Source organism: Gopherus evgoodei, chromosome 3, assembly GCF_007399415.2.
Source record: "Gopherus evgoodei ecotype Sinaloan lineage chromosome 3, rGopEvg1_v1.p, whole genome shotgun sequence".
NCBI lineage: Eukaryota > Metazoa > Chordata > Testudines > Testudinidae > Gopherus > Gopherus evgoodei.
The window spans coordinates 191,078,876-191,367,233 of record NC_044324.1 but is presented as its reverse complement, the minus strand read 5'-3'; the positions used below and the strand labels follow the sequence as shown (position 1 = coordinate 191,367,233).

Below are 288,358 nucleotides of genomic sequence, written 5' to 3'. Positions count from 1 at the left end.
TCAAGAAAAGAGAGGTAAAAATAATCTCTGTAAAATCTAGCCTTAGGTTCAAAGTTGCAGCAAAACAGAGGTAAAATCCTCTCAGCAAGAAGGGACATTTACAAGTTGAGAAAACAAAAATAAAACTACTCCGCCTTGCCTGGCTGTTACTTACCATTTTGAAACATGAGAGACTGATTCAGAAAGATTTGGAGAGCCCGGATTGACGTCTGGTCCCTCTTAGTCCCAAGAGTGAACAACCCCCAAAACAAAGAGCACAAACAAAGACTTCCCTCCACCAAGGTTTGAAAGTATCTTGTCCCCCCAATTGGTCCTCTGGTCAGGTGTCAGCCAGGTTTACTGAGCTTCTTAACCCTTTACAGGTAAAGGAGACATTAACCCTTAACTATCTGTTTATGACAGGAGCCATTCTTTTGTTACAGTTCTCCTGTGTGCACTCTCTTGATGCTTCATCTAAACCTGTGTTCTACACTGAGGTCCCCAAGTTTGTACCCACAGCAAGCATCTCACCTTGTCAGCTCTCTCATACTCTTCCAGCCTCCCCTCCACCCCCCTCTCATTCAGTCACTCACAGAATATCAGGGTTAGAAGGGACCTCAGGAGGTCATCTAGGCCAATCCCCCGCTCAGGGCCAGACCAATCCCCAGACAGTTTTTTGCCCCAGATCCCTAAATGGCCTCCTCAAGGACTGAGCTCACAACCCTGGGCTTAGCAGGCAAATGCTCAAACCACTGAGCTATCCCTCCCTCCCAGGGGAGATGCTGTGGGAGGGATAGCTGGAAACTCCTCCTGGTTTCCATCCTTCTGAATCCAAGTAGGCTGTTTTCTGTATCCTGATGAAGTCCTAACTTGACCCCATGCCTCCCTTTATTGTCCCAATACATTTTTCCCCCTTTATCCCCAAGTTCTTTGAATAGGCTGGATATGCTCAAGGCTCCAATTTCCTCTCCTTCAACTCCTTCCTAGATCCACTCCACTCTGGATTCCACCATCTCTCTGCCACTGCAACTGCGCTCACAAACTCACTAATGACACCTTCCTTCATAACTCTAAGGCTGTCTGTTCCATAGTCCTCCTCATTAATCTGTCTCCTTTTGACACTGTCAGATGATGTCTGATTCTTTTTTAAATGAGATGCCTCATGAGGAGCCATAGACTCCAAAATATGAAGAAAATTCTTTATAGTACGTGCTGACATGTTGGGAGATACGCACAATGAATACTAAACCACAGAAGTTCCTAGTGCTGCTGCCCAGAATCTGCACTTGAGTCTCCAATATGTGCAGTGACTTTTGGAGGCTTTGTAAGGCGCTCTAGCATGAGGAATTACCACAGAAGCTCTTGTTACAATCTATCTGGGTCACTGAGCAGTGAACTAAAAATTCTTCCAGGCAGCAGAGAGAAGACAAAAGGAGCCACAATGTTCTCACAGGTCAACAGCACAAGCTTGAATTAATTGAATCACCCATGCTGGTGTAGTGGAGGGTCGGATGCAAATTACCCCTTATGTTAGCAGGAAAGGCTGCATCTGGGGTGGGGGCAGGATTGACTCAGGAATCAGGTAGTGTTTACATCCCCACCTCTTCACGGCTCAAACAGAGTAAGGCAGCATTAGACTGAGTCTGGCCTTGATTCATGCTGCTTTAGCAAGAGAGAACAAATTTAAAAAAACACAAATGAACAAGTGTCAGCTCATGACTCCAATTTTAACTGTACTAATCTCTAATTTTGTGTTTTCCAGGTCTCTGCTGTCACCTTAAGGGTCTGTGTGCAGAGTTCTTGAAGCTGTGTTAGTCCCAGGATATTCGAGAGACAAGCTTGTCTCTTTCACCAACAGAAGTTGGTCCAATAAAAGAGATTACCTCAGGAGGGGCTGCTTGTTTATGCAATTAAATAAATCTCTTTGTGTCAGGTAAAGTGTGACTTTGTAACCTGCTGGGACTCTCTGGAGACTTTTAAAATACTGGATATAAGAGAATCAAGGACTGTTTTTGAGGTCCAGTTACTGCCTCCAGACTTCTCCCTGCCTGAGTCCCAGCAGAAGCTTCTTCAATAGGCCACTGGGGATGCAGGTAGATTCACTCTTCCTGGTGCAGAAAGGTGCAAATTCCAATTCCCAGTGTCAGGTGGGCCTGCTCTTCTCTGGAGGATTAACCCTTAGAGAGGAAAGCAAGTGATGTGTCCAGTGGCCCTGTTACTGGAGCTACAGTGTTGCTGCACTGAATGAGTACTCACTGTTAGGGTTGCACTCACAGCCTGCAGGACCCAGCTAGAAGGACAGTGCACTGACACCAACCTCTCCCAGGGCAGAGTTCTAGCAGCAGGAGCCCTGTGCCTTGGTTTAGTTGGTGGAAGATTGCATAAACTTGCAGAGAACTTAGCCTGCAATAAGTATGGTCCAGCCTCAAAATGGGAGGGATGGAGACTTGGCTATGGCTTTTTTAAGTGTCTGGCTGCCATGAACATTCACTGGAAAATTCAGTGATGATTCTGTAGGCTCACTTGCTTTCTTTCCTCTTCCACTCCCAGAAGGCAAAAAGAGGCAGTTACCAACTAGGTTTTTAATTTTTGGGGAAGAGGGGTTGCACACTTTTTGTAATCTTCAATTTTTAGAAGAGTGTTGCAGGAGACAGGATGACACAGGGATATGGGAGCCTTTCACTTGTACATCTCTGGTTCAAACGTGTTTAGGGCTTGTCTACATCACAAAGTTGCAGCGCTGGTGAGGGGGTTACAGCGCTGCAACTTAGGAGGTGTACACATCTGCAGGGCATCACCAGCGCTGCAACTCCCTGTTTGCAGCGCTGGCCGTACTCCCGTTTTGTCTCGGGTGTAGAGGATCCAGTGCTGGTGATCCAGCGCTGGTAATCAAGTGTAGACACTTACCAGCGCTTTTCTTGACCTCCGTGGAATAAGCAGGTATCCCAGCATACCTGAGGAAGCCTCGGGTAATCAAGCTGGTCTCCTTCCCCGGTTTGCTCTCGCGTTCCCCGAACAAGCAGGTCTCCTTCCCTGCGGTTTGCAGGGTGGTTCGGGGAACGCGAGAGCAAACCGCGGCGAAGCTGGTCTCCTTCCCCGGTTTGCTCTCGCGTTCCCCGAACAAGCAGGTCTCCTTCCCTGCGGTTTGCAGGGTGGTTCGGGGAACGCGAGAGCAACCCGCGGCAAAGCTGGTCTCCTTCCCCGGTTTGCTCTCGCGTTCCCCAAACCTCCGTGCAAGCAGGTCTCCTTCCCTGCGGTTTGCAGGGGGGTTCGGGGAACGCGAGAGCAAACCGCGGCGAAGCTGGTCTCCTTCCCCGGTTTGCTCTCGCGTTCCCCGAACCCCCCTTGAAGCCGCCCAACAGCGCTGCAGTATGGCCACATCTAACACCACTTGCAGCGCTGGTTGCTGTAAGTGTGGCCACTCTGCAGCGCTGGCCCTATACAGCTGTACTAATACAGCTGTAACAACCAGCGCGGCAAAATTTTAGATGTAGACATACCCTAAGGATGATAGTTAGTGGAGTCATTGCCATCTGAAGAGTGTGTTTGCATCTCTGTGAAATGTAAATGGCTTAATCTAGTTCCTGATGGACAAGCATCCACACATTAAGAGCCCTGCTCTTGTTGGCATTTTCAGCAGGGAGGCAGAGGAATGGATGAGCTGTAGAAATTGAAATACCACCTCAGGGTGTGAGGTCATCCCTGCACGAGGTAAGGAAAATATCAAACCATCTCAGTGCCTTGTTAATGTTTAACAGAGTGTGTGACATTAAATATATTTTCTTGAACTACTATAACTCAGGATTTCCCATTTTAATCAAAACCACGAATCTCAATAGACCAGAATATCACTGAACAGCTTAAAGTCTATTCTGCTGAACACAACTGAGAAGTCATTCATGGTGATGGCAGATGTTTTTTTCCTTCCCTAAACAAATGCCAAAACAGCCGAAACCCATAAACTTATGGCTTATTACCAAGAATCATGAGTTGATCCAGCTAATTAGCAGTGATGTGAATGGTACCCTGCCCCAGCCTTTGTTTTGCAAAGCCACTGCACTGGGCCAAGCAAGACCGGTCACTACACATATGGAGCAGGTAATGCTTTACCTCTCTCCCTAGGCATGGTCACTTGCGAAGAGCTATGAAGCAGCCCTTGATGTCAGTATCCAAGAGTTACATCTGGTAGTCATTTTGTGTGCTCACTTAAGCTGCAATATCCTTGTATTTCTGTAATATATGGAGTGGTGTTATCAGTGTGCGTTGGGTGATGGATGGTAGAAATTTTTAATAAAACCACAGTTATTAGTATGAACAGAAGACACTGGAGTAGAAGTCAAAATATTCTGTAATGAATCTTTTTCAATAGGTCTTTAATTATGAGCTAGCTCCAATTCCCATTAAAATCCATGGAGAGGCTCCCGTTTACTTTAGTGGGACTTGGCCCAGGCCCTATAACAGTATCACATGCTCTGACCACCCCTCAGGATTCTGGTTTTTATCTGATCTCATGTTAGCTTCATTGTGAAGTGAGTGGTTACGGTATAGGGAAAACCCTGAGGAATGTAGTCTCAGCTCAACACAGAGACGTAGCTCAATACAGAGATGTCAGGCTAAAACTCCAATCTTTGAATTAAGAATATAGCCCTGTAAGGATGTATGTTTGGTGCAGGGTGATGGCCCTGAAACAATGATCCATGGAGATTCCTAATATAGCTTTCCAATGTCTGTAATTGCTGCTGTTGTGAACTGGAGGGGAAGAGGTTTGTGAATAGGAGTGGGGAAATCTGAGACATCCTCTCTATTAAGCTCTGGTCTTGATTGTGGAAAAAGTTTGGGATGTTCTAATGTAGAGTACTGGAAATACATTAATTCACCTGTTAAAATATATTAGAGCCCAACTCTGCTACCCTTACTCAAGAAAATAGTTTCATTTAGTTCAAATCCTCTCAAAATCCTGCTTAATACATCTGGCTTCTGTTAAGCCACATTTATTTACCCTAATGCAGAATGTACCAGGATATTTTCCCATAATTCAGAAACCTGTTGCATCATTGTTGAAGATTGTGCCTAGTACAAGCAGAAGCAATATTATTTTTTAATCTTTATTGATTTACTAAAAAAATAAAGCAAATATACTTTAATCTCAGAATCGTTGAGGCAGTGCAGTCTAGAGTTTAGGGAACTGGACTGGGATGCAAGTGCCCTAGGCTCTATTCCTAGCTCTGGCACTGACCTTCACCTTCTCCTCTCTGTGCTTCCTTTTTCCTTCCCAGCCTTTGTCTGGGCCATCTGTTACAGCTCTGTGGCAGGGAGAGACTATATCTTCTTATGGGTGTGTCTAATACAGTGAGGCCCTGATCTCAGCTGGGGCCACTAAGCACTAACCTCATACAAAGCATAAATAATATTAGAAATCAGTAGAAGGATTGCTCAGTACAAAAGAGCTATAAGAGTCAATAAAATATTAGCTAAATAGCAACAACACAGGCAGTTCAAAAAATACGTATCCTATGGGCGAGTGAACCTCTGAATAACAAAAGTGTCTCAGTCTTTTCATTTCCTTAACTGCCAAAAACTCCTCAGAATTTGATGTGTGCCTCTGCAGAGTACTAGTAATGCACATAAATGCCCAGAAAGTGTCTCTCAGGATCATAGTTTCTCGCCATGATCAACAATGAATATTAAGCTGAGGTGAATAAATTTGGTCTGAGACACATGGATTAGTCCTGTCTAACTAATTGGCTGACATAACTATGTCTGTTGTTAGTGAAGTTGCTCGATTTGATCCTGTTTTGTATCCTATTCAGGAGTTTTATTGTGCAGACAGATAAGTTACTTTCAAAAGTTTATTCATGTGTTGTCTGGGTTTGTTAGCATCTTTGAAATAAATTCTACCTTATAGAACAAAATCTAATCTCTAAAAATAAAGGTCCAAATTTGCAATCTTTCCCATGATTTTACTTAAAGAAAACCCATTAAAAACCCAACACTTCCTAGACATTTCTATTCATGTGTGCTTGAATTGAAAACACAAATAATTTGTCCACTTCCCCATAGGGGTATAATATAGGAGCATTTGCCTAGGGCTCCTATGTATGTCAGAGTAAAATATAAGCATGAGTACATGGTGTGGCTTATTCTAAGGAGTGTGTGTGTGTGTGTGTGTGTGTGTGTGTGTGTGTGTGCTCAAGAGGAATTGGTTCATCACCTTGAATTTTATAAACAGCAGGGCACTCCTATTTTGTTAAAAAAACACTGAGGCTGAAAGCAAAAGCCCAGTATCCAGCCTGAATAGCTGGGCAATGTGCTGGATGAGATGGATCTCCCCAACTTCCTGTTTCTGGGAGGCTTCTCCAGTGCACATGAAGATACACCTGGCAGTGGATCTCCCTCCCCTGGTTCATCCTAATCCAGAACATTCCCCTATCCTCTCCCTCTCCTCTACCCCACATCCAGTCCCTCCCTTGAGCAATGGGGCCACGCTGGTGCTGCAGCTCAGGTGCCCTCTGTGTCCATGGAGGAGGAAATGAGATGTTCCCCAGGGTGCCCAAAATGGCAGAATAAAGGAGCATGGGCCCACCAAAGGCTGGAATCTGCCTACTTTGGTATTTAGCCAAGGGTTTTTCATGGCAGTCAAATGGAAATGATTTATGATCAGTTCCAGCCACTTGGATGCTGTTCCCCACTGCGCTATAAGAGCAAATACTTTACAGGACACCCAGTTGAGGTTAACATCAATCGTTGCCTATGATTTTGACTTCGCTTTCACTAAAGATGCAAACTCCCTGGCCTTTGAAATACCATTAAGAATTTGGCTATAGGAACAAATCTGTGGCCACAGAGGACTTAAAGGTGTTCTTTTATTGTGTATATCATGGTCATGTTGGTCTTAACTGCAGCAGGGGTGATCATAATATGCAGGTCCTCTGGCTCCAAAAGGAGAACGTTTTGGCTGAAGGAGAACCTCCACAGGGCGTAGGGCACATCATTGAGCCATTCTAATTCTATCCAATAGAGGGCAGTGGGATGCACACACACTAGCCAGTTCATTGGCCAGCACTTTATGGGATGATTTAATTGTTTCCACTTCTTCCTAGATCCTAACAAGAAATTTTCCAAAATGTCAGCCTCATTCTTCAGGGAGAGGACATTAAAAAAAACAAAACAGCATCTTCCTAGCAATGAGGTTTTCTTACCACTGGAGTTGCTTCCCCACTCAGTGATTAACAATAAGGACTCGATCACTCTGCTCCTATAGAAATCTAGGGCAGTCTTATTTCACTGAGAAGCTAGGCTCAAACACCTAGTTTTATCTTCAAAGATTTATAAATTCATACTTTATCCCTCAAGGCTCTCTTCAGGTATAGGCTGCTGTCACTCTGCCATAGAGAGACCTTCCTCCCTGGAGTGAGGATCACTAGGGTTCCTGACCATGTCGAATGAAATATGCAGGTGGGATCAAAGTGACCCACTACATATGCTATAGGTCACTGTGCATGGAAAGCAAGTCTTGGGCTCTAAGCAAAAGTCAATGTGCTTCTGAAGTGACCAGTCATTGCTGTTTTAAATATGCTGTGTGTGGTGCACTCTCTCGAAATGTCAGACTGATGGCCTTGGAGATTGCAGTCCCCAGTTCAGGAAGCTTTTACAGGCAGGGACTCTGCCTTCACTGACTATTGGAAGCACAATGTGGCCACAAGTGGAGAATAATAATAATGAGAACATCAGTTCCCATCCATTGAAGTCACTATGCAGTAATTGCAGTTAAGCAATCTGTGGGACAGGGTGGTTTGCCTGTTTTCTAGGAACTCTGTAATCAAAATAGCAACATATTGTAATAGCTATTTTCAAATCAATGAAGAAAAAAATCCTAGAAAGTAAGGCTTCTCTTTTCTCTTCCACAGAACAACTCTACCTTGTAGCACCATAGTGGTGTTGTCTTCTCAGGAGAACAGGAGCTCTTAGCACCCTGGCCTCTGGTTCACAGATCCTTGTCTGCATTCAACCTTGCTTTACTTTGGGCTTTCTACCAACAGAATCCACTGAAGGAAGATTCTGTTGGTGCAAGGCAGCCTCCACCAGGAGCTTTCAGGGGCCCCAGCAAAGCCTGACAAATGACCAGTAGGTAGTATAGCCAGGGATGTGCTGATTCAGCATGTTGCCACCACTGGCGAGTTATCTATAAACATCTCAGCATAGACAAAAACTGCTTCCTTCAGTGTAAGCCCAACTGTCCTTTGCATCCCGTTGGCTGAACCTATCCTTTCGCTCCCTAAACAAAGCAGACCCTACTAGGGCAGGGTATGGAATCTAGCACTGTTTATTGAAGAAAGGCTTGTGTTGAACTAGGAAAAGAGAAGAGTATGGACAGTAATATAAAGTAATGGCACTGTGTGGTAGAATATTTTGCTCAGCTGAAGTTTTTGTGAAACAAACGTACTACCATTTTTACTACAGATGTAGTGTTTGCTTTTTTTAACCCATTGTCAACATAGCTCCAGCCATACAGAATTACAGAAATAAACAGGAATTTTAATTAACTAAGTAAAATTAATTGATTAAATCATTCACTGTTATAATGGATATATATAATGCTGTTTGGAAACCTCTGAGTGCTTTACATAGTTATACACTATATGCATACAAATTTATACAACTGAAATTGTCAATAGTCTTTTCTTACATGATTTATTACATATTAATGTAGTGAAGTCAGGATGCCCTGACAACATCATCACAATAAGTTACCCCGGGTTCATTGCCCTCTCTGACCATTGGAGAAGAATAGTTTTGTGGAAATTTTGGTTTAACCGGAAGCCTGGTTGAACCAATCTTCTTTGCAGAGAGGAAGGCTGGTCTTCTGGCTGGGTAAGGCACTCAACTGGGACTCAAAAAATGTGGTTTAACACCTGGCTCTGAGCAGCAGCCTTCCTGTTTGACCTTGGGCCAGTCATTTTAATTTATCTGTGCCTCAGCAACCCATCTGTAAAACAGGGATAACACTTCCCTTGCTCACAGGTTGTCATGAGGATAAATTTATCTATGTTGTAAGGCACTCAGATACTATGGTAACGGGGGCAACATTAGTAATACATAGAAAGATTGTGCAAGATACATATCTAGCTTTTCACTGGTTATGCTGCAAATCTGCTGATATTTTAGTGTGTTAAATAGAGCCAATGGGTTAAAAAATGTCTCTGAATCTTCTAAAAAAGCTGCCTTCTGATCTCCTAGGTTACAGAATGAGCTTATGTCACTAATTGGTCAAACAGTGTGCAGCGCTACAAGTGACGTGAATGAGTCTGGAGCATATGCAATTATAGATTATGAGATTTGCAAAGACGGCAGCAAGAATGAAGGGGTGTTCATGCTGCTCCAGTCTATCAAGGATCACTGTGTCTAATCAAGATGTTGGTAGAAAGGGGAGACTTGGACCAGTTGTGGAATTGCTTTGGAGACTGTATAATGTAAATCATTGTTTTGATCAGGACTTTGCTATGACTAATACTGAAGAAAAATCCCCAGGAAAAAGCCAGTTTTGCTTCATAGACACATACTGCTGTATTCCTCCTTTGCCCTGAGGAGTTTTAGCAGACGTCCTTGGATCACTATTATGCTTTCTTGGTAATGAATAAAAATAAGGAGTCAGTCAATTAAGCCTGGATGACCTTGTAAATCCTATTGCAGCACATAAAGCAGCTTCACTATTCATTTTCCTTTCGACATCCCTGGCTCATGCACTGTTCACCAAAGCAAAGAAAAAGGTACATGTTTGTAAGCACCCTGAATAATAAATTTAAAGAATTATGGAGAACTGTTGATCACAATAGACAAACCAGTGCAGTGTGTTTTTTGCAGCTTCTGTAAGAGAAGTTTCCATTTTGTTTACTAGCAAAAAACCAAATGCTCGCACTTGGTCAAATACTCCATATAAAGCGCCTTTGGTATGTGTGTTTGTTCAAACAGCTGTTTGAATCTGAGCACATTTATGCCCCTTTTTTATTCAGCCTTTGCAAATATTTGCATATATGGGGTTATATCACCCAAATGATCAGGGAATGGCTGTTTTCCATATCCATACCTGTGTTTGAAAACACAGTGATATGGGAAAGATGCCTGTGATGGGGCTTATATACCCTCTCCTCCTTCACAAGGAGTGAGAAGGGTCATTGCGCTTCCTTTTGCAGGAGGAAAAACACTCGCCTCCCTGCAGAGGGACAGCATGGCAGTCGGAGCCATGAAGGAAACAGGTTTTTAGAACAAAGTGCCCAAATAATGGGAGAAGATCTTATCTTGCCTGAATCTAGTGGACCTCTGCCAATAGGCACAGAGGGTCTGCTTTGGACTGCCGGGACTATTGTTCTAGGGCCCCTGGAGAAACAAGGAGTTTGGGAGTTCATTGTAATAGGGGAACTTGCCCTGTGGGCTGCAGAGCCAGGGGGCTAAGCCAACCCTGATTACAAGATGAGCCCCACCTGAGATGTATCAGGTGGTCCCTGTATAAAAGGAGCCTTCAGGGAACAAGAAGGCACCTGGCTGAAGAGGCAGGAGGAGGCTGCTGGGCTACAGGACTAGGAGGGAAGATAAATAGAGATGGCAGATTTAATGGATGATACTGAAGCTAGTTTAGAAAATGATGATAGGGATAGCAGGTTAGGAAAAATAAAAGGGTGGATCTGCCTGACTCAGAAGAAGGAGTAACACGTAGGAGCACAGGAATGAGCAGTGGGGAAAACTTTATAATTGTGAAATCACTGGCAAAAGATATGAAGACAGGGGATATTAATCCCCTGGGAGTAGCAGAGTGGATCAGAAAATGTGCTGATGATACAGCAAGAGCTAGGAAATTACAAGGTGGCGATTTATTAGTGGAATGTACAAACAAAGAACAAATGGGGGAACTACTTATGGCCTAAGGTTGTAGGAAAACTGAAGGTAAGCTCTCAGCTGCCCAAATTTCTGATGGAAACAAGGGAAGTAGATGATGGAGTCCTGCCTGAAATGACTAAGGTGAAATAAAACAAGGCATAGGCGATAAAGTGACTTATGCTAAGTAGCTAACTGGCAGAAAGGAGGTGAAAGAAAGCCCTCAACAACAGTCCCAGTCACATGTAAAGGAGAGTGTGTGACAATCAGGTACCACACTTGCTGGATAAGCCTTATCTTCATCCCCCTTTGAGATGCTACAGATGCCAAAGGTTTGGACATGATTCAAGTAGTTGTAAAGGGAAAATTAGGTGCAGGAAGTGTGCAGACAGCATTCCTATGACAACTGTGTGGAAGAGGCAACATTCAAGTGTAGCAACTAGGGAAGACAACATAGTTCAGCATATGGGGGAATGTACCTTAGCAAAGTAGCCTAGGGAAATACAAAAGAACCCCTAACATCGCTACTGACATATGCAGATGCTGTTAGGGGACTTTAAATTAAAAAGGAGGAAGAAAGGAAGCCCAAAAAGAAATAACGTCCTTTCCATTATTTTGTTGCTTTATCAGTGATATGGATGATAAAGTGATAGCAGAGATGAAATGCTGCTTATGGAGAAAGAGGTTAATAGCATTTATGACTGAAGCAATAAAATGCACATCTCAGACAGAAAAGAGAAAGTTTCAATTACACCAGCTGAAAAATATTTCCATGTTAGCAGCCTATCAGTAGAATGATTCCATGCTTTCTTAAACAAAGGACATGTTGATGGGTAATTGAATAATGGTGACAATTTTAGGGTGGAATGTGCACAGCCTAATAGCTCATGGGCAGGAATCAAGGAAAAATATTGTTTATGAAAACTAATCCTGACATATGCATTCAAGAGACATGGCTAGACTATAGAATCCTTGGTGAATATGGTGGATATAGGCCGGATAGAGAAGTAGGAAGGAGTGTATCTTCATTAAGAAGACTCTAAATTATTTTGAAGTAGAGGTGAAAAGGTTTAATATTGAGTATAATATTATTGAGATGCCAATGCAAATAAAAACAATTAAGAATATATAACAACATGTACAATCCATGCAGAAAACTAGTGTCCAAGGAACTGAAAGAAATAATTGCAGGGACCACAAGCCGGCATATAATATGTGGGGCTCTAAACAGCCATAACAGATTGTGTGGTGGTAGGAAAATTAATAATAAGGAAAAATGTCCAGAACAAGTCATTGATTAAAAATAACTTAGTAATTCTGAATGATGGAGCACCTAACAGATTTAATGCAGCTGATGGAAGTTTCTCCTGTCTAGACCTGAGAATAGTAAGCAAATGTAGCGGGGAAATCTCTAAAGAGGAGGGAATGGGAAGTGATCACTTCCCAGTGCTCATTCTATGTCAAGGAAAGGGTAATACTGAAGAAGTCAATTGTCTCCCTACCTGGGATCTAAAAAAAACCTGTTTGAGAACTCTTTACAAACAAAAAGTTTGGAATATGTAAATGAGCGGTGTATAAGTGAGGACACTGAGGAGTTCAATAGTAATATCACAAAGGGAATTCTAAAGGCAGCAAGCCTAGCTATACCTAGAATACGGACTTAACCTAAAGATAGGAGATGTGTACCATGGTGGAATATGTGTGTAAAATGGCAGCTAAGGAAAGGAATAAAGCATATAAGCAAGCAAAAAATATGATGAATAATGAGGACTTAGTGGAATATAAAAGTAGTAAGGCAGTTGGCCAATGGACTATAAAAAGGGCAAAAATAAAAAGCTGGAGAAAATACTGTGGAAGAATTAATGCAGATTGGAGGTGTATAGGTGACTAGGAAAACGAATGACATATGGTGTAAGAGTTTCATCATGGAAGGCCATGGAGAAAGATGCTCCAATGTAAGAGAAGATGAAACCCTGGCAGAAATGTCTGAGAGTTAATAATGATGAGAATCAGAGTATAGAGATCTGTGAGAGGAAAAGAAAATTCAGTGAAGAAAAGTGAGATATGGAGAGGTGGGAGGATGATAGGGAAACTATTTTAAATGAAAACGTTGGTATGAGGGAACTTCACAAAGCTATAATAAAGAGTAAAAATTTGGCTCCAGGCAAGTGTGGTGTAAGCTTTGAAATGCTTTAATTCCTAGCCAAAGGGAGGCTGAGGGTGGTTCTAATATTGTACAACAGCATATAGTGAAAAAGGTAAGATGACAACGGACTGGAAGCATGTGGTTATTGTTCCAGTAAGGAATCCAAGCAAGCTGTGATCAACAATTGATGCATATAGGCCAATTGCCCTTATAATACGTGTGATAAATGAAGGGTGGAGGGATAGCTCCCTGGAAACCCAGTCAGACAGCTATAAAATTCCTCTTGGTAGCTGTTCTCTACTTGCTTTACTGGTAAAGGGTTAAAAAGTCTCACTGCTATGCATAGGTAAAAGGAAGTGAGTGGGCACCTGGCCAAAAGAGCCAATGGGAAGGCTAGAACTCTTTCAAATGGAAACAAGATTCCCCTTTTGTCTCTTTGTGGTGGTTCTCTCTGGAGAGGAAACAGAGCAGCAATGCTGCAAGAAGCTTGTGCCAGGTATCAAATCATACCTAGAAACTACTCATTTGAAACTCCAGATATATAAGTAGATCAGGAAATGTCTAAGAAGACCTGATTATGTTTATCTCTCTTATTTCTGTAAGGCTTGTGGACTCCTCTGTGCTAACCCTGGATGCTTTTGTTTTGCTTGTAACCTTTAAGCTGGACCTCAAGAAAGTTATTTTGATGCTTAATCCTTATAAGTGGTTCTTTTTTAAATCTAGCAATAGTCTGAGTTTTTGGATGTAATTTCTTTCTTTTTGTTTTTAATAAAATTTACCTTTTTTTTTAAGAACAGGATTGGATTTTTGTATCCTAAGAGGTTTGTGCACATATTGTTTAATTAGCTGGTGGCAACAGCTGATTTACTTTGTTTCTTTCTCAGCTCGGTGAAGGGGCTTGAGGGTACCCCACAGGAAGGAATTCCCCAAGTGCTCCTTCCTGGGTTCTCAAAGGGGAGTTTTTTGCACTTAGGTGGTGGCAGCATCTACGCATCCAAGGTCAGAGAAAAGCTCAGAGAAAAATCCTTGGAAGTTTAATACACGCCTGCAGTGGCCAGTATTAATTTTTAGAATCCTTGCGGGCCCCCACTTTCTGCACTCGAAGTACCAAAGTGGGGAATCAGCCTTGACAGCATGTGTGATAAAGTCATGGGAAAATGGTAACTGAGAGATGGGTTTCATACTTACAGAATTAGATTCAGCACACAGAGTAGGTTTGGAGGAGGAGGAGTGTGATCATATTATAAAGATAGAAATGGAAGCACAAAAAAAATATGAAAGTAACTTTTCTGGATATTCAAAAGCTTATGTATGATCTGAAGAGAGGGCTTGGGGATAAAAGGAAGAATGTGTAGGTGGATAAGGAATTCCTTAAGTAAAAGAATTATGCAGGTCAGAATAGGGAAAGCCTACAACAGTGTATATATACACTTTTATAAATGGCACTCCATAGGAGAGTGTCTTCAGTACTACCTTATTCAAAATCTTGATTGATGATTTTCCAAAGGATGATGAGTGCAGGAATGGGCATCACTTTATTTGCGGACGACTGTGTCATATGGGCCAAAACAAAAACGCTGAAATAGCTGCTAAAAGAGTATTATAGAATATTACGGTTGGAAGAGACCTCAGAAGGTCATCTAGTCCAATGACCTGCTCAAAGCAGGACCAGCACCAGCTAAATCATCCCAACTAGGGCTTTGTCAAGCCAGGCCTTAAAAACCTCCTAGCATGGAGATTCCACCACCTTCCTAGGTAACCCATTCCAGTGCTTCACCACCTTCCTAGTGAAGTAGTGTTTCCTAATATCCAACCTAGACCTCTCCCACTGCAACTTAAGACCATTGCTTCTTGTTCTGTCTTCTGCCACCACTGAGAACAGCCAAGTTCCATCCTCTTTGGAAGCTCCTTTCAGGTAATTGAAGGCTGCTATCAAATCCCCCCTCATTCTTCTTTTCTGCAGACTAAATAACCCCAGTTCACTCAGCCTTTCTTCGTAAGTCCTGTGCTCCAGCTCCCTAATCATTTTTGTTGCCCTGCACTGGACTCTCTCCAATTTTTCCACATCCCTTCTGTAGTGGGGGAACCAAAACTGGACCCAATACTCTAGGTGTGGTCTCCCCAGTGCCGAATAGAGGGGAATAATCACTTCCCTCGATCTGCTGGCAATGCTCCTACTAATACAGCCCAATATGCCATTGGCCGTCTTGGCAACAAGGGCACACCATTGACTCATATCCAGCTTCTTGTCCATTGTAATCCCCAGGTTCTTTTCTGCAGAACTGCTGCTTAGCCAGTTGGTCCCCAGTCTGTAGGAAGGGATTCTTCCTTCCTAAGTGCAGGACTCTGCACTTGTCCTTGTTGAACTTCATCAGATTTCTTTTGGGCCAATCCTCCAATTTGTCTAGGTCACTTTGGACCCTATCCCTACCCTCCAAAGTATCTACCTCTCCCCCCATCTTAGTGCCATCTGTGAACTTGCTGAGGGTGCAATCCATCCCATCATCCAGATCATAGGTGCCAACTTTCTCCAGCGCCGATGGGTGCTCGTGCCCCACCCCAACTCCACCCTTTACCCGTCCCTGGTCCCGCCCTTATTCCAATCCCTTCCCCAAATCCCCACCCCAGTCCCACCTCTTCCCCCAGCGCACCTCATTCCCCCTCCTCCCCACTCCCTCCCTGGCCTGCGAAACAGCTGTTTCGTGGCACAAGTGTTGGGAGGGATTGGAGAGAAGCAGGACGTGGTGGCAGGCTCACAGAGAAGGCAAAGGTGAGCTGGAGCGGGGGGCAGGGCAGGAGCGGCGCCAGAGTTTCTGGTGCCCTAGGCAGAATTCGGGGGGCGGCATTTTGTGTGCTCCCCAGGGGTCGCGCGGGAGCTTCCGGTTCCATTCCCATCACATCACTGAAGAAAGACCCTCTGCCAAAATGCTGCAGGCAACAGCGGCAGTCATTGAGCTGCTCAACTGCCTGCTGCTGTTTTCTGTGGTACATCAGCAGAAGGTCCTTCTTCGGTGGCGCAACAGAAGCGGAACCGGAAGCTCCCCCGCGCCCCGTGGGGAGCGCACAAAATGCTCCCCCCCCAATCCTGGCATCCTAAGCGACTGCCTAGGGTTGCCTAATGGAACCGCTGGCCTTGGGACAGGGTGGGGTCATGAGGAGCTGCCGGTGGGTGCTCAGCATCCACTAATTTTTCTCCATGCGTGCTTCAGCCCCGGAGCACCCACAGAGTTGGTGCCTATGATCCACATCATTAATAAAGATGTTGAACAAAACCAGCCCCAGAACCGACCCCAGGTGCATGTCGCTTGATACCAGCTGCCAACTAGACATGGAGCCATTGATCACTACCCATTAAGCCTGACAGTCTAGCCAGCTTTCTATATATCTTATAGTAGATAGATTCCTCCAGCCCATACTTCTTTAACTTGCTGGCAAGAATACTGTAAAGCTCTAAGGAACATGTGGAATAAGGAAAATCAGAGGCTTTAAAGTCTCAATTGACAAAACTAAGGGAATGATGTTCACAAAAAAGAAAATTTTAAAAAATTATATTGTGTCCAAATGGACAGCAAATAAGTATAGTTAAAAGCTTCAAATGTTTAGGAGTTTGATATTTGGAAGGATCATACTGAAAATTTTAGAGAAAAGAAAAGGCAAAATGAACTTACTTTAACAGTATTTCTAGAACTCCTTGGGGTATGGCTAAGACAGCAGTGATAATGCTATTCAGAACATTAATAAGACCAATTGTTGAGGATGGTTGCCAGGCTTTCAGTTTGCAATCAAAAACAAATTTGAGAAAGCTTGACTCAATCCACCCTCAGCTGTTGTGAACTGGATGTGGTGCCTTCATCATAATACTGCTGTGTGTACTACAGATAGCTGCAGGTTAAATGCCTATTACTTGTAGACTTAAACTTTTGGGCTAAAGACATTGGAAACAGTGAAGATAGAAATACGAAGCTAATATATGATGAATGCTGGGAATTGAGTTTTTGTGCTACATGTTGACCACTTAAAATGCCTCATGTAAGGAGGGTTAAACATGGACAAAGGATCTTTGTGGGGGGAAAAACCTAAGAGATTAAAACCCATACCTTTAGGAAAATGCATCATAATTGGAAAAATATACCTTCTGAGATAGATATGGAGTTATATAAAGAAATTAAAAGAGGAAAAGGAGTATTTAAAAATGCAAGATAAACATATTGATTTGCTATATGATAAGTGGGAATGCTACTGGCAAATGTATACTGACAGCTCCAAAGATGTAAGAACAGGAAGAGTGGGAACATCATTCTGTGTTCCTTCACCTGGAATCAAGACAGTTGTAAGGCTAACAAATGTTGTAGCCATTTTGATGGCTGAACTGGCAAGGATAATGTTGGCATTAAATTGAGTGACAGATGTGCACCCAGCCGCCGTGGTCATTCTGTTTGATTCCTCATCAGGACTACTTGCAATCAGAAATGGCACTTCAGATAAAAGACATGATATACTTAAGGAAATATTACCATTAACAGAATTGATGCAGCTGGTCATAATCATAGCAATAACATGGATCCCATTGTATGTAGGAGTAATAGGCAATGAGTTGGGAGATAAAGTGGCAAAAAAATGCTGTGAAAGCAAGTTGATCTAGAAACCCCTTTAAGTAAACTATCTTAAAAATCTAATTAAAAATGAGTTAAGAGGAATGGCAGGAACTATGGGCAAAAGAAATGAAGGGGAAAAGATTCCATGAAATTGCTGATATACTCCACACCCTCAGCGAGAGAGTGAAGTGGCTCTGTTTAGAATTTTAACTGCCCATGGTGGCTTAAATAGTAATTTGTTTCTAATAAACATAAAGGTGGGTTATGTGAGACATGCAAGGTCCAAGAAACAGTTAATCATCTCCTGTAGGAGTGTAAAAAGTGTACCCTTTAAAGGGGATATTTATGAAAAAAAAATTGTCCACTGCAACACCTAGTAAGAGCATCAGGACAATGGGATACTGGGGGAGGGAGGGGAAATACTGCAATTCTTTCAGAATACTGGGAGAGGGAAAAGACTTAATTCTTGAATTAGCTGTGGTGGCCAGTGCTTGGTGGGCATAGACTCATCAAGTGAGTCCGTTTCTCCATAAAACTCAAAAAGAAGACGGTAGCTCCTGCAGGGTTCCCAAGTCAGCAGGGAAGAATCTTAGAACAGGAAAAGAAGCTTCAGAGAACACAGTAAAAAAGAAAAGCTTTCCAGGTAGGAAGGCCTGGAAGAGACTCTGGCTATGTAGGGGAGGGTTGGGAGAGGAAGTTGAGAAGAGAGGTAGGAAGTGACCTGGCGCAAGGAAAGTCACAGCACAGGGAGAAGAGCAGACCTAGCTGTTCAGTACAGGGCCTTGGGCTGGAACCCAGAGTAGATGGTGGGACTGGGTTCCCCTACCATCCCCAGGGAAGGGGGATTATAAGCCCATTGTAAAGGTTGTCTAGCCCAGAAAGGAGGCAGCAGACTGACCCAAAGGCTGGCTGAGGAAGAGCCTCAGAGAGGACAGAAAGATTTTTGTTTCTTTCAAAGAAATTTTTGGACTTCTAGTTTGGGACACTGGGATTAAAGATGGTGATCCAGCCAGTGGGCTAGTTATCAAGCAGATAACTGCCACAGCGTCAGAGCAGCTGTCAGCATGGGGCGTTAGCCCATCGAAAGAGCTGCAATGCCACACCTGGCCATGAGGGAGCACCAAGCAGTTAGTGACCTCACACATAGTCTTCAATAAAATTCTTTAGTACCTACAACTGTTTCATGCCTTTGCTGTGTAAACCCTGGAGTTCACTGGACCCCAGTGATCCCACACTCTGCTTCTATGAGGCAACACTGAGCTTCAATATAACCTTAAAAACAGAATAGGCAAAGTTAGATTGTAGTATGGAATTAACAACTCATTCCACAGTATGAGGTTTCCTGGATGCTGTCACTCCAGCAACCTTACCGTTTGGACATCCCTAATGGCTCTCTAGCTATAATCCTCCAGCAGGGATGGTTCATAACAGCTGCATTAAAGCCCACAGTTTTCATTGCCATATCATTCTAGGGCATACTACTGAAATATAGAGTTAAACATGTCAATACCCTGTACAGCATTAGCAATTTTTCATGATTTGTATGTCATTATTTAGACTTACGGCTCACTTTCAATAAGTCTCTCCATACGTAGTTTATGTAATAACTTAATTTTAGATATCAAATTTGCCTTCATGAATTAGGGAACCCCTCATTTGTCAATATCTGTGTCATGAGGACACATGTTGGGATTTTTGAAAGCATCTAAATGACTTAGAAGCACCAATTCTATTGAAAGGCAATGGGACTTGTGCTCTCAAGTCATAGGTATTTTTGAAAAATCTCAGCCACAATCTAACACATGAAAACTGATGCTGTATTGAAAACTAGTCTGTGATGTTTCCTTAAGTCAAACTCCAATCCTATAGGGCAGATCCTCAACCCAGCTAAATCTGCTTTGTGGTGCTCCAATATCACAAGCAGACTTAATAGTGGCGTAAGGATCCAGCAGAGGATTTCCCCTTCAGCTGAGAGAAGAGATCTATGTCTAGGAACCCAACAATGATCCCTGCATGGCAATTCAACACTGCCACAATCAACATTATTATCATCACTGTATCCCAGAGTGTACTAGCTGCAAATATATGGAAGAGGCCAGTGCCATATAGAACTTACAATCTAAATAGACAACATATACCCAGAAGAGTAGGGGGAGATGGGAGGTAATGCAAGGTACATTTTTAGGCATGTCGACCTGTTTAATTTACTCTTCTTTGCTCTGCCTGTTCAGCCAACAATCGCACAGAAGCTCTTTTTGATCTCCCTTACTGCTCTTGACTGCTTGTCTGGTGTGAGTATTGCTGCAGCTTTCCTTTGCTTTTCATCTGCGGCCAAGCCATTTTGAACTTGCAGTCATTACTGCACTGGCTTTAACTTCTCATGTGTTGATTTTTTTCAATAACAAAGGAAAAGTTAAAAGTGCTGCAGTTGTGCTTAACATGGATTATTGCCAAGAGTTTCATGTTCTAGATGGCCATAAGAGTCCCTTTTGGCCTTAAAATCTATTAATCTAAAAGCACCTTTGATCAGGAAAACTGGTAACTCCATCCTTCCCCATCTATTTCTTTTTTCAAAGGTCAAAAGACAAGGAGCAATTGAAGGTGATTCCCTACTGTTGTTCTAACCATGTTAAAAATGAAGTGAAAGCTTCCAAGAATCACAGCCCTGCATTAGGCCACAAAAAACAGAGCAAAGTACAGCAGAAGATATAGTAGCAGGGAGTTCATTCAGACCACATAATTAAACCCAGAGATACAGGAGATCAAAGGAGAGTTGGGTAAATTAAAAAAAACAACAACACCGCACACATGGAATGGATTCATCTCTTGAGCCGCTTTCTGTGGATTAGAATGGCAGTTAGATTAAAGATGAATATGGTTTTGGGTGGCTCTGTGCAGGGGGTACAGGGCCTCTCACCTCTGGTTTGAATTCAGCCAATGTCAGTAAAGACTGGAAGTAGTTGCAATCTGACCTCTGGTTGGTGAAATGAGTTGGTGGCTTCAATCCTGTTTCTTTCCTAGGGCCTGATCCAATGCCCGTTGAAGTAAATTCACAAGTAGGCCACAGGTGCTGCCACTCACACAGCACCTCAGCCCCTAACTTCTAGGCACCCTGCTGCCTAGCAGAATTTGCAATGCTAAGTGTGGCACACAGGCTCCCTGCACAATGTATGGGGAAATTTAGGTGCCCAAAAATGAGATTCACCAAAGCCAGCATGCTGAGCAGGGAGCCACCTAAGCTAGCCAGTACAAAATGCTGAGGAGAGGGGTGTGACCTAAGCTCCCCCCACCAAGTAGTTAGATATCTAAATCCAGCCCAGAGGGAGTCACCTATCTCCACCTGGGATTCACAGCAGAGAACCCTCTCCTGGAGTTAGGTGCCTAAGACCCATCAGCCCTTTACTCCAGAAAAACCAAGGAGGAGGAACAGTCTCCCATATCCAGGGTGAATGCTCCAATTGCTGAGCCATTGGCTATAAAGGGGATGTTGGTACCACCACTATCAGTGTTTGGGCAGGGCCCAGTCTGGTAGGCATGCTGTTAGGCAGTCTCTGAGCAGGCCAACCAGCCCATGCCTTACAGGTGAGATGGGTGATAGAATGCAGAGTTTGTGAATCCACTGAGGCTTGGGTGTTGAGCTATGTACTAAGCTGGTCAGCACTGTTAGGACTTAGGTGGCCAAAACTGGCCTCATATTTAGAGTAAGATACATTGCAAGGCATGGTGAGAGCTGGTCTCCCCGAGAGCTTACATGCCACATCTAGAAGTCTCATATTCCAATGTTTGGGATTCCCCTAAAATGCTAATTCAGTTAGAGGCATTTCAGCAGCAGCCATAACACACCAATGTAGGAGATAACAACATGAGGCAAGTAAACAGAGTTCAGAGGAAAATGCATACTAAGCTAGGTTGCTGTAAATCTTTCTGCATCCTTACTCTGCAATACAAGTTGCTAAATCATCCAGATGAGTTCACAGGATAGCCATATGCCCATAGTAATTGCATGGTTATGCCTAGACTTGTTAAGCTCTGTGCCAGTTCAAAAGTCAGTGGTGGCAGCCATGGATCCTGTAGCAAAGTGAGATGATTATTTACATATCAATATCCCGGATGCCCTTCAGTTCACAGTTCTTTCATAGGCAGTGCTGATCAACAAAGGGAAAGATCTAAACATGTATGTCTATACACTGAGCTTTTTTTTGAGCCAATTAAAAAAAATCATAGCCCTTTGAATTACCCATAGCACTTGGAAGCCACATCGCCACAGCTGTAGAAGCTTCAGATGCACTGAACCCTCTGAAGCCCTTACTGCCTCACCACTTTCTTCCCAGCCTCTACATACAATGTGCCCCTTTTCTTCTTTAAAGCAAGAAAAGTAAAAACATAAATATGATCAACAATGGTACAAAGTTCTCTCAGCGATATGGCTTCTGTCTCCACACAAAGCTTTTCTGTCTCACTTGATCTGAGTACAATTACTCTGTGTGCTTAAAATTCAGGAGCATGCTGCATATCAAACTATATTAGTAGCTAGCAGAGACACCCATGTAAGTAATGAGAATGTTAAGAATGGGAAAATATTATGAAATAAGTATCATGGGTCAATTGCAAAACATTGCAGAACTAAGGAAATTAACTTCAAAATGACATTTGCCATGACCTTCAATTCCTAATGGTTTAGGAGGCCCTCCTATCTGACTGATCATACTAACATTCAGAGCCCTCAGATTATATAGGATAGTGTTATTCAGCCTTTAAAAGCTAGATAGGCACTTCACTTCACTAATGAACAGAGTTGCAGAGAGCCCCAAAATAATCATTCTGCAATGTCCTGAAACTATTTAGTAGGTCAGTGATGTGACATTGCATAAGCACGACTCACAGTCTTCACATATTGATGCAGTATCACAATGCAATAGCAGGACAGTTCAAAGGGATTATTTTGGAGAGCTCTACCACTTCTGTCTCCTTCCTGGCTGCTTGGAGCCACTATAATCCCCCTCAGTACCTCCACTCAGATTTCTTAGCACTTTCTACATGCTCATGGCTATGGGGTGTATGCTCCTGCACCATCTAGTCTGCCTAAGGCTAGGTAGAATGTAAAGAGCCTGGACCAGACCTATGAATTCCACAAGAGCAGCATACGGGGCCCTGAAGAACCACATACAACTCTACATCCATATTGAGAAGCTCACTCTTAAAGGATGTTCAACATTGCCTTTGCACACAAGACACTACTTCTAACTTGTGAATGGACTGCCCTACTCATAGACTCATAGACTCATAGGTCAGAAGGGACCAATATGATCATCTAGTCTGACCTCCTGCACAAGGCAGGCCACAGAACCCTACCCATCCACTTTTATACAACCCCTAATCCAGGACTGAGTTATTGAAATCCTCAAAACTGGTTTGAAGTCCTCAAACTGCAGAGAATCCACCAGCAAGCGACCCATGCCCCACGCTGCAGAGGAAGGCGAAAAACCTCCAGGGCCCCTGCCAATCCACCCTGGAGGAAAATTCCTTCCCGACCCCAAATATGGCGATCAGCTAAACCCTGAGCATGTGGGCAAGACTCACCAGCCAGCACCCAAGAAGGAATTCTCTGCAGTAACTCAGTTCCCATCCCATCCAACATCTCCCTGCAGACCATTGAGCAGACTTATCTGAATCTTTGGGTAATTCCTATAATAATGATGAAACCATATATATGTCAGTTCCTAGAGAGACCATAATTATCTCAGCTGGTGATCCTGGGTTATGTCATTTTACAGTCTTTTGTTTCTATTATAACTTAAAGAATAATTCACCCATTCCCATTAGATAACTCTTAACCGTAAACTGCTGGTTTATTAAATTGCTTAGAATTGTTCATTGTTTGCACAGCTGAGCTATGTATCTTAAGAGAAGAAAAATAAATACTCTTCCTAGGTAAAGTCAGTGACAGCCTTTTAGCCCTAGTGATCAGTTTGCTTTGGTTTGTATATTTTAACACTTTCAAGGTTGTTTTCACAAGAAGGGCTAGGCACTTGCTCTTTAAAAGGGAAGCTGAGGTTGTTCTTTATATTTCTAAGTTATTCAATTCAAGGGTGCCAGTGCTGTCTCTAAATGCCATGTAAGAGAAATGGAGATCAACAGAAATCAGGGGCTTGTTTTGTTTTTTGTACATAAAAATTTATGACACAAAGGATGCAGTAAACTAAAGCAGCTGGAAAACATTTAATCTACAGGAAGGGTATGTTAATGAATGAGACCCACAAACAGTTTCAGTTGCTAAAAAATTATATTCTAGGCAGTGCAGATAACTACACCTGTAGTTAAGGTTGCCCAATGTTTTCCATTATAAATCCCTCTTTTTAATTGCTTATAACATTCCCAAAGTTTTAACTGTTCACACTGAAATGTCCCATGCTGGCTTGCTGCCTGAGGCGGAATTATTTTTTATTTATTCTTAAATACGTTTGGCTAAACCAGTTCAGCCAATTTTCAGAACGAACACAGTGAAAAAATAAGTTTGTGTTAAAAAATCCTTACACACATTTCATTCAGAAGCTCCAGCCTCTCTATGCTTTGGAACAGAGACTTGGAATTTTCCAGGGGGGCTGACCTGATGTCATAGATGTGATTTTTGCCATCTCTCGGTAAATCCATCCAAATTTGGCCCTGATAAGCCTCCGAAAATTGCAGTTCAAACTTGCTCAATAGAGACTTGTTAGAGTTTGGCAACTAAATTCTCCAGAGATTCTTTGTGCCCTGAATGTGCTTCAGTCCAGGCTGCAGGGGCTAAGCAGAATCTTCCCTGCAATTGCTGCCAGAGCTGCTATGGAGATAAGCACAGGAACTCAGAGCAGGAAGACCATCTCTCTCATACTCTTAATGCTCCCTCTGCTGGCATCCAAGCAGTGAGGAGGAAAAGGAGAAAGCAGCCTAATTTGAAAGCACAAGGGTGATAAACTGGGCCTGAGGATGGAGATAATGAAGGGAATAGGGCCAGCCCTAGACCAAATTGCACCCAGGCGAGAAGCATCTTCGGTGCCCCCTCTATTTGTTAAACTTTTGAATACCTTATTTTTTATTGCATTTGGAGCCCATTTCACTAATTTCGTGCACGATTTTCAAGCATGATTTATCCCTGTCATATAAGACAATAAATTTTCATGCTAGGATATGTAAATCTGTATTTATTCATGCTATAGATAAACAAATACAATTTTTTTGTTTCTGCTAAGCTTATACAAACTTTTAAATTTTAAGAATAACTGAAATGTACTAACATAAAGAAATTGAACTGTGCACCAATTTATCCGATGAGCCCCAGAAAGCCAAATTATTCTTTGCAAGGAAGAGGGTAATTGAGATCAGATGCTCAAGCATGTTCCTCCAGTGCTAGTTTCTACATTAATAATGAGCTGGTTTTCTGCATCTATGTATTTATTCAGCTTGAGCCTGGACTTGACCTCCATCCATTTGGGTAGGCGTAAAATGGCTATGTGATTTTTTTTTTATGTTGCAGAGCATCAGCTAACTTATGCCAGTAACTGTACCCAGAAAGCGCAAGCAATGATTTGGCCTTCTTGTAAAATATTTTGCAACAAAACCAGAACACTTTATTGGTTGATTTCAAGTAAACTAGCCAAAGCCAATTCAGTTTCTCGCCATCCTCAAGCACTCTTTCACAGTGTGACTTTGAGAAGTATTGTTTCTGCTCATTTACAGGAAACGTGATATCCTCAATTTTGTCCAGCGAATTCAAAATTGTATGATCAATATTGGCAGAGTTTAGGATCACCAGCCATAAAGCAAGATCTGATGTATTGATTTGTGGTGTGCAATTTTTCTCACTGTTATTTCTGTCATCATGTGAGGCTGATTTTTCTTTATCATTTCTCTCCTTTTCACATAAACCAGATTTTTCTTTGTCAATACTCTCCTTTTCATGTGACTCACATTCTTCTTTATCATCACTCTCCTTTACACCACTAGGAAAACTGGACGATTCTCCATCACTTTCCTCACATTTCCATTCCTTGTCTTCAGGTAAATCTGCTAATTCCTTAGTAGTAGGATTTCCATCATTTACATGCTGATCCTCAATTTCTTCTGCACTGGGACAATCACTATTGCTGAAAGCCCGGTCTGTGTTATGCTGTTTCAGATATTTTCCCATCAAATTTTCCCCTTACTGAAAACTAGATTGCTATTGAGCTTTTTGCTTCCTATCCTGAGCTACTGAAAGCTTCTTTGGGGGTATCTTTTTATTTTCTATGGGGGAAAACAGACAGTATTAGGGTGAGAAAAAGTCTATGTTCTGCAGTTTTAGAAAGTCATCAAACATTACATGTTAAGCATGGCAAAAGAATTAACAGTATTTGTTTTATGTTGTGTAGATAGGGGTTCAATAGATATCTCTGGTGTCTCATTAAAGATGTCCTTTGTTAGTCGTTACTTACACTTTTCGGGTCTTAAAACACAAGTACACTTTCACAATCATACAATAAAACAAGGTTCATGATATCACAGCTGGGCTGTCACTTCATTTCACTTTGTTCTTATAGCTCATTGACTGACTGGCAATGCGCTGCCCCTTATATATCCATGAGGGTATGACTGGCAATATTCTAGGAGATTCAAGGAAAATGTAGTGCTCAGAAAAAATCTGAAAAGTTCCACAAGATTCTACAAAAGTCCAGAACATCCTAGGAGGTTAGTGAAAAAAGAATCCACGTACATAATACCTGAAACATTTTATTTTCCCTTTTGAAGCTAACAACAAAAACAGCTCCTCAAGCCTGGCACCGCAGGTGGTCGTCTGCCCCTAACTCAGCCCTGGAAGGGAAGACTGTGTCCAGGACCTGGGTAGGACTGGGGGATAGTGATGTGAGACCAAGCTGGGGATGAAGGTGGGGAATTGGGATGTGGATCCAAGGGGATGCTGGGCTGGGGAGCTGAAGGGGTGTGGATGGGAGAGCCTGTGACTGGGATGAGGACCCAAGTAAGGGTGAGGGGACAAGGCTGGGTAGAAGGATCAGGCTTGGCTGTGGCAGGAACAGAAGAGTTTGTAAGCACTAGATACACGGCCCTCAGAACCTGATATAGAATCCAGGATTCCTGAGTTTCAACATTGATCTGCTGGCATCAAACTACTGTGAAATCCATTGGAAAATGTGTGCCTCGTTCCCTTCCTTCCCATGCCCCCCCACTTCCCCCATCTAGTGGCTGATCCACACAGAGGATAACAGACCACTACTGCTATCAATTACTCTGTTACCACAGGTGGCCACTACTTGTATATTTCCATAAGTCCTGAGGACTCACAACTGCAACTGAAATCAATTGGAGCTGTGCTTTGAACATAAAACATGCTATCAAAGTGCTAAGTACTCTGAAAAATCAGGACTTGGGAATCTCAGGTTGGGCACTTGAGATTAATGGACATCTTTGACAATTTTGACCTTAATGGCTCTGGACCTCAGTTCTCATCTGTAAAATGGTGATAATACCATCACCTAATCTCACAGGGTTGTCATGAAGAGAAAGTAGCTAATGTCTGTGATGCACTCAGATACGATAAGAACACCAGAAACACCCAGGAGGAAATTAATAATATTGCTTTATTCAGTGCAGGGTTTGGATGGTATGCAATAAATTGACCTAGGGCTACACACTGAATGAGGACAATAAAAAGAAATATTGAATAACTACCAATTCACTGAATGAGGCTGGGATCCTGAATGAGGCTGGGGAAAAAACTAGTCCCCCTGCCCCAGCTGCTACCCAGCTCTCTCTCTTGTCCCCTCTGCAGTCAAATCTCCACACTGCCTGTGCCCAATAGGGGATCACAGAGAGCATAGGAGAAAGCAAATAAAAGCAGGCTCCTGAATGTAAATAGCAATATAACAAAAGGAGAAGCTCTTAGCAAGACAGGTGTGTGTCTGAGAGAGTTGGAGAAAAGCTTCTAAAGTGGAGCCATGAAATAGGAGAAAATGTAGATGAAATAATTTAAAATGAGATTGGGAAAGCCCTGGAAATATGCTGTAAGAGCCAATACATTGGCAGGGAGAGGAGCTGCACAATTGGACATATTAGACCAGGGGTCGGCAACCTTTCAGAAGTTCTGTGCCGAGTCTTCATTTATTCACTCTAACTTAAGGTTTCACGTGACAGCAATACATTTTAATGTTTGTAGAAGGTCTCTTTCTATAAGTCTATAATATATAACTAAACTATTGTTATATGCAAAGTAAATAAGGTTTTTAAAATGTTTAAGAAACTTCATTTAAAATTAAATTAAAATGCAGAGCCCTCTGGACTGGTGGCCAGGACCCAGGCAGTGTGAGTGCCGCTGAAAATCAGCTCGTGTGCCGCCTTTGGCACGCATGCCATAGGTTGCCTACCCCTTTATTAGACAAACATTTCAGCAGGCATCTCCAAATGCAGTGGCAAAATGTGTAAGTGCTTCCATTTGCCTATGCTTTGTGCTTGCAAATGTACGTTTTTGGATGTGCAGATTGTGGCAACTGTAATTTTGTGGCAAAAATAATTTCGCAGACATATTTGCTGACCTCTACTAAAAATTTCCTGTTCGGTTCTTGTCCAGTGCTTCTCCAGCATCTCTGGACTGCTGATGTTATTCTATAATCCTCATCAGATGCTTTCTAAAAAAGGTTTATATCATTCAGAGACACACAGGTCCCAGTTCTGCTCTCAGTTACATTGGTGTAGTTAAATCTTGTTATGCCAGTTTGACAGCAGTATAAAATGAGATCAGACTCTGTCCTGAACAGTAACCAACTTCTGCTCCCATCCCCACAAAATGAGCCGCCTCCCACTGCAGTCAGGCAACAGGGAGATCGTCCTGGGATTCTAATCCAGATGGTGATCTCTAACCTGACTCTTGATGTGTTGCGTGGAGGAAGAACTGTTCCATTTATAAAAACTGTAAATGCATTTTTCCAAAAGGAGCCCCTCCTTTTATCTTTTCATCTCTTTCTCAGTCAGTGCTACACCAAGACCTCCTCCCAATGAAGCAGAGAAACTGCTCCTGAGAAAAGAAAGGATCCTCCCCTCTGCTTACAGCTGCTGCCCCCTGAATGACATGCACCTTCTGTTCTGAAAGCTGCAAGAAGCCAGGGGCCCAGGCTAGTGCACAGAGGCGCCTGGCAGCTGAAAACCAAGTCCCTCCCTGTCTCCGTCGTCCTCCTTTTGGTTATGGCTTGTGGAGGGGGCAGGGAAGAGCGGGCAGGAGATGAGAGAAGGTACATTTCTTCCAGTTCACATCCTCTTCTGGGACTTTAGTTCATAAAACCAGATGATGTATTTGTTTTGGAAAAACGTCAGCTATTTACAGCTCATGTTCCATTTGGGGTGGAGGCCCAAAGCCCCACAGGAACTGCAGACATGCAGACAGACAGTGATCTGGAGGCAGATTTGGTGTCCCCTCGTTACAATCAAGCCTACTGTATTCTAGTGTCAGAGAGTCCTGTGAAAAAGCTGTGCGCCTGCAGTCACATTCAGCTATCATGCTCTGCTTACTCCCTGTGCACACAGGGACCTGCAGTCTCCTGTTTTGAAAACAGGCCTTGTAACACTTTCAGATCTATCCCATAAGAATCCCTGTAAAAATCAGGATCTCTTTTTGAGCCTTTGCCAACATAAACTGGAATATTTTTCTGGCCCCTAAAGCAAAATTTCAACAGGATTCTCCTCATAAAAATACATTGACTAGAACAGAGGCTTTACGATTACAAGTTAGGCTCAGGAAGTGGTGAATTTTATGAGCGGCATTAAAACAAAAAAGGCATATTAGCCACCTCTTGAACAAATGTTTTGACACCCAAGAAATATAACCTGGGGGGGTTGGTTTGCATAGATTAGAATAAAGATCCAATACAATTTTGTTTTGTTTTTAAAGTAAAACTCTACTAGTCTAAAAGGAATAGACAATATCACTATTTAAACAAAAACTGGATGGATATTCTCAATAGGCCTGAACCTCTACTGCCTGTCAAATGGGGTAGTCACATATGGGCCTGTCTAGCAGAGTAGTTACCCTGCTCCTGCCCGGAAGGACTTAAAACAGCCCTGGGGGAAGGTTGTGGCTGGGAGCTGCTAAACTGGGCTGACTGGGAAGTGGCTGCAGCTGGGCCATGCCCCAATCAGGCCACAGCTGGCCTGTATAAAGAGACTGGGAGCTAAACAGTCTCTCTCTTCCTGTAGATGGAGATGAGTTTAGCTGCAGGGAGCTGGAGACAGGGTACCTGAGTGAAGCAGGGCTGGGGAAAGGCAGAGGAGCTGGGGAGGCTCCAGCCTAGAAAGTCCAGGCTGTGGCCTAGCAGAAGGCCAAGGGGTACTGGGGGTTGTAGAGGGCAGCCCAGGGGTAGGTCAAGGCAGCAGATGCAAACCCAACCTTGCCAGTGATGAGTAGGCTGATACTGCAGTCTGCCCTAGGATGTGGGACTAGACAATGACTGGCAGTAGCCTGATACTGAGGTGAGGTAGGACTAGTGGGTGGGGGTTCCCAAGGGAGGGGAGACCCTAAGACTGAGTGGATTACTGCTAGGGAGCAACACCCCAGGTACAAGGGCACTGGGTCTGGGAGGGACATGGGGGGCCAGAGGACAGGTGGCTCACCAGCCTGCAGAGGGTGCTCCAGAACTGGAATGAGCTAATTCCCAGAAGTCACCAGCAGGAGGTGCCACAGGGGTGAGTCTGCTTGTCTACAGCCTCAGTATTCACTCATGTAAATCAGCATAACCTCACTGACTTCAATGGAGCTCTGCCAGTTTATACCAGCTGAGGATTTGGCCCTTATATATTTGCACATTGGTTATAAATGCCATTGTTCTGATTTGGTGGTGTACTATACCCACTTTGCATTGTGTATGGATGTAAGTAACTTTACAAGAAGCAAGGCAGTGGAGAATCAGGTCCTCTATGTTTATATAAATAAATAACAATTTTCTGGACATGCTTACAAGAGGTCAGCTAATGAAAAGTCACTGAAAGATGGAGGGCTCTCACCTGAGAATTCCTCTCCTTTTTAAGCTACTTCTGAACTCAGATCTATCAGTTATTTCTATGTATGTAGTTTTTTTTCTCTTTTACCCCAGTAAACTCAATGAATTTACTAGATTCAAGCTGTATGGACTGTGTTTTCAATTTGAAGTTGTAGTTCTTTGAGGATAATTTCTATGACATAAGTGCAAAGCTAACCAAGTACACAGTTCTTAAAAAAAAAAAAAAAAAATCTGTAATATCAACTTTCATCAACTCCCTATGGACCATACCTAGCACTACAGAAATAACATTCCTTTTCAATTATGAATAAAGTGTTAATATTCTTGGCTGAGTGGAAACCCAGCAAATACCTTTTGATATCTACATTGGCTGAGTTTCTTGTTGGATTTGCCAAGCATTCTTCATATGTCAAGATCCCGGATTTATATGCTGGGAAACTCACAATATTTTGAGGTTGTAGAATTAACCAGTTTTGCACAAAGTGCACTAGTTACATAATGGTAAATTTTCAGTGAATTTAGTGCTATGGAAAATGCTAATGACAGCACTGGAAATTGAATGCCTCTGTTTATCTGTAGAACTTGTACAGAGCAGTACATGGTGTGCAAGGCAAGCTTCCCCACCCTAATGTGATACTGTGCTTCAACCCTGACCTGGAGGGCTCAGCTGGAAGTTGAATGGCTAATTGGATTTTTGTGTCTACTTTGCTAACAAATGTGTCAAGCATTTGTGGTGGTGGATTTCTTTGGATTTTTTCCCCATATTAGATGCTTGGTTAAAAATGTGGTTTTTCAAAAGCATTAAACAATTAAATTGCACAAAACTTATACTAGAACACTCCCCACTTCTATTCCCTTGATCAACTCAAACAAAAATTCCATTTTAGTAACCTAACTCAGGGTGGGGACTTGTTGTGACATGGCCATGTGACTACTCAGAACTGCACTAACAGCACCAGTGCAATGTTGCCAACCCCAAATGTTAAATCCCCTAAAAAGAGACTGACCTAGATATGGGATTTTAAAAAAAAAAAAAACTTGCAGGGAGGGGCTGTCTTTAATTGCCTTTTAGTTTTTGAGTCTCCAGAGAGCACTTGGGACACATTTTCAAGCATTGCTCTGCAACCATGAAGGATAGAACCTAAAAACAAACACAAGCTGAGAGTCTTGCATAATCACAGTGCTCCTGTAGCTGGAGTTTTAAGAAAAATGTTAATCTCAAAACACAAGTAGTGCTGTCCGGGAAGGATGGGTAGATGGCCTTAACTGCCTCATTACCTGTTAGGTTCATTCCCTCTGGGGCACCTGGAATTGGCCACTGTCAGTAGATAGGATACTGGGCTGGATGGACCTTTGATCTGACCCAGTATGGCCGTTCTTATGTTACGTTCCTGGAAAATGACTGGGGGCTCATGCTTCACGCATAGCAAAATGTTCCCTGCTGGTGTGGAGGTAGTCAACACCAACCAGAGTGGCAGTTGGGGTTGGTTTGTCTTTCTTGGTTGGTTGGGGATTTTTTTGGGGGGGGGATTACTAATATAATCCCCCAAAGTGTTAGTGTGAATTTTTTAAAAATTAGACAGATGGAAAACTATGATAACAAGCTCAGGAAATTATATTTTGTTGGAAAACTACAGTGCAAGGCCAACAGCATATTGGGCTGCATTATAGGAGCATTGCCAGCAGATTGAGGGAAGTGATTATTCCCCTCTATTCAGCACTGGTGATACCACATCTGAAGTATTGTGTCCAGTTTTGGTCCCCTCACTACAAAAGGATGTGGACAAATTGAAGAGATCCCAGTGGAGGGCAATGAAAATGATTAGGGGCTGGGACACATGATTTATGAGCAGAGGCTGAGGGAACTGGAGTTATTTAGTCTGCAGAAGAGAAGGGTGAGGGGGAATTTGATAACAGCCTTCAACTACCTGAAGTGGGGGTTCCAAAAAGGATGGAAGTAGGCTGTTATTAGTGGTGGCAGATGACAGAACAAGGAGCAATGGTCTCAAGTTGCAGTAGGAGAGGTCTAGGTTGGATATTAGGAAACCCTACTTCACTAGGAGGGTGGTGAAGCACTAGAATGGGTTACCTAGGGATATGGTGGACAAAGCCCTGGCTGGGATGATTTAGTTGGTGTTTGGTCTAGATGACCTCCTGAGGTCTCTTCCAACCCTAATATTCTATGAGTCTTTGATATTGATAGGGTCCCATTCATTCTAGTATAATACCCTGTGGCAGGCTTCAGGAAACAGTCCACATGAAAGCGAGCAGTGCAGACCCAGTTGCAGATGCTGTGGCTTGAGGAAGATGTGAGCCTTTTCCAGGAATGTTTTCTGAAATAATTGCATCTTCCAAGAAGTCCAGAGATTTAGAGTTTTCAAAACATTGCTCATATCAGGGGAAAAAGACAGCATTTCTTCACCTGATGTTCCCCAGGGATCTTTTGTATCCTGCTGCAGTGGGGCTTTCATACAAAGTATGAAATTCATGAAAATACATATTTAGATCATAGAAAATAACACAAACATACACACCAGTCTTGTATCTGGAGAGGAGCCCTGAGGTTTATTCTGCTAATAGATATCCAGGCATTCTTTCAAACACTGCAGTCTTTACGCACACATAAATACTCATTTTGGAATGGGTGCCCTGTGCACAGTTACGTCTGACCTCTGAGAGCAAACGAATGTGGGAGGGCTTGAGAAGATTGCCTTCCTATTGTTCTTCCCTGTCACAAAGATAGCTCTCTACTAATAACAACACCCCCTGGGTCACAACCAGGGCTTTGAACTTGGGACCTTCTGCACCAAAAGCACAGGCCTCAACCAAAAGAGCTAAGGGAGTGACCACTACTAGCAGACAGCAGATCTGTGTTGCTCTCTGTAGACTAGCTACAAGAGGAAAACATGACATATTTTTGTCTAGTGTGTTGTAATAATGTCCTCTGGGCATTAGCCACCCTAAAGTGGGTAGGGAGTATGGGAGAAGAAAGAGGACCATAACCTTGTCCCTGTTCTGTACTGCTAGCATCCAACAGGGCGGTGTGCTTTCCCTGCCCTTTGGGGCACTCCAGATGTCACTGTGTCTCCCAGAGCACTCTGTGTCTCTAAATGTCTCTCAATATAGGTTGTGCCTTAAAAGGCATGCTAGCCCTTAATGTGCACAGGAGCTACTAATGCTGATCAACAATCATGCCATGCAGAGAGCTTCCAATGAAGCCAAGGAGAATTTGGCATTAGACAGGAATGAGTAGGAATAGCGTGTAAATAGCCTTAGGAAATTTTATATTTTTTGAGTGGTTGCTATGTGACTACTTTTCAAAGTGAACTGTCTCAGCTTTTTATAGTCCTCCCCTTCCCATCTAGCAAAGAACGCCATTGTGAGCTAATCTCTCATATCTGTAAGAAGAACATGATTCTTTTTTAATTTCTGGAAGAAAAAACCCCACTGAAAATATGCCAAGATTCAGACGAGTGGGATTTTTTTTAAATAGCTGTTATAAACCTCTTAAAATAGGGGTTTATGGTGGACCAGACAGACCCTTAGTGGCATTGCCAGTTGTCACTAAAGTGTATTTAAGACAAAGGGGAGAATTTTTCTGACCTTTTAATTTTTTTGTATTTATGAAGAACAGCTTATTCTCTGACAGCAGCTGGGGGAGTTGAAATGGAGAGAACCATTCTTGTCAAACACTTCTCTGAATTGGGCTGAAGATCTGACTGCAGTCATTGAAGTGGAATTTAAAAACACAATGTACTAATACATCCCTACCTTGAAAAAACAGAATTGAAATATTACTAGACAGTCTCCAAAGAGGAAAGTCTCCATTTTTAGCTGGATGTGGCCCCACCCTGTATGTATCATTGTTTATTTGTAAGCTTGTTTCCTTTTTTCTTATCAGAATCTTTCAGCTGTAAATTAAAATAAAGACCCAAGCTATGACGCAGTCACAGGGCTCTTGACTAAGTGATGTGAGGAGTTCTTCACACAGAGCTTTGAAGCAGGTTTCATCAGATTAATAGTGGATAATTTAGTGGGTGGGGGAGACAAAATATGTCTGTCTGGTTTTGTGGGATAGTTTAATCTCAGTGTAATTCCACTGTCTTCAGTGGAGTTAGACCAAGGATGAAGTAGGCCCAGTTTACAGTAAATTTTTATATATTGCATTGCTATAGCACCCTTTGTGCTGTGGACACAAAAGTGATGTAAAATGACGATCACTCCCATGCTCACCTTGAGCAGAGATGATTCTGTACTCATGGTTTGTGGCTGGGATGCAGGTAGGCATCAGGATTGCTTCCTTTCCCCTAACCCCATAGACCCCCTGGATTCACCAAAAGAGGATGTCTAAGATCTACAGATATGGAGGTAGCGAGGAGGGCCAAGACCACGGGCAGGAGGGTGCAAGCTGGGAGCTCGGCCAAGCTCTGCTAGATCTCACAGCCGAGCATATGGGCCTAAGAAGAGTCCATTATGCTGGTCTACAATTTTTGAGAAATCGTCTGCTTCAGAGATAAAATGTGATATTTATTATGTATTTTGATGTGCTGAATTCAAATATGACAATTAAAACTGGCTACTGTTTCTAAGATATTTAAGTTTTTACATTTTATGTCTAAGTATATTGTGTAGATAGTAGAGTTTTTTAATCATAAATTGTAAACCTAGGTCTTTTCATGTGTTTATGGTTGCTTTACATGATATTTCACCTGTCCTGTTTATGTAACACTTTAAAAATCAGCAAAAGAGTTATATAAATAAAATTTATTATGAAACAAAAGGCAAACTATTCTGTACATAGTTTAGTCCTATTCAGTGTCTACTCGGCGCTTCTTGGCTTGTCTCTTGTATTAATTAAATGGAGCATCTCTTGTCACTGTCCAGCAATAGTCTGCAAGCATTGATGGGCTCCATTTGCCCTGATAGCCTGCCAGGAGATTCCACTGCCGTAGTCTGGAGCCCAACAGCTTTACCTTACTCTTGGGTAGTTCCAAATCCCTGACGAGGTCATTCAGTTCACCTTGTGTTATGAGGTGTGGTTCAGAGGAGGAGGATGGGAGAAAATGTGGGTCCTGTGACATTGATGGTTCAGGACCAGAAGTTTCATCCTCTTCCTCTTCCTCGTCTGACTCAAGTGAGAATGATTCTGGTGCATCAGGAACTGGCAGTCCTTCTCCGTGGGGTACTGGGCGTATAGCTGATGGAATGTTTAGATAATGCACAGTCCGCTTTTTCTTTTTTGACACACCTTTCCCAACTGGAGGCACCATGCAGAAGTAACAATTGCTGGTATGATCTGTTGGCTCTCTCCAAATCATTGGCACTGCAAACCCCATAGGTTTCCTTTTCCTGTTCAACCACTGGCGAAGATTTGTTGCACAAGTGTTGCAGCATATGTGTGGGGTCCACCTCTTGTCCTGATCTCCAATTTTGCAGCCAAAATAAAGGTGAGAGGCTTTCTTAACCATAGTGGTTAGACTGCGCTTTTGTGATGCAAAAGACACTTCACCACAAACATAGCAGAAGTTATCTGCACTGTTCACACAAGTGCGAGGCATCTCTGCTCACTTTGGCTAAATAGAAATGTGTCCCTTTGCAAAATCAAACACTGACAAATAAGAGAGCAGGACATTGTATGATTTCTAGAGCTGATATAGGGCAATTTGTTCAGCAGAGTGATGCAAGCTTTGTTATGATTGCATCATCCATGACTTCGAGGAATAACATGATGCAATTCATATCATATATGATGCAATACCAGCTTCAGATTGCATCATTCATTGTTTTGCCTCAAAAGCAAGTACTGTCCAAACCCAGTCATAGATTTAGTCATAGATCCAGTCAAAGATGTATTTTAGTCATTTCTGGTTTAAATTGAGATCCCTTCCCTTTATAGCTCACTTATCCTCCACCATTCCCAAGTCAAGGGTCGTATATACTGACCCAATAGCATATCTTGAAAACTAGAGCCAATCAACAATTTTAAGCATCATTTTCATTCTCAGTGACCCAGAATTAGTAAAGTTGGACTATATTTATTTCAGAAGCATTTTGGCTGTAGAGCAGTGTTATTGAAGTCTACAGTTTGTGCCCTCTGGGGTTTGTAACTCTCCTACACCCTCCAAGCTAATCAATGGGTTGAGGAGGATTCTGAGGCTAACCAGCTCTGGGGAGACATAATCTGTCTGGCTCCAGCAGAATCTGTGCAGTGCAGGGTAGTACAAGTGAGCGTCTGGCTGGCAAAAGAGCTTCCACTGTGAAACCTGTCTTGCAGCTAGTCTCCTGGCATATGTATGGTTCTTGGGGCTCTGTACGTTTGAAGTTTGGAACCTTCAGCTTCTGTGAGTGGGATCAAACTCCTGCACCTGACAGGAGACTTTGCAGTCTACAGCTCAGTGAGTGCCCACTCCCCGATGTGGGCTGTGTAACAGGCTGACAGTGTTTGCCTGATACATTGCACTTTGGTAGCAGGTATTCAAAGGGATAAACAGCTTCTGCTTACTCACTGAAGCAGTAGCCTGATTACTCCACTTGGATATATGGTAAGTGGGCGTGACTTGTGTGGGAAGAGCAATTCTGAGCAAGGTACTCTATGAGCAGCCAAGTGTGGAAGAGAAGATTAGAGCTAAACTTTACCTTATTGTTGAATTCTTGATTAATAAAAGCAAACCCCAGTAAAGGGTCAAGTTTGTATTTTTCTAGTGCACAGAAATCTGCTTACAATATAGCACAATGGAAACACAACCACCTCTGTGGGGGAGGCTGGCAATCAACCTATGCCCAATAGTGCAGGAGAGGAAACTTGGACTGAAGACAGTGGGGTCAACCATTAGACCTACTGAAAATGCCATAATGGGATCTTCCAACCCTTCATTTTTGAAGAGTAACCTCGCTCAGACTCAGTGATCACAGATGAAGCTGGAATCGTTTGAAGGAATCATAGGACTGGAAGGGACCTCAAGATGTCATCTAGTCTAGTCTCCTGCACTCATGGCAGGACTAAGTATTATCTAGACCATCCCTGACAGGTGTTTGTCTAACCTACTCTTAAATATCTCCAATGATGGAGATTCCAAAACCTCCCTACGTAACTTATTCCAGTGCTTAACCACCCTGACAGTTAGGATGTTTTTCCTAATGTCCAACCAAAACTTCCCTTGCTGCAATTTATGCCCATTGCTTCTTGTCCTATCCTCAGAGGTTAAGAAGAACAATGTCTCTCCCTCCTCCTTGTAACCACCTTTTATGTACTTAAACTGTTATCATGTCCCCTCTGTCTTCTCTTTTCCAGACTAAATGGTAAGCATTCGCTCAAGATACCTGACAACTTGGCCAACACAAGCAAAGTGTTAGCAGATACACAAGTTGACAATAATTCACAAATTGACCCTGTTATTGACCATGAAATTAAAAACTCTGTTACAGACAACCCAGAGGGTTTGCAATATAGCAGATCAGGAAAATTGCTGAAATGCCCTAAGAGACTGATTGAGATGTATTATGGTTGTATTTGAGCAATGTGAAGGGTTGTTAGGTCAGTTATTGTATTTGTAATAGTTTTGTTTAATATGTTCTAGTTTAGTCAGGAAATTTAGAAAGGGATCTAGAAAAGGGAAGTTCTAACACAGACTAAGTCCTCCAGGAAGTATAGAGATGCCAAATTTCCTGAACACTCCAGGTGCAAACTCTGGTTTCAGGTGACACACTTCCTGCTGAGCCAGAAACAAAGAAGCCCAGGACAGTTGCAGGCTGCAGCTACACAGAGGAGTAGTAAGTTTTTGTTAACTCATTTCTGTGCATAGCTCCTGTTTGTGATAAAGGATTTATCATGGCACCTATTTGATCATCAGTAAGATACTGCAAGGGTCATCCTCACAGAGCTCTGTGCCTCCAGACTGGCTGCCAAAAATGTGCAGCCTCTTCTGGCCATCCATCAGCATAAGTCCTACACAGGCTGTACTATTGACCTCTCTTCATATGAGGTTAGTTGATAGCAATGAGATGATAAACTATTAATGTATCCCAAAAAATTCCAGGAGATTATTACATAGGACAATGCCACAGCTGCAGAATTTAAAGAAGCACTGCAGTCCTGTGACTAAGAGAATCTGGTGCACCATTAGAATCATGCATCAGAATATGTCAATAGTCACACAAAGCAAAGAGGACCTCAGCTTTGAAAGGATCATATAACGATCCAATTACAGTGAACAGCTTGGAATTCCATCGCTCTACTTGGAGAATATAAAGGGCTGAGTCAATCCAGTAAGGATGTGAATCTATGGTTCCTGGGACTCTAGACTGAATGACCATGAAGGTGTTTCATAGATTTTAAGGCAAGAAGAAACCATTATGATCATCTAGTCTGGACTCCTGCATAACATAGGCCATACAATCTCATCCAGTAATTTCTGCATCAACTCTGTAACTTCTGATTGAGCTATAGTGTATCTTTAAATCAAAACTGAATGTCTTTCTAAAAGACTTCAGGAGATGGAGCATCTACCACATCCTTAACTAGGTTGTTCTAATGGTTAATTACCTCACTATTAAAAATTTGCACCTTATTTCTAGTCTGAATTTATTGAACTTCAGCTCCCCAACACTGGATCTCATTAGGCCTTTTTGTGATAGATTTAAAATGTATTCTACTATCTTTCTTCTATAGACTGGAGCAAGTCACCTCTTTACCTTCCCTTAGATAAATGAAATAGATTGAGCTTCTTACGCCTCTCCCAGTAAGGCATGCTTTCCAGACCTCAAAATCACTTTTGTAAGCCTTTTCAGAACCTTTTGCAACATTCTTTTTGAAATGTGGACACCAGAACTGGATACAGTATTCCAATAATAGTCTCATTCGTGTCATATACAGAAATAACACCATCTCTTTATACTGAAAAAAATGTGGAGAGTGAGGGATGGAACTGACTCGAATTCTTTTCTTTGTTAAGCTGCAAGTGCTGATAAGGTAGGAAAATCAGTCTTTTCACAAACCTAAAATAATGGGGACAAATTCACTGCTGTATTAGGGCAGCACTGCTCCATTGATTCCACTGCTTATGGCCATGATTATTTAGGCCCGGGGCAGTGTTCCCTCTAATTTTTCTCACCCATGTGCAGAATGAATTTTGTTATGTACCAATATGGAGGTGACATGTGACACATCACCTCCATATTGGCAGACATAACAAAATTCATGTGGCGGGGTGGGGTCGAGAGGTTGAGTGTGGGAGGGGGCTCAGGGCTGGAACAGATGGTTGGGCTGCAGGGGTGAGGGCTCCAGCTGGAGGTCAGGCTCTGGGGTGGTGCTGGGGATGAATGGCTCACGAGTGGGGCAGAGGATTTGGGTGTGTGCAGGAGTGAGGGCTCTGGCTGGGGGTAAGGGGCTTGGGGTGCAGTGAGGCTCCCCCAGGGCTACAGTGGGGAGAGAGGACTCCCTGCAGCGCTCTCTCCTTACAGCAGCACCTGGGCTGGGGGGGAGAGGCACCTCTCCCCTGGCCACAGCAGGTCCCAGTTGGGCTGGGTCAGGGCTGGGGGAGGGGCACTGTCATGCTAAGGAATGGTTCATAGGCGGCCTTTGTTATGTGATAACATTCTGCAAGTCAGGCCTCATGTGTCAAAGACACAACAGTTTTTTCCCCTTGTTGATTTTATACCAATTAATACCCATCACATTTTGCACACTCACAGCTTTACATGCATGGATTCATGTTAGCCATCGTTTGCATACCAGGAAATGAATTGGATGCACCATAATTAGAGAAATCTGCTATCACTTCAAGAATATCACAGCTTCTGAAGTTTATTCCAATTGCTTTGCTAGCACTGGCTCTCATAAAACAGTTTATTCCAATCAGGGAAGCATCTAATGTGGCTTCATAAGCCAATTTGTTCAAGGTAGTGAGTGAATAATATCAGACGTACACTTTGCTCATCTTTGGGAAGAACAGGCAAGCTCATTGTAAACAGGGCACACACAGTCTGACCAAATCACAAACCATCATCTTCCCTGTGGGTAACTGAGGGATTTGAAGGGTTTGAGTTATCGACATCACTAGCACTGTCGTCCTAGCTTCCTAACAGTATAGCCTAGTGATGATGTGAATCATGAGCCATGGAAAATGGCAGCAGTGAGGCACTTCTAGCTACACAAAGGAAACTTTTATTATTATTCCAGCTGGATCTGGTCCTCACTATGGAATTGCTTTTCCTAGCAATCACTGGGCTAGCTTGTGGCTTGGCATGTGTGACCACAGGAAGGAGTTAAGGAGCTATAAAGCAACCCCTTACTCTGTTGTGCAAGCTATCCAGATTGCAGATAGCAGGGTCATGAGTAAAGCAGCTTCTGTGAGACTGCTGCATTCCCCCAGTGTTCAATAGGAAGGGAGAGGACAGGACAGGGTGAGTGGGCAGAGCCCTCTTTTCTTCATCTTCCCCCCTGCCACCCCTCCCCAAAAAAGTGTTAGCTAATGTAGCTCTGGGGGAAGTATGCTGCACCAGTGCAGACCAGGTATAAACCTGGTGCAGACTTCTTCCCCCTAGAAGGGGGACCTTGAAGAAAACAGAATCACAGTCTGCCTTCTGATGTGCTCCTGGTCACTACAACAATGTGCTGCCACTTGCTCAGGGCTCATGGCAAAACCATGATTGAGCCCATAGTGAGTGCAAAGGGATCTAATTCCAGATATCCAGGTTGCTGTTGAAAACTATCCATTTTGAGGAGCTAACCACTGTCTGGCATTGGTTAGAGCCGCACATTGCATTTGTTTTAGCATTTTGGCTAAAATATACCCTTTCTAACTGGACAGAGTGTTGCAGGTAGTTACTTCATTAGCAGAAGCACCAAGAGCCCCGAAAAATTGTAATGGTGGAGTGCAAACACATGAGGCTGAAACCTCTTTTGCCTGAGTTTTGATTATAAACCCCCATGTGCTCCATGCTAGTTTCCCCTCTCCTTTTTACGAAATGGAAATGAGTGATTATAATGCTGGTTAAAGATGCTGGCCTGACAGCTTTGGAGGCTGAAGTTCAGAATATGCTGTGGCAGTCCAAACTTCCCCTCTCCTTCGCCAACATGCCTCAGTCCTACTCTGAAGGGAGCACTCTAGGCAGGGGTGAAAGGAACTTAAAGGACTTACCGGTACGCTGGAGTCCTGAGTGGGGCATGGCCTCAACTGGAAGAGGCGAGGCCTTTAAAGATTTAAAAGTCCTAGGGCTCCGGCTGTGGCTGGGAGCCCCATGGCCTTTAAATCACCCTGGAGCTACCAGCTGCAGAGGCGGCTGGGAGCCCCCGGGCTGTGGGGCAAAGTAAAGGGCCTGGGGCTCCAGCCACCATGGAGCTCCGGGCCCTTTAAAGCGCTGCCTGAGCCTGGCAGCTGGGCTCCAGCGGTGATTTAAAGGGTCTGGGGCTCCCCGCAGCGGCAGAAGCCCCGGGCCTTTTAAATCTCCATCCGAGCCCGGCTGCTGGGCTCGGGTGGGGATTTAAAGGGCCAGAGGCTGTGGCTGCTGTGGGGAGCCCCGGGGCCTTTAAAGTGCTGCCCAAGCCCCGCTGCCGGAGCTCCGGCAGTGGCACTTTAAAGAGTCTGGGGCTTCCTGCAGTGGCTGGAGCTCTAGGCCCTTTAAATCCCCATCCAAGCCTGGCTGCCGGAGCTCCGGCAGTGATTTAAGGGCCAGGGCTTCCTGCAGCAGCTGAAGCCCTGGGCCCCTTAAATCACTGCCAGGGAAACTGGTCCAGTCCGGCATGGCGTACCAGCTCTTGCCGGTATGCCATACCATACCGGCTTACTTTCACCTCTGACTCTAGGAGCAAGAGACTAGCTCAGTCACTGGTCTCCCTGCTCAGACTGCCTATAATGCTACTAATTAATGCCAACAGTGATGGTGCGCATTGTGACATGTACACCTGGGTGCTAGGAATTGGTCTGTGGCCATCAGCCTAGTTTACACAAACCACCAACTAGTAACAGCTTCCACCTACTTCTCACTTAAGCCAGGTTACAATCTTTTTCCTAGAGGTGAAGGGCTTTGGAGCCCATTACCAATCTCCTGAGCCTTCTAATTGCTGAAACATAACAGTGATCTCAGTGTAAGGCCCTTGCAAGCAAAAGAAATACAGAATACACAATAGTACTTATCCTGAGCTTATTAAAGTATATTTTGATTGTTGGCTTACACTGCACTCATAAGAGTAACAAATATAAGGCATCTGCCTGCCCAAAAGCACAATGTACAGCTATGCATCAGGTAGTCACCATTCCTATTATTCACTAATTTACTTTTTCCTTTTGGGTCACATCTGGAATAAGGTAAGACTAGTACATTTTCAAGTGATAATAAATAAATACAGAAATATACAGAACAAAAAAGAACAACAAATCCTGAGGACAAATTCCACCAAACAACGTTCTCAAGGGACTTCCCTTTGTCACCTTTTTTGACATTTAGGATCTTGTACTGTTCCATTTTATACTGCAGTGCCTGTATGTATGTTTTCCTCTTGACTGTGCAGCTGTATATTCCAAAAAAGAAGACCATGCTGAATAAGATTCCTGAGATTTAACTGGAAAGACATAGATCACTTTCCCTATTATCACTGTGAGCCTGATCCAAAGCCCAGTGAAGTCAGTGGGAATCTTTTAATAGCTTTTAGATCAGGCCCTATGTGCCATACATATGAGAACTGATTTGCGTGTGGTGGGAACACAGAAAATTCTATTCCATTATTTTCCTCTTTTAAAAGAGGATACGGTCTGTACCAGGTTCCTTTTTTAAATTGTTTTTACAAAGTATATCCTAAGTACAATTTCCTCTGCTGTACACATAGCTGGTGTTTGTTTCCATATTCTTTTAACAATGTTTATAATGCTGGGGGCAGAGCCATAATATGTTCCTATTAACTCTTTCTTTTACTCTTTTCACCAATTTTGGGCCAGATTCTGATCTCAGATACTTTTGGAGTAACAACACTGAAGTGAAGTCGATAGATTTACTTCAGATTTGCATGGGTGTAACTGAGTTAAGAATCTGGCCCCTAAAAGTCACTAGTCTCCATCGAGAGGACAAGGTTGAAATGTCTACATGATCTTGTATTAGATTGTTATAAGGTGTGTTTGCATACATATAAATATTTAGTCATTCCTTTAATTCTAACTGCATATTTTACATTTCCCCACATTGGAAAACATCTTTTACTTAAGCCAGTCTTTTGGTTTTACTCAATATTGGATCAAACCCCTAGATTTAATCACCCCCAATCTATAGGAAACGTCTGTGAACAGAGCCCATCACAAAAGCAATATATATTTTAAATAACCATGTGAAATCTCCAATGAGTTTCAGACACTTGATGTACAAGTGAAATCCACAAATGCTCCCTCACCGTCCCGCACACCTGATTTCCCATCTTGAAATACTGGCGTCAGATTCTTTCATCACGTACAAATACCACTTTTCTATTCTAAGCTTCCATTTACTGGAGATAATTGAACCACTCTAATGCATTGATCTGTAAAGTGCTTTGCAATATCTTCAGTATGAAAGGAGGCAAAACCAAATTCTGGTCTATAACCTACTAAAAAGGTTCATCTCTTTGGCGAGAGAATCATTATTCTCTAATCTCAGTTTTCTTGCCAGTGTCTTCCATATAGTAACACATTGGGGCTGGAAGGATTTTTGGAACTGGAAAAAAACATCAGAGACTAAGCTGGCTGAGAACCCCCAATTGACAAGATATCCTTTCCCACCAATCATATCTCCTTTTAAATATTTCCTGATAAACATCTTGATCCATTCCTGAGAGCAGATGCCTTTAAAAAAATGGATTATATTGCCTGCAAAGTGAGGATGGCTTCTGTGGTTTATTATAAAACCCAAACTCTTGTGCATTGCTTTTACCAGAGATTTCCTGATGGCTTTGGAACTGATCCTTGCAGAGGCCTAGCATACAGCATAGTATTAGCCAGACAAATAAGGGCACAGATGCTGCTAGCTCTCCCACCAGCAGTTACGGGTTAGAGAAATTTCATAAGAAAACATGTAACATATGTCATGCAGGTGAGATGTCAGAATCTGGCTTGCTGGAGGATTTTCCATTGGCCATTGTTATTATGGACCTTGAGACGCAAGGTTATGGACCGATTCACTGCTTCATTACACAAGTAAGACACCACTGATTTCAACAGGTATAATGCAGGAGTGGGCAAACTACAGCCCAGGGGCCACATCTGGCCCTCCATACATTTTAATCCGGCCCTCGAGCTCCTGCTGGGAAGTGGGGTCCGGGGTTTGCCCCACTCTGACACTCCAGCCAGGGAGCGGGGTCAGGGTCTTGCCCCACTCTGCATGGCTCCCAGAAGCAGTGGCAGGTCCCTCCTGCAGCTCCTATGCATGAGCAGCCAGGGGGCTCTGTATGCTGCCCCTGTCCCAAGCGCCACCCCCGCAGCTCCCATTGGCCAGGAACCACAGCCAATGGGAGCTGCAGGGGCAGCGCCTGTGGACAGGGCAGCATGCAGAGCTGCCTGGCCGCACCTCCGGGTAGGAGCCGGAGGGGAGACATGACACTGTTTCTGGGAGCTGCTTCAGATAAGCGTTGGCTGGAGCCTGCCCCCTGATCCCCCTGCCGCCCTCCGAACCCCTCAGTCCGAGCCCAGAGCACCCTCTTGAACCCTCAACCCCTCATCCCTAACCCCACCCCAGGGCCCGCACCTCCAGCTAGAGCCCTCCTGCAACCCAACGCCCAATTTCATGAGCATTCATGGCCCACCATACAAATTCCATACTCATATGTGGCCCTTGGGCAAAAAAGTTTGCCCACCCCTGGTATAATGGAATGGTAAACCAGGCCTATAGCCTTCAAAACTGGGATGAATCCTCCAGTCATTCTGAATAAAACAGCCTTCCAGCAAGTGGATTCCTGGAGGGTCAATATGATCATCCACTGTGTGTGTCTTGCTTGGTTGTTGATGCTTTTTCTTTTTCAGAGGACAAGTGTATTGGGCTAGAGCTCTGAACTGAGCTACACTGTGGTGGGGCAGATCCCCAGCCATATCAGGAAGGTGTTAAAGGAGAACAATCAGCCCCAGCCCAGCTCATGGGCAGGTTCTTAGGAAGGAGGATCCCTGCTCAGTGCAGGGTAGCACTCTGAAGAAGCAGACTGTAACTGAGAGCTCTAGTTCCCAGCTCCTGGAAGAAGGTGTTGCTGATTGGTGATATAGCTTGAGAGCCTTGTCTGCCCACGCCCTCTCAGAGAGGAGGAGGGCTTGGTTTTTTTCTTTCTTTCTTGTGTGGCTTTCTGGCAGCATATTGATGCCCTCAACCCCAAGTCAAGAGTTTGGAGTAGTATCTGCAGAAGTGAACCCCACAATTAAGACTTAATTATGCAATACAACATCTCACTTAGCCTTGTAATGATGATATGTTATGATGAAAGAGTTCCTGACAGATGGCTTTAATTGTCCAAGCTCTGATGCATTGTTAATTTCAGACGGCTTTCAGAATTTAAAAGTGAATGTCTCCCTACCTTGGCAAGTCTGATAAAGCAGTACCAATCTGCCCTCACACTATGGCAGGCAGGATTTGTGACAAATCAATTTGTGTATTCCCATGCAAACACACCTATGCACAAAGTGCTGCCAAATGTACAAACTGCTAAAGTGTGACTTGGACTTTACCCCCCGGCCAGGGAGTAAGAACTGTTTACCCCTATTTGAGATACCCAGACCTGGGATCCAGACACACAGGAGTAAATTGGGCTATTGCCCACTTATGCCTTTCCCAGGAACAGGTGGATGGAGAGGATCAGCAAATGAGCAAATGTATACAGTAACTCCTCACTTAAAGTTGCATTTTTCAGGAACATAACTACAATGTTAAACGAATCCAATTGTCCCATAAGATTTAATGTAAATGTGGGAGGTTAGGTTCCAAGGAAATTTTTGGGGGGCAGACAAAAGGCATTACACTGTATAGTACTGTACTGTACTGTGGTTGGGAAGTGCCCCTGTCTTACCCCACACAGGCACAGCCCGCTGCAGGCAAGGATGCTAGGAAGCACCTTTGCAGCAGCGGCAGCAGCTTCCCCAGAGAACAGGCTTGGATTTTGCTGGGAATGCTCCAGGCCCACCTCTTCCTGTCCCCGCTCCATTCCAGGCCCACCTCTTCCCACCCCACTCCACCTCCTCTCCGGAGCATGCCACATCCCTCCCCTCGAAGTCCTAAGCACTGTCAAACAGCTGTTTAGTGGCACTTAGGATTTTCTGGGAGGGAGGGGGAGGAGTGGAGACACAAGGCTTCCCTGCTCCTCCCCCTCCCTCCAGGAACTTTGTGCTTAGGACTTTCTGGGAAGGAGGGGCAGGATTGGGGAAGCCCTGCATTTCTGCTCCTCCCACTCCCTCCCAGAAAGTCCTAAGTGCCGCCAAACAGCTGTTTGGTGGTGGGAGAAGCGCAGGGTCGGTGCAACCATTTAGGTGACCTAGACGGTTGCCTAGGGTGCTGGGATTTGGGGGGCTTCATTTTCTTCGGCAGCAACCGCGGCAGCCAGATCTTTGGCCGCCCCTGTCGCTGCCAGCATTTAGGCACAGGGAACTGGGGCAGGGGAGCACGGGGAGGGCCGCCTGCAGCAAGTAAGCGGGGGAGGCAGCACCAGGGGAACTCCCTGCCCCAGCTCACCCCTCTCCAGCACGCTGTGGCTGCTTCACTTCTCCCACCTCCCAGGCTTGCGGCGCCTAAGCTGATTGGTGCTGCAAGCCTGGGAGGCGGGAGAAGTGAAGCAGCAAGGGTATGCCCTGGGTGCTTGTGCACGGAGCAGGAGTGAGCTGGGGCGGGGTGCATGCCTCAGGGTGAAGGGTGGGGAGCTGCTGTGGGGGAGGGGGTGACTCAGGGCAGATAGAGGGAGTTGCCGTGGGGAGGGGCGCCTCAGGGCGGGGGCATGGGGGAGCAAGGTGGAAGTTTCGCCTAGGGCGCGGAACATCCTTGCACCGGCCCTGGGGAAGCGCTGGGAGGGAGGGGGAGGAGAAGCAGAACTTGTGCAATGCTCCCTTGTAAAATCACTGCTCTTCCACAGAATCTTACACATAGGCAGCCAAAAGATGTTATAAGGGAGCATTGCACAACTTTAAATGAGCATGTTCCCTAATTGAGCAGGGATGCAACATTGAAACGTTAAGTGGGACAACGTTAAATGAGGAGTTACTGTATTTGACAGTGTCTCTTTTAAGTACCATAAGAGAAATGCACCTTGAAGTGAGGCAAAAGAGACCAAATGGTACATTTTTTAAATCCTTTGTCCCCCTGACACCTTATCTGAGTTGCCTTAAGCTTTGCAGAAAAAATCTACCCTATGATGAGCTGGGATGTATGAATTTTCAGATCCACTAGCGTATGTGTCGGAGCTGGCATTTTAAAATGTATAGTGGGATGTTAGGGCCTCTCTAGATGGGGACATCCAGGAAAATTAATCTGAATTAACTAAGGTTGTGAATTTGAACCAGATTAGTTAAAACCACATTAAATTCCTGTGTGAACACCCTCATTTGGAATTAACATGGCCTTAATCAGGTTTATTTTAAATTCAAGGCTATGTTAATTCTGAATGAGGGTGTGTACACTGGGATTTAATGTGGTTTAAATAATCTGGTGCAAATTCACATATTTAGTTAATTTGGATTAATTTTCCTGGATGGCCCCGGGTATGTAAACTCTTAGTTTCAAGTGTCATTTGTGGAAGGACTAGCTTCTCTCCTTTATGCCAGAGTTTCTGAAATTGTGGTCCATGTGATGATGTGTGGAGCACTTTCTGGTGGTTTGCAAAACTAGCTGGACACAGGGTGCTGGAGCTCCCTCTTATTCCTGGTTGCTAAACTGTTTTCAAAGGAAGCTAAAAACAAATGGTGTACACTGGTAACATTATTTTTTCATGTTAGCAGATGCTGTATGTACAACAGTGATATTGGGTAAAACTTTCAAAAGCGTCAGTGACTTATGAACCCAAGTCCCATTTTCAAAAGTGACATAGGGATCAAAGTCCCATTCACTTGTATGTTGACCTAAGTGCTTATGTCACTTTTGAAAATGGATTCCTAAGCCACATAAGCACCTTTTTGAAAACTGTACTTGTTATGAGATTGCAAATGGGAGGGGAATTTGATCACTAGACAATCTTTGTATTAAAATATGGTTCTGTGGTGTATTGAAAACTATTAAAGCTACCAGTTTAAGGGCTTTCCTGGTCATGATGGCATGCTGTAGGGAAGCATGTGATTTGCATCTTCAGCCATCAGTCTGTAAACTCTGGAGCAAGATGGAGAGAGTTGTGCCTCAGATAGATGACTACTCTCTCTCTCTCTATTTGGCGATTGTGTGTTAGTTTTGGATTCTTAGAAATAAAGTAATTTACCTTACAACCTTTCAGGAAGCATGTTTTGTTTTGTTTGTACCTCTGTGTGTCTGCCATGAACATAACAGGTTCAACTATTTCATAAAAGCCTGTGAGGGATCTCTGCTAATTGAGGAGATGGGAATCTTCAGAAAGCCTCCCTCAGACTTTAAGGCTTTGATCTTGCAAACACCTAAGTATGTGAGTAACTTTACTCACATAAGAAGTCCTACTGAAGTGTGTCAGTATCTGCAGAAGGGCCTTAATGTGCTGACATTAGTGATAATGAGGAGCTTGCACGTTGCATCTCAAGTGAAAGCTCTGAAAAGCAGAGCAGCTCTTTTTTGTATGTGTCTTTTAAAAATCACTTAAATAATCCTTACCTGTGCTACTAATAAATAACACTCATTGGGCCCTGACTTTGCAATTGGTTCCATGCCTTGGCTCAAGGGTCCATACACAGAGCTCTACTGAAGTCAAGTGGGGCCCTGTACAGGCAAAAGGGTCCAGCTGTGTGACCTGAATGCAAGATCAGGGCCTATGATGATAAAAACTGATGGCATTTAAAAAAATGAATTTGCTTTTCTAAACTGCTTATGCTCTTTGTGCCAAATCCTGACATTGTTACTTGGCTCATACTCATCCACAACTTCCATGAAAGAAGCAGGAGTTTGCCTGGGTAAGGACAGAATAAAAGCTGACTAAGGTGCTGATGTTTTCATTCATTCTTTACTTCTTGTTTTTCACCTGATGAGGATGATTGAATCAGGTTGGTTAAAGTTTCATTCTTTAATTCGCCTGTACCAGCCTGGTGCCATAACTTTGTTTTTTCCAACACTGTCGTAGAAAGCTTAAAAAAAAACCCAAAACTTTTCACATTATTTTCATATCTCCACTTGCTTCTGCTCCCCTATCTGCTTGTATGAGTATGTTCATTTTTTTAAACAAAGCCTAAATTTGGGGCCAACAGCTATTTTTAGGTGTTAGTCCCACTACGTTTAGCTGATAGACATCTAGTATGGCCAAACACAAGAAGAGAGAGAAGTTGCTAGACAGCAAAGGAGGGCTGCACAAACAGAATCACAGGGACTTCACATGGAGTCAATGAAGTGCTAGCGTTAACTCACCTGACCCTTTCCTGCTTGGAGCATGAGAAAACCCTGCTACAGTGGCACTTCTTTGTGTTACTTTATCTTCCATCTTAGCAATGGAAAGGGAGGAATAGCTCAGTGGTTTGAGCATTAGCCTGCTAAACCCAGGGTTGTGAGTTCAATCCTTGAGGGGGCCACTTAAGGACCTGCTGCAAAAATCAGTACTTGGCCTAGTGAAGGAAGGGGGCAGGACTTGATGACCTTTCAGAGTCCCTTCCAGCTCTAAAAGATAGGTATATTTCCATTATGTGGTGTCTGAGCCAACCACAGTTGCACAAGGATGGATGTTTTGAAGGATAAACATTATAAGAAATCTAGCCAGAAGCATTTCTCATGAAATACATAAAATGTTAGACCCATTCATGGAAGTCTAAGCAAGGCTTCCTTACCACGTGGGGTCTGTATAACACCCAGGTGGGATCCAGAACGCTTGCATTACCTTTTAACTTACAACCTTGAAAACAAGTAAATGCAATGACTGCATGGGATTTTCCATTAGATTCTCCATATGTTTGTTCCAGCTCCAACTAAAGTGTCTCTCATCCATTCAGCAGGGCTTCAGGAACATCTCCTGGCACAGAGAACACAAAGGCTCCTGCACTCTCAGTGCTCCCCCAATGACTGCCAACCTGTGTGGTGCTGGAGGGAGAGAACAGGAAGAAGACGACTGAGTGCCTCTGTGTCTCCTTGCTGAAAGGAGGAGACGGGCATTTCCCTGAGAACAGGATGAGATGGAGAGAACAGACTCCCTTGAGCCCTTGTCCCACAAGCCTGTTCCCCAGAGTCCCTGTTCCCTTGTCTGGACTCACAGGCCTCTCACAAATGCCAGTCCAAGGCACTCTTTGTATATAAAATATAACTGTGGATACTTTAATAGTCTAGTCATGTGTATAGTCACGTGAATACTTCAGTAGTCTAATCATCTGCCAGTAGTTGATGTACTTGAACACTATCTCTAGCACATAGGCTGGTGGGCCCTTAGCTCAGTGGGGCCTTACTGTAGTAAGGCTGAAAACCACTGCACTAAGAGGCTGATTCCACTGTGTTCATTAGACCAACCTACATGAGGCACAAAGCTGGTGATAAAGTCCTGGGTAAGGGCTAGCTTTGGGAAAATAATGAGATTGACAATCCTTCCCTTTCCGTGAAACAAGCTGCTGTGAGGTCAGTGTGTGACAATTTGTGCCCTTATGTTCACCAGTTTTACAAGACTACGATAAATTCTGCACAAAGTATGCCTGGTGAGGTATCACTTGAAAACTCATAATCTGCTGAACATTCTTCTCCTGGTAAAATGCGTGGCAACACTGTATGTAAAGTTATAAGATTCTAGTGTATGACTTTACAGAGACATATTCCAAGTTTAGAAAAGCAGGTAAAGACCAGTTCCTCAGAGACAAAAGGCAAACTGACACCTCAGCCAAGCGTCGGCAGAATCAGATGGACTATCACTGGATTAAGTGGACATTCTTTGGCAGGAAGAAGGGTGACAGCATCTGGGGGTTCCCATTTAAACAGATTGGCTGTCACTTGAGCTGGAGCTTCTTAAAGAGGAGGAAAAGATATAAAAATGAGTTTCTCAAATCACCTCTCTCCCCTCATCTCTACTCATGGCATCAATGACATTTGGAAGACAAGGAACGCACCATTGAACTGGGGGAAGGATCCTGGCTGAACTGTAAGCATATGGGAAGAGAAATCTTTTTGCTTTGAATTCACTTAGCTTGATAAGTTAGGTTTTAGTTTGCATTTTGCCTTTTATTTCTTTGTAACCAATTCTGACTTTTATGCCTCATTACTTGTAATAATTTAAAATTTATTTTCTGCAGTTAATAAACTTGTATTGTTTTATCTAAACCAGTGTGCGTTTGGACTAAAGTGTTTTGGGAAGCTCCATTTGAGATAACAAGGTTGGTGCATATAATTTTCTATTAATGAAACGATGGACTTTCTATCAGCTTGTGTTGTCCAGGACGGTGCTGGGCAGTGCAAGATGCACGTTTCTGGAGACAAGTCTGGGACTACGAATCTGCTGGTGTTACTCTGCAATATAATTCAGGAGTGGCTGACCCTGAGCACTCCTATAACTCAACTGGGAGTAATTTACATGCTAGAGGGTGTGTGAGCAGGCCAGCCATGGTAGCTCTTACAGCAAAGCAGTGTAAAAGGCACCCAAGTTGGAGAACTGAGGGGACACAGCTGTTAATCAATCCAGATTGTACCCAGGGTAATGTCACAGTCTGTGGTCAAGAAATGCTCTCCTGACATTGTCTGTCACTTTGCCTCTAATCCAATCATTTCAGACAAGATAATAGACAATGGTAGCAAGGCAGCTCTGGCGTGATCTGGAATCTTTGGGTTTCTTGCTTGAAGAAAATATGGAGACAGTGTTAAACAACCACACAAACTATCTCCTAGAAATAGACAAGACTGATGTTTTTATTGATTTTTACATCTGCCAGCAGCCTTTCATATCACTGACTGCTAAGTTTTGGTGAGTCGACTCTGAAAGGTGTGGATAGGATTGCACTTTTCTTGTTAACAAAGGAAGGATGGCCCTGTAGCTAAGGCACTGCACTGGGACTCAGCAGTTTGGATTAAATTCCCTTTCTGTCAATCAATACCCATGGGTTTGACTTTGGATGATTAACCTAAACTATCTGGGTGAGATCCTCACCCCTGCTCCATATTCTTTGTACCATGTAAAAAAGTCAGAGTGGTATCAAGGGGCCTGAAAAGCCCAGTATCCACCAAGGGAGGATTTCTGTTGGTCAGGAACTGTGGAAGGTGGCTGTATGGCTGCCTTCCAGGAACCCTCTGACAAGCCCTAGTGGAGTGGGTGTGACAGGAGTGAGAACTGGACCTGCAGCCTGGAAGGACATGAGCCTACTGTAATTTAGCCTGGGGCAGTGCCATGGGACAAATGGCCCTTTGATGGGAACAAGGGCCTGGTTGCTCATAACAACCATTTGAACTTCATCTTGGAGCAACTGATACTCCAGGTCTAAGTTCCCTCTAAGCTACATGGCCACACAGCTGTCTATTAAGCCCCGCGCAGGGGCTCAGGGCTGCAGTGGGGAGAGATGCCTGTCCCCCAGCATGGACCTGCTGCGGCGGGGAGAGGTGCCCCTCCCTGCTGGCCCCAGCATGGACCTGCCCTGGACTTGCCATGGCCGGGGGAGAGGAGCCCCTCCCTCCGCCCAGCCCAGTCCAGCCAGAGCTGCTGCAGCTGGGGAGAGGAGCCTCTCCGCTGGCCTCGAGCTGCTGTGGTAAGAGAGAGGGCTGGGGGGAGTCCTCTCTCCCACTGCAGCCCCAGGGCAGCCTGTACCCCAAACCCCTCCATCCTTGGCCTCACCCCCTTGCCCAAACCCCCTCGCACCCCAACCCTCTGCCCCAGCCCTGAGCCCCCTCTCACATCCCAAACCCCTCGGTCCCACCCCCACCATATTAATTTTGGTAAGTGCACCAATATGGAGGTGATATGTCACACATCACCTCCATATTGGTGCACATACCAAAATTCATTCTGCACACGGATGTAAAAAATTAGAAGGAACTCTGCATCCAGGTGGTTGTTTAGTGGCCAGTTAGGAGTGGAGTGCCTGATCCCTCTAAGAAAGATATCTAAGCAGTCTGGGGACAGGGGAGTTCTCCAGGGAGGAAGTGCCTTTAGAGTAAGAATAGGCCTGTAATGGAAAAAGGTGGCTCCCAGAGTAGACTAGCTAACTGAGAGACAACTCTGAAAAAGAGACTGACAACCCTAGTTTACCAAAAGCTGCCTAGGAGGCAAAAGCTGGGCTTAGAAGGCAAAGGACTTGGGGTTGCTTTTGAGAAGGGAAGAACAAGCATTCAGAAAGAATGGACTAGAGACTAAGAATAGCTCTAAAATAAGATTTTACTTGTATTAATTTCCATTAAAGGGAGCCCCTGGGTCAAGGGGTTTCTTAATGGTAAAGGTAAAAGTTTGTTTGGACTAATTTATACAGGGTGAAAGAGAAACTGAGGCACGATCCCAGGATGGGCTCTTGGATAGGCAGGGACATAGCCAATATAGATATAACCAGGGCTGTCTCAGGATATCTACTCATGTTGCTCAAACCCGTGCTGCTGTATTTTCAGTGCTATCTGTAGCTATGTTAGCTCGGGTAAAGCTAGTGCAGGTATGCCTACCCGAACCGCAATCACACTAAATTATGCTGGGGGATGCTCCAGCCCCCAAAGCAGCCCAGGAGGGGGCAAGAGTGGCACAAAGCCACCATAGGCATGGCTTCCCCTGGTCTGAGTTTATTGAATAGCACCCTGTGTGCCTAAAATGCTCCCCTACCTGATGGGGTACTGGGTGGAATATTAATTAATTTACACTGGATTATCAAATGCTATGGTGTGGGGTCTGTGTAAGTACACAGAGGGAGATTCACATTGTAGGGGTATTCCTGGATCCCTGATTGATCCTGCAGTCCCAGGTGGCAACAGTGGCTAGAAATGTCCTTTTTCATTTGATTCCTGCTCAAAGACTATTTCTCTTTTATATGGACCTTGCCTATGTCATTCAGGCCAACTAGATTAAATTACTGAAATGTACTCTACATGGAGCTATGCTGGAACACCACTTTTTAGGTGATGCTGAATGCAGTGGTGTGTCAGCTTAATGGCCTTGCTTTAGGCAGATTGTTACACCAAAGACTGCACTGCTTCTTATTCACTTCTGGGTGTAATTTAATTCAAAAGTTTAAAAAACAATTTGTAAATAATGAGTGGGGAACTCATTGTCACAAGATACTATAGCAGGCATAAGTTTAATAGGTTTCAAAAAGAGATTACACATATATACATTATAAGAACATCTGCAACTACATTAGATGGGATAAAATATTTGAGAGATATAAACCCTTATGCTTGAAGGGATAAGTTAACCACTAACTGATGTGGTTTAAGAAGCAGCAAAGAGTCCTGTGGCACCTTATAGACTAACAGACGTATTAGAGCATGAGCTTTTGTGGGTGAATACCCACTTCGTCAGATGCACATGCAGGTGCATCCGACGAAGTGGGTTTTCACCCACGAAAGCTCATACTCCAATACATCTGTTAGTCTATAAGGTGCCACAGGACTCTTCTCTGCTTTTACAGATCCAGACTAACATGGCTACCCCTCTGAGGTTTAGGAAGAAATTTCTCCTTTGGGCAGACTATTCCATAATTGTCTAGAATGGATTTTACTCTGAAGCACTGGGTACAAGCCACTGTTGAAGACAGGGTACCAGCCCAGATGGATCACAAGTCTGATTTCTATCTTTCTGACTTGAAAATCTGGGGTGATGAGTCTACATACAAAACTAGACTCTGTGGTAGAGAAAGGAATCTTGTGAGAAGTATGAGCCACTCATTTGCAATGGTGACACAGACTGTATACTGAAAACCCAGTCAACAACTTTCCCAACAGTCATCAGGCACACTTGGTCAAATAAAGACTATGACTGGTCATTTTTTACTGTTGTTATTCTCTTAGTGCAGAGCACCATAAGGTCACAGTACCATGAACAGTAACCACAACCCATGCGAGTCATTGTCCAGCAATCTTCCTCCATGTCTTGTGATCTTTGCACAGCCTTGAGTTGTGTGCCATGCCACATCCCATCCAGTCAGCCACATTATCAAACCACACTTGTTGTGGGAACACCCTGCTGCTGGCCCCAGTCCCTACAAAACTATCTTCAGCAACCTTCCTCTGCTTATCCAGCCCACATATCCCACAAACTCAGGTTTTCTTTCTTTTGGTGATATTGGTTATCACTCCAGTTATGCTGTAAATTCCGGGGATTCCTATTTGTTAGTCATGTGAAAGGTATAGCTAATGCTCAGCAAGTGCCTGTAGCATTTTGATTTGGTAGACATGACATTCAGCTCTTTGTGAGTGCCTCCTGCTGGGTGGGTCTAGTGCTGCAGTCTTTCTTTCTCCTGACACTCCCTCTAGGTTGTCAGCCTCATTAGGCAAATCTTCAGTGGCTCAGTCCTCCAGCCAAGTGAAATCAGAAAGCCTCCTAATGTCCTGTTTCCTTAGTGTCCATGTCTTGCTTGCCTATAGCAAAATGCTGAAGAAAAGAGAGTGCATCAATTTCATTTTACACTTCTTAGTAATACCTTTGCTTCTGCAAATTTGGCTGACTGTTGCTGGAATAGCAGTCATGAGTCTAATTTATGTCAGATCTCTAAGTGATCTTTAGTGTCACTTGTAGTCCTGCTACCCACATATTTGAAGTGCTCAATGTGCTTCAGCGCCTCTTCAGATTTGGGTAGATATACTTTTGCCATTTCAACAGACTTAGATGTCACCATTGTAAATTTGTGTTTTTGTGTGATATCTTTAGACCTAACTTCTCTGCTTCCACTGCTACCCTTTGTCACAATTTTTGTACCTCTTCTTGCAACAGTCCAATCAGGTCAATATCAAAAGCACAGATGACTAATGTTTCATTCACCAAGGGGAACACTCTCCTGTAGGATTCCATCAGTGGCTGCTCTTAACATTTCTTCAAGAGTCAGTGATAGCATGCATCTCGGGCTGACTCCGATCCTCAGATGAAACCAATTATTCTGCTCACAAACACTGAAGCTGTAATGCTTCTGTAGATTTTGGCTCAGCCTTATTACATTTTCACCTGCTCTGACCAGCCATAAGATTGCCTAGACACATTTGTGCCATATGCTGTCAGATGTCTTAACAAAATCCACAAAGACATGCATCACCTTCTCATCATTCTCCAGCACTTTCTCACACAGTGCATGGAGAGTGAATATTTATTTGCTCCACCCATAGTTGAGCTATATGAGTTGAGAGAAACAGAATCTTGAAATATGCTGGATGCTCTTGCCCACTCTCTTTCATAGATTACACATTCATTTTTTTGCACTGCCTACTTGCTTGGGAGCTCCCATTAATTGGTTATTAACATTTTAATCTCTTATCCTTTAAACAGTAACAAGCATTATTACATCCCTCTGTTTGGCTTGTGATTTTTTATCACACAAATAATACTAACAACTTTCTGGCTAAAATCTATGCTTTATGAATTACTGAACAAAATCCAACTAATTGAGTTCACACTGATGCCTGGCAAAGGGATATTAATGAGCCCAGCAACTTGTATAAATACACTAAAAGTCAAAATCACAGGCTCTTGCTCCCAGATAGTACATGATGTTTATCATTATAACCCATACATTGTAATCATGCAATTAAAAAACTTAATCTTGATTAATTGTATGATTATTCACACTATTAAACAATAACAGAAAACCATTTATTTAAATATTTTTGGATGTTTTCTACCTATGCAAATATACTGATTTCAATTACAACACAGAATACAAAGTATACAGTGCTCTCTTAAAATTTATTTTTTGTTAAAAGTATTTGCACTGTAAAAAAACAAAAGAAATAGTGTTTTTCAATTTACCTAATACACCTCTACCTTGATATAACGTTGTCCTTGGGAGCCAAAAAATCTTACCGCATTATAGGTGAAAACGTGTTATATTGAACTTGCCGCCTAGAGCACTGCTTTACCTCGTTATAGCCAAATTGGTGTTATATCGGGTGGTGTTATATTGAGGTAGCAGTGTACAAGTACTGTAGTGCAAACCCTTTATCATGGAAGTTGAACTTACAAATGTAGAATTATGTACAAAAAAAAACCTGCATTCAAATATAAAACAAGGTAAACTTTTACAACCCGCAAGTCCACTCAGACGTTTTGGAGCATGAGCTTTCGTGGGTGAATACCCACTTCCTCAGATGCATGTAATGGAAATATCCAGGGGCAGGTATATATATGTGTGCTAGCAAGCAAGCTAGAGATAACGAGGTCAGTTCAATCAGGGGGGATGAGGCCCTGTTCTAGCAGTTGAGGTGTGAAAACCAAGAGAGGAGAAACTGGTTCTGTAATTGGCAAGCCATTCACAGTCTTTGTTCAATCCTGAGCTGATGGTGTCAAATTTGCAGATGAACTGAAGCTCAGCAGTTTCTCTTTGAAGTCTGGTCCTGAAGTTTTTTTGCTGCAGGATGGCCACCTTAAGGTCTGCTATAGTGTGGCCAGGGAGGTTGAAGTGCTCTCCTACAGGTTTTTGTATATTGCCATTCCTAATGTCTGATTTGTGTCCATTTATCCTTTTCCGTAGAGACTGTCCAGTTTGGCCGATGTACATAGCAGAGGGGCATTGCTGGCATATGATGGCGTATATTACATTGGTGGATGTGCAGGTGAATGAACCAGTGATGGTGTGGCTGATCTGGTTAGGTCCTGTGATGGTGTTGCTGGTGTAGATATGTGGGCAGAGTTGGCATCGAGGTTTGTTGCATGGATTGGTTCCTGAGCTAGAGTTATTATGGTGTGGTGTGCAGTTGCTGGTGAGAATATGTTTCAGGTTGGCAGGTTGTCTGTGGGCAAGGAAAGGATAAATGGACACAAATCAGACATTAGGAATGGCAATATACAAAAACCTGTAGGAGAGCACTTCAACCTCCCTGGCCACACTATAGCAGACCTTAAGGTGGCCATCCTGCAGCAAAAAAACTTCAGGACCAGACTTCAAAGAGAAACTGCTGAGCTTCAGTTCATCTGCAAATTTGACACCATCAGCTCAGGATTGAACAAAGACTGTGAATGGCTTGCCAATTACAGAACCAGTTTCTCCTCTCTTGGTTTTCACACCTCAACTGCTAGAACAGGGCCTCATCCCCCCTGATTGAACTGACCTCGTTATCTCTAGCTTGCTTGCTAGCACACATATATATACCTGCCCCTGGATATTTCCATTACATGCATCTGAGGAAGTGGGTATTCACCCACGAAAGCTCATGCTCCAAAACATCTGTTAGTCTATAAGGTGCCACAGGATTCTTTGCTGCTTTTACAGATCCAGACTAACACGGCTACCCCCTGATACAAGTCCACTCAGTACTCTTTCTTGTTCAGCCAATCTCTCAGACAAACAAGTTAGTTTACATTTGCAGGAGATAATGCTGCCCACTTCTTGTTTACAATGTCACCTGAAAATGAGAACAGGCATTCTCATGGCACTATTGTAGTCGGCGTCGCAAGATATTTAAGTGCCAGATGCACTAAAGATTCATATATCCCTTCAGGCTTCAACCATCATTCCAGAGGGCATCCGTCCATGCTGATGATGGGTGCTGATTGATAACAATCCAAAGCAGTGTAGATAGATGCATGTTCATTTTCATTATCTGAGACAGATGCTACCAGCAGAAGGTTGATTTTCTTTTTTGGTGGTTTGGGTTCTGTAGTTTCCGCATTGGAGAGTTGCTCTTTTAAGACTTCTGCAAGCACCTCGTCCCTCTCAGATTTTGGAAGGCACTTCAGATTCTTAAACCTTGGGTCGAGTGCTGTAGTTATCTTTAGAAATCTCGCATAGGTACCTTCTTTGCATTTTGTGAAATCTGCAGTGAAAGTGTTCTTAAAATGAACAACATGTGCTGGGACATCATCTGAGACTGCTATAAAATGAAATATATGGCAGAATGCAGGTAAAACAGAGGAGGAGGCATATCATTCTCCCCCAAGGAGTTCAGTCACAAATGTAATTAACAAGTTTTTTTTTAAATGAGCATCATCAGAATGGAAGCATGTCCTCTGGAATGGTGGCCGAAGCATAAAGGGGCATATGAACATGTAAATAAATACCCTGCAATGCCAGCTACAAAAGTGACATGCAAATACCTGTTCTCACTTTCTGGTGACACTGTAAACAAGAAGAGAGCAGCATTATCTCCTGTAAATGTAAACAAACTTGTTTGTCTTAGTGACTGGCTGAACAAGAAGTAGGACTGAGTGGACTTGTAAGCCCTGAAGTTTTACATTGTTTTGATTTTGAGTGCAGTTGTGTAACAGTACAAAATGTACATTTATAAGCTGCACTTTCATGATAAAGAGATTGCACTACAGTACTTGTATGAGGTGAATTGAAAAATACTTTTAAAAATCATTTTTACAGTGCAAATATTTGTAATAAAAAATTGACATCAAAGTGTATATTACAACACAGAATACAATATACATAAAATGTAGACAAACATCCAAAATATTTAATAAATTTCAACTGGTAGTCTATTGTTTAACAGTGCAATTAAAATTGTGAGTAATCCCAATTTTTTAAATCTTGATAAATTCTTTTGAGTTAATCATGTGAGTTAACTGATTAATTGACAGCCCTAAAATTTAGTCCTTATATTGAAGGAAATATGGATTGGGAAGCTCTCTCTTCTGTAGAACTTTTTACATTGAGTCAGATTCTGTCAACCTGACTCAGGCTGACTAGCATTTTACTCTGCAGGTACTTCATCTGACTTCAGTGGGCCTAGGTGGGGGATGAGGTTCTATTTGGCATGCAGAAAGGTAGCAAAACTCAGCTCTTAAATTGTACAGTTTATTTCACTTTATTTCCTTTCACTATATATGTAAACTTCTAAAATGCTCTTTGTTCCATGTGACCTATTCTTTTTCATAATGGTCAGCACGTTGTGAGCTAAGATTACTGTTTTTTACGCACAATAGGATCATTTTATTGTTACCTCATCTTCCCTTTTGCCTATTTTATACATCTGTTGTGTCTTGTCGCACAGTTGGCTTGCCAAATCTCTGGGACAGGGATGATCTTCTCACTACGTTTGTACACTTCATATCACACCAAGGCTCTAGGGTTGGCAACCTTCTGAATGCAGAAAACCAAACACCCCTGCCCCATGCCTTCCCTGAGTCCCTGCCACTACCCCGCCCCTTCTCCAAGTCCCCACCCCTGTGCACTCCATCCCCACCTCTCCATCGCTCGCTCTTCCCCACCCTTGCTCATTTTCACCTGTCTGGGGCAGGGATTTGGGTGCGGGCTCTGGGCCTGCACTTACCTCAGGCAGCTCCCAGAAGTGGCTGGCATGTCCCTCTGGCTCCTAGGCAGAGAGGTCCGCAGGTGCCACCCCTGCAGATCCCATTGGCTGCAGTTCCCGGCCAATGGGAGCTGCAGGGGTGGCACTTGGCGTGGTGCCTGTGCTGCAGGCAGGGGCAGTGCACGGAGCCCTCCTGGGTGAAGGGACATGTTGGCCTCTTCCAGGAGCTGTGTGGAGACAGCTGCTTTGGCCAACTAGATTTTCAGTGGCCCAGTCAATGGTGCTAAATGGTGTACAAAAAAAAACCTGCATTCAAATATAAAACAAGGTAAACTTTTTACAACTTTTACCAGATCGAGCCTTCTGGTAAAAAAGCAGATGCCTGGCAACCCTACAAGGTTCTCACCCCTGACATGCTACTGTGCTGTAAATAAAAATACTTAGTTCTTATACAGTACTCTAGTTGTTTTAAAATATTCCATCTCACCAGAGTTCCTTCCCCATGTTGTGTGTGGGGCAGGGCCCAGCACCCCCCAACTCTGCAGGGATGGCCAGGTATTTTTCCCACTCCACTTCCACTCCTAAGAGGCTCAGCCCTCCAGCTGGACCTGGATAGTCCACTCTTCTGCGGTTGGAAATGAACAGAATGAAAGAGTAATTAATACAAGTGAATCATCCTCAAACTGGGTAAAAGAAGCTCTCTTCCTTCAGCAGGTGTTCAGCAGGCTGCAGTCCTAAGCTGAGTTCACAAGTAAATAGAGGGGTTTAGTCCTCCCCCTGGAGAGTCAGTCTCAGGTCTTCCCTTCCTTCTGGAAGAGGCTATTGGGCAGTGGCCAGACCACGCACTCCCACCTTCAGCTGGCCCCCTCTCCAGGCACCGAGGACTGAATTCAACTCTCCTCTCATGTCTGCCTGAGCCCAGAACCTTTTCACGCTCCTCTCTCCATTTTTGACCTCCCTTACAGGTGTGATGGGGCAAGGCCAGCTGAGCTCCCAGTGGCTTGTTAACCCTGTGTTGCCCAGCGTGGAGTTTGCATGTCCCCTCACACACCTTTCAAGGAAAATGATGACCAGCTTGTCCCATGCCAGGGGGCCTAGTGGTTTAAGATAATGTAATTTCTGTTTGGTTCAGACAATTAAAACGCCTTCCAATTGTGGCAGAATCGTAAGATCTGAACACACGTCTCCAGAGATACAAGCTCTTGCACAAAGTCACTGTGCCTCCAGTCCCTCCACTAACCACTTGGTCAATACAAAAACAAATGCCCATAGGCTGATGGTCTGGCAGCAGGTAAGGAAATTCACCACCACAAACCTGGGTAAGGTGCATACCTACCATCAGCAATGAGGTCTGCAAAATTGCAGCTCTCCTTGCCTGAGTCCACAGAGTGTAAGCCCTACATGCCAAAGCATCTCACTGAAAATCAAAAAACAAAACAAAAAACCAGGAGCCCTTGGGGCACCTTAGAGACTAACAAATTTATTTGGGCTACAAGGACTCCTCGTTGTTTTTGGGATGGAGACTAACACAGCTACCACTCTGAAACTGTCACTGAAAAGCAGTGCCCCTATTGCAATGGCTCTAATTAATTACCTTAACATTCACGGTGACCTCAGCCATTTCGAGGGAGGCCGGTGCAGAGCCTGTGCCTCGGAGCAGCAGCCCCACACCTTCCCGCTCTGCCTCCACAGCAGGCGGTTGTGATATATGTTCGTGTGCCCTGTTCTGCTTGTATCACATCGCGGCTCCCAAGGGAGGAGAGGGAGGCCCGGACACGCGGGCGCGGTGCGTGTCACTCAGTCGGCGCTGCAGCAGCGGGGCTTGCGGATCCGTTTGGCCCAGTGCAGGGCGCTGGATTTGCTGGGGAGGGGCAGCGAGAGAGGCGGGCGCTTGCGTCCTATTCCCATTCCCCGCCCGCCCGAGGGAGCGCGGGGCCGTGGTGTGCGCGCGCTCTCCCGCCCCCTGGCTCAGCGCAGCTGTCGCTGTGCAGGCGGAGGGGGCCGGCAGGCTGCGGATTCCTCCAGTCACTCCCTTTCGCTCCGGCCACTGCTGCTGCATCTTCCCCCGCTCACCGCTGCGGAGCGGAGCCCTGAGCTTCCCGGGACAGGAGCGGCTCCCCAGCCAGGCGAGGTAGGGGCTCTCGGTGCATGCGGACAACATGGCACAGCCATGATCGACTCCCCCGGCCCCCTCCCCACAGGCAGCAGGGGGTCGGGGGAATGTCACCTCCCCATGGGGAAGAGCACAAGGAGGGGACAGGAAGGCTGGGAAGGGGGAAGTGTGTGTCTCTGAAGGGGTGGGGGACTGCAGAGAGGAGGCGGCGGCGGCCTCTGATGCACCCGGCTGAGTCTCCCTCTGCGGAGAGAGGGGAGTGAAAGGCTTTTCCCCTGCCGGGCGGGGGGACGAGGCCGTGGGCTTGCCAGCCCGGCTGGAGATGGTCGGTGTGGGTGCGGGCTGCGCGCTCCCATTGCTATAACAGGCTCCATCATTATATTGCAGTAGGATTATTGTGCTCCTCCTCGGGCACTAACGCTGTCTGGTTTGTGCGTGGACAAGGGGATGAATTGTCCAGCAGCAAAACTGGGCAACGACGGGGGGAAGCGAGTAACAGCAGGAGGCTTAACCCCCCCCCCCCCCACGCCCCAAATCCCCGACCGTGGGAGCTGACATAGGTGGCTGCCTGTAACGGTACTTGGGATGCAAACAGGCGTGGTCGGGAGCTAGCAGTGCTGCTGCCTCTCCCCCTCCCCCGCCGCCCTTCTGTCTTTCTGGACTGGGCGTACATCAGCTCTGGAGGAGACCGGTCCATTTCCCCTCGCTGTTTCCCTCCCCCCAGTACTTCAACAGGTTTGTCTTTTAGGGTTGGATGTGGATCTGCCAGGTTCCCTCTGTTGGTATAATTTGCATCTTCGTTACGTATTGGTTAGATTGCGGTAAAAGTGCCTTTCCAGACCATAAAATCTAATCAGATTTAAATGTATCTGTGTGAAATGATAGGGAAGCTTCGCCTCCCTGTTTGCTCTGTTGCAGTGTTTATATTTGGGAAGTATGTGTGTGTAAATCATGCCTGCGTTATTTATTGTTGTGGTTTTTCCTTTCCTTTATGCCTGAGGAGAAATGATGCAGCACAATGCAGTGATCTGACAACCTTTATTCGGGGCTTTCCGGCTGCATTTTGCATGATTCCCTTATGCACTGTCAAAACCCCACCCAACAGGAAATCGAGATTGTTTTTTCCCCGGGACAAACGCAATCACGGTCCTATCATTCTACCCTCATGCTTTTTATGTTGGTTGTTTGTGACTCCGATCCGTGTGTCGTGGAGGTGCAGATGGCAATTGTGTATTTAGGGTGTGTGTGTTTGCTTGCTCTTGGTCTCTGTAATGAAGGGGGAGTTATGCGATTGCAGTTCTGCAGCTCTAATGCGGTCTGATGGAGTCCAGCCTGCAGCTGTGGAACATTAATCTGATACTACAAAAGTAGCAGCATTAGGGAGGGGTTAGAGGAAGAATATTATTGTAAATGAGAGAAAACGGTGTACATTTATATTGTACCAGATAGGCATCTAATGTTCATGCACCATTTAAACGCAGGCTGTATGTAAATCAGATGGATATAGTCAAACTGATTGCTGATATTAAGTGCCCTTTCACATTATGCAGAAGAGCGTGTTAGACCACCTGATATTTCTTTACCTTATACCTGAAAGGTATTTGTGCTATCATCACCATTAAATCTTTAAATTCTCATAGTGTACATTGAAAACACTAACATTTAGTGATCTAAAAATATTTTCTGCTCTTTGAAATGATTTGCACTCCAGTCTCTATTTAAATGAAATCTACAGTCATTGGTCTGTTTTTTTTGCAATTTCATTCGTCTCCTTTCAGATTGTTACACATTTCTGTTGTTTATATTTACAGAAGAAACATATGTTTTATTTGGAGTGTTTAAATTTCCTGACTTTTAAATGATTCGCCATATAAAGTTCCAACTTATTTTTTATGAAGCTTTGGCTTAATTTTTTTAATAGGCTGAAAGTTTTATGGCCCTGAAATGCCTTTATTACTGAAGAGAACACATAACTAAAAAAGCATAATACATGGACTTAAATTAATTGTGTCTTCCAGATCAACAGAGTAGTTTGATGTCTACAGGCCTGTTGTAACAAAACAAAACCAAAAAAAAAGGGCAGATTTCTGCCAAATATTGCAAGACTGCTGTATCTCTGAAAAATCCATCTTTCATAGCAGTGGAAAGTGGCATGTTAAATGATTATTTTTAAGTCATCTTGATTTTAAACATAGATCTTTTGATTTTGAAGTACATGAAACATTAATCTATTACAGGACTTAACTTTTATGCAAAAATGGAGTGAGCAATTGAATATAACGTAAAGTCCATTCCAGTCCTCTAGTTCTGAGGAAATTTGTATCCTTACAGTAAGAAGAGTGGGGTGAGTGGAAGAGAAGAGATATTTCTTTCTAGATAATGTCTACACAGGATTCTATGCTTTCATCACGAGATTGTCCATAGGCATAGATTTTGAATTATCAATATCAAAAGTAAAATTCCTGTAAATGGAAAATAAAGCTACCAAGGTTTGAGATTTCTTGAAACATTATGTACAAAGGTTTGTTGATAGAATTGTGGCTATTATGAAGCCTGTTCATTGAGCTAGGTGACTGATTTTTTTGATTATTTCTGGCCTGTAAGTGAAATCATGTGTTGCATAAAGACATATTGGAAACATTATTCCGAATAGTCTTGAAGATTATCTAGTCAGTTGATGTTTATTATTTTATTAAAGAAATATCAGCAGTGTGGAAGCATCACAGGAAACTTAGCCATTTTGATTTGTCAGCCAGTGTGCAAAATTCCCAACCATAAAAAGGACTTGAATGTACCGTGAAGCCTCTAGAGCAGTCATATTTACCATTGTGAGTTGCATCCACACAATAGATATACTACCTGTATGGGCCTGAGGATGTCACATGGGCTGCAGCTGTATGCTGATTGGGCCGAAAGTGGCCCGAGAATCACTGCTCTAGAGTGAAAGATGTAAGTTTATGATGGTAATGGTGATAAAGATCAGTAGGTGGCCAAAGAATTAGTTGCTTTTACTAAATTAACTTCTACTGTTCAACAGTTTAGTTGTCAAGATGGTTGACTTTTCTGGAGAGAATTTGCAAAAATGATTGTTGTGATTCCAGTGTGACAGCAATTCTTGGTGATTAGTGCTGGCTGGTTAATGTGTCACAACTGATACTAGGAAGACACTAAATAAAATGAATAAACCATAGTATTTTTTGTGATATTAAACTACAGTTTATTCTTTTCATAATATAACAAAGTTGGTACTAAATCTGGCAGTAGAATAGTAGCATTTCTGCATCTTGCTGTAGAACAATTTTAATGAAGTAACTTGTATATGGTAAAAGGTAAAGCTTTTGGTGGAACATAAATTAGTAGTTATGTGTGAGAAAGTATTGTAGAACCCTATTTCAGCTATAGTGTGGGATGAATCCAGAAAACCTTGTGATTACTATGTTCCTGCTCCCAAAGATGGAACAGACTGATGATGAAACATTCATGGTCAGACTGGTCATGTTGTACTCAAACCAAAGCACTACTGCATGATCTAATTTAAGGCCTACCTGCCTTTAAATTGGACATATACCCTCAAAGGAAATTTGGTGAAAGCCCTTTTTTCATATAAAGACTTCCGCAGTGTTCATTGACATTATATAGGCCTGGGGAAGAATTTTATATGGGTCAGTGTGACATGAGTAGGGCCCTGCCAAATTCACGGTCAATTTTTGTAAATTTCACAGCGGTTGCATTTAAAAAAATCTTGAATTTCACGGCTTCAGATATTCATATCTTAAATTTCATGGTATTGTAACAAAATATGAATATGTATTTTAAAAAGGCAAAATATAAACATGTAAACCCCTTAAGACTGTTTCTCAAACTGAGGGTCCGGGCCCAAAAAGGGGGTTGCAAGGCGATTGTAGAGGGAGTCACAGTATGGCATAAGAGAGCTGGGTGCCCAGCTCTGAAGGCAGCACCACTGCCAGCAGCAGCATAGGAGTAAGGGTGGCAATACTGTGAAAACCCACCCCCCAACCTTTGCAGTCCGTTGGTGTCTTTCTTACTGTGCCCAATGACAAATTAAGGCTGAAGAGTAACTTGAGCTGTGTTCTTTTAGCGCCATTGACTGTTTTTCTCTGACCCTTTCCCCTTATTAGTAATTTTTTGCTGCACTGATGTCATTTCAGATGTTTCTCCTTTTATGTACCTTTTGTTTTCCTTCCATAATTTTCTTGTCTTCTGCACAAGTTTAGAATTTCCTTAAGCTTTCTATATTTTTTCATTGTACACAGGACTTCTTTTGACTTGTAACAATTGTCACTAGACTGGAATGCCTTATGCTAGTTTATAGTCACTTGTTTCATTAACTCCTTTGGAAATGTGTCAAGCATTGGAACATTTATTTAAAACATATATAAGTTTGACTTGTTCAGCAATCTTGGCACATCAAGAAAACAGCATGAACTGCACAAAAGGGCCACTCTGTGTGAAAAATTTAGGCCAACAAATGCTAATTCACACCTGTTATAACCTTAGTCCCAGATTTGGACCTTAGCGTCCAAAATATGGGGGTTAGCAGAAGACTAGAAAGTAGAAACTACTCCTCCAAAGCTCAGAGAAAGCAGGCAGCCAGAAAACAAAGACCTCAGACACAACTTCCGTCCACCCAAAGTTGAAAAAATCCGGTTTTCTGATTGGTCCTCTGGTCAGGTGCTCCAGGTGAAAGAGACATTAACCCTTAGCTATCTGTTTATGACAACACCTGTCAGCTACCACGAATAGATTAGCGGCTAATACCAATTATGCCATTGAACCAGAAGAGGTGTGCCATTAATCTGCTATTCAGAGACACTAACTGCACTGCAATCAGTCTGTTCACAGGTAAATTTTCCAAATTAAGTGGATTTTCCGTTTAGTAGGGCCCTACTAGATTTTACTACATGCAGCTTGTTTGTCTGAAAAAACTGCCTGCAAGGTTTATCTTGTCAGATCCTGGAGCTACACCTGTTGATAAGAGCTGAGGATGTAGCTTGCCATCCACAAAGCATAATCACCATTTGTTCTGTTGAAGATATTAAGCTCTGGTAATGTGGGATTTGCCTCCTGTTCTGCCCCATGCAGCCCAAAGCTCTGGGCAAGAATGTTTTCAGCTCTCATCTTTGTTTATATAGTGGTGTTTTTTTTCCAGTTGTAACCTGAAAGAGAAAATGCTAACCCTAGTCCATGGAGAGGGTTTCTTCTTCACCCTCAGTAGGAAAAGAGGTAGAGAAAGAAAAGTTAGAAAAATAAAAATGAATTATGGCCAGTTCAGCTGTCAAATATGCCAGTTTGAACATGATATAACTCTAGTAACTTCAATAGTGATTTATGCTGATATAAGAGGGTAAGACAGAGTCCCACTCAGGGATTGTCAGTCAGAGATCTACTGGGTAACTAAACTAGTTTATTTCAGGTTTTATGCAGCATATTCATATTTTAAAGTTGAATATGCAGTTCTGGAAGAACAGTTTATGACTGATGAATCAGTGGAAGGAATGATCAGAAGTGGAAAAACTTATTGGCATTAAAAAAAAAAAAAGTCTCCCTCTGTCTCTTCATATTCCAGACAAACTTAATAACAGGCAGGTTAATATATTTGTTTAATGTTGATACATAAAGTCCATTGATAACAGGGCTTTCTGTATGACAGTATTAAGTGTATGTGCACCATCTGTTAGATAAATCTTGTAGAAAGCAGTTGGAGTACAAGTGATGTGCAGCTTCTACATAGGAATAAGTCACAATTCAAGACCTGATCTTGTAAAGTATTGAACATCTTCAATTCTCATTGACTTCCGTCCCAACTTCCCATTGACGAAACAGGTGAGACAACTGCCCATTGTTTTCACAGGGGATTGAGAGTACCTCAGCACCTCACAGGATGTGTTCAGCACCTGGCAAGATTGATACCCCAAACAATGTTACTGTCCCTTGTTAATGTTAGAGATATTTACCTGTACAATGCACTCTGAAGTACATTTCAGGTTCTTCAACAAACAATGAACTAGTGTCATATGGCAAATTTAGACCCATCTGTATTTCCTATTACAGCAAAGATGCTGACATACGCTAGTGAGTTAGTTACCATCATATTAACTATTTTGTATTTCTTTAAGAAGGAAGCTTAATTGGCGTAATCACCACTGGGGTGAGCCAGTTAGGTGGGTTCTACTGTAGTATGTTATAAATCACCTACTTTATGACACTTGTTCTTTACTGCTGTGTTGGTAAAGTGGAACCTTGTTTATAAGATGATGATTGACCTAAATATGCCAGCTTCCTATAGTACTGAACAGAAAAACCTAGATTGACTAAGTAAGTCTAAAAACTTAATTAGAATGGGGCTAATTTATGATCATTGTGGCCATTAATGTAGAATAGGAAATATAGTTTTTATAAAACTTGATTGAATTTTTATTTTTTCCAGCTGTGAAGTGTAAGTTTGTCAGTGCAGTGATGCACACTGCAAACATTCCATTTAATTATGGCAAGTGATTCCTTTATTTTTACATTAGAAGTCAGAGAGCTGTGGAGGCTCAACACCTCACCTTGACTATCAAGATGCTTATTTGGGTGCTTTAATTTAGATGTAGGTGCCTGACTTCAGACATCCATGTCTGAAAATGTTATATGTAGCCTGAAGTAATCATGAGACTTGTTTCACAAGGATTTTATCTCCGACTTTTCTTTCAATAAACAAGTATCTAATAAACGTATTTAAAAATCTATTGCCAGTGTCTGAAGAGGGAATGCTGTGCTGCAGTGTGTAGTTGTGGAGCAGGTTTTCTGCTTAAGTATGCATTTGTGGCAACAGTGGAATACAGCATGAGGTTAACCATTCTAGTTCGTTCTTGAAGAAAGCAGTTTTTGCCTTGACTAGTAAGTTATTGATTGCAGTGGTTTTGGAAGGGCACATTGGCTCTGAGGGGCTCTAATGGAAATCAAGTGGGTGTTTTGATACTGAATTCAAGAGGATCATTAGCAGGTGCTGAGCCCTTTATCAAAAGCCAGTATCATCCAATAGACAGGGTGCTGGAGTGGAAGCCAGATCTGGGTTTGGTTTGCAGCTCTCCCACTGACTTACTGCGTGACCCTGCACAAATCAGGGAAAAGTTTTCACTAGTAACTGTTGATTTTGAATGTTTCTGTTTTTGGGTGCTCAACATTAGATGTCTTAAAGGGACCTGATTTTTCGCAAAATGCCGAATGCCCACCCTCTAAAATTAGATGTCAAGTTGGGCTATTAGAATCACTATTCGCTCTTCAAAATCCTGAGCTTAACCTGCTGTGCTTCAGTTTCACTTGAAGATAATGATCCTTTCCCTTGTTTGTAAATTGCTTTGAGATTTATGTATGCTAAGTCCTATTGTTATTTTCACAAGGATGATACTGATGCTTATTACCATTTTTTTGTTTCTATGCTGAAATAATTAAATTAACTCAGGTTGGGTTTATTGTATAATTTAAAATAATGTAATTTGCTGGGTATAATAAAAATGACTGTAAGATTCCCATTTTTGACCATTTCACAGTATCCTCCTTTTGGAGTAAAATATTCTGATTGTCATAGTAACCACATTTACAAAACCATATTCTCAGGTGGTATAAATCAGTATCTGATTTCAATAGAGCTAAGCTTATTTATACAAGTTGAAGATCTGGCCCAGGGCCTATAACTTACTGTTAAAACATTTGTTGGAATCTATTTTAATTATTGTCTTTATAACTTGGACTTTTGGAGGAGCATGTTCCAAATGTTTTTTTATTTGTAGGCTAAGATTGTGCAAAGTGACCTCATCCTAGTAAGGGTGGGTCAGTTCTAATGTGGAAAAATCTTAGTCAATATGTCTTAGAGATAAGTGGGACTGAATCCCAACTAGAGCTGTGCATTAAATACTGGAATGTGTTGGAGACCTGCCAGCACTTTGGAAGCGGGACTGTGTGACGAGTACTAATGCAATCACTCTATACCTTAAAATAGTACCCTGGATAACAAAAAATCAGGAAAGTGTCACTTTACCTCATTTTAGCACACATTCATTCCTTAAAATAGATTAGAGAATGAGTATATATTTTTTCTAATTTTATGCTCTGTTTGCTTTTTATAATTTACAGGTCCTCAAAAAACTTTAACGCAGGGCAGAATTGCATTGCAGGAAAGAAGGAAAATAACTCTAACTTTAACACTGGGCACAAGTCCTTGATTAGGCAAAACAATCCATTACCTATGCTGATACCTGAGTAAGGACTGAATAAGGATCTTCACCTTTGCTAGGATCTAGTGTGGTCTTCTCAAATTTGTCTTCATCTGTAAGCAAATATTGAGGCAGAGATAAGTCAGTCACACTGGCACAGAGTTACATGGAGGCAGGATTTGGACTTAAGATTCCGAATGTGAGCAAGCAATATTTGAATATTTAAAGTTAATATTGGTTTACCATCAAGCTTTGTTCAACAGTAAAAATAAGTTTATAGAATTTTCAGGTCCATGTCAAATTTCTCAACAGAACAGTTTGATCCTGCATTTTATTCCTTGGCATAAATGTTTTAAAAACGTAAAACCTGTGATATCTACAGTAGTTTTTTATGGAAAAAGGATGAGTGTGCTTCTAAATGGGCACTAGGGAGAAGAAAAGGAGGGGAGTGCTGCTTTTTTGGAACAGCTTGTGCTATTGAGCCAGTCTGTGGTTCTGGTTAGCATTGGTGAGAATCAGCTGTAGAAAAGCATGGAATGAACCAACCATTCTCTTAACACATATTTGTGTTGCTGTGGGGACCAAAACAAGAAACACTGTAATAGGAAGAGGAGAGTGGAAATAAAATGGAACAGCAGATACAGAATGAAAAATACATATGTAAATCGTGACCTTTGGATTCGTGCAGGTCTCAGGACTAAAAATTAGTTGCATTTTTTTTTAAATGACATGGCTTACTTCATTTGAGGAAAATATACAGCACTTTTGATCTTGTTTCATATTTGGAATCAAGGCAACAGCAGTAATTTAGCTCTGGCTGAAAAGGAAAGGCCTGCTCCTTCATTTTGTTCACCCGCATTGAAATCCTGGTCCCAGGACAATGGTCCTTTTGAGCTGGAGTCAGGGCAGGACTCAAGTGTTGGGAAGAGGAAAAAATGGCTTTACGCTACCCTTGTGCTCCACCAGTGGTGGTGCTTTTTTTTAGGGTGGGGGTTTCATTCAGGTTTTAGCGTAACTTACAGAACCCTCAGGGCTGCTTTAAGTAATGCTAGCTGGTAACAACACCCTGAAGGTCATTGCAGCAGCCAGGCATAGGTTGGAGCAACAGCGGCACTATAACCGTGCCGTCTCACTTCCAATGCTTGTTCTTGGAGGGGGTGTAGTCTACAAGCTACCCCAGTTCTGCACTACCTGGGGATTCCCCAATCCCAGCTGGCCAGCTAAAATAGCTTTAAGAATTCGTATTGTTGGAGTGTTGCTAAGCATCATTGCTAACGTTTGTATAAAACTAGTATAGTGAAATGGACAATCAAATTCAAAAATTTCAGCCTGAGTTTCACTGAACTTTCCATTTTCCCAGTCTTGTGGTCTTTCAGAAACTACATTATTTAAAAAGCTATTTGAGTCATGACTAATAAAATATTAGGTGACACTGAGTTAAAGAGCAAGTAAATGATGATAGTGGATTATTTTCAGAGAGATATTTCAAAGATATGTTTAGCCAAACAAGGATAACATAAGTTCTGGGTAAATGAAGCATACACTAAAGAGAATTAACCATTTTGACCCTGGCAGATATTTAAATAACACCAATACAATAAAGAATATCTGCTAGTTATTAATAAAAGTCTCAACTGGATTCTTAAATTTATTCAGTCATGGAAGAAAAGAACAATGTTAAACTTAATGTTAATAGGTGGACTAGTTGCAGTGGAGTGATTTTTCTTTTTTCTGCTGGGCTTAAAAAATGAATTGGCCAGATCTTCAGTTGTTATTAATCTATACTGCTCAGCTGAAGTCAGTGAAACAATGCTGATTTCACCAGCTAAGCATCTGGCCTGAGATTTTAAATTCTCTTGGTATAAAAAATGGAAATGACTTTATTTGGGATGCACATTGATCAGTTAAATTTTTAACCAGTGTAAATAATCTGAATCAGGAGAGGAAAGATTTGTTAACAAGTATCCATAAATCACTCTTGTAGATGATGATACCCTCTGTATGGAGAGGTTTGAGTGACACAGAGCTCTTATCTTATCTGTGTTTTGAATCTAAGACAAATAATCCTAATGTGTAGTAAATCCTGTATCAGTATGCTACCGAAACATGTGAAACAAAGATCAGCACTGATATATCTTAGAGAAGAAATAGATTCTCAAGATGCTTGCTTAGGTAATACTTTATGGTGACAGAGCAATGTAAAACTAGGAGTTTAAATTGCTTTGACCACCATTTTCTTTTAAGCAAGCAGATGAGACATTATGGAAATCTAGAGAGCTGCTCACTAAAATGGAACTGACAGGTGAGGACCACATGGACATACCAACTGTAGGTGGAGCAGTGAATTGGTGTGTGATACGCCAGCCATTTTAGAGTTGTTTCTACAGCTGTTGTCAGCTAGTGGAAGACAATGTGAATCACTTGGGCTTGCTGTAGCTGGGTTTGCTGAGAGAGTTCAAAGAGTCAGAGTTCCTCAGATTCCTGGCATGGTTCTGTGAACTTACATGTCACTTTAAGGGCAGTTTGCAAAGTCACATGTTCACATTGTTTAAGAGCATCTTTAACAGTAGTTGATATAGTACAGCTGTTTTCATTTTTAGCTTCTGGGTGTCATAACCAATGGCAGAAGGCCAAGGAGCCATTGAAGGGATTTGGGGCTGAAATTAGTTTTAGCCAAACTGGATTATAGTGGCATCTATTAGCACTCTTTTATAGTTAAAAATTTTGTGCACATTTCTTTGTAAAACACCAGTCTTTTGTATATCTTGGTAATTTGCCTATTAAATTACTCTGTGCTGTAATTTGGAATACAAACATGAAACAAATAGAAAAATGGATCTCAAAAAGAGTTTTTAAAATATAACTTAAATTTTTTGGGTTTAAAATATTATTAGCACATGGTCAGTCTGTAAAAGATTAATGTATCAAATGTCCAAGATATTAATTTTGGAAAGTGGCTGTTAGGCAGGCAGCGTTACTACTTTATTACATGGATGTTTACAAATTGTATTGTAAACATATTTTTTGCAGAATTAAAGTGATCAGGGATTCACCTGTGGAATCGTGTTTATGATTGTTGCAGCTCATCAGTTCTGTACATTTACAGTAAGAATTTCTTATCCCAATAACAAAACAATTTTGAGAATCAGGCAAAAGAAAAAATAACAGAATCAAGCCCCGATCTGGCAGATTATTCTAGATAGCCATGGGGTGCAACTTGCAGGATTGGAGACTTAAAAGTGAAACTCTCTTCTGCTGCTCTGTGCTTCAGGATTGTAGTGCCTATAAAACAGCCCACAGTGTCACATGCTGTTCTGAAGCATTTGTAACATCAAATTAAGAGCTCTCATAGTAAGGTATATATTTGTACTAAATTCTTGTGCCCCTCCATTATGTTCACACATTATGCTAATGTCCAAGGATCTGATTCTGCAAAGTGCTGAGCACCTCATGTGATGAGAGCTGGGAGCAATCAGCACCAGTCAGATGATACTCATTATCTTGCAGGCTTGGGCCCCAAGAGCTCAGAATATATCTGGAGACAGTGTGGCCTGGTCTACACTACGCGTTTATACCGATTTTAGCAGAGTTAAATCGATTTAACGCTGCACCCGTCCACGCAACGAGGCCCTTTATATTGATATAAAGGGCTCTTTAAACTGGCTTCTGAACTCCTCCCCGACGAGAGGAGTAGCACTGAAAATGGTATTACCATATTGGATTAGGGTTAGTATGGCCGCAAATTGACGGTATTGGCCTCCGGGCGATATCCCACAGTGCAGCACTGTGACCGCTCTGGACAGCAATCTGAACTCGGATGCACTGGCCAGGTAGACAGGAAAAGCCCCGCGAACTTCTGAATTTCATTTCCTGTTCAGCCAGCGTGGATAGCTCATCAGCACAGGTGACCACGCAGAGTTCATCCGCACAGGTAACAATGCAGTCTCCTGAGAATCGAAAAAGAGCTCCAGCATGGACCGCACGGGAGGTACTGGATCTGATCGCTATATGGGGAGAGGATTCAGTGCTAACAGAACTCCGTTCCAAAAGACAAAATGAAAAAACATTTGAAAAAATTTCCAAGGCTTTGATGGAGAAAGGCCACACCAGGGACTCAGTGCAGTGCAGAGTGAAGGTTAAGGAGCTCAGACGAGCCTACCAGAAAACCAAAGAAGCAAACGGAAGGTCCGGGGCAGGGCCAAAAACATGCCGCTTCTACGCTGAGCTGCATGCAATTCTAGGGGGGTCCACCACCACTACCCTACTACCCCTGTCCCTGGATTCCGAGGTGGGGGTGGTAATTTCAGCCATGGCTGAGGATTCTGCGGACGGGGAAGATGAGGAGGAGGAAGAGGAGGACGAGCTTGCGGAGAGCACACAACACTCCGTTCTCCCCAACAGCCAGGAGCTTTTTCTCACCCAGACGGAATTACCCTCCCAGCCCTCCCAAGCCAGTAGCCCAGACAATGAAGCCATGGAAGCGAGGTCTGGTGAGTGTACCTTTGTAAATATAAAACATGGTTTAAAAGCAAACGTTTTTTAATGATTGATTTGCCCTGAGGACTTGGGATGCATTCGCGGCCAGTACAGTTATTGGAAAAGTTTGTTAACATGTCCCTGGAGGATTTAAGCTCCATCCCCAGACATCTCCATGAAGCTCTCCTGGAGGTACTCCAAAAACCTTTGCAGAAGGTTTCTGGGCAAGGCAGCCTTATTCCGTCCACCATGGTAGGACACTTGACCACGCCATGCATGTAGCAAGTAATCTGTTGTTATTGCATGACAAAGCCTAGCTGGGTATGGTCCCGGTGATTGCTGGCATTCAAGCAACATCTGTTCTTTATCTTGCTGTGTTATCCTCAGCAGAGTGATATCGTTCATGGAAACCTGGTTGAAATTCAGGAATTTAATTAAGGGGACAGAGATGGCCATTCCTACTGGGCTGTTTGCCTGTTGCTTAAAAGAAATCCTTCCTTGCAGGTAGCCAAACGGGGGGAGGGGAAGGGGGTAATGGCGCTGAGCTTTTTTGCATTTGGCTAGCAGGGATCTTCCCTGCCAGCAGCCATGCGGTGGGGCAGAGGAAAGGGGGGTGATTAGCAGTGATCTTCCATGATACCAGCCACGCGGTGGGGGGAGGGGTAAAGCGATCATCCCAGAGAATTGGAGGGGGGAGTAGTTTCTGCTGCTGCATGTTAACAGGAAAGAAACAGCACTGAATGGGATTTGCTTGGTATTTGGGAAAGGAGGGCACTCTGTATATGAAAGCTGCAGAAGCCGAAAGACAATGGCTTACCATGGCTGCATGCAAGCTGAATTCTGCTGCCTGGACCTGCATCTGTGAGATCTCTAACACCAGAGCCGCAGGCACTCAATATTAAGATGCAAAATGCGACCTTGTAGTGAGATCACATGTGCTATGTAAGGTGAATAGTGTTGTTCACTGTGAAAGAGTATAACCATTGTTCTGTAAAATGTATCTTTTTAAATACTTCTCTCCCTTTTTTACCTCCCTCATGCAGCTGCAAATTTTCCAAGCCTCCCTACTCCATGCCCAAGGCTATCTCAGATAAGGCGGAGGAAAAAAAAGACGCGAGATGAAATATTCTCTGAAATCATGGAAGTAACCCGCAATGAAAGAGCTCATCTGAATGAGTGGAAGGACGTGGTATCAAATTACAGGAAAGATGCCAGTGAATGTGAGGACAGGAGGGACCAACGTGAGGAGAGGAGAGACGCTCGAGATGAGAGGTGGCGGCAGGAAGATCAGCGGTGTAGGCAAGAAGATCAGCGGTGACTGAATGCAATGCTGGGGCTGCTGCATGATCAAACTGACATCCTCCGATGTCTGGTGGAGCTTTAGGAACAGCAGCAGGGTCACAGAGTGCCGCTGCAGCCCCTGTGTAACCACACTCACCATGTTCCATATCTTCCTCACCCAGACGTGTAATAACACGTGGGGGAAGGCTTTCTGCACCCGCCCATTCCATCCCCCTGGACAGCCCAACCAAAAGGCTGTCATTACTTTGAAATATTTTTAGTGACCTTTTCCTTCCCTCCTATCCTGCTCCCAAACCACACCTGGGATACCTTGTCAGTTCTCTCCCTCTTTTTATAATGACTTTTTAATAAAGAATACATGATTTTTAAACGATAGTGACTTTATTTCCTTAAGCAAGCTGTAATCGAAGGGGCGGGTGGGTTGCTTACAGGGAATGAGTCAATCAGTGGTGGGGGGTTCATCAAGGGGAAACAAACACAACAGTCACACCGTACCCTGGCCCGTGATGAAACTCGTTTTCAAAGCTCTGATGCGCACCGCTTTGTGGTGTGCTCTTCTAATCGCCCTGGTGTCTGGCAGCACGTAATCAGCAGCCAGGTGATTTGCCTCAGCCTCCCACCCCGCCATAAAGGTCTCCCCTTACTCTCACAGAGATTGTGGAGCACACAGCAAGCAGCAATAACAATGGGGACATCGGTTTGGCTGAGGTCTGAGCGAGTCAGTAATGTGCACCAGCACGCCTTTAAACGGCCAAATGCACATTCTACCACCATTCTGCACTTGCTTAGCCTGTAGTTGAACAGCTCCTGACTACTGTCCAGGCTGCCTGTGTATGGCTTCATGAACCATGGCATCAAGGGGTAGACTGGGTCCCCCAGGATAACTACAGGCATTTCAACAACTCCAGCTGTTATTTTCTGGTCTAGGAAGTAATTTCCTTGCTGCAGCATTTTAAACAGAGCAATGCTTCTGAAGACGCGAGCGTCATGAACCCTTCCTGGCCATCCCATGTGGATGTTGGTGAAACCGTCCCTTGTGATCCACCAGTGCTTGCAGCACTGTGGAAAAGTACCTCTTGCGGTTTACGTACTGGGTGCCCTGGGGCTCCGGTGCCAAGATAGGGATATGGGTTCCATCTATCACCCCCCCCCCCCACAGTTAGGGAATCCCATTGCAACAAAGCCATCCACTATGACCTGCACGTTTCCCAGAGTCACAACCTTTCGTAGCAGCAGCTTAATGATTGCTTTGGCTACTTGCATCTCAGCAGCCCCCACAGTAGATTTTCCCACTCCAAATTGATTCCCAACTGACTAGTAGCTGTCTGGCATTGCAAGCTTCCAGAGGGCTATTGCCACTCGCTTCTCCACTGTGAGGGGTGCTCTCATCTTGGTATTATGGCGTTTCAGGGCAGGGGAAAGCAAGTCATAAAGTTCCATGAAAGTGCCCTTACGCATGTGAAAGTTTCGCAGCCACTGCGAATCGTCCCAAACCTGCACAACTATGCAGTCCCACCAGTCTGTGCTTGTTTCCCTGGCCCAAAATCGGCATTCAATGGCTGGAACCTGCCCCGTTGCCGGCAGGATCTCCAAAGTGCAGGGACCCGCAGTTTGAGAGAATTCTGTGTCATCACTCTCGTCACCGCTCTGCCATAGGCGCCGCCTCCTCGCCTGGCTTTGCAGGTCCTTTTTCAGCATAGACTGCATGAGAATGCGCGAGGTGTTTACAATGTCCACGATTGCGGTCTTGATCTGAGCAGGGTCCATGCTTGCTGTGCTATGGCGTTTGCACAGTTCACCCGGAAAAAAAGGCGCGAAACGGTTGTCTGCTGCTTTCACGGAGGGAGGGGTGAGGCTGTACCCAGAACCGCCCGCAACAATGATTTTTTCCCCATCAGGCACTGGGATCTCAACCCAGAATTCCGAGGGGTGGGGGAGACTGCGGGAACTATGGGATAGCTACGGAATAGCTACCCACAGTGCAATGCTCTGGAAATCGACGTTAGCCTCAGTACACACCGCCGAATTAATGTGCTTAGTGTGGCCGCGTGCACTTGACTTTATACAATCTGTTTTACAAAACCGGTTTATGTAAAATTGGAATAATCCCATAGTGTAGACATACCCTGTGACTTCACAATACAGAATGCTAACTGCTTAAAATAATTAGTTACATTATTGTAACAAGTGGCCAAATTCCAGCCCTGGTAATTCTGCAGGATTAACTACTAATCTTCATCTGCAATCAATTCTCCTGTCTACCCATATTACGGTAACAGGAGTGGTGTAAATTGGTCCTTATTTTTCTGTCTCTTACCAACATAAATAAATCTGTCCTCATTGCACTGAAACAAAAGTAAATCTATAAACCATTTTTCACGTTAGTAGTCATTGGTGACTTCAATGGGATTACTCATGTTTGGGTTTGTAGTATCTGCCCCAGTATTACAATTTACGACATTGCTTCCCCAAATAGAAAACACTTCAGACTTAAATATCAAAACCAAGTTTTGTTTTCATAGCTGAACATATTATAGGTTGGAGACTCGAACATTCAAGGTGATACACTTGGAGGAGGGACACTTCCTCATTTTTAGAGATTTTTTTAAAAAAATATCATGTTACTATTCCACTCTTCCAAATCATGGAGGTGAGATATGTGTGAAATTACAGAGTCATGAAATTTATTATTTTAATCTCTATCACTCTATTATTATGCTCTCTGCTGCCAATCCATTTCCTCTAGGATTTACTCCAGCACTCGCACCCCCTGAATTTCCCCCAAAAAAGAAAATCAGAGTTGTCCCCAAAAAAGAAAAAATAGGCTGCCCCAGAAATATTCTTTTCTTGTTCTCCCCCCAAAATGTGGAATTACTTCAAAAATTACCCAGGAGTGAGGCCCCAATTGGACAAGATTTAATTCTGGACCAGGCAGCCTTTGTAGACCTCAAAATTATGACAATTTTAAAGTTTTATCTCATGACTCTGCAGGAGAAGAAACAGGAGTTTGATATCATTTGGAAGGGTGGACAGATCTGAAATATTCTACTTTGAAGTCATGACTTTTTATGTATAGAAGAGCTATATTGTGTCTTTTTTTAATGATTCCTTCTGAAATTGGTATGGTTGGACTTATAGAGCCTGATCTTGCACCACTGAAGTCAATTCCAGGGGGAGCTGGTTTATAGCAACCAAGGTACCTGACATTTGAGGCAAAGGGATATGATAGATCCGGGAAAAAAGATTAGAATTCTTTAAAACATTCCTGAATTTATTTATTTGGCAACATATGTGACACATACAGGTAATACGGGGATGTATTAAGGTTTTATTTGAATGTATTTGGAGTGGCATGCTGGCTGTAAATCAGGCTTCCTAAATTCATACTGAGAACACCTTTATGTAACCTCACTCTATCATGTATTATGTATATTTATATATGAATGAGAGGAAGAGAGAGAGCATAGTTGTTCTCTCTTGTATTCACTCTTTAGGAGATTTTCAAATGTTTGTTTAGTTTAATTTTTTTACAACTTAAATCTTACTATTAAAATCACCCTCTCCTTTGAAGTGGCTGGGATAGGGAAATTGTTACATGAATCTGACCAGAGAAGTTCTATCTTGTGTATATTTTAATACTTCCTTTTGCCCCATTCAGTTTCTATAAAAGTAAAATTTCTGTAAGTTATATGGTAAAACTGACAAGCAGTGAAATTGACACATTGTTTGACAAGCATCAGGTAAAGGCATTTTGTTACAAATATTATTCCCCCTTCACCCCCCTCCCCCTAAGTATTTGATTTAAATAAAGGATCAGCTCACCAGGGGATTTTATGGGTGATGGTCTCATACACATGTAGCATATTTAAAAGTGGAAGCTTTTACATAGATAACTGTATGCACTGTTCATGCCCAGTAAGACTTTGGAATAGTTCCCTTCCTCTTTTAATAGGGTAATTATGACCTGTAGGTTTCATTAGTGGAAGTTCTTGAAAAATACACTAAAAAGCAGAATTTTCAAGTGGGCTTTAAATAAAAAACAAACAAAAAAACCAATCGCTGCTTTATTAACAGATTTTGCACTTGGCTAATCAAAGTTGTGGGTTGCTGAATGATGATGTTATATCTTGTACAGATTACTCATAATGCATGTACTAATTTTTTTCTCCAAATTGATCTTAAATGTATGGCAGTATATGACAGCAGTTTCTACATTGGTTCATAGAATTACAAGTAGCTTCCTATTTTTTTTATTGTGATTGGGACTGATGAATTCTTGTTCTCTTTTGCAAAGCTGTCCTTCCTGTTTTTGACTTTCATTAGCTGGTGCCTGGAAAATACTGGTATTTCTTTTCAGCTGCACTGGAACTCTGTTAGCATTCAACCTGAAGGGCACAGTATACCTTTGGGAAATGCTGATTGGAAGCTTAGAGCATGCTGAAACTGGAATGTCCACAGCTTTAGCACTGTCCAAATCTGATGTCTCCGAAAATAAGAGCCAGGAAAAAACTGCACCATTTTATTAAGACACTGGATAAAATACTAATTTTTCAAGTCAACAGATTTCATGTGTGCATAAAAATGAGCAACTAGAACTAGTACCATCTGATGATCCGTAGTCCTTTTGTAGTGTGACCAGATAGCAAGTGTGAAAAATTGGGACAGGGTAGGGGGTAATAGGATCCCATATAAAAAAAAAGCCCCAAACATCGGGACTGTCCCTATAAAATCAGGACATCTGGTCACCCTATCCTTCTATAGTACAGCAACTAACAGCTGATGTTCTCAAAATTATTTAGAAAGCTCCTTATCGCTCCCCTCTCAGATACGTAAGTAGTAGTATCCCCATGTTACAAAAAATAGAATCACAAATAGATGAAACGACTCATCCAAGGTGTCAGTGTGTATTAGGTAGAGCTGAGAGTACAGCCCAGAATATCTGACTCCAAGTCCTGTTCTCTAATCCCTAGACAATACTCTGTTCAGTATAACTAATTGCTTGTATTTTTTTAGTAGTGAAAATGCTGATTTAGTGATAGTTTTCAAAGATTTGATCTTAGAAGTCAAAACAGGTGGTCTAATCTTTTGAATAATAAAACATATAAATGTTGATAATCTGTTTATTGCTCTGAAGTGCTGATATTATATTAGTGGAATAACTGAGAAAACTGATTGCAATGCTGTTTGCCACGAAGCAGGGATTTGGTTTAGGTTGATGCAGCAGCTTCCAGAAAAATGACATGTTCGTGGAAATGATGCAGTATACATGTTTTGGAGATTAGCACTGAACTGCTTTGAGTGTTGATTGTTGAGAGAGGTTTCTGGCCCCTTTGATAAGTGTTATCATTAGCTCTTAGCAAGCAAGAGATTCTACCTCACAGTTTGAACAAGAGTTTCTGTTCATGATAGTCTAGTGGAGATGCAACTTTTCCTTGTGAGAGACTGTAGGAAATGGAATAAGTTTGATTTGCATGGTCAGTAGGATAATTGGCTTAATTAGTATTAGCATTGTGCTTAGCAGCATATTGTTTAAAGCTGTAGCTTCCTAGTAGAAAAAAAGTAAACTTTGATGGCGTATTCCTGAGTGTCTTATTTCAGAATGGAGGCTACAGGCCATCTGTAATATGTCAACTAAAAAGGGGAGATGGGCTTGTAACCTGAGAATCCTCACCCACACCCCCCCCCGCACAAAAAATGCAAGGGAGAGGCAGATGGGTGGAATTTTTGTGCCTGCTAGTAGTTAGCATTAGCTGTTTTTCTTTCTCTATTTTTTTTAAATTTATGAATGAATGAATGTGTAGTGCTCATAAGTGAGAAACCAATAGGCTTGGCTAGAGACAGGGATGTTGCAAGTTCCCACGATCCAGTTTTACCATTGTACCTCAATGTTGATCTATAATACCTCTGCTACTCTAGTTGAAGGTTTCTCAAATGTGGCCACTAGGAGATTTTCTTGTGGCCACAGCCTCCTGGGTGGTGATGGGAGGGGGGGAAAGCAGTGGCCCCTCGCGCAGTGTTGCCAGCAGTCATTTGGCCCTGCTCCTCTGGAGCTGCAAATGCCAGAGGAGCAGGCAGCCGGGTAAGTTCCCCACCTTCCCAGGGATGGCAAGACTCAGGCTTCCAGCTTCAGCTCTGGGAGGTGAGCTGCACGCTCCAGCTGCATGGCATCGGGCTCCGTCCCCCACCTGCGGCGGGGCTTCCGGCTCTGGCCCTGGGCTCCCCTCCCCTCCATTTCTCCTGACCCCCACTGCATCTTCCATCTCCAGTCCCTGGCTGCAGGGCTTTGGGCCCCCACCACCTTCTCCCGCACCCCCCAATTTCCCCTACCATCTCCCCCTGTTCCCTACTGCCTCCCCATCCAGGGCTTAATTTGTCTCCCAGCTTGCCAGGGCTGAGTAAGTCTGCTGTGAAAAGTGGTATTTGTATGTTTGTTTGTTAATATCACTTTTCACTGCCTCCCAACTAGCTAGCACTATTTGCTGTGAAAAGTGATAGTAACAAATATCACTTTTCATAGAAGCAGACTTACTGGTTAGCAAGTCAAACAAACAGAGCAACCAAAAGGCAAAATAAACAACAAAAAAGTCAAGAGCATTAAAGCACCTTATTTGTGTTTCCATTCTGTTTAGGTCCAGTAAAGAAGAGAGACAAATGTACATTATATTTAATATTTAGTCTGCAAAAAACCCCAAACCCGTACATAAATAAATTACTATGATTTGTATGTATATATGTGAATATTTATTTGTTTTTTCTAAGTTAATTAAGTATTTTAGGAAGAATTGTCAGAGCGGCCAGGGCCACCAAAAAAACTGTTGTGAGAACCTTGGAAGCAGAGAGACTGCCAGTAGTGACCAACTAATACTTTTGCTGTGTTATGCCCTCTTAGTGAGACTAGACTATTTCTCCCAAACTCCATTTCCATGTGTAATCCAAAATGGGATGTAAAGTCTAGTCATTAAAGGTGAAAAGATGATACATCTAACCCACAGTACCACATTGTCTTCTCCTGGCTGTCTCACTTTATTGCAATACTGCAGATGGCAGTCACCCATAGATTTATTTGCATTGGAAGTCTAGTACATTGATTTTAAAGATAGACATGTGCTTTGGTCTCTCTTCATGTGTCAGTCCCTTAGCTGAAGGGGGGTCTGCTTTTTTCCTAGCTCTGCAACAGGTATCCTGATACCGTTTAGATCATGAATGTGAAATGAAATTCTGGGTCGTGGGAAGTGCCAAATGGCAGTGGCAAGAGTGTGCAGTGTCACAACAGCTAGCGTAAAGGATTCCTTGCCACATCTCAACATCTGTACATTGTGACCTGAGTCACAGCTTACTTGAGTCACTTCAGTTTGGATACAGGTGACTTGTGGAGTCTGAGTGGGTGGGACTGAGAGATGACTGTAGTTTTGGGTAAGTGGTTAGGGAAAGTAGTTACTGAGGCAGGGTGTTAGTCACACTGGAGGGAGAGGGTGAGTAAAGGGACCCATGGAAATAGGGGAACTGATACAGAGAAGTTGGGGTGGGCACCTTCTGAAACATTGTTCAGATGATATTTGTCTGCGCTGATGTGGCTCTTCTGGGAAAGTCACCTCCTGCAGTGATTGAAAGTTCCATGTACAGTGCAGGATATGCTACAACCTGTTGAGCTGCTTTGACCTAGCGCATATGCAGATGAGTAGCACCCGACAAATACCGTACATTTACATATTGTCTTCCATCTGAGAATCTCAACGCACTTTACAATGGTCAGCTCTATCCCTGTTTTTCTAATTGAAACTGAGGTACATGGAGTGACTTGCCCATCATCAAACAGGAGGTTGGTGGCAGAGGTTTAGAAGTTTAACTGTTTTCCAGCTGTAACAATTAGACAGCACTGCCATCATCTGAAGTGTCAAGAAGAGAAAAACGGGGGAGAAGGAGAGAGGAGGTGAATGCAGAGGAAAGAGGCTGGAGGAGATTAAAATAAAATGAGGAACATAGGGAGATCAGAGAGAGAGAGAGAGAGAGAAATACATAAAAAAAAATCCATCCTTCCTAAAACCAGGGTTGGATAAAGGCAGGATCATGATTTGTATTTTGGTGCTTTGTGCAGATGGAGCTCAGGCAAAGCAATGAGAATCAGAGTAGCAGGCAGAGGAACACTCCACTAATTGCTATTGGGAGGCCAACTGTTGGATGTGAACTGACTGGGCAGCTGCACTTGGGAAGAAGATCAAGAACTTGTAAAATGTGAATGTAAATGAGGAGCTCTGCCTATGTGCTGTAGGACTGAGCAATCCAATCAAAATGTAGACTATTTAAAAAAAATGTTCTTGTAGATTAGCTAAAGGAAAAGCAGCAAAGAGTCCTGTGGCACCTTATAGACTAACAGATATATTGGAGCATGAGCTTTCGTGGGTGAATACCCACTTTGTCGGATGCATGCACGAAAGCTTGTGCTCCTATACGTCTGTTAGTCTATAAGGTGCCATAGGACTCTTTGGTGCTTTTACAGAACCAGACTAACACGGCTACCCCTCTGATGCTAAAGGAAAAGTTAATAATAAAAATGCAGTTTCTGGAAAAGGTTTCTCTCAACTTGCTGTGGATAAAAATGTGCTGGAAATGAGAATTTCGTCTGAGATGAAACAGAAAAAAGAAAGTCATACAAACAAAAACGACCAATTTCTATTTAATGAAAGAAAAAACAATTTGCTTTTCCTGTGATTCAAAGGAGTCAAGTACACCTTAGTGTCATTAGTGAGAGGAGGGAGGAAACCACCCAATTCACAACTTTTATTAGTGCACTGGAGTTGAGAAAGGCTTTCAACAATTGCTGTGCAGCCAGAATGATTTGTCATCTGCTGCTCAAGGAAATCTAATTTTCCTTCTGATTATGTTGGACCAAGTGAATGATGGTAGTGCTCTTGTGTTTTAATTCTTCTTGAATTTCAGAGTGAAAACGGATCCTTTTTCCTATCTCGTTTTCAAGTTTGACTTTTGTGGGTAAGGATGAGACTAGCAATATTTTGTTTATTGGCTTAGTTTAAAAAAAACAATAGGATTCCATTTGAAATCAGATCAACGTTCAGCTTAGTTGACTTGCATATTAGCTGTAGTCCACTTAAAAGGTAAAAAAAACAGAGGAGAGAATTTCTTAGCAGTTTCTTAGATGTTTAGCTGCCAAGAGCACATCACCGTTGCAGGAAACAATAGTAATAATAATACCCACCCCTTACATAGCACTTTTCATCTGTTTCTCTCAAATCACTTTATCAAGGTGGGGAAGCTTTATTGGCCCCATTTTGAATATGGGGATGCTGAGGCACAGAGCGGCAAAGTGACCTGCCAGGGCTACACAGTGAGTTGGTGGTAGCCAGCCAGTCAGGCAGCGGCATAGGTAGCTGCAGTGGCACAAGAGCCAGCAAACAGAGCTGTAAACAGGGGAGTTTCAGTGTGAGTTTGCAAGGGGAGTTTGCAGGGGAGACTAAAAGAGACAGGCAGAGGAATAGACAGGCCAGTGAAGGGAGTGGGTGGTGGTCTGCCGGTGTTCTGGTGCCCGTTGGGGGTTTGTTTTGCTGTAGGTGGTGGTGGTTTGCTTTGGTTTGTGTTTCCTGGACTAACAGGTTTTAGGTGGGAAGGCTATGACAGATACAGAGGCAGCAGTGGAAGACATAATGAAGATGACTGGATGTGGAAGCTGTGGCATGTACATGATCCTGGAGGGGGCACCTGAAAAGAGTTTCGTCTGCATGAAATTCTGCCTGATAGAGCTGTTGGAAGAAAAGGTCTGAGGATCAGAGATGCAAGTGGAAACTCTGGTTGAGTTCAGAAGGGGGTTCGAGCAGATGATGGAACAGAGACATGAGGAGGCTGAAGGGAAAAGCTCAAACTTGCAGATAGAAGCAGGACCAAAGAATTCTGAGGGGAGACTACTAGGTGAGGAAAGTGGACGGTGGAAGCATGTGACTAAGAGAACCAGTCAGAGGAAAAGATGGGCCAGTGAAGGAGAAATAATGCTCAGGAACAGGTTTGCAGAGTTGGAAAATGAAGAAGGGGCACAGCAGGTGGTCGCTGAAGGTGAGAGGGCAAGGAAAAAGAAGAGCAGCTAGTCCTGTAGGAAGAGGGGAAGATTCAGTGGAGACAACAACACTAAATATGAGCCGTGGGAGGATACAAGATGGGTTGCGGAGGATTGCAAGGGAGAATAGAAATCGAATGGACTTGCAGCCAGAGGGAACAGGGAATAGACCGAAGAATCACACCGGCACCCGGAAAAGGCAGGTCTACGTGACTGGGGATTCCTTACTGAGAAGAATAGACAGGCCTGTAACTAGAGCTGATCCGGAGAACAGAAGGGTGTGCTGTCTGCCGGGTGCTAAGATACGGGATGTGGACCTGAGGCTGAAAAGGATCCTAACGGGAGCGGGAAAGAATCCGCTGATTGTCCTTCATGTGGGAATGAATGATATGGCTAGATTCTCACTGGAATGTATCAAGGGAGACTATACCAGACTGGGGAAGACGCTTAAGGAAATCGAGGCTCAGGTGATCTTCAGTGGATTCTGCCTGTTCCTAGAGAAGGGCAACAAAGATGTGACAAGATTATGGCGATCAACAGATGGCTCAGGCACTGGTGCTATAAGGAGGGCTTTGGGATGTATGGCCACTGGGAAGCATTCATTGACAGAGGACTGTTCTCTCAGGATAGACTTCACCTGAGTAAGGAGGGAAATAGACTTCTAGGACAGAGGTTGGCACAACTGATTAAGAGAGCTTTAAACTAGGGATTTGGGGGAGATGGTTGGGAGATGTCCAGGTAATCTCCATGCCGGAATTTAACATTGAGAGGGAAGAAAACAAAGTAAGAAAGGATTCAGTCATGGGTAGGAGAATGGACATGAGGAGGAAGTGGAGGACAAGTGTTAGTAATAATAATAGGGCTTAGGATTTTCCTAGATGCGTTAGCTGATGGATTCCTTCACCAAGTAGTTGAAGAACCAACAAGAGGGGATGCCATTTTAGATTTGGTGTTGGTGAGTAGTAAGGACCTCATAGAAGAATTGGTTGTAGGGGACAACCTTGGTTCGAGTGATCATAAGCGAATTCAGTTCAAACTAATATGGAAGGATAAACAAAAGTAGATCTGGGACTAGGGTTTTTTATTTCAAAAGGGCTAACTTTAAAGAATCAAGGAAATTAGTTAAGGAAGTGGATTGGACTGAAGAACTTGTGGATCTAAAGGCGGAGGAGGCCTGGAATTACTTCATGTCAAAGTTGCAGAAACTATCAGAAGCTTGCATCCAAAGAAAGGGGAAAAAATTCATAGGCAGGAGTTGTAGACCAAGCTGAATGAGCAAGCATCTCAGAGAGGTGATTAAGAAAAAGCAGAAAGCCTACAAGGAGTGGAAGATGGGAGGGATTAGCAAGGAAAGCTACCGTATTGAGGTCAGAACATGTAGGGATAAAGTGAGAAAGGCCAAAAGCCATGTAGAGTTGGACCTTGCAAAGGGAATCAAAACCAATAGTAAAAGGTTCTATAGCCATATAAATAAGAAGAAAACAAAGAAAGAAGAAGTGGGACCGCTACACACTGAGGATGGAGTGGAGGTTAAGGATAATCTAGGCATGGGTCAATATCTGAACAAATACTTTGCCTCAGTCTTTAATGAGGGGCTTAGGGATAATGGTAGGATGACAAATGGGAATGAGGATATGGAGGTAGATATTACTACATCCGAGGTAGAAGCCAAACTTGAACAGCTTAATGAAACTAAATCGGGGGGCCCAGATAATCTTCATCCAAGAATATTAAAAGAACTGGCACATGAAATTGCAAACCCATTAGCAAGAATTTTTAGTGAATCAGTAAACTCAGGGGTTGTACCGTACGACTGGAGAATTGCTAACATAGTTCCTATTTTTAAGAAAGGAAAAAAACATGATCTGAGTAACTGTAGGCCTGTTAGTTTGGCATCTGTAGTATGCAAAGTCTTGGAAAAAATTTTGAAGGAGAAAGTAGTTAAGGACATTGAGGTCAATGGTAATTGGGACAAAATACAACATTGTTTTACAAAAGGTAGATTGTGCAAAACCAACCTGATCTCCTTCTTTGAGAAGGTAACAGATTTTTTTAGACAAAGAAAATGCAGTGGATCTAATTTACCTCGATTTCAGTAAGGCATTTGAATCAGTTCCACATGGGGAATTATTAGTTAAATTGGAAAAGATGAGGCTCAATATGAAAATTGAAAGGAACTGGTTAAAGGGGAGACTACAATGAGTCATACTGAAAGGTGAACTGTCAGGCTGGAAGGAGGTTACTAGTGGAGTTCCTCAGGGATCGGTTTTGGGACCAATCTTATTTAATCTTTCTATTACTGACCTTGGCACAAAAAGTGGGAATGTGCTAATAAAGTCTGCAGATGACACAAAGCTGGGAGGTATTGCTAACACAGAGAAGGACCTGGATATCATACAGGAAGATCTGGATGATCTTGTAAACTGGAGTAATAGTAATAGGATGAAATTTAATAGTGAAAAGTGCAAGGTCATGCGTTTAGGGACTAATAACAAGAATTTTGGTTATAAATTGGGGACACATTAGTTGGAAGTAACAGAGGAGGTATTTCCAGCAAAGATAAGGAGGTATTAGTACCATTATACAAGGCACTGGTGAGACCTCATCTGGAATATTTTGTGCAGTTCTGGTCTTCCATATTTAAGAAGGATGTATTCAAACTGGAACAGGTACAGAAAAGGGCTACTAGGATGATCCGAGGAATGGAAAACCTGTCTTACGAAAGGAGACTCAAAGAACTCGGGTTCTTTAGCCTAACCAAAAGAAGGCTGAGGGGACATGTGATTGCTCTTTATAAATATATCAGAGGGATAAATATCAGGGAGAGAGAGGAATTATTTAAACTTAATACCAATGTGATCCTGAGAACAAAATGTGATCCTGTTTGTTACACTAGTGTAAATCCAGAGACTCTTCTCATGTCAGTGGAGTCACTCCATATTTGCACCAATAGAAACTCATACATTTTTTTAGATGGGATTATGTGTACCTTTATACTGGCCTCCAGCTACTTGCAAAGGGAAATGGTGGGGCTATTGCTATATCTCCAGCCAGCCCAACCACATTCTGTTGGGAAATGGAGCATCTGTGGCAGTGCTGCTCTGGTCTCTACCCTCCCCTTTACCATAAGAGAGCACAAGCACTGGCATTTGGGTTGCTTTGTGTATAAAGTGCACAGGGAAGAAAGGGAAGTCCTCTCTGTGTAGGGTGACCAGACAGCAAGTGTGAAAAATCGGGAGGGGAGTGGGGAGTAATAGGAGCCTATATAAGAAAAAGACCCCAAAATCGGGACAATCCATATAAAATTGGGACATCTGGTCACCCTATCTCTGTGTCCCCAAACTCATGCCAGGTCGAAGCTACAAACTTACACTGGTATAACGACATCGCTCGAGGGGTGGGTGGGGGGGCGGAGAGGTGTGAAATATCCACCCCCCCGAGAGATTTAGTTATACCTATCTAACCCCTGATGTAGACAGTGTAGAGATTGCTTCTCCTGTTGACATAGCTACTGCCTCTAGGAGAGGTGGATTAACTGTGCTGATGCTCCCCTGTCGGTGTAGTAGCGTCTTCACTAAAGCGCTACAGTGACTCAGCTGCAGCACTGCTGAAGCACTTTACCTGAAGACAAGCCTTCACATTTCATATCAGCTGAGGAGCAGCAACATTTCAGACCTGTTAGTTTACAACTGTTTATCTATTAAAACAAAAACCAACAACAAAAGGCAGCAGCAGCAGTAGAGCAGGGTCCTGATTGTAGAGGAAAAAGGAGCAGGGATGGTGTCATTCTGTGTGTTAGTACAGAACCTAGATAATGGGGCCCTAACCCAGACAGTGGGCCCCAACTCTGCTACCATAGCATAAATAATATGTTCTGCTGTACTTTAAAAATCAATTTATCTAAGTAATGCCAATATCATTTATTTTCCAAGCAAGATTTCCACTTGGTGTAAACAGGTACAGCTTCATTTAATTACACCACATGTGGATCTGTCCCCCTCTTCTCCTCATGTCCAAATCCTTTTGGCAAAATTCATCCCAAGGGTAGCCCCCTGTGCTCCAGGGAGTAACACCAGGGATAGATTTGGGCCGCTAGGTATTCCACCTTTCATATTACCAATGAACAGTGTGGAATTTACTTGTGTAGTAGCCTGCCTTTGGAAGTGAGTACTCAAAACAATAGCTGGTTGATTTTTAAATAAAGTTGATTGTGTAGATGGAATAAAAATCAATATTTCATCACCAATACATCATGCTAAACAAAGGACCAGTCCTGCAAACTGTTAGTAGCACTACAGACATCTTTATTCCCTCCCACCTTTAGTTATATGGACTATGTTTTGTGATTGTTTGAGCTATTAAATGCAAAACTAGCAACTTTAAAAACAGTTTTTAGTTTTTATTTTAATTAATGAAGTGCCTCATTGTATTTCAATAATACTTTGAAAACATGAATGTTCCTGCCACTGTAGTACTTACCCAGGCAAAATTCCCATTGGATTATGACTACAGGATTGGATTCCCAAAGAGTTTTTTTTCAGTATTTTTATTTTTCTTGTATGGTTGATATTTTATTTACCATGAAGAAGAAGATGGTTGAACAGGCTTGGCTTTGGATAGTACAGAATTGTGGCTTATTCATTTTCATGAATATTTGATGAAACTGTCAAGTTTCATCGTGATATGTCTTCAGATAACGTGTCCCATGTGTGTAGCAGCTGCACCACTTTCTCCATTTGACATCTACAGCATTTTCTTTTGTCTGACTCATCTGAACGTTGGTTGTGTTTTGGAGGGATGGAGGAGGGAATGAGGTGAAAAAATCTGGGACGTCCGAGATGATCCTGAAGCCCATAAAGCTGGACAGCTAGCAGTGTGTATGGAATACCTTTACAGGTTTGCTGGGATAGCTACCTCAAAAAATGGATGATCCTGGGATAACTGAACAGTTGGCAACCCCAAATAAGTATGTCTAAGGAGGTTGTGTAGAGGAAATTATTAACAGGAACATGTTAAAAGAAAAGATTTTAATAGTTGTATTCAGTTTTACTTTCATAGCTGAATGTTACTTTGAAAACTATCAGGTTTTATACAATGGTTCTGTACAAACACAGTGGTCATCATTAATATGTCATCATTTACTCATGTAACCACAGTGGTATCTGAATATTGCAGTTTTTCCAATTCTAAGAACAGGAAAAAAAAATGCATTATATCAGATCCCACAGAGTGGAATTTGATCTTAACTGCTTGGTTTTCATTGGCAACCACTGTAATTCTGTTAGAAACATTAATAAGATCTTTTTTTTCTGAGAATGAGTCTCAGTTTCTCCTCAACAATAATTCAATATCAGAAAAACAGTGGAAAGAAATAATCAGATAAGTATTACCTATATTACCTAAATTTTAAACATTAGTTTCATTCTCCCCGCAAGTTTAAGGCACAGCCTGCAAAGACTTATGCACTTGCTTAACTTTAAACTTTCAACTCATCAGGACTATTCACATGCTTAAAGCTAAGCATGTCTGTAGGTCCTTGTAGGATCGGAGCTTTATTTGTGACTGACTGAATCCTGGGTTCTGATTTATTTTTCCTGCATTTCTTTTAAAAAAAAACAACTAATTTTTCTTTGATGGAAGCAATGTCTGTGATTACCTTGAAACCTGCTTGTGAAGGGCATGATGCTAGCACATTCAGTGGTTTTAAAATAGCCTTGTTAGTTGTCTAAAGGTACAAGTATGAAAGAAAAAATATCAGTTTACCTCAATGTAGCTGAAACACTGAGCTGGATTGATACTTGACAGAGAAACTGAAACAGGTGTTGTGAGGGTGAAAAAAAAATCTTTTCACATACCTGACTTTTTCAACTAGTATAAAACCAAAACCAGCTCCATGATGGTGATCGAAAAATGGAAAATATGATAAATAAAATAGAACAGATTTTCTTTTGAAAGAAATGGGAGGTAGTTTAAGATCCAGATTTGTGCCTTTTTGCAAGGCCAGCTCGTGGGTTCCCTACTCAGTGCTTCCTCAGACAGCTCCCTGACTGAAGTCAGTGAGAGTTTTGCTTGAGGAAGGACTGAGAGCGAGATTGGACCTTGTGTGGGGAAACCTGCACAAGGGCCCGGAGACCCCACGTTTTAGCTCATATAGTTTCTGGTCCATAATTGAGGCATCAGACTAGATTTGGCCATTCAGAGGGCCAGATACTTCCTGGCCCGGCTTGAGTTCTAGGAGGTAGGAGAGTGTAAGCAGCCTTCTCCTGCCTTTTGCACACTTCACAGAAGAGGAGGGACAGTCACAGTCCTGATGCTTAGGAGCCACAGAGACTTGTTCCCTGCTAGTGTCTGAGGAGTGGGGATGCATAAGTAGCTCTGTGAGGGATGGGGAGGAGGTAGTCCATGACCATCTCCCCCATAGTGATGGAGCTGGCCATGTACACCATGGGGAGCAGGCTGCACTATCCTGTGGTCCTCCCATTTGCACTAAGGAGCTGAGGAACAATCCTTCCTGAGCTCCCCCTGGAGCAGTGCGGTTCTGCACTGTCCCTTACCCAGGGCTGGCCCACAATGAGAAGGGGCAAGACCTGTCACACACATGGATCCTGTGGACCATAGAGTGAGGGGATCAGCCGTAGAGAAAATCAACCGACCAGCCATAGAAGCTGGATATGTACTTGTAGACTCAGTGCCAGTCAGTTACTCCTTGGGCACCTCTCCCTCATGAGCTATTGCACAATGGCCTCCCTGCTGTTAAAGAAGCTCTCCCCTGGTGGAATGAGAGGTACTGTGTATAGGGGGACAGTGAAGAATAGTCTTATCTTCTGTGAGAAATCTCTGTGAGTGTTAGATGGAATAATACTGCAGAGAACAGCCATTTCCTGGCCTCTTAACCCCTCACAGAAGAGCCTTGATCCTGAGAGCTTGGAGCACAGAAGGCTTCTGCAGGATCAGAGGGGAAGGGAAGCACATGCTACAGAGACAATGTTTCCCCTTTCCCAACCTGAAACCATCCCTACCTTCAAAGTAGTTTCTGCCGTGTTAGGCTGACACACTCAAGTTAGCGAGAGGAAGTATATAGAGAGCAAGTTTTGCTACCCAGGCTTGATCCTCAGAGGTACTGAGCATCCACAAATGCAGTTCAAGAAAACGTTGGCTGCAGGTTACTGGCACCTTCTGAAACCTAAGTCCCTAGCATCTGGCTGTTGGCAAAAAAAAGCTACTTTGTTCAAATGCCTGTGTCTTCTAATCTATTTCCAGTTTTTGGTGAGACAAAATTCAAAAATTGTGGCTTTGTTTAAACCTGGATGGATAAAAAAAATTATTTCTGGTGTTTTTAGCTGCCAATCCAATACGGAAAATATAATAATTGCCATGATTTGTAACCAATTAAATGAAGTGGTTGCTGGTTTTGTTGTGTTTTCTGCGCTTGTGCAACCACACAGTAGCTCTGCAGTTTAGTTAAGAGAGTATTCCCAGACACTGTTCCATATACTCCTGCTGACTTCGATTATGCATTTTTGAACAGGTTTTCATTATTATTTAATCATTTCATTTAAAGAAAATACAGAAGTAAGGAAAAGTGTTCATGGCTATGTTTGTTTCTTTTCTCCAGCAACCTACTGAGAGTCTGATTCTGACGTAAGTCATTCTGGCTTTTTACACCAATGTAACTTTATTTTCTGCAGTGAAGTTACTGATGATTAACATCTGTTGAAACAAGATTGGACCCTTGATATCAAGTAATTTAAATAGGAGGTAATATCATTGTGCATTTTTGGGAATAAGATAGTCTATTAATAAAGACTGATTGTTGTCTTATGAAATGTTAAACCCTGTTATCTGTTTTGATTTGTTTGTGAGGTAAGGCTGTAGCTGGCAACTATTAATTTATAAAGAATTCTTATGAATGTCGGAGCCTTTCTGTAATTTCCTCTCACTCCTGGATTCCCTTTCCTTTCTGTAACCCACACCCTCACATTTGTTTGTTCTGGTTTCAGTTAGTTCGGAGTAATTCATCATTATGCTGCATCTAGCATTATACAGCTCTCCTTAGTATCTCAAATTCAGCCTAGAGGTAACTCTGTTGAAGTCAGTGGAGTTACCCCAAAGTTTAATTGGCCCATTTTGTTTTTTGTAAGTTACAGAAACACTTCAGGATCACAGGCCTGGTTTAAATCAAAGGCCATATTCAGTGTTTTTGTTACTTTCATGTGTATCTGTTCCCAGAATTGTGTCAGGATTGGATATTCCCCAAAAATGTGATAGTAATTGTCTAGTTCTTTCCCCACCCTTATGCACTACAATGACTTCTTTTAATCTTGTGCTTCACAGGGTTATGAAATAATCTGATAGCAGCTACCAATGAGGTGAACGAGAAAGGCACAAAGAACTTTTGTGCTACGTGTCTTGTGTTTTGGGACATTCAGCAGCTTTCAAAAATATGGAGCCTTTATTTTAAATTAGCATTTCTGTTTGTCTTTAAATGACTACTTTGTCCTTCCTGGATAAAGTCAGATAGTAGCTGATAATTTACATTGGAAGAATCTAGCACCAGGATTAATATTCTTAACCTCTTTTGTGTTTGGGGTGCGGTGCATAGAAATTTATTGTGGTGGGTCCCTTGGGGCTCTCAGCAGAATTAATTTTGGAAAGCAGTTTCCATTTTGATATACAGAAAAGATGTTCATGTGGTATGCTATAAAGATTTAATTGTCATAGTTCATTTGAGCCTGTGCCGCTCAAGTAATTCAACCATGGCAAACTTATGGTAATAAAACAATCTTTATACTACATCATACAATTCACCTAATGTATCCATATTGAATATGGTTTATTTTGGTTCTGTTCTTTCTCAGTCTGTTTTGGGTGGATTGTGTTAAAATTTTTGGTCACTTGTAATTCTTCTATTGATGTTTATATCTTGCATACCAAGCACATCCTTGTTAGCTTTGTAATATGTATTTGGTAGAGAGGAATATGGTAGTCAGCACAATATCTTTTGTCATGGTTAACCAGACTCTCTTCATAGCCACAGCACTTTTTTAACAGTTAGTGAGTTTAATGCAATGTGAAACACCTCAATGAAGGGACAGTACTGCAGGCAATTTCAAAGTAACAAGCACCAAAATAAATGATAGTCTTTCTATTGCTTTGTGCTTATTTTCTGTTGCAGTACCATTAACCTGGAAAGACCCAGTTCTCTTTGCCTGGCACATGCATCAGTTTTGGGGGTCCTTGGAAATGAATATTTAAAAGAATTTACTGACTGATTTATATTTTGTCTTTTTCAGTTTGTGTAAATAGTAAACATTCCCTTAACTGTTTGAGGACTGTAAGTGCATTGTAGTAGCATAAAAATAAACTACTTACAGACTTCGTTGCTAATCTTTTCTGTTGGCATCTTTCCAAAACGAAAATGATACAGTAAAACACATTTTCGCGTGTACAAAGGAAACAAATATGACTGTAGCCCTACTTGCAGCTTCTGTTTCAATGGAGCCCAAAATCTCGTGTCATTAACTCTGTGTTGTTGGCATCACTTCTAGTTAAATGGATCACTGATTCACAGCAATCTGGATTGCTTGGTAAACTGGATGCAAGCAAACAATATGCATTTTAATACAGCTAAATGTAAATATATACATCTACAAACAACAAATGTAGCCATATTTACACAACAGGGGGCTCTGGGGGAAAAAAATGTGGTTCCTGGTGGATACTCAGCTGAATATGAGTTTCCAGTGTGATGCTGGTGGCCAAAAGAGCTAATGTGATCCTGGGATGCAAGAGCAAGGGAATCTCAAATAGTAGAGAAGTTATTTTACTTCAGTATTTGATAGTTGGGTGACCGCTGCTGGAATACTGTCTCTAGTTTGGTGCCCACCGTTCAAGAAGGATGTTGGTAAATGGGAGAATGTTCAGAGAAGAACCGGGAGAATGAGTAAAAGGATTAGAAAACAGGCCTCATAGTGATAGTCTCAAAGAGCTCCATATATGTAGCATAACAAAGAGAAGGTTAAAGGGAGACTTAATATTCACAGTCTATAACAGGGGTCGGCAACCTTTCAGAAGTGGGGTGCCGAGTCTTCATTTATTCACTCTAATTTAAGGTTTTGCGTGCCAGCAATACATTTTAATGTTTGTAGAAGGTCTCTTTTTTTATGTCTGTAATATACAACTAAACTATTGTTGTATGTAAAGTAAATAAGGTTTTTAAAATGTTGAAGAATCTTCATTTAAAATTAAATTAAAATGCAGAGCCCCCTGGACCAGTGGCCAGGACACGGGCAGTGTGAGTGCCACTGAAAATCAGCTCACGTGCTACCTTTGGCACGCGTGCCATAGGTTGCCTACCCTGGTCTATAAATATCTACATAGTAAACAAATATTTAATAATGGGCACTTCAGTCTAGCAGAGAAAGATAAAACATAATTGAATGGCGGGAAGTTGAAGCTAGACAAATTCAGACTGGAAATAAGATGCAACTTTTTGACAACGAGAATAATTAACCACTGAAGCAATTTACCAAGGGCTGTGGTGGATTTGCCATCACTGATGATTTTTAAATAAGAGCGGATGTTTTCCTCAAAGGTATGCTGTAGGAATTATTCTGGGGAAGTTCTATGGCCTGAGATATATAGAAAGTTAAACAAGATGATCACAGTGGTCCCTTCTGGTCTTGGAATCTATTAATCTAATTCGCGTTTTTGTTTTACCATAGCACTGTGTCAATGTCTATATCTGTCTCCATTTCAAATACAGAGATTTGGCTATTTCATCATACAGGTCCCCAATGAGAATTATTGATCTGAGAAATCCTGCTCCTTCTCACACCCCTGTGAGCATTAGCTACCTGAAAGGTGGTGGGATGGGGATAGGATCATGCCTTTTCTCCTTGCACAGATAGCACAGCTGACCAGGCAAGATAGGAGCATGTTGTGCCTTCCCCAAGAGTGGTTTAGCTGCCGTTCCTGTGTGTATTGTCTGGCAGTCTACAGGAGGAATTCTGGTGTGAGTCCATCAGAATTGCTCTGGGGGATTTTGTCTGCAACGTGGCAGCTTGTGCTCCCTCTAGTGTCCCTGAACACACCATGGCATGAGAGATATTTATCTGCAAATGTAGCTCTGCTGCTGCCGTAGGCTGGAGCACCCATGGGGAAAACCCCCCCGGTCAGCTCCCCTCAATCCCCCGGTGCCTCTCTCCCTTTCTAGGGGGGCCCTGTGGATCAACGCTTCCACCTCTCCCCACGCCTCCTGCCTGCTGAGGATCAGCTGTTTCACGGTGTTCAGGCGGCTCGGGGGGAGGAGCGAGGACACGGTGCGCTCGGGGAAGGGTGTGGAACTGGGTGGGAAGGGGGGGGTTTGGGAGAAGGGGTGAAGTGGGGATGGGGTCTGGAGCATCCCCCTTGGCACTTTGGAAAATCGGCACTTGTTGCTGCTGTGATGTCTTCTCTTTTTATTTATTTTTTTCAAATGTTCTGGAATAGTATCATAAGTCATAGGTGGGCAAGAACAATAGCATCCATCCCAGTGACAGTCGATAAAATTCAACACACTAACATTTTGTCTGCCGTTGCCCCCTAACTTTTTTAAGGTCTCCCTACTTTTGCAGCTGTATGCTTTAGGCAGAACCATTCCAGTTCCTAGATCAGAGAGGTGCTGCTGAATCAGATGTACGTTATCACACTCAAGAGACCAAGGGGACTAGCTAATTCTGGACTTAAAGTGGCTGAATCCTTTTGTGGCTTGGTGTTACTTCAAGATGGAGTCAGCCAAACTGGTCATTTTGGCAATAAGTCTGGGCAATTTTGCTAGCATTGCTGAATTTATGGGGCATCTATTTATTTATTGCACTTGCCTGATGTCTGCACCACTAGCAAATATTTAACATCAGACCCTTTTCCCTTCAAAACTGCACACTCCATGCTACTCTGGCTTGCCAAAATACCAACAGTATTTGCCCAAATAAAGATTATAATAGCAGCAGGCTTAGGAAAAGGAGGGACCAAGCAGTGATCTTGTATCTCTTTAATTTTAACCCATTGGTATTCTCACAGTGCATGAATTTTTAATGGAGAGGTGCAATTATGAAAAAGCTAACGTAACATAATCCGAGGGTTTATACTAAAGCTTCTTATGAGCATTTTGTGCATTTCAAAGTACTCAATTAATTTATTTACTTTGGAAGAAGATGCACAGATTCAGATGTTCCTAGTATATGCTGGTACAACTTAGTATCCCAAACAAGGTTGCTTTAATTGCTGTTGACCTGATTAAATATGCTTCCTTTTGAAGTATTGATTGCCACACACTGATAATGTTTGTTTCATTTATTTAACTGTTACCCTAATTGAAATCTATCCTCAAAACTTACTTCTTTTTTTCTGATGCCCAGAGGAAGGGAGTTTTAATGTATTTATTGGGAGGGAAAGGACTCTAGATTATCCCCTCTGCAAGGTTTCAAAATGTGTCCTGTTTTCTCAGTGTCAGCCAGTCTTTTAGGTTATTCACTCTTTGTGAAAGGGGCTGTCTTTATTTTTTGGTATTGTATAGCACCAAGTTCTTTGTCATTACTAACTGAATACGTCGTTGAGTTATTGTATATCTCTGTGTTTACTACATAACAATATTATAATGGAGTTTCTGAGTTGCTGGAAGTTTAAATGAGCTGTCTTTTCAAAATGTTTTAAAGTTCCAAATCAGTAATAGAATATATGGGATGATGTAAAATTTACGAATGGATACATTTGCAATCCAACCATGTTAAATTAGCCCCTGGTTTATCTGTCAATATGTGAGGTTTGGGGTTCCATTTCTCCTGAAGCAATACACCTCTACCCCGATATAACATGAATTTGGATATAATGTGGTAAAGCAGCGCTTTGGGGGGGGCGGGGCTGCACACTCCGGCAGATCAAAGCAAATTCAATATAACGCGATTTTACCTATAACGCAGTAAGATTTTTTGGCTCCCGAGGACAGCGTTATATCAGGGTAGAGGTGTATATGGATTCAATAGCACTTAAGGCTCTATCTGTTGTCTGTGTCTGTCTACCACTCATCATCATCATGCATGAGCATGGTTAGATGTTCATGAAGCCATCAACAGTTGCAAAAGAAGTACAGAACCCTGGTCTTGTATCTTAGCAGTTAAAATACCTTTATTCAGTTTTTCATGCTGTTTCCAGTATTGTTTTTTGATAGTGCATTCTGCAGTTGCCTGGGACACAGTCACTGGTCTTTCTCCCTGGGCCAGCAGGGAATTACTTTCAAGTCAGCATACTGCTCCAGATGGGTGGTGTACCACATAGGGCTATGATCTAGTAGACACGGGTATGTCTACATCTACAATTTTGTAGCACTGGTTGTTACAGCTGTATTAGTACAGCTGTATAGGGCCAGCGCTGCAGAGTGGCCACACTTACAGCAACCAGCGCTGCAAGTGGTGTTAGATGTGGCCACACTGCAGGGCTGTTGGGCGGCTTCAAGGGGGGTTCGGGGTACGCGAGAGCAAACCGCGGGAAAGCAGGTCTCCTTCCCCGGTTTTGCTCCAGTGTTCCCCGAACCCCCGAGCAAGCAGGTCTCCTTCCCCGCGGTTTGCTCTCGCGTTCCCCGAACCCCCGAGCAAGCAGATCTCCTTCCCCGCGGTTTGCTCTCGCGTTCCCCGAACCCCCCTGCAAACGGCGGGGAAGGAGACCTGCTTGCTCGGGGGTGCGGGGAAGGAGACCTACTTGCACGGGGGTTCGGGGAACGCGAGAGCAAACCGGGGAAGGAGACCTGCTTCCCCGCGGTTTGCTCTCGCGTTCCCCAACCCCCCCTGCAAACCGCTGGGAAGGAAACCCACTTGGGGGGGGATTCGGAGAACACCGGAGCAAACCGCGGGGAAGGATACCTGCTTGATTACCAGAGAGGCTTCCTCAGGTATGCTGGGATACCTGCTTATTCCACGGAGATCAAGAAAAGCGCTGGTAAGTGTCTACACTTGATTACCAGCGCTGGATCCTCTACACCCGAGACAAAACGGGAGTACGGCCAGCGCTGCAAACAGGGAGTTGCAGCGCTGGTGATGCCCTGCAGATGTGTACACCTCCTAAGTTGCAGCGCTGTAACCGCCTCACCAGCGCTGCAACTTTGTGATGTAGACAAGCCCACCAAAGGGCCTTGATAGTACTGCAGTTAGTAAAGCCAGATCAACTTCTGTGGTTCTTGGAGGCCCATCACCTTTCATACTCATTACATGAACTCGAACTGCCACACAGCATTTTTTGTTTATTGTTTTTCTTTTTTGAATGTATGCAAGTAACATTTTCAATGTAAGAATAGAGCTGGTTGAGTAACAGAAATAATGGGTGTGATGTTGCAGTCGATATGGTTTTATAAAAATATGCTAATGAGTGAATATAATGTAACTGGAATATGCTTCATGCAAAAGGTCGCTTGTAAGGTATCATTACAAAGTTTATAATCTGAGTGTGTTCATCCTGTTTGTATAAATGTACCTCTTGTATCTGGAACTAGAAATATAAAATATAACTCTGAGGGTCTATTGTAATTATGCAAAGTGTGGGCCATTAATGGTGGTTTAGAATCTTGATGACTTCCATTAACCAGGACAATTGACTGCAAATGGCTGTGTTTTACCTGCAAGTCTTCCTTTATACGTGTGTGCTTGCAAGTGGGCAATGAAGTCTTGCAGTGATATGTGATCATGTCATCTGAACTGGAATCCATCTTTAACCTGATGTCTTTCCATTGAGAAGGAGGGGGTGGGAATTCAGAGAGGGACAAAGGATTTTCGCCTTATGCAAAAGATATATAAAGGAGTGGAACAGAACAAAGCAGGAGGAGCCATCATGAAGAATCCCCTAGCTACCACCTGGGTTGGAACAGGCGCTGTACCAGGGGAAAGAATTGTGCCCAGGCCTGGAAGGTGTCTAGACTGAGGAAAGAACTTACTGAAGCATCTCTGAGGAGGAGATTATCTGTATTCAGTTTGATTAGACATAGATTTGCGCGTTTTATTTCATTTTGCTTAGTGACTTAATTTGTTCTGTCTGTTACTACTTGGAACCACTTAAATCCTACTTTCTGTATTTAATAAAATCACTTATTAATTAACTCAGAGTATGTATTAAGACCAGGGGGAGCAAACAGCCGTGCATCTCTCTCTGTCAGTGTTATAGAGGGCAAACAATGTATGAGTTTAGCCTGCATAAGCTTTATACAGGGTAAAATGGATTTATTTGGGTCTAGACCCCATTGGGAGTTGGGCATCTGAATGTTAAAGATAGGAAGACTTCTGTTAGTTGCTTTCAGGTAAACCTGCAGCTTTGGGGCAAGTAATTCAGACCCTGGGTCTTTGTTGGAGGAGATAGGAGTGTCTGGCTCAGTAGGACAGGGTGTTGGAGCCCTGAACTGGCAGGAAAGGCGGGGTAAAAGTAGTCTTGGCATATCGGGTGGCAGCTCCCAAGGGGGGGTTTGTGATCCAACTTGTCACAATGGGAACATTTGTTCACAAATTGTTGCTCTGTGTGAGACATTAAAACTTACTTCCACTAGAGGCCTTAGAGACTTGAGCACTAGTTCTGCAGCTTTTAAAGCTATAAATTGATTGCCATCTTGGATGCCCTCACAAAGGAAATATTGTGTCTAGTCTCTTCCTTGCCCCTGAGTTGCATAGACATTTTAGAGCTTTAAACCATTTTTGCAAGAACAAGAAATGTTCAAAATTTGCTCAGAGAAATGAAGCTTTTATAGCTTTAAAAGGCCATGAATAAAACTTTCTCTTTTTGAGCTGTGTCCTCATCTAAGGTGACCATCTGGAGTGAGGTGTAGAAGGAGAAGTAGTAGGGAAGCTCTGGAGAGTAGCCAGATGTTTGAAAGGACAGTGCAGTTATGAGCTCCCTCATACGTCCCACACCCCTCCTGCACCCCAACCCGCTTCCGTGAGCCCCTTCCTGCACACTGCACCCCACCTCCACCCCACACTCCGTCCTGCCCCAGCCCTACATTCATGGCCCTGCATGCAATTTCCCCACCCAGATGTGGTCCTCGGGCCAAAAAGTTTGCCCACTTCTGTTCTTAGGTTTCTTCCAACCCTGATATTCTATGATTCTGTGATTCCGCAGCCCCTGGGCCACCTGGAAACTCTGGAGTTTTGAAAGGACAGTGTTATCTAGACCCAGAGACAAAGTTCTTGGCTTTGCTCCAATAAACATTTCTTTTTGGAGGAAGACAAGTGTGAATGACTTAGTAGACAACCAGTCTTGTCTGCTTCACTTTTCTTTTTATTTTGTTTAATTGGCTGGAAGTTGAAAGGGAAGAGTTGAGGTTAATATCTGGACATTTCATAACAGCATCAAAATTTGCCTCTCCACAACAAAAACTGTTATGAATATTGACTTCCATGCACAGCTGTATTGGAGATAGTGGCCAAATTCAGACCTAGTGTAAATAAATTTGAGTCTGTTAAGGTCAGTGGATTTGCACCTGCATATATCAGGTCTGAACTTTGGTTCAGTGCATCTTAACAAGCATTTGGGAATAACTAAGTAGCACCTATGGTCCTTAGTTTCTGAGTCGGGGGTAAACTCACAAATAATTAAAGTTGTACACTTGAAAAGAATGAAAAATCAAATTGAACTTAATGAGGAGGACAGGTCATTAGCCTATGGGTTGGAAACAGCAGAGGAAGCATACCAGGAACTATTCAGGGAATAGAGCCAGCAAGTAGTGAACATGATACATGAAGAAACTGGAGAGGGTGTGCAATGATTTTTCAGAAGCTAAGAACATTTGCATCAGCTCTTCACAATGTAAAATGGAAGTTTTCACTGGCCCTTTTCATTTTTCACCTTATTTAAATCTTTAGTGTATTCCTGTCTCCTCAGTGTCTCCTCCCAAACCTTTAGCATAGTATTAGAAGCCATTTAGGGTAGGGTAACTTTAGACAAGTAGGGCAACTTCCAGGACTGTCTTTCTGGTATGTGTTTGTACAGTGCCTAGCACAATGGAGTCCTGTTCCATGACTAGGGTTCCTGGGGTGCGATCACAATGCAAGTAATAATAATAATTAATAATGTTGTGAATCAAAAGGACTGGGGCATCCTTGACTGATGAAATCTATAGCACAGTTGTGGGCAGAGTGGGATATTTCAGGTCTCTATGAATTCTCTTTGCTGGACCTCCAGATTTAACAGAACAGCCTTTTTAGATGGGAATTGGATTCATAACTCCCATAGGCCCCTTTGAAAGTCCCAGCCTTTAGAGAATTTGAGCTGTGTGAGTACTTCATAGGAAAGGATGAAATCATTTTTCAGGAAGAGTTTATCAGCAAGCTGTGGACTGTGGGAAAGATTAAAGAAAATGTCAGGTCTCCTGCAGAGTCACAAACTGTTCCTGGGGTGATGAGGGAGGGGTTAGATTGGGTACTGTGTGACTGACTCTGCTAGAGCAAATGACTGTGTTCACACAAGTAGTTCGCAGAGACGTTATCCTGCGTTGTATATTACTATGTTTGATTTTCTTTGGTAAATGCCTGATGTGGGTGTTCGGATTTTTTTGTGAAATATCATCATCCTGTTTTATTACATTTCCTTGCCATTGTATGTTTGTGTAAAGAATTGAAAATATAATTTGAAATGTACCAGGTCCTTGCCACTAGTTATACAAAGTGCTAGCAAACTCACTTTATATTTTCAGCTTACTATTATTTACTGTGAATTATGATACACATTGAAGATTTCAAAATTCCTTTTGGAAAATAAGTTTCATAAGATAAATATCAGATTTCTAAAACCTAATCTTTTAAGAACTGGATTACTAAAGTAGGCAGATTAACCTGGATTTCATCAGGAAGGATGAAGTTCAGATATGTATCTGTATGACTACTGGAGAAGTGAAGTTCACAAAATACACTGAACAAATACAGTTCATATTTCAATAGAGAAATTGAAATAAACTTTGTTTTATGCAATATGTTATTCTGCATACCATGTAAGGTCACTATAAATCTGTTAAGTGTGTCTGGTGATGGTGGGGAAACCCCATAATTATGCAACTATATGAGCATAGTATGTCAGCACGTAGTAGGGTGGATGTTTACTAAGCACCCTCTCCTGGGCAGGGTCACTTTGCAGGCAGGCTGCCTCTTTTAGCCCCTCCTGCATGCCCCTTAAGAACAGAAATTATTCTTAACAATCCTCAGGGTCGCAAAATAAAGTCCACAACAAGTCCATACGAAGCTCTGATGTCTTCTCTCACAGCTGGAGCTCTTCTTTTGTCGCCGTCTGTTCTCACAGCCACTGTTCCAGCTGGAGCTTGGCCTTCTGGTGCTGGCCTCTAGGCCCAAACTCTGCCCAGGGTTTCGCCACTGGTGCCTTCTCCCAGGGTTCCTCTCTGTCACAGTTCACTTGGTCTCAGGGTTTTCCCTGCAGTCTCTATACTCTTTCTCTATGCTTCCCCACTTCATTGCAGTCTCCTTCTGCTCTTTATAGGGAACCCACCCTCATCTCTCCCTTTGTGGCTCATTGTAATCAAGAATGGCTAGCACTAGCTCTGCAACCTGTAAGGGGCCAGCTGCTCTCTCACAGAGCACATACCAATAAAGTCTGTTTAAAGTCCATGATTTTTGTTTTGAATTCACTGCCTTTGGTGATTTTGATTAGCTGTTTCATCAGGAATTCTAAATAGATTTCCTTTTGAAATATGATAGGTTTAGTGTTTGGGAAATTAAATAAAATGAAGTAGTGAGGCACTGATTGCTTTCAGAACCTGCCAGATACTGAAAACCAAAGTCAAGTTCTTACTTAAATATGGCGTTAATAGTAAATGACATATACAAATCCATAAACAAAGATTGTTACTGAGAGAAAACAAGTGGAGTTGAAAAGTTATTTATTTATTTTTGAATGAGAAATTCTAGAATATTCTTCAAGCATAGCATGCATAGTTAACTTATTAAAAAGTCAGAAAGCAAACAGGTGATAGAAACAATATGTGAGATACTGTCCAGTGAGTAAAGCTTCATAAATCTTAACATCTGTATTCAATTATGAGGCCTCTACGGATGTATTTTTTCCTTAGTCCACATTTCTCACTATGAACTAATAGTACATAATAATAAAATCTTGGCCATCTGCCAGCACAAATAGATTTTTGGCTAACTTCTAGAGTGTTTGTGGAAGTAGAAAAGCAATGCAGCTGTTGGGTTGGGTACTTTCCAGCTGAGGATACATTTTCCCGACAAAAAAACTTAAATCAGAATGGAGTGTAATACTCAGATATTTTGTGGATCTTGGCTTTCTATTTCTTTTCTTTTCAGTTTGTCCTGTGTTAAATGTTATGGCTCTATAGGGTTTGTAATCAAGGTATTTTGCTGTGCTCCTTACAGCCGAGGAAACCAGAGAAAAACTATAAGTGATTTGTTTATTTTTTCTGTGAGTATTTTTTGAGGGGACAAACTAAATGTATTTTGACATCTCCTTTTGTCTTTTGAAGTTTATAGCTTAAGCCTTGGTATATGTGTAAAATAGTTTAGGTTCTAAATATATCACCAATGTTTTTCTTCATGTATTCGCTGCAAAGAGCCATAAAACTCAAAAATAATAAATATGGAGTATGTTAGATGAAATAATGCATTAATCTTTTTTTTCTAGTCTCAAACTGAGTTCCACTTAATCTGTGTAGTCATTATAGCAATATTCATTTGTGCTTGTAGCTGTTTATAGTAAAGCACCATGACATTCCCAGTGATAACAGTAGCTAGATATTTAGATAGAGCTTAACTCATTTTGTTTATTTGCCTGTTTTTGTTCAGTTGTTTAGATAGTGAAAGAAGATAACTAGTCAGCTATAGAGGTTTACTTTGAAATATAAGCTGGGTTATGGTAACTAGCCATGAGTTTTTGAGAGAACCTGAGTTCCTAACAGAAGCAGGGAAGAAGTCTGTCACTGTGCTGTCTGGTGTTCTACTAATGGAGGTGGTGACCTGGAAGAGATGCTTTCATGCACAACAAACTAGCAAGGCAACTCCCAGGTCAGCATGGGCTTGAAGCACTGCTTTAGCTCACGGGGGGGCAGGGGGTGCCCTGTTTCACCCTATAGTCACGCTCTGACTTTTCAGAAGACTAAGTATTGCACTCCTCAGATGAATGGATGGCTCTTGCAACACCATGACAGCGAAGAGGGAGGGAGTAAAATTAAAAATGGAGAATGGGACTTGGAGAGCCCTCCAGGATGACTTGGGAAAAGCTAGGGGAAAAATGTCCAAGGCACCATCTTTCATGTCAGATAAAATGTTGTGTTTTAGATTATTTATGGCCCAGTTACTTTTAAAAATGCATTTATTAGCCTTGCATTGCGTACTTTACAGGACAACATGAAACATTTGTGGAAACATATTGTGGTGGCCTTTAAAGACTGGCCATTTGTTTTAGATACCTAAATACATTATAAGTGTTCAAGGTACTTCCAATGGTAAGTGTAGGGGAGTACAAGGGAATGTTACAGATACTGAGAACCATATCTGTTTATTTTTGGTAAGACAGGCACATTTCTAAGAACCATGCGGTATCATATAAAAAGAGATAAATGCCCACATTTCAGATTAAACTGCAGAGGAGAATAGGTGCAAAACTACCAACAAAAGACCTTGACCACTGTTAAAACACCAGAAAATTACATGATTTAACCAAATTATTTAAGATGTAGCTTTTCTGAACTATTCCTCCATCTCCTTCACCCTGTCTCCCAGGGTGTTGAAACACAGTGTGTGTGTGTTTTTCTTTTCAGGCTGCCCCTCAAACTGTTCACTTATAATGCACTGAAAAACAATTTGACTTAATCTAGATGACGTTAAATCCCCCAACCCATCCCAAAGGTCATTGGAGACCTATAGGCATGCATCTAAAATTAAGGCAGTCATGATATATATTTCTTTTTCTTGACTGAAGAGGCCTAACTGTTTTATCTGTACATCAGATGGAAGTTTAGGGGGAAAGATTTGTGTTAGTCTTGTCAGGAGTTGGCTAAAAGAATGTGAGGAATGTGGAAAGGAATCGGCAGCTGGGGTCCATTAAAAGCTTCAGTATGACCGAATATAGCCAGTAAGTTTAGTTTTACCTGACATCTTTCTCTGTGAAAGATTAGTTTAGAGAGGCCAAGAAGAGCAGGATGATATGTGCTGCTTTCCTTTTGGGACAATGAAACAGAATTAATATTCTTTTTGAGGAAACATTGGGCCAAACCCTGCTTGCCTGTTGACTTCAGTGAGGCTACTCAAGCATGGTTTGACTTGGGGTTTTATTATTGTTATTCCTGGATGCTTCTCTTTCTTATCTGAGGGTTCATTTTTCATAAGGTTCTCTATCTTGCTTCCATTTTTGCATACACGCAAACATAACCCCATGCTTTGCAGGTGACACACATTTAAGAATTTAAAAATTCTAACAACTGAGCATGCATTTTCTTTAGTGCAGCAGTTGCACACACAAGTTTCAGTTCACATCCATGAGCTTAGTGAGTAGAAATTGACAATTGTGCATGAAAGTGTTGCTGCAGTGAAAATGTTGCACCCACAAAGTGTAGACACGCATGCAGAGCCTAGAATCTGAAATTTTACTTCCTTGTGTAAGGTATTTTTTGGGTCCCCATGATCTCATTATGTAGGTGCCAGCAGTATCCTGTAGGCTTTTTGAAAAGAGAGACAGAGAAATTTGCGTTCCTGAAAAGCTAAAGAGAAATTGCTAGTGTAAAAGGCAGATGTTAAACACTAAACTAAATGCTGCAAAACAGAGGTTCTTTCAAGTTATTGCACATAAATGTGATGTGGACACTGAAGATAAATACACTAAAGATTGTGCAGCGCTCAGATATGGATGTAATGGGGGTCATACTTGAAACATACATTCTTGGCCTAATTCTCCAAGATGCTGAGCACTGGCAGTTCTCATTTTTGTTTGATTGTTCAGTGGCGGGTCCATAGTAACTAGGGCACTCAAGCAATTAAAAAACTTAATTATGATTAATTGCACTGTTAAATAATAGAATAAAATTTATTTTAAATATTTTTGGATGTTTTCCACATTTTCAAATATATTGATTTCAATTATAACACCGAATACAAAGTGTACAATGCTTACTTCATACTTATTTTTCATTACAAATATTTGCACTGTAAAAAAACAAAAGAAACAGTATTTTTCAATTCACTTCATACAAGTACCGTAGTGTAATTTCTTTATCATAAAAGTTGAACTTACAAATGTAGAATTATGTTCAAAAAATAACTGCATTAAAAAATAAAACAATGTAAAACTTTAGGGCTTACAAGGCCACTCAGTCTTATTTCTTGTTCAGCCAATTGGCCAGATAAACAAGTTTGTTTACATTTGCAAGAGTTAATGCTGCCCGCTTCTTGTTCACAGTGTCACCTGAAAGCGAGAACAAGTGTTCGCATGGCTCTGCTATAGCTGGCGTTGCAAGGTATTTACATGCCAGATGTGCTAGAGATTCATATGTCCCTTCATGCTTCAACCACCATTCTAGAGGACGTGCATCCATGCTGATGATGGGTTCTGCTCGATAATAATCCAAAGTAACGCAGACCGACCCATGTTCATTTTCATCATCTAAGTCGAATGCCACCAGCAGAAAGTTGATTTTCTATTTTGGTGGTTTGGGTTCTATAGTTTCCATATTGAAGTGTTGCTCTTTTAAGACTTCTGAAAGCATGCTCCGCACCTCATCTCTCTCAGATTTTGGAAGGCACTTCAGATTCATAAACCTTGGGTCAAGTGCTGTAGCTATCCTTAGAAATCTCACATTGGTACCTTCTTTGCGTTTTGTCAAATCTGCAGCGAAAGTGTTCTTAAAATGAATAACGCTCTGAGTCATCATCCAAGACTACTATAACAAGAAGTATATGGCAGAATGTGGGTAAGACAGAGCCAGAGACATACAGTTCTCCCCCAAGGTGTTCAGTCACAAATTTAATTAACAATTTTTTTTTTAATGAGCATCATCAGCATGGAAGCATGTCCTCTGGAATGGTGGCTGAAGCATGAAGGGGCATATGAATGTTTAGCATATCTATCATGTAGGTACCTCGCAGTGCCGGCTACAAAAGTCACATGCGAATGCCAGTTCACAGTTTCTAGTGACATTGTAAATAAGAAGTGGGCAACACTATCTCCCGTAAATGTAAACAAACTTGTTTGTCTTAACAATTGGCTGAATGAGAAGTAGGACTGAGTGGACTTGTAGGCTCCAAAGTTTTGCACTATTTTGCTTTTGAGTGCAGTTATGTAACCAAAATATCTACATTTGTAAGTTGCACTTTCATCATAAAGGGATTGCACTGCAGTACTTGTATGAGGTGAATTGAAAAATACTGTTTCTTTTGTTTGTCAATTTTACAGTGCAAATATTTGTAATAAAAACAATAAAGTAAGCAGTGTATGCTTTGTATTCTGTGTTGTAATTGAAATCAATATATTTGAAAATGTAGAAGAACATCCAAAAATATTTAATAAATTTCAATTGGTATTCTATTGTTTTAACAGTACAATTAAAGCTGAAATACTCATTCATTAGCCCGTTCGTTTATAAGCCAACTCCCCCAAAAGGATAGGTGAAAATAGCAAAAACCGTATGACCCTTTCATAGGCCAACTCTGTGTTTCAGGGGTTGGAAAACTTTGGCTCCTGGCCCATCAAGGTAAGTCACTGTTGGGTTGGGATGTTTTGTTTACTTGGAGCGTCTGCAGGCATGGAGCCCCTCAGCTCCCATTGGCTAGGAACGGCAAACCACAGCCACAGGGAGCTGAGGGGCCCCATGCCTGCAGACGCTCCAGGTAAACAAAAAGACAATATATTAGATATTCAATTCAATGATTCCATAGAGTTTAAAATCATCACATTTTGGTTTAGACCCATTTATAAGCCGACCGCCGCTTTTTGATAAATCACTTTTTTTTACCAAAAATATTTGGCTTATGAACGAGTATATACGGTAATCATGATTAATTTTTTTATTGCGATTAATTTTTTGAGTTAATCATATGAGTTAACGGCAATTAATCTACAGCCTTAATAATAACATGAATATTATTAAGATTTTCTGATAAATGCAGAAATTATAAGAATAGAGGTTTTTTTTAACATGTTTCTGTGCAAAGGAACTATTTTTATTCAGACTGTCATGTCCTTTTCTTCATCTTACTTTGCAAAGTGCTTGGATATAGAGAGAAACTCTACTTCCCACTGGTGTTTTCTAAAAAATAATTGTGTAATCAGCCTCTTTGAAGTATACTTGATCAGTCAAAAATTACACGTCTGTCAGTAACTTTGATAAGTTAGTAACTAAAAATTGTACAGTCCTTGAAGCATGCAGTGATCCTGAGCCAGTTTCAGCCAATGGGCAGTGAGGCTCCTCTGTTTTGGGGCTACCGCTTGGGGTCAAACACCTAGAGGGAAATTTTAAATCTGGAACTGTCTCTGGTGAGCCTTCCCTGAGTTCTGTCTAGGACAGCTTCCTTTACTAGGTCATATCCTGGGCAGTTGTTCATATGAGACCAGATAAATTAGGACCTGAAAATGACCTTCAAGTCTAATGAGCTCAGGACTGGGGCTTGCAGTAGGAACATCAGGTGCACTCAGCTCAACAGTAGGGACATATCTAGTCATATGCTTGATAAGGTGCTCTTGAAACTGCTACTGGGCTGGTAGTTACTCCTTCATAAATTGCTGCTCGACCTCTTGGGCTCCAGCCTGTGCTTGCTGTTGCTCAGTTGCCTATTCTTGCTGTTGTGGAAGGGTTGCCAGTTTTGGTGGGATGGATTCCTGGAAGTTTCGTCACATGACATAATATTTAATTAATGATTAATCTTTAATTCCGGGAGACTCCAAGCCAATTAGATATTTTAATGTCTTCTCCATTTACCCTTTTTTTAAAGGGAGTTCGTGAACCAAAATCTTGCCACCTATGGATATAGCTGGCTGTGACCCTGAGCTGACATCTCTCAGCTGGCCCTTTAAGTTACTTCCACCAGCTCTGCCTGGAGTGGTTGCAGAGTTTCTCAAATACACTGAACTTGAAACAAAACCTTCACAAATTATCCTTTTCTCCCCATGTGCTTCTGCTGGGTGGGATTTCCCATTGCTCCCCCACAATTTGAAGGCAGAATCAAAACAATTCAGGTTCATTCTCCCTGGCCTGGGAGATGTTAGCAGGCACTTTGTCTCTTATAAGGAAAGAGGCAGATTTTATGCTACCCTCCTTTTCAGTACTTGTTCATATTGGCTGCCCTGTCCTACACTGTAAAACTTCTGGGTTCTTAAATGAACAGGCTGGGCTTTTCCTGATACCAAATGTTACTCTGGGCCCATTTCCTTTCTCTGAGTGTCTGCACCTATCATTCTCTGGGTCTCTGCCCCAGAATTCCTGACCTGGCCCCCAAGACTTCTCTTTCTGGCCTTAAATGGCCAGTATATTCTTACAGTCCTCTTTTTCACAACCATAACAGAATGTCACAGACCAAAGTGGCACCAGGAACAGACAATTAATGATCAATTCTACATACCTATCAGACGAGGCCTGTCTCCTAAATATGGCAGCAATCCTCTTGATGGATGATTGTAACACTACAGCAGAGCTAGTGTCAGGAGAAACAGACGGATTGGCGCTCATAATGTGTGGCGGGGTAGTGGCAATTTGTAGGATTGTGGCCTGGATGGGAAAGTTGATTTTTTTTATTTATTTATTTTTAAAGCAACAATTGAAAGTGAGTTATGTCCTTCAGTAAAGAGCCATCACAGTGCTACAATCCCCTTTTGAGTCTGGGCGTGAGACACAGGCAGACTCGTACAGGGAATCAAGGGAGCATTAGTATATCTACCATTAGGCTGGGCTTTTGCCTTCAGTTCTAAAGAATCGTGGCTGTTTATCAAAAATGTGTCTCAGTGTTTAAAAACTGAAATTAAAACTTCTGATTATATGAGTCAAATACTAATTCTTCACAAAAATTATTCTTTTGTATCCCAGATCCTGCACTCTGAAGGTTATTTGCCTAATAGTCCATTAATCGGTCCATAGTATTGTCCCTAACACACTCAGTCACACAACAGGTTATCCATTTTCTTAATAATCAAAGAAAGTTGGAAGAAAAACTTGTAACATGATTAGGTTGGGGAAGGGTGAGAATTCAAGAGTGGGAGTATAAATGCTAAAACTACAACAAGTCCTGAGCTAGCAGAATCCTCAGGCTTGTTTATTTGGCAGTGTTCATATTGCAAGGAGGTAAGAGTTATCAAATTTCAGATTCCAAGGAATTTAACCAGACTACAGGGAATTACACTCTCTAGCTTTAGTACAGCTGAACCCATGTTTAAAACACCCTCTTACCAGAGCCAGTTTTTCATTAGGTTTCTACCAGAGGACATTGGAAAGGCACGTCTGTGTATCTTCCTTTGGGAAAAGTTATAATAGTCACTGCTGCAGAACAGCTCTCCCACTTTGCTAGATTTTCTTGTTAGCTACAGGAGATGGGACAAAGATCTTTCAGGAACACTCTCATCCCTGCATTTCATTTCATGAAGCATAGTTCAACCTCCTCTCCACTCTTTTGCCCTGCTTCCCCCCACCCCCGTTCTCCTTCTCCCCTCAGCGATTTTTCTTTAACAAGAGAATAAAATAGTGCTTTAAACACATACCTGCTAATCATAGGAGTATTTTAATGAATACGATGACAATGGTCACACTATTGAATGGCTGAAATTGTTTGTCATTGGAGTGAAGCTCTTTGCCTTTCATTTCTTCTAAGGAATGATGCTTGTTAGGTTTTATGCCTGATGCTGTAATCTGTTTGCAGTCTAAATGTTGGGTAGAAACACGATCCTTAGTGAGACTAGATGTTGCCTGTTGATGCCCTCCATGGACTGCTGCTGAGAAAAGTTGACAAATGTGATCAGGATTTTCTGGCTCTTCCATTCTTCTCCATCTACTCACAAATGTATGCCTTCACCCATGGAAGAACTAAGCTCTTGGCAACTGTTACTGAAGCCAGTGGGAGTGTGAATGTTCAGCCCCTCTTATGGTCAGCACTGTAGCAACTCAAGGCCAGTTTTCAATAAAGCAAGTTAGACATTCTCTTTGTCATAAGCTGGTCTATGGCAGAATCGTAGTCAGAAAACTGGCTCTCTCCTCCAAGAGCAACTGTATTTTATTGAAACCCAGCAGGCCCATGAGCTAATGTAGAATATTGAAAGGGTTTTTTAATGGTATTGAAAGACAAAGGTTCATACTACTGTAAAATATTGTTCCATATTCTGAACTTCTTTTGGAAAAGCCTAGCTGAGGGACTGGCTCCTAAAACAATGAAGGATTAGATGTTGGCATTTAGAGCACTAAGGAGCAGATATCAGGTTTCTCAACCTTTTCCCTCATTAATCTTCATCATAAGCAGCTAGTTTACCATTTTACTTTAGCATAAATTTGCATGTGTGCATGAGAAACTCTCTCATTCAAAGCTTATATTCTGGTAATTGAATCAGTTATATTTAACTCAGTCTTTTAAATTTCATATTCCAATCCCTATTTACTTTTAGATTTATAGAATAGCAGGCCTAAGAAAAGTGCAGATGCCCCAATGAAGGCTAGATAACAGTGTTTCCACCAGGGAGGTGCATACCATCAAGATGCAAAAACATTCCATGAGTGAAAAGACAGTATTGTGTGTGGACTTACTGGAGACAGTGTAGAAGGAATTAATTGAGCAGCTACACTGGAGATCTCTTGAAATTTTTGTGTGAGCACTGATTAAATCTGCCTGTCTGCCTGCCTGGATCTCCCCTGACTGGTTTTTGGCCAAAATGTACTTAAAGCAGTTTAAATACCCAATATATTCTTCCTTTAATATGCTCTCAGTTGGCTTTAGAAGTGAATGGGAACTACATACCTCATTAATTTCTGAGCATTCATCACAGTGGTAGTGTTAGTCTGTATCCACAAACACAACGAGGAGTCCGGTGGCACCTTAAAGACTAACAGATTTATTTGGACATAAGCTTTCATGGGTAAAAAACCCACTTCTTCTGATGCATGGAGTGAAAATTACAGATACAGGCATAAATCTATATTGGGACATGAAGAGAAGGGAGTTACCTTACAAGTGGAGAACCAATGTACTCAGGCTTTGGCTTCAGACCTGGGTGATGGGGCTTGGAACCGCAGGCTTCAGCCCCATGCAGTGGAGCTTCGGCTTTCTGCTCTGGGCCACCGCAAGTCTAATGTTGGCCCTGCTTGGCGGACCCCTGAAACCTGCTCCGGGCCCTCCCAGTGGGCCCCAGCCCCCTCGTTGAGAACTACTGCTCTAGATCACCCTCTTTTCTCTTTCCAGGTGGTGGTCATATTATCACTTGATGTGAAATTTGTGTTGGTAGCATCCTTAAAGCATGTCCTAAGTGTGTCCACCATCATCATCTTACCATGTTTGATGCTTTAGGTTGATTTGGTATACTTAGAATTTCTGTTTTTGCAAGAAACGCTTCCCAGTGAACTCTGAAGACCTACAGGCATTTACTTTGGAATGAGCTCATCTTCTTATCAATTTCTGTTGTAGATTTCTATAGTTGCTCCATAAAGGAGGACAGACGTTATGTTGGTGGTAAAAATTCATATTTTTGTGTTAATGCCAATCATGCTACTTTTCCAAATCTTTTCAAGTTTATGAAAGTTGTTTGCTGCTTTTGATATTCGTTGTGTGACATCAAGCATGTTATCACCATCATGGCTCATCTCATTCCATAGCTTGGTAAAATGATGTACTTCTTATAGTGTTTCTCCATCTACTCTGATAGTTGCTTTGGGGACCTTGATAGCCATATATTGTGCCTTTCCAGTTTTCACCCTCCAGCATCCAGACAAGAAAACCACAGCAATAGAGCATTTTGAGGCACTCAGGGTTACAAGACAGGCAGTGACACAACTCCTCACCAGTCTGGATTGCACCCAGAACGTGACCCCATTGTGACCAGCCCCATACACAAGGTTAGGTCTGTGGCTTCATATTAATTATTTGGAGCTGTCCACATGTGGATGCTTCCCCATCCTGCACTTGGTGGTTGGGCTTGGTAGCTTTGGATGCCCCCAAACTGACAGTGACTACTTAAAAAAAAACAAACAAAACCCATAACAGATAAATATTGGAAAAGATGTTGCATATTCTGAATCTTGCTTAAAACCCATAATAAGGACTTAATATTATTCCAGCCCTACTTAAGTGAGAGTATTATGAAATGGCCTTAATTACATATTGCTTGTGCGGTCTAAGTGCATTCATGCATATATCAGCGTTTGGTGCAAACTGTGCAGCTGAGAAATGAAGCCTTTGCTGGGATCCCTGTAGATGTTCACTTTCTGTGCAGAGATGGAACAACATGGCTCACTAGAAATGCATTAAATGGCTGACTTCCACAGCTTTCTGTACCGTGCTGCAGCAAACAGTTAGGCAAACAGTATTTTACTTACTTTATTTTTTAAAAATGTGGTTAGTGTTTTGGGTCTGTGTAGAACCATGGTTAGGTGGTAACTATGATAACTTTCCATCCTGAGCCAGATTTTGTCCTCAATCCTTTCCACCTGAAATTTCTCCTTACTGGTTATTTCTTAGCTTGAGAGGATTTTTTAAAAAGTGAGGTTACTTGGAAAAGTTGTCTTGTAAATATGAGAGTATGAAAACTGATAAGCTTCTGTTATTGGAACAATCTTCATGCATTCTTTGGAATATAATGGGCCAGATACCCATCTCACTGGAGCTATGCCAATGCACACCACTTGAGAACGTGTCCCCAAATCATAGAATCATAGAGTATCAGGGTTGGAAGGGACCTCAGGAGATCATCTAGTCCAACCCCCTGCTCAAAGCAGGACCAATTTCCAACTAAATCATCCCAACCAGGGCTTTGTCAAGCCTGACCTTAAAAACCTCTAAGGAAGGAGATTCCATCACCTCCCTAGGTAACCCATTCCAGTGCTTCACCACCCTCCTAGTAAAAAAGCTTTTCCTATTATCCAACCTAAACCTCCCCCAACCAACCTAAACTTCCCCCAAATCTTAAATGGCTTGTTCTAGAACCTCCAGGACAAAATCCTGAAGTCCTTACTGAAGTCAATAGGACTTTTGCCTGAGTAATGGGTGACTCATAGGTGTCTCAGTGCTACAAAAACTGAAACTCATGGGCTAAAGTACCTAATGTACTATGGTCATTTCCTGGGGAAACAATAACAACCTGAAGATTTTCTGAAGAACCGTAACTCTGAATTACCTGTCTTTCAGATGTTTGTGTTTTGAGCTTGGCATGCAAATTACTTACATGGGAACATATATTTGTAATGTTATGACCTATACACACTGTTCCTGCATGTAACTGGAAGAAAGGAATTTCAGTCTTATTTTGCAAACGTATACATTAGTTAAGTGTTTGTGATGCATAGATTGATATCTGGTCTGTACCTAAATCATGGGGTTTCCAAGTAATGCTAGAAAGGTAAATGGGTTAGAGTGAAGTATCCATCTCATGGTGGGTAATGGGTAAAGATGGGGTCTTGCATATGAAGGGTATAATGTGGACCATAACTGAAGGTAGGTATTTGAGATGTAGTGGTATCCAGACTGCTCCATGGGGACAGTAAGGATTCTTATCTCCAGTGAAGAATGCATTCACAGGTCACTATTAATTTTTTTTCTGGACTGGATAAGTGGGCAGGACTGTTACTGGTCTGTTCAAAATTAAATGTTGCATTTCTCAGAGTAAGGAAACCAAGTTAAGGATGATGTTGGAAATGTAGCTGAATCATTTCAGATTTTTTAGGCTTGGTTTTTAAGGTCTCCAGTTTTACAGGTGCATATGTTAGCGTGTAGTTAACTAACTGCCAGATTGTGGGCCTAAATCTTTATTTTTAAAAAAAATTAACCGTAGCAGTTTTATGTAAGAATGTCAGGCAAATAAAATAGAGTGAGCAGTGTGTTAGTCAGGGAATAGACAATTTACATAAGTAATGAGATCATTTGAGATGGTTCTTCAAAAGATAACTAGTTATAGAATCATAGGCTTTAAGGTCAGAAGGGACCATTATGATCATCTAGTCTGACCTCTTGCACATTTCAGGCCACAGAATCTCGCCCACCCACTCCTGTAACAAACCCTTAACCTATCATTGAGTTATTGAAGTCCTCAGATTGTGGTTTAAAGACCTCAAGGTGCAGAGAATCCTCCAGCAAGTGACTCGTGCACCACACTGCAGAGGAAGATGAAAAACCTCCTGGGCCTCTGCCAATCTGCCTTGGAGGAAAATTCCTTCCTGACCCCAAATATGACGATCAGCTAAACCCTGAGCAGGTGGGCAAGACTCACCAGCCAGAACCCAGGGAAGAATTCTTTGTAGTAACTCAGATCCCACCCCATCTAACATCCCATCACAGGCCAGTGGGCATATTTACCAATAATAATCAAAGATCAGTTAATTGCCAAAATTAGGCTATCCCATCATACCGTTGCCTCCATAAACTTATCAAGCTTAGTCTTGAAGCCAGATATGTCTTTTGCCCCCACTACTCCCCTTGGAAGGCTGTTCCAGAACTTCACTCCTCTGATGGTTAGAAACCTTCGTCTAATTTCAAGCCTTAACTTCCTAATGCCTGTTATATATCCATTTGTTCTTGTGTCCACATTGGTACTAAGCTTAAATAATTCCTCTCCCTCCCTGATATTTATCCCTCTGATATATTTATAGAGAGCAATCACATGTCCCCTCAGCCTTCTTTGGTTAGGTTAAACAAGCTGCGCTCTTTGAGTCTTGTTTCATAAGACAGGTTTTCCATTCCTCGGATCATCCTAGAAGCCCTTTTCTGTACCTGTTTCAGTTTGAATTCATTCTTCTTAAACATGGGAGACCAGAACTGCACACAGTATTTCAGATGAGGTCTCATCAGTGCCTTGTATAACAGTACTAACACCTCCTTATCTTTACCGGAAATACCTCGCCGGATGCATCCCAAGATCGCATTAGCTTTTTTCACAGCCATGTCACATTGGCGGCTCATAGTCATCCTGTGATCAACCAATACTCCGAATTAAATCAAAATCTCTTGATAATCCTTGGGGAATAAGAGTAACTTGAAACCGACTGTACAGTTTAGGACATTTTACATAGGAATAATAACTCTTTAAAGTTAAAATAAAGTAAAATTTATTTAGTTGTAATAAATTCAAGTACCGTATTAGGAAGTAAATCTGGATGTGGTTATGACAGAATTATTGTCACTGTAATCATATCCTATTAACCACAATAGTGTAATTCAGTGGGTAATCAGTGAATTTCTTTTAAAATTAATTCTTTCCTCAGATGATCTGAATAAAATTGTTTATTTCCTGTTATCTGATAAATAAATGCATCAGAGTCCAGTATATTTATGGGAGTAAATAAAAAGGTTCTTCCCCTTGGAAATAGTCTTTGAAAGCTGTGTGAGAGAAATGCTGCCTAGTAGTTGATTCTCTTTTATAAACCACTTAATCTTTTTGCAGATAATGTCAAGAAAGCAGAAACTCTTTTTATACAATATATTTTAAAAAATACTTTGAAATTAAAGGGCTTGATCTGGTAATTATGTGAATGCTGGAGTAAACACCATAGTGTTGCATTGGATCATCAGCATACAAAACTGTTGGTTGCAAATCAGGAGCAGGGCTCCATACTTAAGGCCTCCACTGTGTATTCAGGGTACTGTTACCAGGTCTATGACATTTACTTCGTTAATCATCACGTTGATTTTAGTTATGGAGTCACCATTTTCCTTTGTATCTGTGGTACAGTGAGGTCTTGTTTTGGTGTAAGAAATACAGTATACATGTGTGTGAATGTCAGAGCATTTTTAAATGCACAGTATACGTTTTGTAAATGAAATTAGTTTATAATTTAAATAAAACTTGATTTCGTTCTCTAAACCCTCATGTGTAAATGTTTTTTCTTGTAATTTTAATACAGTATGGGGCAAATGAAAATGTCTATGTTTTGTTAATTTTTCTTAATTGATACATTTGATCACCAGCTAAGATACTAGCAGATACCTGCCCCGTAAGTTTTCATTACTGAAGAATGGGAAGGACTTCTCGTTTAAAACTCGGCCCCAAAATTCCTGCAGAAGGCTGAATTGAAAATCCTTTATGAATACTGCATATAAAGTTACGATTCCAGTTTGGCCAGTATGGATCAACAAGTTGCTAATGTAACTGCTAAAAGATGTGAGATTGAATACTTGCGGTGAAATCCTTACCCCACTGAAGGCAATGGCAATACTCCACTGGTTTTAGTGGGGGTAGGATTTCATCCTTGGTTTTTCCTACTTTGTCTCTAAAGCTTTGATGTGCAAGGCCTCAGCATGGAAATATGGAGGGCCCAAGGAGGGAAAAAAGCTTTCCATTTCCTAAACCTTTGCGTGGGCTAGGTACAGTCTGCCTCTAAGTTATTTACTTTCCAATGTACACACAGCAAGGAGCATAAGTGTGAAAAGAAATTCTGAAATTCCATAGCAAAGAAACATAGATCTAGGATCTTTGTTAAGTCTTGTTTTCTAAGTACGTACTTCTGTCATGTTCTGTTAGTGTGCAAGCACTGTACCCTTAGAATTCTGTGTATTTGGCTGCTCACAGCGTATGACAGCTAAACTTGATTTTCTATTCAGTACATAAAGTCTGTTGCATTGTTAAATTGCTATTTCAGCTTAAAGCCAGGATATTTTAAGTGAAGTAAGTTGCATTTTTGAGCTAAATCTTTTCTCTGTCAAAAATACTTTTTAATATGTGCCAGATATTATATAGTATATTTCTTGCAAGTGTTTTACCAGACACTTTACACATGACTGGACAATGCTACAGTAAGCTAATGATAAACAAAACAAGTGTCTCCTGCTTTGTGCTGACTATATAGTTCAGTAGAGCACTCTGCACTCACAAAGATCTTGCTGAAATCATCAAGCAGCGGATAACTGAGCAAATACAATTATTGAGCAGAACTTCAGTGAAGGTAACATGCTGTCACTGAAAGACATATTTAAGTCTTTTCAGCATGCATCTGTGATGTGTTTGGAGAATATTATAGACAATAGATCATGCTTTAAGTAATTAATGGTGATCACACCTACTTTTATTTGGGCATAAGCTTTTGTGGGTGAAACCCCCACTTCTCTGTGCATCTAAAGAGTGGATTTTTTACCCATGAAAGCTTACGCCAAAATAAATCTGTTAGTCTTCAAGGCGTCACCGGATTCCTCATTGTTTTTGTGGCTACAGACTACCCGTCTGATACATAATGGATACTTACGCAGCTGTAAAAGTATTGTCAAACATTTTTTCCCCATGTTATATTTATTTGTCTTACAGATACTGTGTCCAGTTTTTGACTAGGGGCAGTCGTAATTTAGGAACGCGACTTAAGATTTTAACTAATGAGAGCTACAGGGATTCCTTTTCTAGAATAAGGAACCTGAAAACTTTACCTGGTTCTCATATTGACCTTCCTTTTGCTCCCCAGAGCCCCTCGTGCAGTATTTTTCAAACAGTGAATCGCAACCCACTGCTAGGTCGCGGCTTGTAAGGTGCTGAGTTATCTTGCTCTGGTCAGCACCACCGACTGGGACATTAAAAGTCCCATTGGTGGTGCTGTCCAGCTAAGGCATGCTAGTGCCTACCTTTTCCGACACCATCCTGTGTCCTGGAAGTGGCCAGCAGCAGGTCCGGCTTCTAGGCAGGGGGCCACGGTGCTCTGTGCACTGCTCCCGCCCCAAGAACCGGCTCCAATGGGAACTGGGGGAGGGCGGTGCCCATGAGTGAGAGTCACGCACAGCTGCTTGCGCGCCTCCGACTAGGAGCCAGACCTACTGCTGGCTGCTTCCAGGGTGCAACACAGTCCACAGTGCACCCTGGCTGCACTGCTGACTGGGAGCCGCTGGAGATAAGTCCACACCCCAATCCCCTGCCCCAGCCCTGAGCCCCCCCAAACCTGGAATCTCTTCCTGCACCCCAAACTCCACATGCCTGGCCCTAGCCCTGAGCCTGCACACCCCACCCAGAGCCCTGACCCCCCTCCCACACCCGAATCCTCTGTTCCAGCCCAGAGCCCCCTTGCACACCCTGAACCCCTTATTCCTGGCCCCATCCCGCAGCCCTCATCCCAACCCTCTTCCTCAGCCCTGAACCCTTCCCACATCCCAAACTCCTCATCCTCAGCACTGTTGGGTCGCATGCGTCAACAATTTTCTTCAACTGGGTACCCAGAAAATGAATTTGAAAACCACTGCCCTAGTGGAGCAGTATTGGACCAGGGCTGCAGCTGGAAACACAGGAAGCTGCAGACAAATATATAAGGAAAAACAGGAGACTTCCCTGGCCCTTTTTAGGCAGACATGTTGATTTTGAGAATTGTGATGTCTGAGTAAAATTAAGACTCCCTCATGTGCTCCTGATAGAACTCTCAAATACCCGGATTTTTTTTTTTCACCTGCAGCACATTCTTAAAATGTGTTTCCAGTCAAAAAGGAGATACCTCACTCTGAACAAAGTATGTGATTTCTCCATTGGGCAGTTACTTCCAAAGTACTTTGAGAGGCCATCGTTTACATATCAGTTAAACAAAGCTTTCAATCCAACAAGTCCAGAGAAGAGACAATGTAGCTACACCCCAGCAGGGAAGAGAAACTTCATCTGAGATATAAAGAAGAGGGGAAGAGTAGAGCCCAGTGGCGTAGCCAGGTTCTAAGTGTAGGGGGAGCAAACATAAAAAAGGCGCCCCCCCCTTGGCTCCTCCTCTGGCCACGCTCCCCTTAGCTCCTCCCGTTCCCCCCCCAGATTAACCCCAGGGCCCAGCTCAGGACTCCTGTGGGCTTCCTGGAGGTGCAGATACCCCCATCACCCCACAGTCCCGGGAGAGTCTCTCCTGCCCAGCCCGCGCTGCAGGTGTCCCCTGCCGCGCTGCGCTGCTCGGCCCCACCCACGGGGTCCCATCCCCCCCGCCCCGGGCTCCAGGATCCTGCGCCGCGCCAGGGCCCCCCATCCAGACAGCGCGGCCTGCGCCCCTGCCCTGCAGGCCCAGCCCCGGGGAGCCCCTCGCCCGGACCCCCGAGTGCAAGGCACCGGACCCCTGCCGCTCACCTTCCGTCCTGCGCTGCCTGTCCCCGGCCGATTCTGGCCCCGCGCTGCAGGCGGATCCCAGCTCTGGCTCGTGAGTTGCTGGCTGAGCCTCGCTCCATGGCTCTGCTGGGCCGGGCTGGGCCCTGACCCACCCGTCACTCTCAGGGGTAAATGCCAGCTTGGATCCACAAGCTCGCCCCGCTCCTGGCACTCGGTGCGCTCCATGCGGGGCTCACCAGCCAGGTGGCCTTAAAGGCGCAAGGGCCCTTTCGCCTCCCCCCGCCTGCTGTGATGGGATGCAGAGGCCACAGAATATTTCACTGGGCCGCGAGCCGCTGCCGGGACTTGCTGCTGCTGCCAAATTAGCAAGGGGTGGGGAGCGCTTGGCCGCCGAGCCCTGAGCCGCCACAGGAGGTGGCTGCAGCATTGTTGGGGCCGCACTGAGCGTGGGGCGCGATGGCTGAGGAGCTGGCCCCCTCGCTTCTCTGGCCACACCTGCTGCCCTCCCCCCCATGGCTGCTCTGGCCATGCTGCCCCCAGCACTGGCCCAGCAGGCCCCACTTTTGGAAAATGTGCTGAGGGGAAGCAGCTGCTTCCCCTGCATTCCACTAGCTGCGCTACTGTTAGAGCCCTTCAAGGACACAAAAATGTGGATCTGCATCTGATCTGCATCCGCCAGTATCAACCTGCAATCTGACCCTCAATCCTCTAGCCATCTTTTACCTGTGTCCGCACCTGCAGCAGGAAGCCATCTCACTAGGGCTGGGGGCAGGGGGAAGGGAGCGAGTGGGGTCTTGCAGGGAAGAGGCAGCGTGAGGGTGGAGACTGAGGGTGAGGGGCAGTGCGAGGGTGGGGTCTCGAGGAGAAGGGGCGGCATGGGGGTGAGCTGGGGGAAGGAGCAGCATATCGCATGCTGCTTCCAGGGGCTCGTGAGCGATGGCACATGGCCGCAGCAGTGCATGCTGCATCACAGTGGGGCGGAGGGGTGGGGCGCTGGGGCCCTGCCCACTCCAATCCCTGTGGCGGGAGCGGGCTCTGCTGCCCAGAAGCCGGTGAGCTGGGGCCAGGACTGAATGTGGCCAGTGCTTCCAGGCCATGGTGGGGATGCTGGTGCTACCCGAGGGTCCCAAGCTGCTGGACAGGAAGCGGTGTGGTGAGTGGGTGCTGGACAGCCCTGACTCCGATGTGCCACCCATCCCCAGCCACTGGCCCTGAGTGTGCTGCGCCCCCCAGCAGGGCTGGCTTTAGGCCTATTCCACCAATTCCCCCGAATCAGGCCCTGCACCTAAAAGGGCCCCATGCCCAGTGAGAATCCCTTCCTTGGCTAGAGTCACCTTTTTAATTTTTACTCACCTGATGGCACTTTGGGTCTTCGGTGGCGCTTTGGTGGCGAGTCCTTCACTTGCTCTGGGTCTTCGGTGGCACTTCGGCGGCGGGTCCTTTACTGCCGCCGAAGACCTGGAGCAAGTGAAGGAGCCACCGCCGAAGTGCCGCCAAAGATTCGGAGCATCGCCCGGGGAGCACAAGCCCCATGTGTTTTTTTTTATGTGTGTGTGGTTTGTTTGTTTGTTTTTTTAAGTCATCCCTGCCGGGTCTCCGTTGAAACTGTTCGAATTGGGCCCCGCACTTCTAAAGGCTGCCCTGCCCCTCAGGCTGCCTGAGTTGGATGGGGCAGGCGCCGCTGATGAGTAGAGCCCTATGTGGTTGTATCTGTGTCCAATCTGCCATCTGCAAGAATGGTCTGTGAATATCCATGGATTTTAATGGCTCTAGGGAAGGGCCAAACTTCAAATAAGCAATTGAATCAACTGGGGAAAAAATTCTGACACATGAGAGTTCTAAAAGTGAGGTTTAATTTTACTAAGAAATCCTGTCAGCCTCCCCGGGTGCGGCTGGGGCTCCAACTGTCAGCTCCAGGCGGCAACTCCCCTGCCAGCTTGGGATGTGGGAGCACCCCCACCAGTCCTGGGGAGGCTGAAGAATCCTTAGGAGCAGAGGTGAGGCTGGGGACTGCAGGGCGGGGGGTTAGAAGGATGAGGACTGATGGGGGGGGGCTGTATTGATGGTGGGTTCTGAGCAGATGGGGTGAGTGCTGGGAGAGTGAACTAAGGGCAGTGGGGGTTGATGGGGTAAGGCAGATGAACTGATGGGGTGGTGGTGATGGGGACTGAACTGGGGGAGGAGGGACTGAATTGAGGGGGGGGTTGGATAGGGACAGAACTGATGGGAGGACTGAGAGACAGGATTAATTTCTGGTCCATAGATGAGCACAAGTGGGGTTGAGAGCTCCTACATTAGGGGCCAAAATCACCATATTCAGTTAGGGTTGCCAGGCATTCAGTTTTCGACCGGAATGCCCACTCGAAAAGGGGCCGGGGTGGTGACAGGGTGACGAAAGGTCCAGTCAGTGGTGCAGCAGGGCTAAGGCAGGCTTCCCTGCCTGCTCTGGCTCTGCGCAGCTCCCAGAAGCAGTGACATGTCCCTGCTGTCCCTAGAAGCAGGGGCAGCAGGCGGCTGCATGCGCTGCCCTCGCCTGCAGGTGCCACCCCTGCAGCTCCCATTGGCCTCAGCTCTCCCGCACCCCAACCTCCTGCCCCAGCCCGGTGAAAATGAGCGAGAGTGGTGGAGAGCAGACGACGGAAGGAGGGAGATGCAATGAGTGGTGGCGGGGCCTCAAAGAAGGGGCGGGGTAGGAGTGGGCCTTGGAGAAAGGGAAGGGCAAAGGTGTTTGGTTTTCAGCAATCAGAAGGTCGGCAATACTATACCCAGTAGTTGTGTGAGTGGGCAATACTAATTGTCACATGCACAGACCCTGGGGATGGACAGGGGGAGCTCAAAAATCAAGAAACTGATCTAAAAAACGTGATGTACTTTTTTTTTTTTAATGTCATGATTTTGGGGTCAATTTCATGATTTTTTGTAGTCTGATTCATAATTTTTGATCTCTTGAAGTTGGCAACACTGTTTAGGCAAGTTCTGTTTTTTTTTTCTGAAGGATTTTTGTGGATTTGTTTAGGGTGGATATCCTGAAAAATATACTGAAATTCTCTAGAAAGAACTGTGGAAACCTCTGGCTGCGGCTTTGATCTCTACAATGTCTGTTCCCTGAGTCTCTGGCTGCAGCTCTGAAACTTCCTGTCTTGATACATATGATTAGGCTGACAGTACAGCCTCCTTCTGCTTCATTATTTCATATTTAAAATTTTTAGTGCAATTTAAAAAGAAATAATTACTAACAATTTAGTCATGGTTTATGTCAGAGCAAGTGAGGGAAACGATTTCATATTGCACTGAAAATTTCCTTTAAAATTGTCTTCACCATAGTACCAGAATGCTCTCTGGCAAAGCACTTATTTTTTCTCTGCAGTCTCTCTCCTCTACCTGCTGGTCTGCCTGTCCCCATGGTACTCAGTCTACATTCCAAACATAAGCACTTCTTTTAGAAATGCCTATTTTCTACAACAATCTTCTTGGAACAACAGGAAAATGCAGGTTGTCCAGTCAAGCAGGTTTGAAATAATGGACTAAGTGCATCTTTATCAGGAATGCATCTTTACCAGGGGTGGATTGGGCCCACGGAATTAGAAAGAAGACAGGAGTAGGAGGGTCACAGCTGTTTGGTATACACATCTGTAGATATAGATGATATAGAAATAGATGAACTCAATGGCCTATGGGAACCAATGGGAAATTAAGAGGGTTCAGTCCTTAAGGTTCATTAATTTTATTTTTCCGTTCTGAATTGCTGCTTTACAAAAAATACATTGAAACTTCAGGGGAGTCATGATTCTTAGTGGATCAGAAGGAATGTTGTAAGTTACACTACACATTTCCTATCGAAGACAGCTGTGAGTTTGCAGTTAAGACTGGTCTAATCTGATGCTGTATAAAAGATATAGGGCCTGCTTGTTTTACACCAGTGTAACTCCATTGACTTCAGTAGAGTTATTCCTGATTTATGCCAGTGTACAAGCCTGATCAAAAACATATGGAAGTCAATGGGAGTCTTTCTGTAAACTTCAGGCCTGATCCAGAGCCTGTCTTAAGTGAGATCAGAATCAGTCCCCTAGTGCTACTGCAGAAATGTGCCTACCATGGAGTGTGAGGACTAATCAGGCTTTTTTCATCCTTTTCTGTGTCTGTTTATTGACGTGCTTTAATTACTCAGGCTGAAAAATATCTATTTTCAGAGTTTTCTGCTGGAAAATATTGGCCCCAAAAGGTAAAATACCATAAATGAGAGAGAATGATTTTTAAAAGGCCTTCCCAGAACAGCTTGTTTCATATTCTTTCATCTGTTGGCAGCTTAAAATAACAAGAACTGATTCCTTCCCACCTTTTGTAAAGGTCACATAGCTCACAAACATGCTCCAGGAACAGTATCTTATATAACCACTGGCTATCTCTGTGTAAAATAAGGGGATTGTGCTGGAAATCTCCTGGGATTGGTGTGGGGAAATTAACCACACTTTTTATTCTAGGATATTTGGCTGGAAGGCAAGCACATCTCATTCAGAGAACAGTGAAGTTCAATTTGTGTTCCACTGACATGGGTTTTTTTTTTTTGTCAGCTGCAAAATGTAAAATGCTGATGGAATGAATCTGGACTCAGTAAAACCATTCATATATCCTTATATATATATATGTAAGGAGATATATAGGTTTTGTAACCTGAACTCAAGGTAGGGTAGTAACAGTGCTTTGCTGTGATTGCTATGTAGTCCATTTTCATGGGTCAGTAGGTGGCACCAGATAGCTAGGCCAAATCCAGAGACCTTGTCTTGAGTAGCTTTTGCTTCCCCATTAGATTGTTCAAGGAGTTTTTGTTTGCTGTACTGGCCATTGGCTATAGGTGTTAAGTACTTTTATTAATGACGACTGTGCTGTTCGGGACCCATTAGCAATAATGAGAGTCAAACTCTACTTTGTCATACTTCTCTGTAGAGCTAAATCATCATATTAACATCCAGATGCCTAATGTTGCTTTTGTTATGGCATGATAAGCTTTAAAAAATGTAAGATATGTAATATGTCATAGTCAGGTCTTGTGTGTTAAAATATCGGGCCTGATCCTGCAATCTTTACTAGAGTTAATATGCAATGCCTGAGACAGGACTGCAGGCCTCAGTCCAAAATCAGCTTGCTGTGTAATTCTGTATTGTTGTAAAGAGCTGTCTTGTATTAGAGAATTTGTGGAGGAAAGGGGAATCATATATATCAATTAAATCAGATTCTTTAAATTTGTTGACAGTGTCTGTTCCTGTGTAGCACATATTGTTTGCATTGGATTTCCTCATGCCCTGACCCTCTTTTTCATATTTTATGAGTATAGTTTTTATCAATGTTGTTTCTTTATGAAGGGAAATTGTGCACTTGATTTTATATTTATTTTTCATCCTTTACATAATTATTTAAAGGCTTACAGCAAATATTTTGGGCCCAGCTCATTAGAAATATTCAGTCCACATATGCACAGTTTGTTTGTAACTGATGTACTTTTCCCTAACAAAGTACGGTACTTTTCTTTTCTAATCAAGAGCAGATATTACACCCGCATCTCCCCAGAGGTGCAAGGCAGCACATTCATAGAGAGGCGTAAATGAGAAGTAAGAACCTGTTTATATCCCTGCACAGTCTCCCTGGGCCTGAGGTTTGGGTGTGCAGGGGTAAACAGTTACTGCAAACTCAGGACTCCTGCCCAAGTAGGTGGGCAGGGGAGTGAGCAGAGCCTGGGCTCGTTCACCCAACACTAGCCACTGACACAAGGTGGGTAATAAATAAGCTGTTGCTATAGCACCAGTAGAAAATTATGATTCCCCCCCACCCCCCACACACACCCTCATGCCTCTGGAGGACTGATTCCTTCCTTACACTGTTCCTGTGATCTGTGAGCTTGTGTTAGAAGTATACTGCAGACCTTAGTCATACTTGTAAAATGCTTTAAGATCCCTGGATGGAAGACAGTAGGGATGTGCTAGATACCATCCTGCTGATTGCAGGATAACAGCCTAATGTATTTTTTATAGTATGTAGTGACTGGTATGCTACCTTTTTGTTGCTGAAATAAGTACAAGGAAATGGTGGTTAGTGCTGTATGTCACTGGACAGGATTCCAGTAAATTTCCTGTGATAGTCATTTGATCAGACTTTACATATGCAGAAAGAAATGTTTCTTCATCTTCATATTAAATGTTCCTGCTTGTCAAAATACTCATCTAGTGAGTTTACATGAGTGTATTTTTAATTTTTGACATGAGTCTGCACCTTTTTTGGAAATGTGTCTAGGTCTTTTTTTGCACATTAGGTTTTTTGTACCTAAATCATCTAGAGTTCATGTTTTACAGTCATGTTTCACAGATGTAAAATGCAAACAAATTCCCTTTGAAAATAAAAACTATGGCAATATCTTATTGTGCCATTTAGCATGTTCCATTCCCTTTGTTGTGTGTCATGATGACCTTATTTATTTTTTACTGGAAGTAAATGTTGTTCAGTGGATTTCAGCAGGAGCGATAGGCCGTTAAGACTTCTGAATTATGTTGGAGCCGTTTCTTCAGTTTACCAAGTGGAAGCCAGTGACTTTAAAGCCAAAAGTCCTGGGTTTGAATCTTACTGCATCTTTGTGTATAGTTCTAAGTGACCACCTTATTTTTTCCTTTCTCCAGAGCTGTTTAAGGAGAAGCTGATGCCAAGGATAGGTTAAGAAGGTTCAAGATGACAACAACAGTAGCGACAGACTATGACAATATTGAAATCCAACAGCAATACAGTGATGTGAATAACCGCTGGGATGTCGATGACTGGGACAATGAAAATAGTTCTGCACGACTGTTTGAGAGATCCCGTATTAAGGCTCTAGCTGGTAAGCATTCAAGTAATGACAACTCAGTGCAAGTAGGTAATAAAAAAAGATTTCCATTCAGTAGAAATCTGATGTGGTAAGTGAATTATTGCTTGATGTGACACCCCAAGGTTTTTAAAATATTCCTCCTTGAATTTTGCATGTATTTGCCCCTGTTAAAAACATTATATTGTCTGCCTGAAAGCGCCAAAGCCCAAGACTCAAAACGCTAATATAATTGAGTAAAAGACCCTATCTATTTAATATGTAGTGTTTTGGGAGGAGAATACTACCATTGTAGGGCCTTTGTGACATGCCCTCAGCAGTGGATCCCACTTGGAAGTACAGTCCTTCCTTGCCATGTATGAACTTAATTTGTAATGAAAGAGGTGCATTGGCTCAAGCAATTTTTTTACATTCATAACTGATGCAGCAAGCCCAGATGTGCCAGGGCTATGAACTGCCAAGCCTGGGGGTGCTGGGGCTCAGTCCTGGTAAGCTATGGGACAAATTAAGCACTGACCAGACCCATTTCAGAACAGTTTCCTTTCCAAATCAGCCCATAAAAGCTGCCATGGAAACAGTACCCCTCTTCAACCTCCTGCTAGCCTGAGGAGTAGGAGACTGAGATTGAGACTGAATAACTGACATACTGAGGGCCAGATTCTCTGCTCATTTTACACCCATTTAACCTGCTTGATTTCAGTGGTGTTGCATGGAAGTAATTGTAGACAGGTTTTGGCCCTCTATGTACCAACTTAGACTTTAAAGTGCTAGATGATAGAATCATAGAAGATTAGGGTGGGAAGAGACCTCAGGAGGTCATCTAGTCCAACCCCCTGCTCAAAGCAGGACTGACACCAACTAAATCATCCCAGCCAGAGCTTTATCATGCCGGGCCTTAAAAACCTCTAAGGATGGAGATTCCACCACCTCCCTAGGTAACCCATTCCAGTGCTTCACCACCCTCCTAGTGAAATAGTTTTTCCTAATATCCAGCCTAGACATCTCCCACAGCAACTTGAGACCATTGCTCCTTATTCTGTCGTCTGCCACCAGTGAGAACAGCCGAGCTCCATCCTCTTTGGAACCCCCTTTCAGGTAGCTGAAGGCTGCTATCAAATCCCCCCTCACTCTTCTCTTCTGAAAACTAAGTAAGCCCAGTTCCCTCAATCTCTTCTCATAAGTCACGTGCCCCAACCACCTAATCATTTTTGTTGCCCTCCACTGGACTCTCTCCAATTTGTCCACATCTTTTCTGTAGTCTGAGGCCCAAAATTGGATGCAATACTCCAGATGTGGCCTCACCAGTGCCGAATAGAGAGAAATAATCATTTCCCTTGATCTGCTGGCAGTGCTGCTACTAATGGAGCCCAGTATGCTGTTAGCTTTCTTGGCAACAAGGGCACACTGACTCATATCCAACTTCTCATCCACTGTAATCCCCAGGTCCTTTTCTGCAGAACTGCTGCTTAGCCAGTTGGTCCCCAGCCTGTAGTAGTGCATGATGGGATTCTTCCACCCTAAGTGCAGGACTTGCACTTGTCTTTGAACCTCATCAGATTTCTTTTGGCCCAGTCCTCCAGTTTGCCTAGGTCATTCTGGACCTATCCCTACCCTCCAGTGTATCTATCTCTTCCCCTAGCTTAGTGTTATCCGTGAACTTGCTGAGAGTGCAAACCATCCCATCATCCAGTTAGTTAATGAAGATGTTGAACAAAACCGGCCCCAGGACCGACTCCTGGGGCACTCCGCTTGATACCAGCTGCCATCTAAACATCGAGCCATTGATCTCTACCTGTTGAGCCTGAAGATCTAGCCAGCTTTCTATCCACCTTGATACCAAACCTGGCTTTATATTATGTACTTTTGGTCACTGATGATAAAAGAAAAGACAGTAATAATATTTTTATAGTTCCCCATTTCCTCAAGATTGATGGCCTAATAGGGATAAATTTAGTACTGTACTAAATTTGAAGAGCTCATATACTATACTGTCCTTGGAACAAGCTAGAGAAGTTGGTCTGCTCTAAATCTGAATCTGTATGGCAGGCAGTGAGTAGCTTCTATTTTGGTCCATTCTGGCCTATTTTGCTACCTTATCATATCCATACAAAGAGTGTTAAAGAAGAGGCTCCTTCATGCACCTTGACAATACCAACTGCCTGATTCATTGCCCACTGTTGTCAATGGGTGTGCCCGAATACCTTGCTATAATTTAACTTTCCTTTCCCAGAGTCTGAAAGTGAAAATTCTCAGGCAGCCTGAGTCAGTTCCCCTAAATGATTTGAATTCTTTGAAAAGGAGGGACTTATTTGTGATTATTTAGCTAGATTATGCTGTCTGCTGAACATTATATGTACACTTTAAAATGTAACATTTCTGATCATTGTCTTGGAAATACATGTGGATGCTTGATATTTTTAAACAGTTTTTCACACATAGCATTGTTGAACCAGAATGCTTTTACCCATTCTTCACAGAATACTTCAAAGAGTGAATAAACTTGTCCTGCAACTCAAAATAAGTTCCTATCGCCAGTGTACAGAAGACACACACATTATATTTTTGAGAAATATAGGTTTGCTGCTTAAAAAACAGGACAACAGAAGGTTAACTTCTTTTGTCAGTTACACCAGTATTAAGCAAGAGTAATTCCAGTGAAATCAGTGGAATTATTCCAGATTTATATTGGAGTAATTGCTAACAGTTTTTATTCAGTTTGTTTGTCCAGATGCACACAATCCGCATCCAGAGTGCAGTAGTACTTGTTTCATTCTTATATTAACTTTCTTATTGCCTTTCTGAATAAATTGTTATGAAATGTCACTCTTAGCCATTGTGATTTACATTTTTTACAAGGTAGGTGGTCTCTGGTGGATCATGCACATGCCCTTCTCATCTAGAATATAACTTCTGACTAAATTTAAAGCAATGTTTTGACTAGTCTGCTTCAAAATATAAGTCTAGTAATCAAAACTACTTCAGTTACATACATTAGATGGGAATATTCACAGTTTTTAAAATTTTGACTGCATATTCAAATTATTTTGATTCATGGTCCTGTAATGTACAACACAGCCAGCAACGTTAATTTCTAGACCCTAAAGGAATCTGAAGGACATTATAACTTTCACAGTTTCACAATCTCTTCTCTTAGCAAGGTTTAAAACACTCAAGCTGTCCTTAAATGGAGAAATGCTGTGTTTTGGGGCTTTCACTATCAATAGTAAGTTCTGACAAAGAGATAAAATTATCTAAATTAATAAAGTTTCTAAAATCCAGGCAGTTTCCTTTCTAACTACATTCTGATCATCATGCAAATTGTATTTGCCTTTATTTTATGTTTTGTTTAAAGGTATGTGATTATTGCATATTAAAGGTTGCACATTAACCAAGTATGTTTGAGTAGCAAAGATATTATGTCATGCCCTCTTAGCTCTGAGGCACTATACTGCAAAGTAATTTTATGCTTTCTGTAAATGATTTCCTGAATCCCATGGTAGCATGCCCACATTCCTGACCTCTGAACAAAATGCCTCAGTAGTATGGGACATATTGTGAGCAGGGAAAATGGCTCAAAATGTGCTGAGGTTCCTGGTCACTGGAATTTTGATTAGAAGAACAATTACAAATACAACAATTGTTAATGTCTTAAAATATTTTATTCATAAAATTTACTTTGGCAAGGGATAGGTACTCTCTGCTTTCATTCATTAGGACCAAACTGCGGGACGAATCCTGAAAGGTGCTGAGTGCTCTCACTCCACCTATTGAAGTCAATGGGAGTTGAGGGCTCACATCACCTTGATGTCTCTAAGTATCATGCAGTATCAGGCTTAGAGCTGGGTAACAGGAATATGAAATAGTTCATTCAGCTAAATAAAGGCCAGGTCTTGCAGCTCATACTCATGTGATTAACCTGTTGACTTCAGAGGAACTACTCATGAAGGGGATGAAGGACTGAGTCTTAATTCTAAACTTTGTTACTTTCAGAAGACCTGTATTTTTTTATTTTTTTTTTGGCACTCACAGATTACATCAGTGAATTTGAAATTGAAGTTATAAGGTAAGTGTCTGCCCTGAAATGGTGAGATTTTTTAAACTAATTTTTTCCAAAAAATTAGGGCCTGATTCTGATCAGCAGTGACTCCAGTGTGAGCTCAGAATCAGGCCCTGTGACCTTCAAAGTTTGACATTACATGAGAAGCAAATTGCATTTTACTACTACCAAGATACAATACTCTGCATTTTATTTTTATCCAGTAGATTTGATGGTATTTTTCTTACAAATTGTACTAGCAGGAATTAGGCACCTGATATAGCTCCCATTGAAATCAGTTGCTTCATTGACTTCCATGGCAGCTAGGTCACACCCTATCTGAGTAATAAATAATAAACATGAAACAATCACTTAAAGGATATATAAGTAGGTGCTTAAATAATTCAGATAATCTAAAAGAAACACCAGTTTCAAAGCAGAGCAGATTTGATATGCAGCTATATTTAAACATACTCATTTCTCTAGTAGGGGGAATTGATTGGGTTTTTATGTGCATTACTCACCATTATTATAATTTTTATACACTTTTACCTCTTTGACTTTGCATTTTATTGTTGGCATTGTGAGCACCTTGTGGCAAGATGCTATGGCTACACTAGAGAGTTTACAGCAGCGCAGCTGCACTGATGCTCTCTGTGTAGCTGCTTTAAGCCGATGAGGGAGAGCTCTCCTGTTGACTTAATCTACCCCCAATGAGTGGCGGCAGTTTTCCCACCAACATAGCACTGTCCACACCAGCGCTTAAGTCAGCATAAGTTATGTTGCTCAGGTGGGTGGCTAATTCACACCCCTGAGCAACATAATTTGTGTCGATTTAAGCCGTAGTGTAGCCACAGCCAGGGACTTGGCTTGTTCCTTCCACTGGTGCAGCACTGCTTGAAATACTGGCATCACAGAGCTTTATTTCAGATCAAAGGTACTAGTTATAGTCTGAATCAATACTGCAGGCATTCTGCCTGATGGATGACCTTTCTTCCAGTCTCACCAGGCAGACATGCATTTTCAGATTTTTAACGGGTCAGGGTAGTTAACCATTGGAGCAGACAAATAAGGAATGTGGTGGATTCTTGAGGTCTTTGAACCAAGACTAGTTCTTTTTCTGAAAGATATGCACTAGTTCAGTCATAAGTTATTGGGCTAGATGCAGGAATCACTGGGTAAAATCCTATGGCTGTGTTATGCAGCTGGTCAGACTAGATAATCATTGTGGTTTCTTCTGGCCTTGCAATCCATGAATCTATAAAACTATTCGTATTGACACTACCATCCCAGAAATATTTAACTCCTAGTCTCTGTTGGCAGATGTGTTTTTGCATCATTGGCAGTGTACATATTTACTTATTTGGCTGAGCCAGTCATCTCTGTCATTGCAGGATGTGACAGAGAAAAGAGAAGGACCTCAGCTGCTCCCATAACAGCTCATCTTTATGACCAAGCATATAGTAATGGGAATCATTATTGTTGTTGACAACAAGACGCTGCACTCTTGAAAGAAAATACTTATACATAATTTTGCTTCTTTTGATGCAGCAGAATTCACAGTTACCAACAGACAACACTTTGGCCAAAAATTAATCCTCCATCAATCTAGGACTGTATATCTTCACTGTTCTCTTACTAATCTGAGTAGTATATGGGATTTTTTTTGACCTGTTCCTCTTCTATTGAGCCTAAACTTTGAACTGCTAATTATCCACCCAGTCTTAGCTATCTCCAGTGATGGGTATATGGAGGGGATGGTGGGGAGAATTCTAGGCCTTTGTTATGATAAAAGTTAGATAGATAAAATATGTTCAAATCATCCATTCTCTCCCCACATCAGTTCAGAACCTTTAAATGATACTCTGCAAGGTTCAGAGGTGTTCCTAGAACACAAGAGCAGGGGTATTCTAGGACCCGGTCCAGTGCCCATTGAAGTCAGTGCAAGTGTTTCCACTGATTTCTTTGGGCTTTGGTACACAGCTTCACCCGAGAAAGAGAGTTCTTCTCTTCCCTTTTTTGTTTTTTAATCAAATAATCTTTTCTATCTCCAAAAATATTTCACCCGCCTACTAGCTCCTCACCTTCTGCTAGCAAATTGAATTTAGATGGACACTGGCTCTTTCTGGATGTTCTGGATTAGAGCAGGTCACCAGATTATAGAGCAGGCTCCTTTTCCAATATGCCCATCTCCTGATGGCCATATTTTTCTTTCCTGAAGTGATACATGAATGACAGGAGCCCTAGATAACTATAGCTAAGATCACCCAGGAACATGTAGCTTTTTCAAGACATCTCCCTTTCTCTGAAGTGACAGGATAATCAGAAGACATATTTGACTAAGATTTGTACCTTGACATCTTCATACACAAGGCATGCCCCAGTAAGCTGTCATTGCCAGTCAAATGTTTATTAACTTTAGTTCTTCTGATCCTTAAGATAGGCTGGATGCTGACACCCCGATCCCTCTTTGGATGGCAGTATAGCGCTAGATTCCAACAAAATGAATGTAAGGTCTTGTAACCAATGACATTTCCCATTATTAAATCTTAGGAAAGAAATTGTTTTCCAAACATGCTCATAGTGCTATGATTTAAGGACAGCAAGCTTTTTAGAAATGATTAGATTAAATTTTGGAAGAGATTTCTTACTTCAAAATTTCAGGTTAAATTAAACATCAGATTAGTGAGAATCTATACATACCCTACCTACAGAAGTGTCAGTCAGGTAAAAACTTAAAAATCACAAGCACCATATATCAGCCTTAGGATATATATTGTGTTACGACCCATAACACAAGTATCCATGAAAGGGTAGTTTTATTTAGTGTTTCATAAATGGACAATGTCTTTAATTTCCCTTCTTTGCTCAGTTTTGCTGTTAAGAATGGCTTTTCTTCTAAAATGATTAAACAGCTCTGGTTGCTACAACCATTTGAATACGGATACAGTGAGATTGATCATTGAGTCTGTGGAATTTTCTCCTGTCAATATACTGCTCTTTATAAAATGCATATCCCCATGTCCCGGTTATCCTACCCTATCACAAAACAGTCTGCTGTGTATCACAAATCCAGCATTAGTCTTACAGAACAGATCGTGATTCTTTATGCACACTCATAAGTAATGGTAGTAATGGGTGGCACTACTGCAGGCATTAGAGACTGCACAACCCATGCATCTGTAGTCAGTGTGTACTGGTTCAAATGCTATCTGCCACATAGCACATTTTTTGGGAAGCAGTATTAGGAAAAGTATGGCACCTCCAAAATATTCCATTTCTCAACTAGATGTTAATAAAGAATTAGCCCATATTTTTCAAATATGCTTTCCTAAAGCTATTCACTCAACTCCACGTTTTAAATATTAATCTTTGTCCCTCAGATTTACCTGAGAAAGTAGGAGTTAGGATACTCTGTCCTCAGCCCACAAAGCATTCATGTCTAGGGAGTGTTAACAGCCTCATCCGACCTTAAATGTCACGGTTGTGCATGGGAACAGGAATAGTCTTTTAGGTAGACAAAACCCAAGCCACGCATGTCTCATTGTTCATTGTCAACAACTTGAGTTGCTTCCATAAGCAAACTGTAGGAAATGAAGTTGTCAAAGAGTTTATGCTGTTTATATGTTTTCCTTTGTTAATAAGGGTAATATGGATTTTTTTTTAGGCTGAGGACAGAAAAATTCATACTGGACATGTGCTGGGTAGCTACAAAGTCAGTCTGTCCTGTGTGAGTAGATACACTGTAGCCCTTGGCCACAATACTTCAGCCTGAATTTGTACTACCCACATTTGTTCTCTGGGCCCCCAGAGAACCTCATACGCTGAGTGCATTGTGGTAGACATTTTTATTTTTTACCCAAGAGTATTTAGTCATTTGGATAAAACACAAATAAACAGCTCCAGATAAAAAAGGGAAAGACATATCAAGTTACTGCTTACATTACTTTTTAGGCATACACTTGTTTGCCTTTGCTATCTGTCTAACGTATCCCTAGTGCCAAAGTTTCTGCCTCTTCAGTTTATGAAGTATCCAGTAAAAATATACAGTCAAAATAAAGAATTGAGTCTAAAATCAGTAACAAAGGAATATAAAGCAATGATGTAAATTTTGCACCCTTATTAAAGCTAAAAAGGCTCATTCATACATTTAAAAGATACTACTGAGATTAATCTTTTCCAAAATCCCTTTCATGAACCTTTGTCAGATAAGGTGTCTGGGATCTTAATAAAAATAAGTACATTGATTTAAAAAAGAAGTATTTAAGTGGAGTGTAGTCTGGATGGATACTTCTAAATAATATAGATGCTTTCAAGGCCTCACAGACAAATGGAGATCAGGTATAAAGGACATCTAAAAGATTCACTTGATACAAAAGAGAAACGTAAAACCCAGAGTGCTGAGTTAGCAGATGTACCTCTTTCACTGTGTATTTAGTCAGCTGGAATTCTAATGGCTGCTCAAGTACTGAAGATAACTTAAATAAGTATATTTTTATGGGAATATGCAAATATGTACCTATTTTAAATGCTTAAACCAACCTACATTTTTTCAGGACTAGATCTTGCTATCATCACTCATATATAGTTCCATTATTTCAGTAGTACCTAAAATTACTGCAATGTTATAACCCAGTTAAAACAATGGGACTAATCATGTGAGAGAGAATGACTTGCGGCAATCAGAGTTGCAAAACTAGAATATAGAGGACACTCCTCTTGGTCTTTCAGAACCGCCTGATCACTCTTAAAGTGACAAATGTAAGTCTTTTCGATTTATTTACAGTAGCAATGCATAACCCAGCCAGGAAAATGGAAAAGAAAGGAAATGCATATGATCCATTTCTGGTTGCCGAGATCCCCACAAGCCTCCGTAAAGTCCTATTCTGTTTCTTTTTCCTCCATTTTTTCCCTGATCCCTTTTCTTTCCTAGATGACAGCACGATAACAGCACTAAATCTAGCCTTAATTTTCAAAAGCGTGCATTAATTTTTGGTGCCTGAGGTTTGATTTTTCAGTGGTATTGATCACTCATTGCACCCATTGATTCATTTAGTGGTGTAGGTTTTCAGCACCTCTGAAAGTTAGAGGGATAGGTGTCTCAAACAGGACACTTAAAATGAATGGATCCTTTGAAAATGTAGGCCCCTAAGACTCAGGGCTGGTCTATGCTACGGGGGAAAATTGATCTTAGATACGCAACTTCAGCTACGTGAATAACGTAGCTGAAGTCGAAGTATCTAAGATCGAATTACTCACCATCCTCACGGCACGGGATCGATGTCTGCTGCTCCCCCTGTCGATTCCGCAACTCCGTTCGGGTTGATGGAGTTACGGAATCGATATAAGCGCGTTCGGGGATCGATCTATCGCGTCTAGATGAGACGCGATATATCGATCCCCTAGCAATCGATTGCTACCCACCAATACGGCGGGTAGTGAAGACGTACCCTCAGAGAAGATACATTTTATTGCCACACACAAGCATTTCCATCCATCCACAACCATCTCATGGGTAGCACCTTTACAGCAGAGCAGTTAATTTCCTTCCTCTTGGAGATCAAGCATGTCACTGCCACTTGCTGGGTTACGCCTGATTTGAAGAGAAGGGATCACGGTGATCTCTCATCAGGTGTGTGTTAGCACCGTGCTATATCAGCAGTCTAGCAATTTACAGTTCTTTGCTAATCTGATATTTTGCCCAGTAGTCCTATATTCTGGCAACAAAGTGCAATTAAAACTAATTGAGAAATTTCTAAATTTTATTACTCCAGGCCAAGGAAATGATTATTTTACATACACTTCAAGGGAAGGGGCGAGAGAGAAGGGAGAAAATTGTAGTAGTTGCTCGATTTAGGTTAACAACAGCTTTGTGGCCAGTTACTAAGGCCAAGTCTACACTAAAAACCTTTTCTAGTCTAGTAGTGTCAGTTACGGGTATGATTCCCCCCCTCCCACCAACATTTCTATATTGGTAAAAGCTCTAGTGTAGATTCAGCTATACCAGCATGTACTTATAGCTTATTTTGCTTAGGGAACCAGAGCAAAAACCCTTTTTTTGCCATTTATAAACTCTGTCTACACTAGGAGGGTTTGTTGATATAGCTGTCTCAGTACAGATATACCGGGAGATCTTTTCTAGTGTAAACCTGGCATGACACAGTTAGGGCTCTGATTCTGGAATGGCTTTTTAAGCTGTAGTCTTGGAACTAGTGCCTACTGGAACCAGCATAGAACCAAGTGAGCTGGAGGGAAAATGAGTGATACATTCTAGTCTCAAAAATCACGGATATAATTTTAGCATCTAACATGGCACTGAGGGAGAGAGTGTGGCAGAAGAGCTACTGTTACATTTTTGTACATTACCTGCCATACTTACATAGACCAGTGGTGAGCACTATGCTGTCATGATAATATTTAAAGCTTAATCCCGTCTGTCACTGGTAAATGATTTATTTGATTTTAGGGTGGTTGAGAGAATTAAAAAAAAAAAAAAAAGGATTAGCAAGCAAGTAGCAAAATTGTTTATTTTTGACTTATTTCATTCCTTCCTCTTCCCCCCCCCCCATTTTAAAAAGTCTTGAGAGGGTAGTGCAGAGGCAAATTATGTACATGGTGTGATGGGATCCCTGGGATACAATCTGAAACTGGGGTACCACAGTGCCCACATAACTCTCCAGCCTGGGCTGTCTCTCCCAGTGCTCTGCTAGTGACAAGCAGCGAAGCCCTCCAGGTGATGTTATCGCTCAGCACAACAGCAAGTGGAGCCCCATGCCCAGCTAGATTATATGAATGTTCCCTCAGCTACTCACAAATCACACAGAGAAAGGCACCAGCCAATTACCCCCAGCTCCCCAGCCTTGCACCCCAGAACTGTTGCGTCTTGCCCTGGTCACAAGCCTGACCAATGTACATTTATTATCCAGTGCGCCCCTCTCTCAGTGTGGAGAGGACAAACAGAAGCCTTTGTAAACTGAGCTGAGATTTCCCAAGCCCATCAACCAAACACACCGTTTTAGATAAAATATAAAACAGGTTTATTACTTACAGAAGGATAGATTTTAAGTGTTTAAATGGTAGGCACAGAAGGTCAGAGATAGTTACCAAAGAAAATAAAAGATATGCATACAGTCTACATCTTAAACCTTATTACATTAGGCAGTATTTGGATCAAGCAGTTTTCTCAGCCCACTGGATGTTATAGTTCTTAATACACAAGCTTCATCTTTTAATCCTGGGAACAGTGGCCTTAGTTGAAGTCTGTCTTCCCAGCATTCTTGTTGCTTCCAGCATAGGTGGGGAAGGACGGAGGCCAAGGCACAGTGCCACTGTCCCTTATTTTATACCCTCAGTCCATGTGCCTGGAAAACACTAGCCCAGACATGTCCTGCTGGGCTTTGCTGAGTCATGGAGTTGAGCAATCTCCCATTGTGTGATGTTTGTGCAACTTTCCTACAGTATTGTAAATCCCTTGTTTATAACTCCCCTGCTGATTAATGGTCATTTATCACCCTCCTGGGTGGGAATCACTACCCTTGTTGTCACTGTGGAACTTGCAGTAGAGACTCTCAAACTTACAACATTTTGTAACAACCATACAGCAAAATCTAATAATTTCATGTGCACTAATGATATACATATTTGGATGGAACAATAGGTTTCAGCAAATCATGACCTTTCATATGATATCTTACATGGCATGCTTTCTGTGAAATATCTCATAATTATATGACATAAGTGAATATTGGGGTTCCAGGGTGCTGCTTTGAGGTACGGAGTGCCACACATGGATCTGTCTGTCTAGGTATCATACATACAGCAGTAGATATACAAGTAAATGGTACAAATAATACTATTTTTGGAACAATATCATTATACATAGTTTGGGGCATAGGCAATTGGTATAACATTGTTACAACTCAGAAGAAAAGCATGGTTTTGGTGTGGCATAAACACAGTTGTTTGTTATGGCCCTGTTATCGCTCAGTAGGTGCAGGAGTAGATGTTGTAGGAATACATATTTTAAATATGGCCAATATGCAAACAGCCCAGATACATAAATCAGTTGCTTTCCCGCTGTGATTAAATATCAGATCCATGTTCCTATATAATTCCTTGATTATAAAACCAGTTCAAACCAGACTGCAAAAGGGACAAATGCTGTCTGTCTGTCTGTCTCTCTATCTATCCATCCATCCATCCAGTTTGTTTAAATGATACACCCTGGTTTGTTTTAAGGGTAGTAATTAAAATTATCAAATGATATGAGGAGTTGGTTAAAGGAACTGATTGCTTGATGGCAAGTTAATAGCTGTGTGAAACAACACACAAAAAGCCCAGGTATGACAAGTGTAACTGTCAGAATAGACTTTGATCTCAGGCCTGATCTACACTGGGGGCGGGGGAGGCAAGCTAAGTCGGTCTAAGTTACGCAACTTCAGCTACGAAAGTAGCGTAGCTGAAGCTGATGTACTTGGAGCTACTTACCACAGTGTCTTCACCCCGATAAATGGGCTGCTGATGCTCCCCCATTGACTCCACCTACGCATCTCGCTCCAGTGGAGTACTGGAGTCAATGGGAGAGTGCTCAGCAGTTGATTTATCGCATCTTCACTAGGCGCGATAAATCAACCCTCACTGGATCGATCGCTTCAGTGGTAAGTGTAGACATGCCCTTAGTTAAGTGTCTTGGGAGTGATATAGAATGTGAGCAGTTGCTAGCAGCATGTGCTGAAAACTCTGAAAACCATGGTTGTTTTATGCCTCCACTTAAGCTTTATTGGGGCCATCAATAGCTTGTAAGAGGTGGTCCTGCTTTGAGCAGAGGGTTGGACTAGATGACCTCCTGAAGTCCCTTCCAACCCTGATATTCTCTGAGCCCAGCATCTTGCTAGAGACTGAGACTGTTAATTCTTGTATATTAAGCTCCAGGACTGGAGTCCAGACACCATATTTCCCCCACTTAATCTCACAGAAAGAGCTCCAGGCATGCATCAGTCTTCATGCACAAAGAGGGATGAACTTCATGCTTCTGTGATTCAGCTGAGGACAGAGTGGTCTGTAAAATTTGGTGGTTTAGCCAAATGGAAACTTTTTAAAAGAAAGTGTAGAGCATCTAAGAAAGTAAAGGAAGTGACAAAAGCTCATTAGTTGTATAACAGAGAGCCATCTTTGCAGAGTGGAAAGGAGGCTGGAAACTCAGTAAAAATGTAGATGATTGATTATTATTTTTATTTTTATTTTTTTGCATGTTCAGTTCCCAGGAGGTAACAGAGAAGTCAGTAACCTATGGACCTGATTCTGTTCTTTCACAATTGTTCTCACGTTAACTGCATTGACTTCAGTGCAAATGATTCTTGATTTACATTGCAGTAAGTGAGAATAGAATAATGTCATAGGACTCCCTGATTGGTGCAGTTCAGTTCTATCCTGTCTATCTTTGTTTTCATCACCTGCTCATCACTATGATATCTGAAGAGAGTGGAGCACTGTGGAGATGTGCTTTTGGCTGCCTCTGTTGCTGAGTTAAGTGGGCTGTAGCTTTCTGCATCAACTGGAGCAGGACAGGCTCTTAAAAGCAGTAAAGAGGAGGCAGGATATTATTTATGAAGAGAACTAAAATACTTCTGGGAGCCAAGCTACACAGAGAAGAAAGGAAAAGTGCTCATGATAAGTAAGAAATCTTTCATGGAGAGCAACTTGAATGCTAGTGCATAGGTGCTGGAACTAGGGGTGCTGCCACACCCCCTGTCTTGAAGTGGATTCCATTATATATAGGGTTTACAGTTTGGTTCAGTGGCTCTCAGCACCCCCACTCTAAAAATTGTTCCAGAGTCCCTGCGCTAGTGAGATGCCCAACTGAACATTGGTTGTATCAGATGAAATCATGCTAAAGTACATGTTTCTGGAGGAGAGCTATCAGTCTAGAATGGAAAAAGACCAGAACCTCAGCTGGTGTAAATTGCCATAGCTCCAGTGACTTCAGAGAAACTGTGCTGATCTATACCAGCTGAGGAGCTGTCCCAGAATTAGAATCCAGCAGATTTAAAAGGCTAAAATCTACATGTTATCATCAACATTTTGCATATATTTAACGATTAGCCCAGGATCTTTTCTGTGCTAGGTTCTGCTTATAGCATTAATTTAGTAAAATACTTAAGCATGTGCTTCATTTTAAGTGTGTACTTAAATATTTTGCTGAATCATGACTTTAAAAGATAAGTTTCTTGTTGATAGTTGCCCCCATCCCAGTAATGGCAGATTTTTTTAAAAAGACGTATGACTTCCACCAGCGATTAATTTGGCCCATAGTGTTAAGCACATTTCAAAATCTAGCCATGAGCCAATATTTTGAGACAACTGTATGCAAACTCTTTAGTATGTAGAAGAAAATATTCTTATGTCTGCCTTTAAGCTTCAGCCTAGCCAGGCTTCTGTATTTATGGAGCCAAAACTCAGAGTATGGCTACACTTGAAACTTCAAAGTGCTGCCGCGGCAGTGCTTTGAAGTGCGAGTGTGGTCGCAGCGCCAGCGCTGAGAGAGAGCTCTCCCAGCGCTGTACGTACTCCACTTCCTCTACGGGTGTAGCTTGCAGCGCTGGGAGCTGCGCTTCCAGTGCTGCGGCACTGTTTACACTGAGACTTTACAGTGCTGTATCTTGCAGCGCTCGGGGGTGTTTTTTTCACACCCCTGAGCGTGAAAGTTGCAGTGCTGTAAAGCACCAGAGTAGCCATGGCCTCAGTGTTCTTTGAGTTTCTCCTTTTTGTTGCTTGGATACCTCTGTAGTAAAAATAATGTCTAGCAGAGCTTATTTCAAAGTAAAGTTCAATACAGGATTTTTTAAAATGTTCCTTAATTTCTAATAACTTCAGAGATATTCCATAGGGGAAAGATTAGTGACCAAAGCATCCCCTGAGACCACAGGTTTGACCCAGCCTTCACTCTTCAGCAGGAAACTTACTCTATGTTGGTCTTTCTGATGAGGGTTCAGAGAAGAGCTACAACAATGGTTTAGAAAAAAACACCTCACAGTCAGACACAAGAGATTATTAAGAGGCAGCTTGATCCTGACCTAACACATCACTTTAACACAAGCCAAAGATATCTAATTTTAATGCGAGATGGTAAATGATAGATAAGATATCTGGCCCTCAATTTAGTGCACAAAAGCATCACAAGATCCAATGGCTGGAAACTGAAGTTTAAAAAAAAAAATCAAGTGAATACATTTTTCATAGTGAGGGTAGTTGACGATGGGGACAGCTTACCAAAGGAAGTAATAAATTCATCATCACTTGGAGTCTTGAAATCAAGACTGAATGTCTTTCTAAAAGATACGCTGTAGCTCAGTCATAAGTAATTAGACTTGATCATGTTCACTTCACAGTAGGGATGAGTAATTCTCTCAACTGGAGGACTGGGTGAAATTCTTTACCCCGATGTTATGCAGAAGGTCAGACTAGAATGATCACGGTGTGGTCCCGTCTGGTGTTAAAATCCATGAACTATGTTACTGTCAGCTCTGCATGGACTTCAGAGACCTCATGGCACTTCCAGTTTGCCTTTGTCCTTAGCAGAAATGTCCTCTTTCCCACATTGTTGGGTGGGAAACAACACTGTACATCTATACTATTCAGTTTGTTTGAAGTGTTTGGAATCATTCAGAATGGGAGGTACTATATAAGTATGTAAAAGCAGCAAAGAATCCTGTTGCACCTTATTGACTAACAGACGTTTTGGAACATGAGCTTTCGTGGGTATTTTTTGTGGGTATTCACCCACAAAAGCTCATGCTCCAAAAAGTCTGTTAGTCTATAAGGTGCCACAGGATTCTTTGCTGCTTTTACAGATCCAGACTAACACGGCTACCCTCTGATACTTGACACCATGCAAGGCACTGCATTTAGCCATATCGAGTGGAAATCCATCAACATCATGAAGAAACTTGCACAAATACAGACAGATATCATCTTCCTTTCCAAATGCAAACGGATGGACATCATACCAAATGGACTAAAGGTAAAAAATCCACTGCTATCTACATACTACACAGACCACAGTGAGAGATTATGCCATACTGTGTCAAAGAAACTGAGGAACCACCTGATCAGCATCCTATACAGCAAACAGGAAAACATCAAAAAAGAACTCTCCAACTTCCATACAGACGGACTTCACTAAAATAAGACAGGAGATCTACATTACTCACTTCACCTCTCTACAAAGGAAAAAGGACTATAAGCTGTCTAAACTCCTACCTGCCACATGGGGCCACAACCGTAGTACCCCTAACCCACTCACCAATATCGTCAACCTATCCAACTACACACTCAGCCCAGAAGAAAAGTTTGTCCTATCTCAGGGACTCTCTGCCCTGCCACCCCCACCAACATGATACAGTTCTGCGGCGATCTGGAAGCCTAATTTCGCCATCTCTGACTCAAAGAATACTTTCAGGACAACACTGAACAGTGCACTGATACACAGGTACCCTCCCACCAACAGCACAAGAAGAAGAACTCCACATGGACTCCTCCTGAGGGTCGAAATGACAGTCTGGACCTCTACATTGAATGCTTCCGCCGACGTGCACAGGCAGAAATTGTGGAAAAACAACATCGCTTGCTTCATAACCTAAGTCGTGCAGAACACAATGCCATCCACAGCCTCAGAAACCACCCTGACATTATCATCAAAGAGGCTGATAAAGGAGGTGCCGTTGTCATCGTGAACAGGTCTGACTACCAAAAGGAGGCCGCCAGACAACTCTCCAATACCAAATTCTACAGGCCACTTCCCTCAGATCCCATGGAGGAATACACTAAGAAACTGCACCATCTACTCAGGACACTCCCTATAACACCGGAACAAATCAATATACCCTTAGAGCCCCAACCAGGGTTATTCTGTCTTCTACCCAAGATCTACAAACCCGGAAATCCTGGACACCCCATCATCTCGGGCATTGGCACTCTCACTGAAGGACAGTCTGGATATGTGGACTCTCTACTCAGACCCTATGCCACCAGCACTCCCAGCTATCTCCGTGACACCACTGATTTCCTGAGGAAACTACAATGCATTAGTGACCTTCCAGAAAACACCATCCTAGCCACCATGGATGTAGAGGCTCTCTACACAAACATCCCCCACACAGATGGAATACAAGCTGTCAGGAACAGTATCCCTGATGATGCCACAGCACAACTGGCTGCTGAGCTCTGTGCCTTTATCCTCACACACAACTATTTCAAATTTGATGACAATATATATCTCCAGATCAGTGGCACAGCTATGGGCACCCTCATGGCCCCACAATATGCCAATATTTTTATGGCCGACCTGGAACAATGCTTCCTCAGCTCTTGTCCATTCACGCCCCTTCTCTACCTACGCTACATTGATGACATCATCATCATCTGGACCCATGGGAAGGAGACTCTGGAAGAATTCCACCACGATTTCAACAGCTTCCACCCCACCATCAACCTCAGCCTGGACCAATCTACACAGGAGGTCCATTTCCTAGACATCACGGTGCAAATAAGCGATGGTCACATTAACACCACCCTATACCGAAAACCTACTGACCGCTATGCCTACCTTCATGCCACCAGCTTCCATCCCGGGCACATCACACGATTCATTGTCTACTGCCAAGCACTGAGGTACAACTGCATCGGCTCTAACCCTTCAGACAGAGACCAAAACCTACAAAATCTCCACCAAGCATTCTCAAAACTACAATACCCACATGAGGAAATAAGGAAACAGATCAACAGAGCTAGACGTGTACCCAGAAGCCTCCTACTGCAAGACAAACCCAAGAAAGAAACCAACAGGACTCCACTGGCCATCACATACAGTCCCCAGCTCAAACCCCTCCAATGCATCATCAAGGATCTACAACCCATCCTGGACAATGATCCCACACTTTCTCAGGCCTTGGGTGGCAGGCCAGTCCTCGCCCACAGACAACCTGCCAACCTGAAACATATTCTCACCAGTAACTGCACACTGCACCACAGTAACTCTAGCTCAGGAACCAATCCATGCAACAAACCTCGATTCCAACTCTGCCCACATATCTACACCAGCGACACCATCACAGGACCTAACCAGATCAGCCACACCATCACTGGTTCATTCACCTGCACATCCACCAATGTAATATACGCCATCATATGCCAGCAATGCCCCTTTGCTATGTACATCGGCCAAACTGGACAGTCTCTACGGAAAAGGATAAATGGACACAAATCAGACGTTAGGAATGGCAATATACAAAAATCTGTAGGAGAACACTTCAACCTCCCTGGCCACACTATAGCAGATCCTGCAGCAAAAAAACTTCAGGACCAGACTCCAAAGAGAAACTGCTGAGCTTCAGTTCATCTGCAAATTTGACACCATCAGCTCAGGATTAAACAAAGACTGTGAATGGCTTGCCAACTACAAAACCCGTTTCTCCTCCCTGGTTTTCACACCTCAACAGCTAGAACAGGGCCTCATCCTCCCTGATTGAACTAACCTCGTTATCTCTAGCTTGCTTGCATATATATACCTGCCCCTGGAAATTTCCACTACATGCATCCGATGAAGTGGGTATTCACCCACGAAAACTCATGCTTCAAAATGTCTGTTAGTCTATAAGGTGCCACAGGATTCTTTGCTGCTTTTATAGATCCAGACTAACACGGCTACCCCTCTGATATTTGTCATATTAAAGAGAGGTGCCAGATCTGCAGGGACTTCAGACCATGCAGGAGAAAGGAGAGAGACATTTGGCTGAAGACCATTCTTATGGAGGCGGCCCTCACTCCGGCCTTGGAGGTGAGCCGGTCCAAATCGGCACCGAGCACGTCAGCATCCATGCAGAGTGCTCTCCTAGCACCAGGCTTTTCCCGCACTGCTCCCCATTCCTGGTGCTGAGGAAGCAGCATAAGAAACAACACTGCCGACTCTGCCTAGTGCCCTGAGTCCAGTATGGGACCTGCTATCGACTCCCAGGAGCAGCTACCGGCTGTCCCTCCTGATCCTGCTGACTCCTCAAGGTTCCTCATCACCCAAGGCAACCAAAACCAGAAAGGGGTGGGCTGCAGCAAGCTCCACCACAGCACTGACCGGGGCAAGCCCTCCATGGTCCCAATGCAACGATCACCAGCCCACTGCTAGTCCCCAGTTCATCAGCACTGCCTGGAAGAGCAAGCGGGTACTGCTCCGCCATGGTCTCCAGCAGAGGAATCCTCTTTGGAGTCTGAAGTGGAATCCTTGCTCCACCCAAGACCTACTGGAACCCAACCTACAAACCAGACTTTGATACCACCCTCCTGCTGGCACCTGGCCAATGCAGTGGCAGTACTGGAATCCTTGGGGGTTTCCCAAAATACTGGGCTCCCCTTCCCACTGGTCATACTCGGTAGTGTCAGAAAGGTGTGCTGCCGTCTCTTCCTGTCCATCATCGGACCCGGACTCCGGTACTGACACCGATGCCAATATCCAAGACATGGCCCCAGTGAACGTGGTGGAGGAGGAGGAGGGAGCCCCTCCTCTGGCACAGGCTTCCTCCTCATCATCCCCAGATGAGGCATTTGCACGCCCTAGTAACCTGTTCCCACAAGATGATTTCAGAGACAGGGCCCACCAGGAAGTTGAGGAGCCTAGAAGGTGGGCCTAGAAGTTGAGGAGCTTAAGGAGTCAGCCCATAGCCTAATAGACATCCTGGCTGCAGCTGCTACCTCCAGAGCGGCCTTGCCAATTAATGAAGCAGTGATGGACCCCGTCAGAACACTGTGACAAACTTCTTCCTCTCTGCCCCCACCTCAAAAAGGGCAGAGAAGAGATACCAGGTCCCAGCCAGTGGGTTTGAGTACCTTTACTCCCACCTCCCAGTGCCCGGGGTCCTGGCTGGTGTCAGTGGCGAATGAGCAGGACCGAGAGAGGCAGTTGCATGCTACCCCAAACCATAAAGAGCCCAACATACAGCACCTGTTTGGATGTAGGGTTTATTCAACGGGCAGTCTCGTTATATATACAACCAGCAGGCCCCGGTGGGGAGGTATGATTTTAATTTGTGAGACATGTCCCAATTTAAGAACTCCCTGCCACAAGAGTCAAGGCTGGAGTTCACGGCCATTCTAGAGGAGGGCAAGGCTGTGGCCAGGATCTCCCTTCAGGTGGCTCTGGATGCGGCTGACTCAGAAGCTAGGCCTGTGGCAATAACAGTCATGGTGAGGTGCTGTTTGTGACTCCAATCATCAGGCCTCCCTCATGAAGTGCAGCAGTCCATCCAAGACCTCCCCTTTGAGGACTCCTCCCTGTTCTTGGAACAGATAGACTCGAAGCTTCACAGCCTCAAGGACTCGAGGGCCAACCTTTGCTCCTTGGGGCCTTTTACACTGTAGGCTTCAGCAGCCTCCTAGGTTTGTGGCAGCTCCCAGATAGGAGCCCTATAAAAGAAAAGGGAAGGGTTATAAGGAATGCCAACCCCTCCTTCCTACCCCAGCCTCTCAGTCAGGCTCTCATAGATATCCTGGTGGGGCCAGGCAGGCCTTTTGAAGGTATACGCGAGGATGATATACCAGTCTCAACTCCAGAGCCATCTCCCTTTCGTTTTTGGACAACCGATCAGCCGTCAGCCCAGCGTGGTCATATATAACATTGAATTGTTGAGTAGTTTTCATCCCCCCCTTCCTTCCCACCCTCCACCCCACCCTTCTGTAGGGACCCTTCTCGCGAGCAGTTTCTCGTCCAGGAGGTACAAGCCCTCCTACGTGTGGGGGCCATAGATGTGGTTTCTTGAGACTTGAGAGGGAAGAGGTTTTATTCAGATATTTCTTAATCCCAAAGGCCAAGATGGGTCTGCGGCCCATCCTGGACCTGCGTCACCTCAACAAATATTTCAAGAAACTGAGGGTCTGCATGTTCTCCCTGGCCTCCGTCATTCCTTCCTTGGATCCAGGAGACTGGAATGTCATCCTTGACTTAGAGATGTGGAAATAAGTGTCCTTTATCTTCCATAGTCACAGAAGATTTGTCAGGTTTATGGTGGGTCAATGCCACTAACAATTCACTAGTCTTCCCTGCGGCTTATTGGGAGGCCTACAGGTCTTCTTGAAGTGTATGGCGATGGGAGCAGCCTTCCTCAGGCATCGAGGCATGCAAGTCTACCCATACCTCAATGACTGGCTGATCAAAGGTCAGTTTCAAGCTCAGGTGCAGCACAGCATCAGTATAGTATGGGTCACCTTCCAGGCACTAGATCTGTTGATAAACGAGCAGAAGTCAACCCTGGTTCTGGTTCAGAGAATAGAGTTCATGAGGACACCGCTCGATTTGACCTAGGCCAAAGCCTCCCTACTAGAAGCCCAATTCCGAGCTATGTCAGACCTGATTTCCAAGGTCACGATCCACCGAATAATGACTGCTTGGGTCTGCCTCAAACTATTGGGATACATGGTGGTATGTACCTGCATCGTGCAGTACGAAAGTCTATGCCTCAGACCACTCCAGATGTAGATGGCAGCTCCCTGGGCAACTGGTAATCTGCGAAAACCTGTTTTACATCATTGATAAATGTGAGAGGTAAAAAATAGCGCATGTTCACAAAAATCAAAGCCTTGTATCTCTTCAAAAACAACTTTTGATTTTAGGAGATGTATTTTTCGTAATTTTTTAAAAAGTATCAATAATATGTGTGCAGCAGGACTTTTCAAACGTAGCAGTATTCAAGTCACATTTGGTGCTGTACACTTTCAAATCCCTTCCTGGATAAGACAGAAAAAAATTAGCTTAAGTTTTACATCAAGGGTAGAGAGCTTGGTCCTGCCAAGGCAAAGGCAAAATTTATATCCACTTCAGTGGTACAGGATCAGACACAGAGTTTGAAAAAAAACACACCAACCCCTCTCCACCCCACCCCACCCCACCCCCCAAAAAATCTTCAAAGCTCCATAGAAAATAAACCCAGGTTAAGGGTAGTTGGCTGGAGAATGAGCCTGTATTAACTAGCACTTAAATTCAACTGAAATGAATGGAAATTGCATGATCAAATGTGTCAGTATATTTATTTTGTTTTCTTCTGATACATCTGACTAGGAGCTAAGGAATTGTGGAAAAATGTGTGAAAATGACATGCTTGTTTATATATTGAACTTATTGGTTCCAATATATTACCACTAATAACTGCAGAAGGCGAGAGATAACTGAGGTTAGTGCATAGTTTTTATGATATTGTGTGTTTGATTCTTCCTTCCCTGCTCCAGTGTATTAGGTAAAAATTGGAGGGGAAACAGGTAACTCTGGAGAGTTAGTTTTAATGTTACATATAGAGTTAAATGTAACACACATGGTTCTTTTTGAGGTATTGCACTCTACGTTTTATCTGTGGCAAAAGCAGCTGCTTCCTTAGTGTCTGAATAACTATTGTGTACACAGGGCCAGATTCTGCTCTCATTTACACTGGTTTAAACCTGGAGTAACTTGAGTAAAGTCAGTGTAGTTACCCTGGGTTTACATCGGTTTTAATGAGAGCAAAATCTGTCCTATAGTCTTTAGTTCTTGCAGTTGCACTAAATAGGTGTGTTCAACTTTTATCCTTTTTTGGGGAGTAGCAACTGTTACATGACTTGTGTGGCATTTTAGATTAATAAATCATCCTTTCTTACCTTTCCGATTTTCTCTAGTTAGTACCTACAAGAGAATTTACAATAGCAAACATGAGTAAGAAGGAAAAACAGTGATGATGATTAACTAGAAGGTCTGTAATTATTGTAAGCTGTAGCTTGCATACTGCTTCCCTCTTCAGAGATTATTGCCTTTCACAGAGTTATAGTTTCACTGCTTTGTTTCAGAACACAACAGTGCAAAGAATACATTTATTTTATATTTTTAAAATAGCTAAGGATACCTTGTGTATTGCCTCTCTGGCTTTAAACATAGGGTGACAGACAATAAATAAATGTCTTTGAATAGGTCAAAACTAGAACATTTTTCCTAAGCTCTTTGCCCCTTAACCATCTGTCACACAGTTAACTTCGTACGTGTCTACAGAAAAAATGTATGTTGTATTTGAATCCTAATGACTGTGTATGATTGGTTATGATTGTTTTAGGGTTTAGAGTTTCTGATTGTTTGCAAGCTGGCACTAAAGAGGCAAGTTAAGACTTTTTTTGTAATATGAATTGTGCATGCAGCCTTTTGAATGCTTTTTGGAGGAAAGTTATAAAGTGGAACCTTAACTTGGAATTTCCAGTTTTGCTAATTTTATGTTTTTTGAGAAAATGACAGAATTTTCTCAAGGATTTTTTGGCTGAAGAAAGTGATATATTTGTTCAACTGTAACTCATTTTTTGAATAGGAATGTCCTGAGATGTGTTTAACCTGTGACAGCAGTCTGTGAAGACCTTACAAGCTGCTTGGAAAAACTGGCAGATCTTGAAATCCATGCAGGGATGTATATCCTATTCTGTCCCAGATAGTCTCTTGCCTCCAGACGTTGTTCCCCCCTCTCATTACTACCATACCAGACCCTTTTGTCTTCCATAAGACTTTAGTCATAAAGCTCCAGTCAGACCATTTGCAATTTACAAAGCATGAATCCAACTGATGTATGCATCTAATTTTGTAATGTGTACGTTTATTGTTAATGGATACAGTAATCATCTCTGTGGGTTGTTTTGTGAGAGCTATTATTTAAATGAAGTTGCATGAAACTCCAAAGCTACGTATTAAATACAATGGGGGAAGAGTAATTGGAAATGTGTAGATAAATCTGTTTCAGAGAGATGCTGAGCCATGAGAGTGCTAGGAAAATCTGGGGGTTGGGGGAAAGGGACATAGTTTCAGATATGTAAGGTTTTTTTAACAAAGGATAGGATTTGCCCCACGCTTTCTAAAATTTTCTAAGTAGTGATAAGATATGATGTGACATTTCATGTCAGTTTGATTTGGTTTTGATAAAGTTGGGCATTAATCAGAAGTTACCTTTAACCTTAATTATGTGCCCCTCCATAATAATATATCACATAATTAATATTTGTTAAGGTTTCTTGGTCAATTAAAATGAATAACTGAAGAGAAGTCTAAAAATGAAAAATATCCCAAGGGCTTAGTGCACATGAGAACCTTGTGATAAATTCAGTGCATCGCCACAGAGCAGTAAACTAAATACTAGGTTGATAGTTTTGGAGTCAATAGCAAAAAAACATATTAGGATTTTATGTTACTAGGGGAAAAATAGGAACTGTCAGGATTCCCATTTGTGAGAAATCTTGATATGCCTGGTATAGAGCTTCAGAAGTACAGACATAAACTTATTTGCTTTGCTCTTTCCATTGCATTATCACCAAAGTGTAAAGTGCAGCCTTTAAAAATGTATACAGCGTGCCCAACAAAGCATAAATTATAATTCAGCAGCTGAGTCAGCATCACCTGATGATCGATGCCATCCAGAATAGCTGATGTGATCATGATGGAAAACTGTCATATCGATCACTAAAAGATCAGTTAGGCTGTCCACATGGCAAGCAAACTGGATGGCAACTAGTGGGGGCAAAATTCACAGAAAACAAGTACAAGAAATCCTAGTGTACCAATGCGTTTTTTTTCACACACACAAAGCCCAACCAGATAAACTGTCCAAATACAAAGGTTCTTCCCATCCTCAGCATGCCCCTCCGTGGTGTGGTGGAGTAGCACAGAGCCTGCACTGCTCCAGCATGCCCCTATGTGAGGTGGTGGAGTGGCATAGAGCCTGCACTGCTCTGTATCTGCTGTAGTTGCTCCCTGTTCAGAGCAGTGTTGCCCCACATTGTGGGAGATGGGCAGAATCTAGCCCCAGGTTCATAATGGGAAGCTGGCTTCAGCCTTAACTATTGGAGTGGCTACTGCCATTCTACAGTACTGCTTGGTATTTTGTGCCAGGTTTTGAGATACCTTGGAATAGTGGTGAAGGGCATTATATAAAACCGAATTCACGCTAATATTTGATGTGGAAAACAAATGGTTATTTTGAGCCTTTTATTTAATAATTTTATTTATTTCATTAAAAAAAATACAAAAAACAAACACAGTCTCCAAGAAATAGAAACAATGCAGCATGTGAGACATTTACATTACCATAACAGTTATTACCAACATCAGAATAAATACAAACCATGAGGGTTCTTCATAGAAAATGGTTTAGCATTCCATTTGGTGTATTGCAGACATTTCCCTATTTTAAACACTAAGCAGTACAGTTGAGAGAGAATCTCTTTCAATGCAATTTGAGGTGTATTCCAAGGACTTAAAATATTCGTCAACTCAAATTTATCAGATTCAATATTCAGACACATAGGGGACTATCCAGAGTTTAAAAGTTCACATTTTGTTTTTAGTGATTTATTGTTTTAGTGATAGTATTCAGATTTTTTTTTCATTTTAAAGCATATCTCTGCTCTATTATCAATCATGTCTACTATAGTGCTACAGTCAAGACTTGCATAGCAACACTTTGCTAAGGGTGTGGCTGCTGTAAGTGAGTTGATATGACCACAGGTATGTGCACTGCTTACCCATTATTGTAGGAAAAAGCTTTCATATCAGTATAACATAGGTCAGACTTTAGAGCCAGAAGGTTAACCATTGTAGGAGGAAAATTACAAAAAAGAATTCTGCAAGATGGACCTGTACTGGCACACCAGATCCAAACTCCCTTGACCTTTTGGAAATCTCAAATCCATATCTGAGCATCATAGCTCAACCTAATGTGATTCTAAACATGATTCTCATTAATTTTGGCCTTGCTGTGGAATTTGTATGGTTTGTGTACCTTCCCTCCCACTACTGGAGATCAGAGGGCTGCAAATGCACTATGTGGATTTCATGATGCTTTCTGTGCATTTCGGAGACAGCTGGTTGTACAAAGGTTATCAGGAAAAGGTTTTAGTAGGCATATGGATTTGCCCTACTGGGATTAGAGCCGTGTTCTACCAAGTAAAGTATCCTGCCTCCAGCAGTGATCAATACCTGTTGCTTTAGAAGATGATGCAGACTTTCCTGAGCCCTTTCTGTCCCCCCTGAATTTATACATACACCCACATGTGTGTACAGTTACACTCAGCCATTGTGCAATACTGCAAATGAGGTGAAATATCGTACCCTACCCCTGCTGATAATTCCCTAAAGCATGAGATTTGATTGCACTTACATTAGTTCATGTAGCTATTATTTAGTAAGGGCTTGTCTACACTGGCAATTAACAGCGCTGCAGCTTTCTCACTCAGGGGTGTGAAGAAACACCCCCTTGAGTGCAGCAAGTTGCAGCGCTGTAAAGCACCAATGTAAACAGTGTCCCAGCGATGGGAGCCGCGCCTCTCGTGGAGGTGGGCTTTTAGGAGCGCTGAGAGGCTGCACCGTGACCACACAAGGCCATGGCACCACTTTAGCATTGCCAGTGTAGACCAGCCCTTGTAGTCCCTTTAAAATCTAGTGTTAGGGCCACAAGCACATATGGTGTTCTGAAGACTGCGGGTGGGACTTTCAGGGGCACCTAAGTGATTAAGGGCTTATCTACACTGGCACTTTACAGTGCTGCAACTTTCTCGCTCAGGCGTGTGAAAAAACACACCCCTGGGCACAGCAAGTTTCAGCGCTGTAAAGTGCCAGTGTAGACAGTGCACCAGCGCTGGGTGCTCCGCCCCTCGTGGAGGCACTTTAGCATTGCCACTGTAGACTAGCCCTTACTTAAAAAATTTTACAGGCATGACTGTGGCCTTGGCTACACTGTTGCTTTTCAGTGCTGCAACTTTCTCGCTCAGGGGTGTGAAAAAACACACCCCTGAGCACAGCAAGTTATAGTGCTGTAAAAGCGCCAGTGTAAACAGTGCCCCAGCCCTGGGAGTGCGGCTCCCAGTGCTGTAAGCTAATCCCCTCAGGGAAGTGGAGTACCTGCAGTGCTGGGAGAGCTCTCTCCGAGCGCTGGCACCGTGACCACACTCGCACTTCAAAGCGCTCCCGCGGTAGCGCATTAGAGTTTCGAGTGTAGCCAAGCCCTATGTCGGCAAGAGTGGGTGTGTGTTTTCTTACAGGTGTAACTATCTAGTAAAAGCCATAGTACAGACACAGCTCTACTGGTATGAGACACTTTAACCAGGTTTAGCTCTGTTTTGCTTTGCCGAGCCCAGATAGCCACATAGGTATGAACGTTTTTATATCAGTATAACAGCAGCTATATTAAGGATGTTTTGCTGTTTTATCTGTGCTAGAACACTTAAAAAGCTTAGAATACTTAAAAAACTCTGGAGTGTAGTCAAGTGTTTGGGAGCACAAGTGCTTTTAACTATCAATGGGATTTTGGTCCTGTGTGGCTTTTGGAAATCCCACCTTGAGTTTTTCCTGGGAGGTGCTGAACCCCCTCACGCTTCTTGATATCAGTGACTGTACAGCACCTCCAGAATCAGACCATTTGTGCATTTGTTCGCAGGTACCTCTGATAGGACTGCTGGAATTTGCACATAACTAGGAGTAGGAGTAGAGCTGCGGCAGTCTGTGGGGTAGAATCTCCTACAGAAATTGCCTTTACAAGTACTGTATGACTAAAAATTGGTGAAACTGCAGTGACAAACAAAGGCAACATTTTCAAATTGGAGTGGGAGAGGAAGGGAGCATTGACTCAGATGGAAAGGAATTTGGAAATGCAAGAAATAGGGGAAAAATGCTTGTGCAAACAATATCAGCATTTTTTTAAAAAAACAGCCAAACAAGAATCTGTAGTGGGCACAAGAAACTGGAATTGAGCTCTGTGAGTTTATTATTGAAAGGTGAGGGCTGGGGAGAAGGATACTTCTGAAGAAAAACTGAAACACAATGTCTAATATAATTGAAGATCATTTGAGTTTTGATAATTCTCATGCTGCTGCTGTTTATATTACAGAAGTGTTAAAAGGCTCCAGTCAGCGTCAGGCCCATAGAGGGACAAGACATCTTAATTTACATTAAACCTCCCCCCCCCACACACACACCCTGTATTCTCCTCCGAGTGCAACCATGGAAAATCATTAGTCTCACAGTAATACCCACCATACATGTAACCAAGCAGGCAGAAAAACACACGAGAGATCAAAATATTTAGCATCTGCAATTAAAATTAAATTACATTGAAAGGAATTGATATTTATACAGCATTTTTACAAAGGCATTTGTCCCTAGCACAGTCCATATTTTTAAATGCAGCCTTTGTGCTAAATACTGAATGAGTGCTTGTACGTCAGCGTTACTTTTTTAAGTGAACAATCTTGAAGATAAATGAAGAAAAGTGCTCTCCTTTTCAAGTGATAGTAATCTGAGACTTTTCCGTTACATGAGGCTCTTAACAAAAGATTGTAATTCCATCAGCTTTGTTTAGGAAGGTTCCATTGTCTTTGGAGTATGCCTAGATGCTTTAAAAAAGTCCAGGAGGAGAGTCATGCTTTCAGCTTTTCACTTAAGGGCTTGGAATGTATACATTCCATTGAGTGCTTTGGATTGTAAAAGCTAGCTGAATGTTTCAAGATCCTTTTAGCCCTTCCTCTGCACCCCCACCCCCTTGCCCTTGGTACAGCCTTCCTTGCCTCTACAATGCTTTATGCTAATCAAGTGACATCACTACTAAGTACACAGTGAGTGGCTACTGATTATATTACAAACCAGCAGAAAGATCTGACTGAGGTGTGTGTTGCTGCTCCTGGAAGCTTTGGAAAGGAGGGCAGTGGATGGCTCTATGCTTCTTTTACTTTGGGTTCAATCTGAAACTTGCTTTTATTTTATAGTTTAATTGCATTAGGGTTAGGTTGTAACTGAAACCATCTTGAAGCACTGAGGGTTCCATGTAGTAGGAAGAAAAATAAACCATGGTGGTTTAAGTTTGAATGTGCTGTTGGCAACTTACCATCAAGCTGGACTACCGGATTTTGAACCGAAGCTGGTATTTACTTAAAAGTTCAGCCTGAGCATTTTCACTGGTGAGGGGGGCCAACCTTCGGAGGAAGCTGGGATTTGCTTGGATGTATGGTGGAGAAACCTGTGGGGTTTTTATGCTGCAGTTCGCCATATCATTGAGTTGTAAATGGAATTACAAAAATCAACCAGTATGCCAGGGCCATTGTCCCCGGGTTATGCAGCTCAGGTGCCATATAACTATAATCAGTTAGAAGGAAGATTCAAGCAGTTACAAGGTAAGCCTGTGCCTATGCCTTTTTATTAAGTGTTGCTATGATATGATGCCTGTAAACATATTAGCATGAGCTGGTTCTGATGCTGCTGTAACATGCAGAGGCCAAGAGTGCTGCTGTAATAAAAAGCTTTCCATTCTTTTAAAAAATACTGTAAATCCTCTGTTCCTCTGGGAATGCCTTGGTCTCACATAGTATGGGGATATGTTCAGCTTTATAGGTGACAAGAGGACTACCTCGGATCCAGTCATTTAGAACAATAGGAAAGTGGGGGAACAGCGAGGGAGTGGTCTTTTTGTTCAAAACCTCTCTGCAAATTACAGTTGTAAATATGGCATTTAATCATGGAATCTTAATTTAGTTAGCAGTGAAGGAGCTACTTCTGATTCCTTACAGCACCTCCTTGTAAAATGTAACCTCCTTTTCAAATCAAGAATGGTCACTTTTCTTCCAGACATAAGTTTGCTCAAATGGTGAATCTTCAGAATCTGTAATACAGGGAAACAGTCACATATTTTAACAATTCCATTCGCTCTGTAATTAATTTAGTTTAAAAAAAAACTAGATAAGTTCATAGGAGGATAGGTCCATCAATGGCTATTAGCCAGGATGGGTAGGGGTGGTGTCCCTAGCCGCTGTTTCCCAGAAGCTGGGAATGGCCTACAGGGGATGGATCACTTGATGATTACCTGTTCTGTTCATTCCCTCTGGGGTATCTGACATTGTGTCTGAAGACAGGACCCTGGGCTAGATGGACTTTTGGTCTGTCTCAGTATTGCCGTTCTTATGTTATGCCCTTTTGAAGGGAGAGGAGTGGTATCTTTAATGTCTATTTTAATTTCTGCTTTGTGTGAGAATGGGAAAGTGACATTTGTTTCTAGAAATATTCTTCTGTCCTACAGAAAGTATTGCAGGGTCTGATCTTTGGTGGAAATCCAGAGTATCATCAGGATAAAGAAATAGAAACAGGCCCAGCATCTCTTCTTTTAATATGACAGTACAAGTTCTGATGTTCCTCTGTGTCTGGCATGTCTCAGGGGTCAATGAAACTCACATATTTTAGTTTGAAAATCAAAATATTCATAATTGAAACCAAAATTCTCTTCACTTTGCAAATCCATGTGACTCAGTAAACATTCCCATAGCAATCCAAGTGCAGTGAAGTTTAACTCCACTGTACATGTTTCTTATTTTATTCTCATCTGTGCCACAAATGTGGCCTGTGGTTCCTGTCAGAGAAGGAGGAAGAACCGAGGTTAGCACAAAGAATGTTTTTATTTGTTGGCTTAAAGAAGGGAAAAAAGTTCATTCATAGTAGTTTGTTTATTTTGTAAGTTAGCTCACAGTAATGACTGCACACTGGATCCAAAGAGAGAAAATGACATTTTAAACATTGGTAAACTAGACATTTCTTAGGCACAGCATGAAAAAATGAAGGCTCCAAATTTACACGAGTGCTTATATTAAAATCCTTAGCTTGCACATCTGTCAGATCATACACTGCAATAGTTACTTTAAAAAAGAGCCAGCTGAATTTGTGATGGAGAGAAAAATATAGGGACTCGTGTCTCTTTCTTTGCTGGTTAAGTTAAATGTTTGAACAAAACAAGTTTTGACATTTTAAGTTACAGCTCTTCAGGAATTCATGTCAGTTTACATCCCGTTGAAACAGTCAAACAGACAGCTTGTGATGTGAGCATTTCTGTGCTGATTTCAGAAATCAAGCCACTGTAATAATCTCTTTACTGCATTTTTCTCTGAAGACTGGACAGTTAAAAACCAGGGAGTTTTTCACAAGGTGTAGGAAGGGGCTTCATAGCAGACTGCCCCTAACAAAAGGTTGTTTATTTGCAATGCAGAGGGGGGAGGTTTGACAGTGCTGACAGTGATCTTGTTCAGGGTGGAACTTAACTACAGGAAATGTCTTAAATCACGCACTAAATACTCCATGAAATACCAAACAATAACACCAAATACTGTGTCTTGCAAAGGGGGTGGGGGCAGTTTAATACTGCTGACCCTGGCAATCTTTCCTCAGACTTAAAGGCTCTTTGTTTGGAACATGTTTAAAAGTCTTCATTTTGCAGTTGTATAAAATTCTAAAGTGACTTTTGTCCTCTAAGCTGGCTATAATATACTCAGTTCAAAATATTGTGGGTTCTGTGCACTGGAAATTGCTTAGTGTGGCAATGCTCATGCTTCTGGGCTAATTCAGCCAGCAATGATGATGAGCTGAAGTAGTACAGTATTTGTAAATTGCGCTTTCCTAACATTTTTTCTTTCCCATCACAGGGGGTGCATAAGCAAATAACGATGACCTTGCAGGCTCTGTGGAACAGCACTATTAAAGTTTTACTGTTTTGGTTTATTTTGGGTTTTATTCTGGGCTTCCCACATTTTATAGCTGTTCTCTGAGTTGTGACTCACTGGCCTGATGACAGAAGTGATACTACTCTAGAGATCCCATAATAATTACAGAGTGGAATAACATTCATTGACCTCTCTACCACCCTGAACCTGTCCCCCTATTTTTTTCATAATCCTAAAGGTTTTTGGTTTTGGCCCTGGATCTGCATCTCTGCAGTGTGCCCTGGCAAGTCTCTGTTCAAATTCAGTGCATTCTAGGTTTCCCCTGTAGGAAATACTCAAGTGTAGATTAAATAGAGGAGTATCTAGGCCCAGCACAAAGCTGCATATACATTTAGAGATGAGGATGGCTCTTTCTTTGACCTTGCCTTACAAAAAGGAGGCAAGTGTGCTTGGAGCTGGAAATGTCACATCACAGCAGAAGTTAAAAGGAGCCAGGAAGTAGCTTGAACCTACGCAGCATCCTAAGAACCCAAATGCCAACTGCATTCCTCTATAATCCACGCCTTTCAAATGCAAAGAAGTGGCTCTGAGGAGTAGTAAGAGATGTAGCTGATAAACTTGGTGATGAGGCTGAAGAGTTTTAAAACATGCCCCCCACATATCTCATTGGTTTTTTGAAATTTTATATTCTTTGGGATAGTATCATTTATATAGGATATGGCTACACTTGAAATTTGGGAGCGCTGTCGCGGCAGCGCTTTGAAGTGTGAGTGTGGTCGGAGCGCCATGTAAACCACATCCTCTACAGGTGTAGCTTGCAGCGCTGGGAGCCGCGCTCCCAGCGCTGCGGTACTGATTACACTGAGGCTTTACAGCGCTGTATCTTGCAGCGCTCAGGGGGGTGTTTTTTCACACCCCTGAGCGCGAAAGTTGCAGTGTTGTGAAGTGCCAGTGTAGCCAAGGCCATAGAAAGCAGTGGTATTTAGTCTGTGGGGCAACACCCATCCTCCAAATGTTTCTCAATTCTAACTTTCACACACTAGTCACCACACCCCTGCAAGCCATTTCCACCAGTAGGCAAAATCAAGCAGGGGCTAGTAGGTGATGCCACAGTGAGCTGAGAGCAACCAACCCTATCCCTTGTTGGTGAAAGAATGGAAAACCAGAAGAGAAACTGTATTAAACTGATGCTATTGGTGCAGATGGCATTACACATTAAAAGAAGGTGCATAACATATGCAGTGTAGTTGTAGCCAGGCCCATCTCAAGATATTAGAGACATAAGGTTGGTGAGATAATATCTTTTATTGGACAACTTCTGTTGGCCAGAGACAAGCTTTTGAGCCACACAGAGCTCTTCTTCAACTCTCTCTGCTGGTGCATAAGGACGGCTAGGTCATCTGCTGTAAATTTAGAGTTACATAGTCATCATAGTCACTGTGCAAGTGAGAATGTCAATGCAGGTTAAGAGGCTGAGGGGATTCTTTTGCAAGTTCTGTTCACTTTAATAAACCTCACATGAGTCGATTTTTTTTATGGTCAGATCACGCAGTCTTTAAGTGATAAGTAAGGGATAGCTTTACCGACTGCCATAGTCATAGATCTACATTTAGGTGGTCCATTCTTCATGGCCATTTGTTCAGTAAGTAGAGGCCGCCTGTTAGGGTTAGAGCAGCTGACTGCGAATGAAGACAGTCCTCAAAAAGTGGCCTACAGAAAATCTGTTTCACGTAAACCTGCCCAAGGAACTGCTGGAGAGAACTCATCCAATTTAATTGAGAAATTAAATGAAAAGCAAAACACAAATAAGCTGTAATTATTAACTTAAGGGGTCATCTTCATTGCACTAACACTGCTGGATCCCACTGGTAAACTTGATGGCCACATGAGAGCTGACATCAAGATGTTAATGTGGCACTGAGAGGTATTTTAAAGTAGATTCTTGCATCTCTACTAAGATCCACAATGAACACCTTGGCTACACTGGTGCTTTACAGTGCTGCAACTTACTTGCTCAGGGGTATGAAAAAACACACCCCTGAGCGCAGCAAGTTACAGCGTGGTAAAGCACCAGTGTAAACAGTGCCCCAGCGCTGGCAGCTAATCCCCACGGGGAGGTGGAGTACCTGCAGCGCTGGGAGAGCTCTCTCGCAGCGCTGGCGCCGCGACCACACTCGCACTTCAAAGCGCTGCCGTGAGAGCTCTCCCGCGGCAGCGCTGTACAGCTGCAAGTGTAGGCATACCCCTAGTAATGTCAGTGCTGTGGGAAGGCAGTCCTTGATGAGAGAGGAGGCAGCCATCATCACCGCAGTGCAGTGGTTTTCAAACTGTTTTTCTGGTGACCCAATTGAAGAAAATTGTTGATGCTTGCGACCCATGGGAGTTGCGGATGAGGGGTTTCGGTTGTGGGAGGGGTTCAGGGCTGGGCAGAGGGTTGGGGTGAGGGCTGTGGGGCAGGGCCAGAATAAGGGGTTCAGGGTGTGAGGGAGCTGGAGCAGGGGCTTGGGGCTCTGGGGTGAGGCCGGGGACTCTGGGTTTGGGATGCAGGAGGGGACTCTGGGTTTGGGGGGCCTCAGGGCTGGGACAGGTGGGTTGGGTGAGGGAGGGGGTCAGGGCTCTGGGGTGGGGCCAGGGCTGAGAGGTTTGGTGGGAAGGGGCTTGGGTTTGGTGGGCTCAAGGCTGGGACAGGGGATTAGGGTGCGGGTTGGGGAACAGGCTTATCTCAGGCAGCTCCAGGTCAGCAGCGCAGTGGGGGTGCTAAGGCAGGCTCCTTGTCCTGGCACCGCTGACCACATTGTGCCTCGGAAGCGGCCAGCAGTAGGTCCAGTTCCCAGGCAGAGGCACGCAGGCACCGCCCCCCCTTGCTCCCATTGGCCGGTGCTCAGGGCGGGGGCAGTGCCTAGGAGCTGGACCTGCTGCTGGCTGCTTCCTGGGCGCAGCACAGTGTTGGAATAGGTAGGGACTAGCCTGCCTTAGCCAGGCAGCACCGCCAGTGGAACTTTTAACGACCCATTTAATCAACAGAACAGAGTAGCATTTATTAAAGTTTCTGCAATTTATAGCACTGTGCCTTTATCAATTTCTGCAGTGTAATTACAGGGTTCATTCCAAGCTATAAGATTGCACCATAGGTGTGAAATTGCCTACAGTCATTATAGTTTTAGAATCCCTGGAGAGGAAGTCAGCTTGATTTGAACTGAGGATAAATCCCCATAAGAAAAAGCTTATCCTTGAAAGGATCTGTATGAAGTCCCATGTTTGGTGGTAGATGTTATTTTTGTTTTTAACAACTTGAGTTTGTGCCTTTTTAATGAGAGCCAAATTCTCTCTGTCTCACTCGCCATCAGATTATTATGGAGGTTTCTTTATGGTTGTTAATTATTTTCTCATGTTCTTGAAAAAAATATCTTGCTTTTAGAGATTTAAGGCCTGATCTAACACTCACTGAAGTAAATGGAAAGATACTTTCCCTCCAACCAACTTTCTCAGACTTTAAGGTCAGTCCTTAATTCTGGTTGGTAGCTAGTTGTAGTGACTTGACTCTCTAAAGTTTTCCTTTAATGAAATGTTGAGACTGCTCGGAGATGTGTGTCATAAGACCCCTTCTTTAAAAGCTGACTGATAGGTCTCAAAATGTAACTTGTAAGAGAGGAATCGTCATCAAGCAGCTGTGTTTCTAGTGAAATACCATAGGGATTGGTTCTTAGCCCTATGCTATTTAACATTATTTTGAACAGTAGAAAACATAATATCATCACTGATAAAGTTTGCATATGACATACAAATTGGGAGAGAGGTAAATAATGAGGACAGGTCACTGTAGAGACCAATCTGGATCACTCTGCAAGCTGGGTGCAAGCAAACAATATGCATTTTAGTATCACTAGATGTAAAGGTATACACCTGGGAAAAAGAATATGGTCTATGCTTACAAGGTGGGAAACTCTATCCTAGAAAGCAGTGACTCTGGAAAAAAAAAATTGGGGATCGCAGTGGGTAATCAGCTGAACATGAGCTCCTAGTGTGATGCTGCGGCCAAAAGAGCTAATGCAATGCTTGAATACATAAATGGTAATCTTGAGTTGGCACAGTGAAGTTATTGGTGTGACTGCTGCTGGAATGCTGTGTTGATTTCTGATACCCACAATTCAAGAAGGATGTTGATAAACTGGAGAGGGTTCAGAGAAAGAATAAAGGATTAGAAAACCTGCCTTATAGTGTTAGACTCAGGGAGCACCATCTATTTAGGTTAACAAACAGAAGGTTAAAGGGTGACTTGATTCCAGTGTATAAGTAAAAATATGCTCTCCGAATTATTTGATGGGTGGGGGAGGGGAGGAGGGGAAGGCTATTGCCTGTGTAATACAGGAGGTCAGACTAGATGATCATAATGGTTCCTTCTTGCATTGGAGTCAATGAATCTATTCTCACCTGTGGGCACCCATGGTCTGGGACACACATCAGGACACACTCACTAGCCAAGTGGTGGGCCTGCAGCGTGTTGGCTGCCGCTCCCATTGGCCGGGAATGATGAACCGTGGCTACTGGGAACCACGGGCCGCCGTGCCTGCGGACAATCAGTGTAAACAAACTGTCTTGCAGCCTGCCAGCGGATTACCCTGACGGGCCGGGCTGCAGGTTACACCACTGCACTAGCCCATCATGGCGTGAGGTTCAGAAGAGCCTTCAGAATAGCAATATGGAACATGATAGTGAGCCTTTCAGTAGATTTCCTATAGTGATTTCCTATAGTGAAGATGATTGAGAATCATTCTTGGAGAAATATAGTGAAATTTAATCTTGGACTAAATTTGTAACTTTTTTTAAAAATTGTTTTTACTGAGGAAAAAGTCCAAGTTAGAAAATATACTTTTGTGAGCAGGGGTACAAGCAAACATGGTAGGGTCAATTTAGTCCTCTTTACTATACACTGCATTGGAAAAGTAAATTTGACTACATTACACTATAAAAGTGAATGATGATCATTTGACTGTGATGTGTGTTCTGTGCAACAACTCTTATCCTGATAGCAGTATCCTTCAACATAATAACTACTTTTGATGTGAATCTTACACCTGTAGGAAGCCAGAGTAACCAGGTATGGTGGGGAGGCAGGTCACAGTTGGTAGAAAGAAAGAGAGAAATATTGTTTGTAATTTTAAAAAATTGAAGGCAGTCAGATAATATAATGATGGAGCCATTTTTTAGATAAATAGATTTTATTCCATAGAGGCCATGGAACAGCAACAAAGCTGCTCCATGGTCTATACACTTTGTCCCCAGTCCCTCTATATGAGAGCAGATGGCTGATGGATCAGTGTACTGGTTGATAGGCTGGCCTCATCCCCAAATCACTCTCCATGTCCACACCAGGAAGCCTCATGGAGCTGAGCAAACTGCTCAATGTTTAGGCAAGACTTGTATGAGTTATTAAAATTCTGCCTCACCCCTGGGCAATGCAATAACAGCATTTGCTACAACCAGGACCCTCTGAAGATGTGGGAGAAACTCTAAGGGGCTAGCTAACCCTGCCCTATCCTGCACTGTCATAAAGGATCCATGCCTGGCCCAGGTCAGCTGACTCAGTCTTGCGGGGCTCAGGCTGTGGGCTATAAAATTGAAGTGTAGATGTTCAGGCTTGGGCTGGAGCCCGGGTTCTGAGATCCCGCAGGACCCTGAGCCTGGACTCCAGCCCAGGCATGAATGTTTATTCTGCAGTTATATAGTCCCACAGCCCAAGCCCAAGACAGCTGATCCGGGGCAGCCACGGCTACTATGTTGTAGGCCTTTTATTGCAGTATGGACATAACCTTAGACAAACTATAATTGAGAGACATTTCTGCTGCATGTATTCAGTTTTAAATTATTATACAGTAATTCAGTAGCAATGGTCTGCATAGCTAGAGCCAGTGATTACTAATGGACCCCTCTACTGCATGTAGACTAACCTAGCTACCAGCCATTATTGTCATGCTCATTATTACTAGAGGTGAGGCAAGAGGGTTGGCGGGTGTATTTAATTTCAAATCAAATGTTACTCAATTTTAATGTAGCTATTTAGGCCCAATTTGAATTGCAAGTATATTCATACTCTGGGTGCAAAATTTGGCCCATATCTCCATCTTCTGGAACCCACTGATGTTTGTGTGAGGGACAATTTGGTCCTTGGGCTTCAGTCGACATGCTAACACAAGTTGTACAGCTAGATGGGTGGAAATGGTTTGCTGATTCCTAAATGCTTATTTAATCTGCTCTAATGATGTCGTTTGAGTATTTATTTCTATGAGAATCTTGATTTCTATTCTTCCCATTTAAAAAATAATTCTGCAAACATGTGAACACTAGACTTGTTCTGGTGTGGTTGTTTCAGAAGGATCAGAAGCTGGTAATAGAATATTGCTGAAAGTCTCCTCTGTTTAGAAATTCATTGGAAATATTTATATATGTGCAAATGTTGAAAGAGGAGGCTTTAAAAAACAAACCTGTGACTTAGCTGAGCATCTAACTTGGAGATTTAATGCCGAGGAAACAACGTGCTATGGGTTGTAATTAGAGCATCCAAGTTCTTCATTAAAGCTGACTTCCCAGGAAAACACCTGCTGGGATTTGTGCTGGATTCTTGTCTGTTCTTAAAATTAGTTGGCGAAATTTAAACCATTCTTATGCCACCTTTTGTCTGTTTTGTACCGCAGTGCGACGTAACACTGACGCAGAGAAGCTTCAAATGATGCAAAGTGGCTCATAATTATTAGCTGTTTCCAGAAATGAAAGCCTTCAGTTGCAGTTACGTTATAGAAGTTGTAGAGTAGTTCATAGACAGGGCTGTGTTTATTTGCTAAATTCTGCAGCAAGAGATCTGGATTCTGAGGCACTCCAGTGCTGCAGGCTGGAACTAATGTGGCAGCTTCATATAAATTAAGAATTGGAAGTTTTTAATGAATTCAGTATGAAAGTGAACACTATCAATGCAGTATTCCTTGTGGTATTTAATTTTATATTAAATTGAATTAACTCTGACCCCATATTTTTAATTTTCAATGTACCACAGGGGTTTTTAGAGGATATGTGCATCTTCATTAGAGAAGTCATCAAGGGAAGGCTGGAGGCTTTGGGAACTGGGTGGGGAATAATTGTGGTTTTAGGCATCTGAGAAGATGTGGGAAGCAGTAAGACTGTAATACATACACTAGGGCTGTCGATTAATCACAGTTAACTCATACGATTAACTAAAAAAAAATCACGATTAAAAAAATTCATCATGATTCATCGCAGTTTTAATTACACTGTTAAATAATAGAATACCAATTGAAGTATATTAAATATTTTGGATGTTTTTCTACATTTTCATATATATGGTATTCTATGTTATAATTGAAATCAAAGTGTATATTATTTTTGCTTACAAATATTTGCATTGTAAAAATGATAAATAAAAGAAAAAGTATTTTTCAGTTCACCTCATACAAGTACTGTAGTGCAATCTCTTTGTCATGAAAGTGCAACTTACAAATGTAGATTTTTTTTTGTTACATGACTGCTCTCAAAAACAAAAAAATATAAAACTTCAGAGCCTGTAAGTCCACTCAGTCCTACTTCTTGTTCAGCCAATAACTAAGACAAACAAGTTTGTTTACATTTAAGGAAGATAATGCTGCCCTCTTCTTAGAACTGCTTGGGGCAGAACTGTATGTCTCTTGCTCTGTTTTAACCGCATTCTGCCATTTATTTCCTGTTATAGCAGTACTGGATGATGACCCAGCACACGTTGTTCATTTTAAGAACATTTTTCATGCAGATTTGACAAAACACAAAAAAGGCACCAATTTGAGATTTCTAAAGGTAACTACAGCATGATTAATTGCACTGTTAAACTTATTGAAATTTATTAAATATTTATGGATGTTTTTCTATCGTTTCAAATATATTGATTTCTATTACAACACAGAATACAAAGTGTACAGTGCTCACTTCATATTAGTATTTTGATTACAAATATTTACACTGTAAAAATGATAAAAGAAATAGCATTTTTCAATTCACATCAGCCAGGTACTGCAGTGCAGTCTCTTTATTGTGCAAGTGTAATTTACAAATATAGATTTATTTTTTTGTTACATAACTGCGTTCAAAAACAAAACAATGTAAAACTTTGGAGCCTACAAATCCACTCAGTCCTATTTCTTGTTCAGCCGGTTGCTAAGACAAAAAAGTGTGTTTACATTTACATGAGATACTGCTGATTTACAATGTCACCTAAAAGCAAGAACAGACCTTCTCATAGCACTGTTGTAGGCCGCATCACAAGGTATTTACATGCTGGATACGATGAACACTCATAGGCCCCTTTGTGCTTTGTCCACCATTCCAGGGGACATGCTTCCATGCTAATAATACTCATTAAAAAAAAAAAAGTGTTAATTCAATTTGTGATACAATTCTCCCCCAAGGAGTTCAATGTCTCCTGTTCAGTTTTACATGCATTCGGCCATATATTTCATGTTATAGCTGTCTCGGTTGATGACCCAGCACATGTTCATTATAAGAACACTTTCACAGCAGATTTCACAAAACGCAAAGAAGGTATCAGTGTGAGATTTCTAAAGATAGCTACAGCACTCAACCCAAGGTTTAAGAATCTGAAGTGCCTTCCAAAATCTGAGAGGGATGAGGTGTGGAGCTTACTTTCAGATGTCTTAAAAGAGCAACACTCAGATGTGGAAACTGCAGAACCAGAACCACCAAAAAAGAAAATCAGCCTTCTCCTGATGGCATCTGACTCAGATAATTTCACCAGTAACTGCACACCGCACCATAATAACTCTAGCTCAGGAACCAATCCATGCAACAAACCTCGATGCCGACTCTGCCCACATATCTACACCAGCGACACCATCACAGGACCTAACCAGATCAGCCACACTATCACTGGTTCATTCACCTTCACATCCACCAATGTAATATAGGTCATCATATGCCAGCAATGCCCCTCTGCTATGTACATCGGCCAAACTGGACAGTCTCTACAGAAAAGGATAAATGGACACAAATCAGACATTAGGAATGGCAATATACAAAAACCTGTAGGAGAGCACTTCAACCTCCCTGGCCACACTATAGCAGACCTTAAGGTGGCCATCCTGCAGCAAAAAAACTTCAGGACCAGACTTCAAAGAGAAACTGCTGAGCTTCAGTTCATCTGCGAATTTGACACCATCAGCTCAGGATTGAACAAAGACTGTGAATGGCTTGCCAACTACAGAACCAGTATCTCCTCTCTTGCTTTTCAGACCTCAACTGCTAGAACAGGGCCTCATCCTCCCTGATTGAACTGACCTCGTTATCTCTAGCTTGCTTGCTAGCATATATTTACCTGCCCCTGGAAATTTCCACTACATGCATCCGACGAAGTGGGTATTCACCCACGAAAGCTCATGCTCCAAAACGTCTGTTAGTCTATAAGGTGCCATAGGATTCTTTGCTGCTTTTACAGATCCAGACTAACACGGCTACCCCTCTGATACTTGACTCAGATAATGAAAATGTACATGCATTGGTCTGCACAGCTTTAGATTGTTATCAAGCAGAATCCGTCATCAGCATGGATGCATGTCTTCTAGAATGGTGGTTGGAGCATGAAGGGACATGTGAATCTTTAGCACATCTGGCACGTAAATATTTTGTGATGCCAGCTACAACACTGCCATGAGAATGCCTGTTCTTACTTTCAGGTGACATTGTAAACAAGAAGCGGGCAGCATTATCTCCTGCTAATGTAAACAAACTTGTCTGTCTGAGCGATTGGCTGAACAAGAACTAGGACTGAGTGGATTTGCAGGCTCTAAAATTTTACATTGTTATATTTTTGAATGCAGGTTTTTTGGTACATAATTCTACATTTGTAAGTTCAACTTTCATGATGAAGAGATTGCATTACAGTACTTATGTTAGGTGAATTGAAGAATACTATTTCTTTTGTTTTTATACATTGCAAATACTTGTAATCAAAAATAAATATAAAGTGAGCACTGTACACTTTGTATTCTGTGTTGTAATTGAAATCAATATATTTGAAAATGTAGAAAACATCCACAAATATTTAAATAAATCTTATTCTAGTATTGTTTAACAGTGCGATTAATAACGATAATTTTTTTAATCACTTGATAGCCCTAATATGCACATAAGTGGGATATTTCTGCTCAAATGTTTGACTGTGGAATAGTTTAAAATGCTGATATTATATTATCTTTACATTCAAGAGTCAACACAATATTGAAGTAACTGGGAAAATTCACAGCACTTGGAGCTGTCTGTCATTTCAGGCTTTTGACGGATTGTTCTCTTCAGTTTGTATTTAGTGTAACTTTAGCGCCCTTGTCTCCCAGATGGAGTCTGCTCTGCAGGCAGCTCTGGCCAAGAGACAGCGTGCACAGGAATGCAGCAGGAGAAATCCCTTCCACCTCAGGGGCACCTGTTCCAAACCCCCCCCCCCCCAAGTGAACACACACACCCACAGGAAAAGTACAATGGATATAACAAAGGGAGGTATTTATTTACAGAGGGGTGAGAGGAGAAATACAACAAGGGGAAATATAAGGGTAGCTGTAAAACAGCGCTGCATCCAAATCAAGGCCCCACGGGCCCAGTGGTAGCAGTCTAGAAGGGCAGACATTGAGCAGTGTGTCTACACACAGAGTTCAGGAGGCCTGAGCAAAGTTCCAGTGCAGTGGTGAGTCTTGGGTGCTCCTGGTCATCTTCGGTGCCGGTGAACTCAGCCCAGCAAACCTCTCCAGTGCCCTCTTCTGCCGCTCTCTGCAAAGCCACACAGAGCGACCACCTCCCCACTAAACTAGCTACAACCTCCCTCCTTGTTCCCAATGCAGAGTCACAAGCCCCAGTACTCACAGCCCCACGCAGCTCTGGGCAGCCGTGATACTGGGTCCAGCTCCGGTCTGTCCTTCTTGGACGATTCCCCCCGGCACAGGACTCCTCCTGGCTCTTATCCTGGGCTGTCCCCGATCGGGCCTGTCCTCCTCAGGCAGGTTCTCCCTGCTTCCTTCTCCAGGGCCTGCCGGCTCTCCTCTCCCTCTCTGGAGCTCCAGACCCGCCCCCTGGAGTTGCCCTCCTTTTTTCTTACTCTCTCCCTCCCCCCCCCCCGGGAAAAAGATTTAAAGGGGCCATGCTCTCTAGACCCCAAAGAGGTTACACTCTCCCCCTCCCCCCCAAGAAATAATCCTTGATGTCCCCATCAAAGTAGGCAACTCTAAACCATGGATCCCCAGCAGGAGACCCAGGGCCCCCATTCGTCAGAAGCCTTCCCATCATCCATCCCACAGTCCCTCGAGGGGTGAAACAGGTTTTCCATGAGGCAGCTTGCCCCCTGTGGCACCCCAGGGATCTGTAAGTCACTGGGTTCCCCTAAACGATCATACGTCAGCACACACCTGGGCTTCCCTTCCCTAGAGGAACATCTAGGCTGGCTGTCGAGTGTTGGCTGAGGTGACACCACTGGACATGGAGGCAAGATGATGGGTCCTTGAGGCACGAATTCGAGGGCATCTGGGTTTAAAGTGGCTGTTTGCGGTACAGGGTTCTCTGCCTGCACTGAACCTTCCTTATCGTGTTCTTGGGGGGTCTCCACAGCTTGGGACAGTGTGGCCTCCGGAGTTCTCAGTCTGTGTTCTTCCCCGTCACTATCTCTTTGTGTGACAAAAAGAGGATCCATTAGGGTCAGGGCATTCCCAACTGGATGTTCACCAAACCCCATTTCATATTCACTCTCCGAGGAGCTGGGCATTTGCAGAGGACAGATATATTTCCGTCGTTGAGACCGTGTCCGACTCTCAGAGCCGGGAGTCTCAGAATCTGTTGAAACATCCTTATGGGGAAACAATACTTGTCCTATAGGTAACAGATGATTCCGGTGGAGCGTTTTGGTGGGGCCGTGACTGCCCTCAGGACGTATGTGATACACTGCTAGATCCCCGAGTTTCTTTTCTATAATGTATGGATGTGATTCCCAACGATCGGCAATCTTGTGTTTTCCCTGTAGTCCGAGATTTTGGGCCAAAACTCGGTCACCAACCTGAATCTCCTGTTGCCTCACCGCTGATCATATCGGATTTTATTCTTTTGATTCTGGTGACCAGCTGCTTGTGTCGCTATCTGATATGCCTCCTTCAGTTGATCTTTTAAGCGAGTCACATACCCCAAGTATGTTTCTGGGAGTGCACCATCTGAAGACACTCCAAAACAGAGATTGACCAGCAAGCAGGCCTCTCGACCGAACATTAACATGTATGGTGTGAACCCAGTTGCATCGTGTGGAGTGCAGTTATACGCATGTACCAAATGCTCCCATGCTGGTTCAAGTATTTTTTCTACTGAGGCTCCAGAGTTCCCAGCATGTTCAGTAGTGTGCGGTTGAATCGTTCTGGTAGTGGATCCCCTTGGGGATTATAAGGGGTGGTGCCTGATTTCTTGATCCTCATGATATTACAAAGTTCTTTTATTAACCGACTTTCAAAATCCTGTTCCTGATCTGAATATAGTCTGGCGGGCAACTCATAGTGAACGAAGAACTTTTCCCATAGGATCTTGGCAACCATGGAAGCTTTTTGATCTTTGGTGGGATAGGCCTGGGCATAATGAGTAAAATGGTCAGTGACCACCAAGATATTTGCAATACCTTGGCGGTCAGGCTCTAATGACAGAAAGTCCATAAAGACAAGCTCCATGGGATGCTGACAAGAGGAGCTGCCTGCTTAGGCAGAGTCTTTCGTTGGATACATCTGGTGCAGGTGCGAATATGGTGGGCAATGTCAGACCCCATCCGGAGCCAAGAGAATCTTGCCTTAACTAGGGCCTCCAATCGCTCGATTCCCAGATGCCCCATTCGATTGTGGCAGGCCTCTAACACACCTCGCCGGTACTTCTGCAGTAGCACCAATTGCTTATAGTGAGGCCTTTGGAGAGGCTTCTGCCCTTGGTAAAGTCGTCCATCCCTAACCAATAGGTGATCCCATTCTTCCAGCAAAAGGACCTTCTCTGGGTGATTCAGTCGAATAGCCCTGGGATCCTTTCCCCTTTCCAATGCATAAAGGATGTCCTTCATCCGTGGATCAGCTTGCTGGGCATGCTCCACCTCTCGATCCTTTAGTTTGGGCAGCTGAGGGTCCTGTACTGTAGCAAAACTTGAGTAGACTATGGGTATGGCTTCTGGTGGTGCACCCAGACAGTCAATTGCTCGTTCTCCGTTGGCTGTGGATTTTTCCTCCACAATGGATACCCATTGGCATAAAGCTCTCAATTCAAGGGTCCCCACATTCATCTGATCATTGGGTGATAAATCTGTAGAGTGAGGCTGCCGAGACAAGGCATCTGCATCCATGTTTGTTCTACCAGGTCGATACTGCAGAGTGAAATCATAGGCAGAGAGTGCCGCTAACCACCGGTGCCCTGCTACAGACAGTTTTGCTGTTGTCTTGATTTATGTCAAAGGGTTATCGGTTTTTATAGTGAACGTGGCCCCATAGAGGTAGTCATGGAACCTCTCTGTGATGGCCCATTTCAATGCCAGGAACTCCACTTGATGAGCAGTGTAGTTTCTCTCAGGTGGTGTGAGACCTCGACTTGCAAATGCCACTGGTCGGAGTTTGTCCTCATGCTCTTGATAAAGGACAGCGCCTAAACCACTGTAACTTGCTTCGACATGAAGTTCAGATGGCTGGGTGGGATCAGCATACACCAAAACAGGTGCTTGCGTGAGCTGTTGAATAATTTTACAGAAAGCTTCTTCACACTCAGCAGTCCACCGCTTTCCAAAAGGTGCACCCACATTAAAGCATCAATGCCAAGGTGAGTTCCCCTTCTTATTTGTAGGGGAGTATCCCTTGGCGAGCTCTGTGAGTGCATGTACGATGTGTGAAAAATACTTGATAAACCTGCGGTAATAGCCACAGAATCCTAGAAATGACTGTAATTCCTTGAGAGTTGTGGGACTCGGCCAGGTGGTTACCGCCTTCACATTCTATGGATCTGTAGCTATACCATCTGCAGACACTATGTGTCCCACATACCGCACGGATGTCTGGCAGAAAATGCACTTGTCTAAAGATAACTTGAGGCCAGCCTGTTCCAAATGATACAGGACTTTGCACAGCCGAGTCTCATGTTCTTCTAAAGTGCACCCGAACACTATAACGTCATCCAGATATACGAGACACTCCAACACGTGCATGTGATTAAATTGTTAAAACCCTAAGGGGAAGATGAATGCTGTCTTCTCCTGGTCCTCCGGTGCTGTGGGCACTTAATAGTATCCACTGTGTAGGTCAAGGACAGAGAACCAGCGGCTACCATTCAGGCTATCCAAGGCATCATCCACCCAGGGCATTGTGTATTGGTCAGGGGTCGTTTTCCGGTTCAGAGTGCGATAGTCAACGCACATGCACACCTTTCCACTTTTCTTTCGTACTCCAATGATTGGTGATGTGTAGGGGCTCCTGGATTCCTCAATGATACCTGCTTGAACCAGTTCCTGCAGGTGTTGCCTCACATCTTCAATATCAGCTGGGGCTAATCGTCTAGACCTCTCTCGAAAAGGCCGACCATCCTGCAGTTGGATATGGTGCTCCACATCATGTGCGCACCCAACATCCCATTCGTGCATAGAGAAAACAGCCTTCCTCTTGACTAACTTCTCACACAGGCGGTCCTTCCACTCAGCAGGAATGGGGGAATCCCCAAACTGGAAACTATCCCTTCCAAAAGGTCTAGCCTTGGTTTCCTCTTGGGGTGGGGACCCCCTCGCTTGCTGGTATGCAGCTTTACATAAAGTGTGCATTGGCAGCTCGTGGAAATAGTTGTTCCCTGCCATCTCATGGCATTTCCATGCCAACCTCTGGAACAGGTTTGCATTTGTCCCTAGAATTAAAGGTGCATACTCTCTTCCCTTTGGATCTGGGCAGAGCAGTGCCAATGTTTCTATTTCCTGGTTTACTCCCGCAACATTCTTTGGGAACTGGATATTTAACAGGACATATCCCCGTATGGGCCACCAAGTGTAACTTTAGTGCTCTCATGGCCAAGATGGAGTCTACTCTGCAGGCAGCTCTGGCCAAGAGACAGGATGCGCAGGAATGCAGCAGGAGAAATCCCTTCCATCCCAGGGGCACCTGTTCCAACCCCCCCTCCCCCGAGTGAACACACCCCCCCACAGGAAAAGTATAATGGATATAACAAAGGGAGGTATTTATTTACAGAGGGATGAGAGGAGAAATACAACAAGAGGAGGGCTATTGAGCATTATGTTGCTGAAAGGCCATTCTGGTTCAGATTTGGTGGTCCTGAAATTGTGGAGTAAATGGGGCTCTGAAAAACCATACTGTTTCATATATAACCATAAGCCAGTCTTTGAGCACTGGGGGTTTGAGCCAGTAGCATTGAACTGAATTTCCTTACAGATTTACAGCAGCTGAGGATCTGGCCCTTCGTATATTATACGGATAATTTAAATTACAGTAACTAAATTTGATGGAGAATCCAAAAGTCAGCTAGCCACTTTAAAGGTATTTAGGAAGATGGTTTCTGTTCCAAACAGGTTGTTATCTTAGGGCTATATCCTATTCCCACTCAAGACAATTTACACTTTTGCCACTGACTTCAGTGGAAGCAGGAGTGAACTTTAAGTAAACCACATACAGATGACGGTATTGGTAGAGAGAGGCAAATCATAATGCATTTTCTCTTCTGATTTCTTTTTTAAATCTATTTTATGCTCTTTCTTTCTTTCCTCCAGCCCTTACTTGACTATTAAACGTGTACCCTAAACAATGAAAATCTGTCCAGATTAAGGATCTGGAAAATGTTGGGGGAAGAAGAAATTACAGATTTGCAGCATGATTCACAGGAGCCATGTTTTCTGTACTGAACTGCCCTTCTCTTACATTTTAGTACAGAACATAGTATTATGTTTAATAAGATGTACTACAGATGTTCAGAACTGAATTCAACATGTGAAAATGCAGTACCGTCTTCCTGCTGCTGGTCCAAGCCAAGGCAGTGCATGATTATTCAATTACTAGCACCTCTGAACTGTTTTGTTCCTTTTTAAGTTGAATTGAAAAGTACTGAATATCTGTTATTCAGTAGTGTGTGGTATTGACACATTTTCCCATATGAAAATGAAAGGAGCCTGTTTATTAAATAAGCAGCTTTAAGGAAGTTATTCAACAAAACAGTAGGATCAGCTTCTCTAAAGTTAGAAGTGTTTGTAAGGGAGATGATCAAGGGAAGAAAAGAATTGAAGAGGGTGACTCAGAATCTGCTTTGTACTTCAAGCAAGGTGGAGCAGGAATGCTGTTTGGGATTTAACCTAAGGGGCTGGCAGGTAACAATCCATTCCAGAGCATCCCTTGTTCCAGCTAACTGCCTTGTTGACTCTAAAGTGACAGGATTATTAAATGGGTCTGAGGTGAAAAGCTCTGAAGTTGGTTAGTTCTATTCAAGTTCAGGGTTAAAGGCCATTAATGGGTCGAATTAAAAAACTGTGAATTACTCTACATTACTACTAATCCCATATTGTTAACAAGTTCTGAATTCATTACAGCAAGAAAGAAACTGTGAAATAGCATGTAAAAACACAGAGAGCCCTCTGTCTCCTATCCACTTGCATGAGAGTGCAGGTATTTGGGGAATCTTATATTTTCTCCAATTTGGCTGTATTGTTAATAATACATGTGAGATCATATAGTGAATGTAGTTAGCATTAGTGCTGCGTATTATTTCCCCTTCTTACATCCTTACATCCCCTAAACCTATCCTAAATGTCATTAAAAATGACATTCCAGGGCAATGTTCAGGGCTGCTGAAGACTTGCATACCAGAACTCTTCTGTTTCTCTCTGCTGAGAAAATACAAGATGGATAATAATCACTCATGCTTGTGACTTTTGATGTAGAATGTAAGGTCATGATGGCAGTGAGAATTCTCATTAACACAAAGGACCTTGTACAGTTGCTGCTGGAATTAGGGTATCCCGAGCTGAGAGCGTCCTTTGTAAAAGAAAACCACTGTAGCCAAACTAATATTAACCAGTCTCCATAGATATGCTGAATGCCCCACTGTGTTTCTCTTAGAAAAAAACAAAACTAAAAGGCCCTTCAGTTTTAAGGGGAACAGAACAGTTAAACAGGCACATTGTAATCGTGGCACAGTCTACTCTAGAGGCTGCATTAATGATTTTTAAAAGGTCTTGTGAAAGATCTGGCATAATGAGTTGCTTTTTAATCCTAAAATAATGTGACTCGAAATCCAGATAATTCAGTGTTCCCTGAAATTTGTTCTATTCATGGAAAATATGAGGAGGAAATCAACATAGAACCCAGACACAGCAGCTAATATAAGGCTTACTTACATTTCACAGACTTTATTATGTAATTGTTATTTGGCTGAATAAAATATATTTTTAGTAAAGAATGGTGCAGGATTGTGTAATAGGTAATAAGTGTGTGTGTGTCCATCCCTAAACGTGATCAGTCAGTTATCTGTTCTGCATATGCCCTTTAACTGGAAATACAAAAAATACAATGCTATGGTATTCCACAAGGATTGTGTAAATCATTCTTTAACCAGAAAGATCCCAAACACCTTCCTCAGAAAGGTATATCTGGGTCACATGCACCTGTAAAAATGTCAGGGCAAAGGTTTCTAATGCATTTGGTTTTTAAAAGAGTGAAAATGAGCACTTCAGGGTTCAGTTATGAAGAGGAATAGATAGAAGTTCAGCGGCAAGGAGGATTATATACGAATTAGATGCTGTACAAATGTATGCAGGTAGCATCAGGGTACAGAGGTTATCTGCCTTAAAATTGCATCCTAATCATAAACAAGGGAGAATCCTAGGTCTACAGAAATTTAACAGCACAATGTAAAATTCATTATATCTGAGTTATGCAGACATTGAGTTTCTCTGCAGATCATCGGCCTAACAAAACAAAATCCTGGCTGCACAGATTTTTGCAGGAAAGTGCCTTGTTATAGAAAGATATTTAAGTAGAATAAAGCCTAAGATTATTGCAAGGGGATTGTTAGTCTCTAAAGTGCCACAAGTACTCCTATTCTTTTTGGAGATTGTTAGGAGTCAGATGATACAACAGCTGAGAAGCTGGTTGTGTAAATTGTGGTAGCTCCTTTGAAGGTAATGGAGCTACACCAATGTATGGAGCTGAGGATCTGGCCCACAGTTTATTTCTGTGATTCAGGTCTAGCTGCGTACTCTTCTCACACCACTACCTCTTTTTGGTTGCAGCTTCTTGGCATTGATATCGCATATTGGGTTCTTTTTCCCCTAAAGTACAGCAACCTTCTTTGTGTCCCTTTTGTGCTGGTAACGCTGTCAGCTGTTGAGTATGATTTGAGCATGATTCAATTCCAGAAAAAAATAAAAAGGGGAATCATAGAATATCAGGGTTGGAAGGGACCTCAGGAGGTCATCTAGTCCAACCACCTGCTCAGAGCAGGACCAATCCCCAGACAGATTTTTTGCCCCAGATTCCGAAATGGCCCCCTCAAGGGTTTAGCAGGCCAATGCTCAAAACACTGAGCTATCCCTTCCCCCACATATCCACAGTTTTTCTTATTTTTTGGCTGCACATAGGTGTCCTCTTACTGCAGTAACCTCTGCTCATAGCTGGGAGAATTGCTATGTTTTTTTGTCTCCAAGTGAATATCTTTCAGTGGTAATTTCCAGGGAAGGTGGAGTATTCTGTTAATGAGGAGGCCATTATTTTTCAGGGTTAGTACATCTTTCAGCTTTTTAGATTGGCTGCCATTGTAACAGAAGTGATTACATTGTTACATGCAACTGCCCTTTGTCTGCAGTTTAAAACATGAGGAGTACTCATTATGTATGATATGGCAGTTAAATCAAACTATGAGTAAGTAGGGGAGGTGTCTCAAGAATTCCAGATGTTAGTTTCATGTTGAACTTTTTACCTTTAAACTGTAATTACTCATCAGAGAAACAGATAATGTTGACTTAGGCCATGTCTACATCTAAAATTTTGCAGCGCTGGTTGTTACAGCTGTATTAGTACAGCTGTATAGGGCCAGCGCTGCAGAGTGGCCACACTTACAGCAACCAGCGCTGCAAGTGGTGTTAGATGTGGCCACACTGCAGCGCTGTTGGGCGGCTTCAAGGGGGGTTCCGGGAACGCGAGAGCAAACCGGGGAAGGAGACCAGCTTTGCCGCGGTTTGCTCTCGCGTTCCCGGAGCCACCCTGCAAACCGCAGGGAAGGAGAACCGCTTGCTCGGCGGTTCGGGGAACGAGAGAGCAAACCGGGAAAGGAGACCAGCTTCGCCGCGGTTTGCTCTCGCGTTCCCGGAGCCACCCTGCAAACCGCAGGGAAGGAGACCTGCTTGCTTGGGGTTCCGGGAACGAGAGAGCAAACCGCGGCGAAGCTGGTCTCCTTCCCCGGTTTGCTCTCTCGTTCCCCGAACCGCCGAGCAAGCGGTTCTCCTTCCCTGCGGTTTGCAGGGTGGCTCCGGGAACGCGAGAGCAAACTGCGGCGAAGCTGGTCTCCTTTCCCGGTTTGCTCTCTCGTTCCCCAAACCGCCGAGCAAGCGGTTCTCCTTACCTGCTTGCTCGGGGTTCCGGGAACGAGAGAGCAAACCGGGAAAGGAGATCAGCTTGATTACCAGAGGCTTCCTCCTTCCACGGAGGTCAAGAAAAGCGCTGGTAAGTGTTTACATTGGATTACCAGCGCTGGATCACCAGCGCTGGATCCTCTACACCCGAGACAAAACGGGAGTACGGCCAGCGCTGCAAACAGGGAGTTGCAGCGCTGGTGATGCCCTGCAGATGTGTACACCTTCAAAGTTGCAGCGCTGTAACTCCCTCACCAGCGCTGCAACTTTCTGATGTAGACAAGCCCTTAGGCTACTTCTGATTTTAAGTATCTCAGGTTCTTTTGAACCAAGGAAATTCATCTTGAGCATCAATTCTAGACTGTTCTCAGTGGTAGCAGAGACAGAACAAGGAGCAGTGGTCTCAAGTTGCAGTGGGGGAGGTTTAGGTTGGATATTAGCAAAAGCTTTTTCACTAGGAAGGTGGAGAAGCACTGGAATGGGTTACCTAGGAAGGTGGTGGAATCTCCATCCTTCAAGATTTTTAAGGTCAGGCTTGACAAAGCCTTGGCTGGGATGATTTAGTTGGGAATTGGTCCTGCTTTGAGCAGGGGGTTGGATTAGATGACCTCCTGAGATCCCTTCCAACCCTGATATTCTAAGATTCTGTGAATCTGTATGAGCCTGCATGAGTACCCTGGTGAGGCTGCCTAGACTAGAGTAAGCCACCAGCAGAGTGGCTATGAAGAGGTGGTCTCCATGCCAGTCCCACAAGCACCTCTGCAGAATGTGGTGAGAGGGGCAATGAACCAGGAGAAGGACCATGGGATCATTGTTGAAATGTATCCAGTAATTCTAACACCACACATAGGTGACTCGAATGGACTGTAGCTACTATTCCAGTTGTGGTCATGGGGACTGGGCTCCATGCTGTGGGGTGAGTTTCATCCCATCACCTCCCCCCCCCCCTGTGCTTCATTTATTCAGGATTTGTGTGGCTGATGTAAATTGCTTTCCGTGCACATTTTCTCATCCAAAAGAGAAGGTTTGTTTTGCTTTTAACACAAAAGGAAAAAAGTTCTTTGAGCAGCTGTAGTACCACCTCCAACCAGATCTCTAGTTACTACCCAAGTATCTTTTTGGCATTTGCCATTTGCACAGGTGTGGTGATAATCCAGTAATACTATATTATGTTTTAGGTGAATCTGGATGTGGCTGACCACAGCTTTTGCTTAGGTTATTGTTATAAGAGTTCACATTGTGAGACGTGAACTGTGAAATGGAAATGGTGGCATGTTTCTCCCTTTAATTAGTTGTAACTTCTGTATTGCTAAAGTCTCTCTTTTTATATATAGTGGTGCCTGATGGGACTTTCATAGCATTTCTGTTACATAAATCCTTATCTGTGGGGGTTTGTAACTAGGCTATTAAAAAGTTGCCCCAGTCTGGGAGAGTTTCTGAAAATATTCTCAAAAGAGCCATGTAATTAAAAATAACATATGGAACCCAGCTACATTGTGTTGAGTCAAAATCTGTGCAATTTTATTTTAGTGGTGATTCACAGGGTATAAATCAAGCTAGAATTTGGCCGTGTAGGCTCAGCACTAACATGTTGGACCTGATTCAGTTATGCATGTTTTGTATTGATGTAAGTGTATTGACTTCAGTTGAATGAAACTGATTTGCACCTGAGTGTGAGGGAAGAATTGGGTTTACAGGGCCTGATTCTCCGTGGTCTTGTGGTTATGTAGCTATTTACACCTGTGCAAAGTTGTTGTTTTATCAATGAAAAATGCGGGTACTCAGTTCTTCTGAAAATCAGGCCACTAGGATTTAGCACATGAATTTTGAAAATTAATCTTTAAAAGGCCATTTTAAAGTGTTTGACTTGAGATGTCCTTTCTTGCACTTCCAAGAATAACTTTCTTTTCTCTTTTTCTTTCAAATTTTAAGGCAGAAAATACCTTAACAATAAAAAGAACCAGATTTGTTGATTTTTTTTTTTTAAATGGGGGAAGCGCGCTAGGGAGGAAGGGGGGAGGGAATAAAACCATGACTTTTTAAAAAAAATTCCACATTTTTTTAAATAGACCATTTTTCTTAAATCTTACTAGTAAAAAGGCCATTTTCTCCCAAAAAATCTTTTCGTTCAAAAAGGTTTGGCCAGCTTTGGTTAAAAGTGGAATTTTGTCCTTATCTGCCTTATGCTGACGTCTGGCAGCAAATCTTTGACTCCGGCTGACAAGTGCAAAACCCAGCTGAAGAGCGGTACACCAGCATGGCCTATGCACTCTTGCTGTCCAGGGTCAGTTGTGCGTTGCATTGCCCCAGTTCCGCTCTAAATAACTCCAGCAGCCAGTGGCGCCAGAAGGCTCATGGCAATTACTGGAGTGTAAGGACGTTTTGACCATGTCCTATTTCCTTAGGCTATGTCCCCCAGCAGGGAGGGAGTATAGTATGTTGGGGATTCTCCCCAAACTAGCTATGCTGGCTTAAGACCAGAATCTACAATGGTGAAATGCCATTTCCACACTGCAGAATTTGAGCCAAGGTGAGTAAAATAACACTATTGGATGATGCCTGCAATGGCAGGAACTATGGGTTGGGTAAAGGGCTACCTTTCATCCTTATCTCTTCTGAATTCCACTGATGTGCTTGACTTTAAACATTTGTTAGCATAGCTTTAGTATGTCTCTGTACGAATTACTTAACACTAAAATAGCTTTTGTTCTCTGATTTACATAAATAAACCCTCATTTCTGGTTTAGCTGCTGTTGCCAAGTTTGAACTACACTTTTCCAGCAGCTGTTGCAAGTCACTGTGGACCAGTTTTTGAAAAGTGTATACATAGAGCATTTTTCACACCCCTGAGCTGCATATGTGCTTGAGTCAGGCTTACATGAGCTCACAGGTATGTGCACATGAAAATCTCTGTTTTGTGGGTGTGCATCAGACATGGAGCACACACAGAACACACACAAGCATATGTTTTCAAAAGTGCATATAAGTGCTCCTTCAGAGCTTAGGAAGTCTATCAGCCTATTTTTCAGCTACTATATTGACTGAATTTTCTTTTTACTCTCTGTGTCTGTATGCGTATGTGTATATATGTGTACACACACACACACACACACACACACACACACACACACACACACACACACACACACACACACACACACACACACACACACACACACACACAGAGTTCAGCAAGGTACTTCCTGACTTTAGTCCCATGAGTTCTGTGGGACTGTTCGCTTACTTATTTAGATGCGTGCCTAAATACGATACCATGCTGAACTGGGGATTAAATGATTTATATATGTTATATAGTACCAATGCACCGTTAATAATGAGTAATCAAACACTCAACTTTTGGAATTTCCTGAATTTTTATGATTGCAACAAAAACATTAATTAAGCTACATTGTATATCTTATGGTATATATTCATAACAAAATAATACACTAAGGTTTGAATTTGGAAACAGATCTGGAATATGTTACATATATGCCACATGGCCAAGGCAGCATTGTTGGAACAACCCTCCCTGTGGGAATTTCCTGAGTTTTGAGTTTTCTTTATTCTCTTCATATTGTATTAATATTAGGTTTTGGCATTTAATTTCCCTTCTTGTTTTAAAGAAAAGGGGAATGAAAAAAGAAATCTGAAGGTATATATGACTTGGTGAGCTTGGTAGACAATTTGAACTGGAGCTATCCTCACTAATTCTGCTTTCCATAAGTGAGTTCCCTTATGTGGAGACTTTCAACTTGTGAAGTTTATAAACTCCCATCACCAGACTACAGCATCCTTAATCAGAGCCCCGTACCAATTAATTTTACAAAGGTCAGAAAAGTTTAAGTGTGGATGCATGAACCTACCGACAGGTATTTCAGATCTTTGGAATTTCATAATTATTGAACCAATTTCCTTCAAATTTGCCTTGTCTTTTATATCTCAATGAGCTCTATAGAACAAGTCAGGTTTGGATACTAGAAATTTCAGTCTCTCTCTTCAGCCATTTTGGAGGTAATTATCTGAGCAAAGCCATTTCTTACTGGAAAAGGCTATTTTGAAGTGAATTTGCTTAAAGGTCCCTACTCATCCTGCGCAAAACCAACCAAACACAAACAAATAAATAAAATCGTCTTTGGGCTGGAACTAAGCACAGAAATTTTCACACCAAAAGGAAAATTCTGAAGTGAGAGATTAGAATGAATATTGAAACTCAGCCTTAATCATACCCTGCAGAGCACTTTCTAGAGAAGATTCGAGGAGGTGATGTCTTCGAAATGAAGAAATTGTAAATAAAGTTTTGATTAGTTGTGTCCTTTTTTATGGTTGAATTTTTGTGTACATTTTGACTGACTGATAGAATGTTGACATTAGGGTGTAACGTACAGTGGGGTGTAATTTTTTAATGCAGGTTTTTCTGGAGCATTTCTTAAATACACTGACAGATTAAAGGGCTCAGTTCTGCAAGACTTGAGTTATGTGAATATTGGGACTAATGGGAGCTCTCTGTATGGCAGGCTTGCAGATCTGGGCTTGTGGAGAAGACAGGTTTTTCTTTTAATACTACTTATTAGTAATCTGCTTCAAATCTCATTAAATATCATTAATTTTAAATCTCTTTTTAGAAATAGCCTTATGTTATAAATTATCCATATATTTCTTCAGTTAGTACAAGTAACTTTTGCTGTGACCTAGATAATTTTTATTGCCAATATTCATTCTGTTTTAATCAAGAGAGAGCTTAGGGGCCATTTTAGCTCTAAACCATAGCACATGCTGATATCCAGCATTATTACCTGATTTGTTACTGCTTTTATTTGGCAATCTCACTGTGCAGAACAGTATATCTCCATATGTATAATATACCTTGTAATCATCAAAGGTAAATTATTCTGTGACCATGAAAGCAGACTGAACTGAACAAATCACGAGCAAGGTTATTAAATCAGCCTATTAAACTGAAAATATTATTAATCCCCATTTGATACTGTGGTTATTTAAATATATGCTTGTCAATTTAAAATATTTAATCTAATAGTACAAATATATAATTTAACCACAAATTATTATAAACTTAACTCCCAGATTTTAAATTTCCAAAGGATTAAATGCAGTTGTGATTGAGTGTGAGCTTCTGTCTACCATGGCAGTGTGTGCCCACTTCCCTACCTTAATGCTGAACATGGGGCTGCACTGAAAATTATAATCCCAGTGGACAGTTGTGTACTTCATATTCCAGAGCCTCTTGACACGTACGATCTTGGAGCTCCAGGATGTGGAGCACTCCAGGTTTCCCTCTGCACCAGTATGTACACACAGCTGAATCATAGAAATAGACAGTTAGTTGCATCTAGGCCCAGTCACAAACATGTCTGAGCCCTGAATTCATCATTAAGGTAAGGAGGGAGTGGGGAACCGGAACCAACAGTACTGCATCTGAGAGGGAATTGGGGAAGACTGAAGGAAAAGAAATGGCATAGAGAGGAGGTCATAAATAATCCGCCCTACCCCCAAAAATACCCTCCAAAATTAAAAACTTCTGATCTTCCCTTCTCCAAACAACAAAGAGAAGTAGATTTATTTTAAAAATACATTCACTGTATTTGGTTTGCTAGACAGGAGGGAAATAACAGGTAGCAGAGGTACGGGTAAAGTTGTGCCATATCAGCTGCCTGCCTGGGCTGTTCACAGAACTGGCACTGCCCCCTAACATCAGCCTTTAACCATCTAGTTCTATGGGGAAAGATTTTTCTGAAAATCTTTTGGCCCGTACCTGCACTATGCCAGTAAAGAATGTTTTTGGAGGAAGCTACAAAGGCCACACAAGACTATGTGTAGTTCAGAACACCTCTGTGATCGTGGTCATTTTCGTTGTTCTTTTGTGGGAGTTTCATAGACAATATATTGAGACAAGTCAGTTCTTTCCCCAGATCCCTTTTAAAAAGGCGATGTCTCTGACTTGATTGCATGTACAGTTTTTTCCCCAAGAGACTTAAACACTCAGGACCAAATTGGTTGTGCTGAATTTGTGTATTTTAACATTTTTATTCTGTTAGTACATGAAAGTCTGTCTGAGCTATACACCGGACAGTAGCTCCTTTATTATTATGCTGAGGCTATTTGTCTGTTCTGTTAGGCTGTTCACCATAGATGCCATTTTCCTGGGAGGTGCTCGACCTGTGCTCCATCCCAATCCCCGCCCCCACTCCATCCGTTCCACCAAGGCCTCACCCTGGCCTCACCTCTTCAAGCCCCATTCCGCCCTTCCGCTGCCTCTTCCTGCCCTTGTTTCTCCCCTTCCCCCAGTGCCTCCTTTGCATGCCACTGAATAGCTGAGGGGGCGGGTGAGGAGGAGCTGATCGGCAGCCGGAGGTATGGGATAAGGGGGGAGCGGGAGGAGGGGCTCAGCACCCACTATCTTTTTTTCCATGAGTGTTCCAGCCCTGATGCTGTTCACTGATATGTCCCTGTAGTATTTTTTTCAGGATATAATTTCTGGAGTTCGGAAAAAATGTGACTAGGCCTTAGTCCTGCAAATGCTTGTGCCTGTGCTTCACTTCAATCATGTGAATAGTCTCACTGAAATCAATGGGACAGCTTATGTGCTTAAAGCTAAACACAGGCGTACAGCTTTGCAGACGTGTCACCTAAGGTGTAAAATGGATTTAATTCTCCATTATGACAGTTGGATTTCAGTGGATGTTCTTCAGTTTATACAAAAAGGGTTAAATATCTGACTTGCATACTTTAAACCAGAGGCTGGCAACCTACGGCACACGTGCCACCTTTGGCACGGCAGCCGATTTTGCCTGGCACGCGGCTGCCAGCTGGGGTCCCGGCTGCCAGCCCCACTCAGCGCACGTGGCCAGCTGAGTGAAGTAGGGCCAGTGGCCAGGACCCCAGACTGGCAACAGGCCTACCCCTCCTCCCCCCTTCACCACACCAGGAGTGTGAGCCGCCGGGGCACAGGGCCCTGAGCCTGCTGTGAGAGGGGCGGCGGCAGCTCACACTTCTGGGTGCTGCAGAGCCTGAGCGTGGCGAGGGAGGAGCTGGGGGGTGCATGAGGCCCGCCGCCAGCATGCATCCACTTCCCGAGCCTCCGCCCCCAGGGAGAGGCCACCGGTCTGCAGCCCGGGCAGGCACACCCCCCGGCTCCACCCTCACCATGCTCAGGCTCTGTAGCTCCTGGAAGTAAGAGCCGCCACTGCTGTCCCTCCCACAGCTCCACCCCCTCCCGCTGCCTCAGCACTCCACGTGGAGGCAAAACTCCACGTGGAGGCAGCATCTGACTGGCACGGGCAAGGTAAGGGAGTCTCGGGGGGCAGTCAGGGAGCAGGGGGAGGGTTGGATGGGTTGAGAGTTCTGGGGTCCTGTCGGGGCGGGGAGTGGTTGGATGGGGCGTGAGAGTCCCCCGGGAGTCTGTCTGGGGGCAAGGATGTTCATAAGGCTTGGGGCAGTCAGGGGACAGGTAGAGGGTAGAGTCCTAGGGGGGCAGTTAGGGTGGGAGGGTTTCAGGAGGGGGCAGTCAAGGAACAAGGAGCAGGGAGGCTTAGGTAGGGGGTGGGTTTCTGGGGAGGCAGTTAGGGGCAGCGGTTCCAGGAGGGGGCAGTTAGGGGACAAGGAGCGGGGGGCATTGGCGTTTCTGACTGGGGCAGTCGGGGTGGGAAGTGGGAGGGAGTGGATGAGGGCTAGGGCAGGGCTCTCCCCTCTTTTTGATGGTTGAAATATGGTAACCCTAGGCAAGGGGGGAGCCGGGGGGCGCATGGGGCCTGGCGCCTACATACATCCACTGCAGCCTGCAGGAGCCCCTTTGGGGGCACCGGGCCACAACCTGAGCAGGAGGGGGTGGGCAATTGCTCCCCCCTAGCAGTGCCACCACCGCCTTTGCAGGGCTGCTGCCCCCCTACAGCACGCTGGCTCCTCCATGGCTGGGGCTCGCTGCTGCCGCAAGCAGGACGCTCTGGCTCTCTGGTGCCTCTGGAAGGTGGCTTCTCCCTGCCGAGCTGCTGCAGCGGCCCAAGCCTGGCAAAGCCAGTGAGTGGACTTGGGGCGGGGGCCACCTGTGTTGGGTTGGGATGGGATGGCTCCTGGGGGGGGGCTGTGCACCCTCCAGGGGAGTTCAGGGAGTGGGGAGGGGGGAACCTGGTCTGGGGAGCAGCCCCTGGGCATGGCTGGCCCCTGGGCAGGCTGTCAGGGTCTATAAAGGCTCGTTGGGGATTTGCCCCTCAATGAACTGATGTGCAAAGTGGAAGTTTTGCCTGGGGCGCAAAATATCCTTGCACCAGCCCTGCCCCAGGGGGTGCGTGCACCCCAGGTTAAGAATCACTGCACTAAACTGAAAAGATCTGCATTTTAATTTAATTTTAAATGAAGCTTCTTAAACATTTTAAAAAGCATGTTTACTTTACATACAACAATAGTTTAGACTTACAAAAAGAGACCTTATAAAAACGTTAAAATCTATTACTGGCACACAAAACCTTAAATTAGAGTGAATAAATGAATACTCGACACACCACTTCTGAAAGGTTGCCGACCCCTGGCTTAAACCAGTCTAGCGAGGATAGGTCAAAGCATATTCCTCTCTGTAAATCTGCTATGTGATTTGTCTTCTTTAGAATAAAAATAGGCAGAGATTTTCTCTGTGGTTAATCTTTTAACCCCAGATGGCTTTTATGTTACATTTATTAGAATGTGAGACCTCCCAATGATTGTCAATATGGACATAGTCATTCTAGTATGTACTACACTGCCTTTCTCAATCTTCTCATGGCATCTTTTTGTATAATAGCACCAAACAGTTATCAACCCTATGCAAAAATAATGACTATGAAAATACCTGACCTCCCAAACTCTGTACTACTTGGCTGACTACTCAACATGGTTTTATGCAACATTTTGTCTTCTGGGCAAGGTTTAGCAACATCAAAGAGAAAATATCAGAACATTTTTTATGCTGATAGCCTTGTGCAGCTGTTTTCCTTTTCTCATTTTAAGACATTTTAGGCAATCAAACTAGATATATGATATATTGTTTATAATGTGTGTGTTGTGATATAGGACTTAAACTCCCTCTGGTGCATCTCAGTAAATGAGGAAGAATTATGAAATACACTGCATTGTTTTGAAGTTTTGGAACATTAAGCCATTGTGGTAGAGTAGAGGAGACTCTGGAGGCATTATCCTGCTTCAAATGGAAGTCAGTGGCCAAACAATGTGAGCAGAATAATTTCTTACCTTTTTAATCTTTAATGGGTGAAGTTCAAACACATATATGTAAAACCTTGGTTATAACACTGTTTTCTCCAGCGGTGTTAATCGAATGCAACATATTTATCTGTAGTCTATTTTGTGTAATAAAATAACCCTTTTGAGTGCACTAGTTTTACCTTGAAAACATCAGTTGGCGCCGCTTTGCTGTGTTAAACTACCTAAGAGATTGAAGTAAAAATAGAGCAGATGGCCATTATTTTAGAAGTTCATCCAGCATTATTAAATATGGCATCATTAAATATAGCACATACATGAAATAATGTTCTCAGCCTTGGAATGCTTACTTTGACTTTCTTCACATTTCATTTTTATTTTGTAGCTTGCATGTGTCTTTATTGGGGATTTTGGCTTCCAGGTTAAATACCTTTCTTTATCCTTTTATCAGTCCATATTTTCAGTACCAACATCTTGTCAGCAGATGGAAAACCAGCACAGTGCTAGAAGACAAGAAACTTTGCTGTCCAGTTTTATTTGCCTTGTTCTTAAAGGGAAATATGGATACAGTTTTAGAATGCAGTAACGTTAAGAGAAGCTGTGTTTTTTGCATTCATAACAGTGACCTTTTTCTAATAGTGTCTAGTAATCTTAGTTCCCACTTGACATTTTTTTTTCCTTTTTGTGGATTCTAAACATTTTAAATTAGTCTTCATTAGCATAACAGACTTGATTTTCGTTTGAGTTAGTTTTATGTTTCAGGCTGGAGATAACGAGGGTAGTTCAATCAGAGAGGATGAGGCCCTCTTCTAGCAGTTGAGGTGTGAACACCAAGGGAGGAGAACTGCTTTTGTAGTTGACTAGCCATTGGGCCTCATCCTCCCTGATTGAACTAACCTTGTTATCTCCAGCCTGATTCTTGCTTGCATATATATACCTGCCTCTGGAAATTTCCACTTCATGCATCCAACGAAGTGGGTATTCACCCACGAAAGCTCATGCTCCAATGTTAGTCTGTAAGGTGCCACAGGACTCTTTGCTGCAGTAACTGTCTGCTTCCTCCTGTCTCCCCAGAGGGGTGGGAAGGAGACTGAACCATGTCCTTGTTCTCTCTGCCACCACCACCAGGAATCTAGCCAAAATTCACTTAGGGGATTGTGGGCTTTCCCTTGTGCCATGATCAAAATGAAGCCTGTACTCATGGTTGCCTAAAGCCGTGGCTTTCAACCTTTCCAGACTGATACCCCCTTCAGGAGTCTGATTTGTCTTGTGTACCCCAAGTTTCACCTCAAAACTATTGGCTTGCAAAATCAGACACTAAAATACAGTGTCACAGCACACTATTATGGAAAAATTGCTTACTTTCTCATTTTTACCATATCCTTATAAAATAAATCAATTGGAATAGAAATATTGTACTTCCATTTCAGTGTGATACTTGAACCTGTTTTTCACTTGTGAGCCTTGTCTGAAGCTGGAGCTGTGGGTGCTGGGGCTGGAACCCAAGTCTTGCCCCCCAGGGCTGAAGCATGTAATTTAGCTTCACAGAGCTCCCTGTGGCTTGAGGCCCCGGGCAGTTGCCCTGCTTGCTACCCCCTAACACTGGCCTTGCTCTTGCCACCACCCTGGGAGTTGCAACCCCTAGGTTGAGAAACACTGATCTAGATGAATTGAGTATCCCCTAGAATACCTGTGTACCCCAGGGGTACATGTACCCCTGATTGAGAACCGACCCTAAAGAACACACTTTTGTTCCATCTTAGAATTATTGTACAGTACCTGTTGCTGCTGTTAAAGATACTGGGTGAGAGCCTCACTCCCACTCAAGCCCCCTTGTTGCCTCATAAAGGCACCCTAAAAGCCCCAGGTCTAGCTGCGGGAGGACTACACAGGAACTCTAGAAGTCGGGCATAAGACTGCCCATGAAGATCCCTTCACAGATTCTGCTGTAGATGGTATGTTGTGAGGCAGGCCCAGAACTGTGTAAGTTGTACAGAGGGCCCCAGAGCAGCCCAGGATAGGGAGGTGCAAAGATGCCTGAAAGCTGCATTATCTGCTCTCTACCTGGGTTGCAAGTTCTGGGATGCAGCACAGAATTTCACCCATTATATTTATTAACTGGCTCTTACAGTTATAAAGCAGTGAAAGCTGTAGATTGTCACAGTGAATATGTTCATGTTTCTTCATGATAAAATCTGCACAGATCATAACAGAGTTGTCCAGATAACCATTCATTGTTTTCTCAGGCATCCTCCTTAATAGGAAGATCTTCAGGAATGGTTGGAATTTGTGAAATCATCTATTATTGGCAGCTGAATTCCATATCTTTGCATCTGTGTAAAAACATTAGACCAGAGTAATATCCTGCATCCTGGAAAGCTGAGAATAGAGTGACCATTGGCCTGAGAAAGAAAGTTCTGTTTTCCTCTCTGCACTGTTGACCTGAGTTCTTATGATTCTAAGAGTTCTGGGAAGCTGTTGATGTTGAATATCGTAAGCAAAAGCCAGGAGCCTAAATTTGATCTTTAAGACAGTGTATTTAACAGAGTTTGCTGGGAAGAGCATACTATCTATATTTCTTTACTGTGCAGTAAAAAAATATATATTTTTAAGCTTCAGAAATTATATTCAGCTTGTAAAAAAAATTTAAATATAAAGAAGCTGTTGCATTTGCAGTTAGGAAGGAAAAGATGTCCTGCGTTCACCCTGGTTGAAGTATTGCACAGGTCTATAACTGGTTGAGTATAACATATACAATACACTGCTTATTACCTGGGCACAGCAGGGAAGACTTGAAATGAAGCTTCAGCCCCGGATCTGAACAGTATGTTCTGACAATACTGCTAGTCCAGATTATAGGTTAAACACCATGCAGCTAGTATTAGTCAGACACTTAATGCTTCTTTCATGGTTTCTTTTTCTGGTTTAATTTCCTTGTCTTTTTTTCTGTATCATTTGTGCTAATTTTAGAACCCTCCCTTTGTAGTTTATCAGATTGAGCATAGCATCTATTTCCAGTTAAGTGGTGGTTATACCTTTTAGGCATCAACTGTCAATGTGATTTTGACTCTAAATGCCTAAATCTCTTTTGAAAATAAGCTTTAGGATCCTAAGTCTGTTAGGTGTTGCAATATTGAGTGCACCAGCATCTAAATACCTTTAAAAGGCTGGGCCTAGAATTCTTCTGCTTGTGTTGGACTGGGTACAGTGCTTGCTGAACAGATTTAAACCCCAATTTTAAATGGGGTTGGGCTCAATCTGTTTAAAACAAGCGTTGGTCAATGTAGAAGAGGGCAAACAATCTTTAAACTGAGTTTAGAAACGATCTTCCAATTCAGGTAGCCTTTGCAGCCACAACATTCGATTGCCTTTGTGCTAAAGGAATGGTGCTGATTAGGGCTGTAAATAGTGGTTAAAAAAAGTAACAGTGTAACCAACTAAAAATGTATTGGTTATACATTTAGCTGGGGAGCTAGGGGTGGAGTACGTTTTACGCGGGGCCCCGGCTGCAGGCCCCTGCACCTGGGGATCCCCGCTGCCAGGTGCGCACCCGGGGTCCCTCCTGGCTGCCACTCCCAGTGCAGCAGCAGAGTTTAACTGTTAACTGAAACCGATAAGACTGCTTATCCCTTAATCAGTTAACCAGTCAAACTTTTACATCACTAGTGCTGATATCACTCTTCTGCACACTGTGGGGAGGGCTGTGTATGTTTGTGCTTGTTGGCTGGATTTTTTTACTTCCCACTTCATCTCCTGAGCCAAATTCTCCATTATATTGGTGCAAGCCCACTGAGTTCATTGAATTCAATAGGACGGCACTGGTGTAATGGACAGCAGAATATGGTTCATGGATTTTTATCCAGAATCCTACAATGCCTTTAATTTTAATGAGAATTGGGCATTCAGATTCCTTTGGCAGCTTTGAAAATCCCACCCATAATATTTCAGAATGTTGCTAAAATTGTAAAGGAAGAGTGTTTGTCAAGGAAAGTTTATAACCTAACTCCTGTTTCCTTACTAAGCAACTAAACCAAGTCAGCCACAGTAAATTACAAGCACTAAGCATGAGCTGCAAGTCCACCTGCTAATCATATTGTCAGAGGAGTTTCCGTCCACAGGAAATTTCCTTCCTAATGTTGCCTCAAGATAAGTTGGAGTCTGTATTATCAATACAGCTGTTAAGAGCTACTTCCCTTTTCCTGCTGTGCATGTTTTCATGATGCTCGTTTGTCTTTACCCCTGGGAAACAAATGTTTTCACAAGCTAAAAGACATTGGCAGCTCCACCCATATCCTCTGGTTTCAATTAGATTTTTCAAAATCTAAAAATATCTCTTTAAAGATGTGAAGGATATTTGTCAGAAATGTCACATTTGTTAATGTAAACTTTGAAGTCATGAGTGACTATAAATGGTGTTTCCTTTCCCACTATTGATATTAAATACCCATTATTAGTTATTAAGGTGTATTACCATTAGTATTCTTTACTTTTGTGTAATAGTATATACATGAATATAGCATGAATTAGTTATTTTCTGTGCGTTGTTGCATTTTCTAAGCTGTCAGTGCAATTCCTGGCTTAAAGTAGATATGCAAATAAAATTGATGGTCTTTAATTATGTCTATGTTTTAACTTGAAAGACCTGCATAAAAAATGTACTTGCAGTTTATCAGTTTGAAGGCGATGGTGAAATCAGTTGCAAGTATCTGCCATCATTGTGAAATGCCAAGCAAAAATAGTCAGTAGAGGTTTTAAAACTACATGCCACACCCCATTCAAATAAACTTATCAGCAGTTTTAATCTTGTTTTCCAGTTACATGTATAAAAACATGTATATATCAGGTGCTGTACTACAGGGGGTATACATGATGTGGTGGTAAAAATGCCTCCACTCTGTCTACTCTGGTGTTTGCACTGTTGCTACTATCAGTGGAGAATTACAGAGCTGAGTTTTTCCAGCATAGCTGCGCCCAGTGAGAGAGACAGAGTGCCCTCGGGTGGGTACGGAAAGTGGGAGTCCGGAAAGGGCTGCAGAGCTGCATTCCTGGGTATCTTTCACTGCCTATTTGCTGGCTCTCCTGAAAAGCTGGCAGTCAGCGGCATGCCACAAGACTATGTGGGAGCCTGGCGATTTACTATCAAGCAGGGCTTTCTCACTGCAGACAAGTGGATGCATTTGGCCAGTCAGTAATTTGACTTTCCCCATGGCAAGCTCATTTTTCCATCCTTACTACTCAATCATAGTGGGCAGGAAGAAAGACAGAAACATCACCCCCGCCACCCACCTTCCCCCACCCCACCCCCAAACCCAGATATGGGTTATAACAAATAACTGGAATGTACAGGGATTGGAGAGACATAAGACGTAGAGCATGGAAATTAGAGAGAAAGAGACTTCATGTCTGAAAACATCACAGGTGCAGTGACTAGAATTTGTATTGCCTCCATTTCTATCTTTAAGTTAGTGTAAACAGTGGGGAGAGGAGGAAGGAACCACCAGGGGTAGGAGGAAAAGGGGTGGAAGCCGAGCAAGAGAGTTGAAAACAAGACAGAGGAGGGTGGAGAAACAAAGAATCAGAAAAGAACCGATACCAATGCAAAGGAAATAATGGAAATCACAAAGGGCAAGACAGAGTGCATAAGTAAAAGGAGAGGAGCAGCAACTGTATTGGGACATGACTGGAAGAGAGTAGCCAGCCACTGATCTGTCAGAGGGGTGGTAGGGTCTCCAGGTGAAAAGGATAGGAGTCACTGCTTAAGGAAATAGAGGTGGCTTCCTGGGGATGGTTTAACTGAAATACATTGTTTGACCCACACAGCTGTTTTCCTTCCCCAGACATTGGGCCAGATCATCAGCAGGTATAAATGACTATAACTTGGTTGAAGTTAACACAGGTTTATGCTAGCTGAGTATCTGGCCCAATGTATCACCCTATGTTTTCATGTAACATCCTTAGTCTGTTTTACCTTTCTCTGATTAGTCCATATGTCTGACTCCTCAGTTTCCACCTGCTAAAACAACATGGTATCAGCTGGTTTGCTTTCACCATCCATCTCATTTTACCTGCACCCTAAGGAGGACTGGAGAAGGGCTGATAATCATGTGTTTATTTTATAGGTTACATTACAGATAACTTAGTAACTAGATTTTACCGCTTTCTTGAAGCTATAATGCTTTGAACATCTGAACTATAAGTCTGTACCAGTATCTCTCTATCTGTAGAGTAAATATAACAGGCATCTCTTAATGTTACATTGCTATATAGAAATTACAGTAGTTAGATAAATATACGTTATGTAGTGTGTTTGGACACATCTGGATCACCATGAGCTTTTATGTAGCTTTATGGGGAAGGGAGAAGTGGTAATTATTGTTGGAAATTTTTTAATAGATGTAAAATGTTACTACTTCTTTAACTGTTTTCTGTGACTCGCTAGTTAAAAGGAATCACTCTTGACTTGAAGCATGAATTAGCAGATGTGCAACTGTGCAGATAAAGCATTCTAAGGAATTCACTATAAATAGTTGTGAACATCACGTTTAAGGTTACTAGAGAATATATTTCAATTATTATTTGGATAGGCTAGTTTTTCCACTAGCCAGATATGATGGGATTTTTTCCTTTGGTGCAAGATTGAGCAAACTGTGCTATTATGCTGCTGGAAATGAGGAGCAGCTTGGGTATCAGAAACTGTCTTTTGACTCTCTATATTTGTTTTTGTAATATTGCTTTGCTAGAACAGAGTCTGTGCTTTCTAATGAAGTGGCCCACATCCTGTTCACACTGCTTATTAACAATATATATCTTGGCTTTGTATTGTTGACATAATGTAATAATTGGAACAAAATATGTGGTCACAAAGCATTGAGCATTTTGTGGGGGCGAAGTTGCAACACAATCAGGAGTAGATAGCTCAGTGGGGCAAAGGTCTGCAGCATGTAATAAACTAGGGTTGGTTACTATCAGGGTATCAGAAAGCAAGCCTCGGTTACTGCTAACTTCCTGTTGTGTTGCCATGTCATTGTAACACTGTACTTTGCGAAGAGAGAGCCACTGCAAACTGCACCATGGGCTGTCAGGCTGTTGAAAACATATTGGTGTAATATAACATAAACACCTTTGAGGGTCAGTTCCCTCATAAGGTACTGCAAGAATAAATTCAGAAATACACGGGAGGCACTGAGATATTGTAGTGACAGGGGTCATATACGTAAACAAATATCTACTGTCATTGAGCTGCTGATAGCGCTCTCTCTCCTTTTCAGATTCCTCCTTCCTGTTTCCTTCCCTTACCACCCGCACCCTTCTTGTTTCCATTGCTATTTATTTCTTTACTTTCTATGTTCTTTCCCCCTTGGCTTCAGTTTTCTTCTCCTCTCTCCTATCCCATGCTGGGACTGAAAAGGAGAGAGAGCGTTAGCAGCAGCTCAGTGACAGCAGACCTTTGCCCCATTGAGCTATCTGCTTCTGATTGTGTTTAACTTTTCACCACAAAATGCTCAAGGCTTTGTGACCGCATATTTCATTCCAATTTTTATTACAACATCTCAACGTCAGCAATACAGAGCCAAGATATATATTATTAATAAGCAGTGTGAACAGGATGTGAGCCACTTCATTAGAAAGCACAGACTATTCTAGCTAGTTTTAGGAGAATATAGTAAAACTAGCTATGAAATGCCAGATTCATGCACCTGTCCATGCTACAGGAGCACTGTCTGTAGGAAGACAGGCACATTGCTTCTCCTGGGAAATTCCAAAAGGACAGGGAGCGTGGGAAACATCAGACAGATTCAGTTCTGCATGAAAATTTAACCCTCCTACATTTCAAAAAAATTTCATCTATCTAAAATAATGTGTCCAGAGGGTTTTTTTTTGGTGGCCTAAAATTAGGTTTCTAAGGCCTTGGCTACACTGGCGCTTTACAGCGCTGCAACTTTCTCGCTCAGGGATGTGATAAAACACACCCCTGAGCACAGCAAGTTACAGCGCTGCAAAGCGCCAGTGTAAACAGTGTCTCAGCGCTGGGAGCACAGTTCCCAGCGCTGCAAGCTAATCCCCACGGGGAGGTGAAGTACCTGCTGCTGCGACCACACTCGCACTTCAAAGCACTCCCATGGCAGCGCTGTACGGCTGCAAGTGTAGCCATACTCTAAATCATAGTGGCCTGATTTCCAAAAGCACTGAGTACCCACAGATCCCAATGACGTCAATGAGAGTTTCAGATGGCCAGTGCCTTTGAAATCAGGCCTCTTATTTAGGTGCCTAAATGTGGATTTAGGAACCTGACTTTGGACACTTACATTTGAAAAGTTGGGCCCATCACTCTTCCAGAATCCAGTGAAATCACTGGGGTTCTTTTCATAGTGTAAGTCCTGTTAAATAAGGGCCTGATCCAAAGTCCACTGAAGTCAGTTAAGACCCTGAGTGACCAAATGATGCAGCATTTTCTGGCTAAAAGTCATTTGATACTCAGCAGACTACTACTTAAGAGTTTCTGAATTAACATAGTCTATGGTGAGCATACACATTAAATGAGCTGTGACTTTTGCCAACGGTTATCTGTACAAACAGTTATGAAAGTGCCTGGTATATATATGCTAAAAAAAAAATCCGTTTTTCTATGGTTTTCTGTAAATGCAGGCCAACTTCACTCTTGCAGTTTTGGAACAATTCATCCTGCTCTTACATAAATACTTGTGTAAATCTTTGAATCCTAAAATAAATGCTATAATGAGGGGGAAGGAATAAAATAAGTGAGAGGCATTGGACCAAATTCTGCTCTCACACCAATGTTAATCCTGAGTAACTCCATGGATTTCAACAAAGTTACTCTGAATTTACACCTGTGTAATCAAGAGCAGAAGTTGTTTAAAACGTGCAAGATAACCAAGATTAACAAAGCACAGGGCGGTTGGATAATTCACAGACACTCTTTAGGTTATTCTTTTACAAGTCATCTATTCGCATTTTAAGAAACAGGTTCTGCTGCCAAATCCTGAAGTCCATAGTCCAGATTTACTCCTCAAACATTGCTGAGGCAAAATTCCCAATGAAATCAGTTCTCTTGACTTCATCAGAAAGTACTATAAAATAAGAGAGCTGGATTTTCTGTGAAATGTCCTGATAAAAAAAACTCCTTTGGAGACACTAGCAAGCCTCTTTATTTGAATATATTGGATCACGGGTTTGAATATCATTATCTTATATCTGTGCATAAGCTTTGATTTGTTTAGAATAATCCTGTATTATTTCTTTGCCTAGATGAACGAGAGGCAGTTCAGAAGAAGACTTTCACAAAGTGGGTTAATTCACATTTGGCACGTGTGTCATGTAGAATTACAGATTTATACACTGATCTTCGTGATGGACGGATGCTTATCAAACTGCTGGAAGTTCTTTCAGGAGAGAGACTTGTAAGTGTCTATATCTTTATATTCTTTTTGTCATCACTTCATTAAAACCATGGGTGAAATCCTGGCTTCATTGAAGTCAGCGGCAAAATTCCCATTAATGTCAATGGGGCCAGGATTTCACTCCATATTTTTAAGAAACCTCTTCCTATCAATTTTTAAAAATTGTATTTAACATAAATAAGGGCTTGATTCTCTTCTCATTGAAATGTCTTTGTATTGTCTTCAATAGGAGTTAGAACCTTTAGAGTCTCATCTATCGTGAGGTGCTGAGCACTACCAGGAAGGTACTGAGCAGCCTCAACTCCCATTGGAATCAATGAAGGCTCTGAAAGGTGCTCAGCACCTTGCAGGCTGTGGCTGTCTTTGATTAGGGGTGTATGCCACTTGAACTAGAATCCTCTGGGTGACACTTTTTCCTCAGGCCATGGCTACACTGGCGCTTTACAGCGCTGCAACTTTCGCGCTCAGGGGTGTGAAAAACCCTCCTGAGCGCTGCAAGATACAGTGCTGTAAAGCCTCAGTGTAATCAGTGCCGCAGCGCTGGGAGCGTGGCTCCCAGCGCTGCAAGCTACACCCCTAAGGGATGTGGTTTACGTGCAGCTCTCCCAGCGCTGACGCTCCAAATACACTCTCACTTCAAAGCACTGCCGTGGCAGCGCTTTGAAATGTCAAGTGTAGCCATACCCTCAGTTATGTATGTGAGCAGTTCTCATTCTCACCAACGGGAAATGAGTGTCAGTATCTGAGGCAAGATTGACCTTGTGGACTGAGTGTAATAAAACTCCAGTGGTAAGAAGTGGTGCTGTATATGACTATTGGAAGTGTATTTTGGGGAATGGTGACGTACTAGTTTTTCCACACAGATCATTTGTTGATGTCTCTGCTCTCAAAACAACCTTATCAAAGGAATTCAGGTCTACAGCTGTGATCCAAGGCTAAATGAGGTTGCAGCTGTGTAATTAGGTGTCATCAACTGGTCTTATTAATGGAAGCCATATGGGTTAAGACCCTGCATAGAAAATTGGACATATGCCCCGCAATGCTGTGTTAGTACAGCAAAACTTGATATAGGGATTTCCATTTCCAAATACTGTTTTATTATATAAACTCTGAGGTGCATACAAGTACACTGTCCCGATATTCTGTATTAGGAGTTAAATATCCTTAGTATGTGTGTGTATTATATTTTGCTCAAAATAAATTCCTTTATGCTGAATAATTTATTTTAGTGTGGTCTTAGTGTTTGATGTACTCACTGCAGACAGTGCTTATTCCAGATACTGTGTTCAATTACGGTGGTGTAGCTGAGAATAGAATTGATCTTTATTGTAAAATTTAGACTATTTCAGGTATCAAGTCTGCAAACCCTTCAACGCAGTTTCATCCCTTAATTTCAATTTAATCATTTGCTCTGAAGTGAGTTTTGAGGTCTCATATTACTTTATCTATGGGGAAACACAGACCAGCCATGCAACTTTCTCTGTGTGATTTTTTTTTTCTCACTAAGGTTTGAAAAATGGATGTTGTATTCAAATAGAACAGTGTTTCCCAAACTTGGGATGCTGCTTGTGTAGGGAAAGCCCCTGGCACCCAAAATAACTTCAGTTATGACAACTCTTTAATAATCATTGTATCCTATTTACCTGAAGGTCAGACTCCTTGGTCTATAATTCCTGGGATCACCCTAGTACCTTTTTAAGATATAGGTACAGTGTTTACTATCCTCCAATATTCAATGGACATGATTTTCAGGCCAGTTTTCAGTCTAGATCTTATTACATAAAGTCTAGAATATGCCAAGATTTTAGAAACAACAAGACAGCATGCCAAAGTCTCACTGAGCAAAGTGGGAAAGAATCCAGTCAGGATGAAAAAAAAAATGGTAATTTTGGTTCCACATACTGTTAACCAGTTTCTCCCAAACAGAGAAATAAAGCTAAGTATTGTATGTTGCATAAAAAATAATTTAGCTCAGTTTCTCCTTTAATTAGATAACTGCTCAATAATTACTTCAGAATTTCTGAAAGTTCAAAGGTCAAACCATTTAAGCAGACCAAATGTCAAATTGTCCTCATAAATCTTTTTCAGAACCCTTTTCAAATTTTCAACATCCTTTTTGAACTGTGGGTGCAAGAAAAAACACAGTACTCCTGTGATGGTGTCTCTAACGATATATATGGAGGTAACATCACCTCCCTACTTCTACTTGATATTCCCCTGAATATGCAGCCATGCATTCACCTTTTTAGCTACAGCATCACACTGAGAGCTCATGTTCAATTGGTTGTCTACCATTAGCATTAATTATACTACCATCCTTTAACTTTTTTACTGATTGTATTCCATATTACCCTATCCGTGAATTTGCCTGTGCTCAGTATCTGGCTCCCTGGCCTAAGTCATCCCATTTACCACTTTTAAGTTATTGATATGGCTATAGCTGTTTTCCAGTCATGTGAAACTTCCCCATTGTTCCAAGATTGTTAAAATATCAGTACTAATAATTCAGTGAGCTCCTTACCTGATCCTTGTAATACTTTTGTGTGCAAGTTATCTAGTCTTGCAGATTTAAAATATTTAATGCTAATAGTTGCTCTTTAACATCCTCCCTAGTTACTGATGGAGTAAAAAAGAATTTTATGGTCACTGTTAGATATGAATACATTATCAACTGGAAACACAGCAGATTTCAATCAGGTGATTACATCAGTTTATGCCAATGTTGGAAAGTCCATCACACAGAGATTGTGACAGTAGAAAAGAATGGCAACCTCTCCTTTGCTACATAGAGAAAAACATCCTCTCTGATATAAAGGCCCAGGCTGGCTCTGGGAGATGTATTTTACACCACAGTGAGCTGCCCTATGTGAATCTGGCCCAAAGCTTTTGGAAACCTTGGAATGACCAATCCCTTAGGCTCTCTGTTTGTCTCTGGAAGAGATGACACCCCCACCTAACCCTCCTCACACGGGGTATGGAACTGTTTTTTTAAATTTAATTTTTGTTCATGATTAGGACATAGTTCTTAATAAAATGAAACAAGATAAGGAATGGTTTGAATGAGCTAAATACCCTCTGATGAATGAGGGATAGTGGACAGTTTCTTCTTCTGCAGCCTGCCTCCTGGTGGACTTTCCACCATGGATTCTCTGTACCTGAGATTAAACTGGCAGACATCAGTGCTGGGCTGAATCCTGCCAGTCAAAAAGTGCAGTCTGTGTCAGTTAGACACTGTGGAATTTATCCATTTTATTAATCTGAGTGGTCCTCTGGGTCTAACTCATTCAGATTTATTATGTCTTCTTGTATTTCACATGAAATCTGTATTTAGGAGTCAGAAAGTCTTGCCTATAATTTGCCTCTTTTAAGGTTATATTTCCTGTATTCTTATTTTTGGGATATGTGTTCAACTGTATTTTGGGAACAAAGTCTCAGAAACTAATTAACTAATTTGTTCTATAAAACACCTCTGTGAGTATGTTGTTTTGATTTAGGAATTTCTGTCACTATTAGCCAAATGAGATATTTTCCCTGTAGTTGTCTTGAGACATTAGTGTCCAGTTCTGTTCCCATTTAGGTAAATGATATGACTCCTACCGAGTTGAATGAGAATAGCATCTGGTCCTTAATTACCTGTTAGAAATCTTCAAGATCGCACCAGTGAACTTTTTGTGGAAGCTTCACAATAAGGTCTGCGTGCACCTTGTGTGAACTGTAAATATGAGGTCTTGTGTACACTAAAGCCTGCTCTGACAGTGTGTGGAAGCCTCAGATTGGAAATGTAATTTCTGCCCACTTTGAGGGCCTGTTACATAGCCAGGGTGGTGTAAAGTAGCCGTCATGTAAGTGAGAATCAGGTCCCTGGAAATTTACGCCCTGGATCAGAATTAATGCTGACTTAGGCCACGCTGCCCCCAAAAGAGAACTTGTGGTCACAGAAATTTGAAGTGAAACCAGTGACTGCTGACACTTCAGTGTCCTTAAGCATATCTTTTTAGCAAAGCGTTTCATGTTTATTACTGAGGTTGTTCAGGCCATTGTTCCTAGGATACATAATAGAAATCTGGCTGAGACCTTCTGTCTCCTGAGTACAGTCTGAAGAAAAGATTTTGTCTGATCTATTTCAGTGGCTAGTTAATTACATTCACTGAATAAAACAAAGAAAACTGTGTGGATTAGTGTTTTGTCAGTGAGCACTGTACTTCATATTCACCTGTAATGTTTGTCTACAGAACAAAGTTTCTTTAATTTTATTCTGTTTTATACCTGACTTGCGAATGATATTACTGCGTTCATGGTTTTGCCTGGTTACATTGATCAAAAATGTTACTTTCACGTTGCTGTCTTCCTTTGTTTTTTCTTTTAAAGAAATCAGTTGGAATAAATGTATTCTGCTATTTTGAGAAATTCTGCCTGTCTTTAAGGGTTAAAGAAGTTTTGAAATTTCCTTTTCATCATACCTCATTGGTTTGTTTAGGGACCAAATCTGAGCTGCCTTTAAAAGAGTTAAATGTTGGCAGGAGATGTCCTCTGGAGTTAATCATTTCTCTTTATTGCGTTCATGCATTGGTGAGCTTGCGTATTTAATATATTTCCCAATGCAGTAAATATTACTCTAAAAACAAATCTGACTGACTGGTAGAGAAAGGGGCGTGTCAGTAAAACATACCATTATACACACCCAGCAAAATCAGTAGTCTTTCAGATAACAAATGAAGGTAGTGGATTGAAAAGAGTGAAAGGAGGATGGTAGCAGCATATTTTGACTGGGAGGTAGAATGAAATTTCCTTCACTTCTGCTTCAGAAGCTTGATCACGTTCTCAGTGAAGATGTTCACTTTCACTCTTTAAATTGGCCAAATTATCCTCTATCATCTCTGGGTGTGGTAACCAGTGGTGCGTTTTCTGGTTCCATAAGCAGACATTATCAGTTGGTTGGGGATGCAGTCTGACTGGTTTGGATACATGTTTCAGCCAGAGATAGACTCATAGATTTTAAGGTCAGAAGGGACCATTATGATCATCTAGTCTAACCTCCTGCACAATGCAGGCCACAGAATCTCACTCATCCACTTCTATAACAAACTCCTAACCTATGTCTGACTTACTGAAGTCCTCAAATTGTGGTTTGAAGACCTCAAGCTGCAGAGAATCCTCCAGTACGTGACCCGTGCCCCATGCTGCAGAGGAAGGCGAAAAACCTCCAGGGCCTCTGCCAATCTGACCTGGAGGAATATTCCTTCCTGACCCCAAATATGGCAATCAGTTAAACCTTAAGCATGTGGGCAAGACTCACCAGCCAGCCCCCAGGAAAGAATTCTCTGTAGTAACTCAGATCCCAACCCATCTAACATCCCATCACAGACCACCGGGCATACTTACCTGCTGATAATCAAAGATCAGTTGCCAGATTAATTGCCAGAATTAGGCTATCCCGTCATACCATCCCCTCCATAAATTTATCAAGCTTAGTCTTAAAGCCAGATTTGTCTTTTGCCCCCACTACTCCCCTTGGAAGGCTGTTCCAGAACTTCACTCCTCTAATGGTTAGAAACCTTCGTCTAATTTCAAGTCTAAACTTCCTAGTGTCCAGTTTATATCCGTTTGTTCTTGTGTCCACATTGGTACTAAGCATAAATAACTCCTCTCCCTCCCTAATATTAATCCCTCTGATATATTTATAAAGAGCAGTCATATCCCCCCTCAACCTTCTTTTGGTTAGGCTAAACAAGCCGTGCTCTTTGAGTCTCCTTTCATATGACAGGTTTTCCATTCCTTGGATCATCCTAGTAACCCGTCTCTGAACCTGTTCCAGTTTGAATTCATCCTTCTTAAACATGGGAGACCAGAACTGCGCACAGTATTCCAGATGAGTTCTCAGCAGTGCTTTGTATAATGGTACTAACACCTCCTTATCTTTGCTGGAAATACCTCGCCTGATGCATCCCAAAACCGCATTAGCTTTTTTAATGGCCATATCACGTTGGCGGCTCATAGTCATCCTGTGATCAACCAATACTCTGAGGTCCTTCTCCTCCTCTGTTACTTCCACACAGCAACATTATCCTTTTAAAAATGAGTTTTACAAGGAAAGCAATTTAAAGAAAAAAGTAAATAAACCTATTCTTCTTCCAGTGCTTGCTCATATCCATTCCAGTAGGTGTGCGCGCGCCGCGTGCACGTTCGTCGGAGACTTTTACCCTAGCAACACTCAGTGGGCTGGCAGGGCGCCCCCTGGAGTGGTGCCGCCATGGAGCCGGTTATATACCCCTGCCGGCCCGCCGCTCCTCAGTTCCTTCTTACCGCTCGTATCGGTTGTTGGAACTGTGGAGCGCAGCGTGCTGTTCTCCACCTCCCTAGCGATTCACTCATCTTTCTCTCATTGTATATAGTTCGATTAATTGTAGTTAGTTAGTGTATTTAATAGTTGAGTTTGTGTAGTGTAGATAGTTCGATGGGATTGGGGGTTAGCCCCTTCCCCGACCCCGGTATCAGGCCCATGCCCGGCTCACCGGGCTTTAAGCCGTGCGCGGTCTGTCGGCCGATGCCCACAGGTGACCCGCACGAAGCCTGCCTTAAGTGCTTGGGCGAGGCCCATCTGACAGATAAGTGCCGGATTTGTAAGGCCTTTAAGCCCCGAAAGAGCAGGACATTCGCCTCAAGCAGTTGCTGATGGAGGCAGCGCTAACTCCTCACTCCTCAGCACCGGCATCAGCACCGAGATCAACCGCTTCATCGGCACCGGAGCATACCTCAGCGAAGACTCTGAGTCACCGGCCTTCTCCGGCACCGGCTTCTACCCGGCACCGCTCGACGTCACCTCCGAGCAAGAAGCGCAAGCCTCCTGCGGCTGCTGTGCCCACACCGCAGTCAGAGCGCTTAGCCAGGCCGGACTGCCCGGCACTGCCGTCTGCCGCGGCGACGACTTCTGCCGCACCGTTGACTCCGGCCCCGGACGAGCCGTCAAGTCCGGTGCCTACCAGCTCCCCGGCGTGGGCCGCGGTTGAGCTTGTCGTGCCCTCCACTCTGGAGACGTTCTCCGCGGCACGGGACCTGATCGCATTAATGGAGCCTGAGCTGCCTCGACCCCTGGCACCGCCGGTGCGGGTCCCCCAATCCACAGGCAAGCCGGCCCTTGTAAGACCTTCCTCGCCTGGTACCATGGGACTTGGCCAGTCTCGGTCCCGGTCCAGGTCCCGCAGACGCTCGTGGTCCTGCCATCGTTCTCGATCCCACGGCCGCTCGCAGTCCCGGTACTGCTCCCCGTCGCGGTACCGGTTGTACTCGCGGTACCGCTCGAGGTCCCGGTCGCCATCCAGACACTACCGGCACCGTTCCAGGTCCTGTCATCATTCACGGCACGGGGCTTCCCGCAGCCGATCTCGACACTACGGCTCCCGGCACCGGTCGACCTCCCGGCACCTCGCTGGTCGCAGGTCCCGGTCGCAATCTCGGCACCGTCGAGGCTCGCGGCACCGCTCCCCGGCACCGTGTAGGGACGGTTCCAGTGGACACAAGGACCATCACTTCACGGTCTCCGCCCCGCCATGGCCATCTCGTCCACCATCAGTCTCCTCCCATGCCGGATCGGCATCGTATGGGGATTCGGACAACCAGCAGGACCCTCAGCAGTGGTCCTTTTGTACTCCTTGGGCCTACCATCAGAGCCAAGGTGCCCTACATCCACCGCCGCGCTCGAGGCCCTCCGAACATAGGGCGCCAGAGGCCACAGTGAGTAGACCCCCTCCAGCGGATACGGAACATCTCCCGGTGCTGGGCTCGGATGTGCAAGACCCACCCCAGAACATCCCACAGGACCATGACTCGCTTCAAGACCCAGTGGTCCCTGGCGTCTCTTCCTCTTCGTCACCAGACGAGGCAGTAGCGGGGACGTCCACATCTGGACCGCCACCAATTGACCTTCGGTCGCACCAGGACCTCCTCCGCCGGGTCGCTCTTAATATAAATCTACCCATAGAGAAAGTTCCTGAAGTGGAAGACCCAGTGGTCACCATCCTGTCAGCGGAGGCTCCTACAAGGATGGCCCTCCCCTTTATTCGTACCATACAGGCTTGAGTGGATACAATCTGGTAAACCCCGGCTTCCATTCCACCTACAGCCAAAGGGGTAGAGCACAAATATATGGTTCCATCCAAGGGGTACGATTACTTGTACGTACACCCTCCCCCTTGTTCGTTAGTGGTCGAATCTGTTAACGAACGAGAGCGCCATGGCCAGCAAGCCCCTGCGGCTAAATCGAGGGAAGCCAAGCGCATGGACTTGTTGGGAAGGAAGATCTACTCCGCAGGGGGCCTCCAGCTCAGAGTGGCGAATCAGCAAGCCCTCCTGAGTAGATACAATTATAACACATGGGAGTCGGTTGGGAAGTTTGTCGAACTAGTCCCGCAGGATTCCCGCCAGGAGTTCTCAGCTCTTCTGGAGGAGGGGAAAAAAGTGGCACGAACCTCCCTCCAGGCCTCGTTAGATGCCGCTGATTTGGCAGCTCGAACGGTCGCCTCAGGAATCGCTATGAGGCGCATATCGTGGTTGCAAGCGTCCGGTCTACCACCCGAGCTGCAATATACTATACAGGACCTACCATTTGATGGTCAGAGCCTGTTCTCCCAAAAGACAGATCCGCGCCTCCAAAGTTTGAAGGACAACTGCGTGATCATGAGGTCCCTCGGCATGCATATGCCGCAGACCCAGAGGCGACCTTTCCGCCCTCAACCTCAGCGCCACTATCCTCCGCCTCGGCCAAGACAGGACTTCTCCAGGAGGAGAGGCCGTAACTCCCGCAGACGCCAAGGGAGTAATAACTCCAGCCCCGCCAAACCACTTGCGGGACCGAAGCCAAACTTTTGAGGGTGGCGCTTGGGAGCACTGTACCAATTACCTCCCAGGATCCTTTTAAGTTCACCAACCGCCTTGCCGCATTCTTCCCTGCATGGTCCCAGATAACATTGGACCGATGGGTTCTCAGCACGGTGGAGTGTGGCTACCGTCTTCAGTTTATTTCGTCCCCTCCTTCCCACCCTCCGTCCCCATCCCTCTTCAAGGACCCCTCTCACGAGCAACTCCTTCTGCAGGAAGTTTCGAAGCTCCTTGCGTTGGGAGCTATAGAGGAGGTTCCAGAGGACCTAAGGGGAAGAGGGTTCTATTCCAGATACTTCCTAATTCCCAAGGCGAAAGGGGGCCTCCTGCCCATCCTAGACCTGCGAGCTCTGAACAAGTTCATTACGAAGTTCAAGTTCCGCATGGTATCCCTGGGAAACATTATACCCTCCTTGAATCCCGGAGATTGGTACGCTGCTCTCGACACGAGGGATGCATATTTTCATATTGCGATTTACCCCACACACAGAAGGTTCCTTCGCTTCGTGATAAACCACCATCACTACCAATTTACGGTCTTTCCCTTTGGACTCTCCTCGGCCCCTCGAGTATTCACAAAGTGTATGGCAGTAGTCGCCACCTACCTCTGCCGCCGTCGAGTTCACGTTTTCCCGTATCTCGACGACTGGCTTATTCGAGGGACCTCCGAGGCTCAGGTTACTGCACATGTAAGCATCATCAAGGACCTATTTTCCCATCTAGGTCTGATCCTCAACCTAGACAAGTCCATTCTGCTTCCTACGCAGAGAATAGAATTCATCGGGGCCATGCTCGACTCGAATCTTGCAACGGCCAGTCTACCTCCACAGAGGTTCCAGGCTATAGTCTCTCTCATCCAGAGGCTACAAGCCTTCCCAACGACCTCTGTCCGTACCACCCTCACCCTTCTCGGCCACATGGCAGCGTGCACTTTCGTGACAAAGCACGCAAGACTACACATGCGCCCTCTCCAGACTTGGCTTGCCTCGGTTTATCGTCCACGCAGGGATGCCCTGGACATGGTAGTCACAGTCCCAACAAAAACCCTGGACTCCCTCAACTGGTGGCTGGCACCTTCCCTCGTGTGTGCCAGTCGCCCGTTCCACCCACCACAGCCTTCAGTGTCGCTAACCACGGACGCTTCATCCCTGGGCTGGGGTGCACACTTAGGGCACCTTCACACCCAGGGCCTTTGGTCCTTGCAAGAGCTGGCTTTGCATATCATTGTTCGCGAACTGAGGGCGGTCCGCTTGGCATGCCAGGCCTTCCAACACCGTCTACAGGGCTGTTGTGTTGCGATTTTCACGGACAACACAACGTCCATGTATTATATAAACAAACAGGGGGGCACATGGTCTTCTCCCCTTTGCCAAGAGGCGATGCGACTGTGGGACTTCTGTGTAGCCCGCTCGATAGACCTCGTAGCCTCCTTCCTTCCAGGAGTCCAGAACTCTCTCACAGATCGCCTGAGCAGATCCTTCCTGTCCCACGAATGACCCATCCATCCGCGGACATCCTGCTTTCTGTATTCCGGAAGTGGGGCTTTCCCCAGATAGACCTATTTGCCTCCAGGGAAAACAGGAAATGCCAGGTGATCTGCTCCTTTCAGGGCCGGGTCCGGGGCTTTCTCTCGGACACGTTCCTGATCCCCTGGAAGGGACATCTTCTTTATGCCTTTCCACCCTTTCCCCTAGTGCACAGAGTCCTGCTCAAGCTCTGCAGGGACAGGGCCAGACTGATACTGATAGCTCCGGCGTGGCCGAGGCAACAGTGGTATCCCATGCTGCTCGACCTATCCCTATCCCTAACGACCCCGATCCCTATTATCGTGGACTACTTGTGGTACCTCAAGGAACAAGGTTTGGCACTCTCGTCAATAAGGGTGCATTTAGCCGCCATCTCCACCTTCCATCAAAGGGAGGTGAACAGTTCCACCTTCTCTCACCCGATGGTTTCGAGATTCCTTAAGCGCCTCTACCCACCAGTTAAGCCTCCTTCCCCTACCTGGGATCTCAACCTTGTTCTGACTCGGCTCACAGCCCCACCCTTTGAGCCCTTAGCCACTTGCTTGTTGCTGTACCTGTCCTGGAAGACGGCCTTCCTGGTAGCTATCACATTGGCCAGGTGGGTTTCGGAGCTCCGTGCTTTAATGGCAGACTCTCCGTACACGGTCTTCCACAAAGATAAGGTGCAGCTACGCCCGCAATCGGCTTTCCTCCCCAAGGTGGTCTCGGCCTTCCACATTAATCAGGATATCTTCCAACTGGTCTTCTTCCCGAAGCCGCACGCATCAAGCAGGGACCAACAGCTTCACACCCTGGATGTCCGCCGAGCCCTCGCCTTTTACATCCAGAGGACAAAACCCTTCAGGCGCTTGCCCCAGTTATTTATAGCGGTGGCGGAGCGTATGAAAGATATGCCTATATCTGCTCAGAGGCTCTCATCATGAGTAATGTCCTGTATCCGGACATGCTACGACTTGGCCCACGTCCCGATTGGCTGTCTTACTGCCCAGTCTACTCGGGCTCAAGCCTCGTCGACCGCCTTCCTGGCACACATTCCCATCCAGGAGATATGCCGCGCAGCTACCTGGTCGTCAGTGCATACGTTCACTTCTCACTATGCGCTCGTTGCCCAGTCAAGAGACGATGCCGCCTTTGGCTCAGCGGTTCTGCACTCCGCAGCGTCTCACTCCGACCCCACCGCCTAAGTAAGGCTTGGGAATCACCTACTGGAATGGATATGAGCAAGCACTCGAAGAAGAAAAGACGGTTACTCACCTTTGTAACTGTTGTTCTTCGAGATGTGTTGCTCATATCCATTCCACACCCGCCCTCCTTCCCCACTGTCGGAGTAGCTGGCAAGAAGGAACTGAGGAGCAGCGGGCTGGCAGGGGTATATAACCAGCGCCATGGCGGCGCCACTCCAGGGGGCGCCCTGCCGGCCCACCGAGTGTTGCTAGGGTAAAAGTCTCCAACGAACATGCACGCGGCACGCGCACACCTACTGGAATGGATATGAGCAACACATCTCGAAGAACAACAGTTACAAAGGTGAGTAACCGTCTTTTCTCTCAAGGAAGAAATGCTTACCTCAGATTGAAAGGGATTCATGTGGGTCAGAGCCTGAGACGAGGCTTAGCCCCTAAAATGATGCGTGACCACAGATCATGAATTGTGTTTTTAATTTTGTCATCAGCGTTAAATCCCATCTGGAGAGAAAATACATAATATTGCCAGACGGAGAATGGAAATTGTAGATGACTGCACCTGTTTAGACTGAGTGGTTGAGAAACATTTTTTGCAGTTTCAGTAATATCTTTTTTCCCTGTCTGTGTTTTGCCTTGTAGCCCAAACCAACCAAGGGAAGGATGCGCATCCATTGTTTGGAGAATGTTGATAAAGCCCTTCAGTTTCTGAAAGAACAAAGAGTGCATCTAGAAAACATGGGATCCCATGATATTGTGGATGGGAATCACAGGCTGACACTTGGCCTTATTTGGACCATTATTCTGAGATTCCAGGTAAACAAATTACTTTTGAGTTCTACATGTTTATTCTCAGTGGGCCTGATCCTCCAAGTTACTGGGGACCTCCTGAGAAGTGCTAAGTGCCCCTGACTGACTTCAAGGAGAGCTGAGAGTACTTAGTACTCAGCAGGACATGCTCAGGAGCTTACAGAAATGGACAGCAGCTTGCATGATTGATGCCTAAGTAGCACTACTGATCCATAGCAGGAAGCAATTGAGAATTGTCAGCCTAGGTTTTCTGCTATAATACAGATACTATTTTCTAAAACATCGGTAAATACAAGGCGCAGAGAACAAAATAAACTATTTTATTTTCATTATTAGGGTATTTCAGTATATGATGTGTAAACACTTAAAATCACTGCAAGTGTTTTGTAGAGGTTTCACAGTTTAGTTGTAACCCATAGTGTAAATGTATAAAGCTTATTTCTCTTATCTTTCTACTCTTGACAGCCACAAAGTTGTTTAAAATCTTAATATTTTTGCCTTTTATGGCTTTACTTAAAACCATGCAAACAATGAATGGGAGTATTTTTGGTTCTTTGAATATGTATGAAATACAGGAGAAAAGTTCCCATCTCAGTGGAGTAGAATGTAATTTTGAAAAGTAAATGTCTCTTTAACTTTTAAACTGGTCTGAGCTAACCGCTAACTCACAGTTAACTTTTATGGCAGTCACACGACTATTCCCTTTTGTTCCTTATATGTAAGGAAAAGATTTATTGTAAAATTTCTGTATTCTACAGCTATCCTGATACAAAGTCAGTGTAAAGGTAGAAAGTCTGACGTTTTCCAAATAAAATATTTTTGGTTTACTTTGACTTTATGAGGCAAAAATCATCAACTTGTCCATAGGTTACCATCTTTATTTAAAAGTGAATAAAATTGTAGACTTCAGCATACTCAGTTGTGTTGCTTCTAACGCCAAAACTCTGGTTCCACTGAACTTAATGACAAAACCACATTGTCTTCTAAGTTTCCAGGATCTGACCCTAAGGTTTCCATCTCACAAGATGCTGAGTGCTGCCTGTAGGCATTGAGCATCCTCAACTCCCACTGAAATGAGTTGAGAGTACTCAGAACGTTGCAGGAAGCACAGAAAACCTCACAAGATTAGGCCATAGCTGTGTATAAAATAGGGTTTGTTTTGGCAATTTGAATGGGATGTTTCTGGTGAATTTTAAATTGTTTGTCCATGGAATTTTAAAAATATCTTATGGTAAGTTAAAGGCAAAAGAAGCTGTTCATCTTATTTTTCTTCAAAGTCAATGATATAGATGATTTGTGCACTACTGCTCTTCTGCGTTGCTGTTCCTTGGTTTTCTGTGTTGCTTTTGCTCTGGTATTAATTTATTTTATTTCTTTGGAAATGTGCATAATTGACTGAGAAATGACAAATTGATTTCATTAAAACTGATTTGTGACTTTTAGATCCAAGATATCAGTGTCGAAACTGAAGACAACAAAGAGAAGAAATCTGCTAAGGATGCTTTGCTCCTGTGGTGCCAGATGAAGACAGCTGGGTGAGTGTGGATTAAAAGATTATCTGAAAAACTCTTCTTACAGCATTCTGAATTTTCACTGAAATTGTTTTAAATGTATAAACACATATTTTCCCTTAAGTGGATTGAACTAAGACAAGGTAATCAACGGAAATGGACAAATTAATATGAAAAGCTTATATTTACAAGTTAGTGAACTCTGGCTTACTTATTTTTCTTTCATGTGTTCTACTTGCTAAATATCAGAATCTGAGAATTCGGGAAAGGTTACTAGCTCAACACCCCCTTTCCATTCATATTGTGAGATTGTGATGACACTGAGGCATGTTTGTGACCTGATTTTTTTCCCTTAATTTTTGTGAGGTCATAGATAGATAAAATAACTAGCATTTTAACTGTTTCAGAAGCTTTGCCTCAAGTTGTCTGTGTTTTCAGTGGAATTTTGGGTCATTCTAAACAATGGTGTTCTGCTCATGGGTCATTGGATTATTATTGTGAGATTGACAAGATTCTGTGGTATATAATCCTGGGCTGCTGGTTCTTCATGTTTTGTTTTGGAAAATATACTAAGAACAAAGAGCTGTTTCCATGAAAGTCAGTGTCAATTTCTCTTTGATTTCAGTGGGAGCAGGCCAAAGCGTAGGTAGTTGAAAATCAGTGCAGTCCTTTTGAGTTTGTTGAGTAGGGGGTTCCGTATCTTTTTCTAGAATATCTTTTGAACACAAAGAACTTTGAATCTCGCTCTCCTTTCAAGGCAGAATCTCAGAAGACTCTAACATCTGAATAATATAATTTGCCCTCTTTCTGGTTGTGAGGTGATTGTTGTGGGGTTGCATTTTGGGGTGGAGAAGTTGGGGGTTGTTTTTTTGTGGATAGCATAGGCTGGGCAAAAGGGTTTAATGAAACAAAGATGTTCATTGGTAGTCTCAAGAGTGGTATAATTCTGAGGACCACAATTCTAGTCTTCTGAAAGTCCTTCTAACCTGCAGAAATAGTGTGTCGCTTTTTATAGGAATTCAGTGTTATGCAATGGAATTCACCCTATGTAATGGAAAGAGTTTTAAAGGTCAAAGGACTGTAGCTTGTCTTGGTTAAATCTTGTAGTGTATGCTAAATTTCGGTGGATTTGGCCCACAGGATATCTTTTGAGGGCTGCAAGGAAAAAGAGTATCAATGGGAAGACTGTTGCTGCTTCTCTGAAACAGACTTCTTGGTGTCCTGCTGCCTCTGAGGTAGCCACACACATTTTTTAGTGCAGGTTTGAATTTGTTAGGCAATTAAAGTTTTGATTTCTTTCACATTCAGAAAGAAGGCTTACATAATCAGAAGTGCTTCCAAAATGCCTTTCACAAATAGTAGCCTTCTTGCTATTAACTGGCTATCTATTATTTATAGAAATCCACTATGTTTCTTTCCTTCATGAAACTTGAATGGATGTGTAGCAAATTGAGCGTAGTTAAGTAATTCTAGCAAAACGTAGATCTTCCTTTCAGAGAGTTCACCTGAATCAAAGCTTGCAAACAACTTGAACGTTTTCCAGAAACTTTGAAAGTCCCTGAACCACTGATAAAATGAATCTTGAATCTGCTCAATCCATTAGGCACAAATTTGACCCTCACACTCATAATCTTGAGCTCTTGGTTGAAAGCATTTGTGGCGAAAGGTCATTCCTCTTAAACTTTCTGTTCTGCTTCTCCAGCAGTTCCTATCCCTCTCTGATATTTAATATTTCAAGTACTCCAAAATAATAATTTTTCAGCTATTGAGTCAAGAAGTGACTTCAGACTTGAAGAGATCGGAACAATACAAACTGCAGACTTGGCACCAAAAATTAAAATTACTTTTCTAGCTTTTTAAAAAAAATTGGTTATCATCACACATGTAGAATGTATATCTTTTCTTTTAGTGTTACAAAGAAAACTAAGATGTTCTTGCCTCTTGCTATTCACATGATTAGAAAACAGTCATTATGATTGTGAAACTTTAGTAGCTGGTTGATAACATTTATGTTCTAATTGTCATTCCTACAACCAGTTTCCACTGACGTATATGCAAGGCCAGAGCAGGAATGCTATATTGATTATGCTCTTTCTGTTTTTTGTTGTGTCAGTTATCCCAATGTCAACATTCACAACTTTACAACTAGCTGGAGGGATGGGATGGCTTTCAACGCACTAATCCATAAACACAGGTATGTCCTTGGGATATTCTTTATAGATTTAGAAAGATGAAACTTTTGCTATGTACTCACAATTTTGTAGTGCTGTTTGATTTTTAAATCTGTGGGAGTTGAAGATGGGTTGCAAGAACATTGCAGAGTCCCATGGGCGAAAGATGCAGCAAAATAATCAGGCTATTGTAGCTCTTCATGTCTGCCAGTTCACCCCAGTGCTAGTGGCTGGCGTTGCACATCAAAATGGCCACATTTGTATTCAGGTGTATAAATCATACATATGTGATTGTATCACTTTGTGATTGACTACTTTCCTTGCAATGTCCATGCAGTACCTAAGTAAACAGTTACTCTTTAGGAACCACATGTGCTACCCTTACTTATGCTGACTAGCATCATTGAATTCAATGGGGGGCTACTTGTACAGTATGGTGATACGCTGTGTTAGTAAGTGGCAGAATTTAGCCCTAGGTTAAATGTTCATTAGGAACTAAACTATACCACTTATGCTCACATTGGTAACTACTTGTACAAGTAGGTGCTCACAAATGTGAGTAAAGGCTGCACAATCCTGGCTGTAGATTATTTGTTTTTTCTTATTCACTTAGGTCACATTCATTCCTGGTAAATTATCCCCATTTTTATCATGGGCCAGATTGTACCACCCTGGCATATACTGTGAGGTACCTTACTCATTCAGTGTCCCACTGAAAGGGGTACGACTACTTGAGAAGTAAAGTATTAGACAGTACGAGTAAAGGTGTTAGAATCTGATCCAAATTCATCCTTGGTGAATTTGGCTCCATAGGTCACCACTGCTATTTTGGGTGTCTCGGATTTATTTTTAATCATTCATTTTAAAGTAACATGCAGGTATATTGCGGAAATCAAGGAATTTTCTTATTTTTTAGGCCTGATCTGATTGATTTTGACAAGCTGAAGAAATCAAACGCACACTACAATCTGCAGAATGCTTTTAACCTGGCAGAGCAACACCTTGGTCTCACTAAGCTTCTGGACCCAGAGGGTAAGAATTCCTACCCTTATAGCATTGACTGGCTGTATGTGGAGGAATGGCATTCCTTTTTTAGAACCCTCCATGCCCCAAGGTGATGTTTTATGGCAGACTTTTGTGCTGAAGGGCAACTGGATGGAGCTCTCTCTCCTATCAGTACCACTCCCTGCATTTTCCCGAGGAAGAGTAGGTAGGACATCAGAGAGAAGCTCGAGATGTTCCCTTCCACAAGGGACCTTCAATCCCAGTTCCCTTCATTCCCAGTCAAGGATCCCAGGACTTGAGCTCTCATTCTCTCATGTGGCAGTGTTTTGCTGTAAACAGACCATCATGCTGGCCTTGTATATATGTATAAGAACATCCCAGTGAAGAAGCATCTCTATCATCTGTATGGTAAAATTTGTTCTTTAAGCTGAAATATAGATGATACATTCTTCATAGAATTGTTAGCAGTTTTTCAGCCAACAAATGAGTATTAGTGTTCATGTGCAGCATATAGTTTCAAGTAAAGGTAACATTAGAATAGGGAGCTTTAGTATCACAGAACAGGTAAAGGTCATGTTGTCACTGGGCAAGTTTCTTCTCGCTGACTTTGCAATACATCAGCACTTCTGCAAGGACAGGAAATAATTTACTCTCCCTCTGCACTCATTAAAGGATTCTCCTGAACAAATATCCAACTGGATTTGCTTGCTTTTGTGAATTCTAAGTATGACTGTAGGTGACAGTCTATAGCTCCGTGGTGCTGGACGTTGGAATTTCCTTTCTGTAATACTATCATAACATCATTCTTCTAAGCGTTTGACAAACATTGTGCCTCACAACATCCCTGTGAAGATAGGTAAATATCAGCCTCTCACAGCAGAGGTTGGAATAGAACCAAAAGGTCATGACTCCGTCTCCTTTATTTCAATGACAGTTTGCATTCTGTAAGCCTAACACAAAATATAGCACTTTGTAGCCATGGAGTTCTATACTTGCCACTACCAAAGAATTTGAGACTAACTCGGAAGCACTAAATGTATTTTAGTTTAGGCACATAAGGCTGGACTTCAGATGAAATCTGGAAAGCTGAAAGGCCACTGAACCCACATCTCTGAGTCTTATGTAGTGGATTGTCAGCACTGTATGCATTATTTCAAACCACATATCTAACAGTATACTAAAGTAACTCTTATTTGGTTTTCAGATATCAGTGTTGACCATCCTGATGAAAAGTCAATTATCACCTATGTGGTGACATATTACCACTACTTTTCTAAGATGAAAGCATTAGCTGTTGAAGGAAAACGTATTGGAAAGGTTTGCAAGCTAAGATTTTATATGTGATGCAGCAAACTAATTACTCATTTCTAGTGAGCGCTTCAGCCCATTGTATATGTTAGCTTTTATTCATGGACGTGAACACTATATAGTCCTATAAAATATAGGAAGTGGTTAATCTTTCATGATATTTCCATCCGTATCTTAACAAAAACCATTTAGCTGATATTTTATTTTGCTTTTTACCTTTATGTAGAGGCGGCTTTTTCCTGCCCGTTAGCTGCTCCCCACCACCAAGAGTTTCTCTCTCCCCATCTTTGCAGCCTTGAGGAGTCCCTTGTTTAAAAAAGCACACGTGCTTTCTCTCCCACTTTGCACAGCAGCCACCATCCTTGCACTTGAGACAGACGGAATGGGACTCCTTTCTCAGTCGATCAATCACCACATCCTGCCCCTCAATTTGCCTGGGGTCATGGGAATTCACTGCAGAGCAGCGCAGGGTCCCCACTCCAAAGTTATCCTATCCCCTATTGTACTCCAGAATTAGCCATTGATTTATAAGCTAAGTCCCCCTGCACAGTCTCTTTTCCATAGATGTAGGATTGAAATGCATCTGAAGTGATCTGGCCTTGTTCCTCAGTTGTTTTATGCTGCTTGTTACAGGTGCTTGACAATGCTATTGAAACAGAGAAAATGATTGAAAAATATGAATCGCTGGCTTCTGACCTTCTTGAGTGGATTGAACAAACTATTATCATCCTGAACAATCGCAAATTTGCCAACTCGCTGGTTGGTGTGCAACAGCAGCTACAGGCATTCAACACTTACCGCACAGTGGAGAAACCACCCAAGTAAACTCAATCACTCTGCTTTTGTTTTTTATTAATTTCATCTTAAGAAAATTGCTTAAAAACCTTCTACTTAGTCCTGATCTTTATCACTCAAGAGTGGCTTATTCCCTTTCACTCACCCACACACACAGTAGAACAAGAAAATACTATGCCATTTGCAAGATCTCAGATATGAGGAGATACTGCCTCACAACAACTACTCATAACTACTCATAGTAATGTACAACAAGGAGCAATAGCGTATCATTGTCAGACAATAATGCCGCGTTTATGCATGTCAGCACTGTATAATACAAGTACACAGCTAATAATAGAATTTCATTGTTTATCCCAGATCAAGAGCAAGTGTCTGTAGTTTTACAAAACATAACTTTGAATGCTAAAAGCTGATGTAACGAGAAATTTAAGTCTCTCTAGTTCTGTAAACTGCCATGTAATGTTAAGACCTTATAAATATGTATCATTTGTTAATGCAGTTTTCATTAGTAATAAGCACCATCCAGATGCATTACAATTGCGGTTGGTTTCATAGTGCCTATAAAATGAGTGTATTTTCTAAGAAGTGCTCTAAAGGTCTGATTCAAAAGAAAGAGTCTCATTGACTTCAGTGACCTTTGGATCTAGCCTTAAATTCCTGTGTCAGTAGATTAACTAGGTCTGTTCATGAAATAAAAAAGCTGCCTCCTCCCTCCCCGAGGGATTTCAATATAGAAAAACAAGTCGGCTGACTTTGTGCAATCATTGTGGCATTTGAACCAGTTGGTTCTCGTGGGCACTACTCCTGTCCTTCCTGCTTTCACACAGAATGAAACAGACAAAAAGGACCAATAATAATTGTATTACTGAGCTATGGACAATGTCAGTCCTTCAAGAAAGCACACTTCAGTTCATTAGAAGTGATGAAATACTCATTTTAACCCCTTGTTTTCTTTTGGGAATTTCTGTCTAGATTTACAGAAAAAGGAAACTTAGAAGTACTGCTTTTCACCATCCAAAGCAAAATGAGGGCTAACAATCAGAAAGTGTACATGCCACGGGAGGGCAAACTCATCTCAGACATTAACAAGGTGAAAGCATAAACTCTGTTTTTTCAGCTCCTTATGTGCATCTCAAATGTTTCTTTTCTTTTAATCTTACTTCCAGCTTGCTAGGGAGAAAACTGTCCCCCACACCAACCCCACAACCCCTGGCTTGACTCAAGGGATCCTAAAGGATTGAAGGGGTAGAATGACATTTCCTGCCGGCCACACTGGGTAACCACTAATGTAGCCTCAAGGCTGCAGCAGCATCTGCAACACTTGCATACACTCTCTCTGCTGGGGAAAATGGTGACTGGTTGTGTGGATCCACTGGCCTTGCCCTGCTTTTTGCTAGTCCTGCCCCTTAGAACTCACTGGGTATATCTACAGAGCAGCTGTGATTGTGCTTCCCAGTGCAGGTAGACAGATACGCACTAGCTTGGCTCAAGCTGGCACGCTAAAAATAGTAGTCTGGCCCTGGCACTTGGGGCTAGCCACCTGCATACAGGGGATTGTACTTGGGTGGCTAGCACCCCCAGCTGCTGTGTAGGCATGCCCTCTGACAAAAAAGAGAAAAAACATTTAGTGATTTCTCCCCCCCCCACCCCCCCGGGCGCCTCTTAAGTCCCATTTTCCAATGCACTCTACCCTGGCAGCTAAAGCAGAACAGAGTTCCACAGTGAATCAGGGGTCTTCCTTGGCCACAGAACAGGGACCTGAATTTGCCCCATAAGCTTCTCTAACCTAATGTCCACTATGCGAAAATGTTAGGAAAGGAGAAGGTTTGTGTGAAGCCACTGGGAACAATCTTGCTGGTTCCCAATCAGGGTTTATACAACTAGCTGTTACTCAGCTACAGCTAGCTGAACAGCAACAGGTCTGACAAGATCTCTTGGGGATAACAAATAACTTCAAACTGTGAGCCTTCCTAATTTGCTTTTTATCATGCTTGGAATTCCCAGAGCAGCTGTTGCTGGTGTCTGTGTTTCGCTCTGCATCCGGGAGAGCAATAAACTGCACAACTCCCCTGTTTATGTTATGCTCCTGTGCCTGTAAAGGCCTAAAATCCTTCGGTTTCAGGCAGTCACATCTGTTAGGATTTAGAGGAATCTAGGATAGTGTCTGATTAACTGAGGTATCTTTGTTTTTTTATGAGAGGGATCTGTAATGCTGATTAGCTTGATTTTAATTAATTTGTAATTTTTATGGCAATAGCTTAATGTACTTGAACCGCTTTTTACTTTTAAAAAAAGATGTCATGCAATAAAAGAAATAGACCCCAGTGTCCTCCTCTTTTTCTGAAAGTCAGATCTTAAAGATCTATGTGCAGGAATGGTTTAGGGGAGAGAGCGTGTGAATCATATTTTCCCTCCCTAAAAGGGAAAGATTTTAGCTCTTTTGGGAAAAGATTAAACACACTTGCACATTAAATTCAAACCAGTTGTTTTGCTTAAAAAAGAAAAACAGATTTAAAACAAATAAATAAAGGTCCTCACAACACTCCTGTGAGATAGGCAGGTTTTATACCCAGTTCATAGACAGGTAAATTGAGGAACTGAAAGTTTAAGTAGTTCTTCCTTGGCCACACATTGGCAGAGCTGGGTATAAAGCCTGACAGTCCGGTGCTCTTTCACTAAATAATATGGGCCAAATTAGTCCCTTATGTAACTGCTTTGGCCACAGAGAATTTACATCGGGAATTAATTTTGGTCCACAGTATTGATTCATGCAAAGTTGATGTGATTTCTCAAAGTTCTTGAAAAATGTGACTCTAAAGAATATGATGCATTTTTTCCATCTCTTCAGGCCTGGGAAAGACTGGAAAAAGCTGAACATGAAAGAGAACTGGCACTGCGAAATGAGCTCATAAGACAAGAGAAACTGGAACAACTTGCACGCAGATTTGATCGCAAGGCAGCTATGAGAGAAACTTGGCTGAGTGAAAATCAACGACTGGTTTCTCAGGTGGTGCTTTCAGAACTATTTGTATGACTAAACTTATCACCGTGAGTAATTATGGGATACAGCTTCTGCGCGCAATGCGTGTTCCCTCCTTCATGCTTGGTGCCCTACAGTTTGTGCTGTGTGTGTGTTAGGCTCCCTCTGAACTAATTCGGCAAGTCTGTACTCAGTAGAAAATCATGCAGGAATGTCTCCCCAATATTCACTATTTCCATGAAATGGTAGAACAAAGTAAATAGCTAGTGAATTCAGTAGAATTACGCCAGGGATGAACCTGATTCATTGACATTAGAGAGAGAGAATGCCTATAAGGTCCCCTTGCCGCAAGGCCAATTCATGATTTTCCCAGTAGTATATCTGCTATTTTTATCAGGGGATGTATTTTCAGAGTATTTTGAAGCCACAGTTGTTAGCAAATTTGTTTTGAATAATCAAAAGTAACATTACACAGCTTTGTTTGAGCAATCGCATTTTTGATGCACAGGCATTACTAAAATGAATTCTGTGCATTTACAGGATAACTTTGGTTTTGACCTTCCAGCCGTGGAGGCTGCCACTAAAAAGCACGAGGCCATTGAAACAGACATTGCAGCATATGAAGAACGAGTCCAAGCGGTAGTTGCTGTTGCAAAGGAGCTTGAGACTGAGAATTACCATGATATCAAACGCATCACTGCAAGAAAAGACAATGTTATACGCCTGTGGGAGTACTTGCTGGAGCTACTCAGGGCACGTAGACAAAGACTGGAGATGAACCTTGGTCTGCAAAAGATATTCCAGGAAATGCTTTATATTATGGACTGGATGGATGAAATGAAGGTAGATGTCACCAAGATAAGATGAGGGCAGGAAACTGCTGCTGATTAAAGATTGTGCATGTCCTTTATCTGTTTGAATTATGTTTGTTTTAAACATAATGTCTCTGTAACCAAATGTTCAAAAACAGGAGCTCCCCATTCACATATATCAATTCACTTCTTGATACACAATGCTGGGACTCTTTAAAATATAAAATTAAAACAGCTACAAAAAAAACCCAAGTCTCTCACCTTCTAAACAAAGTAATATTTTATTTTTGTTTGTCTCTGTCTGGGGAAGGCAGATTTACATTCACTACAGTACTCATTCTGAGCCAGACCCTTTACACAGTGCACATGCGGGTGGAAGAGGATAAGGACCTCTCTTCCTCAGCTGTGCAGCTCCCATGAGGGCCAAGAAGACTTGCAGCTGCTGTGCTCAAAAGAACACGCAAACTGCTTCCCACCTGTCTTTGGGCTGGGGAGGAGGGCAGGGCCAGGGTTCCATCCATTCTTCCTTAATTGTAAGCCAGCAGAGCCTACTGGCTGTGCAGAGGACTGACGCTGCACCCCCCTAAGGGCTGCAGTAGCTGTGTGCAGTGCCCGGGAACTAAGGGAGGCAGAATGTCTCTTAGTGCTCCCATAGGCAATACAGCTCTGCACCCTCCCCAACACAAGACCGTTGCAATGGCACAATGAAGCCCTTCTTGTGTAATAGAGTTTTGAAAATATTGGCTGAAATATATTGTCACCAGTGTAAATTTGTAATGGCTCTATGTAAATTACTGGTATCACTCCATTTTTAAACCAGTCTACTGAGAGCCGAACTTGGCCCATCATATGTAAATATTGCTCACTCTATGCTTATAAGTGGTGTAAAAGTACTTTACTGGCTAAATAAAGAATTTTGAAAAAATGAAAACCCAGTCATGAAAATGCTACTTGATGCCTGGGGTCTTGTAACTGTAAAGGAGACCTTTGCCATATAGCCAGTTGCACTGTAGTGAGAATCTCTAGTTCTGTGCTTCTGGGAGGTGCATGAAGTAGATTGTTTTAACAGTGATTATCTCAACACTTTTAACTTGCTTTCTTTGAGCAGGTGCTTCTGCTATCTCAAGACTATGGCAAGCATTTGTTAGGGGTAGAGGACCTGTTACAGAAACACGCACTAGTGGAAGCAGACATTGCTATTCAGGCTGAACGAGTGCGGGGAGTCAATGCATCTGCTCAGAAATTTGCCACAGATGGAGACGGTAAGTTGTAGTTTTACATATGTATTAGGTTTGAAGAGCCAATAACTTTGGTTACATATTTATTGAGCTTTATTAGCTATATAATACACATTGGGCTAAATTCACCAACATAAGTGGGCCCAACTCCATTGATTCAAGTTGGATTTACTTATGCCAGAGGTGAATTTGGCCAGTTTCCTTCTCAGAATTCGTCAAGGCAACATATTTTGCATGGCATTTCACACTGGTAGCTAATAGCTGTTCCTTTTGCCTTACAATTTCCCATTTTACCTCTTTCTAATGGTTACAATTCAAGTTATTGGATCTGACTCTGATCTCATACACATTAATGTAAATCAAGAGGAATTTCACTAAGTTACACTAGAGTAAAATGTGCCTGTTTTTTATACTGCAGTGTTGCTCTTGAGTTCATCAGGGCAGTAAATCCAAAGTAATTTTTTTTTTAATTCACAGAGAATACTCAGGATTTACACACAAATTACTTAGAGTGAGGTTTGACCAGTATTGCCTTAAACACTGGTCTTTTACTGCACTCTGCTACTCTGTGATGGAGACCTACTAAGCAAGCGTTAAGAGTCCAAGGTGCTCTGGCTTTACAGGTGAAAATAAGTGAGATTGAACTCTAATACATTTCTGTCTGAACAGGTTACAAACCATGTGATCCACAAGTGATCAGAGATCGTGTAGCTCATATGGAGTTTTGTTACCAAGAGCTGTGCCAGTTAGCAGCTGAACGCCAAGCTCGCCTGGAAGAATCCAGGCGTCTGTGGAAATTCTTCTGGGAAATGGCAGAAGAAGAGGGCTGGATCAGAGAAAAGGAGCAGATCTTGTCATCTGATGACTATGGGAAGGACCTAACTAGCATTGTCCGTCTCTTGAGCAAGCACAAGGCGTTTGAAGATGAAATGAGTGGCCGTAGTGGCAACTTCCAGCAGGCAATAAAAGAAGGTGAAGGTATGATTGCTGAGGAGCACTTTGGGTCTGAAAAAATTAGAGAGAGAATAAAGGATATGCGAGAGCAATGGGCTAACCTGGAGGAGCTGTCTGCCATTAGGAAGAAACGCCTGGAGGAAGCCTCTCTTCTTCATCAGTTCCAAGCTGATGCTGATGATATTGATGCATGGATGTTGGACATCCTCAAAATTGTCTCCAGCAATGATGTTGGCCATGATGAGTATTCTACTCAGTCCTTGGTCAAGAAACACAAAGATGTTGCTGAAGAGATTGCAAACTATAGGCCAACCATTGACTCACTGCATGAACAAGCAAAAGCTCTGCCTCAGGAACATGCCGAATCTCCAGATGTTCAAGGCAGGTTGTCTGGAATAGAGGAAAGATACAAAGAGGTCGCTGAACTGACACGGCTCCGTAAACAGGCTCTGCAAGATACCCTTGCTCTGTATAAGATGTTCAGTGAAGCAGATGCTTGTGAACTTTGGATTGATGAAAAGGAGCAGTGGCTTAACAATATGCAGATTCCGGAGAAGCTTGAAGACCTGGAAGTGATCCAACACAGGTGAGAATAGAATTGCAAGGAGGTTCTGTTGTACATCAGCTACCTGTGTGCTTGTCTTGTCTTGTCTGTGACTGAGGGTTCCCAATGCCTTTGTAATTTTTTTTTCAGATTTGAAAGCTTAGAACCAGAAATGAACAATCAGGCATCCCGTGTTGCAGTGGTAAATCAAATTGCTAGACAGCTGATGCACAGTGGTCATCCAAGTGAAAAGGAAATCAAGGCTCAGCAAGACAAACTCAACACAAGGTGGGTTAATGACAGATGACATGTGGAAACTTGAGATTAGAGGAGATGGTTAGCATTGTTTCTTTTATGTTTCTGTATATTTTATATGTATGTTTTTGAAACTGTCAGGGTCTGATTTTCACCTAGTGAAAACTGATGTTCTGTTTTTGAAAAAAAAATTCTGCCTCTCTCTTAGGGCCTGATTCAAAGCCAGAGTTGTTCCATTGACATCAATGGACTCTGAATTAGGCCCTTAGTACTGTAGCTATAAATCTGTGATAATGAAGACTTACTGTACTAAATATTTTGTTGTAAAAATAAACTGGAACAGCATATTTTACAAAATTGTCTTAGATTCTTAGTTCTAGTCTTCATGTGCATTCACACCATGCAGAAAACCCAGAGAGTTAGAGTGTAACCTGCAGAAAATATTTGACCCTGCAAAACGTGAAAATGTTGAGATCCAGTCCATTGCTGTCTGGTGTTTTCTAGTATACACTGTAGCTAACTGTGGGGGGGAGGGGAAACAAAAACAAAAAGAGGTTATTTAAAAGTTCAGTAGGCTTACTGCAGCCATTTTCCTCATTCAGAAATGTTGACATTAGCCTATATTACCCTCAGTTTCTCTGCTTTTCTCTCCTCCCCATTTTTAGGTGGAGCCAGTTCAGAGAACTGGTGGACAGAAAGAAAGATGCTCTTGTCTCTGCTCTAAGTATCCAGAATTACCATCTTGAGTGTAATGAAACCAAATCCTGGATCAGGGAAAAGACCAAAGTAATTGAATCCACACAAGATCTGGGCAATGATCTGACTGGAGTAATGGCCCTTCAGAGGAAGTTGACGGGTATGGAACGTGATTTGGTAGCCATTGAGGCTAAGCTAAGTGACCTGCAAAAAGAGGCTGAAAAGTTGGAATCTGAACATCCTGACCAGGCTCAGGCCATCCTGTCAAGGCTTGCGGAAATCAGCGATGTGTGGGAAGAAATGAAAACCACCCTCAAGAACCGGGAAGAGTCCCTTGGAGAGGCAAGCAAACTACAGCAGTTTTTGCGTGACCTGGATGACTTCCAGTCCTGGCTCTCCAGAACCCAGACTGCGATTGCCTCAGAAGATATGCCAAACACACTGACTGAGGCTGAAAAGCTGCTCACTCAGCATGAGAATATTAAGAATGAAATCAACAATTATGAGGAAGACTATCAGAAAATGAGAGACATGGGTGAGATGGTAACCCAAGGACAAACTGATGCACAGTATATGTTCCTACGTCAGCGCCTGCAGGCTTTGGACACTGGGTGGAATGAGCTTCACAAAATGTGGGAGAATAGGCAAAACCTCCTTTCGCAGTCTCATGCCTACCAGCTGTTTCTCAGAGACACTAAGCAAGCTGAAGCATTTCTTAATAACCAGGTGAGTGGACAGTAATTTAGTTCCTTAATCTCACACAAATTCACACCACTTATTGCAGTCGCCTAGCTAAAGAGATCAAGCCTTTTTTCACAAAAATGATCTTTTGTATCAAGTTGATATCTGCCAGTTCTTGGCAAACACTCTTGCGTTCATGATATGGGGAATCTTTCTCTGTCAAGCAGATAAAAATTAACATGTCTTATGCTTTTTTGTCTGATCTATTTTTCTCAAAAGGAATATGTTTTGGCCCATACTGAAATGCCCACTACCTTGGAAGGAGCAGAAGCTGCTATTAGAAAACAGGAGGATTTCATGACCACAATGGATGCCAATGAGGAAAAGCTCAATGCAGTTGTAGAAACTGGCAGGAGGCTCTTTAGTGATGGGAACATCAACTCTGACAAGATCCAAGAGAAAGTGGACTCTATTGATGACAGGTAGCGTTTGCTAAGAGTTTTAGTGACTGTTGTGCATCAAACTTCCCAGCCTGCTCACCCAGAACTTGATTTTTTTTCTGAATTTGCCTTTATCCTTTGGACTGTGGAGATTTCCTAGCATGAAGCACTGGTACCGGTTGGATTGGTACTGAGATGTAGAAAACCCCAGCTCCTAGGAGCAAGGAATTAAGATGAAGTATACTGGAAAGTGGGTTTGCTTCTCTCTGTTACATCAGTGTAAACAGGGAAGAACTCTACTGGACTCAGTAGAGTTACACCAGTGCAAAGCTGACCTAAGTGACCTGAAACTCAACCCCTGTATGTTTTAATCCAGTTTTCTTGTAGGTGGTTACGGCAAAGGGACGTATCAGAAAATCCTAATATGGTATGTTTTCTTTGGCCATGTCTACATCTAAAATTTTGCAGCGCTGGTTGTTACAGCTGTATTAGTACAGCTGTATAGGGCCAGCGCTGCAGAGTGGCCACACTTACAGCAGCCAGCGCTGCAAGTGGTGTTAGATGTGGCCACACTGCAGCGCTGTTGGGCGGCTTCAAGGGGGGTTCGGGGAACGCGAGAGCAAACCGGGAAAGGAGACCAGCTTCGCCGCGGTTTGCTCTCGTGTTCCCCGAACCACCCTGCAAACCGCAGGGAAGGAGACCTGCTTGCTCGGGGGTTCGGGGAACGAGAGAGCAAACCAGGAAAGGAGACCAGCTTCGCCGCGGTTTGCTCTCGCATTCCCCGAACCACCCAGCAAACCGCAGGGAAGGAGACCTGCTTGCTCGGGGGTTCGGGGAACGCGAGAGCAAACCGGGAAAGGAGACCAGCTTCGCCGCGGTTTGCTCTCGCGTTCCCCGAACCACCCTGCAAACCGCAGGGAAGGAGACCTGCTTGCTCGAGAGAGCAAACCGGGAAAGGAGACCAGCTTCGCTGCGGTTTGCTCTCGCGTTCCCGGAACCACCCAGCAAACCTCAGGGAAGGAGACCTGCTGGTTCGGGGAACGCGAGAGCAAACCGGGGAAGGAGACCAGCTTGATTACCAGAGGCTTCCTTAGGTATGCTGGGATACCTGCTTATTCCACGGAGGTCAAGAAAAGCGCTGGTAAGTGTCTATACTTGATTGCCAGCGCTGGATCACCAGCGCTGGATCCTCTACACCCGAGACAAAACGGGAGTACGGCCAGCGCTGCAAACAGGGAGTTGCAGCGCTGGTGGTGCCCTGCAGATGTGTACACCTCCTAAGTTGCAGCGCTGTAACTCCCTCACCAGCGCTGCAACTTTCTGATGTAGACAAGCCCTTTGTCTTATAATAACATTAGGAACCAGAAGGCTTCAGGAATGAGATGGGCTAATCGTAATCAAATATGACCTCTGCCTCCTTCTGGAGACATTTGAAATAGTGAGCTAATAGTAGGATTTGGCTGTGAGACAGTTGCTATTTCACTGTATCAGAGCATTCATAAACTGTTTATACTGTGAATTGAGGGAGCCTGAGAACTAACTTTCCCTGGTTCCACAAGTCTAAAGTTTCCCTGCTATCACCTGGCTAATTTAATTAGATTAATGTATTCCTGTCCTTCTCCAAAGAAGGAAGGTGGCTTCTCTGGAGTGCAAGGGAAATTGTACCTGTCCTACCCACTTGGCTTTGATCACGATTCCCAAGGCATAACAGAGGTTCCCTGCCCCTTTTTATGAAATCAGATTAGAAAACATTGGTAAAAATGTCCCTCTCATCCTAAAACAGGCTATTTTTTTGTCCTTATTGCTGGGACATGGCAGCTGTAAGTTGTAAGCATTCTTCTTTTGTAAATTCAGGATGTTTAATTGTGATGGGAATGAACCTAATGCCTTTGATGCACTTTTATCCTTAGATCACAAAGCACAATAATAATAATAATAATAATAATAATAATAATAATAATAATAATAATAAACTTATGTAGAACCTTTATGCCAAATAATACTTTTAATCCTTATACCAGATGCTCATCTTACCCTGATTACATAAGTTTCTCCTTCAGAAAAGCTCAGCGATAGCCAATTGCTCTTCTCTCTGAGGATGAACCTAAGTGAAATACTGTAGGATATTCCATTTAGTCATTTGCCTTTCTTCTCTTTCTGGGTAAGGCAAACACCTCTAGCCTGTATGCATTCTGCCTCAGTTATGGCCCACCAAGATGCCCTCACAGAGAGAGGCAGAATATTTCTGTTACCAGTGATTCCCAGGGATCTCTTTAGAAGGATTCCTTTACCACTGCATGTTTCAGTGATTCTCTAGCTGACCAGGATGGAGTGGATATGGCTCCCTTTAGATCGCAGCAATGATGCTTCAAGTGCCAGAAAGATGGGATCCCTTGAAAGTGACCTGAGGCTCAATTTCATTCCAGGGCCCAAGTGTGCTGACTCTGCAGAGCTTCGCACTCCTCCAGCAAAGAACCTGAACTGAGATAACACAGCACAGTGGCTGCTAGAATGGGCCTGCCCGCATGTCCTCGTACAAATATACATCTCTGCTCTATGAGGGACTATTCAACTTCTCCTAGAAGACTCTGTTTATAATTAGGAAAGGCAATAACAGTACTAAATGTCACACTGCTGCCAAATTATCTTTTAATCAACACCAGGACACAGTGTGTATCCAGTCAGTACCAGCACTGATTTCACTTTGTCTGCCCAGGCCTGAACAGTTACAACTATACAGTCTCTAGCAATGTAGGGATCTTGCTTCCATACTCTGTTTATTTCTGGCACCATATATGTTAGAGGAGAAGCAGAGGATGTATTGATGGCATAGCACATTGGGCACTGGCATTACCACAGAATTTTAGAAGTTCCAGGCTTTCAACAACCCTCAAACGTCACTAACTCTCCTCAGGTTATGACTAATTTTCATGAATACCTGCTTCTCATTCATGGCTTCTCCAATAAGAGAAGTGGAAAATAAAAACCATATTTGGAAACAGAGAACAAGAGATTTTCCTCCTAATAATAAGGCAATTGCGCAAGCTTCCCAACCTGCCTATGACAGCATCTTCTGACTTGATTCTGACTTAGATTTTGCAAGCTAAGATTTTGTTTCTTAGGCAGAAATATAACATGATCTTTACACCATAGTTGCTATACTGCTTGAAAGGCCAGCACTAAATATATTATTAGCATGAGGTTAGAAGTTCTTTCCTCCCACTCATCCATAGTAAACAAAGCAGGTAACCCCAAACTTTGCCCTCCTCATTTTCTCTGATTTTCTCTCTCCTTCACCTTAGCTTTTTCCTTCCACTTGCTAAGGGAGGGAACTTGTCTTCTGGTCAGCCAGCCTTTTCCTACAACCTCTATCATTAAGGGTGGATCCAGGAACACAGAATCTTCTGGTCAGCTTCTCCCTGAAGCCCAGGCTATGGTAATAGGCAGCTGAAGTGTGGGGATATTCTAGGCCTGACTGGACCACTTTCTATTTCCTATACTTCAGAGAAGTTCTCCCAAAACTCAGGGGTCTTGTTGTCAAGTGACTCTTTCCTGCAGTGGAAACCTCCTTGTTACCCGTACCGTATTATGGCACTATAGTAGAGTGGGTCTCTGCTCCGGCCCGGAAGGGGTTAAAACAGCCCTGGATAAGGGCTGGGGCTGGAGGAAGCAGCCTTTAAGCTGGGCTGATTGGGAAAGTGGCTGCAGCTGGGGCCATGCCCCAAACTGAGCGACAGGGCCTAATAAGAAGGCCAGGGAAGCCAAGGGCAGACAGTCTTCCTCTGCCTGTAGAGGGAAAAGGGCCTGGCTGCATAGAACTGACAAGGTACCTAGCTTGGAGCAGGGCTGGGGAAATGCAGAGGAGCTGGGGAGCTCCTGCCTGGAAAGCCCCAGGCTGCGGCCTAGAGTTAGGCCAGGAGCTACTGGGATTGCAGGGTGCAACCCAGGGGTAGGCCAAGGCAGCAGGTCCAAACCCCCTTTGCCGATGATGAGAGGCTAATACTGCAGTCTGCCCCAGGGCATGGGGCTAGCTAATGACTGGGCAGTTGCCAAGACACTGAGGCAAAGGGGGGATAGAGGGTGGGGGGTTCCCAGGGAGGGGAAACCCCTAAGGAAAGAGAAAGGGGTCACTGCCGGGGGGGGTAGAACCCCACGTAAAAGGGGCACTGGGGTCCAGGGAGGGACACGGGGCCAGTAGCTGAGAACAAGGTGGATCACCGGCCTGCAGAGGACGCTCCGCGCTGGAATTTGAGCTAATTCCCGAAGCAACCAGCAGGAGGCGCCGCGGGGGTGAGTGGCGCCCGGTTACAGGCACCCTAGATGGCTGCCTTGCAGACCTTAACTGCATGACATGAACTGTACGTGTTCCTGCTTTGAATGCAAGGCAAATCCTAGACACTGTTTTTAATTCTATTTTACATCAACACATTTCCTCATTTCCAAAGCTATTTATGTGGAACACTACAAAAACCATCCAGTGTTATACTATTAAGGAAATACGTGCAATTGCGGTTAAGTTTCTAGAAGCGATAAGCCTCAAAAACAAAGTGTAAAGGCTTGTCCTCACAACCGGGGAGATTGCCGCTGCTACAATTGATGCAGCGGGTTTCGATTTACTAGACCCGCTAAATCAATGACAGAGTGCTCTCTGGTCGACTCCGGTACTCCAGCTCCCCAAGAGTAAGATAAGTCAACTGGAGAGTGTCTCCCGTCAACACAGCACAGTGAAGATACTCGGGTAAGTCAGCCTAAGCTGTGTCGACTCCAGCTACATTATTCACGTACCTGGAGTAGTGTAACTTAGGTCAACTTACCCCAGTAGTGAAGACAAGCCCTAAGTTATGAGTGTTGTGAGAATGTGTTTAAAGGAGACCTCTTGGTTTAACAGAAAGTATATCTCCCAGTCAGGCTCCATCTGGGTGTACAACGAAGAAATTGGGCTGTCGATTAATCACAGTTAACTCACGCAATTAACTCAAAAAAAATTAACTGCGATTAAAAAAAATTAATTGCACTGTTAAACTTATTGAAATTTATTAAATATTTATGGATGTTTTTCTGTATTTTCAAATATATTGATTTATATTACAACACAGAATACAAAGCATACAGTGCTCACTTTATATTATTATTTTTTTTACAAATATTTACACTGTAAAAATGATGAACAAAAGAAATAGTATTTTTCAATTCACATCATACAAGTATTGTAGTGCAATCTCTTTATCGTGAAAGTATAACTTACAAATGTTGGTTTTTTTGTTATATAACTGCACTCAAAAACAAAACAATGTAAAACTTTAGAGTCTCCAAGTCCACTCAGTCCTACTTCTTGTTCAGCCAATTGCTAAGACAAACAAGTTTGTTTACCTTTATAGGAGATACTGCTGATTGCTTCTTATTTACAATGTCACCTGAAAGTGAGAACAGACCTTCGTATGGCACTGTTGTAGTCGGCATCACAAGGTATTTACATGCCAGATACTATATGCCCCTTCATGCTTCGTCCACCATTCCAGAGGACATGCTTCCATTGTAATGATGCTCATTCAACAAAAATAAAAGTGTTAATTAAATTTGTGATTGAACTCCTTGGGGGGAGAATTGTATGTTTCCAGTTCAATTTAACCTGCATTCTGCCATATATTTCATGTTATATCAGTCTTGGATGATGACCCATTACATGTTCCTTTTTAAGAACACTTTCACAGCAGATTTGACAAAACGCAAAGAAGGTACCAATGTGAGCTTTCAAAGGATAGCTACAGCACTCAACCCAAGGTTTAAGAATCTGAAGTGCTTTCCAACATTTGGGAGGGACAATGTGTGGAGAATGCTTTCAGATGTCTTAAAAGAGTAACACTCTGATGTGGAAACTACAGAACCAGAACCACCAAAAAACAAAATCAACCTTTTGCTGGTGGCATCTGACTTAGATGATAAAAATGAACATGCATCAGTCCACTCTGCTTTGTATCATTATCAAGCAGAACCCGTCATCAGCATGGATGCGTGTCTTCTGGAATGGTGGTTGAAGCATGAAGGGACATATGAATCTTTAGCGCATCTGGCACATAAATATCTTGCGATGCCAGCTACGACAGTGCAGTGCGAACACCTGTTCTCTCTTTCAGGTGACACTGTAAACAAGAAGCAGGCAGAATTATCTCATGCAAATTGTAACCAAACTTGTTTGTCTGAGCAATTGGCTGAAATAGGACTGAGTGGACTTGTAGGTTCTAAAGTTTTATATTGTTTTATTTTTGATTGCAGTTATTTTTTGTACATAATTCTACATTTGTAAGTTCAACTTTCATGATAAAGAGATTGCACTACAGCAAGGGTCCCAAATATGGTGCCTGCGGGCACCATGGCACTGCCGGGGCATCCATGTGTGCCTGCCTACTGGCTACCAGACAAGCAGCCGCTGAAATGCCACCGAGAAGTGAGGATGTCAAGAAGCGCTACTGCCAAAATCCCACCAAATTTCGGTGGAGTTTCGGCGGTGACACCTCTTGATGTTGCCGCCTCACGGCGGCATTTCAACAGGTGCTTGTCCTGCGGCCACTATCCTCGGCAGCTAGTCGTCCGGCATCCGCCCCACGGAAAAGGTTGGAAACCACTGCACTACAGTACTTGTTTTAGGTGTATTGAAATACACTGTTTCTTTTGTTTTTTTTTACAGTGCAAATATTCGTAATAAAAAATAAATATCAAGTGAGCACTGTACACTTTGTATTCTGTATTGTAATTGAAATCAATATATTTGAAATTGTAGGAAACATCTGAAAATATTTAAATAAATGGTATTCTATTATCGTTTAACTATGATTATTTGCACAATTGTGATTGTTTTTTTAATGGCTTGCCAGCCCTACGAAGAACCTAAACAAACAAGTCCAAATCCAGGACGTTGCTCAGTGCTTGGCAAGCATAAGAAGCTGAGGTTTTTGTCGTAAAAAACTTTTGACTTTGGCTTTTTTCTGTTGAGAAGAGGTAGAGGACCTCATCTAATCTGGTTATGTGGATGATGAGCCACTTATTTCTGAAAATAAGTTCTAGTTTTAAAACACCAGCATGACTGACCCAGGTCACAATGGAACTGTTTTTGCCAGGTTTTACTCAAAGTGGCTGTGAGTAACTTCTTCCAAGATTGTTCTTGTCAATTCAGGGAAGAGAGTTTCTTGACTCCTTCAGTGGAAGAGTTGCACCTCCATGAGAAAAAAATTGAACAGCATAAACTTTGTTGAAACAAACAGGAATGGTAGAGCCAAACTAATAGATCTCTCTCAGCAGGCAGTTACCTCCACAAGTGTTTGACAGTCTTGCTTTAATGATGTTGCAGGGCTTGGCTACACTTGCAAGTTAGAGCGCATTAAAGCAACCCCAGGCACCCTAACTCCTGACCCGTCCACACTGTCAAGGCACTTAGAGTGCCTGGACTCTGCAGCTGGAGCGCTCCTGGTAATCCACCTCTACGAGATGCATAATGCTTGTTACGGCCTCAGTTGACATGCCCCAGCGTCAGTGTGAACGAGGTGTTGCATTACTGCGCTTTGATTGGCTTCCAGAAATGTCCCATAATCCCCTTAAGTCAAGTGGCCACTCTTGTCATTGTTCTGGAATCGGCTGTAGGAATGCCGCTACCCCTGTCAAAGCTCCATTTGTGACAGCTGGCATGCTTATCTGCTCTAGGACAAAGCAAGCTATTAGTATGGTATGTTGCTGCTGGGTGTGTGTGAGAGGGTGGTCTGAACTTACGAGACAGCATGCTGACACACTCTCAGCACCCAAAAACTCACTCTCTCTCCTCCCACATACACACAACACACTCCCTGTAACACTCCACCCCACCCCCACATTTGAAAAGCAGGTTGCAGCCACTTGAACGCTGAGATAGCTACCACAATACACTGCTCTTTGTGGCATTGCAAGAGCTGCTAATGTGGCCACGCCACAACTGAGAGTGTAAACATTCAGCAGCATTTTCCCTGCTGTGGTCTCCGAAGGCTGGTTTAACTCCCAGTGCTCTACATCTGCAAGTGTAGCCATGCCCTCAGTTTCTATTCCTGTTCAGGCTCGGTGAAACCCACAGATTAACTGTTGAGCTACCATGACTTTGTTCATTTTTCTGACTCATTAGTGTTCGTAGGTGCCTTCATATAGAGCAAGTATCAGTAACACTGTAGCAACCTTTTAGCACTCTCCTTCTGAGTAATTTTATTCAGATATATGATAGTGATTAATATCTCTACCATTCCTATTTCACATCCTTCATAGTTCTCCCACAAAGAAGAGACTAAGCTCTTGGGGTCATTATATGAGTGTACAACACCTAATACAATGGGGCCCCATTTTTGATGGGACCTCTATGCACTATTGCAATACAAGTCATAAATAGGAATATGTTCATGAAAAAATCTGTTGGGCATATACACAAGTGTTTTAAAGAATTGAAGGCCGAAGGGGAAACTCTTTCAAATGTGTAAATGTTGAATCCCCTTCAGAAAATGATTTTAGCTCATTAATAAGATCTTTTACCACCTTGAGTGGCAAACATGTATTGACTTGAGCCTAGTGGAGACAGAAAGCTTTGGTGGTTCTTGTTACAAGCATCATTAACGTTACTAGAAAGCCATGTGTTATGGTTGCGGGACTAGTTGAACCTCTGTCCGCTTTCTGGTCTCTCTGAGTGCACCCCCTCAGGATTCATACATTTACCTAACTTATCACACAGTGTCAGAGTTCGTCCACTCTTAGGGCCCGAAGTCACAGTACCATGTATCAACCATTCTTACCTCCAGGTGACTGAGTTCTGGAACCTGTGGTTCTTCTCTTTGTGTGTCTGTGACCACTGGTATATAGTGATTAGAGAAACTTCTTAAAACGAAGTAGTATTTGTTTAAGCAGCAGGAACAAAGTTTTTAGAGAAAAAAGAATTTGAAAAACAACAATTTACACACATCTATCTTGCCTAAATCCCTAACATCCTGTGATGGTGATCTAAGCATGGAGACCTTCTCCAGACACCCATAGCAATCCTGTCTCATTCTGGTTCCCCTGAACAGCTACCTTCCTCTCTTGAGAGAACATCCCTTTTAAACCCTGCTTTGTCTTTCTTTTGTTCTTCTCGGTTCCCAGGCTTTTGTCCTCTGGCCAAACCAGTCCTGAAGACTCAGCAGGAGACTGAGCCAGAATCCTCAGAACCAATGATTCTGTCATTGTCCCTTAACAACTCTCAAGTGCTTGCTAGGGGAGGCTTGTCTTGAGCCACTCTTTCTCCCTCCTGCCTATTTTTTCGAGCAGACTTCTAATGAGTTAACCCACTATCTTCATGCAATATTTATCTCAGTAATCAGGCTGATATACAGTACTCTTAAATTGTTATGGAACAGCTTCAACTCCATTATGTCATGGCAGAGGAGAGTCTTTCATTTTGTCATGAAGTGAGTCAGGATTGCAGTTTTGAAAGGAGTCGGCTATTGCTATAGGTATGACTCCATCCTTGAGGTTTTATTAACTATACCGAGGTCTTGCAAAGCGTTCCATGTCTCCTATCCATTGGACAGCCATTATTTATAGAATTAATGTTTCTGTCTCTGAATTAGTCTTTCATTCACCGTTTAATCCTAGAATAAAACTGGATCTTCTTGATGTACTTTTTTTTTTTTAAGTGAAAATTCAGAAGACCCTAATCCTTTCTTCTCACTCCAGACTATCGAGCGAACTTTGGGAATTAAACTAATAGCATGAACTCCAAAGGTTATGCTTATTATAATGCTGAGAAAAATAATTACACCATCATCTGTTTGATATCCATATATGCTTTCCCCTCAAAGGCCCTGACATTAGTGGCTCTGTCACTCTTTTGTTTAACCCCCGATTCTCCTGCTCTAAGATCGCTGCACATTTAACTTAGTTCAAGTTAATACCTTGTAAATTCTCTTTTTAATTTTATAATTTATTTCACTATTGGCAACAGGTCACTTTTATCTAGCAGGATCACCCTGCAAATTTATTTCCTGATTTCTTCCTTTTTGTTTTGACGTCTTAAAAATGTGTGCCTATCCTGTCACCCTAGGAGCTTATACAGTAAAACATGAACAGCTGCGCAATACATAACTAACATATTCTCTCAACTTCTGCCTGTCAGATTTAATAGATATCATTCCCATTTAACCCATCTCCTTCTCAAAAGAGAGTGGGGGGAAGAGAGGTCTCAGAAAACATACCCAACTTAAGTGCTGTGAGACCCAAAATCTTGTCTGAAATGCCTTGGGAATTAAGGTTTTAAATTATCTGGCCCTTTACAGACAAGTAGTTGTGAGTGGCTGAGAATAGTCTTTCTCTGAAAAACTTATTCACGGCCAGATCATCTACCAAAGTCTTTCAGACCTCCACCCCAACCAAGAGGAAGTCAACCCAATCCTGCGGTGAGCACATGCAATTATGAGGGGGAAAATGGAGTTTCCTGAGAAACCTTCTTTTCTTCTAAACCAAGTTTGATCTTAAACCTTTTTCTCAAATAAATAATGTTTCTGGAAATATAAAGCTTCTGTTTGCAAGAATATATAGTTAAATTGAGGATTGTGGAAACCACTGCAGCATGGTTCAGTAGGAGCAGGTCTAATGGTGCTGCATCATAGTGAAAAATACATTAAAGCTCCTTAGAGCATGTTTATGCTTTGAATTAGTTAAGTAATATGTGATTTAATCAAGACTTTTTAAGGTTTTTTGTCAAAGTCTTAACTTTCATGTGGTCTTAAAACTAGTAGGCCAAATTCTGTACTCAGTGACAACCATAAAATCTAACTGACTACAGAACTTGGCCTTGTTTCTCAAAACTAATCCAGAGTAGGTCACAAAATGCATAGGAAATTTTAAATAAGCGCATTTGGTAACCAGCCTTAATAATGTCTTCCATTTGAAAGGCAATAAAGTGAGGCTGCCGGCACATGCACATTCATAACAGATATTCCATAAAGGCTGCAAAAAATGATAAAATCTTAGTTTTATTTAAAAGAGCCTATGTAAGTGTTGTTTTTGTTTTTTAAATAGACATAGGAAGAATCGTGAGGCAGCCAGTGAGCTTCTGATGAGGTTGAAAGACAACAGAGATCTTCAAAAGTTTCTTCAGGACTGCCAGGAGGTAGGTTTTGTGTCACTTGGCTATAATCTTTAAACACCTCAACCTGCAGCATTATGAGCATCTCAATTTGCATTCAGTGGGAGCTGAGGGCTCTCGGAAGCTCACAGGATCAGGCCTTAAATGCACATTGGATATGTATTAAACGATCCCGATATCTAAGAGTGAAACGAATGCTTTCTGCTCTGTTATTACTGGGAGCTCCATCATGGTCTCAGTTTCCTCTCCATTATACTAAGTTAAAAAGAGGAAAAAAAGGTTGCCTAAAGAAGCACGAATTTGAAGCTATGGTTAAATTTAGTCATGGAATCTGGAAGGGATTAAGAATTGTTTCACCTGTGCATTGTGTGTCCTGAAATATGGCTTATCCACATGGCTTGTACATGGCATTAGTAAAAGGAACACAAAGCAGTAAACATGGGCTGAGTAGGAACAAATTGGATAGTTTCTAATGTGGTGTTTATCTGTTGGTTTGTTTTTTTTTTAATTGGAAAGCATTACAGCATTCCTTAAAACATTCCTGTCCAGATCTCCTATCGTTGGACATGAGCCTTTTGCACTGCAGGCAATATTTAAAATGGGAAATAATCTTTCTCTTAACATGTGGAATTAGTCTAGTGATTATCAGGTTATTTCATGCATCGCTTACAACACACATTAAAATTAGCTGTGCAAACCTGAGACCCTCAGTGAGGCGATTGGGAAATAGCTGTTTTAAATTTCAGTTTATCAGCCATACTTCTCAACCACATAATGCAGAACACAAGCCACAAAGATGGTGTTGTACAATAGTTAGAAATAATTGCTCATTCCATAGGAGAAACATACAAAATATTCATAACCTAAACAAATGATGTTTGCTGAAGGCAGTGCAGTTGCATTCATGCAAGCCCACAACTGAGTTGCATTTTCTTGTATAGCCATGAATTTTGGCCCAAATAGTATTACCCCATTAATAAAAACCTTACAAATTAATAAAAATTCTGCTGGTATTGGCAGTTTGTTCTTCCCTCCTACAGAGTATTAATAATAACAGAGATCCATCTGGTTCTCTGGACTTGGGCCTTTGTATGAATGTTGATGTGCTCTCCAGATTCTAAACCTGCACCTGACCAACAGGAATTTGGATTTTACATTGGTGTTCATACAAAATCTCTCTTAGGTCTAGTTCAGCCTGTTAGAATGTGCTGGAGCACAATGATCATTCCGTCTTAGCTCTCCTAGTGCAGAAGCCATCCTGAATGGTGGAGAGGAGACAGAGCTATTCCTCACTCCCACCCTGCACTCCCTTCAGCAGCTAATGGAGTTTGTCAGGGACAGAGAGGTGAACACAATGAATGGGATAGTTCAGCATGTACACCCCTCACCCCATGCGCTCTAGTGCTCCTGGAGGCTTTGTGTCTTCCTGAAATACACTGCCTTCCAGAGCTTCCCCTGAAGTGATGCTGCTCCATGTTGTTCCCAACATAGGGCTAAGACTGGGTTAGGAGACCTGATCTGATCCCCAGTCATCTGCTTCTATCTTCCAGTGTCCCCAGTTGATCCCTTATCTTCCCTGCATACTTTCAGTTACAGATGTATCCCATTTCATCACTGTCAACAGTAACCTAACAAAGTTTTTTGAATAGTCCTTTCCTTTCACAGTACTATCAGTCTCATGATTAGTCACCCAATCTAGCAGTGGCACTGTACTGAGTCCAGCCCATGGCACACAGTTCTTCCTTTCCATGACTCAGTGGTGCACAGAAAGAAAACAGGATAATGCTCATAGGGACAGGTCAGCCTATAGGGAGCGGACAGAGCAACAGGTTTTCTCTTTTAGCAGCCAGGTATACTGCTGCATTGTTACTAACTGGGCATCATTCTTCATGTCTCTCTCTCCCATTCATAAACATGGATGTCTCAAATAAATCTACCAAATGAATGAAATTAAAGCATGACACCAGTGAAATCGTAGCAGATAATGGTAGAATTCCTGAATTTTGTGCCTTGAAAGCTTAATTTTGCCATTTCATTTCCTTTATATCCTCATTCCTAGGTAGCCTACCCCTGAAGAGCTTGGAAAGCTGAATTTCGTCTGTTAATGCTTAGAAGTCCCAGCACTTTCTGGTCTGATTTCTCTTGAGAAGTCAGAGTTAAAGAAGGTTTTGGCTGGATTCCACGTCAGATATGCTCCATCTGTTCATTTAGTGCCAGCAGGTTTTGTCATAAATTTTAGACATTTATGAACCTTGCACTTCCAGATAAACTTTGGCAATCTGCATATTTACCGTGTCTGAGAAGAGTAAGGAAAATGATATCATTTCCCAAGAGTCAATGGTGGAAACTGTGTTAAGAGACAGAAGTGCAATAAGTGGGAGAATATCTAGTACTCAGCTCCTTTGGCATTAAGAACCAATGAAGCCAATGGCAAACTCCCATTGATCTCAGTAGGACAAAGATTTAGCCTTACTAGAATACGTACATCTTTTTTTTCCAAGGCAGTATCTCTGGGAATGAACTGCTGCTGAAACATCATTGTGTCTATATCAGTACAGAAAATGCTGGCTTGCAGCAACCAATACCTGTCACTGCTAGTTTCAAAGACAAGCTTTTAATGCTGATGCCTAAAAATCCCTGACTAGAGTGCCTTTGTGAGTCAGAAGAGGTAAACAGGGAACTGGGAGTCAGAAATCTGGGTTTTATGCCTTACTGACACTGGCTGTATAACACTTCTCTTTGATGTGCCTCAGTTTATCCCATCTGTAAAGCAGGGATAATGATACATTCCTTTGTGAAGCACTTAAGGATCCACAGATGGGGTTAATATTGCCATTGAGAGAAAACAGACAAGTGGGAGACAAGCACAGTAATTACTAGTGTGTAAGACCTGTCTCTTTTCTGGAAGGTTAAGTGTACAATTACTGATTTAGAGCTATATAATGTATTTCTTAATATGGACTCTGACTGTTAAACCTTCAGAGTCCATATGTTCCATTCCCTGTCACCCCCTTAGACCTATAATAGCTGTGTTAAGATGGGCATTGTTGTTTAGTTAGATTCAGTAAAAAGATCAGATGAGTAATTTTTCTGACTCTGTTTATATGTTTTCTATTTTTACAAAGATTAACCATGCTCTTTAAAGACCTTTTAAAAATGTTCATGAATTGTAAATGGACTTTGTTGTCCAAGAACTCTGAATGAGCAGTAGTGATCTGGCAAATTTTCCTGATCTGTTCCACTACTCTAGCTCACATAGTGTTTTATTTGTAGAATGGTGCATATTGCAGAATTGGCCTCATTAGTAGCAAAGCTTAGGTTTTGTTTACATATATTCCTCTTGGATGGTGATACTAAAGATGCAGAATGTGCATCTCCTCATAAGCTTTTGTAAGTGTTCTGTGCTGCATTTCTTCATAATTAAAAAAAAACACGGCCAGGTATGAATGAGGCCACTCAGATGTGAGCTTCAACAGAGGAAAGGTTTGGTTTTTTTTTAGTGTTAGTAGCAAGCATTGTTTTTGCTATTTCTCACTACCTCTGCTATTGACCAAAAGGATATTTTTAAAATTTTACTTGTTTGTTCAGTTTTGATATGAAAATTTTCATTGTTGATATATTTCAGGACAATCAAAGCAAAAAGGAATGAACTGTATTTATATGAAGGGGAATGGAATTCTGGTTTTGTTTGAATTACAGGAGTATGTTTAATGAATATTTGGAAACAACATTTTAAAAAAAAGAAAGAAATAGTCCTTGGGTATTAAAGAACCTAGTGAAAATTAGACAAAGAAATAGTTCTAATTTAGTATAGTGTAAATGAATATTGTGTGCGCATGCGCATGTGTATTCATATAATGAGAGTGACATAGACATAATGTGAAGTTCCAACAAAAACTTCTGTGTAAAACGCTGCTTTGATATAGGTATAGGGATAGAACTTCTGATTCAATGCAGATTTACTAATGTAGATCTCTGCACTTGTGTAAAGTCACGTTGATGTCAGTGGGACTTCATGCAGATGAGGGATCCACACTACAGTATCCTAATATAGGGTCAGAGTTCTAAGTAGGACATTTCTGAGAGAATCTTTTAAGACTGTGTTGGTGGCATGTGGATCAGATTTCTGCCTACAGAGAAATAGAGGAAACATACTGTCAATCTTACCAATAACTAGAATTCTTGTGCCTGACCCAGCTTCCACTGAATTCAGTGGGAGCTTTGTAGTTAACTTCAATGGAGATAGGGTTGGGCCCTTTATCACTGCACCGAGGTATGGCCTCTGTAGTAGTGCCAATAACACATTTGATGTAGTAGTCATTTTGAATACCCTGTGTTAAAATGTTGGAGATGTTGAGTTTTCATGACAGGGGCACGGTGACAGAATGTAAACAGACAGGGAAGGTGGTTTTCCCAAGTGTCAATCAAGTACAGTCTGAAAGAGACAGAGGTGTTTTGATATACTGCAAGTATTAAACACATAGGACCAGAGCCAAAGCTCATTGGAATCAATGGGAGTTTCTCCAGTTTCTTCATTAGGCTTTGGATTAGGCCCATACCATATAATAGAAATGTTGGTTATATGTATATTGTAGATTGCCCCAGACAAGAGTCCTGGCTTCAAACAGCTCCCAGATCTGTTCCAAACTTCTTGCCTCTATCTTTGGAATGGGCCAGCCTAAACCCTGCTTCTGAATACCCTCAAACTTTCTACCCACCTCTGATTCTGTACTACAGACAGTTTAAAAAATCTCAAACAGTCATATTCTTTTTCACATTTTTTCAGCTGTCACTCTGGATCAATGAGAAGATGCTCACAGCCCAGGATATGTCTTATGACGAAGCAAGGAATCTACACAGTAAATGGCTAAAACACCAGGCATTTATGGCAGAACTTGCATCCAACAAAGAATGGCTAGAGAAAATTGAAAAGGTAAATAAAGAACATTTTATAAACTTCCTCTCTCTTTAAATCATGGTTGTCTTCAGAGAAATGACAGTAAAAATAGCTTCTCTTTAGTCAACAGATGAAACCCCTGTTGTCTTTGATCGTCTATTCAATTTAGACCAAAAAAGTTTTTATCATTGCTGACCAAATACAGTTATGAAAAGCAAGTCTGTCCAGTTTCTTTGTGGCTATATCTCAGTCTGTTTTATCCTCTGTGTAATCCACTTCATTCTGTTCTATTTCTCATCAATCTAATCTTTTTGCTATTTTCTGTCAGTTTAAGATATCCAGGTTTTTGTAGTGCATGCACTAGCCAGTTTGCCAATTCCGTCCAATTGCCAAGTCGTCCTTACTTGTAATGATGTAAGGAGGAAGGCACAAGTTGATTTTCAGATGCCAGGGTTGGAAAGTACAAAAATCATAATTTTGATTTATAAACCGTACACGGTAACTATGTGCATCATGGAAAGAAAATAACTATATAACCCGTGGTGCCATTCTGACTGTCACTGTTTTTGTAATACAATCACAATACTAAACAGAAAACAAACCTCATGTGAGAAGTTAAAGCTCAGCTTGTTTTGTGAACAAATAACATCTCCGTTGAGCTAGATCAAGTGATTTTAATGGCTTTAATGTGCTGTACTATTTTTTCTGCTTTCTTGTTTGAAAGAAAGAACACTGGAACATTAAGAAATTCTCATCTTTAGCTCTGACAATGAGTTTCTGTTCATTGTAAGTTAGCATAATTGCTCATTTCCTTCCCAGTTTGGCACTCTTTGTATCCCATTAGTGGTTTTTCTGTGTTTTGCAACAGTAATAGTTTTCATCGGTGTAACTGAAACACTGCTCTCACCAACAGCACTACCTTTTCAGCAATGCTAGTGCGCTCCCATCCTCTGTCCCGGAAAAGTCAGATTGCAACAAAGGATAAAATACCTGCACCAAAGTTGTATGTTGAACCACAATTGCAAAACATTGTATTCTTATTGGGATTTGATTTGTATTAAATGTGCAGTGTTGTGTACAGAAGTCACCATTACAAAGCTTGTTCCGTATTGAGAGAGATTACCAGTTCTAGAGGTATAAGCATATTTTTAAATAGAGGATATGTCTCTCAAGCTGGAGAAAATCTTTCCAAATGAAGAAATATTTTTAAGTCCAGGCACTCTGTTGGTGGTTCTTTTAAATATAGGGCCCCTGCTTCCCTATATGTTGTTGTTCCCATTGGAAGGAGAACTAGCATGCAAAAGAAGCTAGGAGTTCAGCACCATAAAGCTGGTGACTTTGGGAGGGAGCCAGTGGGGGCAAAGGTATAGTTGCCTGGCAACACCCATCCTCTACCGCAGCATCTTGATAGCACAGTCATACTGCACTGTACTCCCTCTGCCAGCATTACCCTTGGTCTCCCTATTCCCCAAATGTTGCACAGTATTGTGAAGATCCTGCACAAGTTACGGCAGGTTTGTTTTTCAATAACTTGCTCTACTTTGTCCCACATATTTGTGGGTGAGCATGTCCCACCCCCACAAAAACAGATCCAGATCCCCGCAGAACCCACAATGAGGAGGGACTTTTAAGGGTCTAAATGAAGGAGGGGAGCAAGGTATGCAGCCGGTACTCTCCACCCTTCCAGATCCTCCCAGACCTGGCGTACAGGAACCTTGCTCCTTGTGGAAGTGGCGGGACTGTGTAGGCTTTGTTTTGGAAAGAATAATTGACATGTAATTTTGACAGACCTTTAGTGCTCTTCCCTAATGTCATTATGTTTGCTATGTGCTTTGCAGGAAGGGATGCAGCTCATTGCAGAGAAACCAGAGACTGAAACCGTAGTGAAAGAAAAGCTGACAGGCCTGCATCAAATGTGGGAGGAGCTCGAATCTACTACCCAAACCAAGGCTCAGCGACTCTTTGATGCAAATAAGGCTGAGCTTTTCACGCAGAGTTGTGCTGATTTGGATAAATGGCTGAACAGCTTGGAGAGTCAGATACAGTCTGATGACTATGGAAAAGATCTCACCAGTGTCAACATCCTGTTGAAAAAACAACAGGTAAACAGACTGAGCAGAGAGTCTAGAATAGAATAGAAGGAAAGGCAATTGTAAGTAGGGTTGCCAACCCACCTGGTTTGGGCGGGAGTCTCCCGGAACTGGGAACGATCTCCCAGAGGCTACTGAAGCCAATCAGAGAGATTTTAAGTCACTAAAAGCCCAGCGGCGCAGCAGGGCTAAGGCAAGCTCCCTACTCGCCCTGGCTCCACACCTCTTCTAGAAACAGCTGGCATGTCCCAGTAGCTCCTCAGAGGCGCGGCCAGTGGAGTCTCTGTGCGCTGCCCGATCACCAACTCTGCAGCTCCCATTTGCTGGGAAGCGGGAACTGCGGCCAATGGGAGCTGTGGGGGCAATGCTTTCAGGAAGGGGCAGGGCCGGCGCTACCATTTAGGCGACCTAGGCAATGGCCTAGGGCGCCAGAATTTGGGGGGGGTGCTATTTTGCCGGGGGGGGGGGTGGCGGCACGCGGGTCCGGTGAACCTACCGCAGTCATGCCGGCGGACGGTCCGCTGCTGGAAAGGCTCCGGTGGAGTTGCCGCCTTCATTTCGGCGGACGGTGCGCTGGTCTAAAGGCTCCGGCGGACCTACCGCAGTCATGCCTGCGGCAGCTCCACCAGAGCCTTTAGACCAGCAGACCGCGTGCCGAAATGACTGCGGCAGCTCCACCAGAGCCTTTCCAGCAGCGGACCGTCTGCCAGCATGACTGCGGTAGGTTCACCGGGGCTGCGGGGGGTGGCGAAATAGCCGTCCGCCTAGGGCGTCAGAAACCCTGGCGCTGCTCCTGGGAAGGGGCAGAGCCGCCCGTGAGCCTAGGAGCCACTGCCAGACATGCTGCCGCTTACAGAAATCGCTTGAGGTAAACGCTGCCCGACCGGAGCCTGCATCCTAAACCCCCTCCGCACCTCTTCCCCAGCCCCTCCTGCACCGCCTCCCAGAGCCCACACACCAAACCTCCTCCCACAGGTCAGAACCCCTTGGTCCTCTGGTCAGGTGCTTCAGGTGAAAGAGACATTAACCCTTAGCTATCTGTTTATGACACCCTCCCACACCCAAACTCTCTCTGAGTCCTCACCACAAACCCCCTCCTTCACCTCAGCCCTGGGCCCCCCTCCCAGACCTAGTCTTTCTCCCAGAGTCCTCACCACAAACCCCCTCCTACACCCCAGCCCTGAGCCCCCTCCCACACCCAAACTGCTTCCCAGAGCTCACACCCTGATCCCCCTCCTACATCCCAACCCCCTGCCTCAGGCTCAGCCTGAAGCCCCCTCCCACATGCTGAACCCCTTGGCCCCATCCCAGGGCCCGCACCTCAACACCCTGCCCCAGCCTGGTGAAAGTGAATGAGGGTGGAGGAGAGTGAGCAACAGAGCGAGGAGGGCTGGAATGAGTGGGGACAGGGCCTCAGGAAAGGGCAGGGCAGGGTTTGGGGGAAGGGGGTGGGGCAAGGGTGTTTGGATTTCTGCAATTAGACAGTTGGCAACCCTAGTTGTAAGCAAACCAAGGAACAGATAAAGGACCCTTTCAGTTTAGATTAAGATTTAATTTGCTCTTCTTTCTTCCTGTTTGTCCCTTCTTTTAAGGGAAAGCAGCAGCCATTAGATACCCCATCCCCACATCTCTCAGTGCAATCTGTCCTCTTCCTCCCCAGTTCTTCCCCTTCTGTTGATAGTTTCTTTCCATGTGGGGATCCTCCAGTAATTGGCTACCCTCCCTACCCCACCTGTGAGTGGCTCCCTGATTCCCAGTAATTACAGCAGTGAATAAAGTGACTCTGCATCTGCTGTTACACTGAACAGTTTGGAGTAGAGTTAAGCTGTGAGCAACTAGTAAAAGAGTAAGAACTGGGGACCAAATGCACTACTTTTGGAAGCAGGCACAACTCCCTTGACTTCAATGGTGCTGAGTCCAGCAATTCAGCCGTGAATCTGGTCTTAATCCTGCTTCCATGCACTGGCGCTCCCTATCAGGAAATGGATCTAGTCTACTTCATGTGCTGTCACTGCAAAACATGTCACAGTCATTATTAATATGGTGAATTCCTAGTTATTGTGATTCCTCCTTTGTTCTTGCCCAGGATTATGAAGCTAATGATACTTTTTTTAATCTTGCAAATTGCATCTATACGAATGCCCAGTTTTTCAAGCTCTCTTGGCACTTTCCCCCTACTTAGATGCTTGAGAACCAAATGGATGTTCGTAAGAAGGAGGTAGAGGAGTTGCAAAGCCAGGCCCAGGCTTTGAGTCAGGAGGGCAAGAGTACTGATGAGGTAGATGGCAAACGCCTTATTGTACAGAAGAAATTTTTGGAGCTACTGGAACCCTTGACTGAAAGGAAGACAAATCTGTTGGCCTCCAAAGAGGTCCACCAGTTCAACCGGGATGTGGAGGATGAAATTGTGAGTACAAATCACATTCCCCAAATGCTAGAAAATGCTCAGCCCCATCAAGGGGACTTGTCTGAATTAATCTCTCACTAGCACATTAGACTGTTGCATTTCCCAAGGCATCTCTCGCAGCCTCCAGCTCTTCTCCCATCAATATCACTGATGTTTCATGGGGATTATCTGAAATTTCTCTTTCAGCTGTGGGTTGGAGAGAGGATGCCTATAGCAACATCTACAGATCATGGACATAACCTCCAGACTGTGCAGTTACTGATAAAGAAAAATCAGGTAAGTAGCTGCTGTTAGAGTTGTTTCTGTCCCTGTTAATTAATGGTGCCCAGAATCTGCCAGGAAAAATGTTTGAGGAGGCTCTACTTGGAATGAGTCTGTTTGCTGTAAGTGCTTAGGGCTGAATTATGGATGCTTCAGTGCATATGTGCTGAAGGCTGAGAGAACTCAGGGAGCCCTTTCCTACAGTGTACTCATGCAGGAGGCAGTCATAACTTGTCCACACAAACTGTTATGGTATGTATTGCTGTGCCTGCTACCCTTCTGCCTTAGGTGACAGCCTTGCCTGGCATCCTCATTTTGTAAGTGTGTTCAGATGCTGTTTCTAATTAATATGTTGCTTTCCAATGTAGACACTTCAGAAGGAAATTCAAGGACATCAGCCTCGTATCGATGACATTTTTGAGAGGAGCCAAAACGTTATTACAGACAGCAGCCTTAATGCTGAAGCGCTTCAGCAGAGACTTGCAGATTTGCAACAGCTGTGGAAACTCCTAATTGAGGAGACAGAGAAACGCCACAAACGCCTGGAGGAGTCTCACAAAGCACAGCAGTATTACTTCGATGCTGCAGAGGCTGAAGCGTGGATGAGTGAGCAGGAACTCTATATGATGTCAGAAGAGAAAGCCAAGGTGAGTAGCTTTATGGTGAAACAGGTTTGCAAGCACTTTGGGGGACAGGATTAGAATTCAAAATGGCCTTAACAAATTGGAGAATTGGTAAATCAAGACATAATGGGCTTAATCTGCAGCAAAAGAGATTTAGTTTAGATATTAAGACAAACTTTTTAACTCTTAACAATAGCTAAGCTTTGGAATAGGCTTCCAAGGGAGGTTGTGGAATCCTGTCATTAGAGGTTTTTAAGAACAGGTTAGACAAACACCTGTCAGGGACGGTCTAGGTATACTTGGTCCTGCCACAGTGCAGGTGACTGGACTCGGTGACCTCTTAAGGTCCCTTTCAGCCCTATGTTTCTCTGATTCTGTAATCAGATATGTCACAAATACAGTGGTGACATAAATGAACTGAATTCACTCATGAGATCCCACAAGAGATCTCTGTTTGGGTAATGCTACTCACAAGTTACTGTTTTCCTATAGAACACTGGTCTTGCAGTACCAGGTCATGTTAACAGTGCAGCATCACCTGACAATACCTGTACCACTAACACACAACACTAGTGCTTTACAAGGAATCTTGTTTTTGCATTTGGTGTGTGCCATACATGTATTTTCCTGTTTACTGATATACGGCCAGAGTCACCAGAACCAAATGAATGTTCGTAAGCCGAAATTTCCAGGTGTTTTGCATCACTGGAGCAGTGTAAAACAGCTAATCTGTACTGGTGAATTTAGCCAAGTACTTCAGAACTCAGGGCATTCCATTAAGGGTCTGCTGCTGCTGCCATTGTAGTCAAATCCGAACAGGATCAGACCACATAAGGGAAAACAATCTATTCCTTCCTCTCTGCAGTATCGGGGGGAGGGAGGGGAGTATGCTATATAGGTTTTTTTATTATTATTTTTAATGCCCCTGGGCAATAAATAACCATTTCAGACCCATGTAACAGATTCCAGGGGCATTCAGTGCCCAGCTAACAAGTGTTTTGCTTTACTTTGTTTCGCAAGCATAACAAATAAAAGAAATCATAAAAATGAAACCACAAATAATCAGTCCACCAGAATGTTTCAGAGAGAAACACTTATAGGTGGTTTCAAGTTACATAGTCAGCCGTGCTTTATTTTACTTAATTTTAGCTGCATATTGTTTTAATCAAAATTTCTGCAGGCATTTTTGGGGAGTCTTTTCCAGGTCCTTAGAATTTCTTATCTTTGACCAAGGCTGTAATTGCAAAGCCTGACCAGTGATATGTCAAAAATCTTTTCTGTTGTCATGGGCCCTACACATCACCAATGTTCTATAAATGCACAGCGCTCTTCACAGTCAAGGAAATTCAACATGTTTGATGCACAGCTGATTTAATCTTGCTCTGGATCCCAGAGGGGTCATTGTATTCACCCTTTCACTTGTTTTCTCACTGTGAATGGACACTATTTACCATAGATTTAACTAACATTTTTATACCATTGTCAGAACAAGTTTTCTTCAAGTTGCGCTTAAGAGCAATCCTTTGTAAATCTTCTACACTGCTGTCAAGTTGATTGCTCATATTTCACCCAACCTGGTGAGGTTGCCATTGCTGAGTATTTCTCTAAAGGGGAGGACCTGACTGTATCATTCTGTCCCTGTTACAGGATGAACAGAGTGCAGTGTCCATGCTGAAGAAACACCAGATTTTGGAACAGGCAGTAGAAGACTATGCTGAGACAGTGCACCAGCTTTCCAAGACTAGCAGAACTTTGGTTGCAGACAATCATCCGGAAAGGTTAGTAATCCCTTACAGTTGGATTTTTAACTGCCTTTGACAATTAGATCACTTCATTGGTGCACCGTGAAAGATAAAAGACTAAGACAAATTATAAGTAACTCAGGAAAACATGTCCAAAGTGGGACCAAGTTCTATCCTAGCCAAACAACAGGGGTATGTCTTGGTGCATCCTTGTCAGGGTGGAATTTCACAGGGAGATCTAGTGCACCAGACTGCAAGGCGCAATTTGCTGATACTCTGATCAGGATTAGTGTACACAACTACTGATTAGTACTGGGCATGTTGGGGCCATTGCATGGGCTGGTGCATTAACCATAATACTTCCATGTGCATTCCTGTAGAAAAAAGGAATCCAATCATGCTGCTTGTATAGGGGAGGAGTATCCAGATACTCTTTCTTTTCTCCCATTGCACATCAGCGGGGAGCACTAGGTCAGTGAGTTAGAATCACCCAAGCCCATTCACTTTTGAAAGTCAGTGGAAGTGCCCCTGGGTGGAGGTGCTACTGCCCTGCCTTGGGGTTTATAGTGAGGAAGGCAGCTTTACTTTCTAAGGATGACAGAGACTTGTCTCTGGAGACTGCTGAGGGTTGCGCAGAATTCTGTACTAGCCATCCCCTCTTTGTAGCTAGAGCCCCCCACTTTATGGGTGTGGCTTGCTTCTACAAATATACACCAATATCTCCTATGTTGACTCCCTATACAATGTATCTGTGCTTACACATCCAGCTTTTCACTCTTAACACACATGGAAAAGCACCATGCTTGTAAAGCTAGTATTGGGATACTCTGGTGTCTTGGTGATTGTAATAGGCCCTGTGGCACAGGAGACTTCCAACGCCTCTACATTTGGTCTGTCTCAGAAGGAGGGGAGCCTTGTTCATGATGACAGAAAGTTAATACATGAAGAAATATCGCCCTTGGAATGAAGGAAATAGGAGATTCTTAGGCTATTCCAAAGACAGCTCCAGGTGGCTAAATCTGTTTTATTAGATCACATGGTTCAATGGAATGAGAATGGAAGGGACACTATCAGAAAAAAATTAGTTAAATCCAGAGTTACATACTATAGGAGAAGCCAATTCAGTTATGACCTTTACCAGAGATTGATTTCAGGCTATATATCACTAAGAGACCTTAAAAAAGTAACTTTACCATGGTAGTTACAGCCACGGGGACTGAATTCTCCATTGACAATACACTGGCTCTATGGTAAATTTATTTAACCTACCCCTAGTCTGGCTGGAGCTGGGAGAGTCTTGGCGATGACAGTCTCCATCTCTATTGGAAGGGTGTGTGCTGCATAATTTAAAAGCACTCACTCATGGTCAGTTTTGAGTTTTTATGGCTCTACTGATTGAATATTGCAATAACCTAGTAAACCTGTATATTTGGCAGAGGAAAGGCAACGTTAAAGGGGGTTATGCAGCTCACAGGAAACAAATCCAGGAGATCTGGTAAACGGAACTATTAGTTTCCTTTGGATTATTGAGCCTTAGACTGAAGAAACCCGTTAGTGCTGTTGACCATCAATTTAGCATGAACTTTCAGTGCTGAAGGAAATTCTGACTGCTTGAACCAAGGGAGAGATAGTCCAGGTCCTTTCTCTCAGTCCTAGGACAAGTCCATCGTGTGATCTTAACCTCAGTAAATGAGGTTCTTTGTTCACATTTACATTTTCCACAGTTAATGGGTGTGATCTATATTTGCATGTTGGGCCAGGTCCTTGGCTGGTGTAATTGGCAGCACTCCATTGACTTTAATGGAGTTAGGCCAGATAAGGATCTGGTCCGAATGTTTACAGGCAAAGTTTTAGTTACTTCAGAGACGTGTTTTATGGGCTAAATATTCTAACAGTGATTTTTCTTCTTAGATTTTTTGATCCCTGATGTTTGTTTGTTTTTTAAAAAATCAGTGGTGACTCATCTTCTTGGGGATTTTTTTCAGCGAGCGTATCAGTATGCGCCAGTCCAAGGTGGATAAGCTGTATGCAGGCTTGAAGGATCTAGCTGAAGAGAGGAGGGGCAAACTAGATGAGAGACACAGGCTATTCCAGCTCAATCGTGAGGTGGATGACTTGGAGCAATGGATTGCTGAAAGGGAAGTGGTGGCAGGATCCCACGAGCTGGGACAGGATTATGAACATGTTACGGTAAGTTATTTGGCAATAGCTGCAGACAAATCTGATTTTTCTGGGAATTGTGCACATTAGCTGGGTAATATAAATCAATAGTAGGTTTTGCTTATTTGATACACACTATATTTTGAAGATATTGAGTCATTTGCATGTTCTTGTCTCTTCACTACAACATAAGCGATATGTTGTGGGATTCCTACAGTTGTCATAAACTATTTCAGGTTCCTGCTTGCGAATTCTATTGCATGTAAGACACTCCAGTATAGCATTCCTGGTGATCTTACATAATTTATTTTAAAAAGTCATGTGCTACCCATCACATTTGCAATCCCCAGTGATAGATGTAAGTAAAAAAAATATAGCGTGGGCACTGCTGATTTACAGCTCTTTGTTCACATTTCAGATGTTACAAGAGCGGTTCCGCGAATTTGCCCGAGACACTGGAAACATTGGACAGGAACGTGTTGATACTGTTAACCACATGGCAGATGAGCTCATCAATTCTGGACATTCTGATGCAGCCACCATTGCAGAGTGGAAGGATGGTCTTAATGAGGCATGGGCTGACCTCTTGGAGCTCATTGACACAAGAACACAGATTCTAGCAGCCTCTTATGAACTACACAAATTTTACCACGATGCCAAGGAGATCTTTGGACGTATTCAAGATAAACACAAGAAACTGCCCGAGGAACTTGGTAGAGACCAGAACACAGTGGAAGCACTGCAGAGGATGCACACAACATTTGAACATGATATTCAGGCTTTAGGCACCCAGGTGTGTATTATGCAAGCAACTTTTCAGTGTGTGTCTGGATGTAGGAATCTGGGATGACATCAGATATCTGTCACCAAGTGCTGAGAGACAAGATTGTGGATTGCTATTCAAAAACATTTCTATGTGAATAACATCACGTGGCTTATTTTACTACTTGTATTTGTAATTTGCTTCTCTAATTATATAGTATAGTTCTGTTAGTGTCTAGAGTGTTAGAAGTCACTCTAGAAGTCCACCGCCTTCTATATATACAGATAATTGTTTACTGAACATTTGTCATGTGCTGTGCTTGATTAGAATAGAAATCATAAAGTCAAAGGGCTTGTATATTGCTTATGATGACAGGCAATGAAGGTAAGATTTTCAACCCCAGCTAAAGGCGTTAGCCATACATTTCCCATTAGTACTGGGCTGCTGCGTAACAATATAAAAACGTGGATGGAAGGAAGGATTGTAGGATAGGTGGGTAGCTCAGTCTGACTTCCCAGAGGGCCTGTTTCAGATAGGCATATATAGTAGTGCCAGCATTACGTTGTCTGGTTTATGCAATTGGAAGATAAATTAAGAAGAAAAAATGTTAATTTGCATTAAATAGAACACCTATTAAAGCAGTTTCAGTGAGTTATTAAGCTGGTATTAAATCTATCAAGTTTTTTTTGTATATCAGTGCTAATATATAAACACAGATTTTAGCTTTTTCTATGCTCTTAACACAATCTTGGGAAGGTTAGTAGTAATTATGCTAAAAAGTCACCACTGAATTTTTCCATGCCCCAGTGCCCATATTTGCTCCATTTGTGAACATTGCACAAAATAAACTGTCCAGTGGAAGGACAGATGTTCCAAACTGTATGCAGGGGGGAGGAGGGGAAGCAAAAATTAAAGGAAATGCCTTAATCCTCTCCAGATTTTCTAATGCTTGGTATTCTTGTTTGTAGTGGCTGATAAAAACCTTAGATCTTTAAATGCAGTTACGTATCAGAGGAGTAGCCGTGTTAGTCTGGATCTGTAAAAGCCGCAAAGAGCTCATGCTCCAATACGTCTGTTAGTCTATAAGGTGCCACAGGATTCTTTGCTGCTAAATGCAGTTAATCTACCAAACAGCTATTTTTGTTATGCATTTGGATATTATAACTTCACCACTATTGCTTCTTGTATTAGTTTCTGGAAATAGTAAACTAGGACATTTAAAATGGTAAAACTCTCATTGACTTCTGTGGGAGCAGAGTTAGGCCAAGACCAAGTGCTTTTGAACATTTCACCCCTAAAATTCAGAAACTGTTCAGATGATGGACACAATGAGCTCATTCTGATTTGATTTTATTCCATTCCACATTCTGTACTTACGCATGCACAATATAAAGATTAGTAGAGTTCAAAATGCAGTAACTGTCAGTGTGTTTAATTCATTAAACATTTAAACAATCTGAAATGTCAAAACTACAATTAAGAAAATGTATTTTCTTAAGGCAAGTATATTAAATAGGCAAAAAAGAGAATAGCTATTAATATACCATACTAGGAATTATAATCCCCACTAAGGCATACAGCTGTTTTTAACATGAATGTTTCAAATGGGAGAAATGCAAGTGAACTTGGTTGCTATGAACTAGTGTTTTTCTTCATTGTTGGGAGTGTCTGGGCCAATTCACAATGGCCCTGCAACTTGAGTAGTCATTTACACTAGTGCAAAGGGAGTGCAAAGTGGATGTAACACACTATCATCATGTTCTGATAATGTTTTGTACCTAGAAATTAGGTCACTTATACAGGATAGAAGATTATATCCTGGAAAGAATTGTCTCTGAAATGATTTGAGAATCAAGCTGGATGACTAACTGAACATGAGATCCCAGTGTAATGCTGGGGCTAAGAGGTTTAACATAGTCCTTGGAAGCATACGCAAGGGAGTATCAACTAGGAGTAGGGAGATATGTTGCCTCTATATGCTGCATTAGGGAGGCCATTACTGGAGTACAGTGTGTAGTTCTTCCAAAAGGATGTTGGAAACGTTGAAAAAGATTTAGAACAGAGCCACAAGAATGATTTGACATCTAGAAAATATGTTTTGTAATAGAGACTTGGGAAGGTCAGTCAGTTTAGTTTATCCAAGAGAATGTGATCAAGTCACTTTTTAACAATCTACAAGGTCCTATGTGGGGAAGAGATTTTTTGATAGTAGTAGTCTCTTTAGTCCAGCATACAAAGGCATGACAAGATCCAGTGACTGAAAGATGAAAATAGATACATTCAGACTGGAAATAAGGTTCAAATTTTTAAGTGAGGATAACTAACTATTGGAACAACTTACCTAGGGATATGATGGGTTCCCCATCACTTGAAGTTTTTTAATCAAGACTGGCTGTCTTTCTAAAAGATATGCTCTATTTCATCCAGACTTGATGATCATAATGATCCCTTCTGGCCTTAAAATCTATGAATCATTTTGCACTGGTATAAATGATCACGCAAGATGCGGGCAATAGGGAATTGATGTGATTTTCTTCTGAGGATTATTAACCAGAAGTCTCTACTTCTCTAGGTATGAGAAGTTCTAAAATGAAAGGCTGACAGGACACCAAGAGTGAGGCTTTCACAATGCAAAGTTCCAACTCTGAAAAGTTGCAACTTATAAAACACTTTAAGGAGAAACTCAAAACATTAATTAGTATCTGAAATTTCCTTACGCTGTGGATTGTTTTGACTAAAAAGCATACACGAGCTGAGGTGCAGTTTTGTTGTTTGCTTTTTAAATACATTAGGTGAGACAGCTGCAAGAGGATGCTGCACGCCTACAGGCTGCCTATGCTGGGGACAAGGCTGACGACATCCAGAAGCGGGAGAACGAGGTCCTGGAAGCATGGAAAGCATTGCTGGATGCCTGCGAGGGACGCAGGGTTAGACTGGTGGATACAGGAGATAAATTTCGTTTCTTCAGCATGGTTCGTGATCTCATGCTCTGGATGGAAGATGTTATCCGGCAGATTGAAGCCCAAGAGAAGCCAAGGTAATGTGAACATCTGCAATGGAATATTATGATATTATTATGGTAAGGCTGCTACTTTTGCTGAGGAATATAGCAGCCTGTTTAAAGGACTGAGCCAAGATAATGGGAGCAAGGTTATCTAGATAATTTAGATCCCTCCAACCAGTTGAAATAAAATGGCTGTCTAATCAACCTTTCCATATAGACAGAGGAAAAGCAGGCAGTGGGTGGCATTCTGGCTACCCATACCACAATTAGGAATGGCAGCTATGCTGACTGTCAGATGGAAGGAACTGCAGAGCTGGCTGGAGAGAACTAGTGAAAAAGAGAGATTTCACTACTCTGGGAGGATGACCTCACCGCACATTAAGTTGTATGGGCCATTGTCTGGCTCCTGGCTCCTAGGAAAAGGAGAGTGGCCCTGTTGAGAGCTAGATGGACAGAGAATAACTTGCTATGGCAGTTTGACAGCAGATCAGCATGGGGATTCAGACCTATTTCCCCTTCCCCCCCATCCCCCAGATTACTGGAAGGTGGGGGGCTACTCATGTCCACACTGGTGCAGGAAAAGCCCTCTTTTCCCCAAACCAGGCAAAGCTGCCCCCACCCTCCATGGGAGTAGTTCAATACCAGGTCTCCTCATGATCCGCTGTGGGCATTACACTGATCAGTCCTTTCTTGGGGAGCTGGAAAGGAATTTTTTTCCTCGCTGCTAGATTGGCCAAAGTGAGGTGGGGTTCAGTTTGCCTTCCCCACAGTAGGTTGGGGGCTTAGTTTGGCCAGACATGAAATGGCGAGGAGGCTGTGATGTCACAACTTATTATGTAATCACAGGCTGGATGTCCAGCGCAGGTACTCCATAGGGAAGGAATACTGTGATCAGATAAAATGGATTGACAAAGGATTCAAAGGCAGTATTCTTTAAAGGACTAGAAATGGGGGGATTCAGGAGTCCTGTGACTGGTACAAAAGGGGGAGCCGAGCTCTCCCTTAATCATCATTTGAAGGGGCAGGTGGGGTCACAGCAGTGAGTTGGCTGTAGAACAGGATGGGTAAAAAGGTGGGGGGAGCTGACAGCTGCAATTCCCCCCCCCCCCCATATATATAACTGCTTATGGAATTACCTGCACTGTACACTTTTATTTGCCAGGTACTCCCTGACATTTAGGAATAAAGTTGCAGCCTATTTAAACCCCATTCAATGTCTCCTGTCCAATGTTCCCTCTAATTTTTTCCATCCACGTGCAGAATACATTTTGTTATGTGCACTGAGGTATGTGCAGATGTGCACCACCAGTGAAACAAAAATCTTAGGCATATAATTACTCCAGCCAGGACAAGTTAGTTATTTTAGAACTCACTGCTCAAAGAATTAAATTTAAGTATAAGAGAAATAAAAATTATGAAATGCATAGACCAGTCAAAACATTAAAATAACACACTTTGAAAGAATAAAATTACAGAGAATATATGTGCATTGCAGGAAGTACCAAGAAATAACAATGATACAAGTATGTGTTGAGAGGTGAGTGTGAAAGAGAAAGTGTGTGTGTGTGTGTGCACGCACTGCACACACAGCACAGAGACTGTGTGTGTGTGTGATACAAACTGTGTGTGTGCTGTCTGCTGGGGACATTTCTGAGACACACTGTGTGCTGTCTCTTTAAGGCACTCACTGAAAGCTCTCTTGCTCTGTCCTGAGCCCTGTTGTCTTCCCTCCCCTGCTCTGTGAAGATGGGGTACATGTGGGGGGCTGGGGGAAGGGGTTGGAGAGAGAGAGAGACTGTGTGAGCTGACTGCTGGGGAAATCTCAGAAACAGTGCACTGTCTCTTTAAGAAAGGTACTCAGTCACTCACCATTTACGGCAGAGTCCTAGCCAGGCTGTCCCCCCTCTGCCCTGCTCTGCGGAGATCAGCTATAGGGGCGGGAGGGAGGGGGACACCCTGACATCAGCACCTTCCTTCCCCACCCCACCCCACCCCATCCTTGCTCTGCACAGCTAACAGGAGGATCCTGGGAGGGGAGCAGCTGCAGGATGCAGCAGCATGGGGGAAGGGCACCTGAACACATGCTACGGGCTGTGAGAGCTCCACTAATCAGCTGGGCACCATCTGAATCTCTCCTGGGCAGCCAATAGCTGCCCAAGTGCACAGCTTACAGAGAACACAGCTCCTGTCCTTCCGGCATAGCCGGACAATTACAGCTCTTTCTCATACAGCCTCTAGAGTCTAGAGTAAACCATAGGATTAAGGAGTTAACGTCACAGCCCTTCGCTCACTTCATGTCTGTTTCAGATCAAAATTGTTCCATCTTAATGCAGCTGTTGCTTTTTTGTTTACAGAAAATAAATATGCGAATAGCTTAAAAAATCCCTCTTGCCATATCAATTCGTCATCAATCCCTTATACCCCTTCTCTTTTATAATGAGCCTTTCAGCCTGTTGATTTCAAGAAGACTAATTATACTCTCTTGTATGGTCATTTCATTGAATATCTACTGACTGGTAATGCTTGGCTCTTTCTTGTTAGATTTAAGGGCTGTTAGATGCATTTAGATTCCTTGTGCCTATAAGGCACAGCCACAGTGCAGGCTCCAGGAGCCACTATTGTCATGGTGATTCAGGGTAGCATGGCCATTGTGCCACATGTGGAGAGGAAGCAGTGTCTAGTTCCAGTGCAGAGGGGGAGTGGGCCTGCCTCTTCTCTCCCATTTTGGAGAGGCAAGCACTAATAACAACACTAGTTTTGCATAGTGCTTACTCTTAGTACTGAGCAGGATATAGATGTGTATCCTTGTATCCTGTCCCCAGTCATACACATCACGCAGAGGCTGAGTACCCTCTTGTCTCTTATGTATAATGACAAACTGGGAATTAATACATTCTAGATTGTGCCTTTCTGTTGTAGTTTATTTGTTTAAAAGAACAACTATGTGCTTCCATTAATTTTGGAGTATACATTTCTAAACCACAATTTGTCATTTTAGGGATGTTTCATCGGTTGAATTACTAATGAACAATCACCAGGGTATCAAAGCAGAAATTGACGCCCGAAATGACAGCTTTACTACGTGCATTGAGCTTGGCAAATCTCTTCTGGCAAGGAAACACTATGCATCAGAGGAGGTACTCTGCCTGCTGACTATACAAAAGCTGCAGTGCAGCTGAACTATGGATTTTGTTTTGGTTAGAGAAGGCTTGCATTGTGTAATCTGCTGATTAATGAGGTGTTCATTTATAATGACTGCATTACTTTAGGGTCCATTGCACTTGTATTGGTGAGATTACTGTATTATTTCTAATCTGTGGTCAATTCAGCGGTACCACTTTGTATATCCATGTGGGGGATCAGTATTAGAGTCCCCAGTTTGGCACCTAAACTTACCTTTTGGTCCAGGTAACATACAGAAGTGACACTCTCAGTTCTGATGTGGAAGAGGGATGTGCACTGTTGGGATGATGACACCTATGAGCAAAAAAGGCAGCCTTGAGTGTTATCAAAACCAAGGGGAGTGATGTAATACAGAGCCTACTTGAAGAAGGCGTAGGAGTGGTTTTGTGCCTCGCTGCGCAAGAACAATCTTTAGCTTGTGGGTGGTGGAATATTAAGGGGAAAATTGTCCTGTCCTGAAGTCATAAGGGAGAAATCTCTGACTCCCTAGTGCTTAAACCCTGGATTTTATTCCTAATTTATCCTGATCCGTTTGGGACCCAGTTAGAGAGGCCCTAAGCCTAAGGAAAGATGCGCAACCTTCATTTCTTCCCCGGATGGGAGGAGTGAGGGGGAGCCTTATTTTATAGCAAAGTTACTGTCTGTTCAGGGAATCGATTATTTCTGTGTCAGCATTACAGATAAACACAGTGCAGTCTCCTCAAGGAGGCATTTAGTAGGCACCTGGAGAGGCTTTTCCAACCCATGTTCTTGTTGAGAGCAATGTGGGGTTCATGTAGGTGTGTCAGTGGTATGACTGTTAACAGAGACTGCTACTGACATGTAGTAACATCCATAGGTTAAGTAATGTGGATTATCTGCTAGAAAAAAGTGGTTGCTCCTCTTTTATCCTGCTGACAGTTAACAAAATGCAGACTGGATTGGCAAAAATAAGCCAGGTCCAATTTATATTTCTTATTAATCTACATGTTGTAGTTTTAAAGTAAATATTGTTATCTCAAGTCATGCAAATGCTGTATTTTAACTGCAATATTGTACTTACAATCAGGATTCAGAACATCAGTGTGTCCTCACCAAGGGTTACTGCTGACAGTAAGCAACTGCACCCACTTCCATTAAGTTAATTTTAAATTCCCCACTGATGGTTTTGCACAGTGTATCCTGTTTCTGAAAGTCAGCGCCTTTTGTTTGTGGTAACAGCTTATACCAGGGGTGGGCAAACTATGGTCCAGGGGCCACATCCGGCCCTCCAGACATTTTAATCCAGCCCTCAAGCTTCAGCGGGGAAGTGGGGTCCGAGGCTTGCCCCACTCTGGTGCTCCAGCCAGGGAGCAGGGTAGGGATCTTGCCCCACTCCGCACAACTCCCAGAAGGAGCAGCATGTCCCCCCTACAGCTCCTACGCATAGGAGCAGCCAGGGAACTCCACACGCTGCCCCCTCCCCATGTACCGCCCCTGCAGCTCCCATTGGCCAGAAACCACAGACAATGGGAGCTGCAGGGGTGGCGCCTGTGAACAGGGCAGCATGCAGAGCTGACTTGCCACACCTCTGGGTACGAGCTGGAGGGGAGACATGCTGCTGTTTCTGGGAGCTGCTTGAGGTAAACGCCGCCCGGAGCCTGCCCCCCTGACCTCTTCTTGTGCCCCAACACCCTGCCCCAGCCCTGATCCCCCTCCTGCTCTCCAAACCCCTCAGTCTCAGCCCAGAGCACCCTCCTGAACCCCCAATCCCTCATCCTCAGCCCACACCCCCAGCCGGAGCCCTCCTGCAACCCAACCCCTAATTTCATGAGCATTCATGGCCCGCCATTCAATTTCCATAGCCATATGTTGCCCTGAGGCCAAAATGTTTGGCCACCCCTGGCTTATACAGTGTGGTTGGTGGTGTTGAGTTATTTGGTGCTTATGTAACATTGGTCCATTCTCTTAAACTTAGATCAAGGAAAAGTTATTGCAGTTGACAGAGAAGAGAAAAGAAATGATTGACAAATGGGAAGACAGATGGGAGTGGCTGAGACTGAGTAAGGATACCTTTAAATTGCTTATTAGCTGAGTGAGATGTAACTATTTCTGCACTGATATCTTTGGCTACTGCAAGAACACACAAGTACTTTCCCTGTTAACTATTGCTGGTTGGAGTTGAGATCACATTGGAATGATAACAGAAACATTTGCTACTGCCAGAGGTACAGCAACTGGATAATGGCTGCAATGAGGGCCCAATCCCCCAACATCAAAGATCAAGTGGGCATTTTGCCATTGACTTCAGTGAGGGCAGGATTGGCTAGCTAGATACACAATACCTTATGGATGTATTTAGTTTCATTTTCTTTTTTACAGTTTATTTTTAGTGGGTTTCCGAAGTAACAAAAAGGCATTTGAAAGGGCATTCCAAGCATGTTACACATATGTGCAGTTTATACCTGTGTTAGCTGATATAACAGAGTCTACATGTTTGGAAGTGCATTGGTTCGTAAAGTGTGTATTTTTAAACCTGTAAACCCATTAGGTTTCTTATACCAAAGACAAATAGTCAACAACCACAATATTTAGGTCTGTAGATTAATTGCAGTTAACTCACATGATTAACTCAAAAAAATTGACTGCGATTACAAAAATTAATTGCGACTAATTACACTGATAAACAATAGACTAGCAATTGAAATTTATTAAATATTTGTGGATTTTTTCTACATTTTCAAATATATTGATTTCTATTACAACACAGAATACAAAGTGCACTGTGTTCACTTCACATTAGTATTTTTTATTACAAATATTTGCACTGTAAATATTTGCCTCATACAAGTACTGTAGTGCAATCTCTTTACCGTGAAAGTGTAACTTACAAATATAGATTTTTTTTTTTGTTATGACTGCTCTCAAAAACAAAACGATGTAAAACTTTAGAGTCTACAAGTCTGCTCAGTCCTACTTGTTGTTCACCCAATTGCTAAGACAGACAAGGTTGTTTACGTTTACAGGAGATACTGCTGACTGCTTCTTATTTAAAATGTCACCTGAAAGTGAGACTAGGCGTTCGCTTTTGTAGCTGGCGTTGTAAGGTATTTACATGGCAGATATGCTAAACATCATATGTCCCTTCATGCTTCGTCCACCATTCCAAAAGACGTGTTTCCATGCTGATGATGCTCGTTAAAAAAATAATGCATTAATTACATTTGTGTTTGAACTCCTTGGAGGAGAATTGTATGTCTCCTGTTCTGTTTTACCTGTATTCTGCCATATATTTCGTGTTATAGCAGTCTCAGATGATGACCCAGCACATTTTAAGAACACTTTCACAGCAGATTTGACAAAACACAAAGAAAGTACCAAATGTGAGATTTCTAAGGATAGATACAGCACTCAACCCCAGGTTTAATAATCTGAGGTGCCTTTCAAAATCTGAGAGAGACGAGGTGTGGAGAATGCTTTCAGAAGTCTTAAAAGAGCAACAATCTGATGTGGAAACTACAGAACCCGAACCACTAAAAATGAAAATCAGCCTTCTGCTGGTGGCATCTTACTTAGATGATGAAAATGAACAAGGGCCGGTCTGTGCTACTTTGTATTGTTATCAAGCAGAACCCATCGTCAGCATGGATGCATGTCCTCTGTAATGGTGGTTGAAGTATGAAGGGACATATGAATCTTTAGCACATCTGGCACATAAATATTTTGCGATGCCGGCTACAGCAGTGCCATGCGAACACCTGTTCTCACTTTCAGGTGATATTGTAAACAAGATGTGGGCAGCATTATCTCCTGCAAATTGTAACCAAAATTGTTTGTCTGAGCGATTGGCTGAAGTAGGACTGAGTGGACTTGTAGGTTCTAAAGTTTCATACTGTTTTATTTTTGAATGCAGTTATTTTTTGTACATAATTCTACATTTGTAAGTTCAACTTTCATGATAAAGAGATTGCACTACAGTACTTGTTTTAGGTGATTGGAAGTATACTATTTCTTTTGTTTTTTACAGTGCAAATATTTGTAATCAAAAATAAAGTGAGAACTGTACACTTTGTATACTGTGTTTGTAATTGAAATCAATATTTTTGAAAATGTAGGAAACATCCAAAATATTTAAATCAAAGGTATTCTATTATTGTTTAACAGTGTGATTAATCGTGATTAATTTTTTTAATTGTGCAATTAATCTTTTTAATCATTTGACAACCCTAATAATATCATAACATCCCAATACACAGTGACAGACAGAGGTCACATTTCATAAAATCTTAAATACGTCCATTGACAGTGTAAGGCCCAGCCAGCAATCCATGATCTTATTATTAATGTATGGTTAATGCATTACTTGTACCAAAGACACATGTTTTGCAGAGTTCTACCACTATGTTGGTTCCTGAGACACAAGCTGCACTCCTGACAGTGCAGCTGGAGTAGAGCTCAATTCAACTTCCACTGAACTCAGCAGATGTCTCTTCATTTACTTATACAGGAGCTGAGTCAAGCCCATAGTTAGGAGTTTAGGTGTTGATTTGTGTGTCTTATTGCATCTTGATAGAAGCATTGCTCAAACTACCTCAGCAAAACCAGAACATCAGAATTACTGTCTAGTATAAGTCCATTCAATTCAGTTGACTTGGTTCAGAGATAAATTCAGCCAAAGACACTTAAATCCCTCCCTCCCCCCAACCCTTCTAAAAACAAGAACTAAAGGCACCTGACTATATTGTGCTACTTTTGATGTCACTAAGCACTGACTGCCTTATATTCTTGCTCAGTTCTGGAAGTACACCAGTTCTCAAGGGATGCTAGTGTGGCTGAGGCCTGGCTGCTGGGACAGGAGCCATACCTATCCAGTCGTGAGATAGGTCAAAGTGTGGATGAAGTGGAAAAGTTAATTAAGCGGCATGAAGCGTTTGAAAAATCTGCAGCTACTTGGGATGAAAGATTTTCAGCACTGGAAAGATTGACTACAGTGAGTACTCTTTAAGTCCCCAAAGGGCTGCTTTCTTGGCTACTTTACCATGTTTTGTTCACTGTAATATTTACACTTTCCCTTCAGTTTATTCAGTCAAATTGATCCTGTCACTCAGACACTGTGTCTCTCCCACTAATGCTAATATCTTCCCCACCTGCCTCCAGAGAGAGCCTAAGTGAATGAATGGCCTTTGCAACAAATTGGAGCTGTGTGAGGCCAGAGAGGAGGAAAGAAAGGATCTTCCAGAGTTGAGGGATCCCTCTAGCCCACTGGCGTACAAATTGCATTACTTGCCAGCCCTTTAACGATTTAGGATGTTTTCTGTATATTTAATATAAAGTGTTTGTTTTGAAGATACAAACACAAACAGTAAATTATTGAGGAAATGCTCCATTAGTTGCTAATGTGGGAGGTAGTAATTAGGGCCCTGATATTGCAGGGATTGCAGTGTGACAACACACTTGTGTGATGATTTGCAGGATTGGGCCCAAAAGTTTTGTTTCAATAAACTTTAATTTTAATGCTGTATCAGCAAAAGCCCTGAGTTTTATAGGCATCTTCTGGAAATGCTTCTTGAAAATGACTGAGGTGTGAGTTGTTACCATTCTCCAATATTTTCCCTCCCTAGCTGGAATTACTGGAAGTACGTCGACAGCAAGAGGAAGAGGAAAGAAAGAGGCAGCCTCCTTCCCCAGAGCCAAGCCCAAAGGTTCCAGAAGATGCAGATTCACAACAATGGTAAGCTCAGACCAAAGAAGGCAAACTGCACATGAATTACTCCCCCCTGGGCCCCACAAGTAATAGTAAACTTACCTTCAGACAAAAATCTTAGGCGTGCTGATGTGTTTGACGTGAGGGACCCAGGGTTAATGTTTCTCTGTGTGGTGCATACGCATCTACTGAATGCTGTGTTCCAGATTATAGGCAATAGTGACAGGATGGTAGATGCTAGCACCCTGCACAAAGGAGCCCTGCTTCTCTGTGGAGCTATGATGCTGCCTAAAGATACATGATATTTACTAATGAGGCATAGTGGAAAGTGCATTTTGTTACCTGTTACCAGGATACAAGAGGAGCAGGATTGTCATTCTGAGGCAGAGGGAACTACTGGTTTGGAGCAAATAAGCCTAGGAACAACCATGTTTAGGGAGAGCTTATGTTCTGTTATGGTTTGAGTTGCCTATATTTTGCACAGAGGAGGGTGGGAACTCCATCTGTCTGATTAAATGAAAACAATTGTCCTCAATTACCTGCTCAAACAATCTTGGATTCAGAACTAAAGAATGAGGGGGAATTCTGAGTGTAGAGAAGAAGGCCCACAAACAAGATATTTGATGCTGACAACAGCCCAGTTTCATTTAATTAGTCACTGGAAATCTCCATGAGCCTGCAGGGAGCTTGGCTTCCGGTTCCCCTCCTTAGGTGAACACACTGAGGGCCAAACCTATTTGAAGCATTGGCAGCGCGTGAACCGCCAGCTCGGGGAGGTTTGCCCCCAGCCTGGCCCACCCCCTTCCCTTGCCAGAGTACTCTCCCCTTCCCTCCCGATCCCCCCCAAGGTTGATGGCAGCCTGCCCCAGTCCAGGGCCACCTAAACACCTCCAGCTCTGGAGCTCCGAGAGTCCCTGGCCGCAGGCTGGCCCCCCTAATCCCAGCCCGGGGCTCCGGCCATGGGGGAAGAGCACCAGTGAGAAGCAGGAGGGGTCCTGGAGGCTAAATGTGGGCAGGGCCACACAGGGCTGTTTGGGGAGCCTTGGTCTCCCCCGTCCTGTGATACCTGCCGCCTATGCATTGAAGTCAATGGACAGATTGATTTCATTCTCAGTGTAAGGACATGTGAGTAAAACTTTCTAGGTCTGCACATTTGAGGAAGTTGCTCAGTGTGCACCAACTACAGTTACAATTTAAGTCGCACGCAAATTGCAGTTATTTTCTATGTGATGAGGACAGAATCCTAGTTAGATTATTATGATATAAAAGACTCAGGGCCTGATTCTGCCCTCACATTATTCCATATCATATGTAACCCACAGAACTCAACATACTTATACTTTTAAAACTGATGTAAATTGCAGGAGATTCAGGCATTTGTAGAACAATTGCTTCTGTTTCTGCAGTGCACAAAATTCAGCAGAAAAGTTTGTTTTTTGTGAGGAAGGTTTTGTGACTTTCTAGAATTTCATGCAATTTTGTTTTCTGTCTCCCAACAGGGATGGTACAAAAGGAGAACAGGTTTCCCAAAATGGTTTACCATCAGACCAGGAGTCTCCACGGGTTAGTTACCGCTCCCAAACCTACCAAAACTACAAAAACTTTAATAGCAGATGGACAGCCAATGACCGGCCGTGGTCTGGACTGTGACATACAAAACCAATTGCAGCGAAAACCATCTTGATTCAGTATTTTATTGGTTTTAATCTTTTGGCTTAAAATCCCCTGCTGCTTTTCTTTTCTCCCATCCAGTTGACTTTTATTTAATTAGTAGCCCTCCTGGATATATATTTGATTCACTTTAATCCTTGTTTATTTGAATCTCTTCACTGACACTCAGTTAAGTTAAAGTGACACTTTTATTTCCTGTTACTTATTGTGAGTTTTTCATGTCATTAATAGCATTAAGATTTTACAGCTAAATCATCCTTTAGATGGGTAATTGAGATTTAATGAGATTGCATCATAATGAAGAAGAAAACTAAAATCTGACAGGTATGAAGCATTCAGTTATACTAACAGGTTTCAGCACAGCAACATTATTAAATTAGCTGCATTAACAAGTGAGTTATTTACAAGGCTGAAGATAATCTATGCAAATGAGCTTGACAATACAGGCTGTGGGGGAGAAAAGAGTTATAACTACCAAAAATAAAAGCCTAAAGGTTAGATGTCTAACATTCCATGCAGAATTAACTTTTTAACTGAAGATAAAAAAAATAAACAGAGAACCTAGAATGCTAAAAATTAGCAACTGGACTTTTTGATATTCAATCCTTATAAGGAGTTTGTCTTACCACATAACCATTTAGGGCCAGATTCTCCCCTGATTTCTGCTCAGTTTACACTGTAGAAACTCCATTGAGTTAAATAGACACACGTTGGATATGGTGTTGTAACTGAGAGCAGATACCAACTCTGAAAAAGGAGCTGCAATGCTTTCTTTAAAATATATATATAATTGTATCAGACCCCGAATTTTGAACTGAATACAGGCTAAATCATTCTTGCTTTATTCATGTGAGTAATCCTTACCAATAGGAGATGTCCAAGTGAATTCACTGGGAGTGTGCATAAGAATAAGGCGAGCAGGAGTTAGCCTCATATGTGCAGACTTAAAAATTACCAATTAATACATTTATTTAGGACAACAGAATAGTAGAAAATTGGTTTGTCTCTGATACCATTCCTGCCAAGGTCTGAAATCAGGGTCTGTTTCCCCTGCAACTTGAACTGCTCTAAGACTCAGAGTGCTGTAAAGCATGCTGCTGCTCCTTGTTATGTCTTTGGACCTGATCCTGTATGGTGCTTACAGTCATCTTAAATAACCTAAATGAGGGGCCATGGGTTATTAGTTATCATTTTTGCAGTGGAAATGCAAAGCCCTGTGTGACGAGTTGTCACTCCCAGGATGCAGTCTGGAAGCCGTGGGAACCTCTTTGCCCCCAAACCATACAGCTGGGCTGGTCCTCCTCACACTGCTCTGCTGGTAACTCAGCCAGTCTCTCCAGGCCTTGTTATCACCCAACACACCAGCAGGTGGCACCACACACCCAGCTGAGCTACCTGAGTGCTTTAACTAAGCCACTCAGCTCCCCAGCTTTGCACCCTTGCTGGAGTATAAACCCAGAATTATACCATCTTGCTCCACAGGGTTCTGTGCAATGCCAGCTCATTAATATATTTGCTTCCTTCTCGATGTGGGAAAGATATGCAACAGCCTTTGTTTACAGAGCTGAGATTTTCCCAGACACGTCACTCAAAACACCCTGGTTAAGATAAAACATTAAACAAGTTTATTAACTACAGAAAGATAGATTTTAAGTGATTATAAGTGATAGGAATCAGATCAAAGCAGATTATCTAGCAAATAAACAAAAAACCACAAAGTAAGCCTAACATACTAGATAGATAGGATTTGAATTAGCTATTTCTCACTCTGGCTGATGATACAAGCAGTCCAACAACTTTTCATACACAGGCTAGAAATACCTTTAGCCTGGGACCAGCACTTTCCCCAGTTCAGTCTTTGTTCTTCAGGTATTTCCAGATGTTCTTGTGTGGGGAATGAGGCCCCCAGATAATGTCACTCTCCACCTTATATAGTTTTTCCATGGGGTGGGAAGTGGGAACACTTTGTTCCAAGCTAAGTTCCCAGCCCAGTTTTTAGTAAAGTACAGGTACCAAAATGGAATTGTCATGTGGTCTGGTCACATGCCATGGCATGTCTTGCTGAGTCATAGCAGCTATTACTCATAGGCTGGCTGAAACAAGACTAAACTCTTCCATTGTCCATTATCTTTGTTGATGAACCATTAGCAGTGTCTAGCTTCTTCATTGTTGTATCTGAAAGGCTAGGTGTGGACATTACCCAGAGTAAGCACATTTGAAATACAGATACATAGTCAATATTCATAACTTCAGATACAAAGATGATTCATGCACACGAATAGGATAATCCCATTTGGCAAATCATAACTTTTCCAATGAGACCTCACATGACCCATCTTGTACAAAATGCATCATCATTATGCCATAATCATATCATAATCATATCACTATGATGAATATGGGGTGCAGTGTCACACCCTGAACTCAGATTTTGGCAGGAAATGCATTTCAGCAGTTCACCTCCCAAATACCTATCCCTAGTGCTTTTGGTTCTGCACATATATTCTGTAAACATTCTGGGGTGTCAGACAGTTTTTCCGTGTTCCTTTCTCCAATAATGCATTTTAGTTCACCTTTAATATTAGAATGATGAAAACTAGATAGTTTTAAATGCCAGGCTTTGCAAAAGTGATTCCACAAGTAAATGTGATGAGGAATTTGAGAGCGAGCCTGCAGTAGCACCACAACATTTTTGCACACAGCAAATCTTCTTGGTTGTTACCATAACCTTATTCAGCTTTTCTTTTCTTTTTCATTTGTTTTTGTTTTTTTATTATGGAATCTTTTTATAACACATTAATCTTCACCATCTGCATGTTGATCTCTTAATGAGAGCTTTCTAGCCTATAATTTAATGAACCACATGTTGGAATACATCAGACACACACCAGTTTTGCTATTTGTAACAGAGTTGATATAAGCTGCTGAAATTTAGATTTCAAAAGAGTATCTTAGCAAAGGTAACTGATGGACTGTTTTCCAACAATTGTACTTTTATAATAACGTATCTTTCCACTTCATGATGCATGTCTTTTCTTTTCTTTTGTCAGGATAACAACATATAGCTTCTTAATCCCTTTTAAATTTCTGTATACAAATATATACAAATGTTCTGGTGGATTCCATGCACCAGTATTGGGTCTCTGTGCCTTTAAAAGTATTACAGTACTCATAAAGCTTAGCTGCGTCTTTAGACTTGCCAGACCAGGAAGGCTTTACATGTATTCTGGCTAAAAATAAGTTATTTAGGTAGATAATAATTTTTAGTTTATATCATTAGGGTTAAATATATAAATTTTGCTTTACTGTCAAGAAAAATGATTAAAATCATAATGTCAGACACTAAGGGAGTATAATATTTTTACCTGTTAATTATGACTAAGATCTCAAAATTATATCTTTGACAGAACAGTTTATTGGCTGTAATTTATTTGTCTTTGAGTTGTAGTACAGAGACTCAAGTTGATGAACTGAATGTAATATTGCTTCATGCACTTTGAAAATCAAAGGGATGTTTCTAATCATGTCACCAGCTGTCATGTTGCATGTCACAGTTGTGATTTAAATACCTCATGAATAGAAGCTCGCCACTAAAGTACTTGCAACTAACCTCCCGTAAACAGTCACAATGAAGAAAAATGTATTGTGTGTGTTAACTGTTTTGTTATTGTAACAGTACAGTTTGCTATTAATGTTTGTCCTCTGTTCTGTTGTTTCTGCATGCTCAAAGCATGTTTTCATTAAAGTTTATTTAGCTCCTTTTTTTTTTCTTATTTTCATGGCACATACTTGGTATAAATATTTGTCGTCCACGTGCAAATTTATTTTGCTTGTCTTCTGTTCATTGTGGATAACATATACAAAAGAAAATTATGCTACAAAAATTTCCATTAAAGAGCATCCAATGAGCTTTTCATAGTCCTAGCATAACTGTAGTGTTTTAGTTTGCATATGCATTTTGGTTTTTATTTCAATCCAGTAATAAAAATCAATAGTTAAATTGTAAGTGGAAATAGAAGTTCAGGGACTGGTTATGTAATTAAAATGGGCAGTTATCGTTTAAAACAACAGGTTTGCAAATTGCAGCAGTGGGTTATTTTTTTATCTCTTCCATAAAAACATTCTAACTAGATGTGCAGTGGCTGTGCTGAGAAACTTCTCTGTTTTGCCTACAATGAGTAGATATGGATACCTCCATATTTGTGATATTCTCATATCCTTTCTATACTTACTATGGGAAATAAGTTGAATCTTGCAAATACTGAAGTTAGATTATAGGTAGTTTTACGTAGTTATATAAGGCTATAGGCAAGTATTTAAGTTACCATCATCCACTGTAATGTACAGTTTACATACATGCCCAGTAATTCTTGTTCTTCATTTAAACGTCATGCAGTCTCACTGTATAGATCTATCAATTTAGAAATAAGAATTTGTTTCAAGAACAGTAATTAAGCTGTCAGTAGATGTCATAAACAGATAGCTAAGGGTTAATGTTGTTTTACCTGGAAAGGAGTAACCTGAAACACCTGACCAGAGGACCAATCAGGAAACAAGACTTTTTCAAATCTGGGTGGAGGGAAGTTTGTGTGTGAGTCCTTTGTTCTTGGGTGATGGCAGCTTTACCAGGTCCAAGCTGGTAACTAAGCTTGGAGGTTTTCATGCTAACACCCATATTTTGGATGCTAAGGTCCAAATCTGGGAATATGTTATGATAGTAGCCAAGTAGCTTTTTGCTTAGGGCCCCCCCCCCCCACCCCCCTGCTTTTTTTTTTTTTAACATGATGAACCAGGATATTCGCTTGCTTTGTTATAACATCCATTTCCTGGTAACCATGCTGGCAGCATCAGGATACTCATCCACCAGTCTTTTTTCCTATAGCACGTTTTGTTTTATTCTGATACTTGGTTAAAAGTGGCAGATGTTAATGGCCCAATGTGCAGAATAAACTCTGCCACTGCTTTACTAAGGCCACGTCTACTCTACAAACTAGGGGTGTGATTCGCAGCTTGTGGACACATACTTGTGCTAGTTCAATGTAGAAACAGTCATGTAGCCATGGTAGCACAGTCAGCAGCCACATAGCTTAGCTTTGCTGAGTACAAACCTGTCTGAAATGGGTGGGTACATGTTCTGCACAGCTTAGCCATGCTGCCCTTGCCCATGCATTATGGGTGCACTGCTACTTATCCTCGTGCTAGTTCTCATTGAGCTAGCATGTGTATGTGAGCTGGGACCCTTACCCTTAGCTCATAGTGTAGACGTAGCCTAAAGGTGTAAAATGCTGACAGGAAATAGATAGAACCATAATCCAGGATGGACATTTTCAAGTGGCACTTGTTTTCCAATAAACTAGATCAGCGGCTCTCAAGCTGTGGGTCAGGACCCCAAAGTGGGTCACGACCTCATTTAATGGGGTTGCCAGGGCTAGCTCAGACTTGCTAGGGCCCGGGACCAAAGCCCGAGCCCCACCACCTGGGACCAAAGCTGAAGCCTGAGTCCAGCTGCCCAGGGCTGAAGCCAAAGCCCAAGGCCCTGGGTGGTGGATCTCAGGTTACAGGCCCCCTGCCTTGGGCAGAAGCCCTGAGGCTTCAGCTTCTCTCTGCCCCAGGCCGGTGGGGCTCTGACTTTGGTCCAGCCACCCAGGGCAGCTGGGCTCAGGCTTTGGTCCCCTCTGCTGAGGTTGTGTAATGATTTTTGTTGTCAGAAGGGGGTCTCGGTGCAAGAAAGTTTGAGAAACCCTGAACTAGATTGTAGGGTTGTACATCTTTAGAGGCATAGTCCTATTAATTGAATATGCCTGAAATGTAATGTGAGTTGTGATTCTTTCCCTGTTTCAGTGATATAATGTGTATACTCTGAAAATGTAGTTTGTTTAAAGGCAGTTAACCAATCCTTCCCATATTCATAACAAGTTTATACTTGAATTTTTCTAGGGTTCAGTATATGATGTACAATGATCTAAGATATAATAATTCACAGTTGACAGGCATGAAAAGTTCTAGCAAAGGGAGGTCTAATTTGTAGTTCATTGCCTAATAATTCTGCTGCTTTTGACTTGTTCAGCCCCTGTGCAACAGTGGGAATGTCTTTAATTATTGTGCCATTTGCAAATGCTTGCATAAAAATGGTACAGAATGTTTGTAATCTACTAGAGCATTAGCAGCAAAGAGCTTTAGTAACTTGCTAATAACAATACCAGACACTCCTTGTGTAACCTGTGGGCTGCTACCAAAGGCTCTACACGTCAAAGTAATGGTACAGGAAAAAGTAAAACTGGAACCAAGCTGCATTGCAAAAGCACACTAGCCATTAGGATTCCAATTTAAATGATTTTTGGATGAATGGCTCCTGAAGACGTCGACAGCTTGACCAGTCAGAGCTGCTGGAAACTTGGCTGCTCTCTAGGCTATCTCGAACGCAGTGCAGCAGGCAACGCGATCAACAGAGCAAGTGATGGGCAAGGCCTTGGTTCTGTCTTTGTTTGGGGGTAAATAGCTGTGTGATGTTGAGTGACTGTGGTGGTTTCCAGTTCCTTTAACATAAATCCAATCCACCTAATAATGAAGTGTGTAACAGACTTTGATAAATTGACATTTGACCTCTCACATTTTCCCTGTCTTTAAGATCCAAATCCTAACTGGGATGATGGACATGAAATGCATGGTGTTATCTTCCTAATTTCTGCATGTTTTGATTATGTGCTATCTGGGACCTGGGGGGAGAGAGCATTTACAGAAACCAAGCAATTTTGCAACATACATTAAAGTTGTGTTTTTGTGAATGCTCCTGGACAGTTCTGATTGTATTTTCTGTTTACTTGTAATTTAATAGATGTTTATAATTTATGTTAAACTTAAAACAGTAAAATTATCAATATATATAAGGTGGCTGATGTCTGTAACTTTAATTATTCCTCTAATGTTTACAGAAGTGTGATTGTTACTGTTGCAAGTCTTTGAGTACTTAGCAATGGGATGAAATGCTCTCATTTTAGGATTGACAATATATAAAATAATATGGATTGATTAACAGAACAAAGTGCAGTAAAACTCACACTGATGTTTAGCTCCTCTTATTTTTCCTGTTTTTTTCATCTGTAAAATGGGTACTAATCCATTCATAAGTCTAATTTCCTCAGCCTTCTGTCTCCCCATTGGGGGGTATGAAAGTGATTTTACTGGATTGTCTTACTCTATAGACAAAATGTACACTCAGCCACATTGTGCAAGATAGAAAATTAACTCTAAGATATTGTAGCTTTGTGTGGCCTCTAGCTGAATGTTTTTTCCACTGTTCTAGATGGCAGAAACTGTGGAAACAAATGAAATGGTCAATGGAGCTGCAGAACAGAGGACAAGTTCAAAGGAGTCTAGTCCTGTTCCTTCCCCAACTGCAGACCGCAAAGCCAAGACTGCCATTCAGGCTCAGACTGCGGCTACCCTACCAGCCAAAACACAAGAGACTCCTTCAGCTCAGATGGAGGGCTTTTTGCATCGTAAACATGAGTGGGAGACACATAACAAGAAAGCCTCAAACCGGTAAAGTAGCCAGCATTTAATGCAAATAAGTTTTACATCCAAATATACATTAAGATTACTAAACATCATTATTTGTACTACATAGCCCCTAGAAGCCTCAGTCAACATTAAGGCCCCATTGTACTAGGTGATGCACAAACACATGGTAAAAGATAGTTCCTCCTGGTAAGAGCTTACCGGCTAAATAGACAGAGAAGACAAAGGATGGAGAAAGGAATTTTATTGTGTTCTCCTACCGATGGGGAATTGAGGTACATGGAAATTAAGTGATGTGCCCAAGGTTACGCAAGAAGTCTGTGGCAGAGCCGGGAATTGAATCCAGATCTCCTGAGTCCCAGTGTAGCACCTCAATTACAAGCCCACGGGAAAAGAAAAATGTTCAAGTGTGGTACTAGAAGCATCCACGTTTTTAGTTGTTTGCAGTGTAGATGGAAGGTGTTAATTACAATCTGCTCAAAGTGTGGGTTGAAGTAAGATTTGTATGTACTGGTTGATTTAATTTCTAAGGGCCTTATTCTGCAGTCCCCATACAAGGAACACTCCCATTGAAAGTTTTATCTTTGTGAGGAAGCAGAATCTGGTCCTATATGTCCATTGAGGGGAAGCACTGGGAAAGCCATCACTATAATTTGCCTGGAAAATAAAGTGTTATCTGAATCCTGCTCTAGCTCATCACTCCCTACTACTAATGGAGTGAACTATTGGGTTGCAGCCAAGGGGGCAAAGATTTGAATTACAGTAAAATGGCTGTCTTTGTCCTCTTACCTAGAGTCCCACGTCACATGGAAAAATGATATTTGTGCTGTGACTGCTGTTGAGGAAAAAGTTTTTCCACAGAGTTGAGATTCTACAGGAATGTGTCAAACTATAAAACTTGATATAGATAGTTAGGTCGGGTATTAATATTCAAGAAGACCTGCTTCTAGTATTCCGTTCTTTTTACAACCATGTTACAGAAGGAGGTAATAATTATTGCTACAGAGTGTATACAAGAGTCAAGAATTGTATGTACAATTCATCCATAATCTTATAACACAGTGAAAAATCCCTCTACAAGAAGAAGTACTCATTAAAAGGTCAGGCAGTTTCTATCTCAAGTATGTAAACTGCCTATCTTCCAAACAATACTCCCACTCTTAGGGTATGCTAATGTGGTATATGCAAGAGCTCTAGAAATCTCTGTTCCATTTGGCAGAAGATCAATACTTTTGTCTTGAAACAGCACTTGCACGAGAAAATTCTCAGCCTGCAGTTATGAGGGCGATACATGTTTTGTTACCTCCCCAGACTGAGTTGGTGTTTATTTTATAAATGTATAAAGATGATTGTACTTGATTAAGTCAGTTTCATGGTTCATTGAAGAGAATTAGACTTACACATGCTTTGATTGCTTTCTCTTTCTTGAAGATCCTGGCACAACATGTACTGTGTTATAAACAACCAAGAGATGGGCTTCTACAAAGATTCCAAGGCTGCTGCTTCTGGCATTCCCTACCACAGTGAGATCCCCATCAGCTTGAAAGAAGCAGTCTGTGAAATAGCGGTTGATTACAAAAAGAAGAAACATGTGTTCAAGCTAAGGTATGGTTTTTGAAGCACCATTCTGGGAAAGGAAAGGTTTTATTGCAGAGCACATTCTCTCCCTGACAAACAGTTCCCACTGCTACAAGATGCTGACTGCCCTCATCTTCCGTTAAAGACAAAGGGATTTGAGGGCTCTCAGCCGCCGACCCACAGTCTGGAAACTGGCCCTTTAACTTGTAGAACAAGATTTTTTTTTTTTAGTTCCTTAATAGGCAGAGAAGCTAAGTTCAACTTCACTGATAGTTTAGTTCATTATTTTGGGTGAAATTCTGCCACCCTTACTCATATGCCCATTCACTAAAGTTCTACTCACGTGAGTCAGTGCTACCCAATGTAGAATAACTGGGCACCTCTTTATTTAAGTTAAACGAAACTATGACAGTGCAAGCTACTTTCTTACGTGGGCCCAGTCTCATCAAGGTATTTTAGCATGTGCCCAACTTTAAGCAGATGTCCACTTTATAGCATTTAATAAAGGTGTTAACTAATGACCACGTTGCTGCCCTGCAGATCTCTGTAGTGGAAGCACAAGCTCTTTCCATCCATGATGTCACCATAGATCTCATGGCGGTTCCATGATGATGTCTGGAGCAGGAGAACCTGATACCATGTATGCCTCTACGATGCATAACTTGATCCGTCTAGCTAGTGATAGCTTGAGTACACTGAGCCCTTGGTGCTTCAGCTGAAGGTAGACAAACAGGGAGCCCGATCTTATTTTGATTCGGTGTGCTTGATATAGATCTTCAGTGCTCTTCGAACCTCTAAAGTGTGTGACAACTTTTCTGTTGGGTGCTGTGGGTTTGGACAGAATGAAGGGAGGATGATTTTCTGTGAGGCATGGAAAGATTAAATCACTTTAAGCAAGAATGATTCTTGGATTCTTAGCACTGTCTTCTCATCAAGGAACACACAGTGGGGTTCCTGCATGGATAAAGCTGCCAGTTCAGAAATTAATTTAGCAGACATTATGGTGACCAGAAAGCAAGTTTTGATGGACAGATAGAATGAAGATATTGATGTCAGTGGCTCAAAAGGATGGGTGGTTAGGGATTTTAATACCATTGGTAAGTCCTACTTAGGAATGATTGGCCTGATCACAAGTTTAGCTAGTCTGACTGTTCTGACAAATCTGGATACCTTGTTTTTGTCAAGGAACCAGAGAATCTTGTGACTAGGATACTACTTATAGCTGGTGTGCAATAGTGCTGGGATGAATCTCTTGTCTGTGCCTTCCTGAAGAAAATCCAGGATAACTGGGATAGCAGGATCCTTGGGATTTTTGTTGTGCTCTTGTCACCACAAGCTAAACCTAATCCAGATGGAGAAGTAGACCTTCCGTGTTGAAGCTAACCCGGAGGATTATAGAGTTCCAGTCATTTTGAAGGATAGTCGTAGCTTAGTTAATGTTTAACTAGGCAGTCAGGTATAGACATTCTGGGTCTGGATGGAGGAATGGGCTTTAGTAAAGAATGTCTGGGCCTACTGGTAGCTGGTTGGTGCCAATTTCAGTTCTGTCAGATTGGAGAACCATGGTCTGCTTAACCAGTGCAGAGTGAGGACTATCACCTTTGCTTCTTCTGACCTTATCTTCTGGATGACCTTTGCTAGAAGTGGAAAGGGCACAAATGCATATATCAGGCCTTGTGAAGGAGCATCCATCCCCATTTGGGTCTGCTTCCTTGGTGAAATACTTCAGTCTCATTTTGTTTTTGTGACTGGCGAACAGGTCAACTGCCAGAAGGCCAAACTTGTGCAAAATCAGAGTGAAGGCATTCTGATTTGGCACCATTCTGAGTTGTTGACTGTGCATCTGCTGGGTCATTCTGTCTTTTGGTTCATCTCTCTTCTTATATGTATTGCTTTTATGGAACGGAGAATTGTCTCTGCCCATTCCATTGTCTCCATTGCTTCTGCATGTACGGTTATACTCTTAATTGTTAATGTACGCCACAGTGGTCATGTTGTCTGACTGGACCAGAACACGTTCATCCTCTAGGTAGTTCTGGAACCTCAGTGGGACTAGCTTGACAGCTCTGAGCTCCAATAGGTTGATGCTCTGGTTCCTTTCCCTGAGGTTCTTGGTGCCTTGCACTGTTCTGTGCCCCGATGCACTCCCCATCACACCAGGTTGACATCAGTTGTGAATACCCTGTGGATCTGTTAGACAAATAGGAAGATCCTTACAGACATTCTGTGGGATTGTTGAGCACCTGGTTTGGACCAGGACTGGATCTTGGATGCGTTGTAGTGAATGGCTCCATTTATTCAGGAGAGAGGCCTAGAGGCACTTGATATGGGACTTTGTCCATGGGTGGTTCCTATCCATGAAACCAGAGGGGGACATGGCTAGCATAGGCTGTGCGTTACCTTTGAAGTGCCTCCAGAAACTGCCGACAGGAAGGGAATAACCTATACATATCAGAATTGTGGGAGATGCTAAGTTGCAGAAAACTATAATAAACAGTTTATGCATTTGAGTCTCCATTGCCTGCAAAATGTCTCAGCCCTTTGAAAACAGCTGCAGCTAATTAACATCAGCTGAGAGGCAGAGAATACATCATACAGGGTAACTGTCTGAGATGGCTGCATTATTTATTTATTTTTATTTATTCTTGCACATTATAAAACTGCAAACAGTCATGCAGGTCATCACAAATGTCTGCATGTAAAACCTTGGCATAACAGGACAGTTTCACATATTCTGTACAGAACAATACCTTAGAAATGTTCTTGAGTTTTATAAAATTCTTTAGGGACTGTTCTTGATATCCCTTTAGTTCCCATTAGTCCCAACTGTAGAAACATTTCTGTACAGATAAATGAAAATATTACATGTTTAAACCTCTAAACTATACCTCAAATAGGTTTTTTATATGTAAAATAAAACAAAGTTCAATAACTCTTGGTATAGAGTGCCCATTTATATCCCCAGGAGATCATGAGATATTGAACCTTAAACCTGTCACTAGCCCAGGTTTGAATATGGCCCATCCTGCACTTCAGGGCGGGTTGTTTTTGTTTTTAAATGACAGCTTCTCAGAATTAAAAATGTTGGTAATGATCCCAAGGAACATGGATTAGTGGGCGGAGTGCAGGCCAGGTGATTACAGGTGCATGGAAAATACAGCTTATCACACGGTTGTGTTATATATCACTCGGGCATGTAGTCCCATTTACCTCAATGGGATTGCCTGCTTGAGAAAATGAAGCAGGATTTGGACCCATGTATTATTAGGCTAATATATGTGGTGGTTGTTTTTAATTGCAGATTAACTGATGGCAATGAGTATCTCTTCCAAGCCAAAGATGATGTAAGTTTCTTTCAGTTTGTTTGTTTGCTGGTTTTAAGGTATTGCTGTCATATTCTGGTATACTGACATACGCTAAGAGAAGAGAAATGGTTTAGATATTAAGGGGTACGTTCTCAGCCTCCGTCTTGCATGCATGTCCATGTACTTGCAGGTCCGCAAGTGATGTTGGAATTTGCTCCTTCAAAACCCATCAAGACAGAGGGACTTTCAAGGTGCAAGTTCTAATACTTGTATCCATGAAGGGATTAGGTTTTTGTTTGTTTGTTTGTTTGTTTGTTTGTTTGTTTGTTTGTTTGTTTGTTTGTTTTTAAAGGGCACATGCAGATTTTTTTCATCAGCAAAGTGCAAGTGCATGGCACATGAGTGGCAGCTGAGTAAAGGCCTGGTTGAAAAATTGATGCTAAATTATGACTTGGGATCATGTTCTCTTTAATTTTCCACTTCCGTCTCAATTACCTTTTTGGAATGTTGTTTGAATGATAGAAAACAGTATGAGCTGATGTGCTGATTCCTACATTTTAACTTTGATGTTTGTTGAAGGAGGAAATGAACACATGGATTCAGGCCATCACATCAGCTATCTCCTCTGACAAAATTGAAGTGTCTCCAAGCACACAAAGCACTCCAGCTTCTAGTCGTGCCCAAACCCTGCCAGCCAGTGTTACAATAACCAGCGAATCCAGTCCTGGCAAGCGGGAGAAAGACAAAGAGAAAGACAAAGAAAAGCGATTCAGCCTTTTTGGCAAAAAGAAATGAATTCTGTCTCCACACACTGCACTTCTGATCTTTTCAGTGGAATTCCAGCATGCAAGCTCAGAACCAATACATTACTCTCTGTGCCTAATGTTCCTCAATATGATTTAATTTTTATTATTTATAGAGCATTAAAAAACCCATTACAAATGTATGAGGTGCATTGGGCAGCTTCTGTATGAGAGGGAGGACCAGGTTTTGTTTTTGTTTTTTTAATGGAATTAATGTAGATTAGATCTTAATATTTAAACTGTTCCTCAATTTTGTGAGGCTGTCTTGGAAAAGAACCCACATCCTGTGCTATTGGTATGCAAGGCAGCGGTGCTTACAAATTTACTGTGCACATCAAAGACAAATGTACAAATTTTCAACCATGTTCACTTCCATTTAAGATTGTTATGCTGAGTCTTGACTAATAGAACCTCCCATTACAAGTCTAACTTTATTAAAATAGTGTATTATCTTTGCTGTAACAGAGTGCAGATACACATTAACTTACGGACAGACCATTTGTATACTGGCATCAGTTATTAACACAATGTGAAGCTTTTCTGCATCAAGTACAACAGTTAAGAATGTTGGTATACAAGAAGGATTTAGCATACTGATACAGTTTTAAATAATCTGAAATTTCAATTTTTTTTTGCTGAAATACATTATATTGTATGCTTCAGCTAATTCTAGTACAAAGTATAATAAGACTAGATGTATAATAAACCCTTTAAAATCATTGATAAATGTAAAAGTGAAACTGAAGCATTTACTGGAAAAAAAAAAGTAATGTTACTCAAATGGTTACTTGCTTGTCAGCTACAGCACTGTGTGTTATAATTTTGCTACATTACCTTGCTATTTGATACATAGTGTGCATTTCTCTGTCACTGTAACTATTGTAATGAAAAAAAATTCATCTTACTGCACAATCAAAAATTACATTTAATAGGAATGAACTTTCAATGACTGGGCCTGTAGTCAGAGTAGTACTGGAACTGGCTTTCAGTTGTATGGAACTGTACCTCTACAACTTTTACCCTATCTGTTAAATATATGCTATGTCATTAAATGCTTTTAAAACTAAACATCTTGGTAGTTTTTTATTTCGTTTCAGAGCCTGTCAAGTAGTAATTCTGAGATATGAGCAAAAGTAAAAGTAATTCAAAATGACACTTTTCCTTTGTAGTGACGGTAATGGGCTTTTTAAAATAAATATTTTATTTCTGTTGTGTGTGTGAAATTCCATATAGAATAATTCTCGTGGAAGAACAACAACAACAAACAGCTCAAGGGAGATCAAGGGGAAAGGTGCTGAGGAGGGTAAGCATAAGGAATAACCCTCTTACAAAATACTGAACAATTGGTTTTGCTTATTAAAGTAGATCCATCAGAATCAGTGTGACTATGCTTAGTAAAACAGGCTGTAATTTAGCTACTATAATTTATTGTTAGATCCATTCCATTTAATTTCATATTCCTTAATGTCAAACCTTTTTCTAAATACAGATTCTCTTGAGATAAAGTCATAATTAAATTTACAAGTTCTTTCAAGGCTCTGTGTTCAACACAGTACATAAAACAAAAAAATGGTCTAAAATGTGTAAAATATTGACGTTATACTTCTAATTGACATCTGGTTCCAAAGCTAGATATTTCTATGGATTTATCATTTATGTATACAATGTGGCATTAGCTTTCTCAGTCTTCTTTTCTGGTGAGAGAGGCTGATACCTCCTGAGTAATTAAGGATATTCATGAAGTTGGAGGCCATTCAGAGCAGCCAGCTAATCCCAGCAGATATGAGGGGACAATTTGTAAGAGTTCAGTGAAAAACAAGGACTCAATTTTTAAATAAAATGCATTTTGAATGTAATTTTAGACAGTAAACAGATTTAGTGTAAAACACCCACAAGGTGTTTTCAAACCTAAATCTCCTTAACATGCAGGTAATATAATGTCAATGTCTTACACTAGTTTTCAATGAAAGGGATTATCATGTTTATCTATTTTTCTTTTGTTTTTTAATTTCTGCATTACATTAAATTTTGAGACTTATGCTCACAAGTTTGTACTGGTATAATACTGCACTGTTTTAGTTTGAAATTAGTGACTCGTGGATAGGAGCTAACACCAGCAGTCGTGTATATGTATAACCGAATACAAAAAAGCAAAGGTTTACTATATCAGAATAAAATATGAAATATTATTCTTGGTTGATTAAAACATACCAGAATGTTTATGACTAATCACATTTGTCACTTCTTTATTCAAGCAATGACTGCCAGGAACCCAACACTGTTGTGGGGGTGCATGTTGTGTGTGATGCTGGTGTGGTTTGTGGGTTTGTAATGGGGTGTATGGTTTGACTTTAGTGGGGGTAACTTCGGAATTATACTGATGTAATCAGTCCAAACCCTCCGGATTTGATGCCTTGTTAGATGCAATATATCACTTCTGGCTACCTATGTTGAAGAATTTAGGGTATTATTTGTGGTTTCTCAACACTGTATTTATTTTATTCTGTATTCCTGTGTTAGTAGATTCTGTAACATATCCTGTCTTTATGCTATTTGTCTCCTAAGACACTTAAAAGTAACATTTCCCTTCTTTAACTTCGGAAAGACAATGATTTAAAAACCGAAAACTTTTAAGCTAAAATATTGTAGCTGTTAGGAAGAAGAGTGAGATTCTTTCTGCTATTCAAAGAACAGTTTGGATCAATCTTTCCTCCAAATGGGAACCCCAAACCCAGTTCAAGAATATAAAAGAAATGGGGCCTTGAGTGCATCTGCTACTTTCTGATGAATTTTGGATTAAGAACAATGAGAAAATATGCTTTAACCATTGGGATTAATGATCCCATGAGTGGGACTACCTTTCAGACTGATACAAAAAATCTTTCAATCCAATGCATCTCTGCTCGATGTAGAGAAGCAGGATTTATGATACATTCAGAGAAATATATTATGCTTATGGCTAATATTCTTGCATCACATTGTTCTAGTACGTTTTCTTCTTGTGTTCCCGTTCAGGCATTTATTTACATTTGATGACTTTGCTGATAACGTTCTTGAAGTGTGGAAGGCCCTTTAATATACTTTTTGTAATAAATTGTTTGCATGCATGATTTCATGCTGTCTTTTGTTTATGGAACTTTTAGTTTTCAAGCTTGGCTAACAAGGTGGCGGTTGGGTATAAATAGAAACTTAAATTACATGGGATTGGAACATATTTTAATTGGCATGAATTCCAAAGGGAGCTGCGGGTGTTCAGCACCTCTGAAAATCACTAAGTGACTTGCTCAAGGTCAAACTGAATCATTGAGAAAGCAGAATATGAACTCAGATCTCCTGACTCCCACTCTTATGGCCTGTCTACTGAATTGAACTGTCCTTACTGGAGACTGGAATGAACTGGTGTACTCAGCAGAGATGGGTAGCATCACCAGGTTTGGTTTAGTTTGGTATCCTGTCTCCATTTATAATATAATAAAATCTGTCCTGGGTGATCTATAGGACCAAGAAAGGACTGATTGTCAGGTAAGAAATTATCCTTAATCCAGCACAACATTAACATCTGCGGCCAAGTTCTGACCACAGCTAGACTCATATAACTTCTTTGGTTTCCGTGTGGCTGCACAGGTGTTGCTGAAATCAGAATTTGGCTCAGTCAGTGTAATGCCCTGATCCTTCAATGAACTCCATGTGGGAAGACCTCTATCTCTGCACACAGTCCCAGCATCTTCACTGGTGCTCCACATTGGTCCAGGGGCAACCCAAATGGATTTTAGGCTCCAAGGGTAAAGTCAGCAGTAAAAATGTAGGTGCAGAAAGGTTGTGATATCCATGAGAGACGACTTATGTACATGAATAATGGAAGTGCAGCCTTTTGCAGTGTAATAATTCATTTAAGGATTAAAGCTGGTGTTTATTTGACTTGCACTTATGGAAGCCAGGCTGAAGATCCTAACATCTGACAGCTGAAGCAGTGTCATTGTAGTTTTCACACTAAGTTGCTATTCATTGCCCATGTTGAAATCTGTATTCCTATTTAGAGTGATCTTTTTTTTCATACTTACCTGAGGTTTTCAGACTCCACTGACCTTGTCAGCTCTTGCTGATTTTGACTGTGGCTGTGATTTGTTTCATTAACATTAGTAACATGAGTGGATCTGGTTGAGTCCCTGATAATGTCCCTCTTAACCACTGCTCACCAACAGTTACTTGAAGCCTGCTTCTGATAGTGCTTTCTATCAGCTTGTTGGATGCTTCCTCCCTCCCCCCTCTCCACCCCAGTTGTTTTATTTGGAAGTTGTGTTGTTACAAAATAACTGACTGTTAACATCACATATTGGTGACCACTGGGCTACAAAGAGAAACCAAGAGAGCAGGGGCAGTATCTCTACACCATCCCCATGCCAACCCCACTGTAGAGATATGCTGGGGGAGTGGAAAGGGACATGCCAAAGGCATAAGAACAGCCATACTAGGTCAGAGCAAAGATCCATCTAGCCCAATATCCTGTCTTCTGAGAGTGGCCCAGAGGGAATCAACAGAACAGGTAATCATCAAGTGATCCATCCCCTGTCACCCATTCCCAGCTTCTGGCAGAAGGGGTAGTGACTGGAGCACAGAACTGGGCTGCAGGGCAGCCTATTGGCAGCTGTGGACAAGCTACCATAAGTTCTTTGAGTGATTGCTCATGTGTATTCCACAATAGGTGTGAGTGCTCGCCACCTGCACTGGCACCAGAAGTTTTTCCCCTAGCAGTACTGTAGTGAGGAGCACCCCGGTGGCCTCTGGAGTGGTGCCTGCCTGGCACAGTATAAGGGGAGCTGCGTGGTCCCCACACCCTCAGTTTCTTTTTGCCACCAGTGAAGGTGCTTCAGAACTGCTTTGCTCCACCTTTGCTGTAGCTTGTCCCCAGAACTGTGTGTTCGTTCAGCGTTAGTACCTTAGTTAGTTAGCTGTTTAGTCAATGAGCCCGGGCTGGGGCATGCCCTGCACTCCAGGATTTAAGTCATGCGGCTCTTGCAGGCATTCTATGCCAAGGAGCGACCTGCACAGACTGTGCTGCTTGGGAGAAACCCATATCAGTGAAAGGTGCAAGATTTTCAAGTCATTTAAGTCTCGGACTAAAAGAGAAAGGGACATTAGGTTCCCACCCGTCCTGATGGAGTCGGCACTGACCCCAACCCCGGGATGCTGCTCTGAACCAGTACCCGGCACCATGGCATCAGTATGCAGCAACCATCCAGTACCATTGACCAGTCGCACCATTCCCCATCCACGGGGAATGCCGAGAGGGCCAAGAAGACTCCCTCTTCATAGCAGCACCAACGGAAATCTGAGACGGAGGCTAGGCCCATATCAGGCAGTCCTCGATCCCCACTGGGCCCAAGGCCTCCGACTCAAGTTGAACGGAGTATCCTGGCCCCTTCAGAACAGGCCTTTCCGGATGTTTGGCTGCCTTCCATGCCTGAAGCCCTCCAGGCAGCCTGGGAGTTTGTGTCCATGCCAGTGTCTGGAGCACCGCTGATGTCAGCCCCGTGTTCCAGAGGCAAGTCACCGCTGGGATCTTTGCAATCGCCTCTGGCTCAATACCGATCTCAGTCAAGGGAATGTTCCCGACACCGATCACCACCCAGCAACCACTCAGGGAAGAGTCCAGGTGGATTGCCCTCTACACTGACCAGACTGGGTTCCTGCTGGCCGGGACTCACGGCACTGCTCGTCCTCAAGGAGCGAATATCGACAGCACTGTGGTGGGTGTCGCTGTAGGTCTTCGTCTCAGAGAGGGTACCGCAGTTGGTCACGTCATAGTCATTAATGCCATTCTCGCTCAGATTCCCGCTCCAAGTCTCCACCAAGACACCGCAGCCCCGGGTGTCGATTGCCAGCATCTCACTGTCATGGGTCCACCTGTCAAGGCTGTTAGCGGAGCAGCTATTACCATCGGTACCAGTCCTCCACATCAAGATTGCGGTCCCATGGCCATTGTAGATCCTGGCACCACCACTCCTCCCGGTCCAGAGACAGAAGTGGATCTTGCGCCAGCCCGGTCTCCATTCATAGCTGTCCTTCGATGGGCCAGGACAGCCAACTCGGACAGCCGGCCCCATTGATGCTACAGCAGGTGCAGTGGCACTGAGCGTTGTGGCCGGCCGAATGGTACCACTAGGCATCGTGGCCTCTGGCGCAGCCCCCATGGGAACTTGCTTGGTGGCCAGAGCTTCAGAAGCACCATCGGCCTCCCTCTCTGGACCCCCTAGAAAGGAGTCAGTTGGACGTCCGTCCTCGGCACTGTACCCAAAGTCTGACCAAGTGGTGGACTCTCCAGTGCCAGCCGACACCCAGAGCACCGCACCAGCCTCTTTGCCCCGTATATTCGAGGGTCACAGACACTTCCTCCGTTTTGTGGTGGGACAGAATCATTACCATTCACTGTCCTCCTGTTTGGTCTGTCCACTGCCCCCAGGGTGTTTACAAAATGCATGTTGGTGGTAGCAGCCTACCTCAGACGGTGTGGGGTCCAGATATTCCCCTATCTGGACAATTGGCTTGTCAAGGGCACCTCCCAATCGCAGGTGAGGGAACATGTGGCACTCCTGTCCACATGCACTGCCTCGTGCCTGTTGGTAAACAGCACCAAGTCCACGCTAGTCCTGGTCTACTGCATAGAGCTTATCAGGGCGCTCATGGACGCGGAGTCGGACAGGGCCTTTCTCCTGCCAGACAGGTTCAAGACCCTGAAAGGTCTCATCGACTCAGTCACAAGGTTCACAGTGACAACAGCCAGGGTTTGCCTGCAACTCTAGGGTCACATGTCATCTTGCACATATGTGGTCTGTCACGCCAGACTCAGGATGAGGCCCCTCCAGCTCTGGTTGGCCTTGAATTTCTCCCAGGCCACAGACAGGATGGACAAGGTCCTCACAGTGCCGGACCCTGTGATCACCTCCCTGTGGTGGTGGTCCACCCCAAACAACATGCTTCAAGAGGTTCCATTCAAGGACAGGACCTTGTCGTTGGAGCTGGTGTCCGATGCGTCAGACCTGGGTTGGGGGCCCCATGTAGGGAACTTTCAGACTCAAGGCCTGTGGTCGGCTCAAGACCTGACCCTACATATAAACGTCAAGGAGCTCAGGGTGGTGCAGCTGGCATGTATGGCTTTCTGCTCGCACCTGGAGGGCAAGGTAGTCAGGGGCCTCACAGACAACACAGCCTCGATGTTCTATATCAACAAGCAAGGTGGGGCCTGATCCTTTGCCCTCTGTTGCAAAGCCCTCAGGCTGTGGGACTTCTGTATAGCCCACGACATCCATCTGAAGGCCTTCCACCTGCTGGGCACCTGGAATGAGAGGGCAGATTGCTTGAGCAAGGACTTTTCCTCACAACACGAGTGGTTCCTCCACCTGGAAGTGGCCCACCAGCTCTTCCTAAGGTGGGGAACTCCCCAGGTGGGCCTATTTGTGACTCAGCAGAACCAGCGATGTCCCCAGTTCTGTTCCAGAGGGGGCCTGGGGAGAGGTCCTATCTGCGATGCCTTTCTTCTGTCCTGGTCAGGCTGGCTTCTCTATGCCTTTCCCCTGTTCTCCCTAGTCAGCAGGGTCCCGGAGAAGATAAAGTTGGACAAGGCCAAGATCCTCCTAATTGTCCCGGTATGGCACAGGCAGCATTGGTATGGGTCCCTCATGGGCCTGGTGGTGGCTCCACCGTGGCCATTGCCGCTCCGCCCGGACCTGCTCTCTCAGGACCAGGGCC

At 42.8% G+C, this 288,358-nt stretch overlaps 1 protein-coding gene across 3 annotated transcripts; it reads left to right on the top strand.

The window, feature by feature from the left end:
* The first annotated feature begins 62,979 nt into the window (after positions 1–62,979).
* On the top strand, positions 62,980–282,841 carry SPTBN1 (spectrin beta, non-erythrocytic 1). 3 transcript variants are annotated; one of them, XM_030557719.1, is made up of 36 exons: positions 62,980–63,156; positions 130,044–130,240; positions 199,885–200,036; positions 212,260–212,433; positions 213,871–213,962; positions 216,052–216,132; positions 217,026–217,141; positions 218,319–218,431; positions 219,056–219,243; positions 220,193–220,310; positions 222,069–222,227; positions 222,741–223,043; positions 224,121–224,274; positions 224,920–225,790; positions 225,899–226,036; positions 226,669–227,425; positions 227,660–227,862; positions 238,879–238,969; positions 243,732–243,878; positions 245,681–245,944; positions 248,115–248,339; positions 248,526–248,615; positions 248,969–249,247; positions 250,871–251,001; positions 252,951–253,155; positions 253,544–253,918; positions 256,681–256,925; positions 259,891–260,029; positions 262,012–262,096; positions 264,827–265,023; positions 265,655–265,764; positions 267,237–267,300; positions 274,712–274,950; positions 276,358–276,531; positions 279,806–279,848; positions 280,389–282,841. In XM_030557719.1, the coding sequence occupies exons 2-36, from the start codon at positions 130,093–130,095 to the stop codon at positions 280,602–280,604; spliced, it is 7,086 nt and encodes a 2,361-aa protein (XP_030413579.1). In that variant the 5' UTR covers positions 62,980–63,156; positions 130,044–130,092; the 3' UTR covers positions 280,605–282,841. The 3 variants fall into 3 exon arrangements, with proteins under 3 accessions (XP_030413579.1, XP_030413580.1, XP_030413581.1); XM_030557720.1 differs by lacking the exon at positions 62,980–63,156 and adding an exon at positions 63,850–63,873; XM_030557721.1 differs by lacking the exons at positions 62,980–63,156; positions 130,044–130,240 and adding an exon at positions 158,940–159,455.
* Positions 282,842–288,358: the final 5,517 nt, after the last annotated feature.

What these genes read in the sequence shown, in the direction of transcription:
- SPTBN1 (XM_030557719.1), top strand. Translation starts at nt 130,093, where the DNA reads ATGACAACAACAGTAGCGACAGACTATGACAATATTGAAATCCAACAG. An exon ending in CTGGAAGTGATCCAACACAG is followed by an intron (nt 225,791 to 225,898) that starts GTGAGAATAGAA and finishes TTTTTTTTTCAG; the next exon opens with ATTTGAAAGCTTAGAACCAG. An exon ending in GATGCAGATTCACAACAATG is followed by an intron (nt 265,765 to 267,236) that starts GTAAGCTCAGAC and finishes GTCTCCCAACAG; the next exon opens with GGATGGTACAAAAGGAGAAC.